General features: G+C 43.5%; 7 protein-coding genes and 2 long non-coding RNA genes across 31 annotated transcripts; 2 read left to right on the top strand and 7 right to left on the bottom strand.

Annotated features, from left to right (window-relative positions):
- Positions 1–19,410: 19,410 nt before the first annotated feature.
- Positions 19,411–34,851, bottom strand: LOC139537742 (uncharacterized). The gene is made up of 8 exons (XR_011667593.1): positions 34,675–34,851; positions 25,726–25,771; positions 24,657–25,577; positions 24,358–24,497; positions 23,806–24,153; positions 23,310–23,638; positions 23,061–23,137; positions 19,411–22,895 (listed from the first exon to the last, which is right to left on the bottom strand). It is a non-coding gene; the product is annotated as an uncharacterized lncRNA (long non-coding RNA).
- Positions 34,852–45,000: 10,149 nt separating this feature from the next.
- On the bottom strand, positions 45,001–63,532 carry c13h5orf15 (chromosome 13 C5orf15 homolog). The gene is made up of 3 exons (XM_071339451.1): positions 63,318–63,532; positions 50,287–51,815; positions 45,001–46,973 (listed from the first exon to the last, which is right to left on the bottom strand). The coding sequence occupies exons 1-3, from the start codon at positions 63,433–63,435 to the stop codon at positions 46,839–46,841; spliced, it is 1,782 nt and encodes a 593-aa protein (XP_071195552.1). The 5' UTR covers positions 63,436–63,532; the 3' UTR covers positions 45,001–46,838.
- Positions 63,533–75,633: 12,101 nt separating this feature from the next.
- Positions 75,634–93,420, bottom strand: vdac1 (voltage-dependent anion channel 1). Its single transcript, XM_071339450.1, has 9 exons — positions 93,285–93,420; positions 88,572–88,641; positions 87,842–87,891; positions 87,351–87,503; positions 82,689–82,741; positions 82,262–82,489; positions 80,620–80,770; positions 80,369–80,426; positions 75,634–76,708 (listed from the first exon to the last, which is right to left on the bottom strand). Exons 2-9 carry the CDS (start codon positions 88,636–88,638, stop codon positions 76,617–76,619), a joined length of 852 nt encoding a protein of 283 aa, XP_071195551.1. The 5' UTR covers positions 88,639–88,641; positions 93,285–93,420; the 3' UTR covers positions 75,634–76,616.
- A 47,090-nt stretch (positions 93,421–140,510) lies between these two features.
- LOC139537738 (uncharacterized) lies at positions 140,511–170,146 on the bottom strand. Its single transcript, XR_011667592.1, has 3 exons — positions 170,008–170,146; positions 169,607–169,684; positions 140,511–141,473 (listed from the first exon to the last, which is right to left on the bottom strand). It is a non-coding gene; the product is annotated as an uncharacterized lncRNA (long non-coding RNA).
- Positions 168,603–237,765, top strand: tcf7 (transcription factor 7). Of its 19 annotated transcripts, none has more exons than XM_071339425.1 (13): positions 168,603–169,015; positions 169,158–169,227; positions 170,028–170,131; positions 216,383–216,506; positions 220,808–220,895; positions 224,566–224,652; positions 226,278–226,391; positions 226,607–226,769; positions 227,471–227,578; positions 228,606–228,653; positions 234,074–234,122; positions 234,585–234,657; positions 235,734–237,765. In XM_071339425.1, exons 1-13 carry the CDS (start codon positions 168,833–168,835, stop codon positions 236,026–236,028), a joined length of 1,506 nt encoding a protein of 501 aa, XP_071195526.1. In that variant the 5' UTR covers positions 168,603–168,832; the 3' UTR covers positions 236,029–237,765. The 19 variants fall into 19 exon arrangements, with proteins under 19 accessions (XP_071195526.1, XP_071195525.1, XP_071195534.1 ...); XM_071339424.1 differs by having other exon boundaries at positions 226,278–226,397; XM_071339433.1 differs by having other exon boundaries at positions 226,278–226,397; positions 228,586–228,653; positions 235,734–235,959.
- A 490-nt stretch (positions 237,766–238,255) lies between these two features.
- skp1 (S-phase kinase-associated protein 1) lies at positions 238,256–246,952 on the bottom strand. 3 transcript variants are annotated; one of them, XM_071339449.1, is made up of 6 exons: positions 246,842–246,952; positions 245,005–245,101; positions 244,758–244,831; positions 243,589–243,732; positions 242,347–242,487; positions 238,256–238,473 (listed from the first exon to the last, which is right to left on the bottom strand). In XM_071339449.1, the coding sequence occupies exons 2-6, from the start codon at positions 245,099–245,101 to the stop codon at positions 238,438–238,440; spliced, it is 492 nt and encodes a 163-aa protein (XP_071195550.1). In that variant the 5' UTR covers positions 246,842–246,952; the 3' UTR covers positions 238,256–238,437. The 3 variants fall into 3 exon arrangements, with proteins under 3 accessions (XP_071195550.1, XP_071195549.1, XP_071195548.1); XM_071339448.1 differs by lacking the exon at positions 246,842–246,952 and adding an exon at positions 246,753–246,771; XM_071339447.1 differs by lacking the exon at positions 246,842–246,952 and adding an exon at positions 245,874–246,064.
- Positions 246,953–248,049: 1,097 nt separating this feature from the next.
- On the bottom strand, positions 248,050–263,395 carry ppp2cab (protein phosphatase 2 catalytic subunit alpha b). Of its 2 annotated transcripts, none has more exons than XM_071339445.1 (7): positions 263,049–263,395; positions 252,286–252,495; positions 251,907–252,080; positions 251,453–251,542; positions 249,415–249,576; positions 249,095–249,213; positions 248,050–248,916 (listed from the first exon to the last, which is right to left on the bottom strand). In XM_071339445.1, the coding sequence occupies exons 1-7, from the start codon at positions 263,148–263,150 to the stop codon at positions 248,844–248,846; spliced, it is 930 nt and encodes a 309-aa protein (XP_071195546.1). In that variant the 5' UTR covers positions 263,151–263,395; the 3' UTR covers positions 248,050–248,843. The 2 variants fall into 2 exon arrangements, with proteins under 2 accessions (XP_071195546.1, XP_071195547.1); XM_071339446.1 differs by having other exon boundaries at positions 249,184–249,213; positions 263,049–263,384.
- A 3,606-nt stretch (positions 263,396–267,001) lies between these two features.
- ube2b (ubiquitin-conjugating enzyme E2B (RAD6 homolog)) lies at positions 267,002–287,930 on the top strand. 2 transcript variants are annotated; one of them, XM_071339417.1, is made up of 6 exons: positions 267,002–267,364; positions 284,769–284,849; positions 285,285–285,310; positions 285,943–286,032; positions 286,214–286,302; positions 286,813–287,930. In XM_071339417.1, exons 2-6 carry the CDS (start codon positions 284,824–284,826, stop codon positions 286,939–286,941), a joined length of 360 nt encoding a protein of 119 aa, XP_071195518.1. In that variant the 5' UTR covers positions 267,002–267,364; positions 284,769–284,823; the 3' UTR covers positions 286,942–287,930. The 2 variants fall into 2 exon arrangements, with proteins under 2 accessions (XP_071195518.1, XP_071195517.1); XM_071339416.1 differs by lacking the exon at positions 267,002–267,364 and adding an exon at positions 280,920–281,116.
- Positions 274,713–280,673, bottom strand: LOC139536736 (cyclin-dependent kinase-like 3). Its single transcript, XM_071337333.1, has 9 exons — positions 280,183–280,673; positions 279,828–280,009; positions 279,470–279,664; positions 278,938–279,116; positions 278,608–278,720; positions 276,845–276,987; positions 276,403–276,491; positions 275,958–276,106; positions 274,713–274,732 (listed from the first exon to the last, which is right to left on the bottom strand). The coding sequence occupies exons 2-9, from the start codon at positions 279,993–279,995 to the stop codon at positions 274,713–274,715; spliced, it is 1,056 nt and encodes a 351-aa protein (XP_071193434.1). The 5' UTR covers positions 279,996–280,009; positions 280,183–280,673.
- Positions 287,931–288,358: the final 428 nt, after the last annotated feature.

Raw genomic sequence — 288,358 nt, 5'->3', positions numbered from 1 at the left:
CCGGGGTTATACATCAGAACAGAGAGACTGGGGTAATACTTCAGAACAGAGAGACTGGGGTTATACATCAGAACAGAGAGACTGGGGTTATACACCAGAACAGAGAGACTGGGGTTATACATCAGAACAGAGAGACTGGGGTAATACATCAGAACAGAGAGACTGGGGTAATACATCAGAACAGAGAGACTGGGGTTATACATCAGAACATAGAGACTGGGGTAATACATCAGAACAGAGAGACTGGGGTTATACATCAGAACAGAGAGACTGGGGTTATACAGCAGCATAGAGAGACTGGGGTAATACATCAGAACAGAGAGACTGGGGTTATACAGCAGCATAGAGAGACTAGGGTAATACAGCAGAACAGAGAGACTGGTGTAATACAGCAGCACAGAGAGACTGGGGTAATACAGCAGCACAGAGAGACTGGGGTTATACATCAGAACAGAGAGACTGGGGTAAAACATCAGAACAGAGAGACTGGGGTTATACATCAGAACAGAGAGACTGGGGTTATACATCAGAACAGAGAGACTGGGGTTATACATCAGAACAGAGAGACTGGGGTTATACATCAGAACAGAGAGACTGGGGTTATACATCAGAACAGAGAGACTGGGGTTATACATCAGAACAGAGAGACTGGGGTAATACAGCAGCACAGATAGACTGGGGTAATACAGCAGAACAGAAAGACTGGGGTAATACATCAGAACAGAGAGACTGGGGTTATACATCAGAACAGAGAGACTGGGGTAAAACATCAGAACAGAGAGACTGGGGTAATACAGCAGAACAAATAGACTGGGGTAATACATCAGAACAGAGAGACTGGGGTAAAACATCAGAACAGAGAGACTGGGGTAATACAGCATAACAGAGAGACTGGGGTTATACATCAGAACAGAGAGACTGGGGTAATACATCAGAACAGAGAGACTGGGGTTTTACATCAGAACAGAGAGACTGGGGTTATACATCAGAACAGAGAGACTGGGGTAATACATCAGAACAGAGAGACTGGGGTAATACATCAGAACAGAGAGACTGGTGTAATACATCAGAACAGAGAGACTGGGGTAATACATCAGAACAGAGAGACTGTGGTAATACATCAGAACAGAGAGACTGGGGTTATACATCAGAACAGAGAGACTGGGGTAATACAGCAGAACAGAGAGACTGGGGTAATACATCAGAACAGAGAGACTGGGGTAAAACATCAGAACAGAGAGACTGGGGTTATACATCAGAACAGAGAGACTGGGGTAATACAGCAGAACAGAGAGACTGGGGTAATACAGCAGAACAGAGAGACTGGCGTAATACATCAGAACAGAGAGACTGGGGTTATACATCAGAACAGAGAGACTGGGGTAATACATCAGAACAGAGAGACTGGGGTTATACATCAGAACAGAGAGACTGGGGTTATACATCAGAACAGAGAGACTGGGGTTATACATCAGAACAGAGAGACTGGGGTAATACATCAGAACAGAGAGACTGGGGTAATACATCAGAACAGAGAGACTGGGGTTATACATCAGAACATAGAGACTGGGGTAATACATCAGAACAGAGAGACTGGGGTTATACATCAGAACAGAGAGACTGGGGTTATACAGCAGCATAGAGAGACTGGGGTAATACATCAGAACAGAGAGACTGGGGTTATACAGCAGCATAGAGAGACTGGGGTAATACAGCAGAACAGAGAGACTGGTGTAATACAGCAGCACAGAGAGACTGAGGTAATACAGCAGCACAGAGAGACTGGGGTTATACATCAGAACAGAGCGACTGGGGTAAAACATCAGAACAGAGAGACTGGGGTTATACATCAGAACAGAGAGACTGGGGTTATACATCAGAACAGAGAGACTGGGGTTATACATCAGAACAGAGAGACTGGGGTTATACATCAGAACAGAGAGACTGGGGTTATACATCAGAACAGAGAGACTGGGGTTATACATCAGAACAGAGAGACTGGGGTAATACAGCAGCACAGATAGACTGGGGTAATACAGCAGAACAGAGAGACTGGGGTAATACATCAGAACAGAGAGACTGGGGTTATACATCAGAACAGAGAGACTGGGGTAAAACATCAGAACAGAGAGACTGGGGTAATACAGCAGAACAGATAGACTGGGGTAATACATCAGAACAGAGAGACTGGGGTTATACATCAGAACAGAGAGACTGGGGTAAAACATCAGAACAGAGAGACTGGGGTAATACAGCAGAACAGAGAGACTGGGGTTATACATCAGAACAGAGAGACTGGGGTAATACATCAGAACAGAGAGACTGGGGTTATACATCAGAACAGAGAGACTGGGGTTATACATCAGAACAGAGAGACTGGGGTTATACATCAGAACAGAGAGACCGGGGTTATATATCAGAACAGAGAGACCGGGGTTATACATCAGAAAAGAGAGACCGGGGTTATACATCAGAACAGAGAGACCGGGGTTATACATCAGAACAGAGAGACTGGGGTTATACATCAGAACAGAGAGACTGGGGTTATACATCAGAACAGAGAGACTGGGGTTATACATCAGAACAGAGAGACTGGGGTTATACATCAGAACAGAGAGACTGGGGTTATACATCAGAACAGAGAGACTGGGGTTATACATCAGAACAGAGAGACTGGGGTTATACATCAGAACAGAGAGACTGGGGTTATACATCAGAACAGAGAGACCGGGGTTATACATCAGAACAGAGAGACTGGGGTTATACATCAGAACAGAGAGACTGGGGTTATACATCAGAACAGAGAGACTGGGGTTATACATCAGAACAGAGAGACCGGGGTAATACATCAGAACAGAGAGACCGGGGTTATACATCAGAACAGAGAGACTGGGGTAATACATCAGAACAGAGAGACTGGGGTAATACAGCAGAACAGAGAGACTGCGGTAATACATCAGAACAGAGAGACTGGGGTAATACATCAGAACAGAGAGACTGGGGTTATACATCAGAACAGAGAGACTGGGGTTATATATCAGAACAGAGAGACTGGGGTTATACATCAGAACAGAGAGACTGGGGTTATACATCAGAACAGAGAGACTGGGGTAATACATCAGAACAGAGAGACTGGGGTAATACATCAGAACAGAGAGACTGGGGTAATACATCAGAACAGAGAGACTGGGGTAATACATCAGAACAGAGAGACTGGGGTAATACATCAGAACAGAGAGACTGGGGTAATACATCAGAACAGAGAGACTGGGGTTATACAGCAGAACAGAGAGACTGGGGTAATACAGCAGAACAGAGAGACTGGGGTAATACATCAGAACAGAGAGACTGGGGTAATACATCAGAACAGAGAGACTGGGGTAATACATCAGAACAGAGAGACTGGGGTTATACATCAGAACAGAGAGACTGGGGTTATACATCAGAACAGAGAGACTGGGGTTATACATCAGAACATAGAGACTGGGGTAATACATCAGAACAGAGAGACTGGGGTTATACATCAGAACAGAGAGACTGGGGTAATACATCAGAACAGAGAGACTGGGGTAATACATCAGAACAGAGAGACTGGGGTTATACATCAGAACAGAGAGACTGGGGTTATACATCAGAACAGAGAGACTGGGGTTATACATCAGAACAGAGAGACTGGGGTTATACATCAGAACAGAGAGACTGGGGTTATACATCAGAACAGAGAGACTGGGGTTATACATCAGAACAGAGAGACTGGGGTTATACATCAGAACAGAGAGACTGGGGTTATACATCAGAACAGAGAGACCGGGGTTATACATCAGAACAGAGAGACTGGGGTTATACATCAGAACAGAGAGACTGGGGTTATACATCAGAACAGAGAGACTGGGGTTATACATCAGAACAGAGAGACCGGGGTAATACATCAGAACAGAGAGACCGGGGTTATACATCAGAACAGAGAGACTGGGGTAATACAGCAGAACAGAGAGACTGGGGTAATACATCAGAACAGAGAGACTGGGGTAATACAGCAGAACAGAGAGACTGCGGTAATACATCAGAACAGAGAGACTGGGGTAATACATCAGAACAGAGAGACTGGGGTTATACATCAGAACAGAGAGACTGGGGTTATATATCAGAACAGAGAGACTGGGGTTATACATCAGAACAGAGAGACTGGGGTTATACATCAGAACAGAGAGACTGGGGTAATACATCAGAACAGAGAGACTGGGGTAATACATCAGAACAGAGAGACTGGGGTAATACATCAGAACAGAGAGACTGGGGTAATACATCAGAACAGAGAGACTGGGGTAATACATCAGAACAGAGAGACTGGGGTAATACATCAGAACAGAGAGACTGGGGTTATACAGCAGAACAGAGAGACTGGGGTAATACAGCAGAACAGAGAGACTGGGGTAATACATCAGAACAGAGAGACTGGGGTAATACATCAGAACAGAGAGACTGGGGTAATACATCAGAACAGAGAGACTGGGGTTATACATCAGAACAGAGAGACTGGGGTTATACATCAGAACAGAGAGACTGGGGTTATACATCAGAACATAGAGACTGGGGTAATACATCAGAACAGAGAGACTGGGGTTATACATCAGAACAGAGAGACTGGGGTAATACATCAGAACAGAGAGACTGGGGTAATACATCAGAACAGAGAGACTGGGGTTATACATCAGAACAGAGAGACTGGGGTTATACATCAGAACATAGAGACTGGGGTAATACATCAGAACAGAGAGACTGGGGTTATACATCAGAACAGAGAGACTGGGGTAATACATCAGAACAGAGAGACTGGGGTAAAACATCAGAACAGAGAGACTGGGGTAATACAGCATAACAGAGAGACTGGGGTTATACATCAGAACAGAGAGACTGGGGTAATACATCAGAACAGAGAGACTGGGGTTTTACATCAGAACAGAGAGACTGGGGTTATACATCAGAACAGAGAGACTGGGGTAATACATCAGAACAGAGAGACTGGGGTAATACATCAGAACAGAGAGACTGGTGTAATACATCAGAACAGAGAGACTGGGGTAATACATCAGAACAGAGAGACTGGGGTAATACATCAGAACAGAGAGACTGGGGTTATACATCAGAACAGAGAGACTGGGGTAATACAGCAGAACAGAGAGACTGGGGTAATACATCAGAACAGAGAGACTGGGGTAAAACATCAGAACAGAGAGACTGGGGTTATACATCAGAACAGAGAGACTGGGGTAATACAGCAGAACAGAGAGACTGGGGTAATACAGCAGAACAGAGAGACTGGCGTAATACATCAGAACAGAGAGACTGGGGTTATACATCAGAACAGAGAGACTGGGGTAATACATCAGAACAGAGAGACTGGGGTTATACATCAGAACAGAGAGACTGGGGTTATACATCAGAACAGAGAGACTGGGGTTATACATCAGAACAGAGAGACTGGGGTAATACATCAGAACAGAGAGACTGGGGTAATACATCAGAACAGAGAGACTGGGGTTATACATCAGAACATAGAGACTGGGGTAATACATCAGAACAGAGAGACTGGGGTTATACATCAGAACAGAGAGACTGGGGTTATACAGCAGCATAGAGAGACTGGGGTAATACATCAGAACAGAGAGACTGGGGTTATACAGCAGCATAGAGAGACTGGGGTAATACAGCAGAACAGAGAGACTGGTGTAATACAGCAGCACAGAGAGACTGAGGTAATACAGCAGCACAGAGAGACTGGGGTTATACATCAGAACAGAGAGACTGGGGTAAAACATCAGAACAGAGAGACTGGGGTTATACATCAGAACAGAGAGACTGGGGTTATACATCAGAACAGAGAGACTGGGGTTATACATCAGAACAGAGAGACTGGGGTTATACATCAGAACAGAGAGACTGGGGTTATACATCAGAACAGAGAGACTGGGGTTATACATCAGAACAGAGAGACTGGGGTAATACAGCAGCACAGATAGACTGGGGTAATACAGCAGAACAGAGAGACTGGGGTAATACATCAGAACAGAGAGACTGGGGTTATACATCAGAACAGAGAGACTGGGGTAAAACATCAGAACAGAGAGACTGGGGTAATACAGCAGAACAGATAGACTGGGGTAATACATCAGAACAGAGAGACTGGGGTTATACATCAGAACAGAGAGACTGGGGTAAAACATCAGAACAGAGAGACTGGGGTAATACAGCAGAACAGAGAGACTGGGGTTATACATCAGAACAGAGAGACTGGGGTAATACATCAGAAAAGAGAGACCGGGGTTATACATCAGAACAGAGAGACCGGGGTTATACATCAGAACAGAGAGACCGGGGTTATACATCAGAACAGAGAGACTGGGGTTATACATCAGAACAGAGAGACTGGGGTTATACATCAGAACAGAGAGACTGGGGTAATACATCAGAACAGAGAGACTGGGGTTATACATCAGAACAGAGAGACTGGGGTAATACATCAGAACAGAGAGACTGGGGTAATACATCAGAACAGAGAGACTGGGGTTATACATCAGAACAGAGAGACTGGGGTTATACATCAGAACATAGAGACTGGGGTAATACATCAGAACAGAGAGACTGGGGTTATACATCAGAACAGAGAGACTGGGGTAATACATCAGAACAGAGAGACTGGGGTAATACATCAGAACAGAGAGACTGGGGTTATACATCAGAACAGAGAGACTGGGGTTATACATCAGAACAGAGAGACTGGGGTAATACATCAGAACAGAGAGACTGGGGTAATACATCAGAACAGAGAGACTGGGGTTATACATCAGAACAGAGAGACTGGGGTTATACATCAGAACAGAGAGACTGGGGTAATATATCAGAACAGAGAGACTGGGGTTATACATCAGAACAGAGAGACTGGGGTAATACAGCAGAACAGAGAGACTGGGGTTATACATCAGAACAGAGAGACTGGGGTAATACATCAGAACAGAGAGACTGGGGTAATACATCAGAACAGAGAGACTGGGGTAATACATCAGAACAGAGAGACTGGGGTAATACAGCAGAACAGAGAGACTGGGGTAATACAGCAGAACAGAGAGACTGGGGTAATACAGCAGAACAGAGAGACTGGTGTAATACATCAGAACAGAGAGACTGCTATGTTGTTAGGTATGGCTCTGCAGCACTACTAGGCACGGGAGAGAGAGACATTTTTATGCGGATCTTCCTCAATACTTTGACAATACAGATTGAATCCAAGGCTGTGTCCCAAATGTCACCCTATTCCCTACACAAGGCAGGGAGTGGCAGAAAGGGATAGATAGGCAGAAAGGGATAGATAGAGAGCGGGCCCTGGTCAAAAGTAATACACTACATAGAGTGCCATTTGGTACGCCACCCAAACACTTAACCAGCGATTCCAGTCATCCCTTACATTGCAGTGGTTTAACCCTTACCTACCCTGAGATCTGCTTGGACACAGTGTGTCAGAACCAGCAGTAAGCAGGCTGCCACTCAACAGCTTTGATAAAGGGTTAGAATGTAATACTATGAGTAGGTGGGTACACAATGTCGCTGACAACATTCTCAATACCACACGATTTAAAAATAGTGATAGAATTATGAAATTTGTGGGAAAACCATCCCACTTCAGTGAATGCAGGATATCTAGCTAGGTGCTCTTGTCACGTTCCTGACCTGTTTTCTCTTGTTTTGTATTTATTTAGTATGGTCAGGGCGTGAGTTGGGTGGGTTGTCTATGTGTTGTTTTCTATGTTGGGGTTTTGTGCGTTCGGCCTGGTATGATTCTCAATCAGAGGCAGCTGTCAATCGTTGTCCCTGATTGAGAATCATACTTAGGCAGCCGGGGTTCACGTGTGTGTTTGTGGGTGTTTGTATCTCGTGTCAGTGTTCGTGCCACACGGGACTGTTTTCGGTTTGGTCACGTTTGTTGTTTTTTGTATCTGTAAGTGTTCAGTTTACGTTCATTAAATAATGACCACTTTCCACTCTGCGTCTTGGTCCGATCCCTACACCTCCTCTTCAGACGAAGAGGAGGAAATCTGCCGTTACAGAAACACCCACCACCAAGGGACCAAGCGGAGTGGAAAAGGGCAGCAACAGCAGCAGCGGCCAAAAACCCAGGACTCCTGGACTTGGGAAGAGATCCTGGACGGCAAAGGACCCTGGGCTCAGCCAGGGGAATATCGCCGTCCCAAGGCGGAGTTGGAGGCAGCGAAGGCAGAGAGGCGCTGGTATGAGGAGGCAGCGCGGCGACGCGGTTGGGAGCCCGAGAGTCAGACCCAAACATTTCTTGGGGGGAGGCACACGCGGAGTGTGGCAAAGCCGGGTAGGAGACCTGAGCCAACTCCACGTGCTTACCATGGAGTGAGAGGGCGTCGTACTGGTCAGACACCGTGTTATGCGGTGGAGCGCACGGTGTCCCCAGTACGCGTGCTTAGCCCAGTGCGGGCTATTCCACCTCGCCGCACTGGTAGGGCTAGGTTGGGCATCGAGCCGGTTGTCATGAAGCCGGCCCAACGCATCTGGCCTCCAGTGCGTCTCCTCGGGCCGGCATACATGGCACCAGCCTTACAAATGGTGTCCCCGGTTCGCCAGCATAGCCCAGTGCGGGCTATTCCACCTCGCCGCACTGGCAGGGCTACGGGGACCATTCAACCTGGTAAGGTTGGGCAGGCTCGGTGCTCAAGAGCGCGTGTCCTCCTTCACGGTCCGTTTTTTTCGGTGCCACCTCCACGTACCAGTCCTCCGGTGGCAGCCCCCCGCACCAGGCTGTCTCTCCGTCTTCTCTCTCCAGTTGCTCCCATCTGTCCAGCGCTGTCTGAACTGTCTGCCTGCCCAGCGCTGTCTGAACTGCCTGCCTGCCCAGCGCTGTCTGAACTGCCTGCCTGCCCAGCGCTGTCTGAACTGCCTGCCTGCCCAGCGCTGTCTGAACTGCCTGCCTGCCCAGCGCTGTCTGAACTGCCTGCCTGCCCAGCGCTGTCTGAGCTGCCTGCCTGCCCAGCGCTGTCCGTCTGTCCCGAGCCGTCAGAGCTGCCCGTCTGTCCCGAGCCGTCAGAGCTGCCCGTCTGTGTTGAGCAGCCAGAGCCGTCCGCCAGACAGGAGCAGCCAGTGCCGTCCGCCAGACAGGAGCAGCCAGTGCCGTCCGCCAGACAGGAGCAGCCAGTGCCGTCCGCCGGACAGGAGCAGCCAGTGCCGCCAGCCAGCCAGGATCCGCCAGAGCCAGCCAGCCAGGATTCGCCAGAGCCGTCCAGCCAGGACCAGCCAGAGCCGTCCAGCCAGGACCAGCCAGAGCCGTCCAGCCAGGACCAGCCAGAGCCGTCCAGCCAGGACCAGCCAGAGCCGTCCAGCCAGGACCAGCCAGAGCCGTCCAGCCAGGACCAGACAGAGCCGTCCAGCCAGGACCAGCCAGAGCCAGCCAGCCAGGATCCGCCAGAGCCAGCCAGCCAGGATCCGCCAGAGCCCCTCAGTCCGGTGCTGCCCCTCAGTCCGGTGCTGCCCTTTGGTATAGTGGGATTGACATGGAGGGTGGTTGTTAGGAGGAGGCCACGGGGGCGAGTAAGGAGGCGGACAAGGACATTGTTAAGGTGGGGTCCACGTCCCGCGCCAGAGCCGCCACCTTCATATCCTCCTCTTCAGACGAAGAGGAGGAAATCTGCCGTTACAGCTCTACTGTTCTTTATGCTTGAAACTACAATCTGCTTTTGTGTCACTGAACCAAAGCAATTTCATGGGATATCAGTGATAAATAAATATATATTTACCTCAGTCCAAGCATTAAATTCATTCTATCAGCACATTTGGATTGAAGAACATACAAGGCTTGGGACTTTGTAGGTGATGGAACTACCAAAAATCCATTGTTTTTATACTGAACAACAATAGAAATGCAAGATGTGAAGTGTTGGTCCCATGTTTCATGAGCTGAAATAAAATATACCAGACATTTTTCATACGCACAAAAAGCTTATTTCTCTCAAATGTTGTGCAAAAATGTGTTAACATCCCTGTTAGTGAGCATTTCACCTTTGCCATGATAATCCATCCACCTGACAGGTGTGGTATATCAAGAAGTAAACAGCATGATCATTACACAGGTGCACCATGTGACTGGGGACAATAAAAGGCCACTCTAAAATGTGCAGTTTTGTCACACAACGCCATGCCATAGGTTCCTCAAGTTTAGAGGGTGCTTGCAATTGCCATGCTGACTTCAGGAATGTCTACCAGAGCTGTTGCCAAATAATTGAATGTTAATTTCTCTAACATAAGCCGCCTCCAACGTCATTTTAGAAAATTTGGCAGTACGTCCAACCGGCCTCACAACTGCAGACCACGTGTAACCACGTCAGCCCAGGATCTCCACATATGGCTTCTTCAGCTGTGGGATCCTCTGAGACCAGCCACCCAGACAGCTGATGAAACTGAGGAGTATATGTCTGTAATAAAGCCCGTTTGTGGGGAAAAACACATTCTGATTGGCTCGGCCTGGCTCCCCAGCAGTGGGCCTGTGCCCTCCCAGGCCCATCCATGGCGGTACCCCTGCCCATCATGTGAAATCCATAGATTAGGGCCTAATTCATTTATTTCAATTGACTGATTTCCTTATATGAACTGTAACTCAGTAAAATAGTTGTGTTTATATTTTTGTTCAGTATAAATAATATTTTCAATTTTCACCTGTCTCCTAAGAAAAAGGTACAAGGAATCTCTTTTTCTCTGACTATCTGTGTCTCTTTCTTTCTCTCTCCTTACTCTTGTGTCTCTCTACAATGGATAAAGTGAGAGTGGCACTTTACTAAGAGCCTTCAGTAATGTTTAAATGGTGAAAAGCATTTTGAATATGAAGTCCCAGCATCCTACCTGCACACACACACACACAAACATACACATTCCCCCCAGTGTTAACCCCTCATTGTCTCTTCTGTGACAGCTGTCTCTGGCTCCAGTGCGTTCCATTTTCCAGAATGCCGAAGGCACCCCAAAAACGCTGCTGCTGCCAGGAGAAATAGTGGAGCTGCTCCATCCTCCATATTACTTTATTTGTTTTGTCATGAAAGCAAATTCTTGAAAATTGACACTTGCCGCAACGAGCATCTGTTTTTGCCATCTGCGGGATATGCAAATGCAGGACGATGAATATTCAGCCCGACTTGGGTAGAGGCATGATTCCTCAAGCTTGCTCACACTTGGTGGAGGGGATCGTGCATCGCACTGCAGACGGTGGGGAACGTACGTTTAGATGACGATATATACCCCCCCCTTCTCCTCCTAGTTTAAGAAGACATATGTTAAACGAAGGCTCCGCTAATTTGGAACAATTGATGAACTGACGGCAGCATCTCTTTTATTCATTCATTCGGCGCCAAACCTGATCGTCTCCCCTGTCTGGCTTAGTGAAAACACCCTCTGTCTCTCTCTCTCTCTGTCACTCTTTCTCTCCTCTCTGTCACTCTTTCTCTCCTCTCTGTCACTCTTTCTCTCCTCTCTGTCACTCTTTCTCTCCTCTCTCTTTCTCTTTCATTCTCTCCCTCTCTCTCTGTCTCTCTGTGTCTCTCTTTGTCTCCACCTCTCTCCCTGTCTCTCGCCCCCAGCTTGCTCTCTTTCTCTCCACCTCTCTCCCTGTCTCTCGCCCCCAGCCTGCTCTCTTTCTCTGCCTACAGGGATGGCACCCTATGAATAATGCAGCAGAGAGGTAGAATGATAATGGAATATTAGAAGGAGAATGAGCGGCTGTAATATGAGTCAGGAGCCACGTGGGCTCTTTATTTATATCAATTATTTCAATAAAGTGCCACTTGTGTTTAAAGTTGGAGCGTGAGATGCATGACAGCCGATTAAGCCAGCCGAGCATGATGGAGGAACGATTACCGTTATGTTATTCTGTCAACATTATCATCCTTGTCATTACCACTATCAGTCAGTTTGATTTGCTTGGGAGGATAAGAACAGCGATGAAGACTTCAGCAGCAGGCAATCTTCTTACCTGCATTATCTCTGTTGTTTGAGTTGCTCTCAATGGAGTTATGTACAAACAGTACACCCACTGATGATGTCACTGGAATAAGTCCTGACTTATAAACAGGAATCCTACAACTTCCACAAACAACAGAATTTTTCTGTGAAATATTCTACACTGAGTTCACCAAACATTAGGAACACCTTCCTAATATTGAGTTGCTCCCCCACTTCTGGCCTCAGAACAGACTCAATTTGTCGTGACATGGACTCTACAAGGTGTCAAAAGCATTCCACAGGGATGCTAGCCCATGTTGACTCCAATGTTTCCCACAGTTGTGTCAAGTTAACTGTATGTCCTTTGGGTGCTGGATCATTCTTGATACACACGGGAAACTGTTGAGCGTTAAAAACCCAGCAGAATTACAGTTCTTGACACTAACCGGTGCACCTGGGACCTACTACCATACCCCGGTCAAAGGCACTTAAATCTCTGAATGGCACACATGCACAATCTATGTCTCAATTGTCTCAAGGCTTAAAAATCCTTCTTTAACCTGTCTCCTCCCCTTCATCTACACTGATTGAAGTGGATTTAACAAGTGACATCAATAAGGGATCATAGCTTTCACCTGGATTCACCTGGTCAGTCTGTTATGGAAAGAGCAGGTGTATACTATGTACATAATCCATCCGTCTGAGATTTGTGGGCAGTTGTGAATTCAATATAATGAGAATATTGTAGATATATTGTTCACAATTACAGTCAAACAATAGATGCCAGCATTGTCCTTCACAACCCCGGTATACCCATCCAAATGTGACAAAGAGAAAACGTCCCTGAAACCGTGTTACAAACCGAGAGAGATAAGGCTGCTTTATTTGCTGCTTTGGAGTGCTGTTGCTGCAAGCTCATGGTCCTTCAGGGCTTCATTTAGCAAACTTACGGTCTAAGCCGCACAAATCTGTCCTGAGAGAATGTGAGCGGGAACTCAAGCAGCTGTCAGGAAACTCACTTCCTGGTCCTGCATCCCAGAGCAGCTGCCTGCTGCTCTGGGATGCAGAGACTAAGAGACATAGAGAGCGAGACAGACAAAGAAATGCAGGACATGCAGACTGCTTCCCATTCAGCCACGGGCTAGGTGGATTCTTGCAGTGATGACATCACTCTAATTGCTTCACACTCTATCTGACAATATCTGTCTCTCTCTTTCACTCTCTCTTTATTTCTCGTACTCTCTCGCTCTGTCACTCTCTTTCCCCCTCTCACTCTCTCTCTCACTGTCTCTCTCTCTCCTGCTCTCTATCTATCTCTCTCTGCCTCTCCCTGCCTCCTTAATGTTAAAGTGAGAGTAGCACATCAATGAGCGCCTTGAGTCTCCAGCCTATTCAGCCCCACAGCCCACCAGTTGACTCAATGGGGTCAACGGACACACTTTCTGTGATCGTTTCACAGTGATGACAACACCCTGACTGTTCCAGATGAGGGTGTAAAAAAAAAAGACAGGCTGCTGTTCCCCAGAAGCTCCGGCCCAGTTGATGAAAAGAGAAGACCTTGCCTGCAGCCCCTGTCATAGAGGGCCATTCATCCTGTGGCACAGTCAGACGGCCTCATAAAGACCCAGAGGAAGAGGATCCCTGGACCCCCTAACTAACTGTCCATGTCTGCCTGGACCCATATAGCAGTGGCCAACGTGACAGAGCTGTGAGTTACCTTGACGATGCTGGCCTGCTGGTGCTGCTTGTAAAAAGACCCGAGTGTACTCATCTCCTCCCCAATCCCGTCACGCAGCCTGGGAGCCAGAAGGAGCTTCTCCAGTCCCTCCTTGTGTTCATACAGACACATACAACACACTCAGGATAAATCCCAAATGGCATCCTATTCCCTATATAGTGTGCTATCCCTGGTCAAAAGTAGTGCACTATATAGGGAATAGGCTGCATTTTAAGACAAAGCCTTAAAGCTAGAATCCTTAGTTTATACAGTCGTGGCCAAAAGTTTTAAGAATGACACAAATATTAATTTTCACAAGGTTTGCTGCTTCAGTGTCTTTAGATATTTTTGTCAGATGTTACTATGGAATACTGAAGTATAATGACAAGCATTTCATAAGTGTCAAAGGCTTTTATTGACAATTACATGAAGTTGACGCAAAGAGTCAATATTTGCAGTGTTGACCCTTCTCTTTCAAGACCTCTGCAATCCACCCTGGCATGCTGTCAATTAACTTCTGGGCCACATCCTGACTCATGGCAGCCCATTCTTGCATAATCAATGCTTGGAGTTTGTCAGAATGTGTGGGTTTTTGTTTGTCCACCCAATTAAGGTCTGGGGAGATTCCTGGCCATGGACCCAAAGTATTGATGTTTTGTTCCCCGAGCCACTTAGTTATCACTTTTGCCTTATGGCAAGGTGCTCCATCATGCTGGAAAAGGCATTGTTCGTCACCAAACTGTTCCTGGATGGTTGGGAGAAGTTGCTCTCTGAGGATGTGTTTGTACCATTCTTTATTCATGGCTGTGTTCTTAGGCAAAATTGTGAGTGAGCCCACTCCCTTGGCTGAGAAGCAACCCCACACATGAATGGTCTCAGGATGCTTTACTGTTGGCATGACACAGGACTGATGGTAGCGCTCACCTTGTCTTCTTTTTTCAAGCTTTTTTCCAGATGCCCCAAACAATCGGAACGGGGATTCATCAGAGAAAATGACTTTACCCCAGTCCAATCCCTGTACCTTTTGCAGAATATCAGTCTGTCCCTGATGTTTTTCCTGGAGAGAAGCGGCTTCTTTGCTGCCCTTCTTGACACCAGGCCATCCTCCAAAAGTCTTCGCCTCACTGTGCGTGCAGATGCACTCACACCTGCCTGCTGCCATTCCTGAGCAAGCTCTGTACTGGTGGTGCCCCGATCCCGCAGCTAAATCAACTTTAGGAGACGGGCCTGGCGTTTGCTGGAGCCCTGAAGCCTTCTTCACAACAATTGAATCGCTCTCCATGAAGTTCTTGATGATCCGATAAATGGTTGATTTAGGTGCAATCTTACTGGCAGCAATATCCTTGCCTGTGAAGCCCTTTTTGTGCAAAGCAATGATGACAGCACGTGTTTCCTTGTAGGTAACCATGGTTGACAGAGGAAGAACAATGATTCCAAGCACAACCCTCCTTTTGAAGCTTCCAGTCTGTGATTCGAACTCAATCAGCATGACAGAGTGATCTCCAGCCTTGTCCTCATCAACACTCACACCTGTGTTAACGAGAGAATCACTGACATCAGTTGAAATGTGTTTGGGGGATTCAGTTCATTTGCATAGCAAATAGGGACTTTGCAATTAATTGCAATTCATCTGATCACTCTTCATTATATTCTGGAGTATATACAAATTGACAAATTAATATTTGTGTAATTCTCATAACTTTTGGCCACGACTGTATATTCATTTTTTGACTTATAAATTAATGGTATATACCCATTGATCCTTCCAGATTCTAAACTGGGTGGTTCGAGCCCTGAATGCTGATTGGCTGAAAGCCGTGGTATATCAGACCATATACGACAGGTATGACAAAACATTTATTTTTACTCTTGTAATTATGTTGGAAATGTTTTGGGGGGATTCAGTTGAAAAGTTTTCTGGGGATTCAGTTCATTTGCATGGCAAAGAGGGACTTTGCAATTAATTGCAATTCATCTGATCACTCTTCATAACATTCTGGAGTATATACAAATTGCCATCATACAAACTGAGGCAGCAGACTTTGTGAAAATTAATATTTGTGTAATTCTCATAACTTTTGGCCACGACTGTACATTCATTTTTTGACTTATAAATTAATGGTATATACCCATTGATCCTTGCAGATTCTAAACTGGGTGGTTCGAGCCCTGAATGCTGATTGGCTGAAAGCTGTGGTATATCAGACCATATACGACAGGTATGACAAAACATTTCTTTTTACTCTTGTAATTACGTTGGTAACCAGTTTATAACAGCAATCAAATCAAATCAAATCAAATGTATATAGCCCTTCTTACATCAGCTGATATCTCAAAGTGCTGTACAGAAACCCAGCCTAAAACCCCAAACAGCAAGTAATGCAGGTGTAGAAGCACGGTGGCTAGGAAAAACTCCCTAGAAAGGCCGGAACCTAGGAAGAAACCTAAAGAGGAACCAGGCTATGAGGGGTGGCCAGTCCTCTTCTGGCTGTGCCGGGTGGAGATTATAACAGAACATGGCCAAGATGTTCAAATGTTCATAAATGACCAGCATGGTCAAATAATAATAATCACAGTAGTTGTCGAGGGTGCAACAAGTCAGCACCTCAGGAGTAAATGTCAGTTGGCTTTTCATAGCCGATCATTAAGAGTATCTCTACCGCTCCTGCTGTCTCTAGAGAGTTGAAAACAGCAGGTCTGGGACAGGTAGCACGTCCAGTGAACAGGTCAGGGTTCCATAGCCGCAGGCAGAACAGTTGAAACTGGAGCAGCAGCACGGCCAGGTGGACTGGGGACAGCAAAGAGTCATCATGCCAGGTAGTCCTGAGGCATGGTCCTAGGGCTCAGGTCCTCCTAGAGAGAGAAAGAAAGAGAGAAAGAGAGAATTAGAGAGAGCATACTTAAATTCACACAGGACACCGGATAAGACAGGAGAAGTACTCCAGATATAACAGATTGACCCTAGCCCCCCAACACATAAACTAATGCAGCATAAATACTGGAGGCTGAGACAGGAGGGGTCAGGAGACACTGTGGCCCCATCCGATGATACCCCCGGACAGGGCCAAACAGGCAGGATATAACCCCACCCACTTTGCCAAAGCACAGCCCCCACACCACTAGAGGGATATCTTCAACCACCAACTTACCATCCTGAGACAAGGCCGAGTATAGCCCACAAAGATCTCAGCCACGGCACAACCCAAGGGGGGGCGCCAACCCAGACAGGAATATTACGTCAGTGACTCAACCCAATCAAGTGACGCACCCCTCCTAGGGACAGCATGGAAGAGCACCAGTATGCCAGTGACAGCCCCTGTAATAGGGTTAGAGGCAGAGAATCCCAGTGGAGAGAGGGGAACCGGCCAGGCAGTAGACAGCAAGGGTGGTTCTTTGCTCCAGAGCCTTTCCGTTCACCTTTACACTCCTGGGCCAGACTAACACTCAATCATATGACCTACCGAAGAGATGAGTCTTCAGTAAAGACTTAAAGGTTGAGATCGCAATAAGGCACCTCAGGGGTTTGTGGTATATGGCCAATATACCACGGCTAAGGGTTGTATCCAGGCACTCAGCGTTGCGTCGTACATAAGAACAGCCCTTAGCCGTGGTATATTGGCCATATACCACACCCGTTTGGGCCTTATTGCTTAAATATAACTTGCATCCATAGTTCTGTCTATGAATTTGAGTGGTTACATTTCTCCAGCCTCATCGCTTAGCTTTTTAGCAAAATAGGGGTGGGGAGTAATCTTTGTTATTGTTTTAAGGATTCTAGCTTTAAAAAGAACCGGGGGAAAAACACAGAAACAGCCATGTTAGAATTCAGTCAGATATTCCCTTCCATCATGATTAAATCATCAAACCTTCCATCGAAGAGAAGAGAAAGATTTTGTTGCCCAAATATGGAGGAATATTCATGTATCATGTCTGTTGATGCTTGGCCATCAAAGTAACGAAGATAATTAATCTATTAAGTTAAAACATGGCCTGTTTGGTTTTATGGTCAGTGACACAAAGTCATTTTTGAATTACCATTCTGAGGGTTATTATTCATAATTCAAATCATATTTTTGTTAATTGATGAATATAGATGAAGATCCCGGCGATACTCTGTAGTCAAACACTTCGTCCCCTGACAGAGATGTTGCTGCTTTTTCCTCCACTTTACACTGGTGTAAAACTGCTTCTGTCATACAGCAGGTCTCACTTCATGATTTTAACATCATTAACACTTAGTGGTGTTTAAACTGATATCGCATAGCCCTGGCATTCACAGAAATTAGACAAATATCCGAAGCTAGAGCTGGAAGGCATTCTTTCCCCCCTCTCTCTTTCTCTCCCTCTCTCTCTCCCTCCACCCTTTCTCTCACTCAACAATGCTGGACATGCCCCCAGCTCATATTTGCAGTGGGAAGATTGCAGCCATTACAGAGGTCAGGTAGAAGAGAGAGATTAATAAAAGTGAAAATCCTTCCCAGTGCTGTTTATTATCCTGGCTGCCGTCTTGTTTCTGTGCATTCAATATTTAATACAGGGACGTCAAGGAAAACTCTTGCCTCAGTCTTGGAGAAGGATTAGAAAAGGCTACCTTTTCAAGTGGTAAGTCCCAAAATTTGTCATCGGTATCAAAGTGGGGTAATTTCACCCTGCTTCTCTCCCTTTCTTTTTGCAAGTATCAACTATCGTCAGAGCTACTTTGAAAGTGTGGGTGAGCGCAGCGATAAAGCACCCTCACATCTCCTGTCTGAAAACAGAGTTGACGCTGACTGCTGTCGAGGGAAAGAGGTAAAGACAGGGCAGCCCTTCCTCTCTCTGAAAGCGCTGTTGTGTGTGTCTGTGTGTGTGTGAGTCACACACACAAGAGGGAGCTGGAGCAGGTGTGTTCTCCTCACCAAGTCATAATGTCTCTAATTACAGGCCATATGCATGTGGATTACAATAGACAGGTCTGGTTTCCTGTCAGATTCACATGCTGAAAAGTCTTGCAAAAATGTTGAATGTAAATGAAGGCTGAACATGGCTGAGTACCCAATGGCACTGGTAAAAAGTAGTGCACTATATAGGGAGCAATCATCTCTGGTCCTCTGATAGAGATACTTCCCTCTCTCAACGTGTGGCAGTCCAAAATACTACATTAGCAATCATAATAATCTCTCTGTCTGTAGGGGAAAGGATAGCTTCTGTGGCAGGTAGTCTACCCACAGGGGTTGGAATTATCCCGACAACCATGGAGCCGAAAAACGGGAGCATCTAGTTTTAATACTGTTTACACTAAAACCATACAGCGGTCTCGCCACGCCGAAGATTAATTTAATCTAATTTCACGATTGCAGTTGAATCTCTCTCCAAAGCTTATTCCGACAGCGGATTAAAAAAAAGGTGGTATAGGTGCAGATAGGATAGACTTTCAGTGGGTACAGACAGCAGCTAGGGTCTGTGTGATGTGTCGACACAGTACATTGTGCCGTGTTAAATCAACACTTAGAATTAATTTTAACACTACCCCGGATAACATATGGTCCAACTCTAGAGTGTAAAAAGTACTTTGATTATAGTGTTTCATTTTTGTGTTCATGTAACACACTGCATTGTAAAAAATTAACACTGGTTTACACTTGCCAGTGTCACTAAAATGTAACACTAAGGGTGAATTAACACTCACAGTGTAATTTATAATCAACACTAGGTTTAATCTAGAGATAACTCTTTATTAGTGTTAACATACACATTTCTGGTTACTCTGTCCAGTGTAAAAACAATGCTTTCTGGAATTACAAAATAACAATGAATCAAACAGAACAATTGCATCATGTCCCAAAAATATGTGCTTCAAATATCAAATTAGGCATGTGTTACAATCTTAGAACGTACTATAAAAACAAAGGCATTCTGTCATGTCAAGAGACATGGATTCTGGAATGTCCCATTTGAAATAACTGTCCAGTGAATATCTTACTTTTAAAAGTTAATATTCTGTTAACTCATACCCAAATAATGATGTTGACTTGGCCAATACTGGTATATGGCCAAAGCATAAATTGGAGAATTTTTTTTTTTTTAAGAAAGAAAACAAGAAAAAAAACCTGCTTGCCATGATGGATGGAATACTCCTGAGGGTCCGCTCGAGTCAATCAGCAGTCCACTTGCATTCATATTTGTAATGACCAGTATACCCACCCACATTCCAACAAAGAAAAGCTGCTTTTAACATCCTTAATTACCATTTTTTGGAGGGGAAACTATTTCACTTATTTTATGAACAAAACAAGTTTTCATTTTAACAATAAAATACAATAAATACATTTTTTAAATAAACATGCACTGGACATGGTTTCACTTCCGAGCAAGGTAACACAATGATGAATAAAACAAAAAATAAGAGAAGTTGCAGACGAGTTGGACATCTTTGGTTCAAAAACAAAATGTACTGTACACCATGTTAACATCGATAAAGCAGCCTACTCAAAGTTGCAATAGCTGACAGTATGGAACCACATACCAAACATAATTTGATCCATAAGCCATCTGTAAATCAAATGGTTTGTAGCACATAATGTCATTGACCTTACACAGCTCAATTCGCTTCAATAAAACTTTAAATGCATGGAAATTGTCATAAAAAAAAAGAGTTTGAAGGGATGAGGTAACCAATATTACTTGCTCATCTTTCACAACAATGTCCTTCAACACATACGATCAAGCCAAGACGATAGTCAGCACCTTCGTGCTTTAACCATTTCACTGAGAGAACATTTGTGGGAATCTAGTTTTAATCTCAGGACCTTCTTTCATGTCATTGATCTCTACCATCTTCCCTGGACCTATGGCTAATCTGTCCTGGCTGAAAGATTCCCATTTATATGCCATGTGATGTTGGTGCTTTTTGGCAAGTGTCATGGTGATATTTTTTAACCTCATTGGCTATGTTTTAAAGAAGTTGTGTTTCGCCTCATAACGAATACACCATGTGTGAAGAATCGGCCCAATATTCCTTACACACAGAGGATAATGTATCATGAAATGGTGTTCAGGAAAAAGATTCCTAGTAGGAAAAAAATACTTGAAGAGCCCATGATGCTCAGCAATGAAGTGTTTTAGAAAGATTGTCATACCCTCGGTTAATGCTGGAGAAAACACAATATTCACGATCTGTAGTAGTAACAGTAGCAGTTGCAAGTATTTAATCATCATTCTGAACCAGATCACCAAATATCAAAGGCATATTGCAAAGAAGAGACCAAGATTGGATAGCATTTAGGCCCAAAGCATTGCTTCCATCATCCAATTTGAGTGCAGGTGGACGATTCCTACTATCTGTGTAGCCATAGTTAAATGACTGGATTCTACCAGAAATGTATCTGTCAGTCACAGAGTTTGCTTGTACATAGTGTAAAACTAGTTTACCTCAAACTATGCAACTCCTTCTAAAATGTTGTGCATAATATCAACAGTTGTCAGCTGTGTTGAAGTACTGCAGAGAGTTCAATAAACAAGCATGTTTCACACCGTATACATGAGGTAGTGTTGGATTTGACTGTGTAGTTTGACAATGGTCTGAATGCATGCCTTTTGTTTGCAAAATCACACTTCGGTCATCTTCACAGAACACAGTTTGAAAATCCCCCTTCTCAGTGAGGCCAAAACGACAACAATACCGGCCACTAAATGATTCTACAATACCAAAGAGGCAATGTATGCCCAGATTATCACCAGTAACTTGGACAATACTGCCATGAACACGATCATCAAATATGGAAACTTCAATTCCCTCAGCCTCAAGCACTTTCAGGTCACTTACAATTGGCTTTAGTACGGCAAGTAAACTCCTTCGAAAGGGTGACTTGCCTCCCAAGTGGTGCAGTGGTCTAAGGTACTGCATCTCAGTGCTAGAGGCGTCACTACAGACACCCTGGTTCGAATCCAGGCTGTATCACAACTGGCCGTGATTGGGAGTCCCATAGGGCGGCGCACAATTGGCCCAACGTCGTCCGCGTTTGGCCGGTGTAGGCCATCATTGTAAATAAGAATTTGTTCTTAACTGACTTGCCTAGTTAAATAAAGGTTAAAATAATTTTACTGCAATGTCTGAAGAATTGGAACATAAGCAATCTTGTAAGATACAACTACTTGATCATAAGTTCCAGTTGTTTTGTTTCTTCTATGATCAGATCTAACACCAAGCACTTTCCCCACCGGGTTAACAGTTTCCCATTTCTGTGCAAAATAGTTTTTTAGTTTTGATTTGGAATTAAATGAAGTAAAAGAGTTTTCAATATCCTGAAAAGACTGTTGAATTTTGCCTAGCATTTCTGTGTGCTGTGAATATATACATTTCAGAGCTGTCTCTTTAGCTTGACCCTGTATCTCAATAACTGCTTCTTCCATGGAAGATACAGAACTATTTACAGTTGTCTGACCTACACCCGCAGCCTGCAGTTGTGCAATAGCTGACGCACACAAATCAAGGATGTTCTTGTTGGATATAAGACATAAGAAGTTGTAGGTATGACATCACTTGGCTGACTATTATCTTTGTTATCCATGTCAGTGTTCAATAGAACATCCTCTTGTCCTTCGTGTACCATGTTTCCTTAAGCCTGGAAAAGTACCAAATACAACAACCTGTTTGACCACATTTCAGCGTAAGTGTTTTACCAGGGCAAAGTCCATGAATCAACTAGAGATTCCTAACAAGCAAGATGGAACTCCAAAGACTAGCATGACAAACAAAAATCAGATTTGAACTCCATATTTCTGCTTAAGTGTAGGAATCTAGCTCTAAGCTCTACAACACATGGACTCTTTATAACCTTCCCAATATCTATCTTGTACACAGTTGTCTGTATGAAGGTGTACATACTGTGCAGCATCAGATCGAAGAGCTCATCAAATCAAACTTTATTTGCCACATGCTCCAAATACAACAAGTGTAGACATTACCGTGAAATGCTTACTTACAAGCCCTTAACCAACAGTGCAGTTCAAGAAGAGTAAAGAAAATATTTAACAAATAAACTAAAGAAAAGGCGCTTGTAGAGTTTCATGTCAGAGCTTGCTTGTCCAGGATGAGGAAGTAACTATGGATGCTGCTCCTCTTGGTCCCGACAGCAAGGAGGTACGGTTAACTGCTTTGGGCAATAGCATCAATGTGTTTCTGGATACTGGTTCCTGCCTGAAGACAAAAACAACAAAAGAAACACTACCATTATTTCAAATTCACCAATAGTATAGTGGCTTGGATTCAATAAACCGTGACACTAGGTACTCAGAAAAGGAGACCAATGCAAACGTTTTTGAATATGACGAGATGCTTCTCAGCTTGAGGCAGAAACCTTGCCTGGTCTTTTGTGGCCTTGTGATGAAGGGGGAATCAAATGGAGCTGGAGGAGGATGGAGGAGAGGTCACTGTCCATCCTAAACACAGAAAGATACTGAGCAAAATGTAATACAATAGCACAATAGTTACGAAACTGCCAAAGCAATCAAACTCTCCATTTTTGGATTCAAGGGAGGATGCCGATGAGGTGATGTTGTTTGAAATGTTGAATTTGAAATGTGAATTTGTTTGAAATGTTGAAGAGCTTACCAGGCACTTCATATCCATGAATTGTGGAAATTCAGTCAGCAACTCGCAGCATTTACTTGGGTCATGAGTCATCTTCCGTCTGTATTCATATGTCATCCTCATCTTCTGCTTGTTGGTGACCTCATCAGAAGAATGCTTCATCAGGGAAATGGCTTCCCTACACTTTTCACCAATCAGGGTAATCTCTGGATGGGATGGAGTCTCTATCTCAGCTATTGGGCCACCACTGAATTACTGGCTAGGTGGTAATTTATCAGGTGAAGCTGAATTCCTCTGGATGGTTCAGAGGACAAGTAACTATTTCCAGTTTGAGGGTCAAAATAATGTTCCTTGAAGAAAAGGAGAACACATTCACTCATCTTAACACAATGGAAAAGTCACATCAACACATACATTAACACTCCTAATCAGACAACAATTGCAAGATGTGTAACACAAACACAAATGCATGCAAAATGTGGCATATACAAAAACATTTAGGCCAATTAATACTCACATATCCTTTAGTTTTGTAGGAGTCCTTGAGGTAAGGGAACAAGTCGACAATTCCTTGAGCATATGACTCCCTCATGGCGTGGTGCTGATGTCCTGACAACAAGAGTACTTTATACATCCATTTGCAATGAAGCCCCCTGTTGATTCTGGTCCCTATAATAGCAACATTCATCTGAAATACATCTTAGATACAGACAGCTTTCTTGCGTGCCTGGTTTAGTGCTTAACCGTGAGTCTCGGTCATCTCTGCTGTGAGAAAATGTATCATCTTTCGTCTGGTGTCCTTTGGTTCGAGAGTATTGATGACAAGAGCGCCACCAGATTTCTTCTTCAGTATGTTATTTCTTAACTATGAAAGGAAAATGATCAAGAACAATCCAGAATCATCCTTATACGCTCTCATCGGACACTGCAGGTAAAAACGTATGCACTGGTTTACAGCTCCCAACTATCAGAGGGGTAAGCTGATATACGGAACATTAGTTAAGAGAAAGAGAGGTTAGCAAATAATGATTCTAAACAGATGCTTATTACATTACACTCAGAAACATACATGTTGTTTAGCTTCATCCTCAGCTCTCTGTCATTTTCTTGAAGGGCTCCAATCATCGCTCAGAATGACAGTATCATCTGACTCAATGGACGAGATCTCCAACAAGGAACTGGCAAAGGAGGAAGTCATCTGGGAAGATACTGTCACAGAAAGTGGTTGATTATTGTAAAGGTTTTGACAAAGACAGACATTCCAAATGAATGTGAGAAAGCAACACAGCCCTATACAAAGTGACTGGTCCAGAGGAGAGGCCGACAGTTAAACCTCGAACTGTATTACTGTGAAAAACCAACACATACCAGTATCATTGTCCAGTGTGATTGTGAAAACACCAGGACTTGGCTGTGTCAGCACCTCCTCAAACATTTCTCCATCAACTTCAGTTCCCGACTCATCATACAGCTTTGCATTAATTTGGCTGGCGACTGGTACGTCATATTTCAGGAATGCAGAGACAAATCATTTCAAAATAACCATGAGTGGGGGAATTACAATCAATTGTTCTGTTCGATGTTCTCCAGTCCATTCTATAGATGGTTTAAAAAAATCATTACTATGTGAGTTAGAGTTTAACGGCGAACCATAACAAAACTGTAAAATGTTTGCATTTTATATGTGATTGATCCCCAAGAGGAAATTCTGTTGTTATACCGTCAGTTAAAGGGGAAGTTAACACATTTTCACATGTTTTATGTTCTCCCTTTCTGTGTTTGTAGTTGATTTCCCAAATCGTTTTTTGATATCGTATTTCTGAAAATTGGTTTCACTTTTGCTGAATCATCACTTTCCATTGACTGAATGCATGATGAAAATGTGTATATAAAACACTCCAAACTCACTAATTTTACATATTTTGTTTCCACCATCCTATAACTCAATATTTGCATATTAAGGTTAAATCTTTCAAACATGGATTAATGGCACAGTAGACATAATATATATAAAGAGAAAAGTAAGGCCACAAAAACTTAAAATGGGTGAAGTTCCCCTTTAACATCACATTAGGATGGCTGTGAAACTCACATAACGATATGAAACCATACGGACTCAACAGAAACAGGAAAAGTGTAATTCCCCTTTAACTGAGAAATTAATCTTTTGCAACTACAGTGGTAAAAGACAATTCAATTTTAATGGCCAACTTAAAAGCTTATCTTCATTCAAGAAGTCACTCAGCCTCAGGTCAGTGAATCAACTTCCCTTGATCAGCAATGTTGGATCTGAGGAGAGAGAAAAAAAGAGACATTGATTTAAGTATTCAAACAAGTCAAGTTCTGTTGATGAGATTTTGAAGATAGGTTACCATGAACATGTAATCCATAACCATAAACGTATGAGACAATACTCAAATACTGATACTTGACTCACATTTGGCCAACCTTGTGATTCACAAATTGGCCTCCCACCAACTTCACTGAAACAGACAAATTAGTTCAGTACTGTAAACTAATTAAATTTACAAGAAGGTAATTAAATAGTCTAAACAACCCATTTCAAATTAAGCAGCAATGAGGGTGCATTCGGAAAGTATTCAGACCCCTTGACTTTTTCCACAATTTGTTACGTTACAATCTTATTATAAAAAAAAATTCCTCATCAATCTACATACAATACCCAATAATGGCAAAACGAAAACAGGTTTAGAATATTTTGTCAATTCAAAACAAAACAGAAATACCTTATTTACATAAGTATTCAGACCCTTTGCTATGAGAATCGACATTGAGCTCAGGTGCATCCTGTTTCCATTGATCATCTTTGAGATGTTTCCACAACTTGATTGGAGTCCACATGTGGTAAACTCAATTGATTGGACATGATTTGGAAAGGCACACACCTGTCTATGTAAGGTCCCACAGTTGACAATGTATGTCAGAGCAAAAACCAAGCCATGATGTCAAAGGAATTGTTCATAGAGCTCCGAGACAGGATTGTGTCGAGGCACAGATCTGGGGAAGGGTACCAAAACATTTCTTCAGCATTGAAGGTCTCCAAGAACCCAGAGGCCTCCATCATTCTTAACTTCTCTAGGGTAGGGGGCAGCATTTGGAATTTTGGATGAAAAGCATGCCCAAATTAAACTGCCTGCTTCTCGGGCCCAGAAGATATGATATGCATATAACTGGTAGATTTGGATAGAAAACACTCTAAAGTTTCCAAAACTGTTAAAATAGTGTCTGTGAGTATAACAGAACTGATTTGGCAGGCGAAAACCTGAGAAAAATCCATTCAGGAAGTAGGATTTTATTTTGGTTTTGTAGTTTTCTATTCAATGCCATTAGAGTATCCATTGACTTAGGACTCAAATTGCAGTTCCTATGCCTTCCACTAGATGTCAACAGTCTTTAGAAATTGTTTCAGGCTTGTATTCTGAAAAATGAGGGAGTAAGAGCAGTCTGAATGAGTGGACCCTGCCTTGTCACAGAGCTTTTTCATGCGCGCGACCAAGAGAGTGCCTTTCATGTTTACCTTTTATATTGACGACGTTATTGTCCGGTTGAAATATTATCGATTATTTAGGCTAAAAACAACCTGAGGTTTGAATATAAACATCGTTTGACATGTTTCTCTGAACTTTACGGATACAATTTGGATTTTTTTGTCTGCCTGATGTGACTGCGTTTGAGCCTGTGGATTACTGAAGAAAACGCGCAAACAAAACAGAGGTTTTTGGATATAAAGAGACTTTATCGAACAAAAGGAACATTTATTGAGTAAATGAATGTCTTCTGAGTGCAACCATATGAAGATCATCAAAGGTAAGGGATTAATTCTATCTCTATTTCTGACTTGTGTAACTCTTCTACTTGGCTGGTTACTGTTTGTAATGATTTGTCTGCTGGGCTATGTTCTCAAATAATCATAAGGTATACTTTCGCCGTAAAGCATTTTTTAAATATGACACCGTGGTTGGATTCACAAGAAGTTGATCTTTAAACCTATGTAAAATATGTTTTGTTTTCTGAATTTTTATAATTAGTATTTCTGTATTTGAATTTGGCGCCCTGCAGTTTCACTGGCTGTTGAAGACATGGTACGCTACCGTCTCACGTACCCTAGAGAGGTTTTAAATGGAAGAAGTTTGGAACCACCAAGACTCTTCCTAGAGCTGGCCTCCTGGCCAAACTGAGCAATCGGGGAAGAAGTGCCTTGATCAGGGAGGTGATCAAGAACCCGATGGTCACTCTAACAGAGCTCCAGAGTTCCTCTGTGGAAATGGGAATGGGACCTTCCAGAAGCACAACCATCTCTGCATCACTCCACCAATCAGGCCATTATGGTAGAGTGGCCAGACAGAAGCCACTCCTCGGTAAAAGGCATGACAGCCCTCTTGGAGTTTGCCAAAAGGCAGCTAATGACTCTCAGACCATGAGAAACAAGCTGCTCTAGTCTGATGAAACCAAGAATGAACTCTTTGGCCTGAATGCCAAGCCTCACATCTGGAGGAAACCTGGTACCATCCCTACGGTGAAGCATGGTGGTGGTAGCATCATGCTGTGGGGATGTTTTTCAGCGGCAGGGACTGGGAGACTATTCAGAATCAAGGGTAAGATGAACGGAGTAAAGTACAGAGAGATTCTTGATGAAAACCTGCTCCAGAGCGCTCAGGACCTCACCTTCCAACAGGACAACGACCCTTAGTACACAGCCAAGACAACGCAGGAGTGGCTTCGGGACAAGACTTGAGTGGCCCAGCCAGAGCACCTACTTGAACGCAATCAAACATCTCTGGAGAGACCTGAAAATAGCTGTGCAGAAACACTCCCCATCCAACCTGGGTGGAGTTATGATGTTTCTTACACTATTAGAGTAAAAAATTACACATAGCATTTAACTACAGTTATCAACACTGACACTAGGGATCTTTTGACACTGCATGTTGTTCAATCACTTTTGACACTGCAAATTAAACACTTGTGATTTTACTGTGTATGTGGTGTGTCTGTCTATATCGCTTTTGTTCAGTGGTGAAATCGACCCCCATTTTCTCAAAATTAGCATTTAGATTCATACATGCCACCGGCCCCAAACTCAGACAATTGGCACTGCTGCTGTCACGTACCGAAGCCCGTCCATTAATATAATTACCACAGAGTTGGATAATGAGGCATCAGAGCCTCCGCTCAGATTAATGGATAAAGACAACTCTGCAGAAAATTAAAATCATTCCTCCTCTTAACTTCCTTTCCTTTAGTTCTCTCCTCCTCTCTCCCGCCCCTGCTAAGTGAACGATCACGGGACGTGGATGGGGGAAAAAAACACCCTCCTGCTTGCTGCCTTCCATTCCAGAATTCTGCCAGCCTTTCCCAACTCCATGACATCACAAGGCAACGATACATCTCAGGGTTCAGGAGCCAACCAGATGAGGTGACCACCGAGGTTGTCATTAATCCATAGGGGGATGTTCCCTCTGTTTAAAAAGGCTCCTCTACAGCCTCATTTAGGCATCATCTCCATCTTCACTTGCTAACTCTGACACACATGTTGAACACAGGCGTGCATGTCCACCTGTATCACTTCTCTCCATGACTTCTCGTGACTAGGATCTCTCTTAGCATGACGAGAATGGACATGAGAGCCACCTCTAGAATGATAATGACGAGATTAAACTGATAATCACGTTACAACACGTCGCTAAGTTGTGAGGTACAGTATATTCGGTGACAAGACACTGGTTAGAGCTAACGCCAAACCACTCTCCCCTTCCATTGGCTCTTCACAACTACCCATCGTAGCTGTCCGCCACAACACTGAAAATAATTTGTTACCTCCCAAATGGCACCCTATTCCCTATATATAGTCAAAAGTAGTGCACTATTAAGAGAATAGGGTGCCATTTGGAACGCACTCAATGACTAATGGATGATGAACAGTCGAAGACAACAACCCGTCCTTTCAATTAATGTTGATGGTTTAATCACTGCAATCTCATCCCACTCTGTCTACAGGAAAAGAAGATGACAGAGATAGGGGAGGGCAGGGAGGAGAGGAGAAGGGCTGAATGAAAGGCGGGAAGGAGGCGGTGGCGTAGGGCTCTTATCTCTGCATCAGACTGTGACATGAAACAGCTGTTTCTGAGTGCGAGCCTTCCCTCCACCGTCTCATTAGAACAGCACCTGACAGAGAAAGAGAGACGCTAGAAGGACTGACTGTCACACACACACACACACACACACACACCCCCCTACAGAGATGTGGCGGTCAGTGACGATTAAGATGAGGGAGGATGATTCTTTTTTTCATGAGCATGACCTTATTTCTATTACAGCATGTTGGATGACTGTCATTCATATTCCATTCACCCAGTTCAATGTAACGTCGATAGTTTAGGCTACTACATGATACTCAAATTTTTCCTATACCCATCATGACTTAGCCTATGAATTAAAGTTTACAATGTAGGTGCACAGGTCGAGAGAAAGATTAGAGCATTCAAGGTGACAGACAGTGACACATTCAATACCGCCTTGCACACACTTACCTGCATCTAGTTGATTTAGGGTGTAATCATTAGTCCAATAGTTGTAAATGAGTTTCAATTGGACAAATTCAGGTATGTTTATCCCCGTTTTGTTCCATTTAAGAAACGTTTAAGAAACAGAATCAGCGGAATGAATACACCCCTTATCACACGCAAACACAGTTCACTTTCATAGCAGCCACAAACAAACAGCATGAACATTTTCCTCGTTGTGTAATTCCTTCTCGCATCTACGTGCTCTCCTCCTCTCACCGATTCCCTTTGCTTGTGAACTTCGGTGCACAACACATCAGCTGTCTGTGACCAGGCAAAAAAAACTTTCCAAGCCAAACCTTCATATCATAACCGCTAACTGCTACGCACAGCCTACATCGTTGTCGCCATATTAGCTAACGTCAACATAGCTATTAGAACTAACACGTGTACAGTCAGCAAGCAGTTTAGCAGCTACCCCGGTGGCAATAAATTAATACAATCAAAAACTTACCTTGACTTGGAAGGGTTCCAGTGTTGGATAGCCATAGCCAACTAGCTAACATAGCATCCCTCTCTGTTTGAGCCGGGTGTTTTAGTAGGCTAAAGTAGCTAGCTGCATTCGCTAGCTAAGTGAAAGTGAAAAAAATACAACTAAATATAGCTCTCTCTCGCTTCTCCTTCATTTTTAAAGAAATGTATTTGTTCAAAACTGTTCAACACTTTTCTTTATCTTTCTTTGAGTCAACTACTCACATTTTATGCACTGCAGTGCTAGCTAGTTGTAGCTTATGCTTTCAGTACTAGATTCATTCTTTGATACTTTGATTGGGTGGACAACATGTTAGTTCATGCTGCAAGAGCTCTGTCAGAAAAGAGGACGTACTCCGGAAGTTGTCATAGTTACTGTGTATGTCTATGGAAGGGGGTGAGAACCATGAGCCTCATAGGTTTTATATTGAAGTCAATGTACCCAGACGAGGATGGAAACTAACTGTTCTCCAGCTACACCATTGTGCTACCCTACAGAGTGCTGTTGAGACTACTGTAAACCTTTATTGTGTTTTGACTAATTATTTGGTGACGTGAATATACAGTGGGGAGAACAAGTATTTGATACACTGCCGATTTTGCAGGTTTTCCTACTTACAAAGCATGTAGAGGTCTGTAATTTTTATCATAGGTACACTTCAACTATGAGAGACGGAATCTAAAACAAAAATCCAGAAAATCACATTGTATGATTTTTAAGTAATTAATTTGCATTTTATTGCATGACATAAGTATTTGATACATCAGAAAAGCAGAACTTAATATTTGGTACAGAAACCTTTGTTTGCAATTACAGAGATCATACGTTTCCTGTAGTTCTTGACTAGGTTTGCACACACTGCAGCAGGGATTTTGGCCCACTCCTCCCTACAGATCTTCTCCAGATCCTTCAGGTTTCGGGGCTGTCGCTGGGCAATACGGACTTTCAGCTCCCTCCAAAGATTTTCTATTGGGTTCAGGTCTGGAGACTGGCTAGGCCACTCCAGGACCTTGAGATGCTTCTTACGGAGCCACTCCTTAGTTGCCATGGCTGTGTGCTTCGTGTCGTTGTCATGCTGGAAGACCCAGCCACGACCCATCTTCAATGCTCTTACTGAGGGAAGGAGGTTGTTGGCCAAGATCTCGCGATACATGGCCCCATCCATCCTCCCCTCAATACGGTGCAGTCGTCCTGTCCCCTTTGCAGAAAAGCATCCCCAAAGAATGATGTTTCCACCTCCATGCTTCACGGTTGGGATGGTGTTCTTGGGGTTGTACTCATCCTTCTATTCCTCCAAACACGGCGAGTGGAGTTTAGAGCAAAAAGCTCTATTTTTGTCTCATCAGACCACATGACCTTCTCCCATTCCTCCTCTGGATCATCCAGATGGTCATTGGCAAACTTCAGACGGGCCTGGACATGCGCTGGCTTGAGCAGGGGGACCTTGCGTGCGCTGCAGGATTTTAATCCATGACGGCGTAGTGTGTTACTAATGGTTTTCTTTGAGACTGTGGTCCCAGCTCTCTTCAGGTCATTGACCAGGTCCTGCCGTGTAGTTCTGGGCTGATCCCTCACATTCCTCATGATCATTGATGCCCCACGAGGTGAGATCTTGCATGGAGCCCCAGACCGAGGGTGATTGACCGTCATCTTGAACTTCTTCCATTTTCTAATAATTGTGCCAACAGTTGTTGCCTTCTCACCAAGCTGCTTGCCTATTGTCCTGTAGCCCATCCCAGCCTTGTACAGGTCTACAATTTATCCCTGATGTCCTTACACAGCTCTCTGGTCTTGGCCATTGTGGAGAGGTTGGAGTCTGTTTGATTGAGTGTGTGGACAGGTGTCTTTTATACAGGTAACGAGTTCAAACAGGTGCAGTTAATACAGGTAATGAGTGGAGAACAGGAGGGCTTCTTAAAGAAAAACTAACAGGTCTGTGAGAGCCGGAATTCTTACTGGTTGGTAGGTGATCAAATACTTATGTCATGCAATAAAATGCAAATAATTTCCTTAAAAATCATACAATGTGATTTTCTGGATTTTTGTTTTAGATTCCGTCTCTCACAGTTGAAGTGTACCTATGATAAAAATTACAGACCTCTACATGCTTTGTAAGTAGGAAAACCTGCAAAATCGGCAGTGTATCAAATACTTGTTCTCCCCACTGTATATTTAGTATAGTTTTATCTAAAAAGGATAACCTTGTCAATGTTTCACTATTTTTTTTAAATGAAAATCACTGAGGACGATGATTCTCCCCTTACTCCTCTGAGGAGCCTCTACTGCTCCAAAGGTGTTCTACAGGTCTGGAGTCACTGTCATTGCATAGGCCTCTCACTCACAGACATTATGCAGTGTACAGTACAGTACACACTCATACTGGCATGCTCACAGACACAGAGACACAGTAGCCTATACAGTAGCCTCTCTCTCTGCAGTCCCAGCAGGGTTTGGCAGTAGCTAAGCCTGATGTCTGTACCACAGCGCAGTCACTCTTTGCCTCCTGTCCTCTCCTCTGTCTCCACACAGTATCGAGGACCAGGCTGACTAACAGGCTCCACAGGGCTGTGTAGCGCTGTGCTGTCAGGGTCCCCTGAACAGATGGAGGGCCACCTCTATGACAACACCTGGCAGAGCAGAGCACGTTGTCATGCCTGAGCTGTGGCAGACAGCAGCAGCTTCACATGCTCCACACCGTAATTTAGTCTGAGGGATGGACAGAGCCGAGGAGTGGGTGGTGAGGAGAGTTAGTGGTAGATAGTGAGAGCTGTTGTTTTTCAAAGAAGGTGTTAAAAAAAAGCTACTTGGTGATACATAACTTACTGTGTTTTAGGGTAGTTTTGAGGATGGTTTGCACGGTTTGAAAGTGATCTGGAAGCCGAAGGGACTGGGTGAATGGTGGAAATGTCTGGATATTGGATAACATTGATAGCTAATGCAGTTAGTATCAGAGTTAATATTCATTGTGTTTTGGTCACCTTTTAAGCATCTTGACCATCTGATTCTTAGTTATTCATGTTGTGTTCATTTAGATTTAAAGCTAAACCTCTGCTTGTGTTAATTTGCGAAATGTACATATTCCCACTCAAGGTATAACAGAGTCAACTAGCTAGGTACTTTACTGCTTCAGTTCACCATGGTTTTGTCCCAAATGGAACCCTATTCCCTTTATAGCGCACTACCTTTGGCCATGGCCAATATGGCTCTGGTCAAACGAGTACACTATATAGGAAATAGGATGCCATTTGGGACGCAACCCATAACATCATAGAGCTGTGCCTTGCCATCCCAGTGCAATACATGGAGGCTCTACAGTAATGAGCAGTAATGCCCTAACACCTTGATTAATCCTCTGTCTTAAACCATTAACATAATGCCATTTAAGTGGCTTTAATTTACCTTTCCTGATGAACCTAATGTCTCACTTCATTCTCTATCTCCCCTGGTTACCTCCTCTTCACTGAGCTCTGGCTGCATCCTGTCCTCCACTGTGTTGTGTATTTTCTCGTTAGCATCTGTTGGGCACCTGTCTAAGGTAATGCCTGTCCCCACACACCACAAGAGCGGCCGATGTACAGTCACAGAAGAACGGAAAAGTAAAGCACTCTGAAAACAGGGAAGAGAATCCAATCTACCCTCCTCCACCCCTATCGATTCCATCAGCACTTACTTAATAACATATTTTATTGGCAACTTTGGCAGACAATAGTGCTATTGAGGACAACCACAAAGGGGCTTTGCGAGGCGAGCGTTTATCGTTTGATGGAATGTGGACTGGACACGGCAGCTGTGTGAGTGGATTAATGGAAGCCATGACAACGTGCTCTGCTCTGAAATTTCTGTCACCTTTCAACAAACGGCCAGTAACAACAGACCAATCAGGTGGAATCTGTGAGAAGTGGGTCTCCATTGTCTGGCTTTTAATTTCTACAGTCAGGGGCTTCGTCCTATTCATGTTGCCCTATGGGCCCTGGCCAAAAGTAATGCACTACATAAGGAATAGGCTGCAATTGGATCGCTCCCTAAGTGATGAAACCCATCAGGGTCTTGTAATGGCCTTTTAGGAGCTGAGCTGCATGTGAAGAGACAAGGGAGGGGAGGGCTTTTCATACAGAAATCATTACACAGTTCTGCCTTAGCATCAACAGGTAGATGCAGGAGATACAGGAGAAGAGACTCCTGTATCAAAGCCTTCTTCACCAAAGTAAAAGCAGCATCTGTATCAATATGTATAGATCAATCATCTACGTATAAAGCAGCTTTTCAATTAATAACATTGAAAACAATTAAAAACCTTAAAAGCCAGGCTAGATAAATGTCTTTGGATTACCTTTGGTGTAATCACTGCAGCTAGAGGAGAGGAAGCAGAAAACCAATATCAGAGATTGAATGGTGGGGGTGGTTCGCTTTCAACACAGCAGTGGTTCTTATTGAAGAAAAAATTAAGAAAAGTTACACTGAAATCAAAATTGTGTTCAGAAACTATTTGTCCTGTAAAGTTCAGTTCAGTTCACATCTCTCTCTCTCTCTCTCTCTCTCTCTCTCTCTCTCTCTCTCTCTCTCTCTCTCTCTCTCTCTCTCTCTCTCTCTCTCTCTCTCTCTCTCTCTCTCTCTCTCTCTCTCTCTCTCTCTCTCTCTCTCTCTCTCTCTCTCTCTCTCTCTCTCTCTCTCTCTCTCTCTCTCTCTCTCTCTCTCTCTCTCTCTCTCTCTCTCTCTCTCTCTCTCTCTCTCTCTCTCTCTCTCTCTCTCTCTCAACATGAATGAACTCATTATTTAAAGCGATTCAAAAGGCCTGTGGAGGGTTGCATGCAGCATGCTCAGAGCAAACGGTGCCCCCTGGTGCTCTCTCCTCCAGCCACTGACAGCACCGCCATCGCTACATAATCATATCAATGGGCCCCACTGTTCCAGGGCTGTCTAGACTGACCCAGGCGTCCCCCCTGACTGCATCTGCTCTCACTCTACAATGCAGAGTGGAGTCCTCCTCTCAGGCATACAGTACACTCCTGCATCAGTCCTCCAAACAGTCGCTGCTTGTAGTCGCTAATTTTATTTGTCACATGCGCCGAATACAACAGTTGTAGACCGTACCGTGAAATGCTTACTTACCAACAATGCAGTTTTAAGAAAAAGAAGGGTTAAGAAAAATATTTACTAAATAAACTAAAGTAAAAAATAAAAGAGCAACAATAAAATAACGATAACGAGGCTATGTACAGGGGGTACAGGTACCATGTCAGTGGGTAGCCATTTGATTAGCTGTTCAGCAGTCTTATGGCTTGGGGGTAGAAGCTGTTAAGGAGCCTTTTGGACCTAGACTTGGCGCTCCGGTACCGCTTGCCGTGCGATAGCAGAGAGAACAGTCCATGACTTGGGTGGCAATTTTTAGGGCCTTCCTCTGACACCGCCTGGTATATTCACAAGCTGTAGAACTTTTTGAGGATCTACCTCTGTCCACCTACAATACACACATGGTTCAAAAAATGTTAACAAGAGCTGAATCTTAGCTTTTCTGACCAGCTGGGTGTCACAGTACATTTAATAACCTTTATCTCTTCTAGCGAGAAGTAATGTCAGCAAGCCACTAGAGTTCACTTAACACATGGCAAACAAGCCAATTCCCCATTGAGGACAAAAGAGATCCCCTGCCCAGCAGTCTGCATATGTGTATATAGTGATTTTATAGCTGTCAGTGGCCATAAACTGTAACATATTAATTGAAGTAATAATTTGGGACCATTGCGTTTGACCCGTCATGAGTTAAGTTCTTGCTTACTCAGGTGTTGGTATTCTCTGTCACAATGAAAGCTGATGGAGAGGTCATCTGTGTGACAGTGGAACACAACAGAAATGCTGTTACATGAGAAAATGCCCGGCGGTTAGTGAGGAGGAAGGTGTGGATGTGGAGGAAAGGAAGGTATGGGTGTGGAGGGTGTGGATGTGTAGGAGAGGAGGGTGTGGAGGAGAGGAGGGTGTGGAGGGTGTGGAGGAGTGGAGGGTGTTGAGGAGAGGAGGGTGTGGGTGTGGAGGAGAGGAGGGTGTGGAGGAGAGGAGGGTGTGGGTGTGGAGGAGAGGAGGGTGTGGAGGAAAGGAAGGTATGGGTGTGGAGGGTGTGGATGTGTAGGAGAGGAGGGTGTGGAGGGTGTGAAGGAGAGGAGGGTGTGGGTGTGGAGGAGAGGAGGGTGTGGGGGAGAGGAGGGTGTGGGTGTGGAGGAGAGGAGGGTGTGGAGGAGAGGAGGGTGTGGGTGTGGGGGAGAGGAGGGTGTGGGTGTGGAGGAGAGGAGGGTGAGGAGGAAAGGAAGGTATGGGTGTGGAGGGTGTGGATGTGTAGGAGAGGAGGGTATGGAGGAGAGGAGGGTGTGGAGGAGAGGAGGGTGTGGAGGAGAAGAGAGTGTGGAGGGTGTGGAGGAGAGGAGGGTGTGGAGGAAAGGAAGGTATGGGTGTGGAGGGTGTGGATGTGTAGGAGAGGAGGGTGTGGAGGAGAGGAGGGTGTGGAGGGTGTGGAGGAGAGGAGGGTGCGGATGTGTAGGAGAGGAGGGTGTGGAGGAGAGGAGGGTGTGGAGGAGAGGAGGGTGTGGGTGTGGAGGAGAGGAGGGTGTGGAGGAGAGGAGGGTGTGGAGGAGAGGAGGGTGTGGAGGAAAGGAAGGTAGTGGTGTGGATGGTGTGGATGTGTAGGAGAGGAGGGTGTGGAGGAGAGGAGGGTGTGGAGGGTGTGGAGGATAGGAGGGTGTGGAGGAAAGGAAGGTATGGGTGTGGAGGTATGGATGTGTAGGAGAGGAGGGTGTGGAGGAGAGGAGGGTGTGGGTGTGGAGGAGAGGAGGGTGTGGGTGTGGAGGAGAGGAGGGTGTGGGTGTGGAGGAGAGGAGGGTGTGGAGGAAAGGAAGGTATGGGTGTGGAGGGTGCAGATGTGAATGAGAGGAGGGTGTGGTAGAGAGGAGGATGTGGGTGTGGAGGAGAGGAGGGTGTGGGTGTGGAGGAGAGGAGGGTGTGGTAGAGAGGAGGGTGTGGGTGTGGAGGAGAGGAGAGGAGGGTGTGGGTGTGGAGGAGAGAAGGGTGTGGGTGTGGAGGAGAGAAGGGTGTGGAGGAGAGGAGGGTGTGGAGGGTGTGGGTGTGGAGGAGAGGGGGGTGTGGAGGAGAGGAGGGTGTGGACGGTGTGGGGGAGAGGAGGGTGTGGGTATGGAGGAGAGGAGGGTGTGGAGGAGAGGAGGGTGTGGGTGTGGAGGAGAGGAGGGTGTGGAGGAGAGGAGGGTGTGGGGGAGAGGAGGGTGTGGGTGTGGAGGAGAGAAGGGTGTGGGTGTGGAGGAGAGAAGGGTGTGTATGGGGCCTCCTTTGCTGAATATGCACCAGCTCAATGGAGGGAACATTACAGAGTCTGACATTTAAATTTACTTCATTCTTATGTCGGCTGCAGCGTGTGACCTTTGCACACCTCCATCCATATATCGTTCCTAGGCAACGTCGGCACGACGACGGTTCTCCATCCCACATGCTCAGATGGATTCCCTCTTTTTTTTAATAGGAGCTGTATCAACCAGAAGGAAGTCCATAGAGGGAATGACTGGAATCCTAATGATGTTCCTTCAGAATGCTGAGATTGCCCAGTATTCTAGTCAGTGGTCATGCCTGAGACTGTTCAGGTGTTTTATTATCTGGGGGACAGATGGTGACGCATGTTGTTGTGACCATAGAAATCATATTAAATTACTCATTTGTTTTCTAATTCCTAATGTTTGTGACTGACAAGGGAAAAGCAGTGTGTTTGGAAAGAAGTCATAGGCCATGGCTCCCCAATAAATTCAAACTGCCTTGTCACAAGGTGATCTGATACAGTTAAAATGGAGGGTCAAGACGTTGAGGAACAACTGTAGAAGGTGTCAGTGAACAGTTTTTTACAAGAACACAATGGGAGAAAAAATGAATCCGTTATGAGAAATCTCACTCCAAAGATTAAATCAAATTCATATTCACACGGTCCAATTAATGCATAGACAAACCTAGAAAAAAAAACTGCACCTCATCAGAGACCGAAGGGAATATCAAAAGTAGCAAATAAAACCATGAGAAGAAGTTAGTCAGAGATTAGGACGGAGCTAGAAAGACAGATCCAAAGTGAAAGACAGAGATATATGGATCCTGCAGGACTCTCTGAAGACAGACACTGGTAGAGAGATTAGCAAGGATTTTGTATAGCCCGAGTCGACAGACAGCGTAGACTGACTGATTCCTAGGAGAGAGAAAGGAGCTAATACACTGTCCTGAGAGGACTGAAGGAGAGAAGTAAATCAGGGAGTTAAGGCAGATAACATAGTAGGTCTGACAGAACCAAGCAGACAGACGTTGTATGGCTTAGCATGGTACAGTAGCTGGAGGCGGGCAGAAACACACACACACAATTCATGTTTAAGCAATCCGCTGAGAGCAGAACCGGAGGTAACCGGACCAACACGCTTATTAACAGTATGGAGAGAAGATGCTCATACAGTATGTAAGCGCTTCTGAAGAAGACAGGACTTGCGACAGGTTTTCAACACATGATGGGTTATAATCTAACCGTTTGGTCATCATAAATTTAACTAACTAACGACATAGCCTCTGAGCTAACAGTTTGTTCAAGGAGGAGGGTTTTAGAGGAAGGGAGGTGCTTTGATGGTGAGTGAGTAATGAAGGGGAGGATGACAACAGAATGAGAGGATCGAGGGAGGCCCCAGGGAAACTGGCCCCTCAGAGAAGAAGGCAGGCAGTCTTCAAGGGGAGGATGACAACAGAATGAGAGGATTGAGGGAGGCCCCAGGGGAACGGGCCCCTCAGAGAGGAAGGCAGGCAGCCTTCAAGGGGAGGATGACAACAGAATGAGAGGATTGAGGGAGGCCCCAGGGGAACGGGCCCCTCAGAGAAGAAGACAGGCAGTCTTCAAGGGAAGGATGACAACAGAATGAAAGAAGCAAGGGAGGCCCCAGGGGAACGGGCCCCTCAGAGAAGAAGACAGGCAGTCTTCAAGGGAAGGATGACAACAGAATGAAAGAAGCGAGGGAGGCCACAGGGGAACGGGCCCCTCAGAGAAGAAGGCAGGCAGTCTTCATAACAGCAAAGAAGACATGTGTGGCATTTATCAACAAGAGGAAATCCATGAGTCAACACTGTACACTATAGGCTTCCCCATTCCCAGACAAAAACTCAGGACAGTAAAGCTATAGTTAATATTAAAATAACACACCGAAATCAAACGAGGCAAATTGGACTAGACATTCTAGACAGAGTGGATTATGCCGCCCGGGTGACTTTTAGTTTAGGACAGGGACAGGAAATTAAAAGTCTAAGTGAAGTAATTAGAGAAGGTAGAGGAGGTCAGAGATATTCATCTTCCTGCATACCCTTGACCAATGAAAAGGTAATTGTCACATTTTGTGGTAGGGATACCACTTCCTGAAGAACATCAACCAATAGTAGGTCTTAAAAAGTCTCACACAATATGAAAATCCGTTATGGGCTCCCAAGTGGCACTGCATCTCAGCGTTAGAGGCATCACTACAGACCCTGGTTTGATTCCAGGCTGTATCACAATCGACCGTGATTGGGAGTCCCATCGGGCAATTGGCACAGCGTTGTCTGGTTTAGGGTTTGGCCGGGGTAGGCCGTCATTATAAATAAGAATTTGTTCTTAACTAACTTGCCTCGTTAAATAAAAATTATTTGAATCAAAAATAAGAATCCATTAGGAGACATGGCTCTGTGAATTGAAACAACATTTTGACGAAATGAAGAAAATATGCCGGAAATATACTGGTAAAGGAGAAAGAAATGAAGTATGACACCTGCGTTCACACGTTGGTCCACAAATATCCTTGTAATGTCAAATAATGTTTAACCATCTACATTTGATAAACCTGACTATCTGATTTCATTTGATACCATGTGCAATCAAGTATTATGCGTTTCGCTGACTAAGATCCAGAAATGGTCATGAAAAGTGAATGCAAAATGGAAGAGTATTTAATTACTTTGTAAAATGAATTATAACATTATACAAGGCATAAAGCTTAAGTTGCATAGCATTCACAATCTAGGCATACAAATCTTACAGTTACAAACCAAAGCATGAAAAAAGAGATGCCTAATATGAAATGAGAATTGATCATACAACCGTTCTCCACGGTGATCATACAACCGTTCTCCACGGCGATCATACAACCGTTCTCCACGGCGATCATACAACCGTTCTCCACGGGGATCATACAACCGTTCTCCACGGGGATCATACAACCGTTCTCCACGGGGATCATACAACCGTTCTCCACGGTGATCATACAACCGTTCTCCACGGTGATCATACAACCGTTCTCCACGGCGATCATACAACCGTTCTCCACGGCGATCATACAACCGTTCTCCACGGCGATCATACAACCGTTCTCCACGGCGATCATACAACCGTTCTCCACGGCGATCATACAACCGTTCTCCACGGCGATCATACAACCGTTCTCCACGGCGATCATACAACCGTTCTCCACGGCGATCATACAACCGTTTTCCACGGCGATCATACAACCGTTCTCCACGGCGATCATACAACCGTTCTCCACGGCGATCATACAACCGTTCTCCACGGCGATCATACAACCGTTTTCCACGGCGATCATACAACCGTTCTCCATGGTGATCATACAACCGTTTCCATGGTGATCATACAATCGTTCTCCATGGACAGGATAAGAGACCGAACAAAGGCACTTCATTCCATTTATAACACAAGGTGACACTTTCAAACCTAAACCTACCACCATTGACCCATCAAACGATACCAAGTTACAGTAACCTGATCAGCCAGGCCCAATCTCCACAGGATGTCACAGCAGCTAAAGGTCTAAAGGAGACCTAATGCAAATAAGGCAGAGTTCCTAAAGACAATAAAGCACCTTTTAATAGAGTAGTTTAGAGTTCACCCTGTACTGACAAGTTACCACAGAGACCATACATCCATATAGATAGCATTAGAGTTCTCCTCAGGGGACAAGTTTCTGATAGATACCAAACATTGATGCAATAGCGTTATTCTAACACATACAGTGGGGAGAACAAGTATTTGATACACTGCCGATTTTGCAGGTTTTCCTACTTACAAAGCATGTAGAGGTCTGTAATTTTTATCATATGTACACTTCAACTGTGAGAGACGGAATCTAAAACAAAAATCCAGAAAATCACATTGTATGATTTTTAAATAATTAATTTGCATTTTATTGCATGACATAAGTATTTGATCACCTACCAACCAGTAAGAATTCCGGCTCTCACAGACCTGTTAGTTTTTCTTTAAGAAGCCCTCCTGTTCTCCACTCATTACCTGTATTAACTGCACCTGTTTGAACTCGTTACCTGTATAAAAGACACCTGTCCACACACAATCAAACAGATTCCAACCTCTCCACAATGGCCAAGACCAGAGAGCTGTGTAAGGACATCAGGGATAAAATTGTAGACCTGCACAAGGCTGGGATGGGCTACAGGACAATAGGCAAGCAGCTTGGTGAGAAGGAAACAACTGTTGGCGCAATTATTAGAAAATGGAAGAAGTTCAAGATGACGGTCAATCACCCTCGGTCTGGGGCTCCATGCAAGATTTCACCTCGTGGGGCATCAATGATCATGAGGAAGGTGAGGGATCAGCCCAGAACTACACGGCAGGACCTGGTCAATGACCTGAAGAGAGCTGGGACCACAGTCTCAAAGAAAACCATTAGTAACACACTACGCCATCATGGATTAAAATCCTGCAGCGCACGCAAGGTCCCCCTGCTCAAGCCAGCGCATGTCCAGGCCCGTCTGAAGTTTGCCAATGACCATCTGGATGATCCAGAGGAGGAATGGGAGAAGGTCATGTGGTCTGATGAGACAAAAATAGAGCTTTTTGGTCTAAACTCCACTCGCCGTGTTTGGAGGAAGAAGAAGGATGAGTACAACCCCAAGAATACCATCCCAACCGTGAAGCATGGAGGTGGAAACATCATTCTTTGGGGATGCTTTTCTGCAAAGGGGACAGGGCGACTGCACCGTATTGAGGGGAGGATGGATGGGGCCATGTATCGCGAGATCTTGGCCAACAACCTCCTTCCCTCAGTAAGAGCATTGAAGATGGGTCGTGGCTGAATCTTCCAGCATGACAACGACCCGAAACACACAGCCAGGGCAACTAAGGAGTGGCTCCGTAAGAAGCATCTCAAGGTCCTGGAGTGGCCTAGCCAGTCTCCAGACCTGAACCCAATAGAAAATCTTTGGAGGGAGCTGAAAGTCCGTATTGCCCAGCGACAGCCCCGAAACCTGAAGGATCTGGAGAAGGTCTGGAGGGAGGAGTGGGCCAAAATCCCTGCTGCAGTGTGTGCAAACCTGGTCAAGAACTACAGGAAACGTATGATCTCTGTAATTGCAAACAAAGGTTTCTGTACCAAATATTAAGTTCTGCTTTTCTGATGTATCAAATACTTATGTCATGCAATAAAATGCAAATGAATTACTTAAAAATCATACAATGTGATTTTCTGGATTTTTGTTTTAGATTCCGTCTCTCACAGTTGAAGTGTACCTATGATAAAAATGACAGACCTCTACATGCGTTGTAAGTAGTAAAACCTGCAAAATCGGCAGTGTATCAAATACTTGTTCTCCCCACTGTATATATCTGAAACCTTGGGGGGGGGGGGGCGTACTGGCCCTTAAATCATTGTTCTTTGTGTTTTCCTCATGTTCCTGGGCCATTTGCCATGACAGAGAGCACATAAGTTAGGTACATAAGTTTGAGGCAGGGCCTGCATCCAGAAACACAGCACCTATGAAAATATAATATATCCTAACTATTGACTACAACAGCAACCTTTCTCCAACAGGCCCTGACACAGAGCTAGCTTGTCAATGAGGCACACCTTGACCTCCCTGTGAAGATAAAGCAACAGCCAGAACATATACATCTGATGTGTGCTTGGATAAACATTGGCTGTATTCCAGTTGTTTTATCTATCTGCGGAGGGAGGCTTGCCCCCCGGTTTCCAGTCCATATATTGACCTATCAGCATGGGGAGCCCCCTCCTCCCCTCGTAGGTGAAACACCCACCTACCAACTGCAGGCCAAAATAACAAAACCAAAATGCCCAATATCAGCCTTAATCAACCATCCTGCATGACCTTGACATCCCATGTTATCAATATCACTGCAGATTTGGGTTTACATATTGTCAATGCTTTGCCAACTTTTATTTATTTACCCACTATCATGTGCTTTTGTGAAGCAATGGAATCTTTGGTTTCACTTCAATTGACAGTGTTGGAGGTTCATGAAATCAACCATGTAAATAATTAAGTACGTTCTACTTACTTACATGGTTATTAATTAGCCTACTCTGTGCTTGCCAGGTTTCAGGATGATAGGCATATCCATTCAAGCTAAAACAGTTACCAAGTTCTTTTCTTTTCCTCAAGCTGGAAGCTTCCCAGAAGTGCCCTTCTGAATGTTCTCAAGCGTAGTTGCTGTTTACCGTCTGCTCATCACTGAGTTGTGTCTCTACTGCCATCCAGTGGTGATGTGACCACCTGCAGCCTTATGTCTATATAGAACAGGCCCTTTACCTCCTTCAAGACCTACCCACAGGGCCCAACTCATATCAAGCTCTCTCAGTAATGTCATCATTCAGTTAGTAAAAAATGTTTGAATGTGTTTTATCATCACATACATTTCACTGCACCTATCCAGTGTGTTGTTTTACAGGATCAGCCATAGTAGTAAGGGACCCGTGGAGCAAATTAGGGTTACTGTAGGTGCCTTGCTCATGGGCACAGACAGAGTTTTCACCTTGTCGGCTCAGGTACTCAACCAGCAACCTTTCGGTTACTAACCCAACTCTCTAACACAGGGGTGTCAAACTCATGCAGGGCCATGGCTGCAGGTTTTGTTTTTTTCCTTTCATTTAAAAACAGACAACCAGGTGAGGGGAGTTCCTTACTAATCAGTGACCTTAATTCATCAATCAAGTACAAGGGAGAAGCAAAAACCTGCAGACAGTAGGCCCTCCAGTTTGACAAACGTGCTCTAACCAATAGGCTAACTGCAGACCCATGCAGAACCATGAAAGGTCACAATGCCATTGACCAGGGGTGGGCAACTCCAGTCCTTGAGGGTCTGATTGGTGTCACACATCCCTACCAAACACAGCTGATTAATCAAATTGCATTCTAAACTGAAGATCATGATTAGGTGATTATTGGAGTCAGGTGTGTTAGTTGGGGCAAAACTGTGACACCAATCCATCCCCCGAGGACTGGAATTGCCCACCCCTGCCATTGATACTGCTTAGGATTCAGGATTACTCACAAGGGAGCTATAACTCAGAGCGAAGTATATTTCTGTCATCATACAAGACAACTTTAGCAATGGAATGATTCAGCAGTTACTGTAAAGTCATGTGGTCATGACAGGCTCATTTCCAAATACATTAATTCCTGTGTGGCTCAGTTAGTAGAGCATGGAGCTTGCAATGTGGGTGAGAGCGTCTGCTAAATGACTAAAACGTAAAAATAAAAAGCATTCATTTCTCTTCACGATGAATACAACTAACTTTTTGATGACTCTTATAACCTGCTGTGGAGATAAATTCAATTACAAGAAATGTAAGAAACAGATTAACATTTATTTAGTAGCAAATGAAGCATTAGCAAGAGACAAAAAGTGACCCATATACAATTGTGCTTTATAGAATCTCTACAGTTGATTGCAAAAGCAGTGTTCATCCACCACATGCTATAAGAAAGCTACACAACACCGTATCTGTTCCATGCATGACATCTCCCTCCCATGCTTTAGCGATTGTCGTGGCACCAGAGTGCGCACAGCTCCTGACAGAGCTGAAATCCACCACCTATTTATGTTCTAGCCTGGTCCCCAATTTAGGCTGTTTACACCACAGAAAGCCCAAATCTGATATTTTGTTGATTAAATAACCTTTTGACCAAATCAGATCAGCTCTGAAAAAGATCTGATGTAATTGGTGAAAAGACAAATTAGTGTAGACGCAGCCTTTGTGCCCTTTCCAATGCCATCGCTCATTGTCAAGGCAAACATGCTCGTCATGACAATGAGTGACAACAAGTTGGCACGTTAGCACAAACAGCCTGGCACTCAGGCTAATGCTTCTTCTCTGTACTGAAAAGACAGTGGAAAATTAACAGCGATTGACAAGTGCATGAGAATTGATAATTCTGGATTCATGTCACAGGATAATGGCATTAGAACTGAAGGCTCGTTAAGGTAATGACGAGTGAGCGACGGTGGTTGTTATCGTTTCCTCCAGACTGAGTCTACGTCACAAATGGTAACCCATTCCCTACACAGTGCACTACTTTTGACCAGAACCACAGGGCCCTGGTCAAAAGTAGTGCACTACGTAAGGAATAGGGTGCCATTTGGGATGCATGTGCCCCCAGAGCGGGGACAGAGAGCTGATTGATCTAAAGTAATCGGTGTCCAAGTGGTGCTTTACATGCACATTAGGCCATATGAAGAGTGCAGCTTTCTGATAAAAAGAGAAGAATGAACGAGCGAAAAAACAGAAAGGAGGACCAGTCCTGGGATAAGTGTATAGCAATCTGGGCAACGTGTTAAGACCAGTAAAATGCCAGATGATGGAAAAATATCAAATGTGGTGGTGTGTTCTGGCAGGTCAAGAAAAGTAAAGTGAGGATGGCTTTAGCATAAGAAATAACCACAACATAAATAATTGTCAGTATTGCTGTAAAAATTATCAATTTTATTAAGGTCTATATTTGTAGTATAGTTTTCCAACTCCTGTCCTCCAGTACCCCCCCAACACAATACATTTTTGTTGTAGCCCAGGACAACAACAAAAAACACCTGATTCATCTTGTCAAGGGCTTGATTAGTTGGGGGGGGGGTACTGGAGGACAGGATTTGGGAAACACTGGTGTAGTATGCTGTATTCCTACAATATTAATTTCTACAACTACAAATGCTTTGTGGCTAATCACTACAAATAGCTTTCATTCATTGCTGGGCAAACTAGTTACTAACAAGCAAAGTATCACAACATATTTATCTTGATATTGATTCTGACAATCTATACATCCAAATTTTCTGTGTGTGTAATCTGCAAAAGGAGAGAAAAACTATTAAGTGTAGAAGGAAAGTAAGGCTTAAACATAGTGAGAATGTTTTTCATATAGACCAGTGTAATTGTCACCCAAATAAATAATTTCAAAACTCAGAGTATGGTTAACAAAACAAAGAGTAATATTTCCAACGTACGTGGATTAACTTTGAAAACGTGTAGGCTATCGATTACAGAGATGAAGTACCATCAAACTCCCTCCTGCCCAGGATTGTCCTGAAGCAAGAGGAAGTGGGGCAAGCTTGTGGGCAAGCGAGCATTTCAACAATGCAGCCGGAAACAGGTTTGTTCAATTCAGTTCAGTCTTTTCAACTTGCTTCTCTGCTCAGAAAATGTAATCTTGAGTCATCTTGAGGGAAGGCATGGCGTCGTTGACATTCTGGTCCAGCCGATGGTACTCCACATTGTTGCGAGAGCACAGGCCGTCCCTCCAGCGCCGACTCTGGGCCAGGAGGAAGATCTGGAGAGAGGGGGATATTCAAATTGACCTTTAACCTTTTTAAAATGGTAACCTGAACCAGTATTCATAAAGCATCTCAGAGTTGCAGAGCTGATCTAGGCTCAGGCCCCCTCTGTCCATGTAATCCTACTCTAAAAAGGCTAAAATTATCCTAAATTAGAACGTCTACTCTGAAATGCTTCATACATACAGACCAAAAAGTAACTGCACTAAGCGCTATCAGGATGTTTTTCAAAGAAACACAAAAAGAGGCGTGAATGGGGATTCCCCACACTAAAAATGTAGCTTGTCTACCCATTAGGGTAATGAAGTCTCTCAAAAAGCCTAACTGCAAAAGGAGGCTACATAATCATCATAAGTGTGGGAATTTGTGTGTAAAGTGACCATTTCAAGACAAAGCCTAACTGAAGAAAACCAACCCAAATATGTTTTAGAATAGTCTTGGTCCTTCCTACTACTACTACTATTTGATCATATTACTCCAGTGCTAGCTTCCCTACACTGGTTTCCTGTTAAGGCAAGGGCTGATTTCAAAGTTTTACTGTTAACCTATAAAGTGTTACATGGGCTTGCTCCTACCTATCTTTCCGAGTTGGTCCTGCCGTACATACCTACACGTACGCGACGGTCACAAGACGCAGGCCTCCTAATTGTCCCTAGAATTTCTAAGCAAACAGCTGGAGGCAGGGCTTTCTCCTATAGATCTCCATTTTTATGGAATAGTCTGCCTACCCATGTGAGAGACGCAGACTCGGTCTCAACCTTTAAGTCTTTACTGAAGACGTATCTCTTCAGTAGGTCATATGATTGAGTGTAGTCTGGCCCAGGAGTGTGAAGGTGAACGGAAAGGCTCTGGAGCAACGAACCGCCCTTGCTGTCTCTGCCTGGCCGGTTCCCCTCTCTCCACTGGGATTCCCTACCTCTAACCCTATTACAGGGGCTGAGTCACTGGCTTACTGGTGCTCTTTCATGCCGTCCCTAGGAGGGGTGCGTCACTTGAGTGGGTTGAGTTACTGACGTGATCTTCCTGTCTGGGTTGGCGCCCCCCCCTTGGTTTGTGCTGGAGATCTTTGTGGGCTATACTCAGCCTTGTCTCAGGATGGTAAGTTGGTGGTTGAAGATATCCCTCTAGTGGTGTGGGGGCTGTGCTTTGGCAAAGTGGGTGGGGTTATATCCTTCCTGTTTGGCCCTGTCCGGGGGTATCATCGGATGGGGCCACAGTGTCTCCTGACCCCTCCTGTCTCAGCCTCCAGTATTTATGCTGCAGTAGTTTATGTGTCGGGGGGCTAGGGTCAGTTGGTTATATCTGGAGTACTTCTCCTGTCTTATCCGGTGTCCTGTGTGAATTTAAATATGCTCTACATCTTTCTCGGAGGACCTGAGCCCTAGGACCATGCGTCAGGACTACCGGGCATGATGACTCCTTGCTGTCCCCAGTCCACCTGGCCTTGCTGCTGTTCCAGTTTCAACTGTTCTGCCTGCGGCTATGGAACCCTGACCTGTCCACCGGACTTGCTACCTGTCCCAGACCTGCTGTTTTCAACTCTCTAGAGACCGCAGGAGCGGTAGAGATACTCTTAATGATCGGCTATGAAAAGCCAACTGACATTTACTCCTGATTATTATTTGACCATGCTGGTCATTTATGAACATTTGAACATCTTGGCCATGTTCTGTTATAATCTCCACCCGGCACAGCCAGAAGAGGACTGGCCACCCCTCATAGCCTGGTTCCTCTCTAGGTTTCTTCCTAGGTTTTGGCCTTTCTAGGGAGTTTTTCCTAGCCGCCGTGCTTCTTCACCTGCATTGCTTGCTGTTTGGGGTTTTAGGCTGGGTTTCTGTACAGCACTTCGAGATATTAGCTGATGTACGAAGGGCTATATAAAATAAACTTGATTTGATAATAAGAGTGCTTTTCCTTACATCTCCTGCCGTTTTGCAGGTTAAACAAAGTGGCTACCCACTGCTTCAGCCTCTCCAACCTAATGTGCATTTTCTACAGTGCATTCGGAAAGTATTCAGACCCCTTGACTTTTTCCACATTGTTACGTTACAGCCTTATTCTAAAATGCATTAAATACAATGTTTTCCTCGTCAATCTACACACAATACCCCATAATGACAAAGCGAAAACAGGTTTTTAGAAATGTTTGTTAAATATAAAATAATAATACATAAATATTCAGAATCCTTGCTATGAGACTCAAATCTGAGCTCAGGTGCATCCTGTTTCCATTGATCATCCTTGATGTTTCTACATTTACATTTAAGTCATTACATTTAAGTCATTTAGCAGACGCTCTTATCCAGAGCGACTTACAAATTGGAAAGTTCATACATATTCATCCATTCTACAACTTGACTGGAGTCCACCTGTGATCAATTCAATTGATTGAGCATGATTTGGAAAGGCACACACACACACACGTCTATATAAGGTCCCACAGTTGACAGTGCATGTCAGAGAAAAAACCAAGCCGTGAGGTCGAAGGAAGTGTCGTAGAGCTGGGGAAGGGTACCAAAACATTACTGCAGCATTGAAGGTCCCCAAGTTCAGTGGCCTCCAAGATGAACAGAGCAAAGAACAGAGAGGTCCTTGATGAAAACCTGCTCCAGAGCGCTCAGGACCTCAGACTGGGCAAAGGTTCACCTTCCAACAGGACAACAACCCTAAGAACACAGCCAAGACAATGCAGGAGTGACTTCAGGAAAAGTGAGTGGCCCAGCCAGAGCCCGGACTTAAACCGGATCAAACATTTCGGAGAGACGTGAAAATAGCTGTGCAGCGACGCTCCCCATCCAACCTGACAGCTTGGATCTGCAGAAACTCCCCAAATACAGGTGAGCCAAGCTTGTAGTGTCATACCCAAGAAGAATTGAGGCTGCAATCGCTGCCAAAGGTGCTTCAACAAAGTACTGAGTAAAGGGTCTGAATACTTATGTAAATGTGATATTTCAGTGAATTGTTTTTATAAATTTGCAAAATGTCTAAATCTGTTTTTGATTTGTCATTTTGAGGTATTGTGTGTAGATTGATGAGGATGTACACAATTCCTGGAAGCTGAAAATGTCCCAGATCTTCCATGGCCTGCATACTTACTAGACATGTCACCCAATGAGCATGTTTGAGATGCTCTGGATTGACGTGTACGAAAGCGTGTACCAGTTCCCGCTAATATCCAATATCCTTATATTAACTGTAACAGTAAAATCTTTGAAATTGTTGCATTTATATTTTTGTTGAAGATGAGGTGCAGTACAACAGAATACAACTGTCTTGAATGGATTAATAAAGTATTCTTCCTCTGCTTACCTTCCTCTTATTGTGGTAGGTGATGTATACGATGGCCACCAGGAAGGCCAGGATGACCACGTGGAAGAAGAAGTGTGAGTCCTCATCCTGGATGGTGTAGATGGTGGTGTCCTTCATACGCACGTCTATCTTCCCAGCATTCTCTGCTGGTCTGAGCACCACCGGGTCATTGTCTGCGTCCACCATGATGTCGTCCTCCTCGTCGTTGTTCAGAGGAGCCTTAACTGCTGGCACCAGGTCATAGTCGCCGTCCTCATCGACATCGTCCTCATTTTCTCTGTCGTACACGTCAATCTCTGCCTGGGACTCTAGATTGTCCTCTTGCTCGTCCTCTGTAGGGTTCATGCGACCGACAAGCTTGGTGTTGGAGGCAGAGCTTGGTTTCTCCAGGGTGGGCTTGGATGTGGTGGTGCTGATGGCTGGATCTGCAGCCATGGTAAAGGCGGCAGCAGCATCTGCATCAGTGGGATTGGGAAGTAGTTCTTCAGTAGTCCGTCCTACTTCCTTGCCAACAGTTGTTTTATTAATAATGGCAGGGGATTCAGCTATAACCTCCCCTTTGGTGGCCGGTGCGACATATGCTGTTACACCCTCGATAGGTGCATCCTTGATGGGTGTGGTAGCATCCTTGATGGGTGTGGTAGCATCCTTGATGGGTGTGGTAGCATCCTTGATGGGTGTGTTAGCATCCTTGATGGGTGTGGTAGCGTCTTCTAAAGGTGTGGTAGCATCCTTGATGGGTGTGTTAGCATCCTTGATGGGTGTGGTAGCATCCTTGATGGGTGTGGTAGCGTCTTCTAAAGGTGTGGTAGCATCCTTGATGGGTGTGGTAGCATCCTTGATGGGTGTGGTAGCATCCTTGATGGGTGTGGTAGCATCCTTGATGGGTGTGGTAGCATCCTTGATGGGTGTGGTAGCATCCTTGATGGGTGTGGTAGCGTCTTCTAAAGGTGTGGTAGCATCCTTGATGGGTGTGGTAGCATCCTTGATGGGTGTGGTAGCATCCTTGATGGGTGTGGTAGCATCCTTGATGGGTGTGGTAGCATCCTTGATGGGTGTGGTAGCATCCTTGATGGGTGTGGTAGCATCCTTGATGGGTGTGGTAGCGTCTTCTAAAGGTGTGGTAGCATCCTTGATGGGTGTGGTAGCGTCTTCTAAAGGTGTGGTAGCATCCTTGATGGGTGTGGTAGCGTCTTCTAAAGGTGTGGTAGCATCCTTGATGGGTGTGGTAGCGTCTTCTAAAGGTGCGGTAGCATCCTTGATGGGTGTGGTAGCGTCTTTGATAGGCGTAGCACTCTCATTGGGTGTAGCAGCAGCATCCTTTACGTCTGATGTTACAGCCTTAATGACTGCTGTGTCATCAACCTCGATAGATGTTCTAGCTTTGTCATTGGTTACTGTGTCTGCCTTGCTGTCTGTTGTGCCAGTGCTGTCAGCTGCTGCTGCACCCTTGCTGGCAGTTGCCAAAGGCAAGGAGTGATCTGAACCAACAACTCCTGGATTCAGAGGTGGTTTAACCTCAACTGAATCTGGAAATGAGAGAAATTGAAAACAATCACCGCATTCACTTGAACATTTGTTCACATTCCACACTTTGCAAAACAAGTCGTGGGCGTTTAACCGATTTGTAGTCTACTGGGGATTTGAAAATAAATGTGGTGAAATCTTTAGTGGAACAATGTAGCCAAGTGATATAGGCCTAATCTAATTTTACACGACACACATCTTATCATTCTATGTCTGATCTGTAATGTTTGTCATTGCGCCATCACTTTGAATGATTTTGTATTAGATAACCTACCGTTAGTTTCTCTTTGCCCTCAGAGTTTCAGTATACATTTCTCACTGTAAAAATGTGCAGTGTACAGTAAATACCAGCTTAATTTCTATGCAGTCTAAGTGTACAAGATGTTCAGTCGGGCATCTACTGAGGGGGATGTTTGTTCTAGCACCTTCCATCTCAATCAATGACACGATTCAACTAGAGAGTCAACATGATTTTTTACTCCTGGGACTTTTATAGGCGTCGTCCAAGCTGAGGGTTAAGCTGGGTGTGGAAAGTCGGCGGAATTGCGCACCTAAGTTAGCGGTCCCCATGAAGAAAGGGAGTATTCATTCCTGAGGCTACTGCCAGCATAAATATTGAATAAAAGGGAGACCTTTGTCGCAACGATCTCGTTACACATTAATTTGCGACTAAACACACCCTCTTTAACTAGTAAATGACTGGAAAGTATCCTCCGTCGACTTTGTAAAGGGAGGGACATCCAAATAATACGCAACATGTTGTCTACTGAAATGTCCCCAAGTCTAACGATTTCTTCCCTCTTGCAATGTCTGTCATCAATCTCTCCTACGTCTACATCACAAATACTGCTCTCCTCACACGTTAAACACCGGTGTAGGACGACACCTCAGATGGCACCTTTCTTTCTGTAACTCAAGAAACTCTGGGGCAATCCCAGCATCTCCTCACACACACACAGTGTATGGCTACTGTTGGTAATGGTTAGATTTCTCACAGAGAAGAACACTTATGGATATTGGATAGCATGCAATGTCAATTTGGATGCCTGTAAAACAGGCCACATGGGATCGCTTTCCCTAAATGTGGCATTAAGCAATGCTCCTAAGAGGAACTCTGAACAGTTTGGCTATGGCACACAAAGGGAACATAGACTGGCTATGATACGATAAGGCCAGAGATGTTGTGTGCAAAATGTGATCTCTTCTCAAAATATGATTTTTGTAAGTCACTTTCAGAAGGCGATAAGGAAGCTATTGGAAAAGTATTCCTGGCCTCCTGAGTGGCGCAACGGTCTAAGGCACTGCATTGCAGCGCTAGAGGCATCACTACATACCCTGGTTGGTTCCCAGGTTGTCACAACTGGCCGTTATTGGGAGTCCTATAGGGCGGCGCACAATTGGCCCAGCGTTGTCCGGGTTCGGGGGGGGGGGCCGTCATTGTAAATAAGAATTTGTTCTTAACTGATTTGCATAGTTAAATAAAATGTAAAAATAAAGTATTCCCATGAAGACAAGCTTTATATCAATCTCCAATACAGCATTGTCAAGTCAAAAATAGACATTAAAATCATGTGCAGACAGAACCCCGCCCCCCACCCAAAAAAAATAAGAAACTTAGAAAACTAGCTATAGGCCTGCCTTAGATAAGGTCATATTTTTGTTGGAAATTGTGCGCACACAGGCTAGCTCGCCAACACCGAAGAGAGTAATCTATAGTGACTATTTTAAACACTAATCCATTGTGCTACTAGCTAGCTAACTACCTCTCTGTAGCTGGGATTCAAGTTAATGGCACGTGCACACGTACAGTGAAATGCCTTTCTTGCTAGCTCAAAACCCAACAATGCAGTAATCAATATCAATGTAGCACTAAAAATAAAAAGGTAGAACAAAAACACATGGGAAATAAGAACACGAGAAGTAAGCTAGCCTATATACAGGGTCAGTGCCAATACCATATTTACAATGTGCAGGGATACTAGAGTGATAAAGGTAGATATGTATACGGGTAAGGTGACTAGGCATCAGGATATGATAAACCAAGTATCAGCAACATATATGTTGATTGTATGGGAGTGTGTGTGTGTGTGTGTGTGTGTGTGTGTGTGTGTGTGTGTGTGTGTGTGTGTGTGTGTGTGTGTGTAGTCAGTGTGCATGTTGTGTGTGGTGTCAGTGTAAAGGCCGGTGAGTGTGCATAGAGACGGTGCAAAAATAAACGGTCAACTCAGTCCGTGTAGACATTATGTTAGCTATTTAGCAGTGTAATGACTTTTGGATAGAAGCTGCTCAGGAACGGGTTGGTCTCAGACTTGATCCACCGGTACCACTTGCTGTACGGAAGCAAAGAGAACAGTCTGTGGCTGGAGTATAACGATTTTCCTTGCTTTCACGCCACCTGATTTAGAGGTCTTGGATGGGAGGGAATCCGGCCCCAATAATGTACTGGGCTGTCCGCACCAACCTCTTTAGCACCACGCGATCGAGGGCGGTGCTGTTGCCATAATAAGCAGTGAAGCAGCAAGTCAAGATGCTCTCAAATGGTGCAGCTGTAGAACATCAAGAATTGAGGACAAAACCTTTGCCACCTTCTTCACAACTGTGCGCGTTAGTGATTTGACACCGAGGAACTTGAAGCTCTTGACCCGCTCCACTGCAGCCCCTTCGGTGTGGATGGAGGCAAGCTCAATTTTATTCCATTCCAGCCATTACTATGAGCCTGTCCTCCTCAATTAAGGTGCCACCGGCTGCCTGGGATTGTCACATAGCTATTCCTCTTATCTAGGTGGATGAGGGCAGTGTGAGGTGCAATTGAGATTGCATTGTCGATGGATCGGTATGCAAATTGGAGTGGTTCTAGGATGTCTGGGATGATGGAGTTGATGTATGCCATAACCAACCTTACATAAATCACTTAATGATTATAGATGTGAGTGATAAAGGCCAGTAGTCATTGTGGCATGAAGCATTAGAGTTCTTGGGAACAGGAATGAAGACATGTGGAGATTAAAGACTGGGACAAGGAGAGGTTGAAAATAACCATGAACTTAGGCTTGGGCGATACCCCGTTATACAGTATAAACGATCTATTTCGAAATACCGACAGTATGATTTTCAATTCTGTTTTCTGGGTGCGGTTGGCGGCAACCCGCCTCGCAGGAGCTGCATGCTACAGCACTGCTTATTAGCTATAAGTTAAATATAACAAATCTAAGATGTGTAAAATAAACTATCTCCAGCTATGCATTTGGTTTGCTAACTTTCTAGATTAATGGCTAGACGTCAAGATCAAACTTCTTTGTTTGTGTGCACATTCAGCAATCTGCGAAGTCTTGCATCTCGCAATAACTGCATGGCAACGTAATTTCGCTGAGTCTACCTTCAAATTACACTTTCAATATTCCATAAGAAATCGATTCAAATAATAGAAATAAAGAGACTTTCCATTTAACTTGACATTCAACGGTGGGTGGAGCGACGGTCATCCTTGTGGTAGTAATTTAAAATGTTCAATTTAACATGTACCAACTAAATTGCAGTGGTCTGAAGGAATAGTCTCTGCATTATATTTCTATTTTTGAAATGACACCCACCCTGTATTCAAGAGTATGCTGTGTTAACCAATGGTGGGCACAACGCACATAAACCTCAGATTATGTAAATTAGGGTCCAAGCTACAACATATGCAAAAATGTTCATGTGTTTAGATAATTGATGTTAAAAGGCAACAGAAGAAAAAAAATTATGTACAATGTTCGCAAGCTTTTACATGGTATGCAAAACGGTCAACATTGAGCAACTGTCACATATACTCCCTCTCCGGCACGAGAGGTAGTTAGACTGCTCATTGTTACGCACACCTGTCACCTGGACTCAATCACCTGCCTGATTAACTTCCCTATAAAACTGTCCCTCCCGTCGGTTCTTTCCCTAGCCGTTATTGACTCTGCGTTCCATGTCTGTACGCTGCTCGTGTTTTTTATCTATGTTCGTTTATTTATCAAATTATTCTCTGCCTGTACTTGCATCCCGACTCCCAGCATACAGGGCGGCAAGTAGCTTAGTGGTTAGAGCGTTGGACTAGTAACCGAAAGGTTGCAAGATCAAATCCCCGAGCTGACAAGGTAAAAATCTGTCGTTCTGCCCCTGAACAAGGCAGTTAACCCACTGTTCCAAGGCTGTCATAAAAAATAAGAATTTGTTCTTAACTGACTTGCCTAGTTAATTAAAGGTTAAAAAAATATGTTACAGCAACTCCATCTGAATGTTTTGGCACACAGGTCCAAAGTCACTTTGCCCACTTCTACCATGGGGAAATGGAAAGGTCCATTCAAAGGGGTGAGGTCAAAAAGTGATTGGAATCAAATAGAACGACCTATTAATCAGATTTGTTAGTTAAGAATGCATGAAAGATTATGCGGCGTTCAAAACAACTGGAAACTCTCAGATTTCAGTGTGTTCACGATAACTGGGATCTCGGGGGGACGAGCACCGACTAGGAAAAATCTTTTTTAACAGTTATCCAAATCAGAATCTCTGGCATCTTTCTATAGCTGATTTCTAACCTGAAGATAACTAAAGTTCATGAATATTTGGGGATAATTCCCCAAATATGTGTTTCCTTAATTTTCTATCAATTCGGAAGTGGCTGACTATAACCAGAGAAACCCTGCGAGGGAAACAGCACCCCTCTGTCTCAGTATGTGTAGTCTTTGTATCCGATGCTGTCTGGAACAAGAGTATGACATGTTGCTGCAGTAGCATTTGATTGATTGATGCAAGCTTAGCTCAACTGTGGGTTGTCCTAGCACAGTACCTTGGACAGCCACATGATATTTAGCAACATTGATTGGACTAAATTGTTTATATCTTTACGTTTTTTCAGTGTATTAAAGTAAGCATATATAGCCTTGTTGATCTGATCATGTTTGTGCTGGAATAGCAGACGCATTGCTCCTGTTGTCTTTGTGCTGTCAGTGATGTTCAGAGCTCTTGAAAGAGGCCCGAGTGGAGATGACCCAAGATGGCATCACTTTGATCGGGTGTATTTGAACATATGTCCCAATAAACTAGGAAGATTATGATCAATATTCAAGGATTACTTATATGAAGTAACAGAAGGTGATTGGAAAACGCGGTGATCACACTACTACATGGGCAGAAGTAACCGAAAAAGGCAAGGCATGGCTGAACAGATGCTTATCACCTCAAATCAAATGTTATTGGTCACATACACGTTTAGCAGATGTTAATGCGAGTGTAGCGAAATGCTTGTGCTTCTAATTCTGACAGTGCAGTAATGTCTAACAAGTAATCTAACAATTCCCCAACAACTACCTTATACACACACACAAGTCTCAAGGGATGGAATAAGAATATGTAAATATATGGATGGCCAAGCGGCATAGGCAAGGTGCAATAGATGGTATAAGGTACAGTATATACATATGAGTAATGTAAGATATGTTAACATTATTAAAGTGGCACTGTTTAAAGTGACTAGTGGTCCATTTATTAAAGTGGCCAGTGATATGAGTCTCTATGTAGGCAGCAGCCTCTCTGAGTTAGTGATTGCTGTTTAACAGTGATGGCCTTGATCAAAGCTGTTTTTGAGTCTCTCGGTCCTAGCTTTGATGCACCTGTACTGACCTCACCTTCTGGATGGTAGCAGGGTGAACAGGCAGTGGCTCGGGTGGTTGTTGTCCTTGATTATCTTTTTGGCCTTTGTGACATCGAGTGCTGTAGCTGTCTTGGGGGGTAGGTAGTTTGCCCCCTCAGATGCTAGCAGCGAAACAAAAGCATGCAGCCCACGTGAAGACTTTCCAGAACTCATGGCAAAAGAATCCTTATTTTCACCACTGCCACCGACGCCGAGTAAGAGCCCTCCTACCAAATACAGGGCAGTCAAATTGTTCTGCCAACCCTGACATTCTCAAGGCCATCTTTGAGAAACTGGCCATCATTGAAAAGACAGACTATTTTCAAATCAATGGAGTCGCTCTCAGCCACTGTGCAGCAGCTCCTCAATCAGGTGTCAACCCATAGTGAAAGAAATACTGACAATGGAAGCTGAAATACAGAAACTGCAACAGGTGAAATCTCCAGCTGCGACAGAATTCCAACTGCGACAGAATGTCATGGAAGTCCAGCGCCGGAGATGGAACCTGAAACTGCATGGGGCGCGAGAAGAAGACGGGAAGAACATACGGAGCGTTTTCATCGACATCCTCGGCAAAGTAGCACCCAGGATTCGAGACAAGCTCCCGCACATCATCGACGTGGTGCACTGCCTGGGAAAGTGAAGGGACGACGGATCTCCGCGGACAACCATCATGCGGTTCACAACAAGAATCTACAGTGTTGTCGGAAAGAAGCCAAGGAGTCCAGGCTTCTCATGGAGAATAAACTACGCATCAAAGAGGCTCTCACTCCAGAAGATGCTGCTGCAAGGGGAAAACGTTGACCTCGTGGTAAAAAAAATGCAAGAGAAGGGAAGAGAGCATCTTTCAGCAGCCCTTCTGCATTTATTGATGGAAAGAAAATCGATTGCCAGGACGTCAAGTGAATGTCATGATTGTACTAAATGTTTTGAAAACGCTGTGCTCAGGTATATAGCTACATTGACTTAATCTATGTCGTCCTATTCTTTCTAAGTCAAATGAAAACGTTGAATTAGCTAAATTCCTTGAGTAATAAGTCGATTGTCATTTTTATATTCACCCTGTTTTATAAAATCACCAGGTTGGTAAATGTGAATACGGGTTCATCGGATTGATCACAACTACCTCGGTTTAGGGTAGTCCAGTTCTCTCTAAGCGCAGGTATCCTTACTAGCTACTGTTAGTTGAGAATTATCTGTTAATTGAATGATTAGAATATTCCGCCCTGAAACATATGGAATTGATTAGAATGTAATGGAATTGATTAGAATGTATAAAATCATAATCAGTAAATGTGTAGTCCTAGTCAGAATTAGGGTAAAACAATATGTCTTTGTGGTATTTTAAACACAGACTGTCTGAGCTTGGTGCCGACCTGACTAGAGATTTGGGAGAGAACAGGGAGTACGTCTCAAGGACAAGGTCACTAATCTCTGTCGGCTGGGTAGCAGGACCTGTGTGTGCATCTGTTTGTATGGGTGTGTGTGCGTATGGTTGTGTGAATGTGTGTGCGTATGGTTGTGTGAATGTGTGTGCGTATGGTTGTGTGAATGTGTGTGCGTATGGTTGTGTGAATGTGTGTGCGTATGGTTGTGTGAATGTGTGTGCGTATGGTTGTGTGAATGTGTGTGCGTATGGTTGTGTGTATGTGTGTGCGTATGGTTGTGTGAATGTGTGGGCGTGAGAAGTCAGTATAAAATGTATTGTTTTGTATTCTTGACTTTAGAACGTTCCCGTGAATAAACCTTTTTGACTATCTTTTAGCTGGGCCGCCATCTGTTTCATTCGACCAGGATCTTACAAATTCTGGTTTGCAGACTGAGTAATATAATTAAATTGGGTTATGTACCTGGAGAACAAAATTCTCTTAACAGCTACCTAGCTTACTAGTTCAACTAGTTATTCATATCACTACACTGTATTTGTTTTCTTATTTTTGTCAGGTTAGGCAACGTTTTGAATTCAATGCACTAAATATTGTATCTCCAAACGCAGGGGTTTACAAAACACTAAATGTAGATTTCACTCTACTCCAGGAGACTCACTCCTGCGATTCAGATTCTAGTTTTTGGAAATCACAATGGGGAAATACTGTTTATTAGTCAGGGGTCTAACCACTCAGCTGGCACTATGATATTGCTTCATAAGTTTAGAGGTGATATTTCAAAGTATTGTGTGTCCAAATATGGAAGACATTAATCTCCAATCTAAATAATGATTGTTATATTATATGCAATGTGTACAATTGATAGATATTACTGCACTGTTGGAGCTAGGAACAAGCATTTTGCTATACCCGCAATAACATCTGCTAAATGTGTGTATGTGACCAATAAAATGTTATTTGATTCTCACACCTCAAATAAGTCTTTATTTTTGGATCTTGCTGATAAGCTTACTGCAGCTGCAAAACAAGTATACAAATACATGGCTTATAATAGCTGGAGACTTAATGAAACACCTCATAACTCTTTAGATAGATTTCCACCTAGACTAGCTCAAAGATCTCAGAATAGTAACATCACCTCATTTTGCAGTAAACTGACAGTGATTGAACCATGGCGCTTCTTTAACACAAACTTAAACGAATACACCTGGTGTAATAGGTCAATGATGGTCAGATCCAGAAAGTATCTGTTTCATTTCTCCCCCACTTTTACAGTATGTACAAGAAGTCAAACATGCTCCTTTGACTGATCATAAAATGATATTATTGAAGTTAGAATGTTTTGAAAAATCCAAGGGCATTCGAGGATTCCGGAAACGTAATAATTCACTCTTAAATGATCCAGTTTTTAACAACAGCATAAAGAACTTGATCATAGACTTGTTTATTTCAAATTATTTAGAACCAAAGCCTGAAAGTAATTGAGAAATATTTAAATTCAAAAGTAAGATATCACCATTACACTTAATAAATGAAATGTTCTTTTAGAAAGGGATACCCTTACAGCAGAGGAAGAAACATATCAAATGTACATTGAGTTAGCTAAAGAGCTAAAAATGGGTTGAGGGTTAGAAAAACAAGCTCATTTTTTGCCCTTGAAAAAAGGAACTAGAAGAGACAATCTCTTTCTACATTAAATATTGACAATGCCTTGTGTAAAGACCCCCAAGATCATCTCTAGCTTTGTGTATTCTTTCTATGAAAATCTGTATAAATCTAATTTTAATAGAATGTGAACATTTTATGGAACATGTCCATGATCATGTTCCAATTATTTCTGATGAGTTCAGGTCCATATGTGAAGATGAGTTTTCTGTAGTAGAGATTAGAGATGCTCTTAAATCTATGAAGAAGGGCAAAGCACCTGGAACAGATGGTCTTTCTGGACATTTAGAGGGACCAGTATTCAACATGTTCCAAGAATGTCTAGCGGCGATGATTACTACCATGAAACAAGGGCTTATTTCCTTGATACCAAAACCTGATAAAGATCCCCTTTTCATAGATCATTTGAGACCTATTAAATTATTAAATACATATGTTTGCATATGCTAATAGACTTAAAAATGGGCCTAAACCACCTCATTAATGAAACCCAAACAGGTTTCATGAAAGGTCGCCGGATCAGCTGTAACATTAGGTTAGTTTTAGACTTGATTACGCTGATTCAATTGACTCAAAGGCTATTATTTTATTCCTCGAATTTTGTAAACATTTGATACAATTGAACACAAATTCCTAAAACATATGTTGTACACTTCTGGTTTCGAGACTAGCTTTGTCTCTGTTATCAATAGGTTTTATAAAGATATGAATAGTTCTATTCTGATTAATCGCAAAACATCTCAAATATTTCATATTCACCATAGTGTATGCCAGGGTTGCCCTATTTCAGCTTTCTTATTCCTTTTAGTTGTAGAATTACTATCTACTAGCATTTTAAACAACCCTGAATTAAAAAGGTATTTCAATATTTGGAAAATAAATACAAATCTAAATTAGCAGACAATACAGCTCTGTTTCTAAAAGACAAGGATCAAGTTGCTATTGCACTTATTATAAAATCATTCTCTTCTGCTCTGGATCTTAACTTCAATAAATGTGAAATATTATCCATACATAACTCAAATTACCAATCTGTTGAATATTCCAGTAAAAGACTGTGAAATATTTAGGGGTGCACATGGCAAAAAAACATTTTCCATCAACATCTCAAATTCTCTCAGAGATTAAAGAAAACTAAATCCCTCTTTAATAACTGGTTCCTGCGTGACCTCTATTACTGGAAGGGTTTTATTGTCCAAAGCAGAGGGTCTGACATTATCTACCCTGCTCTATCGCTATTTGGAGCTGATCAAACCAGCAAGGATATCAACGAAACTTTCCTAGACTTTATTTTAAAAACAAACAAACAAACTTAAGTCTAATATCAAACTAAAGAGCTGATGGTGGGCTTTAAGTGCTAGATTTAATTGATAACAACAATACCTTTCAAGTAAACTGGATAAAAAGGATGTATGCTTAGCTCTGAATCTATATGGTACTTCATTCCCTGTCATATCTTTATGAAATTGGGTGGTCTTCAATTTGTGGAAATGCAACTATTCTCCAGCAAAATTACCCATCAAACTGTCCAAATTTCCTGAACAAGCCCTTTTAGCCTGGAAACTATATTATGTCCACAACTTCTCACCACACAAGGCACTTCTGTGGAACAACAAAGATATTGTTGTTAAAAACAAGTCTTTGTTCTTACCTAAGTGGTTTGAAAGAAATATTATATTTGTCCTTGATTTATTTGATAAAAGGATTAAATATACTCTTATAGAAAGTAGAAACATAACTTCCAGTACATTATAAAGAATTTAATTCTACATGCAAAGCAATACCTTGAGGACTTACTCAATGAAATCTCATCTGTTTCAGAGAACATGTCAAGATAGATGCACAATTTGTTAGGTTGCCCCCTGCTGGATAAGAAATGTAATTACACATTCTTAAGATTACTTTAACTCGAAGAACACTATCTCTCCTAGAGTGAAATTCTTCTAGAATGCATATACTGAAATTGAATGGAAGAAAGCTTGGTTGCTCCCTCACAAATGTTCTATAACAAATCAAGTAAAATAAATGTACTTTAAATCTTGCACAAAATATACCCTTGCAATAACTTGTCTAAATTCATGTACTTAAGAGGACATATGCCTTTTCTGTGATAAGGGGAAACTATTATACACATTTATGAGTGTCACTCTAGTTAATTTGGAGCGAGTTAAGTATTTACAGTTTTAATTTCATTAATGAAATGAATGAGATGTAATATGTTATTATTCAAATGAAAAAACTACTGAATTTGTCCTTAATTTCTTAATTCTCTCATAAATTGTATATGAAATCTGTCCCCAAATGCAATATAGTTTTACTAGAAATCCAATATTTAATAAAATCTCTAGAATTAGTCAACCAAAAAACACTATTCTTATTGTAATTGTATCCCCTGACCTTATATTTATTTGAAGTACTTTAACTTTGAAACTAAATTCATGTGTAGTGATTTCTTTTTTTAAACTTTAATGTTATTTTATGTTCCTTCAGAGAAAATATAGGTGTAGTTCGAGTTGGAATTCAGATTTTTCCCAGTCAGAGCTCGTTTTTTTCCGAGTTGCCACTGGTTTTGAACACTCAGAATCAGAGATTTCTGAGTTCCCAGTTGTTTTCAACGCGTAATAACTTATATTTCTGACAGAATTGTCTGCCATGTTCCTCGTCATCTGACACCTTGGCAAGTCACTAGGCGGCACAAGCTGGTCGTGTTGGAACTGTGAGCAAGCTAGCTTACTCCCACCATAAAACTAACCATACATTTTCCATGGCAACTTCATGGTGAATATAAAACATACCGTTTTCGGGTTCCAGCGGTGCCGAAATACAGTTGAGAGGAAATAGTTGTAACAAGATAAACACAGCAAATGCACAGTGAATTTTCCAGCTGCGTCTCGTCTCCCTGCAAGCCGCCATCTTTGTTTTGGGTGATTGTTGATGGGCGTGGTTAAGACGTGAAAAGCTGACGGAGAACAACAGAAACGAGAAACACTGGCAGCATTCCAAACACTTAAACGACACACCCAATCCCCTCACCCCTCAAATTAAGTGGACACTTCTAGTGACGTTCCATAACGTCTGACGAGTATACACTTTTGGGAGAGGGCCCGTGAAGATAAATCTTATTGCAAGAACTGGGAGCTCTTTCAATTTGAGGTGTCCAAATACCTTAGAAAATATGGTAGTAATATTGCTAAGAGCTGAGGAGGAAAAGGTGATCATTAAGATAACTTCCCTTTCTCAGAGGTCCCCAGCCGGCCTCTCGGGGGAGGAGAATATGGAACTAATTGAGTTACAAAATAAACAGGATAATATACAGTGGGGAGAACAAGTATTTGATACACTGCCGATTTTGCAGGTTTTCCTACTTACAAAGCATGTAGAGGTCTGTAATTTTTATCATAGGTACACTTCAACTGTGAGAGACGGAATCTAAAACAAAAATCCAGAAAATCACATTGTATGATTTTTAAGTAATTCATTTGCATTTTATTGCATGACATAAGTATTTGATACATCAGAAAAGCAGATCTTAATATTTGGTACAGAAACCTTTGTTTGCAATTACAGAGATCATACGTGTCCTGTAGTTCTTGACCAGGTTTGCACACACTGCAGCAGGGATTTTGGCCCACTCCTCCATACAGATCTTCTCCAGATCCTTCAGGTTTCGGGGCTGTCGCGGGGCTATACGGACTTTCAGCTCCCTCCAAAGATTTTCTATTGGGTTCAGGTCTGGAGACTGGCTAGGCCACTCCAGGACCTTGAGATGCTTCTTACGGCGCCACTCCTTAGTTGCCCTGGCTGTGTGTTTCGGGTCGTTGTCATGCTGGAAGACCCAGCCACGACCCATCTTCAATGCTCTTACTGAGGGAAGGAGGTTGTTGGCCAAGATCTCGCGATACATGGCCCCATCCATCCTCCCCTCAATACGGTGCAGTCATCCTGTACCCTTTGCAGAAAAGCATCCCCAAAGAATGATGTTTCCACCTCCATGCTTCACGGTTGGGATGGTGTTCTTGGGGTTGTACTCATCCTTCTTCTTCCTCCAAACACGGCGAGTGGAGTTTAGACCAAAAAGCTCTATTTTTGTCTCATCAGACCACATGACCTGCTCCCATTCCTCCTCTGGATCATCCAGATGGTCATTGGCAAACTTCAGACGGGCCTGGACATGCGCTGGCTTGAGCAGGTGGACCTTGCGTGCGCTGCAGGATTTTAATCCATGACGGTGTAGTGTGTTACTAATGGTTTTCTTTGAGACTGTGGTCCCAGCTCTCTTCAGGTCATTGACCAGGTCCTGCCGTGTAGTTCTGGGCTGATAACTCACCTTCCTCATGATCATTGATGCCCCACGAGGTGAGATCTTGCATGGAGCCCCAGACCGAGGGTGATTGACCGTCATCTTGAACTTCTTCCATTTTCTAATAATTGCGCCAACAGTTGTTGCCTTCTCACCAAGCTGCTTGCCTATTGTCCTGTAGCCCATCCCAGCCTGTTGCATGTCTACAATTTTATCCCTGATGTCCTTATACAGCTCTCTGGTCTTGGCCATTGTGGAGAGGTTGGAGTCTGTTTGATTGAGTGTGTGGACAGGTGTTTTTTATACAGGTAACGAGTTCAAACAGGTGCAGTTAATACAGGTAATGAGTGGAGAACAGGAGGGCTTCTTAAAGAAAAACTAACAGGTCTGTGAGAGCCGGAATTCTTACTGGTTGGTAGGTGATCAAATACTTATGTCATGCAATAAAATGCAAATTAATTACTTAAAAATCATACAATGTGACTTTCTGGATTTTTGTTTTAGATTCCGTCTCTCATAGTTGAAGTGTACCCATGATAGAAATTACAGACCTCTACATGCTTTGTAAGTAGGAAAACCTGCAAAATCGGCAGTGTATCAAATACTTGTTCTCCCCACTGTATATAGATTAAAAGCAGAAGGAGCCTTTATTAGATCTAGGAAAAAATTGATTTAGGAGGGAGAACAGAATTCGTCCTATTTCTTTAGACTTGAGAAATTTCACTCTAAAAATAACACTATCCATAAATTAAACATTGATGGTGATATTACAGATGACCAAAAATGAATCGCTAAATACTGTAGCAATTTTTACAGAAAATTGTATAGCTCTACGTACTGTCAGGAATCCACAGATGTGTTTTTTAACTCACTGAATAATGTTCACTCTATCAGTGATATAGAATCTAAACATTGTGATGAACCCATCAAAGTTGAAGAGATTATAGAGTCTATCAACATCTAAAGAACAATAAATCACCAGGTGTTAATGGAATTACATCAGAATTTTACAAATGATTTTCTGAACAAATAGCTCCCTTCCTATTTGAAGTCTTTTTAGAGTATTAAAAACAATGTTCTCCCTCCTACAATGAGTCAGGGGTTAATAACACTGATACCTAAGCCTAAAAAATAAGTGCTGCTCATCGATAACTGGCATCCAGTTTGTCTTCTTAATAATGACTATAAGATATTAGCCTTACTACTTGCAAAAATAATTAAAGAAGTCCTGGATGCAATCATTGATGAAACACAGTCTGGCTTCATGAGGAACAGACATATTTCTAACAATGTCAGACTAGTATTAGACATACTTGACTACTCAGACCTAATAACTGAGGATAGCTTCATATTATTTTTAGATTTTTATAAAGCATTTGACACAGTAGAGCATCAGGTTCTCTTCCACTCCCTTGAGAGACTTGGCTTTGGGGATTTTTTCTGTAAGGCTATTAAGACTCTCTATGCAAATGGTAACAGCTCTATCAAATTGAAATATGGCACCTCACCTAGATTTGAGTTAAAGAGAGGAATTAGGCAAGGTTGTCCTATCTCCCCGTACCTGTTTTTATTAATCACCCAACTTCTTGCAAATTCTTTAAATAATAGTCCTGTACGAGGTATTTCCATAGCTGGTAAAGAAATTATTATAAGCTAGCTGGCTGATGATACTACACTTTTTCTGAAAGACGCTAACCAAATTCCCATATCGATCAATGTGATACAATCCTTTTCCAACGCGTCTGGTCTATACCTTAACATTAATAAATGTGAACTCATAGCTGTCAAAGATTGTGTGACACCTTCATATTATTGTATTCCAGTAAAAGAAGAACTTACATATTTAGGCATAACCATTACAAAGGATCAGAAGTCTAGAGGCTTACTAAATTTTAACCCTCTTATTAAAAATACCCAGAAGAAGCTAAATCAATGGCTACAGAGGGACTTATCTTTAAAAGGTAGAGTCCTAATAACCAAGGCCGAAGGTATCTCTAGACTGACATATGGCGCTCTATCTTTATATCTTGACAGTAAAATAAGCAAGAAGATAGACCAGATGCTTTTCAACTTTCTTTGGAGAAACCGTACCCATTACATTAGGAAAACTGTTGTAATGAACACTTATGAGAATGGTGGACTGAATTTTCTGGACTTTACTACTTGAAATAATACTTTTAAGATCAATTGGATAAAACAATTCCTAAGAAGACCCACTTCTATCTGGAATTTTATTCCTCATAATGTCTTCTCTACTTTTGGTGGCCTTAACTTCATGTTGTTTTGCAATTATAATATTGACAAAATTCCAGTGACAAAATTCCTTTCTGCTTTTCATCGGCAGGTTTTCTTGTCATGGTCCTTAATTTATAAACACAATTTTTCTCCACACAGATATTATATATGGAATAATCGGGATATATTGTGTAAAAATACTTCTTTGTTTTTAGAATATTGGTTCCCAAAATAATATCCTATTGGTGAGCCAACTGGTAAATGCAGTTGGCTCATGTACTTTCTGTATTGATTTGTTGTTAATAAAATTAAAATTAATTAAATAAATAAAAATAAAAAACTTGCAGGACAAGGGGCGAGGGAGGAAGGAACATTTTTAAATGGACCGCCCTTGCCCGGAAATTCATCACTCGTTCATTCCGCGATGATTGTGTTTTCAGCCACCAGTAGCTTGTGAGTGCATTATATGCGCTACAGTCAATTATGATTGCATGTCTGCTTATATTAACTATATAATTTTTAATATGTGTCTAATGTATGATAGCTAGCAAATTAATTAGCTAAATAAAGTTAGCCTCCCTAGCTACTTCTGAAGAAGGACAATGTTTTATTTCTACAATTTCCAAAAGCTAACCAAACAAAAACATCATTACTTTTATGAGACGTGTTTGTGCATTAGTAGCACGATTTCTAACTTATTTACATTCGTTTTTACTTACACCTGTATGTTGACTCCATATTGACATTGAGGTTTTACATTTTGGCAGAATTTTTTTAGGGGATGTACAATCATCGCAAATTGAATTATGGGGCATTTCAGGCCCCGAAGTGAACATAAGTGTACACTCGCAAACTCTATTAAAAATTAGGGCTGAGGGGCTTACGTTGCAAACTTCCCTTGCTTGGCTAATCATGGTCACATAATCATCCCCAGTTTACAATTGGATCATTCATCCCCCCTCCTCTCCCCTGTAACTATTCCCCAGGTCGTTGCTGTAAATGAGAATGTGTTCTCAGTCAACTCTCCATGTAAAATAAGAGTTAAATAAAATAAAAATACATTTTGTACTGATGACAAATATGTCCGCGGGGATTCCCCCAAGGGCATAGGGCTGAGGGTTTAGGGCTGTCTACTTTGAGTTTGAAACACAGGCATTGGCCCTAAACCCTCAACCCTTGAATTACATTTTACATTGTCACATCCGAGTGTACCTTAAATGTCCCTTGCCTAAGCGAGAGAGAGTGATGATCGGAGAGGCAACGTCCTTGGTGGAAATCTTGAAGTTGAGCTTAAAGACAACCAACCTAAAGCTATTAATGTACCTAGTAAGCTAACATATCTAACTAGCACTCTTGTCAGGTAGCTAGCTACAGTTACCCATAGCTGGCTAGCTAGTTTCATAGTTTGGTCATTTATTCCAATACATGGCAGGGTGGTAGGGTCTACAGGAAATCACAGACTACAAAAAGAAAACCAGCCACTTTACAGACACCGACGTCTCGCTTCCAGACAAACTAAACACCTTTGCCCACTTTGAGGATAATACAGTGCCCCCCCCCCCCTTCTCTGTGGCCAAGATGAGTAAGACATTTAAATGTGTTAACCCTCGCAGGGCTTCCGGCCCAGACGGCATCACCGGCTGCGTCCTCAGGGCATGTGCAGACCAGCTGGCTGGTGTATTTACGGACGTATTCAATCGCTCCCTATCCCAGTCTGCTGTCCCCACATGCTTCAAGATGGCCACCATTGTTCTTGTACCCAAGAAGGCAAAGATAACTGAACTAAATGACTACCGCACGTAGCACTCACTTCTGTCATCATGAAGTGCTTTGAGAGACTAGTCAAGGATCATATCAACTCCACCTTACCTGCCACACTAGACCCACTTCAATTTGTATACCGCTCCAACAGGTCCACAGATGATGCAATCGCCATAACACTGCCCTATCCCATCTGGACAAGAGGAATACCTATGTAAGAATGCTGTTAATTGACTACAGCTCAGGATTCAACACCATAGTACCCTCCAAGCTCATCATTAAGCTGGAGGCGCTGGGTCTCAAACCCGCCCTGTGCAATAGGGTCGTGGACTTTCTGACTGGACGCCCCCAGGTGGTGAAGGTAGGAAACAACATCTCCACTTCGCTGACCCTCAACACTTGGGTGCTCAGCCCCCTCCTGTACTCCATGTTCACTCATGACTGCGTGGCCACGCACGCCTCCAACTCAATCAGTTTCAACTGTTCTGCCTGCGGCTATGGAACCCTGACCTGTTCACCGGACGTGCTACCTGTCCCAGACCTGCTGTTTTCAACTCTCTAGAGACCGCAGGAGCGGTAGAGATACTCTTAATGATCGGCTATGAAAAGCCAACTGACATTTACTCCTGAGGTGCTGACTTGCTGCACCCTCGACAACTACTGTGATTATTATTATTTGACCATGCTGGTCATTTATGAACATTTGAACATCTTGGCCATATTCTGTTATAATCTCCACCCGGCACAGCCAGAAGAGAACTGGCCACCCCTCATAGCCTGGTTCCTCTCTAGGTTTCTTCCTAGGTTTTGGCCTTTCTAGGGAGTTTTTCCTAGCCACCGTGCTTCTACATCTGCATTGCTTGCTGTTTGGGGTTTTAGGCTGGGTTTCTGTACAGCACTTTGAGATATCAGCTGATGTAAGAAGGGCTATATAAATAAATTTGATTTGAATCATCAAGTTTGCAGACGACACAACAATAGTGGGCTTGATTACCAACAACGACGAGACAGCCTACAGGGAGGAGGTGAAGACATTCGGAGTGTGGTATCAGGAAAACCACCTCTCACTCAACATCAACAAAACAAAGGAGATGAATGTGGACTAAAGGAAACAGCAGAGAGAGCACCCCCCTCTGGGACAGTATCAAAATCAAATCAAATCAAATGTATTTATATAGCCCTTCTTACATCAGCTGATATCTCAAAGTGCTGTACAGAAACCCAGCCTTCTGACATGCCAAAAAATGCAGCCTTTTTGATTACATTTGACACTTCACAGCCACCAGAGTTTGACAGTTTGCATTGAATTGTGGGTCATATCAACCCCGCAAGTGACAAAAGTCGTTCAGTCGCTCCCTCAAAGTAATGTGAGGGCTAATAGGGCAACATTATTGAGTTGGACCTCCACTTTAGATGGCAATCAAACTACATCCGGTTTTGACGGGGATTCCCCCAAGGGAAAGTGGATAGTGCAAGGGCTGAGGGGGTAAAAATAACGTTTGGACTGCAGCCACTGTTTTCAAGCCACATCGATACCGAAGTGACTTTTTGCCGTAGCAGGTTAGGGGAATTAACATAGCAGGTTAGGAGACAGACATTACGGTTAGGAAAAGGGTTGGGTTAGCGAAAATACTCTCCTACCCTTCTACGAAAACCACTTTGTATAGAAGTAGCATGAATGGTATTTATTTGACACCTGGGTGGGAATGGGAATTGTGTGATCAGTGAGAAAGATACATTTATGTTACGTCGTTTTTTTTTCTTTCACAAACCTGTAGTAAATAAATGCATGTGTGCAAAGAGCCAAAGATAATATGGCTAGAATGAAAACATTACCCTGTTAAACCTGTTAGACAACTTGACTACAGTAATCAGGAACATGCACAGATAGGGCGCTACTTGTGCAGAGCACATGCCCCTTTGCACTTCTAGTCTCCAAAGTGCCCTTTTGGGTGGTGGTATAATATCCCAGCAAAAATTTATATATATATATTTTTTAAAGGGTAATTGTTTTTCGAAACCCACTCCCGCAAGTCATCATCAAGTTCGCCACCCCCGCTCCATCCGTTGGTTGCGCCTGTTGATCTGCCCTGTATGGAGCTCTCGCACGCTCAGCTTTCTACACTCATGGCATTCTCTCAACCAGCTTCATGAGGTAGTCACCTGGAATGCTTTTCCTACAGTCTTGAAGGAGTTCCCACATATGCTGAGCACTTGTTGGCTGCTTTTTCTTCCCTCTGCAGTCCAACTCATCCCAAACCATCTCAATTGGGTCGAGGTCAGGTGATTGTGGAGGCCAGGTCATCTGATGCAGCACTCCATCTATCTCCTTCTTGGTCAAATAGCCCTTACACAGCCTGGAGGTGTGTTTTGGTTGAAAAACAAATTATAGTCCCGCTATCAAACCAGATGGGATGGCGTATTGCTGCAGAATGCTGTGGTAGCCATGCTGGTTAAGTGTGCCTTGAATTATAAATAAATCACAGACAGTGTCACCATCAAAGCACCCCCACACCACCTCCTCCATGCTTCATGGTGGGAACCACACATGCAGAGATCATCCGTTCACCTACTCTGCGTCTCACAAAGACACGGCGGTTTGAACCAAAAATCTCAAATTTGGACTCATCAGATTTCCACCGGTCTAATGTCCATTGCTCAGGTTTCTTGGCCAAAGCAAGTCTCTTCTTATTATTGATGTCATTTAGTAGTGGTTTCTTTGCAGCAATTTGACCGTGAAGACCTGATTCCGCAGTCTCCTCTGAACAGTTGATGTTGAGATGTGTCTGTTACTTGAACTCTGTGAAGCATTTATTTGGGCTACAATCTGAGGGGTAACTCTAATGAACTTATCCTCTGCAGCAGAGGTAACTCTGCGTCTTCCTTTCCTGTGGCGGTCCTCATGAGAGCCACTTTTATCATAGCATTTGATGGTTATTTTTTATATTTATATATTTTTATATAGTCTTGTTCCATCGCTGCAACTCCCGTACAGACTTCTGAGGAAGCATAACTCTCGACCTGCGCCTCTCCCGAGTCCGTAGGGGAGTTGCAGCAATGGGACAAGACTAATTACCGATTGGATATGATGAAAAAGGGTCAAAGTAAAAAAAATGTTTAAGCACAAAACAAAAACAAAAATTACAGTTAGAATAATATTAATAATAATTTATTTGCTTGAGGCCCCCCCATGCTCCACTGGAGGCATAACAAATAAACCATTTTTAAAATCCCCATCAAAATCTGTCTGTTTAAATCTGCAATAAGTAACTATTTGGTCCACCTGACCAAATTCACATAGAACTGTGTTATAGATTTGTCATTCTCATTTAAAGCAAATCTAGGAAGTGGTAGATCTGTTCTATGTGCACTATTTCTATGCTTCCAGTTCTTAAGTTTAGTTTTGCCATCTTTTACTTTCGGTTTTGTAAACTTCAAACAGATGAAAATACAATATTTTTTCTTATTGAATATATATTTGAACAGCGGTTTAGACGGTACAATGATTATCTACATAATACATTGCTTGTTTTGTCACAAACTGAAATTAGGTGAATTATTAGAATTTTTACAACCAGGAAATGGCGGAGCGATTTCTGCATATTGCACCTTTAAGATAGAGATATCTACCTGTTATTTTCATCACTGTTTTCAGACTGGGAAGTACACATTTTTCAGAGTTGTTCCGTAAATTGAAGAAAACCTGGAGGAAAAATGTAATTCTGTTTTATCAGAAGTGTGCTTTACACACAAAATGAACATACATCAACATGTTTTAATCTGTGATTTCCCAGCCATCCTCCCCATAGACTGTAAAAAGCATCGTTCATGCACTGTTGCACCTACGACACTAATCTAGTGAGCACTATTAGAGCTCCGCCTAAGCAAGGCATTTGATTGGTTTGACGTGTAGCGAGGTGTCACTTACACGGGGTTCCACCCCTATTTAGCTATTTCTCTGCCATGAACTTCCCCAGCCTGGTTCTCGGCGAGACTATCTTAGTAGAAACCCAGGCCCTAGGGCAGGGGTGTCAAACTCAAATACCCAGTGGGCCAAAATGTAAAACCTGAACAAAGTCGCGGGCCAACATTGAACAAATGAACCTTTTAATATGGACCCAAACAAGTTTTGCTTTAACATTGAATATGGAACAAGCATCGCTTATTACCATACAATATATAATTTAATAGTGGAGACATGCAAAATCGAATTTCAAATGAAAAAACACATCAATGGCATTCATTTATTAAATAAATGAAATGTAAATAAAAATCGTATGCCTCTTTTCTATTTGCAGCCTTCTGATTTAAATACCAAAATATTTTTTTTTACAAATAAAATGATAATAAATCAATCAACCATTCAAGCCCATGCCTTGTAGCAAGAAAAAGTGCACAAAGAAAACGTTAATTATTGCACACTGATCTAATCTGATGTGCCCAAGCCAGATACCTGGCATCTCTTCTTGGATGCTAGTTCATCAATGTCTGGGCTCAGGCTCTGAGCTGAAGAAATCCTCAGTATCGAGCGAAGGTGTTCATCAGTCAGACGTCTCCTGTGAGTTGTTTTGGTCATCTTCATCGAGGAGAAAAGTTGCTCGCATAGATAAGTGCTGCCGAACATGGAGAGCATCTGAGCAGCTTGGGTGCGGAGCTGAGGCATTGTGTCAGGGATGAACCGTGGAAACTGTGCGGCGCCCACAGCATCATACTTTGACTTCAGCGTGTCGTTGCACTGGAGTTCAATCAGCTCCATTTGGATGTTGGTTGGTGCATTTTCCACATCAACTGCGAAGGGATTACTAAGCAGTTCAAACCTACATTTCTGGACATCGAAGTCGGCAAATCGCCGGCTAAACTCAGCGGCGAGAACACTGAGTTTTTCAGCAAACTGTGCGCATGGGAACACGGCGGTAGAGATCTGCGCTTTTATGGTTTGGCAGCAGGGAAAATGGCAATGGTTTCCTTGCAGCATCTGATTCTCCCACAGGCACAGTTTAGTTTTAAAGGCCCTCACTGCAGCGTACATGTCTGTGATGATGCGCCCCCGCCCCTGAAGCTGCAGGTTCAGCGCATCGAGATGGCTCGAGATGTCACAGAGAAAGATATTCTGCCTCCCACTTGTCCAGAAAGCTCCTGTTTTCTGCCTTTCTTTTCGCCATTTTTGGGAAGGGATAGCGCGCTGACAGTTGTAGCGTCTATGTTGCTATGACTACTGTCACAGAGGAGAGGGCGTTTCTGGGTCCTGTCCTGATTGGCGCGCGAAAACAACAGCAGAGCATTATGGGATTCGTAGTATTAGCGGTGAATGCGCTGTATAATACCGGCGGGCCAGCTCTAGTAGTAATTTGGTATTGTCTCGCGGGCCAAATATAATTACCCCGCGGGCCAAATTTGGCCCGCGGGCCAGAGTTTGACACCCATGCCCTAGGGGGATACAAAATGCATGTCTTTAGTAAAAAGACAGGTGCTGCTGAAAATACTTCCATTGTCGTCAAGGCAAAGGACATGTATCTGATTCTCTGGCTAAAAAGAGTATAGCATGTCATTCTCTTTTTTGGCCAGACAGCATCAGATACATGGGCTACATATAGCAAGACAGAGTGGCGCTGTTTCACTCAGTTGGTTGCTTTCTCTGGTGATAGTTTCAGCCACTTGAAGGGAAGTTGGCGGGGGCACAGTGCACTTTTCAGATCCTGGAATTATTTTGGGATGAATGTGCGAAGGTAACCTACTTTTTGAAGTGATTTGTTTGACAATCAGATGAAAACATCAAGACTGGTTGTGTTCATGGCACATTAAAAGGTAATACATTTGACAATGAAATTAGGTCTTTACTATGAAACACAAGGGGTTGGGGGTCTCAGACTGGCCTCTGCCTGGGGCCTCCAAATCCACCCGTGTGTGTAGCTAGCTACCTAGTTTAAATATCAACAGTACTGCCACAGCAGCATAACATTTCATTAACACTTGACTTAGCCTACATCATCAATATTCGGTCTGGTTGGCTACAGCAAAAAGACATAGGTTAATCACAATCAGTAAAATAAATTGAGCTAGCTAACTAGCAGATTTATATCAATCAACGATCAGCTGATAGCCGACCCTCTTTTCCACGATGTCATTCATGTATTTAGGAGGCACTAACTAGCTTGCTTACAATTTGTGATGAGTGTGTTGTTGCAGAAATAGGCATATGATGAAAAATGTAACATTTTTACTACATTTGGTATGTTATGAATTTCGAGATATGATTTCTGCAAGTAAAATAATTTATCAAGTGGGGGGGGGTGCCCTTTTCCCCCATTTTGAGCACCTGCCCCCTGAAAGGTATATGTAACAGTATTGATTCCATCCCTCTCCTCGCCACTACCTGGGCTCGAACCAGGGACCCTCTGCACACAACTGACACCCACGAAGCATCGTTGCCCATCGCGCCACAAAAGCCTCGCTTCTTGCAGAGCAAGGGGAACAACTACTTCAGGTCTCAGAGCGAGTGACATCACCGATTGAAACGCTATTAGCACGCACCGCCGCTAACTAGCTAGCCATTTCACATCGGTTACATGCATGCATGGCCCTGACTGTGATGCTATCATAGCCTGGTGCCAAATTTGTGTCTGTCAAGTCCCATGGTTGTCACGTTTAGCAATGGTAGCCGGCTAATGCCAAGGATGATGAAAATGACACTGATCATGTTTTGGGGGACAAATTTCAGTACGATCTGTGGTAGATATGAGAATATAGCACGAAAGCAAATCCAAGGCATTTATTTTCATAATCATTATTATGGGTGAAAAAAAGCAGAGGCATACTCAAGATGTTGTTGGTATTTATTTAACACTGTCAGGTACAGTTTGTCTGTTCCAACACAATCATCGGAAGACTACCATTCCTTGTAAAATGCATTCATCTTTTTCACCAAAGCATTTGTATTAAGAGGGATGTTGAATAGTGTGCAGGACATGTTACCTTCCCGGTTCTTTTTAGGAACAATTGACAGAGGTTTGTCTTAAACATCACAGGTGGGTTAAGTATTGAATAACATTGGTCAAATAGTATTTTTGCTCTATGTAACAAAAGACAATTCACACCAACTGCACAGACAAAGACAAGTGAGACAAAAAAAAAAAAACTCTGACACTTTGTCCCAAATAGCATCCTATTCCCTAAAAAGTAGTGCCCTATATAGGGAACAGTGCCATTTGGAACGAATCCTGGATGTACACAACAGGGTTTTAGTGCCTCAGAGCTACTGCTGCTTAAGTGAAGGACCACGAACCCATAATAATATAGCTTAGACACTTCCCTTCTTTGTCAGAGGGTTTACAATGAGAGAACTCTCCAGTACAGAGGAATATATCACCTTCGCCAAGGAATGTTGTGATCTATGTCGTGCAACAGCCCCACCTTGTGGACAGAAATTAAACTGTTTACTAACTCCTGCAAAGCCCTTTTTTGACCAACAGTATCTTATTTTCTCTTATCCTTATTGAAACAAAGATTAAATTAAAGTGTTTACATGATTGTAGTGAAATACAAATGCACAACAGAGCTTTCCCATTTTAACATTTTGCAGACTCTACCTTAAACTTGTTATACTTTTATTCTAAACTGGGCCCTGTATTCCAAAATAATTTATCATCTGAAGTGGTCCTGTAAAAGTAGCATATCAACTGTAGCGTGATTTGACCTTGTGTGCCGCCTCACCTCAACCATAGCACATCTACTGTAGGGGAAACAAGGTTGTGAGGATAGCTATTTCAATAAAATATTTGTTGTTGCGTTCCATGCCTTCTTATGCCTCAAACTCGAGTCCAAGACCGAGCTTGTGCCCACCAGCGTTAATGTTTTTCCCATCCAGGAGAGCAGAGAGGGTCAGCTTAATTCCTGCAGACAGAAAGACAAGGCATCAGCAAGGCGACTTTGGCAGGAGTTACAAGTGACAAGATCAGGGCTCATTGACTGGCTGAGGAGGTCAAGCGCATACAGTGGTTTGTCCTTTAAAAAGTTGTAGCGTACTGCAGCACAGCTTGAGTGGTGCCGCAGAATTCTACAGCAAATTATTTAAGTGCCAACCACTGGTACCATTAATGCTAGTTAGTGCTAGTTTGACCACCAGAGGGCATCTTTGAGAAGCCTTTGATAGCCTTCAATAGTGGCTGTACTAGAGAATGTAAAACCTTTTTTGTAAGAACATAGTATATGGCACTGATTTAGACATTTTGCTTGATTAATATTATGGTGTCTCAATTCCAAGAAAAACGAAAAACCCTCTGGGTTTCCGTTAGGATGGAACGGAAAATATGGCGCTATACAACGTGACGGTCGGGAGTAGGCTTCAGTAAAAATCGCATTGATTTGTCAAGACCAGTCCCCATGCTTGTTTCAGAGCAGCGCGAAACGGTGCTAAAATAGTTGTAGGGTATTGCTTCAAATCCTATTGCTTCTAACTTCAATATGCTCTTTAAATAAATAAGATCTACACCACTTTAACAGCACATTACGCAACACTAGTGAGACTCATGTCGCCTACGGTAGGCCTACAGTATAACTTGACTCTCCGCCAATAATTACATATAGAGGATTGTAAATTAAAACCAAAAGCCGCCTCATGGGTCTCCCGGTGGCAGCCAGCACGGGTATCGAACCTACATCTGTAGCAATGCATGTTGCACTGTGGGAGCCCCCATCCACAAAGTATCAAAATACAGAGAGGTGTTGGTAAAGGTATATTGTGCTGCTAATCGGGCTACAAGTGTTTGAAAACCAGTTTTCAAAATGCCATCAGCTGTCCATCACTACTGTAAATAAAAACACAGCATCTTGTTTACATTCTTTATTGTAACCACAATGTCACAAATCATTTGTATCTACAGTTGAAGTCAGAAGTTTACATACACTTAGGTTGGAGTCATTAAAACTCGGTTTTCAACCACTCCACACATTTCTTGTTAACAAACTATAGTTTTGGCAAGTCGGTTAGGACATCTACTTTGTGCATGACACAAGTAATTTTTCCAAAGTTGTGGGAAAATGGCTTAAGGACAACAAAGTAAAGGTATTGGAGTGGCCATCACAAAGCCCTGCCCTCAATCCTATAGAAAATTTGTGGGCAGAACTGAAAAAGCATGTGCGAGCAAGGAGGCCTACAAATCTGACTCAGTTACACCAGCTCTGTCAGGAGGAATGGGCCAAAACGCACCCAACTTATTGTGGGAAGCTTGTGGAAGGCTATCCGAAACATTTGACCCAAGTTAAACAATTTAAAGGCAATGCTACCAAATACTAATTGAGTGAATGTAAACTTCTGACCCACTGGGAATGTGATGAAAGAAATAAAAGCTGAAATAAATCATTATCTCTACTATTATTCTGACATTTCACATTCTTAAAATAAAGTGGTGATCCTAACTGACCTAAGACAGGACATTTTTACTAGGATTAAAATGTCAGGAATTGTGAAAAACTGAGTTTAAATGTATTTGGCTAAGGTGTATGTAAACTTCTGACTTCAACTGTACCTTTCCAATTACTTTTAGAGTTTGGGATTAATTTGATTAATATTATGGTGTTCCTATTCCAAGAAAAATGAAAAACCCTCTTGCTTTCCATTAGGATGGAACGGAAAATATGGCGCTGTACAAAGTGACGGTCGGGAGTAGGCTACCGTACTGGGCTATTTAGCCAAAGAATCGCCGTGTCGTGCTGGCACACGGGAGACCGGGGTTCAATTCCCCGACGGGGAGGAATGAGTAGGCTGTCCTTGTAAATAAGAGTTTGTTCTTAACTGACTAGCCTAGTTAAATAAAGGTTTCACTAAGAGCATAACATTTCTACACCATAATTGTAGTCTATCCAATATCCAAACGGTGATTCAGTGAAAATAAAAACCGCATTGATTTATCAAGACCAGTCCCCATGCTTGTTTCAGAGTAGTGCAAAACGATGCTAAAAATAGTTGTAGGCTATTGCTTAATCCAATTGCTTCTAACTTCAATATGCTCTTTAAATAAATAAGATCTACACCACTTTTAACAGCACATTACTCAACACTAGTGAGACTCATGTCGCCTACGGTAGGCCTACAGTATAACGTGACTCTCCGCCAATAATTACATATAGAGGATTGGAGGATTCTAAATTAAAACCAAAAGCAGCCTCATAGGTCTCCCGGTGGTGGCCGGCACGGGTATCAAACCTGCATCTGTGGCAACGCATTTTGCATTGCGGTGACATAGACAGCTGTGCCACTGGGGAGGCCCCATCCACAAAGTATCAAAATACAGAGAGGTGTTGGTAAAGGTATATTGTCCTGCTAACAGCCCATAATGGGATATTATAATACTGTACATGGTGTCCAGGTCAGGAAAACCAAAACATTTATTTATTAAAGACTATCAGAATGAATGTTTGTACATATTTATTTTGATCCAAAGCCATGAATGAGTGAGTCACTCATTCATGGTAATGTGTAGGTGATAAAATAACGATATTTTGAAGATTATTTAGTGAATGATTGTAATCTGAATAAAGGCCAAAATAATATTTGTAAAGGCCAAAACATTTTATTTCTGTTTTTAGAGGGAGAGAAACGCTGGCCATTTGTGTGCTGCCCTATGGGACTCCCAATCACGGTCGGATGTGATACATAATAGTGGATACAGCTGGAGAACTGCAAGGAAATCCCATTGTGCGCCACTCGGGAGCCATGACCCATAATACCAATATATATTGTCCTGCTAATTACAGGGTTAATAATATCTGGGAGAATATCCAAGAGGCTTTTATATCATTCTAAATTAATAATAATCGCTTTGTTTAAAAAAATTACTATTTTGGAGATTATTTTGTTTTCAAATAATGTAAAATGAGAGAGAAAAAGGCCATTCCTGAACATGGGGTGAGACTGTTACTAATTTGTAAATAAAGCCAGTTTGTTATTTAGAATTATTTATGTTTTTAGAGGGAGAGAAACCAAAAACCTAGTAATCTCATGGGTCTCCCAGTCGAGGCCGGCATGGGTATTGAACCAGCATCTGTAGCAACACAGTTTGCAGTGTCTTAGACTGTTGCACCACTCAGGTGCTGTACAATGTGACTGGTTGGGAGTGGCCTACAGTACTACAGTAAGAGCAAAATAATCCTAATAAAGTAAAAACCTTAGTGTAACAACAGTTTTGGTAAGTAATACTGAAGTTGTGCACAATTATCAGTTTCTATATAGGTTTATGTCGCCCATTCATTGTCAGTTAGAGACACAGTATGACCCCAAAGCATAATCAGTGCTCTAACTCCCCTTTACACTGGTGTGGAGCAATGAAGTGGTGACGCAGGGTATTGTACTAAATGACAAATTACTTCTAAGTACCGCAGCATAACCGCAACACTTTAGTGGAGCAACCACTGTACTGCTGTTCTGTCCTTTCTGCCCTATATACAGCAGAAAGACATTTCAACTGCTTTTTACTGCACGTTTCATCAAGACGTCACTGGCATGGAGGAAAGTTGTAAAATAAGTTTAATAATAAATGTAAAAAATATACTCACCAGGCTTCAGAGTCTGAGTGTATCCCAGGCCAACAAGACTAGAATTGTTCACTTTGGCCTGTAGAAGAAACAGGAAAGTGATCATGAAATACCAACATTTAGGATTCAATCAAAAGGTACTTAAATACAACAATGCTTCAAGAAATAATGTTAAACTGATTAGCCTAGCAGCTCTCTCTACTCGTGCCCTGAACATGACCCCAGGCAGAGGTCAAGTCTCAGCCAGTGAGGACTAGCTTGTGGCCTCTTACCGAGAAGGCTGCGTCGGCATCGATCTGGTACTTGGCTGCGATGCCAAAGCGAGTGTTGCTGTTGCCAGCGGTCCAGGCCAGGTTGACTGCTGTCTCCAGCTGGTCGTTCACCTTCTGGTAGATGGACCCGCCAAACTCTGTGCCATCATTTCTGTTATAAAAAACAAGCGTATTCATCACTATGAGGGTGATACTTTGAATACAGAAGGCTGTGGGAACTAGCATGTATGTATGTATGTATGTATGTATATATTGCAACATCCAAATCCATTCCAATAGACATAGCATACCAAGGCCTTGTGCATTTCATTTAAAAAAAGATACTGCTTTACAGAGTTTCCATGATCTATACAAAAACATGAATTACCCATCACATGAATTGCAATCAGACGATCAATGTCACAATCTTAACTATCAGACGATCAATGTCACAATCTTAACTATCAGACCTACAGGTAACTGCCAAAATAATGGAAACACCTGAGTAAATGATGGATACAAAGTATATTGAAAGTAGTTGGTTCCAGAGATGGGGTTTCTGAATTAATCAATTGACATCCCATCATGCTTAGGGTCATGTATAAAAAAATGCTGGCCATTATTTTGGCTACCATGGCTGTGCCCCCATAGGATGACAATACGCCCATCCACAGGGCACGAGTGGTCACTGAATGGTTTGATGAGCATGAAAACGATGTAAACCATATGCCATGGCCGTCTCAGTCACCAGATCTCAACCCAATTGAACACCTATGGGAGATTCTGGAGCGGCGCCTGAGACAGCGTTTTCCATGACCATCAACAAAACAGCAAATTATGCAATTTCTTGTGGAAGAATGGTGTTGCATCCCTCTAATAGAGTTCCAGACACTTGTAGAATCTATGCCAAGGAGGATAGAAGCTGTTCTGGCTAGTGGTGGCCCAACACCCTATTAAGGCACTTTATATTGGCGTTTCCTTTATTTTGGCAGTTACCTGTATATATCAAGGATGAGCTGTCAAAGGATTAAAGAGCAACGTCTCAGAGCTAATTGACCTTGTCAAAACAAGTGATCATGACTGGGAGGACAGGTCACAGCAGGAGGTTAGCTTACTATACTATCCACCTCCCTCTTCTGACAAAGCCCTTTCACAAATCCCATCACCGTGGGATACAGTGGGACTAAAATAACTGCCAGTCTGCATCCGAGGGGGCCAGACAGAGTGCTTAGAGTTGCTATTGTCCAGACAAGGTCAGCTCTCAAAGAGCTGGAAACAACATTTTACTCACTAGTGGTTTAAAAGCCTTGGTTGGTCTGATAGATAAATATGTGTATGTGACCAATAACATTTGATTTGGTGCTTACAACATTCAGTTGAGGGTATTACTCCTGAATGAGTCACAAACAAAATGCTTCATCACTGTAAATCGACCCTAAAGACCATGTTCAGGGTCCTTAAGCACCATCACTGGATTACTGTCATTGTTGTTAAGGCCGATCACTGGCTTACTGTCATTGTTGTTAAGCCCCACGTTACTGGCTTACTGTCATTGTTGTTGTTGTTGTTGTTGAGCACCCGTTTTACTTCCATTGTTTGCTGAAGCGCAGAGGCCTACCTGAACCACATTTCCGTATCTATTAATTTAATTCCATCTACTTACACATTCGTGTGGAGCTGGAACTCGTCGGTCTTGTAGCCCACGGCAAAGTTGCTCTGGGTGACCCTGTTCTTCCCGGCCTCAAAGGTCACCTGGTAGCCGGCCAGCCAGCCCTCGTAGCCCACCACTGCCACGCCGTGCACTGCCGTCCCGTTGATGTCATAGTCCACATCACAGCCCAGGTTGATGTGCTCCCTCTTATAGCCGGTCTTGATCTTACCACTCTTCTTGCTAAAGCAGAGAGGTGAGGGATGGCGGAAGGAACTTGTCAGTGTGAGGTAATACAGTGTCAAAATGGCAAGATACAATGACCTATATTCAGCAGGAAATTCCTTTTCATCATGTATTGTGTGATGACATTTATTTCAATTCATTAACAATGTGAAGCAATTAAATGCTACCTTCACTGAATTAAATAGACATTTCTTACCCAGTGTTTGGCGAGAAGGAGGAATCAAACGTCAATTTAAGCCCTTTGGCCAACTGAGGGGAGAAAAAGAGAGATGAGAGGAAAGCATGAATGAATCAGAATTAAAAGAGTAACTTTCATGAAGAAGAAAAGATTATAATCCAAAACCAGATTTTTTAGGCTTAGTTAGTGGTCTTCATTTTGACAGTACATTGCATAAGTGATATATTTTGGTCTTTTAGTAGTAAATCTAGCTCTTTCTGCTCCTAGCCGTTCAACTCTACCATTGAAGTCTTGATGTAGAAGCAGCTATCATCATCTCAAAGGAGGGGTTCGGTATGAAATACACTCCCTTCTAGATGTGCTGGGTGGTACCACCTCAAAGGAGGGGTTCGTTATGAAATACACTCCCTTCTAGATGTGCTGGGTGGTACCACCTCAAAGGAGGGGTTCGGTATGAAATACACTCCCTTCTAGATGTGCTGGGTGGTACCACCTCAAGGGAGGGGTTCGGTATGAAATACACTCCCTTCTAGATGTGCTGGGTGGTACCACCTCAAGGGAGGGGTTCGGTATGAAATACACTCCCTTCTAGATGTGCTGGGTGGTACCACCTCAAGGGAGGGGTTCGGTATGAAATACACTCCCTTCTAGATGTGCTGGGTGGTACCACCTCAAGGGAGGGGTTCGGTATGAAATACACTCCCTTCTAGATGTGCTGGGTGGTACCACCTCAAGGGAGGGGTTCGGTATGAAATACACTCCCTTCTAGATGTGCTGGGTGGTACCACCTCAAGGGAGGGGTTCGGTATGAAATACACTCCCTTCTAGATGTGCTGGGTGGTACCACCTCAAGGGAGGGGTTCGGTATGAAATACACTCCCTTCTAGATGTGCTGGGTGGTACCACCTCAAGGGAGGGGTTCGGTATGAAATACACTCCCTTCTAGATGTGCTGGGTGGTACCACCTCAAGGGAGGGGTTCGGTATGAAATACACTCCCTTCTAGATGTGCTGGGTGGTACCACCTCAAGGGAGGGGTTCGGTATGAAATACACTCCCTTCTAGATGTGCTGGGTGGTACCACCTCAAGGGAGGGGTTCGGTATGAAATACACTCCCTTCTAGATGTGCTGGGTGGTACCACCTCAAGGGAGGGGTTCGGTATGAAATACACTCCCTTCTAGATGTGCTGGGTGGTACCACCTCAAGGGAGGGGTTCGGTATGAAATACACTCCCTTCTAGATGTGCTGGGTGGTACCACCTCAAGGGAGGGGTTCGGTATGAAATACACTCCCTTCTAGATGTGCTGGGTGGTACCACCTCAAGGGAGGGGTTCGGTATGAAATACACTCCCTTCTACTGTAGATGTGCTGGGTGGTACCACCTCAAGGGAGGGGTTCGGTATGAAATACACTCCCTTCTAGATGTGCTGGGTGGTACCACCTCAAGGGAGGGGTTCGGTATGAAATACACTCCCTTCTAGATGTGCTGGGTGGTACCACCTCAAGGGAGGGGTTCGGTATGAAATACACTCCCTTCTAGATGTGCTGGGTGGTACCACCTCAAGGGAGGGGTTCGGTATGAAATACACTCCCTTCTAGATGTGCTGGGTGGTACCACCTCAAGGGAGGGGTTCGGTATGAAATACACTCCCTTCTAGATGTGCTGGGTGGTACCACCTCAAGGGAGGGGTTCGGTATGAAATACACTCCCTTCTAGATGTGCTGGGTGGTACCACCTCAAGGGAGGGGTTCGGTATGAAATACACTCCCTTCTAGATGTGCTGGGTGGTACCACCTCAAGGGAGGGGTTCGGTATGAAATACACTCCCTTCTAGATGTGCTGGGTGGTACCACCTCAAGGAAGGGGTTCAGTATGAAATACACTCCCTTCTAGATGTGCTGGGTGGTACCACCTCAAGGGAGGGGTTCGGTATGAAATACACTCCCTTCTAGATGTGCTGGGTGGTACCACCTCAAGGGAGGGGTTCGGTATGAAATACACTCCCTTCTAGATGTGCTGGGTGGTACCACCTCAAGGAAGGGGTTCAGTATGAAATACACTCCCTTCTAGATGTGCTGGGTGGTACCACCTCAAGGGAGGGGTTCGGTATGAAATACACTCCCTTCTAGATGTGCTGGGTGGTACCACCTCAAGGGAGGGGTTCGGTATGAAATACACTCCCTTCTACTGTAGATGTGCTGGGTGGTACCACCTCAATGCTTACTATAAAAGCAGGTGACAGCGTGCCTTATTTGGCAATGGTCTTGGTAAATGGAGTGTGCCAATATATTTAGCATGATGCTTCCTTGCCTAAATTCAAGGTTTTTGCTTACCGTTTCATACACATCTGTGCTTTAACGGGGAAAAAAGTAGGCTATGAAGATTATACCTTTATATTCGTAGCTACAACCATCGTATCAACGAGTAGATTTTCCCCCCAATTACTATTACTGATTGGAGGCGCAGTCTGCTAAAACACAGGTCACTCATATTTCAATGGGCTGGGAGTTCTAATCCACATGTTTCAGATGATTTACTTGTTCATCCTTTATTTACAATAGTCACCCCGTGCCCACACACTTCTATTTCTGAAAGGTTAAAGCATACCTGTGAAAGGGTTCGCCCTGGTAGTAGTTGTATGTTTTTATACAGTTAATTTGACCGTTACAAAAAGAGGTACTGCGTAAATACTGCAATGTGGGTTGGATTGAGCCCCTAATCTTAATAGTCAAGGTGATAAATGTATTTTTTTCCCCAACACCACAATAAACGTGAGCCCACATTTCAAATATATATTTTTTTGCACCCCATGAGGGATTCAAATTTATACCGCCAGTGGCAATAGTTGTCAGAAACTCAGCGGCATACCACTGTGAGCCAAAGGTCCAGAGACTTATTTGCTCGTGATGCACATCATTTTATTATCAGAGCGTACCAGTGGACTTCAGGTAAGTATGCTTTAGCGAGAAAGTTTTGAGCTAAGGTACAATTACATTCACCCACCCCAAAATATATACATTTATGAGCAATTCCCCCTACCCACAACTTCACCTGAATGCATTTTTTTAAAGGGTTGGACAAAGGATGATATTGGGGTTGAGAGTTCCCCTTTAAAAAGAGGTCCCAAACAGTCATTCTGATTCCCATGTAAAATAGTGACTAAAAGCCTTTGTGACTAAAATATCACCCGTAATATTTGTTTTGGATAGAAATGCTATTTGGGGAAATAGTCTCTCTCATGGCTAACTACCAGGAAGTTTGAAAAGACAGGCTAAGTGGGCATGGAGCTTATATTAATGAGCTCACCTTGACTGACGGCTCTTTGAAACACCTATGTCAAGCAACTTGGACGCAGTGAGCAGTGTTGCAGTAAAATCATCTCAAGCGAATTTGGTGAGACACAAAGCAACTCAACATTGAAATTGCATCAATGGTGTTATTTTTTTATACATCTACCGTTTGGCATGTCTCTTGTGATGCGGTTCACAGCAGCACTGCCAGATGTGTTGACATGAATACTGTGTCAGAGTTTTTGTTCCATGCTGGCTGAAGACCTAGCTAGCCAGTAACTAGCTAACACCAGACACAGGTGAAAGGGGAAACATAAGTATGTTTGCCATAGATGAATAGGGAAAGCTAATATAATTAAAAGTTGACACCTTACAGTCAAATTTGGGCAACAGTAGAGTAGCTATCGAGCTACATAAACCACACCCCTCTGCAAACACGCCTTCTCCAATGTTGGTTACAAGGTGCTACGATAATATCATTTTACCATTGGTGTATTAAAATGAGAGTTAGGGTGATGTCACCTTATCCTCTTAATAATCCCGCCTCCTGAATCCAAGTGTTTGACACAGGGGAGGGGACCAATAACTTTATGATCAAACTTTACCAATGTAGATGCAAGTCATGTGTCATACTTTGATGTGGTTTCATCCAATTTCATGAAAAACATTTAGACTGTTCATGACCTTAAATGAATTTCTGACAGTTGGAAAGAATGATTAAAAGATTGTGTTGTGTAATTAAAAGGTATATTGCTATGAGCATTTCACCACTTAACAGGGTAGGGGGGTCCATAGGGAACTGATACTCCCACACACCAGACTAAACATGTGAAATTATGTAAATATAGGCCTATGCCTATTGCCATAAAACAGGTGGGGCAACTCCAGTCCTTGAGGGCCTGATTGGTGTCACACATCCCTAGCAAACACAGCTGATTAATCAAATTGCATTCTAAACTGAAGATCATGATTAGGTGATTATTGGAGTCAGGTGTGTTAGCTGGAGCAAAACTGTGACACCAATCAGGCCCTCGAGGACTGGAATTTCCCACCCCTTACATAAAATATATAATAAATCAATGAAACAAGTCAGTGAGTGCTGGTCTTTTTTATATTTACACATGGGATTCAGTGGAGGCTGCTGAGGGGAGGACGGCTCATAATAATGGCCGGAACGGGGCAAATGGAATGGCATCAAGCACCTGTTTGATGCATTTGATACCATTCCACTGATTCCGCTCCAGTCATTACCACGAGCCCGTCCTCCCCAATTAACATCCCTGTGATGGGATTACTCCTTGGTTTATAGCCTCCTTCTAACAATTGCTGATTGAAGAAAACGGAGTTGAGTACATTGCACCCTGATCTAAAGAACACATGATCCTGACCTGGTCCTCCAGAGTGATCTCTGTGCCCAGAGTGTTGTCAGTGTTCCACTTCTCAGTGAAGGTCAGCCCATGCTCCGCCCACTTGTACTTGGTCTCCAGGGTGCCAGCCACTTTGCTGGTCTCCGTGTTGGCAGAGCCTGTGCTGGTGAACTCCTGGGATTGGAGTCAAACAGAGGTCAAAGGTTAGATGTGATCATGTTATAAAGCAGTGAGGATTTGGATGGTTGAGGATCACATGGGCCAAAATGTGTTTGAATGTATTCGAGTATAAATATGTTATAGTTTGTTTTTCTTTGCAGCTAGTAAAATAATCTAAAGTGAAGCTGACAATCACAGAGGTCTTTCACAGTTTTCAATGAGCAAGATAACTAGAGGCCCTCTAAGTTGTATGATGACAGAGGGCTAGATAACTACTTAATTTATAGCACTCTGAGTCAAGTGCCTCTTTTGGCTCCAAGGGGTAATCGGACCAACTCTGCTGTGGAACTCACCAGTCCATTCTCTGACTTGGTTTTCAAGTCCAGCTTGATGAGACCAAAACCTGAGAGGCATGGAAGAAAATTAAATCAAACTGTTGTAATTACACAACATTCTAGGAGTGCTCTTCAAACTGATGATACATTTCTGTTCAGTTAACTTTTCACTAACATTCCTGGCAATCCGTAAACACGTGGCTTCTCATTATTTCCATAATACACATGCAGTCTCATGGAGACTTATTTTACCACCTCATAAACACATAAACCACTGTTCAATAAATCCCTGTCTGAGAAATACTAGCCTAGAACTACATCTATTAGAACTATTACATAACATTGACTGAGTGAGTGTATTGATTTGATGTGGTTTATACGCTAGAGAGTACATTGTCATACCAGGCATCAGCCACGGTTCACAGCCCCAGCTTGCTTCCCATCCCCCTCTCGGAATCAGTGTGCTGGTCCACTGGGCAGTCCCACCCTTGCCCTAGGAAAGTACTATGGCTAACCCCAAGTGCTATTCAAGGCCCATTTACCCAGGAATCCCCATAGTACAGCCTGAGCCTCACTGTCTCTGTGCAGCGGTGTCTCCCAGTCAATACACTGCCCAAGGACAGCCAGTCTAAACTAGAGAATTCACCAAATAGATATAAAACTAGGCTAAAGTCCATTCCTCATTCTCTGCAGGACAGGAGAAAAGGCTGAGTAGATGGATAGTGAGTAGAAGTACTGAGGTACTCACCGTATCCCTTGGTGAAGACATCCTTGGCGGACTTGCCAAGGTCAACATAGGTAGGAGGAACGGCCATTATCTGTTTAAAAAAAAAATAATAACAAATTTGAAAGCTTTGTGTTTGGCTAAAGCACAAACACAGAGCAATGAGACAGATATTTCAAAGGATGTATAAATGTGAAACAGCTGTTCTGTCCACTATGACTAATTTGTTCCCTTTTGAAAGGACGGGCTGTGGTTGATCTTGGTTTAGTTATCAAATATTTGGCACAAACCTCCGTGCAACGCCAATGACATAAAGAACTAGTAGTGTGCTGGGCCTTCAGTGATACACCAAGGAAGGCTGGGGAGAGAACACTGCTGGTGGGGGACGTGGGAAAGAAGGGGATGGATGGAGGTCATTGATGGATAGGGTGGGCCGATTGGGGAAGCTGGCAGGCATGCGCACACCCGTGCCTGGACGGACTCACCCGTTTGCTCTGACTCGTCAGAAAAATAACACTTGCCGGGATAGAGATTTCACAACAGTCAAAATTAATACACTGGACCATCTCAATAATAGACAAGTGATTTCTAAATTTCAGTTTAGATTAGTTTTATTATTGGATTGACGACCTCCACTCCACTATATAAGTGGGCAGAAATTTCCATGTTAAATAACATAAGAAAACACCTGCTTGTTGCAGATTACAAAAAAGATGCTGCCAGATTATTGGGCGGTTTAACGGACAAAGAATAAGCCTAATCCTGGAATTAAAGCATTTTCAATTGACATTCTCCATTGATCTTGCTTTTTAGTCCAAGACTTGGCTTAAACTGCACACTTGTCCTCTACCCATGTGTGCACAATGCTAATTTGCAAATAGAGTATAGCCCAAAGACCTATTTTGTACATCAGCGTGTGCCACACAGCCTACGGCCACAACGTCAGGGCTCCTGAGTGGTGCAGCGGTCTAAGGCACTGCATCTCAGTGCTAGAGGCGTCACTACAGACACCCTGGTTCAAATCCAGGCTGTATCACAACCGTCCGTGATTGGGAGTCCCATAGGGCGGCGCACAATTGGCCCAGCATCGTCCGGGTTTGGCCGTCATTGTAAATAAGAATTTGTTCTTAATTGACTTGCCTAGTTAAATAAAAGGTTCCATTTAAAAAATATATATATATATTTTTTTAAATCCTTCAAATCACCACAACTTGACAAGGTAAAAATCTGTCGTTCTGCCCCGGAGCAAGGCAGTTAACCCACTATTCCCCGGGCGCCGAAGACGGGGATGCCATAATCGACATTTACCAGCACCTCTCAGATTCAGAGGGGTTGGGTTAAATGCGGAAGACACACTTCAGTTGTACAACTGACTAGGTATCTTCCTTTCCCCTTAATCTTTGGTGCAGCAGGTAGCCTATTGTTTAGAGCGTTGGGTCAGTAACCGAAAGGTTGCTGGATCGAATCCCCGAGCTGTCAAAGGTAAAAACGTTGTTCTTCCCCTGAACAAGGCAGTTAACCCACTGTTCCCCGGTAGGCCGTCATTGTAAATAAGAATTTGTTCATAACTGACTTGCCTAGTTAAATAAAAATATACCTTTGTTCTCCCTGTGGTAAATAAATGCATGATTTAGTGACACCCAACACCAAGCATTACACAACCTTTATTTCATCACACTGAGGTTAAATAATACGAGCCTCAACAAGCCCACAAAATTAACTATAATCTCTAGTGACCAACAGGCACTTGCTCAGAGGGGACAGGAAGTGTCAAGCATTCCAGAACACATACATTACACACATCCAGATCTCTCTCACACACGAAGCAGCATTGACACTAGTGATGCACCGATATGACATTTTTGGCTGATACCGATATCCGATACTTTCCTTGACAAAAAACCAGACCCCAATAACCGATATTTAAATTTTAGCGCCTTTTAAGCATTTTTGTAAAGAAAAATTTCACACACACATGGACGCAGCGATCTAAGGCACTGCATCTCAGTGCAAGAGGTGTCACTACAGTCCCTGGTTCGAATCCAGGCTGTATCACATCCGGCTGTGATTGGGAGTTCCATAGGGCGGGGCACAACTGGAACAGCGTCGTCTGGGCCGTCATTGTAAATAAGAATTTGTTCTTAACTGACTTGCCTAGTTAAATAAAAGGTTACACACACACACACACACCACACTGACCAAAAAGTAATTTTGTTGGCATTTACGTATGTCCCCATAACCAGAAAAATAATCAAAATCTATTTCTTTAACTTACTTGCTGTGCTGTTTCGTTGTTCCTTTGTTCAGTCATTTCATTCTCAACCAGGATTTCTATGGAATGCCGTTTGCGTGTCAAAAAAGATACGTCAAATAACACTATTTTTTATGTGTCAAATAACACGACATAATCTGTTAGCGAGCTAACTATATAGCTACGTGTCACCATCTAAAATAACACTAATTTATATGTCAGTTTTTATTTGATTAATGGTGGTCGGACCCATCTATGCGAAGCTAGCCACAATATGGATTAGCTACAGTAGTGGACTATGCGGTTAGCCTTCAAAAAAAAAAAAGTATGGCATAATTCTACTATTTGTATTCATTTGCATCACTGTCAATTACATACTTTTATTTTGAAGGCAAACCGCAAATTCCACTATTGTGCCTAATCCTTATTGTGGCTAGCTTTACAACACATAACCTTGTCCGGTCAAGCCTCTCTAGCCAGATGAAGCTAGCTGGCTGCTTATAACGTTAACTTTGGGAAATAGGGTTAAGTAGCGGCCTAGCTATTTATTTTCATGAACTGAAGTTCAATTTCAATAGGCGTACAACAAGTGGCAACCTAGCTAATACTTACAGGGATTCTTAAATCATTGCTAAGAATAATGAAAATGACTGCAGTTTCTACTGGTCATTGTTTTCAGGCTGGTTGTATTGGTGCTAGCTAGGTACCAAGCTAAAGCTAGCTACCCCAGAAGTTTTTTGTACAGCTTTAACAGTGCTAATGTATATTTTTTGACATGCAAAGACCCAAACAGCGTTCCATAGAATGTATGTCGTGAAGCTAATAGCAGTGACGCTATTACTGTGTAACTCCGGTAAAGCAACATCTGAAAAACAGCGCACTTGGTAGTGTGTACCGGTGCGCGATCAGTCGGCGAAAGCCAACATCACCCACGACAGAGAACGGTTGATTGTCAAGGGCAATGAATTCCATTATCTTGGCTTTAATGGCTTTCACCTTTGAGTTGTCTCGCTGAAATGTTCTTACTCTTTCAAATGACTGCTCGACTTGTTGACTGCTCGATCCACACAGCAGACATTGTGGGCTAGGTTAGGAATGCTGTGTTGTACATGTAGCACAACATTTTACGTGGCGTCATTACATCATGCACCTACGTTATATAGGTATGCACGGTAGCTTTGACATGGGTTTTTAACATAGGTGTTAAACTAGACATCGGGCCGATACCGATGTTAGCCTTTTTAGCTAATAATAGGCATATACAGATATATCGCGCATCCCTACAACTATTCTCTAAACATTGCTTGTTTTGTCAAACTGAAATTAGCTGAACTATTCGAATTTTAGCAACCAGGAAATGGCAGAGCGATTTCTGCATATTGCACCTTTAAACATAGTCTGCCGATTGCTCTGCCGTTGGTCCTTTTGACTTAGTGCGTTCAGATTTCTATCACCTGAAGCATGCAGCAGAACCATGTAAATAAGTGCATGAATTTTTATCATGTGCACATGCAGCGCTTTGACGTTTATATAAAGGTGCAATATGCAGAAATCACTCCACCATTTCCTGGATCCAGAAATCCAATTGTGTAGAGGATTATTGTACCATCTAAACCACTGTGAAATATATTTTCAGCTGTTTGAAGTTCATTTACAAAACCGAATGTAAAAGAAACAAAAGATAAACTTAACGGGAAGCATAGGAATAGTGCACATAGAACAGATCTTCTAGAACAGAGGCTTCTTAGACTAGATTTCAATGAGAAAGAAATTATCTAGATTTGTCCATTTGAATTTGTTCGGGTCACTCAAAAAGCTACATATTGCAGCTTACCTGTGGAAATATTTCTTACATTCCTACCTGAAAAAGGAACAACCGCACGGACAACCGGTAAAGTAAGTTAAAATATAATTTTATTCGACATTCTGGCTTGTAAGTTAGAGGTCCTGAGAGAGAACCTTCCTGATTCAAACGCTCATTTCCGCCGACATAGAATTCAACTCAACATCGGGTTTCCAGGCAACCTGGCTACGTGATGCCTAAGGGGTTATGAAACAAGGTGGCAGAAGCATCACTTCTTGTGCTTGGACATCTTAAGTTTCCTTGATAACTAGCTAGCTAGCTGCTGGGGTTAGCAAGCAATTGGTAGACAACGGGACAATTGCATACCTTGCAGAATTGGAGGTTATAACTAGCGGGTTTAATCAATTTGCAGAGGAAAATAGTAGCTAAGTTCAATAAATCCAAATAATTGTTGGCCACACTTACAGTTGACCTCAAGCAGGGTATTAGCTACTTGAGGCCTTGTTCAGCTAGCTAGCTAACATTGCTGCATGCCTATCAGCACCTCTCCTCCTGGGCTGCTTCTGATTTCGCAGTGAATGCACGTGCCGTCTCTTAAGATTTAAGCCAAGAGGTCAATGTCCATCACAACAGGGATACAATAGTGCCCCATAATAGGCAACAGTATTACATTTCGACATACCTCTGTCAATGGTTTCCAATCCTGCCTGAGAGGGATCCTGTCAACTGGACAAAGGGAGGGGTAAGAGGAGGTGCTACAGCGTCACACACTCTAGAAGTCACGCAGCCGTGTGAAAAAAGCCTTCGCCTCTTGCATTATTTGTGGCGCACGCGCTGTTGATATTTTTATTCCTGCATATCGCATCATCAGTAGGGTTAAACCCGCCGCCGTTTACAACAGATCTAGGATAATCTCTTCCCACCTCATCACATATCCCCAACATGATGTGCTTATACCCAAAACCGTCCCTGGGCAATGAGTGCATTGCACAGGAGTAGAGCCAGGATTTGTGACATTGAGAGCATCCTAACTGGTTGCATCACTGCCTTTGACCGCACGGCACTACAGAAGGTAGTGCGCACGCCCCAGTACATTACTGGGTCCAAGCTTCCTGCCATCCAGGACCTCCAGGCGGTGTCAAAGGAAGGCCCTAAAAATTGTCAAAGACTCCAGCCACCCTAGTCATAGACTGTTCTCTCTGCTACGGCAAGCGGTACTGGAGCGCCAAGTCAAGGTCCAAGAGGCTTCTGAACAGCTTTTACCCCCAAGCCATAAGACTACTGAACATCTAATCAAATGGCTACCCAGACTATTTGCATTGCCCCCCCCCCCCCCCCCCCCATGTTACGCTGCTGCTACTCTGTTATTATCTAAGCATAAGTCACTTTAATAACTCTACCTACATGTTTATATTACCTCTATTGCCTCGACTGACCGGTGCCCCCGCACATTGACTCTTGACTCGGTACCCCCTGTATATAGCCTCACTATTGTTATTCTACTGCTGCTCTTTAATTATTTGTTACTTTATTACTTATTTTTCTTTACGTTTATTACTTATTTTTCTTTACGTATTTTTTAAACTGCATTGTTGGTTAAGGGTTTGTAAGTATAAGCATTTCACTGTAAGGTGAAATTGTGTAATTGTGCGAACCTATTGTGTTCGGTGCATGTGACAAATACATTTTGATTTGATATTCTGTAAAAGTTTAGGGATGAATGGCATTTATATCAAAAACACTGTAGGCCTCATCATGATTTTATGTATTTTGGAAAGTCAGTTAAGAACAAATTCTTATTTACAATGACGGCCTAGCCCGGCCAAACCCAGACTACGCTGGGCTAATTGTGCGCCTCCCTATGGGACTCCCAATCACGGCGGGTTGTAATGCAGCCTGGAATCGAACCAGAGTCTGTAATGATACCTCTTGCACTGAGATGCTGTACCTTAGACCGCTGCACCACTCAGGAGCCCGGTAATGATGAATAGGCCAAAACATGCTCAAAATGCTCTTGTTTTTATTGGCATCTTGTACATTCAAAATGTTGCATATTGTGAAGTGTAGGCCTATCCATCACGCAGTTGCTATTTTTAAAGAAATTTTTTCTCCTCAGTGCCAGTTCTCATAGCATACTGTTTTTCTGCACCATTGTAAACCTTGTGAGTGCAGTGCATGGGTGCACATTTTTTTGTGAAATTCTGTGTAACATGTCTTCATAGAATAGTGTAGAAGTGGTTGTGTGGAACCCTGCCAAACCCCATGGCTTCCTCTGTCATAGATAGGGTGCCGCTGACACCATATACCTCCAGGTTATCTAGTGAAAATAACTACAATGTGATACCGTCTATACCAGTTCACTTTCAATGTCATATAAATAAGTTATATTATGCTCAAGATAATAAATTGCCCTGTGTTCAGATGAGACGTTATACGGGTGTCCTGACTCTGTGGTCACTAAAATCCCATGGCACTTATTGTAAGAGTTGGGGTGTTAACCCCGGTGTCCTGCCTAAATTCCCAATCTGGCTCTCATACCATCACGGTCACCTAATCATCCCCAGTTTACAATTGGTCGTTGCTGTAATGAGAATGTGTTCTCAGTCAATTTAAAATTAGGGTAAAAAAAAAACATTGCTACAGCAGAGATGCTGGATATAATGACGAGATGCTTGAGTCTCCGCCCTAACAATGGGATTCCTTGTCCGTAGAACGGCTGGCTGTCACTTCTATTAGATGAAATAAGCCTCACGTAGCAATTCATTTTTACCCTGACTAAATTCAACACTCTCTCTTTGCCCCCATACAAAAACTCCTCACATGCTTAATAATTCATGATCTGCTTAATCTGGACAGATTTTGGGCGGTGTAAACCCTCTCGCTTCGCCTCTTCCTCTCTGTCGCACAGGTGACGCAGGCGCACAGGTGACCCAGGCAGTAGAAATGCTATGGAGAGCATACAGTACAATGCTCATCTTTTGAACTATGATATGCGTCTACGGTAATTATATCTGCCTTTATAAAACGATTGTTATGTTGTTATCTTTGCTGCTACGAAATGGGCAAAAGACCCAACCAAATATCGATGTTTGGAAAGTGGTTTGTTTTACACGCGTTTATGAACATTTGGAATCCCACCTGTGCTAGAGTGGCTTTTTTGTGGAAAACTTTTAACCTCAATCTAAATGACAGGGTGACATTTTTGGTTGATTTCACTTTGAATTCACATTAGACAACACAACCAAATGTAAATCAAAACTAGACGTTGAACTGCCCGGTGGGTTAGAACAGCCAATGAAAGAGGACATGGTAGATGCTGTGAGCTGTTTTGGCCAGTAGATGACAGTGTAAGCAATGTTCTGTGACTTCTCTCTCTTTCCACAAAGCACATTGAAACAATTCTCATAAAATTACAAAATAGGCAACTGAGAACATCAAATTAATCTTGTTCTCTGTTGGAAGATGTCCCTCCTGACAGAAGTACTAGGCCTACAATTCGTTTTCACGTATTTTGATTTTCTGAAAATGTGGGCCAAAATGTGTAATGAGTAGTCAGTCCCTGTACTGTCCCTATTATTTGTTTTTCTAATATTTTGATATTTTGTAGTATTCAGACACGCTCAAAGTCTTAATTTAGTATTTTTTGAAGTTATTTGTTTGATTAGAAAAAGATAGTTAGTGTATGAACTAAAACAATTTGTATTTTTTTAATTATATAAAACTTTTGGTTCTGATGTTATTCACAAGATCAACATACTGATTTAAAAAAAACATATCTGTTTAGCTCAGTTTAAAAAAATATATTTCTCATATTAATAAACATATTATTATCACATAAAATAGCAACACCTGAATTAAATGAAAACCCTCAGCATTTTGAAAATAATTGATGTTAACGTTCTCATACTGTTGGCCCAAAAATAACTACTAACTATGAAAAATATTTAAATCTCATGTACATAACTATCTGATGGATCTGTTCAATTTGCAACATTTCAATTATTATTTTATTTGAATATACTTTAAGTGGTATGTTATTTCATTTGAGCTAATTCTTCAAAGTAAATAGGGACTGTTTTTGTCATTGAATTTATGTTATAATCGATTAATTCCAAAATGATATCATGCAGTGTTTTATGATTGTAATTGTATTTTCCTTAAGATGCCTTGAAGTAAGTCATGACAGAAAACGATAATTAATGATATGAATTGTAACAGTAGAGCAGTTATAAACAGCATAATACATAACCAAGAAACAGTCTGTCACAGACGCAGAGTCTATTTTCTTTATTCTTTATTTGATTGTTTTAATCAATTAAAGTTAAGGTATTTCCTTAACTTTTTGAACTGCTCTTTTGGACATGCAAAATTGTATTTTGTTGTTCTTGTATAAGTGTCATTGTATCCTGAATCACATTTTATCAACAACTTCACAGTTGTCGCCTGTCAGTCGCCTGAAGTTGCAGCCAAATTCATTTTTATATTATCCTCAAGTAATATCTGGATGCTCCTTTCATCCCCACGCATCAAAGCCAACCAATGCACACTTCAAACAGCCATCACCAACTGCCAATCATGTTCCCAAAGAAGACAAACACAACTGAAACTGTAAATCAACCCAGGACCCTCATCTACAAAGTAAATAAATATATTATAAACAGATGCCATGATTTACAACATATGGATAAATAAAGCACTATGTCATCCTTTTCAAAACAGTGGTTCAAGCGAGGTCCAAAACCCTCTCATCCAACCAAGCCTCTCATGAGTCAATGACTTCACTGGAGCCTGGTGTATACTGGCATAACCCAGACTGGTTATGGTTGTATACTCTCTCTCCAGATGAAATCTTGCGTCTTGTGACGGCCGGCCGCCCAACAACCTGCCTGCTTGACCCTATCCCCTCCTCTCTTCTCCAGACCATTTCCGGAGACCTTCTCCCTTACCTCACCTCGCTCATCAACTCATCCTTGACCGCTGGCTACGTCCCTTCCGTCTTCAAGAGAGCGAGAGTTGCACCCCTTCTGAAAAAACCTACACTCGATCCCTCCGATGTCAACAACTACAGACCAGTATCCCTTCTTTCTTTTCTCTCCAAAACTCTTGAACGTGCCGTCCTTGGCCAGCTCTCCTGCTATCTCTCTCAGAATGACCTTCTTGATCCAAATCAGTCAGGTTTCAAGACTAGTCATTCAACTGAGACTGCTCTTCTCTGTGTCACGGAGGCGCTCCGCACTGCTAAAGCTAACTCTCTCTCCTCTGCTCTCATCCTTCTAGACCTATCGGCTGCCTTTGATACTGTGAACCATCAGATCCTCCTCTCCACCCTCTCCGAGCTGGGCATCTCCGGCGCGGCCCACGCTTGGATTGCGTCCTACCTGACAGGTCGCTCCTACCAGGTGGCGTGGCGAGAATCTGTCTCCGCACCACGTGCTCTCACCACTGGTGTCCCCCAGGGCTCTGTTCTAGGCCCTCTCCTATTCTCGCTATACACCAAGTCACTTGGCTCTGTCATATCCTCACATGGTCTCTCCTATCATTGCTATGCAGACGACACACAATTAATCTTCTCCTTTCCCCCCTCTGATAACCAGGTGGTGAATCGCATCTCTGCATGTCTGGCAGACATATCAGTGTGGATGACGGATCACCACCTCAAGCTGAACCTCGGCAAGACGGAGCTGCTCTTCCTCCCGGGGAAGGACTGCCCGTTCCATGATCTCGCCATCACGGTTGACAACTCCATTGTGTCCTCCTCCCAGAGTGCTAAGAACCTTGGCGTGATCCTGGACAACACCCTGTCGTTCTCAACTAACATCAAGGCGGTGACCCGTTCCTGTAGGTTCATGCTCTACAACATTCGCAGAGTACGACCCTGCCTCACGCAGGAAGCGGCGCAGGTCCTAATCCAGGCACTTGTCATCTCCCGTCTGGATTACTGCAACTCGCTGTTGGCTGGGCTCCCTGCCTGTGCCATTAAACCCCTACAACTCATCCAGAACGCCGCAGCCCGTCTGGTGTTCAACTTTCCCAAGTTCTCTCACGTCACCCCGCTCCTCCGCTCTCTCCACTGGCTTCCAGTTGAAGCTCGCATCCGCTACAAGACCATGGTGCTTGCCTACGGAGCTGTGAGGGGAACGGCACCTCCGTACCTTCAGGCTCTGATCAGGCCCTACACCCAAACAAGGGCACTGCGTTCATCCACCTCTGGCCTGCTCGCCTCCCTACCTCTGAGGAAGTACAGTTCCCGCTCAGCCCAGTCAAAACTGTTCGCTGCTCTGGCACCCCAATGGTGGAACAAACTCCCTCACGACGCCAGGTCAGCGGAGTCAATCACCACCTTCCGGAGACACCTGAAACCCCACCTCTTTAAGGAATACCTAGGATAGGATAAAGTAATCCTTCTAACCCCTCCCCCCTTAAAAGAGTTAGATGCACTATTGTAAAGTGGTTGTTCCACTGGATATCATAAGGTGAATGCACCAATTTGTAAGTCGCTCTGGATAAGAGCGTCTGCTAAATGACTTAAATGTAAAAATGTAAATAAATCATATTATTTCTCCACCCTGGTCTCAGAGCATTTCATATTTTTCTGTAGGTAAATCCAAGACTCCATTTAGGATGATATGTATTCATTTGTGGATGTCCGTCACCCATTTCCTGCAACTTGGGCTCAGAGCATTTTGTATTATTCTGTACGTAAATCCAAGACACTCCATGTAGGGACAGAACAAAATTTAGGTGGGGGGGGGGTCTGATCCAACTCAAGGTTTCATAAAAAGAATGCTAATTTTTTCACATGACCCTCCCCTTGTACTGTAAAATAAATTGAACACCCACCCCCCTCATAGAATTAACTGAAAATAATGTTAACAACTACAAATAACAATAACTGTAGTGACCCTGTGTTTATAAACATGGATGTTGACTTTACCACTTCAGCATGCTTTTGTGGCACAGTCGATGTCAGGCAGGGCTACTGGCCAGAAGGTTAAGGGTTCACCGACCACCACAGACGAGCTCACTCTCCCTGCCTGTTTCATTACACTACGACCAGAGCTGGCTGCAGACAATGATCAGCTTGGGGGAAATCAGATTTTGAACATTTTGATGCCATATTTGTAATTATATAAAATATGCAACGAATTTGCTACCAACAGGTTTCTGTGCCAATGCACCACACAACCAATAAACAAAGCATACAGACTTCGGGCACTTCAATATCATGTTTTGCGTTTTCAACACCATAATAAATAGGCTTTGTCAATCTCCACAAACAGAAGTATCGTAGACTTACCCAGTATCGAAGGCTTGGCTTGACAATCTTCGAATGTCATTAAACGTTTGGGTGTTTTGTAATAGATGTCTCTTTCTATTCATCAATTGGCCGCTGCACAGTTAGGATTGATTGATTTTATTTGTCAGTAAAAAAAAATAAGTGCACAATAAAGTCGGGGAATTATTTCCATTGTGTCCCTAATTTTTACATAAATACGTATACAATTACATAGATACAGAGATAGAGACAAAACCATGCTCAACCTCCAGATGAGGATGAGGGGGGAGTTTGACTACAATTCTTAGAGGCTTGTAGCTTATTCTTTAGATGTTTGGGGCTGCTGGTGAACCATGATGTGCAGGCATAATCAAAGTGACACTGGACTGGCTCACTTGCCAGAGACTTTAGGGTGTCTATAGCAAGGTTCCCATCCAATTGGCGACAGAGTTTCATGTGAATATTCTAAAATCTTCATAACATTTCAGTTTCCTTCAGGAAAAATTGGCGCCGGACAACATGACAGGGAAGATTATAATTTACAGTACATTTGAGAAATTTAATGGCCATCCATATGCATTCAGATCCAACCCAACGCAGCCAGCACCATCAATAAATGAGGGATGTTAGCTAAATGAGCCACATTAACATATCATTAAAAACAGCCTATAAGACATTACAAAAACACTATTCCTTGTGTTTCGATGTGTAGCATTTGCAAAACTTTATAGCCTATTTGTTTTGAGGGGTGGGGGGGGGGGGGGTTTAGTCTACTTTCCTAAAACAATAATTGTCCATCTCACGGTTCATTGTCAGAGATTTGAGCACTAAATGTATCAGGGCATTACATGCAAAGGCTTATAGGCTTAGATGTCTACTGTATGATATTCATATTACTTTTATATACAAAAGTATGTGGACACCCCTTCAAATTAGTGGATTTGGCTATTTCCGGCACACCCGTTGCTGACAGGTGTATAATATTGAGCACAGAGCCATGCAATCTCCATAGACAAACATTGGCAGTAGAATGGCCTTATTGAAGAGCTCAGTGACTTTCAACGTTAGTTAGTCAAATTTCTGCCCTGCTAGAGTTGACCCGGTCAACTGTAAGTGTTGTTATTGTGAAGTGGAAACATCTAGGAGAAACAACGGTTCAGCCGCGAAGTGGTAGGCCACACAAGCTCACAGAACGGGACCACTGAGTGCTGAAGTGCATAGCATATAAAAATTGTCTGTCCTCGGTTGCAACACTCGCTACAGAGTTCCAAACTGCTTCTGGCATCAACGTCAGCACAAGAACTATTCGTTGGGAGCTTCATGAAATGGGTTTCAATGGCCAAGCTGCTGCACACAAGCCTAAGTTCACAATGCGCAATGCCAAGCATTGGCTGGAGTGGTGTAAAGCTCTGGAGCAGTGGAAACGCGTTCTCTGGGGTGATGAATCACGCTTCACCATCTGGCAGTCTGACAAACAAATCTAGATTTGGAGGATGCCAGGAGAACGCTACCTGCCCCAATGCATACTGCCAACTCTAACATTTGGTGGAGGGGGAATAATGGTCTGGGGCTGTTTTTCATGTTTCGGACTAGGCCCCTTACTTCCAGTAAAGGAAAATCTTAATCCTACAGCATACAATGATATTCTAGACGATTATGTGCTTCCAACTTTGTGGCAACAGTTTGGGGAAGGCCCTTTCCTGTTTCAGCATGACAATGCCCCTGTGCACAAAGCGAGGGTCATACATAAACGGTTTGTTGAGATCGGTGTGGAAGAACTTGACTGGCCTGCACAGAGCCCTGACCTCAACCCCATCAAACACGTTTGGGATGAATTGGAACGCCGACTGCGAGCCAGGCCTAATCACCCTACATGCTCTTATGACCCGACGTCCCTAATGCTCTTATGACTGAATGGAAGCAAGTCCCCTCAGCAATGTTCCAACATCTTGTGGAAAGCCTTCCAAGAAGAGTGGCGGCTGTTATAGCAGCAAAAGGGGACCAACTCCATATTAATGCCCATGATTTTGGAATGAGATGTTCGATGAGTAGGTGTCCACATACTTTTGGCCGTGTGTGTGTGTGTGTGTGTGTGTGTGTGTGTGTGTGTGTGTGTGTGTAAAACAGAAACGTCCCTTTTTCAGGACCCTGTCTTTCAAAGATAAATCGTAAAAATCCAAATAACTTCACAGATCTTCACTGTAAGAGTTTAAACACTGTTTCCCATGCTTGTTCAATGAACCATAAACAATTAATGAACATGCACCTGTGGAACGGTCGTTAAGACACCAACAGCTTACAGACGCAATTAAGGTCACAGTTATAAAAACTTAGGACACTAAAGAGGCCTTTCTACTGACTCTAAAAAACACCAAAATAAAGATGCCCAGGGTCCCTGCTCATCTGCGTGAACGTGCCTTAGGCATGCTGCAAGGAGGCATGAGGACTGCAGATGTGGCCAGGGCAATAAATTGCAATGTCCGTACTGTGAGACGCCTAAGATAGTGCTACAGGGAGACAGGATGGACAGCTGATCATCCTCGCAGTGGCAGACCACATGTAACAACACCTGCATAGGATCGGTACATCCGTACATCACACCTGCGGGACAGGTACAGGATGGCAACAACAACTGTCCGATTTACACCAGGAATGCACAATCCCTCCATCTGTGCTCAGACTGTCTGCAATAGGCCGAGAGAGGCTGGACTGAGGGCTTGTAGGCCTGTTGTAAGGCAGGTCCTCATCAGACATCACCGGCAACAACGTCGCCTATGGGCACAAACCCACCGTCGCTGGACCAGACAGGACTGGAAAAAAGTGCTCTTCACTGACGAGTCACGGTTTTGTCTCACCAGGAGTGATGGTCGGATTGGCATTTATCGTCGAAGGAATGAGCGTTACACCGAGGCCTGCACTCTTGAGCGGGATCGATTTGGAGGTGGAGGGTCTGTCATGGTCTGGGGCGGTGTGTCACAGCATCATCGGACTGAGCTTGTTGTCATTGCAGGCAGTCTCAATGCTGTGCGTTACAGGGAAGACATCCTCCTCCCTCATGTGGTACCCTTCTTTCAGGCTCATCCTGACATGACCCTCGAGCATGACAATGCCACCAGCCATACTGCTCGTTCTGTGCATGAGTTCCTGCAAGACAGTAACGTCAGTGTTCTGCAATGGCCAGCGGAGCCCATGTCTCAATCCCATTGAGCACGTCTGGGACCTGTTGCATCGGAGGGTGAGGGCGAGGGCCATTCCCCCCCAGAAATGTCCGGGAACTTGCAGGTGCCTTGGTGGAAGAGTGGGGTAACATCGCACAGCAAGAACTGGCAAATCTGGTGCAATCCATGAGGAGGAGATGCACTGCAGTACTTAATGCAGCTGGTGGCAACACCAGATAGTGACTGTTACTTTTGATTTTGACCCCCCTTTGTTCAGGGACACATTATTCCATTTCTGTTAGTCACATGTCTGTGGAACTTGTTCAGTTTATGTCTCAGTTGTTGAATCTTGTTATGTTCGTACAAATATTTACACATGTTAAGTTTGCTGAAAATAAACGCAGTTGACAGTGAGAGAACATTTCTTTTTTTGCTGAGTTTATATATACACTGCTCAAAAAAATAAAGGGAACACTTAAACAACACAATGTAACTCCAAGTCAATCACACTTCTGTGAAATCAAACTGTCCACTTAGGAAGCAACACTGATTGACAATACATTTCACATGCTGTTGTGCAAATGGAATAGACAAAAGGTGGAAATTATAGGCAATTAGCAAGACACCCCCAATAAAGGAGTGGTTCTGCAGGTGGTGACCACAGACCACTTCTCAGTTCCTATGCTTCCTGACTGATGTTTTGGTCACTTTTGAATGCTGGCGGTGCTTTCACTCTAGTGGTAGCATGAGACGGAGTCTACAACCCACACAAGTGGCTCAGGTAGTGCAGCTCATCCAGGATGGCACATCAATGCGAGCTGTGGCAAGAAGGTTTGCTGTGTCTGTCAGCGTAGTGTCCAGAGCATGGAGGCGCTACCAGGAGACAGGCCAGTACATCAGGAGACGTGGAGGAGGCCGTAGGAGGGCAACAACCCAGCAGCAGGACCGCTACCTCCGCCTTTGTGCAAGGAGGAGCAGGTGGAGCACTGCCAGAGCCCTGCAAAATGACCTCCAGCAGGCCACAAATGTGCATGTGTCTGCTCAAACGGTCAGAAACAGACTCCATGAGGGCCCGACGTCCACAGGTGGGGGTTGTGCTTACAGCCCAACACCGTGCAGGACGTTTGGCATTTGCCAGAGAACACCAAGATTGGCAAATTCGCCACTGGCGCCCTGTGCTCTTTCACAGATGAAAGCAGGTTCACACTGAGCACATGAGCACATGTGACAGACGTGACAGAGTCTGGAGACGCCGTGGAGAATGTTCTGCTGCCTGAAACATCCTCCAGCATGACCGGTTTGGCGGTGGGTCAGTCATGGTGTGGGGTGGCATTTCTTTGGGGGGCCGCACGGCCCTCCATGTGCTCGCCAGAGGTAGCCTGACTGCCATTAGGTACCGAGATGAGATCCTCAGACCCCTTGTGAGACCATATGCTGGTGCGGTTGGCCCTGGGTTCCTCCTAATGCAAGACAATGCTAGACCTCATGTGGCTGGAGTGTGTCAGCAGTTCCTGCAAGAGGAAGGCATTGATGCTATGGACTGGCCCGCCCGTTCCCCAGACCTGAATCCAATTGAGCACATCTGGGACAACATGTCTCGCTCCATCCACCAACGCCACGTTGCACCACAGACTGTCCAGGAGTTGGCGGATGCTTTAGTCCAGGTCTGGGAGGAGATCCCTCAGGAGACCATCCGCCACCTCAGCAGGAGCATGCCCAGGCATTGTAGGGAGGTCATACAGGAACGTGGAGGCCACACACACTACTGAGCCTCATTTTGACTTGTTTTAAGGACATTACATCAAAGTTGGATCAGCCTGTAGTGTGGTTTTCCACTTTAATTTTGAGTGTGACTCCAAATCCAGACCTCCATGGGTTGATAAATTTGATTTCCATTGATAATTTTTGTGTGATTTTGTTGTCAGCACATTCAACTATGTAAAGAAAAAAGTATTTAATAAGAATATTTCATTCATTCAGATCTAGGATGTGTTATTTTAGTGTTCCCTTTATTTTTTTGAGCAGTGTATATATATAAGCATGAGGAAGTGTGGTATATGGCCAATATATTTAACTTGCCTAATCGCAATGCGACGCAATGCGGAGTGCCTGGATACAGCCCTTAGCCGTGGTATACTGGCCATTTAATTTTTTTTAAATTTAACCTTTGTTTAACTAGGCAAGTCAGTAAAGAAAAAATTATTATTTACAATGACGGCCTACCAAAAGGCAAAAGGCCTCCTGCGGGGATGGGGGCTGGGATTAAAAATAAATTAAATACAAATATTGGACAAAACACACATCACGACAAGTGATGTACAGTATACCACAAACCCCAAGGTGCCTTATTGCTATTATAAACGGGTTACCAATGTGATAAGAGCGTCTGCTAAATGACTTAAATGTAATGTAAATGTAATTAGAGCAGTAAAATAAATATTTTTTTCATACCCATGGTATACAGTCTGATATACCATGGCTGTCAGCCAATCAGCATTCAGGGCTCGAACCACCCAGTTTATAAATATGCATATAGCATGCCACTGGCATATCTCTATCTCTCTGGGTTTGGCCTATGTTTCTCTTCCATTTATTTATATATACAGTTGAAGTTTATATACACCTTAGCCAAATACATTTAAACTCAGTTTTTCACAACTCCTGACATTTAATCCAGGTAAAAATTCCCTGTCTTAGGTCAGTTAGGATCACCACTTTATTTTAAGAATGTGAAATGTCAGAATAATAGTCGAGAGAATGATTTATTTCAGCTTTTATTTCTTTCATCACATTCCCAGTGGGTCAGAAGTTTACATACACTCAATTTGTATTTGGTAGCATTGGCTTTAAATTGCTTAATTTAGGTCAAATGATCGGGGAGCCTTCCACAAGCTTCTCTCAATAAGTTGGGTGAATTTTGGCCCATTCCTCCTGACAGAGCTGGTGTAACTGAGTCAGGTTTGTAGGCCTCCTTGCTCGCACACACTTTTTCAGTTCTGGCCACAAATTTTTTATATGATTGAGGTCAGGGCTTTGTGATGGGCACTCCAATACCTTGACTTTGTTGTCCTTAAGCCATTTTGCCACAATTTTGGAAGTATGCTTGGGGTCATTGTCCATTTGGAAGACCGATTTGCGACCAAGCTTTAACTTCCTGACTGATGTCTTGAGATGTTGCTTCAATATATCCACATAATTTTCCTCCCTCATGATGCCATCTATTTTGTGAAGTGCACCAGTCCATCCTGCAGCAAAGCACCCCCACAACATGATGGTGCCACCCCCGTGCTTCACAGTTGGCATGGTGTTCTTCGGCTTGCAAGCCTCCCCCTTTTCCTCCGAACATAACGATAGTCATTATGGCCAAACAGTTCTATTTTTGTTTCATCAGACCAGAGGACATTTCTCCAAAAAGTACAATCTTTGTCCCCATGTGCTGTTGCAAACCGTATTCTGGCATTTTTATGACAGTTTTGGAGCAGTGGCTTCTTCCTTGCTGAGCGGCCTTTCAGGTTATGTAGATGTAGGACTTGTTTTACTGTGGATATAGATACTTTTGTACCGGTTTCCACCAACATCTTCACAAGGTTCTTTGCTGTTCTGGGATTGATTTGCACTTTTCGCACCAAAGTACGTTCATCTCTTGGAGACAGAACGTGTCTCCTTCCTGAGCAGTATGACGGCTGCGTGGTCCCATGGTGTTTATACTTGCATACTATTGTTTGTACAGATGAACGTGGTACATTCAGGCGTTTGGAAATTGCTCCCAAGGATGAACCAGACTTGTGGAGGTCTAAAAAAAAAAGTCTGAGGTCTTGGCTGATTTCTTTTGATTTTCCCAGGATGTCAAGCAAAGAGGCACTGAGTGTGAAGGTAAGCCTTGAAATACATCCACAGGTACACCTCCAATTGACTCAAATGATGTCAATTAGCCTATCAGAAGCTTCTAAAGCCATGACATAATCTTCTGGAATTTTCCAAGCTGTTTAAAGGCACAGTCAACTTAGTGTATGTAAACTTCTGACCCACTGGAATTGTGATACAGTGAATTATAAGTGAAATAATCTGTCTGTAAACAATTGTTGGAAGAATTACTTGTGTCATGCACAAAGTAGATGTCCTAACCAACTTGCCAAAACTATAATTGTTAACAAGAAATTTGTGAGTGGTTGAAAAACGAGTTTTAATGACTCCAACCTAAGTGTATGTAAACTTACGACTTCAACTGTATGTGTATATATATATATATATATATATATACAAATACAGTTGAAGTTTTTTTTACTTTCAAAAAAGTAATCCAGGCCATTGTTTATAGGGAAAATACGAGCAGGAGAGCAAATGTATACCAGGGAAAAAACGCACTACCCTCTCCTGTGACCCCCAAATTACCCCACAACCTCCCCAAAGCAAAATTAAGAGTTTGACAACCCTCCCCTATATTGGACACCCCCCCCACCCAGTAAATTTTAATCTGTGCTTTAGTATGATATGTATTATTTTGTGGATGTCCATCACCCATTTTGTATATGGCGTGTGATATGTTACGAATTCTAGCTAGGTGGCTAAATGTTAGCTAGGTGGCTAATGTTCGCTAGCAGGCTTAGGTTAAGATTAGGAGTTAGGTTAAAAGGTTTTACGGTTAGGGTTAGCTAAAATGGCTAGGGATAGGGGAAGGGTTAGCTAAAAGGGTTAGCTAATTTGCTAAGTAGTTGCAAAGTGCTTTAAAAGTAGTACGTTTCAAGCTCACAACCTTTGGGTTCCTAGACGTTCACATTATAGTAGCTAAAAGTAGTAAGTAGTTGAAAAGTTGTCCATGAGATTTGAACTGACAACCTTTGGGTTGCTATACACCCACCCATCCACCCCAACCAACAATTTTACTTTCATTTTTGCCTTAAGTAACTATCTGTCTTATGTACCCATACCAAACGTAACATATCATACTAATTGCAGTGTTTACGTTTACTATATTACGTCTAGTCAATGAGACCAGGCTGTTCCCCCATGTTGCTGCTACTACTCAAATAGTCACTTTCCAAAGACCTTCTACCCTCAATAAACTACCCACTGGGCACAGTTGTCAGTTCAACGTTTAGTTTTGATTTACATTTGGTTGAGTTGTCAGCTAACGTGAAGTTAGTTGATTTACCAAATGTAAATGAAAATAATTATTAAAACAAAGTGTATAGCAGAGAACATGCCTATGTTTACCCTCATTTCTTGGACAGACCAGAGCCTTAGATATGCAGTTTTAGAAACTGTTCTTCATTTTGTAAGCATTACATGGCAAGTAGCCAGAGGGTTGTGGATTCGCAGACCACCACAGACAAGAGTAGAGGTGAAAATATCTCCATTATAATAAAAGCACTGCATGAATCTACAGTGCCTTCAGAAAGTGCTCACACCCCTTGACTTTTTACACATTTTGTTGTGTTACAGCCTGAGTTTAAAATTGATTAAATGTATATATTTTTTGTCACTAGCCTGCACACAATGCCCCATAATGTCAAAGTGGAATTATGTTTTTCAAACATTTTACAAATTAATCAACAATGAAAAAGTTGAAATGTCTTGAGTCAATAAGTATTCAACCCCTTTGTTATGGCAAGCCTAAATAAGTTGAGGAGTAAAAAATGTGCTGAACAAGTCACATAAGTTGGATGGACCCACTCTGTGTTTATTTTTCAATGACTACCTCATCTCTGTACACCACACACACAATTATCTGTAAGGTTCCTAAGTCGAGCAGTGAATTTCAAATACAGATTCAACCACAAAGACCAGGGAGGTTTTTCCAATTCCTCGCAAAGAAGGGCACCTATTGGTTAAAAAGCAGACATTGAATATCCCTTTGAGCATGGTGAAGTTATTAATTACACTTTGGATGTTGTATCAATAAACCCAGTCATTACAAAGAGACAGGCGTCCTTCCTAACTCAGTTGCCGGAGAGGAAAGAAGCCGCTAAGGGATTTCACCAGGAGGCCAATGGTGACTTTAACACAGTTTAACGGCTGTGATCGGAGAAACAAGGCACCTGAGTAATACTGCAAAGAAATGCGGCACAGCAATTCACTTTTTTTCCTGAATACAAAGTGTTACATTTGGGCAAAACCAATACAACCCATTACTGAGTGCCACTCTCTATGTTTTCAAGCATAGTGGTGGCAGCATCATGTTATGGGTGTGCTTCTAATCGTTGACTGGGGAGTTTTTCAGAAAAAAAAAGAAACGGAATGGAACTAAGCACAGGTAAAGTCCTAGAGGGAAACCTGGTTCAATCTGCTTTCCACCAGACCCCTCACCTTTCAGCAGGACAATAACCTAAAACACAAAACACTGGAGCTTCTTACCAAGAAGGCAGTGAATATTTCTGAGTGGCTGAGTTACAGTTTTGACTTAAAACTACTTGAAAATCTATAGCAAGAAATAAATTGTCACATAATATCCCATATGCATAGGAGTCACGTCTTTCCCCTGCATTTTACAGCTAGTTTCTAGCATAAAGCAAAATGACTAAAGAGTCATTATGACTAAAGTCATTATAGATCGCTTTATATAATCAGGTCCATTACATTTTTTTTCAAGATCTTAAGCTAACAATGGGTAGGCCTATGCTTTTAGCCATTTTCTTTAACAGAAGCCACAATATTCTCATATAATCTCACATACCCCCTCAATTTGAGCCCTGGTTTTAACTTAATACACCAAGCCCTTTGGCTTGGCCCAAAAAAAACTTTACTGACACTGAGATATTTAAGGAGTGCATGGTGACTGATGGAATTGGCTGTCAAAGTCTATGGATAGTAGGCTATAATTTAGTCTGTCAAATAGGTAGGCCTACCTCATATTTCTTGAATAGGGAGAAATAGAATACAACACAAAGCCCTCTTGTTGTTAGTAACCTAAAGTCAAATTAAAATGAAGACTGTTTAAATGAGTTAGGCCTTCTTGATTTACCCTACTTTCAGCACCCATGCACTGTCCATCTCCACGGGTGCCGCTTCCTAGTAATGTAAGTTATGTAAATTACTCGAATATGTCTTATTGTGAGGTCAAGAATTGCTTCATTATGGGAAACGAAACATATTGTTTTTATTAAAATCAATTATAAGAGTAGCAAGCTTACCTCCGGTCCTCCTCATTTTTGCGATCGCCTTCTCAAACTGAACAGGACATCAGTAGGCCAAGTCACACGCACAGATATAGAATTTTTGGATTGGAATAGCCTATCCATTGCAGTGTGTTATGCAGTCTAGACTGGTTTTATATACACTACTGGTCAAAAGTTTTAGAAGACCTATTCATTCAAGGGTTTTTCTTTATTTTTACTATTTTCTACATTGTAGAATAATAGTGAATACATCAAAACTATGAAATAACACATGGAATCATGTAGTAACCAAAAAAGTGTTAAACAAATCAAAATATATTTTATTTTACATTCTTCAAATAGCCACCCTTTTGCCTTGATGACAGCTTTGCACACTCTTGGCATTCTCTCAACCAGCTTCATGAGGTAGTCACCTGGAATGCATTTCAATTAACAGGTGTGCCTTCCTTAAAAGTTAATTTGTGGAATTTGTTTCCTTCTTAATGCTTTTGAGCCAAACAGTTGTGTTGTGACAAGGTAGGTGTGGTATACAGAAGATAGCCTGCGGCTATGGAACCCTGCCCTGTTCACCGGACGTGCTACCTGTCCCAGACCTGCTGTTTTCAACTCTCTAGAGACAGCAGGAGCGGTAGAGATACTCTTAATGATCGGCTATGAAAAGCCAACTGACATTTACTCCTGAGGTGCTGACTTGTTGCACCCTCGACAACTACTGTGATTATTATTATTTGACCATGCTGGTCATTTATGAACATTTGAACATCTTGGCCATGTTCTGTTATAATCTCCACCCGGCACAGCCAGAAGAGGACTGGTCACCCCTTATAGCCTGGTTCCTCTCTAGGTTTCTTCCTAGGTTTTGGCCTTTCTAGGGAGTTTTTTCCTAGCCACCGTGCTTCTACACCTGCTTTGCTTGCTGTTTGGGGATTTAGGCTGGGTTTCTGTACAGCATTTTGAGATATCAGCTGATGTAAGAAGGGCTATATAAATACATTTGATTTGATTTGATAGCCCTAATTGGTAAAAGACCAAGTCCATATTATGGCAAGAACAGCTCAAATAAGCAAAGAGAAATGACAGTCCATCATTACATTTACATTTACATTTAAGTCATTTAGCAGACGCTCTTATCCAGAGCGACTTACAAATTGGTGCATTCACCTTATGATATCCAGTGGAACAACCACTTTACAATAGTGCATCTAACTCTTTTAAGGGGGGGGGGTTACAAGGATTACTTTATCCTATCCTAGGTATTCCTTAAAGAGGTGGGGTTTCAGGTGTCTCCGGAAGGTGGTGATTGACTCCGCTGACCTGGCGTCGTGAGGGAGTTTGTTCCACCATTGGGGTGCCAGAGCAGCGAACAGTTTTGACTGGGCTGAGCGGGAACTGTACTTCCGCAGAGGTAGGGAGGCGAGCAGGCCAGAGGTGGATGAACGCAGTGCCCTTGTTTGGGTGTAGGGCCTGATCAGAGCCTGAAGGTACGGAGGTGCCGTTCCCCTCACAGCTCCGTAGGCAAGCACCATGGTCTTGTAGCGGATGCGAGCTTCAACTGGAAGCCAGTGGAGAGAGAGGAGGAGCGGGGTGACGTGAGAGAACTTGGGAAGGTTGAACACCAGACGGGCTGCGGCGTTCTGGATGAGTTGTAGGGGTTTAATGGCACAGGCAGGGAGCCCAGCCAACAGCGAGTTGCAGTAATCCAGACGGGAGATGACAAGTGCCTGGATTAGGACCTGCGCCGCTTCCTGTGTGAGGCAGGGTCGTACTCTGCGAATGTTGTAGAGCATGAACCTACAGGAACGGGTCACCGCCTTGCTGTTAGTTGAGAACGACAGGGTGTTGTCCAGGATCACGCCAAGGTTCTTAGCACTCTGGGAGGAGGACACAATGGAGTTGTCAACCGTGATGGCGAGATCATGGAACGGGCAGTCCTTCCCCGGGAGGAAGAGCAGCTCCGTCTTGCCGAGGTTCAGCTTGAGGTGGTGATCCGTCATCCACACTGATATGTCTGCCAGACATGCAGAGATGCAATTCGCCACCTGGTTATCAGAAGGGGGAAAGGAGAAGATGAATTGTGTGTCGTCTGCATAGCAATGATAGGAGAGACCATGTGAGGATATGACAGAGCCAAGTGACTTGGTGTATAGCGAGAATAGGAGAGGGCCTAGAACAGAGCCCTGGGGGACACCAGTGGTGAGAGCACGTGGTGCGGAGACAGATTCTCGCCACGCCACCTGGTAGGAGCGACCTGTCAGGTAGGACGCAATCCAAGCGTGGGCTGCGCCGGAGATGCCCAACTCGGAGAGGGTGGAGAGGAGGATCTGATGGTTCACAGTATCAAAGGCAGCCGATAGGTCTAGAAGGATGAGAGCAGAGGAGAGAGAGTTAGCTTTAGCACTTTAAAACATGAAGGTCAGTCAATTCGCAACATTTCAAGAACTTTTAAAGTTTCTTGTGTAGTCGCAAAATCATAAAGCGCTATGACGAAACTGGCTCTCATGAGGACCACCACAGGAAAGGAAGACCGAGAGTTACCTCTGCTGCAGAGGATAAGTTCATTAGAGTTACCAGCCTCAGAAATTGCAGCCAAAATAAATGCTTCACAGAGTTCAAGTAACATACACATCTCAACATCAACTGTTCAGAGGAGACTGTGAATCAGGCCTTCATCGTCGAATTGCTGCAAAGAAACCACTACTAAAGGACACCAATAAGAAGAAGAGACTTGCTTGGGCCAAGAAACACGAGCAATGGACATTAGACCGTTGGAAATTTGTCCTTTCGCCTGGAGTACAAATTGGCGATTTTTGGTTCCAACCGCCATGTCTTTGTGAGACACGGTGTGGGTGAAAGGATGATCTCCGCATATGTAGTTCCCACCGTAAAGCATGGAGGAGGATGTGTTATGGTGTGGGGGTGCTTTGCTGGTGACACTGTCTGTGATTTATTTAGAATTCAAGGCACACTTAACCAGCATGGCTACCACAGCATTCTGCAGTGATACGCCATCCCATCTGGTTTGGGCTTAGTCCCACTATCATTTGTTTTTCAACAGGACAATGACCCAACACACCTCCAGGCTGTGTAAGGGCTATGTTACCAAGAAGGAGTGATGGAGAGTTGCATCAGATGACATGGCCTCCACAATCCCCTGACCTCAACCAAATTGAGATAGTTTGGGATGAGTCGGACAGCAGAGTGAAAGAAAAGCAGTCAACAAAGTCTCAGCATTTGTGGGAACTCCATCAAGACTGTTGAAAAAGCATTCCATGTGAAGCTGGTTGAGAAAATTCCAAGAGTGTGCAAAGCTGTCATCAAGGCAAAGGGTGGATATTTGAAGAGAATCTCAAATATAAAATATATTTTGATTTGTTTAACACTTTTTGGTTACTACATGATTCCATATGTGTTATTTCATAGTTTTGATGTCTTCACTAATATTCTACAATGTAAAAAAATATATATAATAATAATTAAGAAAAACCCTTGAATGAGTAGGTGTCCAAACTTTTGACCGGTAGTGTACACCATCCCAGCAGTGCAAAAACTCGGGAAGAAAGTACGTTGTCTTGGAAATATAACTTTGCCCTGTGCTTCTCCGATCATGTTCTTCCTAGGCCTATAGCCTATATTATAAACTGGGTGGTTCGAGCCCTGAATGTTGATTGGCTGAAAGCCATGGTATATCAGACAAAACATGTATTTTTACATTCTAATTACATTGGCAACCAGTTTATAATAGCAATAAGGCACCTCAGGGGTTTGTAGTATATGGCCAATACACATTGTGTAAATTTCGACCGCTCCCTTACATTGATGACTTTTTTCATATCCATTCAGTTTTCCATGTTGATTCAACATCCTCATATTACATTTTTGGGTTGAAAGGATGTGGAAACAACGTTGAGTCAAACTCTTTTTGCCCAGTGGGTATGGGCAATAATGTAATATGGTAACTGACGTTTTTGAAGATGGGATTGTTTATTGTCTCCACTCTTCTAAGTAAAACATAATTTATATAAATGATTGTAAATGTTATTTAGAGAGGGGGTGACACAGAATACAATAAGTAGTTAGTAGGAGATTCAGTTATTTTCTGTACTTCTCGTCTTTTTGAAATCCCCATTGTCCAATATTGGTTGTCCTGGCGCACAACATTAGTGATGTCACAGATGAGCTGAAACAATATGAAAGGGGTACTTTGAAAGCCTTTGGTTTTCGTCAGTTTAGCGTCACAGAAGTTGGCATTATAGGGGAAAAAAGAGATGTGTGTTTCCTGTCTGAACTTTGCTAGAAGGTATGAAAAATGTCTAGGCTTGACTGTGGTCAAAGCTGTTCTCGCATACGCGTACACACACGCAAACAGTTGAGCCTTGAGTCACTCCACAGTCACGTCTGCTTGTGTTGTCTTGTTTTGTTGTAAGTGTGAGACTGATCTTTATCTAGCTGCCATACACTGTAGTCCAAGGAAATGTAGTAAGATGGGTAACAGACAGTTTCTCAGTAGTGGAGAGATCTGTGCTGATAATGATGTATGTATGTTCAGAGGCACCTGCTGCCAGTATAGAACAAGCTTTCTTGTGGGAACTAAAGTATTGCTGCATTCGCCCAATTTCTTTTTCCCAATATGCCTCGCAGGTGCATAAGCCCCCTAAAGCAGGGTTCCCCAACTGGCAGCCCGTGGTCTTTAATTTGACCCGCAGGTGATTTTATTTGGCCCCCCCTAAGTTTTCTGAGCAAATTTTGTCTATGTGTTTTGGTAAATTGTTGGACACGAAAGACTAAAAACACCAGCATAGCAGCTCCAAGTGGTTTTAATTTGGGAAATCTATTCTAAAGTATTCCCACGCATAATAGAGAGAAATACACTGAGTGGACAAAATATTAGGAACACCTTCCTAATATTGCGTTGCACCCCCTTTTGCCCTCAGAACAGCCTCAATTCGTCGGGGCATGGACTCTACAAAGGGTTGAAAGCGTTCCACAGGGATGCTGGCCTATGTTGACTCCAAGGCTTCCCACAGTTGTGTCAAGTTGGCTGGATGTCCTTTGGGTAGTGCACCGTTCCTGGCACCTACTACCAAACCCCGTTCAAAGGCACTTCAATCAATCAATCAATCAATTTTATTTTATATAGCCCTTCGTACATCAGCTAATATCTCGAAGTGCTGTACAGACACCCAGCCTAAAACCCCAAACAGCTAGTAATGCAGGTGTAGAAGCACGGTGGCTAGGAAAAACTCCCTAGAAAGGCCAAAACCTAGGAAGAAACCTAGAGAGGAACCAGGCTATGAGGGGTGGCCAGTCCTCTTCTGGCTGTGCCGGGTGGAGATTATAACAGAACTATGCCAAGATGTTCAAAAATGTTCATAAGTGACAAGCATGGTCAAATAATAATCATGAATAATTTTCAGTTGGCTTTTCATAGCCGATCATCAAGAGTTGAAAAACAACAGGTCTGGGACAGGTGGCGGTTCCATAACCGCAGGCAGAACAGCTGAAACTGGAATAGCAGCAAGGCCAGGCGGACTGGGGACAGCAAGGAGTCACCACGGGCGGCAGTCCCGACGCATGGTCCTAGGGCCCAGGTCCTCCGATAGAAAGAAAGAGAGAAGGAGAAAATTAGAGAGAGCCAAGATTTTCAAAATTTCCATAAATGACAAGCATGGTCAAATAATAATCAGGAATAAATCTCAGTTGGCTTTTCATAGCCGATCATTAAGAGTTGAAAACAGCAGGTCTGGGACAGGTAGGGGTTCCATAACCGCAGGCAGAACAGTTGAAACTGGAATAGCAGCAAGGCCAGGCGGACTGGGGACAGCAAGGAGTCACCACGGCCGGTAGTCCCGACGTATGGTCCTAGGGCTCAGGTCCTCCGAGAGAAAGAAAGAGAGAAGGAGAAAATTAGAGAGAGCCAAGATTTTCAAAATGTTCATAAATGACAAGCATGGTCAAATAATAATCAGGAATAAATCTCAGTTGGCTTTTCATAGCCGATCATTAAGAGTTGAAAACAGCAGGTCTGGGACAGGTAGGGGTTCCGTAACCACAGGCAGAACAGTTGAAACTGGAATAGCAGCAAGGCCAGGCGGACTGGGGACAGCAAGGTGTCATCATGCCCGGTAGTCCTGACGTATGGTCCTAGGGCTCAGGTTCACAGAGAGAAAGAGAGAACGAGAGAATTAGAGAGAGCATACTTAAATTCACACAGGACACTGGATAAGACAGGAGAAGTACTCCAGGTAACCAACTGACCCTAGCCCCCCGACACAAACTACTGCAGCATAAATACTGGAGGCTGAGACAGGAGCGGTCAGGAGACACTGTGGCCCCATCCGAAGAAACCCCCGGACAGGGCCAAATAGGAAGGATATAACCCCACCCACTTTGCCAAAGCACAGCCCCCCGCTTAAATATTTTGTCTTGCCATTTCACCCTCTGAATGGCACACATACACAATCCATGTCTCAATTGTCTCAAGGCTTAAAAATCCTTCTTTAATCTATATCCTAAACTTCATCTACTCTGATTTGAATTGAATTTAACACGTGACATCAATAAGGGATCATAGCTTTCACCTGGATTCACCTTCTCTGTCTTGGAATGTTTTGTACATTCAGTGTATGTGATCGTATACAAAAGTAAGCAAGGTTTGAAATGATTATGTTTTAGTAAAATATTACTTTTTGGACTTCTTGCGCTCAATTTCCAGTCCACAAATGATTTGTAATTATGTTTGGGCCCCCTGACCATCCGCTAAAGAAAGAGTTGGCCCAAGGCTGAATATTGCTAATGATCCCTGCCCTAAAGTGTATCACTGTGGTAGGCCAATAATTACATGGGTTATTTAGCATTCCGTAGATATGTTATCAATATGTCTTGTTTACTAAATATGAACCAAGAGCCAAGGTGTCAAATCAAAAATGTTCAACATGAAACAATTTTGATATTATTTCCATTGATAATCACAGTAGAGGTTTGGCTCAGAGAAGTGAGAGATTTGCAGTATTGAAGCTATTGAACGGCCACTATATCAGAGAGGCCTGCACCTCAGTGCACTTAACATCAACATGTGTACTGAATTTGTGATCATCTAATCAACAGATCCTCCATATAGCCCCCCCCACCCCCCTAGGTGTCTGCTGCACATCAAAGGGGCAAAGAATGGAATGGTATCTCTATGCCTGAACTTAATTTCATGACTCTGCTGCCTGGCAAGTAACTCTGGTTAATGTGTTGGTGCCATTTGCACCTTTAGGTAAGGTTGGACCACAAAATAAACAAAGAACCAAAGCCCTAGTTAAGATTCATTATCAAGTTAGTACTATAGTACCTTGACAAGATGTAGCCTAGAACAGAGAAATGACAATTGAATCAATCATACTTTTGAAATGAACATATTTTCGAACAGCAACTGAGAAGCCATAATGGACCATAACTTCCAGACGGTTACGCAATGGAAACTTGCTGTATCTTTTGCTTGTTGCGTAACACCACTGAGAAATGTTCCTCTATCTACAATCTATTGTTTTTTCAATGGAAAGTGTGAAGAACTCAGACAACAAAAGGAGATGTTGTCTACTTCAAAGCATGGCATATGTGATAGCTTTGAGGAGGCTTGCGTCTCTCAATAACGAATGCCTTGTCACATCTTGATGTACCGCTTGCCATGCGGAGGCAGAGAAACAGTCTACTATGGCTTGGGTGGCCGGGCCTTCCTTTCAACACCGCCTGATATAGAGGTCCTGATGGCAGGGAGCTCTGCCCCATTGATGCACTGGGCTGTCCTCACCACCCTTTGTAGCTCCATGCGATCGAGGGCGGTGCTGTTCTCATACCAAGTGGTGATGCAGCCAGTCAAGATGCTCTCAATGGTACAGTTTTAGAACTTTTTGAGGATTTTGAGGGCCCGTGCCAAACCTTTCCAAACTCCTGAGGGGGAAGAGGCGCCTTCTTCACGACTGCGCGTGTGTGTGGACCATTTTAAGTCCTTAGTGATTTGGACACCGAGGAACTTGAAGCTCTCAACCCGCTCCACTGCTGCCCCGTCGATGTGGATGGGGCCTGCCACTTGTGTAGCCTACCTGGAGCTGGCAAATGGATATAAAAATTGCCTATAACTTCAGTTTATTGTTGTTGTAGCCGGTGTTATTATGCAATTATTAATGGCCATCTTTAGTTAATGAAATTCAAAGTTATCAATTTTGATCATGGTCACAGTTCTATTTAATTGCCCACAGACACTACAGAACAAACCTCCTTTAGATTTTTTTGGGGGGGAATATCTGTTCTCTGTAGTGAATCTGTAATTCAATTAATTTGTATGAGCTAATAGCAGTAAGGTGAAATAAAAATGTTTATAAAATGTATTTTTGGGGAGGGGTCTCTTTTTTATACTTCAAAGGGTCTTAAAATTCAAAATCAAATAGCAAAATAATCATTGGTATGACCTTCTTAAAACAATTCCATATACGGTGCATTTGGAAAGTATTCAGACCCCTTGACTTTTTCCACATTTTGTTACGTTACAGCCTTTTTCTAAAATGGTTGAAATAGTTTTTTCCCCTCATCAATCTACACACAATACCCCCTAATGACAAAGAAAAAACAGTTTTTAGACATTTTTGCAAATGTATTAAAATAAAAAACATAAGAATTCATACCCTTTACTCAGTACTTTATTGAAGCACCTTTGGCAGTGATTACAGCCTTGAGTCTTCTTGGGTATGACGCTACAAGCTTTGCATCCCTGTATTTTGGGAGTTTCTCCCATTCTTCTCTGCAGATCCTCTCAAGATCTGTCAGGTTGGATGGGAAGTGTCGCTGCACAGCTATTTTCAGGTCTCCCCAGAGATGTTCGATCGGGTTGAAGTCCTGGCTCTGGCTGGCCCACTCAAGGACATTCAGAGACTTGTCCTGAAGCCACTCCTGCGTTGTCTTGGCTGTGTACTTAGGATTGTTGTCCTGTTGGAAGGTGAACCTTCACCCCAGTCTGAAGTCCTGAGCGCTCTGGAGCAGCTTTTCATCAAGGATCTCTCTGTACTTTGCTCTGTTCATCTTTCCCTCGATCGTGACTAGTCTCCCAGTCCCTGCTGCTGAAAACCATCCCCACAGCATGATGCTGCCACCACCATGCTTCACCGTAGGGATGGTGACAGGTTTCTTCCAGACGTGATGCTAGGCATTCCGGTCAAAGAGTTCAATCTTGGTTTCATCATACCAGAGAATCTCATTTCTCATGGTCTGAGAGTCCTTTAGGTGCCTTTTGGCAAACTCCAAGCAGCCTGTCATCTGCCTTTTACTGAAGAGTGGCTTCCATCTGGCCACAATCATAAAGGCCTGATTTATGGAGTGCTGCATAGATGATTGTCCTTCTGGAAGGTTCTCCCGTCTCCACAGAGGAACTCTGGAGCTCTGTCAGAGTGACCATCTGGTTCCTGTTCACCTCCCTGACCAAGGCCCTTCTCCCCCGATTGCTCAATTTGATCGGGCGGCCAGCTCTAGGAAGACTCTTGGTGGTTCCAAACTTCTTCCATTTAGGAATGATAGAGACCACTGTGTTCTTGGGGACCTTCAATGCTGCAGACATTTTTTGGTTCCCTTCCCCAAATCTGTGCCTCGACATAATCCTGTCTTGGAGCTCTACGGACAATTCCTTCGACCTCATGTTTTTTCTTTTTCTGACGTACATTGTCAACTGTGGAACCTTATATAGACAGATGTGAGCCTTTCCAAATCGTGTCCAATTAATTGAATTTACAACAGGTGGACTCCAATCAAGTTGTAGAAACATCTCAAGGGTGATCAATGGAAACAGCATGCACCTGAGCTCAATTTCGAGTCTCATAGCAAAAGGTCTGAATTCTTATGTATGTAAGGTATTTCAGTTTTTTTATTTTAATACATTTGTAACGTAACAAAATGTGGGAAACTTCAAGGGGTCTGAATACTTTCCGAAGGCACTGTAGCTTAGTAGAACCCCCCCCGGCGTAGACAGGGTTTAGACTGTTTACTGCCAAAAATAAGGGGTTAAATACATGTTTAAAAAAATTGAAGAATATTTCCTGATCTTTCTTATATCTCTCAGATATAGGACAAACACTTCAGAAAAAACTTTTGATTCCAAAACTTCCTTTTGATTTGTTTTCGGGGGGGACTATCTGTTGTTCCGTGTAGTGAATATGTAGTGAATTTGTTATTCAATGTGTTTGTATGGGCTAACAGCAGTAAGGCCACAAATATTTTTTCATAAAAATATTTGTATAAATTTTTTTGATACTTCAAGGGGTCTTCAAATTCTAAATCAAATGGCAAAATTATCCTTGGTATGACCTTCTTAAAACAATTTCATATAGCTTAGTAGAACCCCCCTACCCCAGCTTTGTCACGACTTCAGCCGAAGTTGGCTCCCCTGCCTGTTCCGGCGGTGCTCGGCGGTTGTCGTCACCGGCCTACTAGCCGCCACCGATCCCTTTTTCGTTGTCTGTTTGTTTTGTCTTATTAGTTGCACCTGTGTCTATTTGTGTGCTTGATGGGCTTCCTTATTTAAAGTACGTTTACCCGCCCTTGTTTTGTGCGGGATTATTCTTGTGTTACGTGTGTGCGTTATTTAGGTGTGTTCGTGTTCTAGACCTGGTACCCTGTGTTTTGGGTGGTCCATTTATTTCCGCGCCCTGTGTTGTGGGCTTGCTTTTGTGCCTTATTAAAGTGCACTTTTCCCTGTGGATCTCTCTGCTCTCTGCGCCTGATTCTTCCTCACACACCTAGTCCCGCGTGACAAGTTTAGACAGGGCTTAGAATCTTATGGGTTAATAAATAGCCTATAACTTCAGTTTATTGTTGTTGTAGCCTTGTGTTATTATGCAATTATTAATGGCCATCTTTAGTTAATGAAATTGGAAGTTATCAATTGTGATCATGGTCACAGTTCTATTGCAATTGCCGATCAGCTGTTATTATTAATATTAATAATATGCATGTCAATCTCTCCTGGCTGAAAGTGGAGGAGAGATTGACTTCATCACTACTTTTATTTATGAAAGGTATTGACATGTTGAATGCACCAAGCTGTCTGTCTAAACTACTGGCACACAGCTTGGACACCCATGCATACCTCACAAGACATGCCACAAGAGGTCTCTTCACAGTTCCCAAGTCCAGAGCAGACTATGGGAGGCACACAGTACTACATAGAGCCATGACTACATGGAACTCTATTCCACATCAAGTAACTGACGCAAGCAGTAAAATTTGATTTAAAAAACAGATAAAAAAACACCTTATGGAACAGCGGGGACCGTGAAGCAACACAAACATTGGCACAGACACATGCACACACACACACACACATACGATAACATACGCACTATACATACACATGGATTTAGTCATGTAGATATGTGGTAGTGGTGGAGTAGGGGCCTGAGGGCACACAGTGTGTTGTGAATGGGGATCCATAATAAATACAATTACAAAAATTAGAATGCATTAGATTGAAGGTAACAGTCCACCAGATTAGGCTACAGGTTAAAAAAACACTGGCTGTTATTGACAAGCATATGCCTATTCAGTTCATATCCATATTTTAATATTTGATTCAGTGATTGAAATTATGACCCCATCCTCAGTAGCCTATTACAGCAGGCTACTGTAGGCAACGAACCACTTCTTACCTCGAAATCACCTCGTTGTTCATGTTGAATAAATTAGTCTGTCAATTTGAACTAAACGAGCTGCTAAATCATTCATTTTACATCTTGCCTAGGCTGACGTTACATCTGAAATTAGATGTAGGCCTATCAGGGGCTATAGGCTACCTGCATCTATCTAACCAAACCATGGCAAAGTTGAATTACAATCATAAACCCCCATTTTAGTCAGTAGGCCTAGCCTATGCCTATTGAAATGACAAGTCAATCCCGCAAATAGGCCATTTATAACGGTTTGTAGTCTTAACATCTGGCACTTAATATTTGCACAATATAGCCTAACATGCGTTTTTTGGGGAGTTTAATAAGGAAGAATTATGTTTTCTCTTGCGAAATATTCAAATTCCTTTATTATTAGTAATTATTAATTTGATGGAAAACCAAATTTTTCTTCTTAGGTCATTAGAAGTTAAACTGAGATTCCTTAATTTGCTCGATAACGTTATGGAAAAAGGGTTTATTGGCTAAACGCGGCAACTCCTCTTTTATAGATTATTTTTTTTCAGGGATAGTTTTCAGGCCTTGTGGACAGGTTTTGAGTAGTCATTGGCCTAGAAATTATAACTAGACCTGACAACCTTGCTCATCCCCTGGGGTCTGGCCTTTAGGGAGTCCAGAATCCAGTTGCTGTATTTACCTTGACCAATAAAAGTTTGAAATGTGGGAATGAGTGGTCTCATCATTGAACATAATTTTGTCTGACTTTTTTTGATGTTGTACTCCTTTTTCGTGATATCCTATTGGTAGTTACAGTCTTGTCCCGTCGATGCAACTCCCTTACTATCAAGGCACAAGGCGAGACGCAGATGCAGACACAGGAGGCAGATGGTTGGAGTCTTACAATGTTTATTTATTCAAAGGGGTAGGCAAGAGAATGGTCGTGGACAGGCAAAAAGGTCAAAACCAGATCCGAGTCCAGGACGTACAGAGTGGCAGACAGGCTCGTGGTCAAGGCAGGCAGAATGGTCAGGTACAAAGTCCAGAAACAGACAAGGGTCAAAACCGGGAGGACTAGAAAAAGGAGAACGGGAAAAACGCTGGTTGACTTGGAAACATACAAGACGAACTGGCACAGAGAGACAGGAAACATCCGGCGCCGACACGAGTGTAACAGTCCTGACCTGTTTTATGTTGTTTTTATGTGTTTATGGTCAGGGCATGTGTTTTGGGTGGGCAGTCTATGTTATTCGTTTCTATGTTGGTTTTGGTTTGCCTGGTATGGCTCTTGATTAGAGGCAGGTGGTTTGCGTTTTTCTCTAATCAAGAGTCATATTTAGGTAGGGCATTCTCACTGTTTGTTTGTGGGTGATTGTCTCCAGTGATGTCTTCGTCGTTGTCGATGTATTTTCACTTTCGGGGCTGTTTGGCTGTTCGTGTGTTTTGATGTAACGTTCCTGTCCGTAAGTTTACGTTTAGTGATGTGAGTTTATGTTCAGGTTTCGTTCTACGTCGTTTTGTTATTTTGTAAGTTTTGTAAAGTGTTTGTTTTCGTGTCATCAGTTTTCGTATTAAAAATAAAGATGGCATATTTCCCTGACTCCGCATTTTGGTCCGAAGATCCTTCTCTCCTCACCTCATCCGAGGATGAGGAGAGCGACAGCCCTGACAGAATCACCCACCACCACGCTAAGACCAAGCGGCAAGGGAAAAATAAACGGAGTAAGGGACAGGAGAAAAACAAGGATTTCTGGACATGGGAGCAGATAATGAATGGAGAAGGTCCCTGGGCTAAGGCAGGAGAAAATCGCCGTTCCCAGGAAGAGAGGGAGGCAGCTAAAGCCCAGGAGCGGTGGTTTGAGGAGGCAGCAAGGAGACGTGGCTGGAAGCCCGAAAAGCCATGGGAACAGGTGGAGGCACTGAGGAGAGCAGAGGCTACCGAGGAGAGGAACCGGAGCTATGAGGGAACGCGTCTGGCACGGAAGCCAAAAAAGCCCGTGAGTAATTCCCAAAAATTTCTTGGGGGGGGGCTAGGAGATAGTGGGCCAAGGGCAGGTAGGAGACCTGCGCCCACTTCCCAGGCTTACCGTGGAGAGCGTGAGTACGGGCAGGCGCCGTGTTACGCAGTAGAGCGCACGGTGTCTCCTGTACGAGTGCATAGCCCAGTGCGGGTTATTCCACCTCCCCGCACTGGTAGGGCTAGATTGAGTATTGAGCCAGGTGTCATGAGGCCGGCTCAACGCGTCTGGTCTCCAGTGCGTCTCCTCGGGCCGGCATACATGGCACCTGCCTTACGCATGGTTTCCCCGGTTCGCCTACATAGCCCGGTGCGGGTTATTCCACCTCCCCGCACTGGTCGGGCAACCGGGGGTATTCAACCAGGTAAGGTTGGGCAAGCTCAATGCTCAAGAGTGCCAGTATGCCTCCACGGTCCGGTATTTCCGGCACCACCTCCCCGCCCCAGCCTAGTACCTACAGTGTCTACACTACGCACTAGGCTACCAGTGCGTATCCTGAGCCCTGTTCCTCCTCCACGCACTCTCCCTGTAGTGCGTGTATCTAGCCCGGTGCCTCCAGTTCCGGCCCCACGCACTAAGCTACCAGTGCGTCTCCAGAGCCCTGTACACACTGTTTCTTCTCCCCCTACTAATCCTGATGTGCTTGCCCTCAGCCCGGTGTCACCAGTGCCGGTACCTCGCACCAGGTATAGAGTGGGCTTTGAGAGTCCAGTGTGCCCTGTCCCTGCTCCCCGCACTAGTAGGGAGGTGCTTATCATTAGCACGGTGCCTCCAGTTCCGGCACCACGCACCAGGTCTACAGTGCGCCGTATCCGGCTAGAGCCATCCGTCTCACCAGCGCCATCTGAGCCATCCGTCTCCCCAGCGCCATCTGAGCCATCCGTCTCCCCAGCGCCATCTGAGCCATCCGTCTCCCCAGCGCCATCTGAGCCATCCGTCTCCCCAGCGCCATCTGAGCCATCCGTCTCCCCAGCGCCGTCTGAGCCATCCGTCTGCCAGGAGCCTGCAAAGCCGCCCGTCTGCCATGAGCCTGCAAAGCCGCCCGTCTGCCATGAGCCTACAGAGCCGTCAGCCAGACAGGAGCCGCTAGAGCCATCAGCCAGACAGGAGCCGCTAGAGCCGTCAGCCAGACAGGATCTGCCAGAGCCGCCAACCAGACAGGATCTGCCAGAGCCGCCAACCAGACAGGATCTGCCAGAGCCGCCAACCAGACAGGATCTGCCAGAGCCGCCAACCAGACAGGATCTGCCAGAGCCGCCAACCAGACAGGATCTGCCAGAGCCGCCAACCAGACAGGATCTGCCAGAGCCGCCAGCGAGCCATGAGCAGCCAGAGCCGTCAGAGCGCCATGAGCAGCCAGAGCCGTCAGAGCGCCATGAGCAGCCAGAGCCGTCAGAGCGCCATGAGCAGCCAGAGCCGTCAGAGCGCCATGAGCAGCCAGAGCCGTCAGAGCGCCATGAGCAGCCAGAGCCGTCAGAGCGCCATGAGCAGCCAGAGCCGTCAGAGCGCCATGAGCGTCGAGAGCCGTCAGCCTGCCATGAGCGTCGAGAGCCGTCAGCCTGCCATGAGCGTCGAGAGCCGTCAGCCTGCCATGAGCGTCGAGAGCCGTCAGCCTGCCATGAGCGTCGAGAGCCGTCAGCCTGCCATGAGCGTCGAGAGCCGTCAGCCTGCCATGAGCGTCGAGAGCCGTCAGCCTGCCATGAGCGTCGAGAGCCGTCAGCCTGCCATGAGCGTCGAGAGTCGTCAGTCAGCCATGAGCTGCCCTTCAGCCTGAAAAGGCTAGATACCCAGAACTGCCCATCAGTCCAGAGCTGTCTCTCTGTCCGGAGCTGCCTTTCAGTCCGGAGTTGCCCCTCTATCCTGATCTCCCTCTCTATCTTTATCTACTTCTATATTCTTATCTATCCCTCTGTCTTGATTTATCTCTCTGTCCCGGTGTTGTCCTTATTAGATATGTTGTTAAGGGGATTTTGTGGGGGTCAAAAGAGGGTGGACATTCTTGGAGGGAGGAAGTTAGGATGGACTATGGTGGTATGGGGACAGCGTCCTGAGCCGGAACCACCACCGTGGTCAACTGCCCACCCGGACCCTCCCCTGGACTTTGTGCTTGTGCGCCCGGCGTGCGCATCTTGAGGGGGGGGTACTGTAACAGTCCTGACCTGTTTTATGTTGTTTTTATGTGTTTATGGTCAGGGCATGTGTTTTGGGTGGGCAGTCTATGTTATTCGTTTCTATGTTGGTTTTGGTTTGCCTGGTATGGCTCTTGATTAGAGGCAGGTGGTTTGCGTTTTTCTCTAATCAAGAGTCATATTTAGGTAGGGCATTCTCACTGTTTGTTTGTGGGTGATTGTCTCCTGTGTTTGTGTATGTCGTTGCGCCACACGGGACTGGTTTCGGTTTGTTTCATTTCGATGTAGTCTGTTTCCTGTCCGTGAGTTTTACGTTTCAGTTAAGTAAGTTCATGTTCAGGTTTTGTCGTCTACGTCGTTTTCTTGTTTTTGTAGTTTTGAAAGTGTTTTGTTTTGTTTCGTGTTGCCGTCGTATTTATAATAAAGATGGCTTATTTCCCTGAAGCTGCGTTTTGGTCTGAAGATCCTTCTCTCCTCACCTCATCCGAGGATGAGGAGAGAATCACCCGTTACAACGAGATGGCCGCCTCGCTTCGCGTTCCTTGGAAAATATGCAGTATTTTGTTTTTTTATGTGTTATTTCTTACATCGGTACCCCAGGTAATCTTAGGTTTCATTACATACAGTCGGGAGGAACTACTGAATATACGATTAACGTCAACTCATCATCGTTCCTACCAGGAATATGACTTTCCCGAAACGGATCCAGTGTTTTGCCTTCCACCCAATACAATGGATCTGATCCCAGCCGGCGACCCTGTGCGACGCCGTAAAAGGGGCAAACGAGGCGGTCTCCTGGTCAGGCTTCGGAGACGGGCACATCGCGCTCCACTCCCTAGCATACTACTCGCCAATGTCCAGTCTCTTGACAATAAGGTTGATGAAATCCGAGCACGGGTAGCATTCCAGAGAGACATCAGGGATTGCAACGTGCTCTGCTTCACGGAAACATGGCTAACTCAAGAGACGCTAACGGAGTCGGTGCAGCCAGCTGGTTTCTTCATGCATCGCGCCGACAGAAACAAACATCTTTCTGGTAAGAAGAGGGGCGGGGGGGTATGCCTTATGATTAACGAGACGTGGTGTGATCATCATAACAACACACAGGAACTCAAGTCATTCTGTTCACCTGATCTAGAACTCCTCACAATCAAATGTCGACCGCATTATCTACCAAGGGAATTCTCTTCGATCATAATCACAGCCGTATATATTCCCCACCAAGCAGACACATCGATGGCCCTGAACGAACTTTATCTGACTCTTTGTAAACTGGAAACCACACACCCTGAGGCTGCATTCATCGTAGCTGGGGATTTTAACAAGGCTAATCTAAAAACAAAACTCCCTAAATTCTATCAGCATATCGATTGTGCTACCAGGGCTGGAAAAACCCTAGATCATTGTTATACTAATTTCCGCAACGCATATAAGGCCCTCCCCCGCCCCCCTTTCGGAAAAGCTGACCACGACTCCATTTTGTTGATTCCAGCCTACAAACAGAAACTAAAACAACAAGCTCCCGCGCTCAGGTCTGTTCAACGCTGGTCCGACCAATCTGATTCCACGCTTCAAGACTGCTTCGATCACGCGGATTGGAATATGTTCCGCATTGCGTCCAACAACAATATTGACGAATATGCTGATTCGGTGAGCGAGTTCATTAGGAAGTGCATTGACGATGTCGTACCCACAGCAACGATTAAAACATTCCCAAACCAGAAACCGTGGATTGACGGCAGCATTCGCGTGAAACTGAAAGCACGAACCACTGCTTTTAACCAGGGCAAGGTGACCGGAAGCATGACCGAATACAAACAGTGTAGCTATTCTCTCCGCAAGGCAATCAAACAGGCTAAGTCCCAGTACAGAGACAAAATCGAGTCGCAATTCAACAGCTCAGACACAAGAGGTATGTGGCAGGGTCTACAGTCAATCACGGATTACAAAAAGAAAACCAGCCCCGTCGCGGACCAGGATGTCTTGCTCCCAGACAGGCTAAACAACTTTTTTGCCCGCTTTGAGGACAATACAGTGCCACTGACACGGCCCCCTACCAAAACCTGCGGGCTCTCCTTCACTGCAGCCGAGGTGAGTAAAACATTTAAACGTGTTAACCCTCGCAAGGCTGCAGGCCCAGACGGCATTCCCAGCCGCGTCCTCAGAGCATGCGCAGACCAGCTGGCTGGTGTGTTTACGGACATATTCAATCAATCCTTATCCCAGTCTGCTGTTCCCACATGCTTCAAGAGGGCCACCATTGTTCCTGTTCCCAAGAAAGCTAAGGTAACTGAGCTAAACGACTACCGCCCCGTAGCACTCACTTCCGTCATCATGAAGTGCTTTGAGAGACTAGTCAAGGACCATATCACCTCCACCCTACCGGACACCCTAGACCCACTCCAATTTGCTTACCGACCCAATAGGTCCACAGACGACGCAATCGCAACCACACTGCACACTGCCCTAACCCATCTGGACAAGAGGAATACCCATGTGAGAATGCTGTTCATCGATTACAGCTCAGCATTTAACACCATAGTACCCTCCAAACTCGTCATCAAGCTCGAGACCCTGGGTCTCGACCCCGCCCTGTGCAACTGGGTCCTGGACTTCCTGACGGGCCGCCCCCAGGTGGTGAGGGTAGGTAACAACATCTCCACCCCGCTGATCCTCAACACTGGGGCCCCACAAGGGTGCGTTCTGAGCCCTCTCCTGTACTCCCTGTTCACCCACGACTGCGTGGCCATGCACGCCTCCAACTCAATCATCAAGTTTGCGGATGACACTACAGTGGTAGGCTTGATTACCAACAACGACGAGACGGCCTACAGGGAGGAGGTGAGGGCCCTCGGAGTGTGGTGTCAGGAAAATAACCTCACACTGAACGTCAACAAAACAAAGGAGATGATTGTGGACTTCAGGAAACAGCAGAGGGAGCACCCCCCTATCCACATCGACGGGTCAGTAGTGGAGAAGGTGGAAAGTTTTAAGTTCCTCGGTGTACACATCACGGACAAACTGAATTGGTCCACCCACACAGACAGCGTTGTGAAGAAGGCGCAGCAGCGCCTCTTCAACCTCAGGAGGCTGAAGAAATTCGGCTTGTCACCAAAAGCACTCACAAACTTCTACAGATGCACAATCGAGAGCATCCTGTCGGGCTGTATCACCGCCTGGTACGGCAACTGCTCCGCCCACAACCGTAAGGCTCTCTAGAGGGTAGTGAGGTCTGCAGAACGCATCACCAGGGGCAAACTACCTGCCCTCCAGGACACCTACACCACCCGATGTCACAGGAAGGCCATAAAGATCATCAAGGACAACAACCACCCAAGCCACTGCCTGTTCACCCCGCTATCATCCAGAAGGCGAGGTCAGTACAGGTGCATCAAAGCAGGGACCGAGAGACTGAAAAACAGCTTCTATCTCAAGGCCATCAGACTGTTAAACAGCCACCACTAACATTTAGCGGCCGCTGCCAACATACTGACTCAACTCCAGCCACTTTAAAAATGGGAATTGATGGAAACTATGTAAAAATGTACCACTAGCCACTTTAAACAATGCCACTTAATATAATGTTTACATACCCCACATTACCCATCTCATATGTATATACTGTACTCTATATCATCTACTGCATCTTGCCATCTTTATGTAATACATGTACCACTAGCCACTTTAAACTATGCCACTTTATGTTTACATACCCTACAGTACTCATCTCATATGTATATACCGTACTCTATACCATCTACTGCATCTTGCCTATGCCGTTCTGTACCACCACTCATTCATATATCTTTATGTACATATTCTTTATCCCTTTACACTTGTGTGTGTATAAGGTAGTAGTTGTGGAATTGTTAGGTTAGATTACTTGTTGGTTATTACTGCATTGTCGGAACTAGAAGCACAAGCATTTCGCTACACTCGCATTAACATCTGCTAACCATGTGTATGTGACAAATAAAATTTGATTTGATTTGATTTGAGGAAACAGGGATAAATACACTGGGGAAAACAACCGACACCTGGAGGGGGCGGAGACAATAACGAGGACAGGTGAAACAGATCAGGGTGTGACACCTACGGACTCGGGAGAGGCGAAGGTCGAGAGCCATGCGTCCTCCAAAACACAACCCTGCCAAGCTGCTCGCTTAACCCGGAAGCCAGCTGCACCAATGTGTCAGAGGAAACACCGTCTAGCTGGTGACTAAAATCAGCTTGCAGGTGCCTGGCCCGCCACAAGAAATCACTAGAGCGCGATGGTACAAGGAAATCCCGGTCGGCCAAACCCTCCCCTAACCCAATTGTGCCCCGCCTCATTGGTCTCCCGGTCACAGCCGGCTCTGACACAGCCTAGGATCGAACCCGGGTCTGTAGTGACACCTCTAGCACTGCGATGCAGTGCCTTAGACCACTGCGCCACTCGGTAGGCCCTCTGACAGTTTTGATATTTGTTCATCATGATCCATTACACCAAATAGCACAACAAGCTGCTTAATACTTATATAGAAGTACACTTTTCTTTCTTCAAACGTGCATACGTGCATCCCTTGACCAGCACAAAAACATCCTGTGGCGTTCTGCATTAGCATGGAATAGCCCCCGTGATATGCAACTTTTCAGGGAAGTCAGGAGCCAATATACTCAGTCAGTTAGGAAAGCTAAGGCTAGCTTTTTCAAACAGAAATTTGCATCCTGTAGCACTAATTCCAAAATGTTTTGGGACCATGTAAAGCCCATGGGGAATTAAAGCGCCTCCTCCCAGCTGCCCACTGCACTGAGGATCGGAAACACTGTCACCACCGATAAAGCTACGATAATCAATAGTTTCAATAAGCATTTTTCTACGCCTGGCCACGCTTTCCTCCTGGCTACCCCTACCCCAGCCAACATCTCAGCACCCCCTGCAGCAACTTGCCCAAGCCCCCCCCCCCCCCCCCCGCTTCTCCTTCACCCAAATCCAGACAGCTGAAATTGTTGCAACCCCTATTACTAGCCTATTCAACCTCTCTTTCGCATCATCTGAGATCACCAAAGATTGGAACGCTTCCGCGGTCATCCCCCTCTTCAAAGGGAGAGAAACTCTAGACCAAAACAGTTATAGACCTATATCCATCCTGCCCTGCCTTTTCTTAAATCTTCGAAAGCCAATTTAACAAACAGATCACCGACCATTTCGAATCCCACCGTACTTTCTCCACTATGCAATCTGAAGTCGGGGGTCCAATTCCGGATTCCGCTTGTCCCACTTTCATTCCTTCTCTGTCTCCTGTTTCTAATCTGTCTAAATTAAGCAATTAAAAAGTGAAGGAATTTCACAAAAAATATTCTCCAAAGGCTCTTATTATCAATCAATATTTAGGCTATAAACCATTTGCATTCATAATTTGATTGTTTTCTAAATACAATTTGATTGTATGATAGACACAGTATGCAAAAAAAAAAATGTATTCTATGTTTTGATGCTGCCTTTTACATGCACTGAAACCCTCCAAAAGTGTTTTCACACTCTTAAAAACACCAATATTCAGATTGAAGAACAATTTTGGGTGTTTCAGAGTACTTCTATTCTGTTTTGGAATACTTTTTGTGTATCATAACACTTACATTGGGTTTACATTCAAACACCCTCCAAACACCAGATCTTAGGTTAGATGCACTACTTTTCATGGTTTCATTACACAATCATGGAGTTTTGAACCTTTCTATTTTTACAGTGTTATAGATAAGATATCATTCTAGCCTCAATGAATGTTTTCAGTTGTTCTAGTTTAGAAAATCTAGAGAAATAACAACAGTTGATTGATATACAGTATGTTGGTTAATCTTTTTCTGTCATTGCCAGAGCAAACCTGTAATGTAGCCCTCCATGAAACCACAACAGATTTCATCACATTTTATTGGTCACATATAGTTAGCAGATGTTATTGTGGGTGTAGTGAAATGCTTGTGTTCCTAACTCCAACAGTGCAGTAGTATCTAACAATTCACAACAACAATACACACATGTTGTCACGTTCTGACCCTAGTTCTTTTGTTATTTCTTTGTTTTAGTGTGGTCAGGGCGTGAGTTGGGTGGGTTGTCTATGTTAGTTTTTCTATGATTTTCTATTTCTGTGTTTGGCCTGATATGGTTCTCAATCAGAGGCAGCTGTCAATCGTTGTCCCTGATTGAGAATCATATTTAGGTAGCCTGTTTTCTATTGTGTTTTGTGGGTGGTTATTTTCAGTCTTTGTGTGTCTGCACCAGACAGAACTGTTTCGGTTGTTTCTTTGTTGTTTTGTTATTCAGTGTTCAGTTTTGATTCTTATTAAATATCATGAACACTTACCACGCTGCACCTTGGTCCTCACCTTCTTCCACCGACGACAGCCGTTACAGAACCACCCACCAAAAAAGGACCAAGCAGCGTGGTATCGGGCAGCAGCGATCTCAGGACTCCTGGACATGGGAGGACGTTCTGGACGGCAAGGGAGTCTACACATGGGAGGATATCCTGGCGGGAAGTGATCGCCTCCCATGGGAACAGGTGGAGGCAGCTAGGAGAGCAGAGGCAGCCGGAGAGAGGAACCAGCGGTATGTGGGAACACGGCTGGCAAGGAAGCCCGAGAGGCAGCCCCAAAAAATTCTTGGGGGGTGGCACACGGGGAGTGTGGCGAAGTCAGGTAGGAGACCTGCGCCAGCTCCCAGTGATTACCTTGGAGAGAGAGGGACCGGGCAGGCACCGTGTTATGCCATGAGACGCACGGTGTCCCCGGTGAGCAGGCATAGCCCGGTGCGGTACATACCAGCGCCTCGCATCGGCCGGGCTAGAGTGGGCATCGAGCCAGGTGCCATGAAGCCGGCTCAACGCATCTGGTCTCCAGTGCATCTCCTCGGGCCGGGGTACATGGCACCAGCCCTACGTATGGTGTCCCCGCTTGGCTACGGGGAGCATTCAGCCAGGTAGGGTTGGACAGGTTCGGTGCTCAAGACCTGCAGTGCGCCTCCATGGTCCGGTCTGTCCGGTACCACCTCCACGCACCAGCCCTCCGGTGGCAGCCCCCCGCACCAGGCTGTCTCTCTGTCTCCTTACTACAGGTGCTTCCGTCTGTCCAGCGCCGCCTGAGCCGCCCGTCTGTCCAGCACCGCCTGACCCGCCCGTCTGTCCAGCGCCGCCTGAGCTGCCCGTCTGTCCAGCGCCGCCTGAGCCGCCCGTCTGTCCAGCTCCGCCTGAGCCGCCCGTCTGTCCAGCGCCGCCTGAGCGGCCCGTCTGTCCTGCGCCGCCTGAGCCGCACGTCTGTCCAGCGCCGCCTGAGCCGCCCATCTGTCCAGCGCCGCCTGAGCCGCCTGTCTGTTCAGCGCCGCCCGTCTGTCCAGCGCCGCCTGAGCCGCCCGTCTGTCCAGCGCCGCCTGAGCCGCCCGTCTGGCCAGCGCCGCCAGAGCCGCCCGTCTGTCCAGCGCTGCCAGAGCCGCCCGCCAGTCAGGAGCCGCCAGAGCCGCCCGCCAGTCAGGAGCCGCCAGAGCCGCCCGCCAGTCAGGAGCCGCCCGCCAGTCAGGAGCCGCCAGAGCCGCCTGCCAGTCAGGAGCCGCCAGAGCCGCCCGCCAGTCAGGAGCCGCCAGAGCCGCCCGCCAGTCAGGAGCCGCCCGCCAGTCAGGAGCTTCCAGAGCCGCCCGCCAGTCAGGAGCTGCCAGAGCCGCCCGCCAGTCAGGAGCTGCCAGAGCCGCCCGTCAGTCTGGAGCCGCCCGTCAGTCCGGAGCCGCCCTTCAGTCCGGAGCCGCCCCTCAGTCCGGAGCCGCCCCTCAGTCCGGAGCCGCCCCTCAGTCCGGAGCCGACCCTCAGTCCAGAGGCGTTCTTCAGTCCAGAGGTGTCCCTCAGTCCCGTGGGCCCATTTATTAGGGTTTCCAGGCCAAGGTCGGCGGCGAGGGTCGCAGCTCAAAGGACGCTACTGAAGCGGACTAAGACAATGGTGGAGTGGGGTCCACGTCCAGCGCCAGAGCCGCCACCGCGGACAGATGCCCACCCAGACCCTCCCCTATAGGTTCAGGTTTTGCGGCCGGAGTCCGCACCTTTGGGGGGGGTACTGTCACGTTCTGACCCTAGTTCTTTAGTTATTTCTTTGTTTTAGTGTGGTCAGGGCGTGAGTTGGGTGTGTTGTCTATGTTAGTTTTTCTATGATTTTCTATTTCTGTGTTTGGCCTGATATGGTTCTCAATCAGAGGCAGCTGTCAATCGTTGTTCCTGATTGAGAACCATATTTAGGTAGCCTGTTTTCTATTGTATTTTGTGGGTGGTTATTTTCAGTCTTTGTGTGTCTGCACCAGACAGAACTGTTTCGGTTGTTTCTTTGTTGTTTTGTTATTGTCACGATCGTCTTGCGGTGAGAGAGAGGACCAAGGCGCAGCATGTGAAAAATACATCTTCTCTTTATTTTGAAGATGAACAAACGAAACAAAAACAACAAACAGACGACCGTGAAGCTATGCAAGAACTAGTGCACACATGCAACATAGAACATAGACAATTACCCACAAATGCATGATGCCCATGGCTGCCTTAAATATGGCTCCCAATCAGAGACAAATGAAAGACATCTGTCTCTGATTGAGAACCACTCAGGCAACCATAGACATACCTAGAAACATTCACTCAACCATAGACATACCTAGAAACATTCACTCAACACAAACTCATACACTAAACCCAACACCCCCTTTACCATATAACCACCCAAAACGACAAAACACAAACATTCCCCATGTCACACCCTGACCTAACTAAAATAATAAAGAAAACAAAGAATACTAAGGCCAGGGCGTGACAGTACCCCCCCCAAAAGGTGCGGACTCCGGCCGCAAAACCTGACACATAAAGGGAGGGTCCGGGGTGGGCCTTAATATGGCGGCGGCTCGGGTGCGGGACGTGGCCCCCACTCCACCATTGTCAATATCCGCTTCGGTGTCTCTGGTAGATCCTGGCTGACTGGCGGCTCTGGAAGATCCTGGCTGACTGGCGGCTTCGGAAGATCCTGGCTGGCTGGCGACTCTGGCTGCTCATGGCTGGCTGGCGACTCTGGCTGCTCATGGCTGGCTGGCGACTCTGGCTGCTCATGGCTGGCTGGCGACTCTGGCTGCTCATGGCTGGCTGGCGACTCTGGCTGCTCATGGCTGGCTGGCGACTCTGGCTGCTCATGGCTGGCTGGCGACTCTGGCTGCTCATGGCTGGCTGGCGACTCTGGCTGCTCATGGCTGGCTGGCGACTCTGGCTGCTCATGGCTGGCTGGCGACTCTGGCTGCTCATGGCTGGCTGGCGACTCTGGCTGCTCATGGCTGGCTGACAGATCTGGCTGCTCATGGCTGGCTGACGGATCTGGCTGCTCATGGCTGGCTGCTCATGGCTGGCTGACGGATCTGGCTGCTCATGGCTGGCTGACGGATCTGGCTGCTCATGGCTGGCTGACGGATCTGGCTGCTCATGGCTGGCGGACGGATCTGGCTGCTCATGGCTGGCGAACGGCTCTGGCTGATCCTGGCTGGCGGGCGGCTCTGGCTGATCCTGGCTGGCGGGCGGCTCTGGAAGATCCTGGCTGACTGGCGGCTCTGGCGGATCCTGGCTGACTGGCGACTCTAGCGGCTCCTGACTGACGAACGGCTCTGACGGCTCGGGACAGACGGGCGGCTCTGACGGCTCGGGACAGACGGATGGCTCAGATGGCGCTGGGCAGACGGATGAATCAGATGGCGCTGGGCAGACGGATGGCTCAGATGGCGCTGGGCAGACGGATGGTTCAGATGGCGCTAGGCAGACGGATGGCTCAGATGGCGCTAGGCAGATGGATAGCTCAGATGGCGCTGAGCAGACGGCAGACTCTGGCCGGCTGAGGCGCACTGTTTGCCTGGTGCGTGGTGCCGGAACTGGAGGTACCGGGCTAAGGACACGCACCTTCAGGCTAGTGCGGGGAGAAGGAACAGGGCATACTGGACCCTGGAGGCGCACATTAGGCCTAGTGCGTGGTGCCGGCACTGGTGGCACCGGGCTGGGGACACGCATCTCAGGGCTAGTGCGGGGAGCAGCAACAGGACGCACAGGACTCTGGGGACACACAGGAGGCTTGGTGCGTGGTGTAGGCACTGGTGGTAATGGGCTGGAGACACGCACCATAAGGTTAGTGCATGGAGGAGGAACAGGGCTCTGAAGACGCACAGGAAGCCTGGTGCGTGGTGTAGGCACTGGTGGTACTGGGCTGGGGCGGGGAGGTGGCGCCGGAAATACCGCACCGTGCAGGCGTACTGGCTCCCTTGAGCACTGAGCCTGCCCAACCTTACCTGGTTGTATGCTCCCCGTCGCCCGACCAGTGCGGGGAGGTGGAATAACCCGCACCGGGCTATGTAGGCGAACCGGGGACACCATGCGTAAGGCTGGTGCCATGTAAGCCGGCCCGAGGAGACGCACTGGTGACCAGATGCGTTGGGCCGGCTTCTTGACATCCGGCTCAATCCTCAATCTAGCCCTGCCAGTGCGGGGAGGTGGAATAACCCGCACCGGGCTATGAACACGTACAGGAGACACCATGCGCTCTACTGCGTAACACGGTGTCTGCCCGTACTCTCGCTCTCCACGGTAAGTACAGGGAGTATGTGCAGGTCTCCTACCTGACTTCGCCACACTCCCTTTCAGCCCCCCCCCAAGAAATTTTTGGGTTGTACTCACGGGCTTCCAGCCTTGCTTCTGTGCTGCCTCCTCATATCGCCTCCTCTCGGCTTTAGCTGCCTCCAGCTCTTCACGAGGTAGGCGATATTCTCCCGGTTGTGCCCAAGGACCCTTTCCATCCAGTACCTCTTCCCATGTCCATGAATCCTTTGTGTATTGCTCTTGTTGCTGCTTGACACGCTGCTTGGTCCGGTTTTGGTGGGTAATTCTGTCACGATCGTCTTGCGGTGAGAGAGAGGACCAAGGCGCAGCGTGTGAAAAATACATCTTCTCTTTATTTTGAAGATGAACAAACGAAACAAAAACAACAAACAGACGACCGTGAAGCTATGCAAGAACTAGTGCACACATGCAACATAGAACATAGACAATTACCCACAAATGCATGATGCCCATGGCTGCCTTATATATGGCTCCCAATCAGAGACAAATGAAAGACATCTGTCTCTGATTGAGAACCACTCAGGCAACCATAGACATACCTAGAAACATTCACTCAACCATAGACATACCTAGAAACATTCACTCAACACAAACTCATACACTAAACCCAACACCCCCTTTACCATATAACCACCCAAAACGACAAAACACAAACATTCCCCATGTCACACCCTGACCTAACTAAAATAATAAAGAAAACAAAGAATACTAAGGCCAGGGCGTGACAGTTATTCCGTGTTCAGTTTTGATTCTTATTAAATATTCTTGAACACTTACCACGCTGCACCTTGGTCCTCACCTTCTTCCACCGACGACAGCCGTTACACATGTAAAATAATGGATTCAAGAAATATATAAATATTAGATTGAGCAATGTCGGAGTGGGATTGACTAAAATACAGTAAAATAGAATACAGTATATACATATGAGATGAGTAAAGCAGTATGTAAACATTATGTAAACATTATTAAAGTGACAAGTGATCCATTTTGTTTTTGTATTTTTATTTATTTTTATTTTTTATTCTTAGGGGGTGGATAGATTGTAGCTACCATCAATGTAATTGTCTGCATCATTTCCAATCTCCCAAATATGTTTGAGGTAAATATACAGTTGAAGTCGATAGTGTACATACACTTAGGTTGGAGTCATTAAAACTCGTTTTTCAACCACTCCACACATTTCTTGTTAACAAACTATAGTTTTGGCAAGTCGGTTAGGACATCTACTTTGTGCATGACACAAGTCATTTTTCCTACAATTGTTTACAGACAGATTATTCCACTTCACTGTATCACAATTCCAGTGGGTCAGAAGTTACATACACTAAGTTGACTGTGCCTTTTAAACAGCTTGGAAAATTCCAAAAAATTATGTCATGGCTTTAGAAGCTTCTGATAGGCTAATTGACATCATTTGAGTCAATTGGAGGTGTACCTGTACCTGTGCCTACCTTCAAATTCAGTGCCTCTTTGCTTGACATCATGGGAAAATCAAAAGAAATACGCCAAGACCTCAGAAAAACAATTGTAGACCTCCACAAGTCTGGTTCATCTTTGGGAGCAATTTCCAAATGCCTGAATGTACCACGTTCATCTGTACAAACAATAGTATGCAAGTATAAACACCATGGGACCACGCAGCCGTCATACCACTCAGGAAGGAGACGCGTTCTGTCTCCTAGAGATGAACGTACTTTGGTGCGAAAAGTGCAAATCAATCCCAGAACAACAGCAAAGGACCTTTTGAAGATGTTGGTGGAAACCTGTGAAAAAAGCTCTGGCACCCCAATGGTGGAACAAACTCCCTCACGACGCCAGGTCAGCGGAGTCAATCACCACCTTCCGGAGACACCTGAAACCCCACCTCTTTAAGGAATACCTAGGATAGGATAAAGTAATCCTTGTAACCCCCCCCCTTAAAAGAGTTAGATGCACTATTGTAAAGTGGTTGTTCCACTGGATATCATAAGGTGAATGCACCAATTTGTAAGTCGCTCTGGATAAGAGCGTCTGCTAAATGACTTAAATGTAAATGTAAATGAAACCGGTACAAAAGTATCTATATCAACAGTAAAATGAGTCCTATATCGACATAACCTGAAAGGCCACTCAGCAAGGAAGAAGCCACTGCTCCAAAACCGTCATAAAAATGCCAGAATATGGTTTGCATCTGCACATGGGGACATAGATCGTACTTTTCTGAGAAATGTCCTCTGGTCTGATGAAACAAAAATGGAACTGTTTGGCCATATTGACCATCATTATGTTTGGAGGAAAAAGGGGGAGGCTTGCAAGCCGAAGAACACTATCCCAACCGTGAAGCACGGGGGTGGCACCATCATGTTGTGGGGGTGCTTTGCTGCAGGAGGGACTGGTGCACGTCACAAAATAGATGGCATCATGAGGGAGGGAAAGTTATGTGGATATATTGAAGCAACATCTCAAGACATCAGTCAGGAAGTTAAAGCTTGGTCGCGAATGGGTCTTCCAAATGGAAAATGACCCTAAGCATACTTCCAAAGTTGTGGCAAAATGGCTTATGGACAACAAAGTCAAGGTATTGGAGTGGCCATCACAAAGCCCTGACCTCAATCCTATAGAAAATTTGTGGGCAGAACTGAAAAAGCATGTGCGAGCAAGGAGGCCTACAAACCTGACTCAGTTACACCAGCTCTGTCTGGAGGAATGGGACAAAATTCACCCAACTTATTGTGGGAAGCTTGTGGAAGGCTTCCCAAAACGTTTGACCCAAGTTAAGTAATTTAAAGGCAATGCTAGCAAATGCTGTGCTAGCAAATAATGTGATGAAAGAAATAAAAGCTGAAATAAATAATTCTCTCAACTATTCATCTGGCATTTCACATTCTTAAAATAAAGTGGTGATCCTAACTGACCTAAAACAGGGAATTTTTACTTGGATTAAATGTCAGGAATTGTGGAAACACTGAGTTTAAATGTATTTGGCTAAGGTGTATGTAAACTTCCGACTTCAACTGTAAATATATATATATATATATAAATATATATACACACATATATATTTGTATGTGAAATAAATATATATATTATTATTATTTTTAATATATATATATATACATATATATTTGTGTGTGAAATAAATATATATATATATATTTTTTTATATATATATATCCCCTAATTGGAGTAAACTAATGAACAATAACACTTAGGCTTCTGCTTCCAGCTTATACATTTTATGGACACAATCTATTTTACAATAGTTATATTTTATTTGTTTTTAGTCCTGTTCTTCCTCTTTTTCTGATGTCCATCCAGTGTGCTATTTCACAAAATTTCTGAACCTATATGCATTTTACAGACCCAGTATGTTTTACATTTGTTATCTTGTTGTTATTAGTCCCACCCTTCAGCTCCATTCAACCCCTCCCATCTATTTCTTAACACCATCCACATTGGATTTCTATTTGCCATATATTGTTAACTGTGCTGTGATGCTTCACAAAAGTTCTGAACCTTTCTATTCTCATAGTTTCTACAGGTTGTAAATTAAAGATACACATTTTTGCCAAAATAATTATTATATTATTGATCGATTTAACTATGACTTTTCAAATCACCCAGTATTGCAATCTGCTGTGTTAGCTCCAGGTAAATGTTGCAATTATTCAGCCATTCCTAGACCTGTGACAAAAAACGAGCTACATATGGACAGTACCAAAATAAATTATCTAATGACTCTGCCTCCTCGCAGCAAAATCTGCAGAGCTGGGAAGGTTGTATCCCCCATAACATTCTATTGGTTGCAAGAATTTTGTATAATTTAAATTGAAAAATTCTAAGTTTTGAGTCATTTCATAAACCATGTGCCATGGAATCTGTAAATCAAATCTCTTCCCAACTATTTTTGCAATCTATATGGCACAGCTGTAAATTTTTTGAACCTTAAATGAAACTGGTATATATTTTTATTTATCACAATTTTTAACCAATTTTGGTCTTTAATGCAGAGCGGGAGGTAGCCTATTGGTTAGAGCGTTGGACTAGTAACCGAAAAGTTGCAAGATCAAATCCCAGAGCTGACAAGGTAAAAATCTGTTATTCTGCCCCTGAACAAGGCAGTACAAGGCAGTTAACCCACTAGGCGTCATTGACAATAAGAATTTGTTCTTAACTGACTTACCTAGTTACATTTTTTTTTAAATGCAGGGCTGACAGACAAGTTCCTTACTTGCCTCTTCCATTTTTGCGGTAATGCTGTAATTAGTTGGTTGTAATTTTGGGTAGAGCAGACATTTCCATAATATTTGTGTTAGCTGCATGTGTTCCATTATGAAAGTGGCCAGTGATTCCAAGTCCATGTATATAGGGCAGCAGCCTCTAAAGTGCAGGGTAGCGTAACCGGGTGGAAGCCGGCTAGTGATGGCTATATAACAGTCTGATGGCCTTGAGATAGAAGCTATTTTTCAGTCTCTCGGTCCCAGTTTTGATGCACCTGTACTGACTTCACCTTCTGGATGATAGCGGGGTGAACAGGCCTTGGCTCGGGTGGTTTATCTCCTTGATATTCTTTTTGGCCTTCCTGTGACATCGGGTGCTGTAGGTGTCCTGGAGGGCAGGTAGTTTTCCCCCGGTAATGCGTCGGGCAGACCGCACCACCCTCTGGAGAGCCCTGTAATTTGGGGCAGTGCAGTTGCCGTACCAGGAGGTGATACAGCCCGACAGGATATTCTCAATTGTGCATCTGTAAAAGTTTGAGGGTTTTAGGGGCCCAAGACAATTTTCTTCAGCCTCCTGAGGTTGAAGAGGCGCTGTTACGCCTTCTTCGCCACACTGTCTGTGTGGTATTTGGTACTATATTAGGATTCCCATTAGCTGTTGCCAAAGCAGCAGCTACTCTTCCTGGGGTGCACACAAAACATGAAACATAATACTGAATGACATCAATAGACAAGAACAACTCAAGCACAGAACTACATAAAAAAAATTTAAAGGCACACGTAGCCTACATATCAATGCATACACACAAACTATCTAGGTCAAATATGGGAGAGGCATTGTGCCGCGAGGTGTTGCTTTATCTATTTTTTAAACCAGGTTTGCTATTTATTTGTGCAATATGAGATGGAAGGAAGTTCCATGCAATTAGGGCTCTATATAATACTGTACACTTTCTTGAATTTGTTCTGGATTTGGGGACTGTGAAAAGACCCCTGGTGGCATGTCTGGTGGGATAAGTGTGTGTGTGTGTGTGTGTGTCAGAGCTGTGTGTAAGTTGACTATGCAAACAATTTGGGATTTTCAACACATTGTTTCTTATAAAAAGAAGAAGTGATGCAGTCAGTCTCTCCTCAGCTCTTAGCCAAGAGAGACTGGCATGCATAGTATTTATACTATGCATGCCAGTCTCTCAAGGTACAGAACAGCAAGCAGTCTGGGTGGACCCTTTTCAGATCGTCAGTGATGTGTACGCCGAGGAACTTGAAGCTTTCCACTTTCTCCACTGTGGTCCCGCCGATGTGGATAGGGGCGTGCTCCTTCTGCTGTTCCCTGAAGTCCACGATCAGCTCCTTTGTTTTGTTGACGTTGAGTGAGAGGTTATTTTCCTGGCACCACTCTCCCAGGGCCCTCACCTCCTCCCTGTAGGCTGTCTCGTCATTGTTGGTAATCAGGCCTACTACTGTTGTGTCATCTGCAAACTTGATGATTGCATTGGAGGCGTGCGTGGCCATGCAGTCATGGGTGAACAGGGAGTACAGGATTGAGCTGAGCACGCAGCCTTGTGGGGCCCCTGTGTTGAGGTTCAGCGAAGTGGAGGTGTTGTTTCCTACCTTCACCACCTGGGGGGCGGCCCGTCAGGAAGTCCAGGACCCAGTAGCACAGGGCGGGGTTCAGACCCAGGGCCCCGAGCTTAATGATGAGCTTGGAGTGTACTATGGTGTTGAATGCTGAGCTATAGTCAATGAACAGCATTCTTACATAGGTATTCCTCTTGTCCAGATGGGATAGTGCAGTGTGCAGTGCGATGGCAATTGCATTGTCTGTAGATCTATTGGGGCGATAAGCAAACTGAAGTGGGTCTAGTGTGGCAGGTAAGGTGGAGTTGATATGATCCTTAACTAGCCTCTCAAAGCACTTCATGATGACAGAAGTGAGTGCTACGGGCGATAGTCATTTAGTCCATTTACCTTTGCTTTCTTGGGTACAGGAACAATGGTTCCTCCGTCCCAGTCTCAAATCTCTGGAAGACTGAAACAGGTTTCCCTCAAGAATTCCCTGTATTTAGCGCCATCCATCATTCCTTCAATTCTGACCAGTTTCCCAGTCCCTGCCGATGAAAAACATCCCCACAGCATGATGCTGCCACTACCATGCTTCACTGTGGGGATGGTGTTCTCGGGGTGATGCGAGGTGTTGGGTTTGCGCCAGACATAGCGTTTTCCTTGATGTCCAAAAAGCTCAGATTTAGTCTCATCTGACCTGAGTACCTTCTTCCATATGTTTGGGGAGTCTCCCACATGCCTTTTGGCGAACACCAAACGTGTTTGCTTATTTCTTTCTTTAAGCAATGGCTTTTTCTGGCCATTCTTCTGTAAAGCCCAGCTCTGTGAAGTGTACGGCTTAAAGTGCTCCTATGGAGAGATACTCCAATCTCCGCTGTGGAGCCTTGCAGCTCCTTCAGGGTTATCTTTGGTCTGTTTGTTGCCTCTCTGATTAATGCCCTCCTTGCCTGGTCCGTGAGTTTTGGTGGACGGGCCCTCTCTTGGCAGGTCTGTTGTGGTGCCATATTCTTTCCATTTTTTAATAATGGATTTAATGGTGCTCCGTGGGATGTTCAAAGTTTCGGATATTTTTTTATAACCCAACCCTGATCTGTACTTCTAACCCTGATCTGTAGTGGCGCTTTCTTGGTGGTGCCCCTTGCTTAGTGGCGTTGCTGACTCTGGGGCCTTTCAGAACAGGTGTATGTATACTGAGATCATGTGACAGATCATGTGACACTTAGATAGCACACAGGTGGACTTTATTTAACTAATTATGTGACTTCTGAAGGTAATTGGTTGCACCATATCTTATTTAGGAGCTTCATAGTAAAGGGGGTGAATACATATGCATGCACCACTTTTCTGTTTATATTTTTTTGAATTTTTTTAAACAAGTTCTTTTTCGAATTTCACTTCATCAATTTGGACTATTTTGTGTATATCCATTACATGAAATCCAAATAAAAATCAATTTAAATTACAGGTTGTAATGCAACAAAATAGGAAAAACGCCAAGGGGGATGAATACTTTTGCAAGGCACTGTAGCTTCTCCGGAAGCAAAACGAACAGCCGCGACGTGGCTGGTTTTCCTTTTGTAGTCCCTGCCACATACGTCTTGAATTGTGACTCCACTTTGTCTCTGTACTGACGTTTTGCCTGTTTGATTGTGTAGCGCTTCCAGGGTGACTTCACTGTAAATTAAATGTAGCCGACCAGGCCTGGGAGAATGTTTGTTCCCAGGATTTATCCACAACTAGATGATATACTGTGAGAAGCAGCCTGTTCAAATCTATTTCTCACACATACAAACTCTCACCAAACTCTCTCTCCCAAATACATGAGTAAGTATGGTTTAGGGTTGGGTTTCGCTTGTCATTACAGGGACAGAGTTAGTTGACTATGAATCACCTTGTTCAAGGGTCATTGTTTATTTTCTGCAAGGATATAACTACCACACTATCATCACAACATCGTCCTGCAGCTTCCTGTCTAATACAGGAGCTTCCTGTGTAATACAGTAGTTTCCTGTGTAATACTGTAGCTTCCTGTGTAATACTGTAGCTTCCTGTGTAATACAGCAGCTTCCTATGTAACACAGCAGCTTCCTGTGTAATGTGTAATACAGTAGCTTATCTCCTGATAGTATTTCCATGTAATAACATTATCCAGGGTGAAGGGAAATGTCAGCTGCATGAATCCAGATGTCCTAAAAGGGAAAATACAGTGTGAGCATTTTAAATGTAATCAATTACTTTAAGAAATATACATTTAACAATAGGCATCAGTGTGCATTATAACCATCCCTGTTTGGTTATAAATAGAGGTGAAACAGTTCAGCACCAGTTGGAACATCCAATCTCTGTTTTCAGTCTCTGAATCAAGTCAAAACCATCAAAGCTTGAGGTTTAGGATTCCAAAGCCGGTTCAATCTCAGAACGTTTCCCACAGCCTTTCATGGGTTGCCAAACATTTATTTGTTTTGGATTGGTTTAATTAACCCCGCCTTTCCCAGTTTCACACAGACTAGCCCCAGCCGCAGTGAAACGATTACAAGGCCCTCCCTCATAAATCCAGCTCAATGACCGTATTGTCCGATAAACAACGGCAAAATATTTAATATCACTGGATAATATTTTGTTTTTGTTTTACAAGTAAATCAATCGCCCACTGAGCTGACAGTTCTCATTAGTACATGCCTACATACACTACATGGCCATAAGTATGTGGACGCTCTTCCAATATCTCATTCCAAAATAATGGGCATTAATATAGAGTTGGTCCCCCCCTTTGCTCCAATAACAACCTCCACTCTTCTGGGAAGGCTTTCCACTAGATGTTGGAACATTGCTGCGGCGACTTGCTTTCATTCAGCCACAAGAGCATTAGTGATGTCGGGCACTGATTTTGGGCACTTAGGCCTGGCTCGCAGTCTGAGTTCCAATTCATCCCAAAGGTGTTTGATTGGGTTGAGGTCAGGGCTCTGTGCAGGCCAGTCAAGTTCCCAACCTGTTGCCACAAAGTTGGAAGCATAGAATCATCTACAATGTCATTGTATGCTGTAGCGTTAAGATTTCCCTTCACTGGAACTAAGGGGCCTGGCGCGAACTATGAAAAACCGCCCCAGTCCATTACTCATCCACCAAACTTTACAGTTGGCACTATGCATTCAGGGAGGTAGTGTTCTCCTGGCATCCACCAAACCCAGATTCGTCCGTCGGACTGCCAGATGGTGAAGCGTGATTCATCACTCCAGATAACTTGTTTCCACTGCTCCAGAGTCCAATGGCGGTGAGCTTTATACCACTCCAGCCGACGCTTGGCATTGCGCATGATGATCTTAGGCTTGTGAGTGGCTGCTCGGCCATGGAAACCCATTTCATGAAGATCCCAACGAACAGTTCTTGTGCTGACGTTGCTTCCAGAGGCAGTTTGGAACTCTGTTGTGAGTGTTGCAACCGAGGACAGAAGATTTATACACACTACGCGCTTTAGCACTCTGCGGTCCCGTTCTGTGAGCTAATGTGGCCTACCACTTCGCGGCTGAGCCATTGTTGCTCCTATACGTTTCCACTTCACAATAACAACCCTTACAGTTGACCGGGGCAGCTCTAGCAGGGCAGAAATTTTATGAACTGACTTGTTGGAAAGGTGGCATCCTATGACGGTGCCACGTTGAAAATCACTGAGCTCTTCAGTACGGACCATTCTACTGCCAATGTTTGTCTATGGAGATTGCTTGATTTTATACACCTGTCAGCAACGTGTATGGCTGAAACAGCCAAATCTACTAATTTGAAGGGGTGTCCACATACTTATGTATATCCGTATCCGCCACGGGTCCGCGGTCAAACGACCACCCCTCATCACTGTCAAACGCTCCCTAAAACACTTCTGCGAGCAGGCCTTTCTAATCGACCTGGCCCGGGTACCCTGGAAGGATATTAACCTCATCCCGTCAGTTGAGGATGCCTGGTCATTCTTTAAATGTTACTTCCTCACCATATTAGACAAGCATGCTCCGTTCAAAAAATGCAGAACCAAGAACAGATATAGCCCTTGGTTCACTCCAGACCTGACTGCCCTCGACCAGCACAAAAACATCCTGTGGCGAACTGCAATAGCATCGAAGAGCCCCCGCGATATGCAACTGTTCAGGGAAGTCAGGAACCAATACACGCAGTCAGTCAGGAAAGCAAAGGCCAGCTTTTTCAAGCAGAAATTCGCATCCTGTAGCTCTAACTCCAAAAAGTTCTGGGATACTGTAAAGTCCATGGAGAACAAGAGCACCTCCTCCCAGCTGCCCACTGCACTGAGGCTAGGTAACACGGTCACCACCGATAAATCCGTGATAATCGAAGACTTCAACAAGCATTTCTCAATGGCTGGCCATGCCTTCCTACTGGCGACTCCAACCTTGGCCAACAGCCCCGCCCCCCCCCGCTGCTACTCGCCCAAGCCTCCCCAGCTTCTCCTTTACCCAAATCCAGATAGCAGATGTTCTGAAAGAGCTGGAAAACCTGGACCCATACAAATCAGCTGGGCTTGACAATCTGGACCCCCTATTTCTGAAACTGTCCGCCGCCATTGTCGCACCCCCTATTACCAGCCTGTTCAACCTCTCCTTCGTATCATCTGAGATCCCCAAGGATTGGAAAGCTGCCGCGGTCATCCCCCTCTTCAAAGGGGGAGACACCCTGGACCCAAACTGTTACAGACCTATATCCATCCTGCCCTGCCTATCTAAGGTCTTCGAAAGCCAAGTCAACAAACAGATCACTGACCATCTCGAATCCCACCGTACCTTCTCCGCTGTGCAATCCGGTTTCCGAGCCGGTCACGGGTGCACCTCAGCCACGCTCAAGGTACTAAACGATATCATAACCGCCATCGATAAAAGACATTATTGTGCAGCCGTCTTCATCGACCTGGCCAAGGCTTTCGACTCTGTCAATCACCATATTCTTATCGGCAGACTCAGTAGCCTCGGTTTTTCTAATGACTGCCTTGCCTGGTTCACCAACTACTTTGCAGACAGAGTTCAGTGTGTCAAATCGGAGGGCATGTTGTCCGGTCCTCTGGCAGTCTCTATGGGGGTACCACAGGGTTCAATTCTCGGGCCGACTCTTTTCTCTGTATACATCAATGATGTTGCTCTTGCTGCGGGCGATTCCCTGATCCACCTCTACGCAGACGACACCATTCTATATACTTCCGGCCCTTCCTTGGACACTGTGCTATCTAACCTCCAAACGAGCTTCAATGCCATACAACACTCCTTCCGTGGCCTCCAACTGCTCTTAAACGCTAGTAAAACCAAATGCATGCTTTTCAACCGTTCGCTGCCTGCACCCGCACGCCCGACTAGCATCACCACCCTGGACGGTTCCGACCTAGAATATGTGGACATCTATAAGTACCTAGGTGTCTGGCTAGACTGCAAACTCTCCTTCCAGACTCATATCAAACATCTCCAATCCAAAATCAAATCAAGAATCGGCTTTCTATTCCGCAACAAAGCCTCCTTCACTCACGCCGCCAAACTTACCCTAGTAAAACTGACTATCCTACCGATCCTCGACTTCGGCGATGTCATCTACAAAATAGCTTCCAACACTCTACTCAGCAAACTGGATGCAGTTTATCACAGTGCCATTCGTTTTGTTACTAAAGCACCTTATACGACCCACCACTGCGACCTGTATGCCCTAGTCGGCTGGCCCTCGCTACATGTTCGTCGTCAGACCCACTGGCTCCAGGTCATCTACAAGGCTATGCTAGGTAAAGTGCCGCCTTATCTCAGTTCACTGGTCACGATGGCTACACCCACCCGCAGCACGCGCTCCAGCAGGTGTATCTCACTGATCATCCCTAAAGCTAAAACCTCATTTGGACGCCTTTCCTTCCAGTTCTCTGCTGCCTGCGACTGGAACGAATTGCAAAAATCTCTGAAGTTGGAGACTTTTATCTCCCTCAACAACTTTAAAAATCTGCTATCCGAGCAGCTAACCGATCGCTGCAGCTGTACATAGTCCATCTGTAAACTACCCACCCAATTTACCTACCTCACCCCCCATACTGCTTTTATTTATTTACTTTTCTGCTCTTTTGCACACCAGTATCTCTTCTTGCACATGATCATCTGATGATTTATCACTCCAGTGTTAATCTGCTAAATTGTAATTATTCGATTTATTGCCTACCTCATGCCTTTTGCACACATTGTATATAGATTCTCTTTTTTTCTACCATGTTATTGACTTGTTTATTGTTTACTCCATGTGTAACTCTGTGTTGTCTGTTCACACTGCTATGCTTTATCTTGGCCAGGTCGCAGTTGCAAATGAGAACTTGTTCTCAACTAGCCTACCTGGTTAAATAAAGGTGAAATAAATAAAAAATATATATATATAGTGTACCATTGGTGTCACTGTGGCATAATCATATCTTTACTGTTCTCATCAATTGAAAAAATGTATTAGACATTATGAAATTATGAATTATAGATGTTTTCTTTGAGGGGGAAATTTGGAGATGATTTCATGTACAAAGTGCATGATTTAAATGTCTTGGTAATAGACCACTAATCAAATACCACAGACGGTTGTCATTACATTATTGTCTTGGAAAGTAGTTCACCATCGAGAAAATAAGTTGCGGGATAAAAAATGAAGGCAGACTCATCGAATTTAAGCATAATTCTTCTGGCGTCAGAATTTTTTCACTTGACAGATGTCATGATAAAAATGATGTGCGAGTATGTAATATATTAGTGCTCCAACCATAGTAAAATGTCTCATAAATCCAGTGGTTTTCTATTTCATACTATATCATCTTCCATGGGTTAAAATAAATCTGTTGCAGGGAATTTGGATCAAGCCCAGACCGGACTAAATCAGTTTTCTAAGTGTTGTAAAATGAGTGATTCTGATATAGCACTATAGGACATGTGTCACGTTCTGACCATAGTTCTTTTGTATTTTCTTTGTTTTAGTGTGGTCAGGGCGTGAGTTGGGTGGGTGATCTATGTTTTCCATTTCTGTGTTGGTTTTCTGTGTTTGGCCTGATATGGTTCTCAATCAGAGGCAGCTGTCAATCGTTGTCCCTGATTGGGAACCATATTTAGGTAGCCTGTTTTCTGTTGGGTTTTGTGGGTGGTTGTTTTCAGTCTTTGTGTGTCTGCACCAGATAGAACTGTTTCGGTTTTCACGTTTGTTGTTTTGTATTTGAAGTGTTCAGTTTTTTGGTTTATTATTAAATTAAGATGAACACTAACCACGCTGCGCTTTGGTCCTCTCCTTCTTCCACCGACGACAGCCGTTACAACATGCTAGTTAGTTTTGAGAGAACGTTCCTTAAACCTCTAGAATTCTCTATCAGTGACACAGACAAGAAAAATTATAATTAAGACTGTAAAGTACTGATCTGATTCTAAGTAATCATACCACAAATTTAAAAAACAGAACAAATCATTTTCGTTAGAAACCTTGATCAGATTTGCCAAAAACATTTGCATGTACAGGAATTTGACTTGGTGAAATGGTGCTGCGACGGCGTTACAGACAATAGACAGAAAATAGACAGGTATGGTGAAGTTGAAAGTTGGAATTGTGCTCTCTGAGTCTGAGCTGGGATTTTACAGTCAGATAAAGGGCCGAAAATCATGTTTGTCCACCGATAGACAAGACCAGACTGGTCCTGTAGGTTACTGTAGAACAACTGCTTCCACTAATTCCCTTCTTATTCCTCAAGGGGTCAGCCTTAGTCCCTTTGCTAAGTCCTTGGTCCTATCAATTATGAAATATCTTACTGGCCAATTCCACACAGTAACATTGGTAAAAGAAAAGTGTCCTGCAGTTCTGTAAGAAGCAGTGGAAAATAGTGTTTCTCGCATAAACTCATAAATTGGTTGACATGTTGTTGCAATGGTGTAATCCGTATAATTACTGTGTAAATAATATTTAATTTAAAAAAGCAGTGGTGGAAAAAGTACCCAATTGTCATACTTGAGTAAAAGTAAAGATACCTTAATAGAAAATGACTCAAGTAAAAGTGAAAGTCACCCAGTAAAATACTACTTGAGTAAAAGTCTAAAAGTATTTGTTTTGAAATATAAGTAAGTATCAAAAGTAAATGTAATTGCTAAAATATACTTAAGTATTGAAAGTAAAAGTACAAATCATTTAAAATTCCTTATATTAAGCAAACCAGACGGCAACATTTTCATGTTTTTTAATTTACAGATAGTCAGGGTCACACTCCATAATTTACAAATGATGCATGTGTGTTTAGTGAGTCCGCCAGATCAGAGGCAGTAGGGATGACCAGGGATGTTCTCTTGATAAGTGCATGAATTTGACAATTTTCCTGTCCTGCTAAGCATTCAAAATGTAAGTACTTTTGGGTGTCAGAGAAAATGTATGGAGTAAAAAGTATATTATTTTCTTTAGAAATGTAGTAAGGTAAAAGTTGTCAAAAATATAAAAAGTAAAGTACAGATACCCAAAAAAACTACTTAAGTAGAAATACTTGAAAGTACTACTTAAGTACTTTACACCACTGTAAGAAAGTGCTCTTGTTAGCCTACATGCATTAGTACCATTGACACACTGTCTCATGTGCAGTATATGTAGCTACAGAGCTTTCGTTTTCATCACACATCTCACCATTATTTACTTTACCATCACACCACAATTTGATTCAGAGTGGTTGGGTTAAATGTGGAAGACACATTACAGTTGAATGCATTCAGTTGTACAACTGACTAGGTATCCCCTCTTCCCTTTACCTTTTTGTCCCTGAGTGAGAAGTTAAGTCTGATCCTCGGCTTTCACCACTCCTCAGGCAGCCAATTAGCAACAGCTCTCTAAATATTTTCATTTATTTCCATGGATTTTGCCAACTTGTAAAAAATTCGGGGACGATTTCTTTTTTCTGTGTGACACTCCCCACTTTTGACCTTGGCTTCAGAGAGGCTGTTTGGCTCTCATAATGCTTAGAAATGAACAAGATCAGACATAGGAGTTTTTGCTGTGTTCTTTATTATCCTGGCGCTTGTAATAGTCTTACCACATTTTCTATCCTCCATTCACTTGTGAAGGCTGCTGGTGCTACCGGGATTAAGAGCTGAAAATCCATCCATTTATTAATGTAGATGCTATTGTTCTTTTATGAATGGTTCATATGCATTCCTTCTTGTGATATACAAAAACTGTTTAGAGCAAAGGGGCCATGTAATAAGATTTTCTCAATCTACGATTGACAGCCAATTTTCTAACTCCGTTCATAACGTTTGGACTTTATAGCATTCCCAGAAGGCATGGAATATTGAGCCATTGTTAGTTTTGCACTTAAGACATGACTCTGTCATTGTGATGTAGATTTTGTGGATGTTGTCTATTATATAATAAATTCTATACATACAGTACCAGTCAAAGGTTTGGACACACCTACTCATTCAAGGGTTTTTCTTTGTTTGTACTATTTTCTACATTGTAGAGTAATAGTGAAGACATCAAAACTATGAAATAACACATATGGAATCCTGTAGTAACCAAAAATGTTTAAACAAATCAAAATATATGTTATATTTGGTATTCTTCAAAGTAGCCACCCTTGCCTTGATGATAGCTTTGCACACTCTTGGCATTCTATCAACCAGCTTCACCTGGAATGCTTTTCCAACAGTTTTGAAGGAGTTCCCACGTATGCTGAGCACTTGTTGGCTGCTTTTCCTTCACTCTGCGGTCCAACTTATCCCAAACCATCTCAATTGGGTTGAGGTTGAGTGATTGTGGAGGCCAGGTCATCTGATGCAGCGCTCCTTCACTCTCCATATTGGTCAAATAGCCCTTACACAGCCTGGAGGTGTGTTGGGTCATTGTCCTGTTGAAAACAATGATAGTCCCACTATGCGCAAACCAGATGGGATGGCGTATTGCTGCAGAATGCTGTGGTAGCCATGCTAGTTAAGTGTGCTTGAATTCTTTTTTCATTTTTTTATTCTTTTTTAAAATTGTATCCCCTTTTCTCCCCAATTTTCGTGGTATCCAATCGCTAGTAATTACTATCTTGTCTCATCGCTACAACTCCTGTACGGGCTCGGGAGAGACAAAGGTCGAAAGCCACGCGTCCTCCGAAGCACAACCCAACCAAGCCGCACTGCTTCTTAACACAGCGCGCCTCCAACCCGGAAGCCAGCCGCACCAATGTGTCGGAGGAAACACTGTGCACCTTGGTTAGCGCGCACTGCGCCCGGCCCGCCACAGAAGTCGCTGGAGCGCGATGAGACAAGGATATCCTTACCGGCCAAACCCTCCCTAACCCGGACGACGCTAGGCCAATTGTGCGTCGCCCCACGGACCTCCCGGTCGCGGCCGGCTGCGACAGAGCCTGGGCGCGAACCCAGAGACTCTGGTGGCGCAGCTAGCACTGCGATGCAGTGCCCTAGACCACTGCGCCACCCGGGAGGCCCCTAGTGTGCTTGAATTCTAAGTAAATCACAGACAGTGTCACCAGCAAAGCACCCCAACACCATCACACCTCCTCCTCCATGCGTCACGGTGGGAACTACACATGTGGAGATCATCCGTTCACCTACTCTGCATATCACAAAGACACGGTGGTTGGAATTGAAAATATCAAATTTGGACTCATCAGAACAAAAGACAGATTTCCACCAGTCTAATGTCCATTGGTCGTGTTTCTTGGCCCAAGCAAGTCTCTTCTTATTATTGGTGTCCTTTAGTAGTGGTTTCTTTGCAGCAATTCGACCATGATGGCCTGATTCACACATTCGCCTCTGAACAGTTGATGTTGAGATGTCTGTTATGTGAACTCTGTGAAGCATTTATTTGGGCTGCAATTTATGAGGCTGGTAACTCTAATGAACTTATCCTCTGCAGCAGAGGTAACTCACTGTCTTCCTTTCCTGTGACGGTCCACATGAGAGCCAGTTTCATCATAGCGATTGATGGTTTTGCGACTGCATTTGAAGAAACTTTCAAAGTTCTTAATTTTCCGGATTGACTGACCTTCATGTCTTAAAGTATTGATGGACATTTGTTTGTCCTTGCTTATTTAAGCTGTTCTTGCCATAATATGGACTTAGCCCTATTTGGTAAAATACCATCTTCTGTATACCACACCTACCTTGTCACAACACAACTGATTGGCTCAAAAGCATTAAGAAGGAAAGAAATTCCACAAATTAACTTTTAAGAAGGCACACCTGTTAATTGAAATGCATTCCAGGTGACTACCTCATGAAGCTGGTTGAGAGAATGCCAAGAGGGTGCAAAGCTATCATCAAGGCAAAGGGTGGCTACTTTGAAGGATCTCAACTATAAAATATATTTTTTATTTGTTTTGGACTTTTTTGGTTATGACATGATTCCATATGTGTGATTTCATAGTTTTGATGTCTTCACTATTATTCTACAATGTAGAAAATAGTAAAAATAAAGAAAAACCCTTGAATGAGTAGGTGTCCAATCTTTTGACTGGTACTGTAAATTTATACTGGATTAACCGTAAATCTTCAACTGTCATTTGGTTAGTTCCAATAGTTTATATTTTTGTCTGAGGTTGTCAGTTGCATAGGCTCTCTACAAGGTTTTGTATATCTTACACGGGAGGTTGGTGGCACCTTAATTGGGGAGGATGGGCTCGTGGTATTTAACAATATGTCTCAAGTAAACGCCTTGTGTGGCAAGTTAACATAATTCCAAGTCTGGAAGGTTAAAACCACCCTCAGACTTAGGGAGCTATAAAACTTTACTTTTTATTCTATGAGTTTTATTTGCCCGTATAAAGTCTTATGTCCGAGTATACTTTTTTTAATGTCTTTGGTGGGGTAATTGGTATTACTGAGAATAAATGTAAAAACTTTGGGAGCCATGCCATTCTGAAGAGGTTTATTCTAGGATTTCTGGGAAAATTGTTCCAAATAGATCTGCTTTAATATTGTTGAGTAATGGGATTAAGTTATCTTTATATATTTGTTGTTTGTTGTCACTTATTAAGCATCCTAAGCCGTGGTGGAAAAAGTACCCAATTGTCATACTTGAGTAAAAGTCAAGATACTTTAATAGAAAATGACTCAAGTAAAAGTGAAAGTCGCCCAGTAAAATAATACTTGAGTAAAAGTCTAAAAGTATTTGGTTTTAAATATATTTAAGCATCAAAAGTAAAAGTATAAGTCATTTAAAGTTCCTTATACTAAGCAAACCAAATATTTGGTTACATTTATGGATAGCCAGGGTCACACTCCAACAACTCAGACATAATTTACAAACAAACCATTTGTGTTTAGTGAGTCCGACAGATCAGAGGCATTAGGGATGACCAGGGATGTTCTCTTGATAAGTGTGTGAATTGGACAATTTTCAGTCCTCCATTTTCAGTCCTTTATCACAGTGCCACCAGAGATCCTGGTTCGTGCCCAGGCTCTGTCGCAGCCGGCCGTGACCGGGAGACTCATGGGGCGGCGCACAATTGTTCCAGGTTAAGGAAGAGTTTGGCCGGTAGGGATGTTGTTGTTCCATCGCGCACCAGTGACTCCTGTGGCGGGCTGGGCGCAATGCACGCTGACACAGTCACCAGGTGTATGGTGTTTCCTCCGACACATTGGTGTGGCTGGCTTCCGGGTTAAGCGGGCATTGTGTCAAGAAGCAGCGTGGCTTGGCTGGGTTGTGTTTCGGAGGACACACGGCTCTCGATCTTCGCCTCTCCCGAATCAGTACGGAAGTTGCAGCGATGGGACAAGACTGTAACTACCAATTGGGGAGAAAAAGGGGTAATACAAAATAAAATCTAAAAAATTATGTAGTGAAGTAAAAGTTGTCAAAAATATAAATAGCAAAAATACCCAAAATAAACTACTTTATTTTATACCTTAAAGTATTTTTACTAAAGTACTTTACACCACTGATCCTAAGTATTTGATAGTTTTGTGGTCCACTTAAAGGATTGTATCATGAGTTATTATTATTTTTTATTCTGAAAATATTTTTTGCAAGGGGGGCATTGAATTTTCAATATTGGTCAGGTATATCAGGAGATTATTGGCAAATAAGTTTAGTTTATATTCATTCACCAATACTGATACCTGTTACGTTTGGGTCCTGTCTAATTCTTTCTTCAATCCGTTATTTGCCAGTGCAAGCAGGAGGGGGAGAGAGGACATCCCTGTGTTGTGCCCCTTTTTAAAGCAATTTAGTCAGATAATGTACAGTATTATGTGTGTATATTTTTGCTTTATGATATTTATATATTTTTATTAAATGTATTATTCCAGCTAGAAAGTTGAAGGCTTCCAAAGTTTTGAATAGAAAAGGACATCCAAGACAGTTGAAGGCCTTTTTGGGATCAACAGACATTATTTATGAATCTATATCTAATGTATTATACTGAAACATATTCTTGTATTTGTTTGTAAGTGTCTATTTTTTTATAAACTCTGTTTGATATGTATCAAGTTTGGTAAGACTTGTGCCATTCTATTGCTTATGAGCTTTGTTATTATTATATATAATTTCCTCTATTTCCTTTCATGTTGATTGATGCTCATGTATGATCTTTGTGGATGTCTTGTCTTGAAGCGAGACCCTGTGAACAGTCTAATGGGTCTAATGGGCATGTCCCCATGAGGATGTGCATGTGGTCTGCCAAGTTATCTCATTAGCCTAAAGCAGGAATAACAGCACTCCGTCTGAACATACTTACACAAACTGCTTTCTTGCCTGTCTGCACCTTGGCAGGTATCAATTGGTGGCTTCTGTATGGGTCTTGTGAAACATTGGTACCCAGATCATCGATGCGTGTGTGTTTGTGCATTCTAGGAATATGGGACCAAATACTAAACTTTTTCTCTATGTAATTTATAAGAATCTTTAGAGGTGTCAATATTTTTTGGGGGGGACAATAATATTTGTTTTATAACTTGTTAAACAAAATCTCTTTCTCTGAGAAATTGTATTATTATAAATAATAATTAGTATAAAAAAAATTTGGAGTATGCAATACAGCTCAGTATTTGAATAATTTATTTTATACAGTCATTATTGCTCATCTTTATCAAGGGTGTCAATCATTTCACTGTACATGCATGTGTGCCTAAGTCCTGCCATCCCCTTGATACATGGCTACGCACATACACATTTCAAACCTTAACAATGATCCATCATGAGAATCCACATCCTCTACTCGGCCACATCAGCCCACTAACAGCGGAAAAACTGATCCCGGAATCTGCTGTTAACTGTCAACTCAAAACTTCAACTCGCCCACTCACCACTAGAAAGCGACCACTGTGAATGCACACATTTAATAGCTGTGCCATCAGACTAAAGGAAGTCCTGGTGACTGATCTTTCTCTATCTGACATTCATTTTTTTCACTCTCCAAACCAATAAAAAGAAACAAAACAATGGCAGAATTGTAACTGTAATTATCTTGTTCATTGTGATGTACTGTATTGAGGTGGCTTTCTTAGTGACGTCATATTCATATCCATACAGTTTCATAAGCTGAAGTAATAACAAAAGTACATTTGTGTGTGTGTGTGTGCACGCGTGTGTGTTTTGTACAATTATATATTAAGCCATATAAGTACATTGTAATAACTATGCAGTATAAAAGTGCATATGTTCGTTTGTTCTCACCGTACCGTTCCTGCCACTCTACTAACTTGCTGAAGTACACTCATTCCTCTTGGATTTCCTGTCACATGTCTTCAACCCCTCCCATTTATGGTCTAACTTGGGCAGGGAGTCAGGGGGGCCTCAGGCATCAGCCTTCAGCTGCCCACTGCTGTGGTCAGACCCTGCTGCCTTCCCACCAAGGTTCTCACGCTAGTCTACCTATGGAATCCAGTGCTCAGGCCACAGACACACACATCGCACACAAGTCATACACACAAATACACACACACAAAGTCATACATACACACAAATGCATGCATATATCCACACACACACACACAAATATGACACAAGGTCACACAGACAAACACACACACATGCAGATGCTTGCACACACACATATAGAGGCACTGTGCCTGGATAAAAACCTCATCAGAGGGATAGTTACTCAACCACAGCAGACCTTGCTGGACTGTGGTAACAACCAACCAATATCAGCAAAACCGCTAATATCAAGTTAGGTACAGAGGCTGGGCTGGGCTGCCTCACTCACTGTAGCACAAATCCAAGCTAAAACTTGCTTTTGCATGTTAATGATTTTAGGGTTACACTAAAATACAATTGTGAAGTTGTGTGGTGATGCCAAATAAGGTTGCACTGTTTTAAATAATTGCAACATTGACATGTTGGCATAAGATCAACAAGCAATGGAATAAAGTCAATGAGTTAAAAAGTTGCAGTAAAAAAAAATATCTTTCCACTGAAGCAACCTGCTGCCTTGTGGTGCATCTTGAACAAACAGACATCATTGTTTCAATCTAGTGTATCTCTAAATAGCAGGCACGTTCCAACTCAGGGGCAGGGGAAAAAGAGTACATTTTTTTCTACAGTTATTTTTTTGAGTGCATGTGTACTTGCATCTGTGTGTGTAAGTGTGTTTGTGCGCACATCTGTGTGTGTGCTTTAATGAGTGTGTGTGGGCACACGCACGCCTGTGTGTGTGGAAGAAGCGAGGAGTGAATGGCTTGGCTCCACATCAAAGGTCCCTGCGAGTCTCTGCATTAACGAGGCCCTTTGTTTCCTGCCTCACAGATTACAACAGGTTTCTCCCTCCACTGCCAAGGTTCAGGCTCTGCTAGGGAGGGGAGGGCACAGTAACCTCAGGACCAAGGCTTGTCCTCAGTAACAGCCAACACTACAGCCCTGGTGGGTAGGAGCTTTGGGCCAGTAACCGAAAGATTGACAAGGTAAAAATCAGTCGTTCTGCCCCTGGGTTAACACACTGTTCCCCAGGCGCCGAAAACGTGGATGTGGATTAAGGCAGCCCTCTGGACCTCTCTGATTCAGAGGGGTTGGGTTAAATGCGGAAGACACATTTCAGTTGAATGCATTCAATTGTACAACTGACTAAGTATCGCCCTTTCCCTACAGCCCTGGCTGCAGAGTAGGGGAGGGCTAGGATAGAACAGTCATCACAATACCCCACTCATGGACCCTGGTCAAAAGTAGTGCACTATATAGGAAATAGAATGCCATTTGGGATGCAACATTTGTCTCTGTATGGTAGGTCCCATCAGAGAGCATTTTTTTATGAGCCAGTCCAGCTCTTTTAACTAACAACTTTAAAAGCACATGAGCTAAAGCAGTTGTGAGAGAAGATGGACCCTTTCCAATAATGGTTTGCCACTTTCTTCTCCTTAATACACTCATTCCCTTACTCAAAATGAGGCACAAGGTTAACTTACTTTTTACTTAGCAATTTAACTCCTTTTAACTTAAATGTAGCATTCAAAGTAACCTAATTGTATTTAACCTTCATAGAAACAAGTGCACATTGCAGATTCACTATTACATTTCTAATGTCTCCTTTTCTGCTGTGCTTATTATCCTCAGTTTGACTCTGCCTCACAACGCACTCAGAGGGGACACATCAATTATGTAGACCTCAGAGATGTATTCAAATAGTGTTTGTGTGAAAGTCCTAGATAATTATAGAGGAGATAACAGACAGAAATGCCTTTTTACATATTTTTCATCAAACTCCAGTTTAGAAGGAGAAAGAACCTTCCAGGTCTTGTTGTTTCCCAAATTGCACCCTATGCCCTTTATAGCAGGGTTGGGGTCAATTCCATTTCAATTCCAATCAATTCAGGAAGTACACTGAAATTACACTTCTCTTCAATGCTTTTTAAATTAGGAATTTCAATTTGCATTAGGCCTACTTTCTAAATTGACTGGAATTAAAATGGAATGGACTCTAACCCTGCTTCATGGCATACTTTATAGCATTTTTTTATTTAACCTTTATTTAAACAGGGAGTCACATTGAAATTAAAAATCTATTTTACAAAAGAGCCCTGTATACATTACAATAAAAACAGAATAATAAAACATACACATAGTATATGTGTGTATATAAAAAATACAATTGTTTTGTATATAATTATAATATACCGCACCTGCTATCTCTAACTCTGAATGCTCGGCTATGAAAAGCCAACTGACATTTATTCCTGAGGTGCTGATCTGTTGCACCCTCTACAATCAATGTGATTATTATTATTATTTGACCGTGCTGGTCATCTATGAACATTTGAACATCTTGGCCATGTACTGTTATAATCTCAACCCGGCACCGCCAGAAGAGGATTGGCCACCCCTCATGGCCTGGTTCCTTTCTAGGGTTCTTCCTAGGTTCCCGCCTTTCTAGGGAGTTTTTCCTAGCCACTGTACTTCTACATCTGCATTGCTTGCTGTTTGGGGTTTTAGGCTGGGTTTCTGTATAGCACTTTGTGACATCAGCTGATGTAAAAAGGGCTTTATAAATACATTTGATTGATTGATTGATATAATTCAGCACACAATACAAAATAAACATATTTAATAAAAGCAATCACATTCAACTACATAGAGGTCCGCAATCAATAATGTTAACTACCTGAGTGACACCAGTACATATAGCTGCAGTGAACTCTGCAGATTTTTCCACAAATTAGGGGCATAAAAACAAAACGTAGATTTTCCCAAATCTGTGGCGACTGAAGGGATCTCTAGTGTTATCCATTCCTGAGAACGGGTTTGGTAACTTATGATTCTAAACTTCATTAATGAAGTTACATATGGAGGGAGTTTCTGTCAGATTGCTTTGTAAATAAATCAAACAGAATGCAGCTCTCTTCTTACAGACAGAGAGGTCCATCCCACATTTTATACAGACTACAATGATGAGTCCTAACATTGTCCCCTGTGATAAAACGTATTGCGGAATGGTAGACTGCGTCCAAGGGTTTCAAAACAGGTTGTCTCATGCATGTAAACAATATCACCAAAATCCAATACAGGGAGAAGCGTTGTTTGAACAATCTTTCTCCTATTTTCAATACTGAGGCATGATTTATTTCAATATTAAAAAACTATCTTGGATCTTAGCTTCTTAGTCACATTTTATATATGCTTTACAAAGGACAACTTCTCATCAATCCAGACACACAGGTACTTATATTGAGAAACCAGCTCAATTTGGGCTCCATTTGAAGCGCAAATATGCAGGTCCTCAGGGTCAACATGTCATGACCTAGAGGACAGCATGAGCTTGGTTTTACTTGTATTTAACACTAATTTAAGATCTGTAAGTGATTTCAGAATTGAATCAGTCATGCTGAAGTTCAAGAATGACCTGCTGCACTGAGGTACAGGAATACAGAACTGTGTCATCTGCATAGAGATGAATGTTACACGTATTAACAGTGTTTCCTATGTCATTAATATACAATGTGAACAATGATAGACCCAAAATCGAACCCTGAGTAACATCTTTTTGAATCTCAAGAAATTCAGATTTAACACCATCTGTTAAAATGGCCTGAGTTCTGTCGCTAAGATAATTTAAAAAAATAAAAAGATCATTCTAAAACCATAAACAGGCTGTATATCCCAGGCCTATTCTTGATAACTTCTTCAGCAAAACAAAATAATCAACAGTGTCGAACGCCTTTGACAGGTCAATGAACAAGGCAGCACAGCTCTTTTTAGCATCCAAGGCATTGACAAGATCATTAACAACTAGTGTGGTTGCTGTGGTAGTACTATGCCCAGGCCTAAACCCTGATTGGTTTATATTAAAAATACAATTATCAGATCAAAAGGAACGAAGTTGTACATTATCCAAGGATTCAAGAATCTTAGCTAAAGAAGGTTGTCTTGAAATGGAGCGATAGTTGTCAAGATCATTTGTATCCCCACCCTTATGGAGTGGCCGCATACATACGGAGTTCCATGCTTTTGGAATACTTCCTGATAACAATGTTAATTCAAATGTGGGCTACTGAGCCAGCAATAAAGGGATCTGCACACTTAAGCAGACCAGACTCCAAATGATCAGCCCCTGTGGATTTTTTTGTCTAATGTTAGCAAAGCATTCAGGACTTCTTTATCAGTGAATTTCCGAAAACAAAACTCCTGACCAGCATTTTCAGTATCATTCAATAGAGTAGACAAACTACTATTTTCACGGGCTGGCTTTGAAATACATTCAAATATATAGCCCGCAGAGATAAAAAGGTGTTTAAATGCATTAATAATATACATTTTGTCAGTAATAGTGCCTGAATCTAAATTAATTTATTGGGGGAGAGAAGAGGAGACACAACGCTTCAGTGATGTAACAGCTTTCCAAAATGTAGCTGGGTTCCCTGTACATTCAGATGTAGTGTATTAACATAATCTGATTTTGCTTTTTTAACTAGTTTTACATACAGATTTCTCAATCGCCTGAAAGACTGCCTGTCTGGGCATGTGAATCTAGCTTTGGCCCAGGTAGCATCTCTGTTGTGTATGACTTCAGATAGAGCTGGACTGAACCAAAGGCAAGACCTATTTTTAATTATCCGTTTTTTTAAAGGGAGCATGTTCATCTACAATACAATTGAAAACATTTGAGAAGTGGTTCAGAGCCAACTCTGGGTCAGGTATAGATGCAATACTGTTCTGCCTGCGGCTATGGAACCCTGCCCTGTTCACCGGACGTGCTACCTGTCCCAGACCTGCTGTTTTCAACTCTCTAGAGACAGCAGGAGCGGTAGAGATACTCTTAATGATCGGCTATGAAAAGCCAACTGACATTTACTCCTGATGTGCTGACTTGTTGCACCCTCGACAACTACTGTGATTATTATTATTTGACCATGCTGGTCATTTATGAACATTTGAACATCTTGGCCATGTTCTGTTATAATCTCCACCCGGCACAGCCAGAAGAGAATTGGCCATCCCTCATAGCCTGGTTCCTCTCTAGGTTTCTTCCTAGGTTTTGGCCTTTCTAGGGAGTTTTTCCTAGCCACCGTGCTTCTACACCTGCTTTGCTTGCTGTTTGGGGTTTTAGGCTAGGTTTCTGTACAGCACTTTGAGATATCAGCTGATGTACGAAGGGCTATATAAATACATTTGATTTGATTTGATTTGAATACAATCAAAGTCACCAAAATAAAGGTCACAAAAAAAAAGCCTGTTAATTTAAATGTTTAAAATTCCTCATTGATAAAACGAGGTTTGGATCTAGGCATCCGTATATCCCTGACACATGCAATGGGACAGTGGTCACTAATATCCAAAGAAAATTAGAGGGTGTGTTAAATGCGGAAGACACATCTCAGTTGAATACATTCAGTTGGACAACTGACTAGCGACCATAGTGACCAAAGAGGAGATGGTAAAAACTGACTTACATGTAATGTTAATATTGTCCTCACATCAATTTAGTTGACCAAGAACCTTTCCCATGTTTGATGACAACAGCTATAAGGAATAGTAAACTCATACATCTGATTAATTACTCTCATTTACAGGGTTTCACATTCAAGGGCTCTTCATATTTGTTGAATGATGGAATCCTTCATGGGGGAAAAGATATATAAAATTAGCCTGTCGAAAAGATTTGCTAAGGTTCAGTATTGCACATTGGATGCTGCTTGAGAGAACATGTTTTTGGTTGGAGGGAAACTACCAATAAAACGCACACAAGTGGTTCCAGTTAAGAGCTGTTCCCTTCGATGTGGCGTAGCCTCAATGAAAGGATATGATTTAATTACTTTGCTGCTTTAATGTGCCTGAAGTTTATTTAGAAAGCAGAGTATATAATTTATTTTATAGGAACTGCAATTTATCCTTTGTGCTGTAATCTGTACAAAAGAGAGTGGTTTCCCTTGCAAATGATTAAGAAACGGAAAAATAATTACTAAAAACTAAAGTTCTCACTTGAAATCATTCCATGATTCCAATTATTCAGGCTTCATGATATCTGAGACGCCAATGCACCAACATGTATAGCAAACAGGTTTAACTTCTGTGGAACTCGAGAAATGTTGCAGGATTCCACATCATGTGTACAACATCACCCCCAGACATAGTTCTGTCTTACAAACTTGATCTGAGTTCAACCCGTTGACATTATAGTAACTAACTACTTATGTGCCATTAATATTTGCATTGGGTTACCGTAAACTGCTGCCTGAAGCAATATTACCAATGGTATATTTTTCTCTCGACATGAAGTGCTACTGTTGGCAGGCAGTGTTTTTTTCTTTCCTTTTTTGGTGTTTCCTGCCCCTAAGGCAGAGAGAGCAGAGAGTATAATTTACTGACGTCATGGCTGCAATTACCATAGAGGAGATAAGAGAGGAGGATACAGAGGCTGGTGTGTGAGTGAGTCATGCAAACTCACAGACTGATAAGAAGGATTTGAGTTCAACGAAGATCGATCATATTAATCAAATCCAAAACTCACACACAGTCAAGTCCAACGAAGGAACAAGCACAGACACCACCTCAAGGATATGTGAAACCAATGTAAGCACAGTAAGAGAGACACACAAAAAGTCCCAAAGATGCGAGAACTTGTGAAGTAAGCCACATAGAGAAACTGGTTCTACAAAAAACAGCTGTCTATATTTAATCAATGCGAATAAACAAGGAGTTTAAACAACTCATTTATAATTTAGATTTGCATACATTAAACTGCTCATTTTAATCTTTTTATTAATATGCATGGCCAATATTGTATAAATATGCAGCTTTATGCAAATACTAGGCACATTTTCTGTTTGTATTTAATTCTATTTCCCAGCTGTGGTTCATCATTTTCTTTCAAGGCAACAGATTAAGTCAAATATTAAGTCACAGCATGGGCGCGTATAAATATTTCTCAATTAAAACTCAGAAGACCATGCTACTGTATCAGCATAAAAAATGCATGAAGTGAAAGAATCTAAAAAAACAGTCAGGGGAGACCTGTTTTTGGTTGTCTCACGGGTTGGTTGTCACAGTGCTTATTACTCGCAATCTAGAGGGTGCTGTGTAGTAATTGTAAGATTAAAATGTGTGAATTCGTTGAAAGAACTCATCCACCTGGTCAATTCATGTCAGCATGACAAAACATGGAGGTAGTGCTGAGCGATTAGTACTTTTTGAGGTTGGTTCGATTTCGGTTCAATTATTTAAAAAATAATCACGGTTTTCGATTTCGTTATCGATTATTTGGGTTGAATGATGTAACACAGAATAAAACAATGAATAAAAGTCCCATGATGGTAGTGACTGCCCATTTACTGCTTATCTCTTATTTACCATCATTTATTCACATTACTTTACCAAAATATTTCAGTTGTTGTGTATATTACATTTGTTTTATTTGATGACTTTATTATTTAATTCCAATTCATCATCTCCTCTCTATATAGCTGCTGCATATGCTGTCTTGCAAAATTACTATTTTGTAGATCTTCAAAGTAAATAAGGCATAATTTTATGACTGATGAATACCAACTATCAATCACTTAGATCATGTATTTTCAGGTAGAGATACCTTGCGAAGCAACAGCTGCTCTCTATTTCCACAATCACGCATTCTTCTGCCTCTCACTCCATCATTTTCTCACTCACACATCATTTGCACATACAGTTATACTGACTCTAAGCACCCGCACTCCCACTCACATACAAGCTGCTGCTACTCTGTTTATCTTATATCCTGTTGCTTAGTCCCCTTACCCTTTAAATATTTCCTGTATATAGTATGCTTACTTACTTACTTACTTACTTTATTGTGTCTCATATTTCCTATTCTTGTGTGTTTTTTCTAGTATTACATTGTTTTTTGTTATTGCATTGTTGGGTTTTTAGTTTACAAGAAAGGCAATTCACTGTACTTGTGCATGTGACATTAAAACTTGAAACTCATCTGTAGTAAGCATAAAAGAAACAAAGACCACAACTAGGTGCGCAATGGATTATGGGCATTGTAGTTAATTACCCAGTTTTATGCGCTAAACTATGTAGAAAATTGGCCTGTTGGAAACTACAACTCCTTACTACATCGCACAGTTAAAGCTGAATCTGATGTATCACTCAAGAGCAGTGGTGTAAAAAGAACCCAATTGTCATACTTGAGTAAAAGTAAAGATACCTTAATAGAAAATTACTCAAGTAAAAGTGAAAGTCACCCAGTAAAATACTACTTGAGTAAAAGTCTAAAAATATTTGTTTTTAAATAGACTGAAATATCAAAAGTAAATTTAATTGCAAAAATATACTTAAGTATCAAAAATAAAAGTATAAATAATTTCAAATTGCTTATAATAAGGAAATCGGACAGCACAATTGTATTGTTTTTTAAATTTACGGATAGTCAAGGGCACACTACAACACGCAGACATAATTTACAAATGAAGCATTTGTGTTTAGTGAGTCCTCCAGATCAGAGGCAGAAGGGATGATCAGGGATGTTCTCTTGATAAGTGCGTGAATTAGACCATTTTCCGGTTCTGCTAAGCATTGAAAATGTACTTTTGGGTGAAAATGTATAGAGTAAAAAGTACATTATTTTCTTTAGGAATGTAGCGAAGTAAAAGTAGTCCAAAATATAAATAGTAAAGTACAGATACCCCAAAAAACGACTTATGTAGTACTTTAAAATATTTTTACTTAAGTACTTTACACCACTGCTCAAGAGAAACTAGATTTCGGCTAATCACTCCACCACTACAATGAGGTGAGGGGATTTATGTGTTTTTCATAGGTGAAAGTAAAAATAAGATGTCTTGGTATTTTCTTTATGAACGTTTGAATTATGGCAGTATACATGAAAAATGTTGTTGAAAAGAGGAAAGGGAGAGCTACATTCCAAACCTATTTCTGAGTTGCTTGGTCAAGCCATGTGGTAACTAGCATCTTAATTAGCATTTGGGGGGTGGTTGGGGATGGTTGGGGATGGTTGTCACATGGAATGTGGGGTTAGTTGTCACTATCAACTCCATTATAACCATATTGTTCAGGGACATTGCCACTGCCAGTATACAATAAATGCCAAGCTCTTTTCTACTGTTGCTATAGAGACCTCTCTTCCCAGTAAACACCTTTGGCCAACATATCAAATGTGTTGGGAGTATGTAGTGTGGAGACATTTTGCACATTGGAAAGACGTCGCCAGGACATTGGAATATAATGTAGATGCCTTGGCCGATGTATAAACGATATATAGAACTGTAGAATTTAGAATGCAGGTATTCTAAATACGTGTCTGTGAAACGTCTTGCATCTCACACAATTTTTTCCTGTCACACACCCACACATGTACACAAACACACACATACACACACAAATTTACTGAAAATGTCATAAGTTGTTCTCAAGGCATAAAATGCTGAATTTTGTTAGGAGTATAGTTCGATCTAAGAAAGGCTATTTCTAAGAATGTTTGCTAAATTGCTTAATTTCCTGTTACAAAAGGAATAAGCTACTAGCAAACTTTGGGACAACCAACCCTGTGATGGGGCTGGTTGTCACAAGTTGACAGAGTGTGTTTGATGGCTTATAACTCCATGTCGGAATAAGATATGATGATAAAAAAGGGTTCCTATTTCAACCCAATACCTTGGTCTTTCTATTAATGTTGAAAAGAGTCTTGTAAGATTTAAAAAATATATATATAATTAACCTTTGTTTAACCAGGAAGGGCTCATTGAGATTTAAAATCTCTTTTTCAAGAGCGTCCTGGCCAAGATAGGCAGCACCAAGTCATTACAAAAATTACAGACAGACAACATGAAAAACTACAAGTAATCGAGTAAAAACCATTGAATTCACAAGAGTATAACAAAATCAAAAACAGCAAATTAAAAACCTTGACAGGTCAGGGAATCAGCCTCAAAATCCTTCATCAGTGATTTAAAAACACCAATCGGGACAAGTTCTTCCAGTTTAAAAGTATTTTGTAAGGTGTTCCAAGACGATGGCGCAGAGTACATAAAAGACCTTTTACCAAATTCAGTTCGGACATTTGGAACAGTTAGCAGAATAAAGTCCAGCGAACGAAGAGAGTACCCACCACATTTCTGAACAATAAAAATGTACTGGTGCTGAGAAATACACATGGGTAAAAAGTGACAGCCAACCCCCGGCCTCCCCTACTTGTTTGACAAGGCACCCAGACACCAAGTCTACATCTTTGAACTACATTCTATTTTCCCCTCTAAATTTGTTTTGCATCGATCAAATAGTTTCATTCCAGCAAGTTGCTGTTTTTTGAGATGACAACTGAATCCATGTGCTCTAGAGACTAGCTGCGACATTTCATGCCTCTTTTATTGATGAGCTTGACTCATTTTCTGATGGTTTACAGGGGATGCCCTACATGTCTCTGATGTTCTCACTATGTCAATACAAATCTCACATCAATATTTCTACAACTTCACAAATGTTGGGCGAACATGGTTTTATGGTTTTGTTTCTAAATATGTAGTGTATATGAAGGAACTATGTTTTACCCTCTGCATCCCTGATCTCTCTCTCTTTATAAGTCCTATGTATGGTATACACAACATGTACATCCAATGAAATGCTGACTTGCAGGTTCCTTCTCAACAATGCAACAACAATGAGAAATAATAAAATATAAGAATACGAACATAAAGAAAATAGCATAAGTACAACACAGAAAGGCACAATTTATAGTACAATATTTACACGTGTTTTGTGGAAGGGGGAATTGGAGGGCAAGTGTTTTAAATTGTGCAGTATTTAGCAATCATAATAAGAGTCTGGTAGAAGTGTGTGTGTGTGTGTTCAACAATGTATATATATTTTTTTTAACCTTTATTTAACTAGGCAAGTCAGTTAAGAACAAATTATTATTTACAATGACGGCCTACACTGGCCAAACCCGGAGGACGCTGGGCCAATTGTGCGCCGCCCTATGGGACTCCCAATCACGGCCAGTTGTGATTCAGCCTGGAATCGAACCAGGGTGTCTGTAGTGACGCCTCAAGCACTGTGAGTCCTTAGACCACTGCACCACTCAAATGTATAACAATGTTATAACAATGTTACATAACTAGACTGCGTTGTGGGAAATATCTATCAATGCAGTAGAATCTGAAAGACCGTTTGCTCACGTGTCTTTTATCCAGGACTTCGGTTCAGTCTTTGCTAAAAACAAGCAACTTTATCTATGATGAAGTGTTAAAAGTCATGAATATGGCCAACAGGCTCTGAGGTGATGTCTCTTTAAGAGCGGAACCCTCTGCTGAAACAACCCCCAACAAGTCATCGAATCTGTCAATCACTGGTCGGCGATCTTTGATGTTGGGAGTCCTCGCCTTGTTTCGAGCTCAAATGCACTATTTGTTGCTGCCGAGCAACATTACTTTCAACTTGCAGGGCCGCTCCACAGCAGAGCAACTTTTGTTTTGTTTTATACTTTGGCCGTATCTGAGCGCAACAATTTAGGGAGGTTTAGGTTAATAGGAAGTTTCATTTATTTTTTCAAAGGAGCACTCCGCTGATTAGGGTCATTTTCAAAGCAACATGCCTCAGCTCAGTAGTGGCGGAGGAGATGATCAAGGAGCAAACGATGAAATGATATCCTTCAAGGATGAAGGCGAACAAGATGAAAAAATTCAAGAAAACGCTTTCACAGAAAGGGACTTAGCTGACCTCAAGTCGTCTCTGGTGAATGAATCGGAGACAAATCAAAGTTCGAGCGCAGCGGTAGGTAGACTACAGAGAGGGAGATTATTATGTTATGCGCTGTTGGTAAGGTTGAAAGGGGTCTTGGTATGAAACCTTTGGCTCTTGTTCAAAGTAATTATCAGGTTACTAATCTATGTTTAATGTTGCTTTGGACATTCAGGCGGTCAGACGAGGTCAGCAAAACGAACATAGAGGTTATCAAGAGAAACACCGGGAGCATCTCGACAGCGGTAAGAACTAAGAACTAGACAGTAGCTGAATTAGGCTAACTGTACCTCAGTAAAACAAGTTGTCTGTGATTTCTGACAATACTGTGCTGTTGCATCATAGACTGACTGTAAAAGGAAGGTGTTGCTTTCCCTGGGCTACATAGGTTATAATATGGTAATAAGGTTTCAAGTAGCTTCAGTTTGAAAGCCCTAAAGAAAATCTAAATTAAAGCATGCTTTAACTTAACATTAGGTTTTATATATTGTCCCAATGGGGCAAAATCGGCCAAAAACACAAATGTATGCTTGCTGTGCTGAACCTCGGGGCAGCTACAAGTTATTTAAAGTTAGAAATGCTCTCTAGTTCATGAACAATGTTTGAATATGTCAAGTAACTCACAAAACGTTGTCCACTTATGCATTCAGCTGTAAGGTTGAAAACAAGCCATGTGGATCAATGACCCTCTGTTTGGACAGCCTGTAAAGATGCATTGCACATTTTAAGTTACCATCAACACTCTAGACTGGAGAGATCAGTGGCTAGCCATTCTATTGGGTAACAAACAACAAAGGATTGGGGTTTGGCTGTGTTTTTGTGATGCAAGATTACGGCTGTCACTTTGTCTCACAAATATGTTACAGTAGTAAAACAAGTCTATAACATAAAATCTGTCGAAGAGCTCTATCATTATCTGACGAAAATACTTTTTCCAATAGTAAAAAACTGCTAATTATAACCGTTTTAACTACAATAGTTAACCAAAAAGTGTTAAATTAATATCAGAAAACATCCCATCTCACATCTTTGTCTTTCTCCACAGTGTCCAAACATCAAGATGGAGGAATGTATAAAACAGCGTATCCAGGGTACCCGTTTCTCATGCTGCCTGACCCATACATCCCCAACGGATCAGTGTCACCATCTGTAAGTCCACATCACTTTACCTTCTACATCACAATGTAGAGTTCTTCATTCTGTTGAATCATTATGGATCCTTATTCAAAGTCTCTGAATGAAACTATTTGTCTATTATACCAGAAGTATGCAAGGACAACAAACTAAGGAAATTAGAAAGTTAAAAAAAGACCATCTAAAGTTGTACGTGTACACCCATGTATCACTGTCTGATGTGAATTACATCCGCACCCTCATACAACCTTGAATATGGTCGGAACCAGTAGCACATCAAAAACAAAAAAACAAAACACATTTTAAGGCGTGACTAACTGACACTGAGAACAGTTACATGCACGCAATAATATGATTATTGCGCATAGTCAGATTACTATAATACCTCGATTAATACGTTTACATGCTTTGCAAGAACAATTTCCCTAAAAATCCTGTTTACATGGACACATCTGAAATCAGGCTACCTGATGGGACTTTTAATAAATGCAGAAAATTGCAAATCAAAATAAACCTTCTACCACAGTGACCATGTTATTCTGAGTTGGTATATACTGTATAATGTTTGTATTTGAAAAGTACTTTTAAGATGCATTTTTCCGGCTGTTCCGAAATCAGAACTCACTTCACTAGGGCTAAAGAGAGAGGCTCGCTCGGCTGGTGCTCACATGCGCAAATCAAATACACCACTGGAACTCTGATTAAGGTGTTTACATGTCCTAATAATATGACAGATTGCTCAGAAAACAAGGTGTTTTAATCTGCGTATGCTTATGAAATTATGACCGTACGCTGATTAAGATCGCAGGGTAATGTGTTTACATGACTAATGCCTTATTCGGCCTACTGCCATAATCAGTTAAATATCGAATTATAAATGAGCATGTAAACATACTCAATGTGTTGACTCCCTCATTTTGCTTACACTTTCGTATGTTGTCTGTGTATTGGTTGGTAGTTTAAAACGTATAACTTAAAGCTGCAATCAGCAGTTGAAACAATATAAAAGTGTACTCCCCACAACTGTTTAGATAAAAAGCAAGGGGGATAGGACTGGAGAAAAGTAACCACTCTCAAATTCAAAGACAGAGGTATCGATGCAAGGACAGACCATCCATGATCTCAAAATTATAGTTTTTACCATGTTTTTAGACTATACCGTGTTTGTTTACATTTACTTTGTTTACAAACATTGGAGTAAAACAAGCTTACATTTTGGGTTCTGATAGGGTACGACAGTTGAACTAAGTTCATGAGGCATTTATAAATCAAGTTAAGTTATAAATCAATGCGCACATATAAATTAATTATAAGTCCAAAAATGGATGTAGCAACTGCTGATTGCCCCTTTCAACAAGGAACTATGCATCTTTCATCAGGTGAAGCACATTCTTCGATGTTAAATCAGTAATAACAGTAAGCACTCTCATATTAAGCATGGTGTTTTGAAAAAGCATACGTTTCTGTCATCATTCATTCTACTCCAACAGTCTTTCTTTGATGTGTTCTGAAAGAAACGCACAATCAGAAGCTCTGTTTCAAATGGGGTCAGACATGAGACCTAGTCATGTTGTCACTCAAATTACCTAAAAGTGTCAAGTTTGTGTGTGTGTGTGTGTGTGTGTGTGTGTGTGTGTGTGTGTGTGTGTGTGTGTGTGTGTGTGTGTGTGTGTGTGTGTGTGTGTGTGTGTGTGTGTGTGTGTGTGTGTGTGTGTGTGTGTGTACTTTTGTGAGACAAATCTTATATAGACCAAAAACAGTCTTCTGTTTGTATTATAAGTAATGGCGACGTTTGTCTCCTAATGCATCAGATAATTTATAAAAAAACGGAACACATTTTATTGAGACGTTATTACATAGACATCAGTTATCATTACGTAGTAAACACACACTGTGAAAACTACTCTTAACTATTTCCATTTTTATGTCCAGAAATGAATGTGCTGCCACCTCTTTCTTCTCATGAAGGCATCCCCTACATATTATCCTTAATTGCCTCACAGTGCAAAGCACAGAGGTTCTCAAAGATTGTTTTGGGAATGAAGAGCACTTTCTTCTGTGTGTGAGTGTGTCTCCTCGGCTTCATACAATGCTCACTTGTTGCTTCCCTTGTAATTACCCTGCAGAAGCACTGTAGCTGCAGCTCTATCGACCTGTCACTTGAAAGGAAGGGAGGATGGTGTAGATGGTGATTATAGCTTGGGACATGGCAGTGGGGCGGGAGGGGAAACAGTGCTGTGGATCCCCTACTGTTTGGTTCTCCAGTTCTAATGTTTACATTGAACAAGGTGATGCCTGTATTCACTTCCCCCCACCCGCAGGCAGGCTCTCTGCTTCTATCTCAGCTCAGGTGGTCTATCATCTTTACAGGGGTTCATTTGTTGCTTTCATTTATCTTTGTTCTTTTTAATTGGCAGATTATGTGTATAATTTTTTTGTCTGTTGTTTAGGCATGCCAAATGTCCTAGTAAAAACAAGACTTTGTATACTATCCATACGACTAGTATTAGACGATTGAAAGGAGAATTCTAAAACCATTTTTTAAATGAAAAGATGTACATTTCCTTCATGAGTTCAAAGGCCTCACTAAACAGATAGTCTAATTAGCTCATTCTTCCCCCAGATATTTGAATAACAATCATTATTTCAGGATTAATGTTATTAAACTCTTTCAAAAGAATTTCACAAACATCTCACATCTATTCTGTTCACAGAAATCATTTTACAGTGTCTCAAAACAAAAGGCGTGAGGCTGGAAAGCGTGTTCCTCCTAAGCCGAGTGCATCCTAATATCCTCGTTACAGCGTTGTTTCGTGGGACATGCTAGGGAATTATGTTCTGGATCTAACATTAATGTAGATATCAGTTGTCCTTCCAGAGACAGTGTCTAAAGAAAGCGATTTGAGACAATCGCAGATTCCGTACTAGATTTCCCTTAGCTTTTCTCTGAACAAAGCTTCCTCCTGAGTGTGTAGCTGTGAATCGAGTAGGGTTAGTAATGTCCTGGATTACCAGAAGACATTGTTTAATTTGAGGGGATCAGTAGAAGAGGTTTGCTTGGAAGAGTCAAACCCCTGTGGATGGAGGATTCTGAATGAGAGCTACCAGAATACATTCCTGATCTCTCTGCCTCCTCTCTAGCTCTATCCTCACCACAATACACTCCTGATCTCTCTGCCTCCTCTCTAGCTCTATCCTCACCAGAATACACTCCTGATCTCTCTGCCTCCTCTCTAGCTCTATCCTCACCACAATACACTCCTCCTCTCTCTGCCTCCTCTCTAGCTCTATCCTCACCACAATACACTCCTCCTCTCTCTGCCTCCGCTCTAGCTCTATCCTCACCAGAATACACTCCTGATCTCTCCATCTCCTCTCTCTGCCTCCTCTCTAGCTCTATCCTCACCAGAATACACTCCTGATCTCTCTGCCTCCTCTCTAGCTCTATCCTCACCACAATACACTCCTGATCTCTCTGCCTCCTCTCTAGCACTATCCTCACCACAATACACTCCTCCTCTCTCTGCCTCCTCTCTAGCTCTATCCTCACCAGAATACACTCCTGATCTCTCTGCCTCCTCTCTAGCTCTATCCTCACCACAATACACTCCTCCTCTCTCTGCCTCCTCTCTAGCTCTATCCTCACCAGAATACACTCATCATCTCTCTGCCTCCTCTCTAGCTCTATCCTCACCACAATACACTCCTGATCTCTCTGCCTCCTCTCTAGCTCTATCCTCACCACAATACACTCCTCCTCTCTCTGCCTCCTCTCTAGCTCTATCCTCACCAGAATACACTCCTGATCTCTCTGCCTCCTCTCTAGCTCTATCCTCACCACAATACACTCCTGATCTCTCTGCCTCCTCTCTAGCTCTATCCTCACCACAATACACTCCTGATCTCTCTGCCACCTCTCTCTGCCTCCTCTCTAGCTCTATCCTCACCACAATACACTCCTGATCTCTCTGCCTCCTATCTAGCTCTATCCTCACCAGAATACACTCCTGATCTCTCTGCCTCCTCTCTCTGCCTCCTCTCTAGCTCTATCCTCACCAGAATACACTCCTGATCTCTCCATCTCCTCCCTCTGCCTCCTCTCTAGCTCTATCCTCACCACAATACACTCCTGATCTCTCTGCCTCCTCTCTAGCTCTATCCTCACCACAATACACTCCTGATCTCTCTGCCTCCTCTCTAGCTCTATCCTCACCACAATACACTCCTGATCTCTCTGCCTCCTCTCTAGCTCTATCCTCACCACAATACACTCCTGATCTCTCTGCCTCCTCTCTAGCTCTATCCTCACCACAATACACTCCTGATCTCTCTGCCTCCTCTCTAGCTCTATCCTCACCACAATACACTCCTGATCTCTCTGCCTCCTCTCTAGCTCTATTCTCACCACAATACACTCCTGATCTCTCTGCCTCCTCTCTAGCTCTATCCTCACCACAATACACTCCTCCTCTCTCTGCCTCCTCTCTAGCTCTATCCTCACCACAATACACTCCTGATCTCTCTGCCTCCTCTCTAGCTCTATCCTCACCACAATACACTCCTGATCTCTCTGCCTCCTCTCTCTGCCTCCTCTCTAGCTCTATCCTCACCACAATACACTCCTGATCTCTCTGCCTCCTCTCTAGCTCTATCCTCACCACAATACACTCCTGATCTCTCTGCCTCCTCTCTAGCTCTATCCTCACCACAATACACTCCTGATCTCTCTGCCTCCTCTCTAGCGATATCCTCACCACAATACACTCCTGATCTCTCTGCCTCCTCTCTAGCTCTATCCTCACCACAATACACTCCTGATCTCTCTGCCTCCTCTCTAGCTCTATCCTCACCACAATACACTCCTGATCTCTCTGCCTCCTCTCTAGCTCTATCCTCACCACAATACACTCCTGATCTCTCTGCCTCCTCTCTAGCTCTATCCTCACCACAATACACTCCTGATCTCTCTGCCTCCTCTCTAGCTCTATCCTCACCACAATACACTCCTGATCTCTCCACCTCCTCTCTAGCTCTATCCTCACCACAATACACTCCTGATCTCTCTGCCTCCTCTCTATCTCTATCCCCACCACAATACACTCCTGATCTCTCTGCCTCCTCTCTAGCTCTATCCTCACCACAATACATTCCTGATCTCTCTGCCTCCTCTCTAGCTCTATCCTCACCAGAATACACTCCTGATCTCTCTGCCTCCTCTCTAGCTCTATCCTCACCACAATACACTCCTGATCTCTCTGCCTCCTCTCTAGCTCTATCCTCACCACAATACACTCCTGATCTCTCCATCTCCTCTCTCTGCCTCCTCTCTAGCTCTATCCTCACCACAATACACTCCTGATCTCTCCATCTCCTCTCACTGCCTCCTCTCTAGCTCTATCCTCACCACAATACACTCCTGATCTCTCCATCCATCTCGTTCCTCTCTCTGCCTCCACTCTAGCTCTATCCTCACCACAATACACTCATTCTCATTTACCCATCCATCTCGTTCCTCTCTCTGCCTCCTCTCTAGCTCTATCCTCACCACAATACACTCATTCTCATCTCCCCATCCATCTCGTTCCTCTCTCTGCCTCCTCTCTCCATCTCTCTCCTCTCCATCTCTCTCATCTCTACATCTCTCCACCTCTCCTCTCTCTCTCCTCTCTCTGCCTCCTCTCTCCATCTCTATCTCTCTCATCTCTGCCTCTCTCTCTCTCTCTCTCTCTCTACCTCTCTCCCCTTTCTGCCTCCTCTATCACTCTCTTCTCTCTTTCACTTCTCATTCTGTCTTCTCTCTTCTAATCTCCCCTCTCCTTCTCACCACTACCTATCCCCACCTACCCTTACCTATCCCTACCTACCTCACCTACCCTTACCTATCCCTACCTACCCCACCTATCCTTACCTATCCCTACCTACCCCATCTACCCTTACCTATCCCTACCTACCCACCTATCCTTACCTATCCCTACCTACCCCACATACCCTTACCAATCCCTACCTACCCCTACCTACCCTTACCTACCCCTACCTACCTTACCTACCCTTACCTATCCCTACCTACCTCACCTACCCTTACCTATCCCTACCTACCCCACCTACCCTTACCTATCCCTACCTACCTCACCTACCCTTACCAATCCCTACCTACCCCTACCTACCCTTACCTACCCCTACCTACCTTACCTACCCTTACCTATCCCTACCTACCTACCTATCCCTACCTACCTCACCTACCCTTACCTATTCCTACCTACCTCACCTACCCTTACCTATCCCTACCTACCCCATGATGTGGAAGATGTGGTTCACTTTGTGGATCACAGGCGCTAACTTGTCTAGTGGACAGACTGGCAGGTTTAAATCATATCCCACTTACCCTGTTCAATTAGAATGTAAAGAACAGTTCATCAAGGATGTGTTCACATTGTTTCTTTGTTGTTTTAAAACTTGAGGACTTGCGTAGAGCTAAGCAGTGAACACATTTAAAAGGCCAATTATTTGTTTAAAATATATCGGAGTATGTTTTCATGAGCGGCTTAATGCTGTTAACTGAGCTTTTCGGTGCTCCTCTTAAATTCTGTCAGTGAACTTTTTGAGTATCCTCATGCAGCCCTCTCTCTCCCGCTCTTTCTCTTTCTCTCTCCCTCTCACTCTCTCTCCCTCTCTCTCTGTGTGTGTTTGTGTGTGTGCCTCGGCAGTGCTTCTGTGCTGAGCTATCTTTGCCTTAAGTGTTTGTCCTTCCCCAGATAAACGGATTCATTACAAGCAAAGCCCATGATCGCAAACTCCCCAGATTACATACCCTTGTCTGGCATTGTGAAGTGCTTTTGACACTGCCTTGTTCATCCAGCCCCTAGTCCCTGGGTAAACACTAGAGCCCCTAGTCCCTGGGTAAACACTAGAGCTCCTAGTCCCTGGGTAAACACTAGAGCCCCTAGTCCCTGGGTAAACACTAGAGCCCCTAGTCCCTGGGTAAACACTAGAGCTCCTAGTCCCTGGGTAAACACTAGAGCTCCTAGTCCCTGGGTAAGCACTAGAGCTCCTAGTCCCTGGGTAAACACTAGAGCTCCTAGTCCCTGGGTAAACACTAGAGCTCTTAGTCCCTGGGTAAACACTAGAGCCCCTAATCCCTGGGTAAACACTAGAGCCCCTAGTCCCTGGGTAAACACTAGCAGGGACACTGGCTTGTTTAACCAAGCCCTAGTCCCTGGGTAGGCCCTGTAAACCCTGCATACAAGCCCAGAGGCTGGGGCTCTGTGCCTCTGACTGACAACGATAAGAAACAGTGGTGCTGGATTATGCTACGCTAAAGAAAAGCAGCTTTGCGCCCGCTTGTGTGTGTGAACAAGCTACTTGGAAACTTGTGACGGCCCCAAAACTGCTCCTTGTTATCATTTAACATGTACGCAGGAGATTATTGAAATTATCAAGGATGATGGCTGGCGGTGGCGGAGTAGCCTGATAGATGTGTTGACCGTAGCAGAACACTCCGAGAAAGCCGTGTCAGTCAGAGAATGTACGTACTGTACATTATGTACTGAACTTTGACTTTGATACTAACTAAAGCATGCTGGTACACATCGTGTGGTGATGTTGACAATACATTGCAGTCCTGTACAGGGACAGGGCAGGCTAACAGTGAGGGTGTGACTGTGTCCCAAATGGCAACCGTTTCCCTATATAGTGCACTACTTTTGACAAAGCCTATATAGGGAATAGGGTGCCATTTTGGAAGAAGGGGGTGAGACCACACTCTCTCTTTCTCTCTGAGCCTCAGGTAAGTTAGCAAACGCTTTAAAAAGGAACAGCAGGAAATGACAGAGAGGCTGCAGATTTTAATACAAACGATGATAAGGGGCCTTCATCCTCAGAACTTTGAAGTAGATGGCTGTAAATAAGCCTCAAGTGAAAATGTGTAGGAGCCTATTTTAAGAGGCGGAAACATTTAGAAAATATCAAAAACCTGTTGAATCCCTCGAGGTGTTTATAGCTGTAATTATTCATGCACTTATTTATTTTCTGGTGGGCGAAGAAGAAGAAGGAGAAGCAGAGTAAAAGACAGGTGTTGTAGAGGAAGTGTGTGTTTTTCTGATTGATATTTTGCCTATCACACACGCCACTTATAAGACACGCTCCTTGTTTTCCCCCCAATTTTGAGTCCATTAAAGAGCTCTCCTGAAAGGGGGATGTTCCAGCGTCTGCTCCTGAGGTTTCTCTTTTACAGTCATCGACTCAAAATCTCAGTTTCAATGGCAGGTTTTATAAAGTTTTTTACAAGAGTGCCACACACCGAGGAGAGAGGCTCAGCAGTGAGCAGAGCACGTCTGTAATAAACACTGTTCAGTCTTCTAAATCTTCCACCAGGAGCCGTTCAGCGCTGCTTGTGTCTTCCTTGGGCCCCTGTTTGTGTTTGTCTGCAAGGACTTTACAGGTGGGCAGGGGGGTAAGGAGATGGGGGGGGGTTGCACCCAGGTGACTCATTGGCTGACGGGAGCAAACCAAACGGCGGCTCCATTGGTGTTGTTTGCAGAGCCGGGCTGAATGAAGCAGGTGGGAGAGCGACGTCGTCCCCCATCCAGCCCAGATGCTCAGCTTCTCAGACTGCAGTGAATAAACTACCGGAACATGTTGATCACTCAAGCATGCACAGCACAGCACAGGGTTTAAATAGAACACCTTCCTTTTGAGTCTCCACTATGCAAATAGGGGTAAATATAGTCCTGTTTGGGGTTACCAAAGCATAACAAAGTACAGGAACACGAGGTATCCTGCTTTTTACCCATTTGATGTGTAATTATCAAAACATTGAGTTCTCCAAATTCCAATCTGGGGCTGAGGTACCTGTGTTACTAGGACACTGTAGTTTTACACATGTTGGTATTGTTTCCTGTTTACCTAATTGAAATGAAGGGTGACTAGGGTGACCATGTGACATATGGGAAGCAGGTTTTGTTTCATTTCTTGTTACTGTATTTCACAGTGCTGTCACATGCGGTCTTCATAAATCAAATCAAATCAAATCAAATTTTATTAGTCACATACACATGGTTAGCAGATGTTAATGCGAGTGTAGCGAAATGCTTGTGCTTCTAGTTCCGACAATGCAGTAATAACCAACAGTAATCTAACCTAACAATTCCACACTACTACCTTACACACACACACAAGTGTAAAGGGATAAAGAATAGCATAGATAAAGAAAGCATCACCTACTCAGATGAATCCTATTTTACAGGATATACATATACAGCCACTAGTTGTTTAGAAAAGGGAGAGAAAAAGTGTTATATAACCGTGACTTTAGATTATTGTTGTCAGAGGGTGGTATCGCTTTGATGTTTTAGGATGATGTTTATGAAAAAACGTGATTGTTGTGTAGGAAAAGCAAGAGGAAAGAGAGCTTGAAGATGGCTGAACAAATCATGTGGGCACCTTTGAGTTTGCCGAGCCTCTGCTCTATAGGGGACTATAGATAGCTAGATAGATGGGTGGGTGGGGAGGGAGGGAGGAGGCAGTGTATGTCTGGGATGGGGCTCTCTGGAGCTGGGGTGTCCAGGCTGGGGACACTGTATCCTGGGTAGAGTGAGTGACAGTCTCCTGTGCCACTGGGCTGATGGATGCAGCTTTAATGGCCTGCCTGGGCCACAGATGTCTCATTCTCACCCTGTTGTGTCTGACTCCCTGGCCATTTGGTATGTGTCAGGTTGGGGTGGGAAATCAGCAGCGTGACCCACCACTGGAAGAGGGCCAGGCGGAGATGGAGGGGTGATGTTGGAAAGCAGGGCTCTGGAGAGACAAGTGCAGGAGATTACCCCTTAGAGGTGTGACGTTCAGGCAGGTTACCGTTGTTTTCCTGGGTGCTAGCTAGCAGGACAGGAGTGAGTGAGTGGAGGTCTCCGTTGTGAATTAAGCCTCTGTTCTCAGCCCGTCCATTGTGATGTCATCTCATCTATCGCATCTGGGCCAGGAAATCAGTCATCGGTTTTTCCACTTTGAAATAGATGTGTGTAGGATGATGGGGTGTGACCATTCACAAGCCTTTTTGAGGGTTTGTTGTCCACTCTCTTGTTGACAGGATGACTGACTGGTCATGAGGATTTGCAATGTGCTCTCTCTCATCTGGCTCTGTAAGAAACTTTACTACCTATTTTTGCTGTGTCTTCTGTCTTACCCGGCTACAACAGGTCGTACCATGTGTGTCTTCTGTCGACAGGCTGTACCATGTGTGCTTAGAGCAGGGTGGAAATTTCAGCTTACTTTCAAAGCACAGGCCTGCTGGGGTGGAATGTTTCACCACAACATGAAATTGTGTCCCTTATTACTGCTGCCTTAATCACTGTCATTTCAGAGTTAGCCGTAGCATCACAGAGTGACACACATGACTTTTTATTTGTTTACTTTTATTTAACTAGGCAAGTCAGTTAAGAACAAATTCTTATTTTCAATGACAGCCTAGGAACAGTGGATTAACTGCCTTGGTCAGGGGCAGAATGACAGATTTTTACCTTGTCAGCTTGGGGATTCGATCTTGCAACCCTAGTTCAACGCTCTAACCACTAGGCTACCTGCCGCCCACTGTTGCTCCGGTTTCCCTTTGAATAGGTCAGGATTAACAGTCCTATGCCTTGTAACAGTGAGGAAAGTGGTACTGTGTTGGGCTGTGTTGGCCACGCATGTACACTGTGTTCCTGCTACCTATCCAATGTGGATTAGGCATGTTATAAAGGTATGTGTCATGTACGTCACAATGTCAGATTAGGACTATTATGTGTTTGGGGTCTGTGTGTATTCTAATTAAGCAATAAGGCCCGAGGAGTGCCTGGAAACAGCCCTTAGCCATGGTATATTGGCCGTTTATCACAAACCCCTGAGGAGCCTTATTGCTGTTATAAACTGGTTACCAACGTAACTGGATCAGTAAAACTAAGTGTTTTGTCGTACCCGTGGTATACGGTCTGATATACCACGGCTGTCAGCCAATTAGCATGCGGGGCTCGAACCACCCAGTTTATAAATGGTTATAATTAGACCAAAGGGGTAGGGGACAGGAAATGCATAGATTACATAAACAAATTCTGTAACATGATTACAAGCTTTGTAGGTGCCTTTCAAGAGGCCACACAGGAACACATCCTTCAGTCACAGGTTGTGCTGCCCACTTCAGCTATGGTCATGTGACGTTTGTCCCCTGCTGTGAGGGATAGGCCCAGTCGTGGCAAAGCAGCAGAGCCACACAGCAGCAGGAGTAAACCAGAGCTGAGCGGTGGTGGTGGGTGGGTGAAGGCTGCTGGTAGATGGGTATCAGATGGGGCAGGATTAAGCCGCTGTGATCACGCCCATGTGTGCCTTGCCCATGCGGCTGGGGTGGCTCCACTGGGTCTGGGGCTGGGCACTCGCTCATTCAGGGGCTGGGTGGGTGGGGGTTAGAGGGTGGGCTGGGCAGCCATGGTGGTGGTGGTGGTGGTGATGAGCCGTGGCTTGACCCCAGCAAAGGGAAGGTTAAGCCCAAGGCCTTGTGCGACCACTCCTTGGTTGCGTCCCAAATGACACCCTATTCCTTATACAGTGCACTATTTTGAGCCCTATGGGTCCTGGTCAAAATTAGTACTATATAGGTAATAGGGTGCCTTGTAGGACCACTTCCAGAGACATACTACACAGATACTGCCCTGGCATTGAAAGTTGCACTGTATTGTGTTGAAAGGGGAGGTTGGCATTGAAATCTGTGTTGACATGCAAACATGTTGGATTTTAGGGGTTCCGCCTAGCCATCCAAGAAGAGGCCTGTTAAAAGAGGCATGTTCGGGTATGTACTGTATCTGTAGCATGTAACCACATAAGGTCATATGTTGTGCTTGACTACGTGTGTGTTCTGGTAGAGAGCAGGGCAGTTGGAGGGCTGGGGACAGTCAGCCCCATACTTACCAACATTAAAATAACTTGATTTGAAAGGTATTTTATTGAATTCTTAAAGTTTGAGTGTTTGGAAGAGCATCTAACTGTCAAAGGGAGACAGACTGAAGAAAATCCCAAAGAGAGAGAAAGAGAGACAGATTCTACTCCCATACAGACAGGCTGAACATGGCGCAGCGGTCTAAGGCGCTGCAGTGCTTGAGGCGTCACTACAGATCCGGGTTCGATCCCGGGCTGTGTCGTAGCCGGCCGTGACCGGGAGATCCATAAGAGATCCATGAGGCAACCCACAATTGGCCCAGCGTCGTCCGGGTTAGGGGAGGGTTTGGCCAGCCAGGGTGTCCTTGTCCCATCGTGCTCTAGCGAAAAGGGGGTGAACATTTATTTTTATTTTTAAAAACAGGCTGAACATTTCTCCAATGAATTAGTTAGTTTATTTTTCCATCCTTGACTCCAAAGGGTAAAGTCAGTCTTTGTTCAACATTAATAGTAATGTCCCCTAACATTTTCAGCTAACATCTCTTATGATCTTATATCCATCCATTGCCATGTTTATTTCATTTTTTTGCATTCACAATGTTTCTGAAACAATGTGTAGATAAGGAAAGGATAATCGTCCGCACATTGTGAACTTCATTCCACTGTGTGTAGAAGACAATGAAATTAGTATATATGCCCACCTGGGTTGTTTTCCAAGGTGAGACTGTGGTTTGTTTGAAGCAGCGTGGAGCTGTATCATTCCTGTAGGTCTCAGACTCAGACAGTCCCTGAAGAGTAAGCTGATATGTTTTGTCAGAGCCGGTTCCTCGTGTGTGTACTCATCCCTGAGACAGAGGCCCGGATATAATGATGCACTTCCTACTGCAGGCAGGGAGGGCTCCCAAACACACACAGCCATATAAAAGCAGCTGTGTGAAAGAGAGAGAAAGAGCTAGAAAGAAAGAAAGAGAGAGAGAAAGAAAGAGAGAGAGAGAGAGAGAGAAAGAAAGAGAAAGAGAGAAAGAAAGAAACGATGTAGCCAAAGTCAATTTCTACTCTTTTCTTTTTCCTAGACAGGGAAGCACACAGTCCTACAAACACACACACACACACACACTTTAGATTGGGGCGTCTTTAGAGAGAGTAGGTGGGTGTGGTGGTAGTTACTGAGGCAATGCTGTTGTGGGGATGTAAAAGACATTTCATCTCAGAGCCGGAGCCAGAGCCTCAGTCACTCTACCAGTTAAACAAGAGGCATCCCAGTTCCGCAGAGCTGCTCGCTGCCTTCCTTTCAAATGTTATGGAATGTGGTTTTCTCTGTGGTTTTCCCTCTATGATCGTCTGGAGCCAACTGCAAACCATTTCATGTCTAAAAATAGGGCTTTGCTTATGGGATCGGGAGCAAGGTCTTTGTAGATATCAAACAAGCTGAGGCGAAGGAAAAAATGAATATCTTGCTTCAAAAAATAGCATCAACATTTTTAATAGTGGACATGAAAGTTATTAACGTAAAACGCTCCACCATTTCAGCTGGGACCGCAGAGCTCTGCCGCGGAGCTGTGCTTTAGTGCCTGAGCTTAAAGGGAGGTTGTAAGGGAACGACTGTGTGTAGTGGATACAGAGGGTCTACGTACCAAATGGCATCCTATTCACTCGAGCCTCTAGTCAAAAGTAGTGCACTATATAGGGAATAGGGTGCCATTTGGGACGGGATACAGGGGGAGACCCTTCCTGCCTCAGATGTAATGACGCCTGTTTGAAGTCCCTCCCGCTCACCTCTGTCACACCTCCAATTGTTGCTGTCTGAGTTAGGAAACATTTAGGTTCACATTTAGGATGTCAGACCTAGTTCACATATCACTGTAGTTTGGGACATTGATGTGCAGGTTTTATAGCGTTAATGTGTGTGTGTGTGTGTGTGTGCGTGTGTGCGTAGGCATTGTGGTGGCTGGGCCTCTGACATACATCCTGTATATCAATGCCAAGTCGAAGAGCTTGTGTGAATACAGTGATGGTGATGTGTAGTGTGGTTAGACGACTTATCTACTCTTTGTGTTAGTGTGTGCGTTAACGTATATGCATGCGGAAAACAATCAACATAGACAGTGAGGGAGGTAGAATAGAGAGAGGGTAAAACAAGCCTCTTTCTCTCTCTCCTCTCCTTTCTCTCAGTACCTTATCTGATTTCTAGAGGGGGAGTAAAGAGAGGGAGTGTACAGCAGAGCGCTAGCGGAAGAGAGTTAGCAGTAAACAATGAGAAGCCAGTAACCGCGTGTGCACCTGGTACACCTCACTGCGAACGACTTGAAACAGTCAGAGGCACCTTCGCACCACCTTAACCATTTCACGGCCGTCCACGGCAAGCAGCACACAAGGAACAACCGTAACCTTAATCTGTTAAGGCAGAGACCACAGCGTAACTCCCCTGTCAGGCACACCCCAACCGTCCTAAAGCCCCACAGCCCAGCCCCACTGCCCAGCCCAGCCCTACACAGTAACTAACTAACGCCTCTCTCTGGTCACTTACACTCTGTCATATTGTAAACATAAGTCTTTTATTGTGTGAGTCAAATCAAATCAAATGTTATTTGTCACATTGTGACGGCCCTGAATACAACAGGTAAACCTTACAGTGAAATGCTTACTTCCAAGAACTTAACCGACAATGCAGTTTTAAGAAAAATAGAGTTAAGAAAATATTTACTAAATAAACTAAAGTAAAAATGTAAAAACGTTTTAATAAGATAACAATAATGAGGCTATATACAGGGGGTACCGGTACCGAGTCTGTCTGATCATCGTGTTCCTCCCTTTATTCTATCTAAAGATTAAATATGAGAAGGGTCCGTTCGTGCAGTTAACTGCTGTTTAAAATGCATTGGGAGAGCATGTGTGTATTAGCAGAAAGGAAACACTCATGAGTAGATGCCATGATGACTAAGAGAGAGAGAGAGAGAGCACTGTTGTGTTCCTGGAGGAATAGCCACTGTGGTTGGCTGGCTTTTCTGAATGGAAGACAGAGAGTGGATGGTCTTTATCAAGTCAAACTGACTGGAAGCGCAGAGGACGTTGCGTCCCAAATGGCACCTATTCCCTACATAATGCACTACTTTTGACCAGGGCCCTGGCCCCTATATAAGGAATAGGGTGTCATTTAGGAACCCATCGACTCCCTGGCGTTTTATGCTCCCCTTGCTCCATCTCAGCAGCTAGTCGTATTAGAATGAGATCATTGTGACAGAGGACCCAGGGCCCCCTCTCCTCTCTCTGTGGTCCAAGTCTCAAAGGGACGCCATCGTTGTCCTACTTCTATCCTCTCTGGGGGGGTTTTTGTAGAAAGAGGGCTCTAAGTTAATGTGCCAAAATGTTGTCTTCATTAAAAGCAGAGAGCCATCCCAGCTCAAATATATGTCCCTTCTCATTAATTCAAGCCAACATTTTTGATGAGGGAAAACAAGGGTGATGACTGTTGATTTTTGGGGGGGGTTAATTTTACAACAAGGAAGGAAGAAGGTCTCCGAAAGTCCCTTTTGCCCGTAGTACGGTCAGCCCGTAGTACGGTCTCATATCCACCAAGTTTACAAGTGGATATGAGTGTAATAGTATTTAATAGGCCTAACTTAACTAATAAAATAAACAACTGTTTATTATTATTATTTCTTAAAACCTGACAACATTTAAAGCATTTGTTTCAGGGCTTCTTTTGTTTGATGTGATTCTGGGTTACTTCTGCAGTGGTTTTACCAGAGGGAGCTGCCTTAAAGGGAGTTACATAGGCGACATGGATGAGGACATAAGCTAATCAACGTCATGCAACACAGGACATCTTAAACTGATTTATATTGATGAGGAAAAGATGCCACTGTTCCATGGCTGCTGTGTGTGTGTGTGTGTGTGTGTGTGTGTGTGTGTGTGTGTGTGTGTGTGTGTGTGTGTGTGTGTGTGTGTGTGTGTGTGTGTGTGTGTGTGTGTGTGTGTGTGTGTGTGTGTGTGTGTGTGTGTGTGTGTGTGTCAGTATTGTGCAGAATGTGCATGTAGCATAGGACAGGTCCTATTCCCTATATAGTGCACTACTTTTGACCAGGGCCGATACGACTCCATTTCGGACACAGACGATATCCTCACTATTAAACTTCTGTACCATGAGATGAAATGCATGAAGAAACGACTTTCCTCTATAAGACGTGTCAATGTGATTGTGATCTCTGGTATTTGTATTACCCAGTAAATGTTACCTTTCTGATTTACTGAATACTGTGCTTTGTTGCTAGGAAGTTGTGTTAAGAATAGATTCCAGGTACACTGTAGATGGTTTTGTCTGCAGCTTGTCTGTGTGTTTCGCTCGTCTCATTCTGTACAGTTGTGCGAGGGTAAACCTCTCGTGGTTTACCATGGAAAATAAAGCTCAGGTTTGTTAGTGTGTGTCACCTGAGCAACACAACACAGCAGTTCCTCAACAGGGCGCAGGGCGACGGAAACTTTTCAGAGGTCCGACCCGCTCTGTCACAACTGCATCTTTCCTACTGCGGCTGTCACAAATGTCCCAAAATGTCCCAAAATTTAAAAAAAATAACCTTTGCAGGTAGCTTCTTTATTTTAAACCCAGTTGTCAGGTACATTATTCTCTCTTTGACCTCACCATCCCAGGAGCTGTGAACCCTCAGCTCTGAATAAAGAACTAAATTAGATGCGGTGAATACAAAAGTTCCTTAAATTCAGAGGGTTTTTTTAGTTCAGAAGGGAGCACTCCATGTATAAGAAGGCAACAATGTCAGATATTCGATTTGTGGCATTGTGTGCTGTGGTCATGGATAATGGGTGATGGATAATGGAATGTGAGGAGGGAGCGATAGGTCTGTGTCGGCACCATGCCCTCTCCCCAGCAGCCTCCCTCACAGAACATCCCACGTCCCAGGCGCAGTAGCAGGGAGGGAAGCCTGCCTGGAAGGAGCGGGTTCGGCCGGCGGTGCCGAGGCACACACACTCGTCTTTTCCATGTTTCTTTTGGATTGCGATGAAACGAGGCCGGGGGACATATCTACGGCTGCATCTGAGGACCACACTGTTGCCGTAAATCTGGGAGGCTGCTTCTGGTTAGTGTCTTGGCTCCGCCAAACCCCACGCTGGAAGACGAGAGTCAGGGAGCAATTATGGGATGCAGCAGCGGCCGGGGAGCTCACTCAGAGGGAGCAGTGTTCACGTGCAACCGCATATTTACATTACAAATCATCGCCAAACAATTCACCCGACACGCAGGACAAATAAGGCCTATTGTTTCAGAGGGATGGAAGGAGTGCACAGGGTCGTGCCAGACCATGTTCCAGCCATGCAGTACCTTCCAGCCCTCTCAGCAACTATTTTAGGTTGAGATTGAGAGAGGCAGAGCAAAGGAGAAGGGCCTTGCATGGCACTTTATTTTGGGGTGAAAATTACACAGTGAGGAGGCATACTATGTTATTTGTACAGATGATCGATTGCCCAATACCACCCTCTTGCTAGGCAGCTTGGCAGCGTCCCCAGAATCGCTGGCAACATGTTCTCTAGAAAATCCGGGTGGAGCGGAGGGGAGCGCTCAGGCCAAGCGGCCCGGGCCGGGAGGAGTAACCCAGTGATGACAGTGGTTCTCTGTGATGCTGGGCCGCAGGGGGGCCCCTGGGGCTGGGAGTGCTGCTCTGTGGTTGTGCCCTCGCTGGGTTGGCCCATTGCTGGCTCTCACAGAGCTCTGCTGACTCCTGGCTCCTAGCGCACTCTGGAGAAGCTGACTCTTTCAGAAGTGGCCAGTCAGATGGCACTATGGGCCCTGGTCAAAATTAGTGCACTATATAGGGAATAGGGTGCCATTTGGGATGCACACAGTGTGAGTCACTCCTTTTACACAGAGCTCTGGGGAGAAGCTGGCCTGTCTGCCTTCATTCACTGGACCGTGCTGAGCTTCCCACCATGCAAAACAGTAATTACTTCCTCAACTGCTCAGATGCAAAACTTTTGCCCAGCGAACTCTGTCTTGTCTATAGTGTCTTAGCGTCCGTCACTTCCACTGATGCACTCAGTGTGTAGTGGTGCCTGGAGAAGTGGGTATACTCTAATTTTGCCAGAAATTTCCCAAATGGCCCGCCCGACGAAGAAATGGCCCGGCTGGCGAAGAAATGGCCCGCCCGACGAAGAAATAGCCCGCCCGACGAAGAAATAGCCCGCCCGACGAAGAAATGGCCCTCCCGGCGAAGAAATGGCCCTCCCGGCGAAGAAATAGCCCGCCCGACGAAGAAATGGCCCTCCCGGCGAAGAAATAGCCCGCACGACGAAGAAATGGCCCTCCCGGCGAAGAAATGGCCCTCCCGGCGAAGAAATAGCACCCTGTGTGAAAATGTCTGTACGCTGAATGACCTAAAATGATCAATCCCATATTGGTCTTTCACAGCTAATAGTAGGCATACTATTGAAATAGATCATTGAGGCTGTCAATTGAGTCAGAAATTCACAGGTTTCTGATAATAATTATTTAAAATCAGGTTTTTGCTGTAAGGTCACACTTTTTTAATAGAAAAACAACACAATTGAATATTCTAAATCCACAAAAATGTTTAATCCACATCAGGAGACCACTTTTGAGGTCTGTAAAAAATCTAGAAATGTAGATTTTTGAATGTAGTTAGCCTTTAATTGAAGTGTGCAAGCACCTAGCACTGTTTGGTTACCGGTGTTTCTGTAACGCACATGATATGGAGTTTGCAAAACAAATGGCCACTGGATTGATGCAAATAATCCTGATATCATTCTGACAGGTAGGCATAGGCTACTTTGTAGCTAGCTAACATTTAATTGAGAAGGTTTTTGAGAAAGCCTTTCCATCTACCAGAAGACGGTTAGGCCTATCATTAGCGTCTATATTTTTCCTGTTCCTTAATTGTCTGAAACCTGGACGTTGTACTTTATATTATGAGGCATGCCAAGCCAAAATCTGACCATAGAAACACTTCCTCTGATATTTCCATCTCTGTCCAAGAAACAGGTCGTATGTTGCACATTTTAGGACATGGTTTTCCTACAAATTGCATTTTGGACCATTCAGGCGTAGGCCTAACATTTTAAGATAAACATTGTGATCTGTTCCATTAGCCTTATTAATTGATATGGCATATACCTCCACTACACTACTTTGATTCTCGTCAGTGGGGTTTAAGAAGTGAGTGTATGCAATGCCCACTGAAAGAAAGTGGTTACACGGCGTATACCTGCATATACGCTCCACTACACTACTGGACGCACTGATCTGAAGCTGAAAATCCCCTCAGTCTCTAAATCAGTGAGGATCATCAGCAGCATCTCTCTCTGAGGACGGCGGTGGATAGATGTGATAGATGTAGCTTGTCTTCTAATGCAACATAGACAGCCAATAGAGGGTTAAAGCTCTCCCAACATGCTGAGGATGGGGATGGGATGACTCTCCTCTCTAGGTCTTTGAGTTCCACAAGATGAAAGGAATAGCCTGAACATCAAATCAATACTAGCATCAATGGGAACATCTCCTGGAGATTAAAGACACACAGAGATGGAGAGCCGGGTGCTAATAGTGTACAAGGGCAGGCAAATGGAAAGGCTTTAATTGATGTGTGATGTGTATGGGGTGGATGATACAGAAGTGGGGGGCGAAGGTGGTATAATGGTACGTTACAGACACACACACACACACCCTCGTGACGAGCAGCGGACCCTCAGAACGGGCTGTGTGTCCGGTCGGTGTAGCGGTGCCATTGATCTCTTTAATCAATTGATCTGGCTCTCTCTCTCCACTCAAAATGCATTAAGGTTCCACTCCATGGCCCTTTATAGCTCTGTTTGGTTGGTGGCCTGTTTTTATGCTATTATTTGGTATAAAAATTATGAGGATATTCTGAGTGTTCATAGTGTGGATTTTCTATTACAAATTGGATTTTGTAATAAGAATTGTTGGTTATAAGACATGGTGAAGAAGAAAACCAGTCCACTCTTCTGCATAGCCCAAGCCATCTGTAGATGTTGACGACACCTTGTATATTCATTTTCTGCTGTAACTAACTTTTATGGAGAGTCAAATACATTTGTAGATTTAGTAACGAAGACGAGAGGCGACATTCTTAATCTTGACTGAATTCAATATGATCTTCTCTGGCTTTAAATGCAATCTTATTAGGGACATTACTGGCTCATGTGCTCACTGGATAGAACAGAGACATCAAATTACAAGGAGTTATCAGTAGGTAGTGTCACCTCTGCTTTGTGTGTGGTCTGGCTCTTCTCGGTGTTGCTCTGAAGTCTGCTCATTCTGTTGTTATTTTATGTGGAGCATTAAGAACACTAAATCCCTTGATAATGAGTCGTTTTATAGCCTGGTCCTGAATTTCAAGAGGTAATATTTAAAAAATGTAAGATCTAATATACTGAAGGCCTGGCTGTATTATGTCATTCTCACACACTCCATGTTTATTTTCTCCTGTTATATGTATGTATGTACCAGTCAAAAGTCTGGACACACCTACTCATTCCAGGGTTTGTCTTTATTTTTACTATTTTCTACATTGTGGAATAATAGTGAAGACATCATGTAGTCTATGAAATAACCCATATGGAATCATGTAGTAACCAAAAAAGTGTTAAACAAATCAAAAGTGCAAAAATTCAGCATTTCGACATGTCTGTCCGTCAACCCAACATTTCACCATCATTGTAAAGCCTTAGTGATTCATTTACATCTGTCTCTCATTTTAAGGTTAACCCTGTTACGTGAGGTTAACTATTGTTTTAAAGAAACGTTGAACATCTAATATTCAAATCATAGTGTAAAAGCAGGTGAGATGGTTCTACTCTTTTTGGACATTTTCTGGTGTTTTGTGGTGGAAAACTGAGCAGGTCGAGCAAAACACGTCAACCCTGTTACCCATAGACAGACAGGCTAGAATAACACGTCAACCCTGTTACCCATAGACAGACAGGCTAGAATAACACGTCAACCCTGTTACCCACAGACAGACAGGCTAGAATAACACGTCAACTCTGTTACCCATAGACAGACAGGCTAGAATAACACGTCAACCCTGTTACCCATAGACAGACAGGCTAGAATAACACGTCAACCCTGTTACCCACAGACAGACAGGCTAGAATAACACGTCAACCCTGTTACCCATAGACAGACAGGCTAGAATAACAAGTCAACCCTGTTACCCATAGACAGACAGGCTAGAATAACACGTCAACCTGTTACCCATAGACAGACAGGCTAGAATAACAAGTCAACCCTGTTACCCATAGACAGACAGGCTAGAATAACAAGTCAATCCTGTTACCCATAGACAGACAGGCTAGAAATGTTTTCACAATTACATTTTTTTGTGAAGCTTGCATTCAGTTGCCACTCCCTCCCTGTTGCACACAACAAGCTTCCATTCTCCCTGTCACAAAGGGATTTACACCTGGTTTAAGAAGAACTCGTCAAACCCTGTTACGGTCAACTCTGTTACTTTACTCGGCACTTACTATACAAATTTATAATGTTTGACCTCTTCAAATGGGGAAAGCATGTTTTTTATTAAGTTTTATTACCAAGTTGCAGCTCTCAAAAGACACCGAATTGGTGGAATGACCCAGATGCTATTATCCATAAGCACTTACAGTTAGTGCATTCATCTTAAGTTAGCTAGGTGAGACAATCACATATCACAGTCAAATATACAGGATACGAACATTCCATTTTAGCTAAACAATGGATATATAGTGTTGTGCAACAAAACACATTTTAATACACATCGAAAATCTATTAATTACAAATCTGAGAACAGTAATATTTTACACACACATGAAGGTACCCATAAGCAATCATTTCTGATGAAAAAACACAAATGTGAAAAATGTGTCTATATAGCGTTTTGGAAGGAAACTCTTTATATAAAGGATATTTCATGGTAAAACCGTCATATTAAAAAGCATATATAAATGGTTAATTGTCACATACACCGGATAGCTGCAATGAAATGTGTTAGTTGATGGTTTATATTTAGGTTAACGTTTTACAGCATTGTCATTCAATTTTGTATTTTTTAAATCATCTTATTTTATTAATTTATATTTTTTTACATGTGATAAAGCCACAGAGGGCCAGAGACAATTACAGACAACTGTGATCATCTGAAGTACCCTAAAACGCCACTAGATGTCATGTGATAAAATTCCATAAAATCTTTCAAAGTTACCAAAATTCTGTTAGTTTACTGGTAAACTTTGAAAGTTACCAGTAATATACCCTCCCTTTGCAGCCCTAGGCTGGATACAGCTTGTATTGTATCCCTGGAGGAGGGATCTAAAAGGCCTCAGTCTGTTGCTCGTCTTCACTTCAACCCCCTACTCGGGGTTAGCTGAATGCATAAATGTGGTGATGATCATTTGACAGATCAAAGGTTTTTCATGATCCTCATTCCCCAATTCAATGGTTTGGGGGCCTTCCATGCATTCAACATAGCTTCTAAAACCCGAACTGACACTAGTTATCTAGCACGAAAGCCACTATATGCCTTTGCGAAACTCTCTAGCCCGAGAGTGAAAACTGCTGAAATACTGTATGCATCACTTTGACTAACTTGTCTTGTCATAACTACTCACCCAAACATATTCCTAATCTGGAGTGATGTCAGGCGATGTTTTTTTCCGCTCATATGAAAATGGGAACAGTATGTCGGGCCCAGCTAGGGGTTGTTCTGGTTAGCAAATATACAAGGCATTCCAAAATATTATTTCATAGACGGAACCCACAAGACAAGGCTCCTTCAAGCTGGCTTCTTCTCGTTTGAGTTTGAATGATATCTGTGGCCTGGTGATATCTGAGCCTGGTGGATTTAAATCGGAATGGCTGGTGGATTTAAAGCCTAACATGAGGTCCAGCTCTGGGAGACTGGTCAATAATCTAACGCTCGTTCAATAACAAACCATTAGCCTTCCAGGCAGGCTCACAGCGTATTTTTTAACGGTCCCATTTCCACAGAGGGATCTAGCTCGCTCTCTCTTTCTCTCTCTCTTTCTTTCAGTTTCTTTCTCTCTCGACTTGCGTCGCCGTTCTCTCCTCCCTCAAAGGATTGAGCAAACAAACAAACAGCGGGGGTTTGAGTCTCAAATCTATAATTAAACCTGCGTATTACTGAGGCTGTTTCCTAAAAGCTCACACACTGGTAGGATTGTCAAACTGCCCGACAGTACTTAGCACCACTGAACAGAGTGTCAGCCATCAATCTCTTTTGTGTTCACACAGCAAAGACCTTGGAATTCGTCAGCAACTCAGCCTTGTTAAAATACTCCAAACCAGAAGGTGGCAGTAGCGTTGTTTGGCAATGCATATCTGTGTGTATTGCTTATGGTCTAGATTCCAAGCTATCTGCGCTAATGTTGCTAATTTGTAGAAAGCTCTTGTTGATACTAGTCAGATGGCCACATCTAAATAACTACCTAGCAAGATGATGAAGAAACAATTGTATTTACTTGCCATAATCCCATACTGCCTTTGCCAGCCCGTAGACACATTTTTAGCTAGCTATTGTTATTATATTCGCTAGCTAGCACAACATAGCTAGCTAGCTAAGGACATTGCACTAATTAGCCAGCTAACGCAGGTAGCTGTTTCATGACAACTAGCTAATCCATTATGATTTATTACAGTATAATGTCAATAATAGCTTGCTTAGCTAGCTTGGAGGAAGTATTTAGTGTTTTGTGCATTGCGTCTATGCACTTAACTAGCTATCATCCAATAGCCTACATTGCATATGAAGTGTGACTGGCTCACCCGTGGCTGTATGGCGAAAATGCCTTATTTAAAAAAAGATATATATATATTTAGTTGGCTCTCCCACGTGGGGGTTCGTGCTTTCTGAAGTCAAGTTGTTGGCTACTGATGGGCATGGTGATTCTGCAAGTAGAATCGGTAGGTTCGTCGCTACCGGGTCAGCACCCAGCAGGTACTGCTTTTTTGTTCTCGCAAGAGAAGGAACGCCCTCCCACTGTGATAAGTATATCTATCGGCAGTCTATCGGCAGTGAGATTCAAGGTGTGTTTAATGCTTAACAAACCGTAAAGACGCTTCTTAGGAATCAAATGAAATACATGTAACGACATGCTCAAAACTTTATAGGGTTTGCCAATAAGTTCTAAACCTTTTAATCAATGTATATGTGGTGTATCAAGAATAGGATTTGATCAAATTGGTAGGGCAACGAATAGATACAGTATGTCCAAGGTCTTACTTCAGGAAAATCCAGGGGTTTAGGATGTTTCTCAACAGGAGGTTCCTCACAGGCTTAAGTTTAGGTTTAATTAAGTCACATTAAGTGGTTTGATGATGCAGCAGCACACTCACACCTAGTTTAAATGCTCCGGCTGCTGAGTGGAGCTCCACCTCATCTCCTCTGTCTGTCCGGGAGCAGCAGACTATGCTTCAGAACAGGGCAGTGCTCTCTCTCACACACACACACACACACACTCAGGGCTGAGAACTGAGAGGGGTGAGTCGGCACAGAGCGGGCCTCACGGCCTAGCTGAGGATGGCACACAGTGCAGGGGCGGTAACCATGGGAACGGCATGCCTTGTTCCTGGTGCCACGGGCGGGCATGTAGAGGCCCCAGCCCAGCAGGTGGGCTCTGAGAGAGGAGAGAGAAGAGCGGGCTGGGGGCTGTATGGAGGAAGGTGGGGGGGGGGCATATCCACTGGAATAACTTCAGCCACATGGGCAAAGGGAATTAATCAGACAGACTAAATTATGGTATGAAAGGAGAGAACCCCCCCCCTCCATCCAACTATCTAGATAGACAGATAGATAGGATAGATAGGCACCCTTGTACTTTTCTTAAATAATTCCCTATTTCTTCTAAAATAAGTTGAAATTGAAAGAAACGTTTGGTCTCCACACCTTGTTATTGGATTTTCAACATTGATGAACCAATTTTATGTTTACAATTTTAATTTAGAAAATAAAGACAAATGGCATGGACATTGTATGTAGCTCCAGCACACTGGAGCTACATACAGTGGCTTGCGAAAGTATTCACCCCTCTTGGCATTTTTCCTATTTTGTTGCCTTACAACCTGGAATTAAAATAGATTTTTGGGGTGGGTTGTATCATTTGATTTACACAACATGCCTACCACTTTGAAGATGCAAAATATTTTTTACTGTGAAACAAATAATACAAAAAAACTGAAAACTTGAGCGTGCATTACTATTCACCCCCCCCCCAAGTCAATACTTTGTAGAGCCACCTTTATAGCTGCCAGCAATTGCAGCTGCAAGTCTCTTGGTGTATGTCTCTATAAGCTTGGCACATCTAGCCACTGGGATTTTTGCCCATTCTTCAAGTAAAAACTGCTCCAGCTCCTTCAAGTTGGATGGGTTCCGCTGGTGTACAGCAATCTTTAAGTCATACCACAGATTCTCAATTGGGTTGAGGTCTGAGCTTTGACTAGGCCATTCCAAGACATTTAAATGTTTCCCCTTAAACCACTCAAGTGTTGCTTTAGCAGTATGCTTAGGGTCATTGTCCTGCTGGAAGGTGAACCTCCGTCCCAGTCTCAAATCTTTGGAAGACTGAAACAGGTTTCCCTCAAGAATTTCCCTGTATTTAGCGTCATCCATCATTCCTTAAATTCTGACCAGTTTCCCAGTCCCTGCTGATGAAAAACATACCCACAGCATGATGCTGCCACCACCATGCTTCACTGTGGGGATGGTATTCTCAGGATGATGTGAGGTGTTGGGTTTGCGCCAGACATAGCATCTTTCTTGATGTCCAAAAAACTCAATTTAGTCTCATCTGACCATAGTACCTTCTTCCATATGTTTGGAGAGTCCCCAACATGCCTTTTGGCGAACACCAAACGTGTTTGCTTATTTTTTTCTTTAAGCAATGGCTTTTTTCTGGACATTCTTCCGTAAAGCCCAGCTCTGTGGAGTGTACGGCCTAAAGTGGTCCTATGGACAAATACTCAAATCGCCTCTGTGGAGCTTTGCAGCTCCTTCAGGGTTATATTTGGTCTGTTTGTTGCCTCTCTGGTTAATGGCCTCCTTGCCTGGTCCGTGAGTTTTAGTGGGCGGTCCTCTCTTGGCAGGTTTGCTGTGGTGCCATATTCTTTCAATTTTTTAATAATGGATTTTATGGTGCTCAGTGGGATGTTCAAAGTTTCAGATATTTTTTTATAGCCCAACCTTAATCTGTACTTCTCCACAACTTTGTCCCTGACGTGTTTGGAGAGCTCGGTCTTCATAGTGCCGCTTGCTTGGTGGAGCCCCTTGCTTAGTGGTGTTGCAGACTCTGGGGCCTTTCAGAACAGGTGTATATATACTGAGATCATGTGACAGATCATGTGACACTTAGATTGCACACAGGTGGACTTTATTTAACTAATTATGTGACTTCTGAATGTAATTGGTTGCACCAGATCTTATTTAGGGGCTTCATAGCGAAGGGGATGAATACATATGCACACACCACTTTTCTGTTTTTTATTTTTGACAAGTTATTTTTTTGCATTTCACTTCACCAATTTGGACTATTTTGTTCATGTCCATTACATGAAATCCAAATAAAAATCAATTTAAATTACAGGTTGTAATGCAACCAAATAGGAAAAACGCCAAGGGGGGTGAATACTTTTGCAAGGCACTGTAGATAGATAGGTAGATAGGTAGATACTGTAGATAGATATATAGATACTATAGATAGATATATAAATAGATACTATAGATATATATATAAATATATACTGTAGATAGATACTATAGATAGGTATTATAGATAGACAGAAACTATAGATAGATAGATAGATAGATAGATAGATAGATAGATAGATAGATAGATAGATAGATAGATAGATAGATAGATAGATAGATAGATAGATAGATAGATAGATACTGTAGATAGATAGATACTGTAGATAGATATATAGATTGATACTGTAGATAGATATATAGATTGATACTGTAGATAGATACTGTAGATAGATATATAGATAGATACTGTAGATAGATATATAGATTGATACTGTAGATAGATATATAGATAGATACTGTAGATAGATATATAGATTGATACTGTAGATAGATATATAGATTGATACTGTAGATAGATATATAGATTGATACTGTAGATAGATATATAGATTGATACTGTAGATAGATATATAGATTGATACTGTAGATAGATATATAGATAGATACTGTAGATAGATATATAGATAGATACTGTAGATAGATATATAGATTGATACTGTAGATAGATATATAGATTGATACTGTAGATAGATATATAGATAGATACTGTAGATAGATATATAGATAGATACTGTAGATAGATATATAGATAGATACTGTAGAAAGATAGGACTTGGGCGTGTGTAGCTGCCTAAACGCTGTTCCGTGGTGAAGGAAGTCTCTGATGAACTCCACCAACGGAGTGGAGCAGAGACCAGGCTTGCGTAGTTGCGTGCCTTTATTTGTTTGCTGAAATCCATACTTTTTAAATAAACGTTAATCAAATACAACCACCGACTGTTTTCTCATTGCTTTTGCTCTAAGATGGCAACTCAGCGCAAATGCGAATGTGCCAATTGAATCTCAACAAGGAAACAGTCGGTGGTTGTATGGAATTCAGCAAACAAAGAATGGCAAGTAAATACAGAGCATAAACATAGGTACAAGGTAAGCATTTTATAATTATTATTTTTTAAGTATTCACCTTGGGTAAATCGATGTAGTCAGAGCTAAATTCGACAAAGCCTGTCTCTGCTCCACTCCGTTAGGTAGACTTCATCAGAAACTTCCTTCACACTGAAATGGAGTCTAGTCAGCTAAGGTGTGTGTGGACTGTTTGTGCTGGTTTTGAATGGATTGATCCATTGATTTTAGCAATAGCCATTGAACTGAGCAGCTGAAAGCAGAATCAGGGACAGGGTAGATTTCATCAGGGGTGGTGGGTCTCGTTTCAATCAGCACTAGTTTGTTTGTGCCTCTATGAAGAGCAGGGAGTTCAGGGTTGAGTTAGACAGTCAGCTAGACATACAGTGTTCATCTTCATCAGCAGTAAAGTGCAGGGTGTTGAGAGCTACGCTGTAATAACTGTGACAGCTAAATGGAGTCTTATAGAAGAATGTTCTGATTGGTCACTTGCCTCAGGCCTCTTTTGTCCACAAATGATCTGTTTATCTCACTTCACTGGGTGGGGGAGAACCAACCCCTCCTCCTTATTTACTTACTCCTCCTTCCTCACTTCCCCTCCAATATCATCCTCATCTATCATCCTCATCTATCATCCTCTATCATCATCCTCTATCATCCTCCTCTATCACCCTCTTCTATCATCCTCCTCGATCGTCCTCCTCTATCATCATCTTCTATCATCCTCTTCTATCACCCTCCTCTATCACCCTCTTCTATCATCCTCCTCTATCATCCTCGATCATCCTCCTCTATCATCCTCCTCTATCATCCTCTTCTATCATCCCCTTCTATCACCCTCCTCTATCACCCTCTTCTATCATCCTCCTCTATCATCCTCCTCTATCATCCTCTTCTATCACCCTCCTCTATCACCCTCTTCTATCATCCTCCTCTTTCACCCTCTTCTATCATCCTGTATCATCCTCTTCTATCACCCTCCTGTATCATCCTCTTCTATCACCCTCCTCTATCACCCTCTTCTATCATCCTCCTCTATCACCCTCTTCTATCATCCTCCTCTATCATCCTCTTCTATCACCCTCCTCTATCATCCTCTTCTATCACCCTCCTGTATCACCCTCTTCTATCACCCTCCTCTATCACCCTCTTCTATCATCCTCCTCTATCATCCTCCTCTATCATCCTCCTCTATCATCCTCCTCTATCATCCTCTTCTATCACCCTCTTCTATCATCCTCCTCTATCACCCTCCTCTATCATCCTCCTCTATCATCCTCTTCTATCATCCTCCTATATCAGCCTCTTCCATCACCCTCCTCTATCACCCTCCTCTATCACCCTCTATCACCCTCTTCTATCACCCTCTTCTATCACCCTCCTCTATCACCCTCCTCTATCACCCTCTTCTATCACCCTCTTCTATCATCCTCCTCTATCATCCTCTTCTATCACCCTCCTCTATCACCCTCCTCTATCATCCTCCTCTATCATCCTCTTCTATCACCCTCCTCTATCATCCTCTTCTATCACCCTCCTCTATCATCCTCTTCTATCACCCTCCTCTATCATCCTCCTGTATCATCCTCTTCTATCACCCTCCTCTATCACCCTCTTCTATCATCCTCCTCTATCACCCTCCTCTATCATCCTCCTCTATCATCCTCCTCTATCATCCTCCTCTATCAACCTCTTCTATCATCCTCCTCTATCATCCTCCTCTATCATCCTCCTCTATCACCCTCCTCTATCATCCTCCTCTATCATCCTCTTGTATCACCCTCTTCTATCACCCTCCTCTATCATCCTCTTCTATCACCCTCCTCTATCATCCTCTTCTATCACCCTCTTCTATCACCCTCCTCTATAATCCTCTTCTATCACCCTCCTCTATCATCCTCTTCTATCACCCTCCTCTATCATCCTCCTCTATCACCCTCCTCTATCATCCTCCTCTATCATCCTCTTCTCTGATAGAAAGAAGAACCTCATCTCTAATCTCAAATCAGTGGAGCTCTCTGACTAGACAGAAAGACTTCAGAGACATTCACATTGCTTTGTTTGTAAACACGGGAAAGCAGAGTATACCATTTACACTTTATAGACTGATTCATGGCACGGGAACTTGGGGTGGAGTTTACACAATTCGGTCATGTCATTCTGAGGGGAAGTGTTGAGATATCTGAACTGAAAGTGACCTCTTGGACTGAAACAGTTACCACTTCCATACTATGACAAATGTAGTCCAAAGTTCAGAGTGGAAGTACAGTGCCCCCACCCACCCCCCCACCCCCCATCAAAGACACTCCTCTCTTCTCCCAGTCCTTTGATGTTCCCACCATTTAATAAAGAGCCCAGTAAGTGGTGTGTAGAGTAGAGGACACTCTGGCATACCCCACCCCTACCCTGCCCTGCGGTGCACTGGACCAACCCTCCCTGACAGATCCCCAACCCACACACACAACACACACACACTCCTGGAGACCCAGTAGCAGACCCCGCTAGGTCTTATCATGTGAGGGGGAGCTACAGAGGGCTGTCGTGTGACTCTGTAATTAGTATGTTGGTGGGCGGCTCACTGAGGATTGAGACAGCCAAGCAGTAGCCATGCTGAGGGAAGGTCTGACTGGTAAACCAGATAGAGGACTGGTGCCTAACTTACCATGCCTTACACCTCTGGGTATTATTTCACTTTCTTAGGGACGAGATCACCCCTCTCTCTGTCTTTTCGCTCTCCTGTCTCTCCCTCTCTTCTCTCCCTCTCTTCTCTCCCACCCCCCTCTTCTCATCTCTTCTCTCTCTCTCTCACCCCCTCTTCTCAGCTCTTCTCACCCCCCTCTTCTCTCCTTCTCACCCCCTCTTCTCATCTCTTCTCACCCCCTCATCTCTTCTCACCCCCTCTTCTCATCTCTTCTCATCTCTTCTCACCCCCACTTCTCATCTCTTCTCACCCCCCTCTTCTCTCCTTCTCACCCCCTCTTCTCATCTCTTCTCACCCCCTCATCTCTTCTCACCCCCTCTTCTCATCTCTTCTCACCCCCCTCTTCTCTCCTCTCTTCTCCATTTCTCTCTCTAATGCCAGAGCCCTCAGCTTTCTTGTACTTTTCTAGAACAAGGATGACAGTGATACAATATAGAGGGGGTTTTCATTGACAAAGGAAGTTGTGATCAGTTTTAGAAGTCAATAAGTCTAATGATAATAGTATATTTTTAGTTCATGGCAGGGTTTTTTGATATGCTGTGGTATTTCCCAGTGGGCTGCCAAGTCTGCTTTCAGAAACATGCTGTGAGTGAAAGCTGTCCCAGCCGCCGTAGAGGACAGGTTTCACTATGACTCACACAGTGCTGAATGTATAGTCTGTTGAACACCATTACAGTCAGACCATTCAACCACTGACTGACGGGATTTGATTCAAAGGGGATCTTTAAGAACATTTTGAAGGGGGATCTTTACCCTGTAAAGTTAAAGGGTGGATTCACAAAAGGTCACGTGCGTTATATGGGACTCAGACCGTGGTTCCAACCCCATTCCCTACCACAGCCCCCAATGAGGTCAGAGACTACGGTCCATATGGAAGTGTTGACATTTCACACAAACAATGAACACCCAATAATAACCAGACACGTCATACTTTCAGCTTATGGTCCGGGTCTGAGTACAGAACACCACTAGAGAAACAAATATGTCTGGGTCTCTGTGTTAAAAGGTTGACCTATTGTGTTGATAAACCATAAAGAGGAGGAAGTGTGTGTTTTCACCAAGACTTCTGACTTCTGTGGTCATCTCATTTCCCTTAATTCTGCGTCAATATTTTGGTTACGGATGACTCCTCTGATGATATGAACAGGAAGACCATTAGTTCAAATAGCCGCGGGAACTAGTTTGGGGGTGTGGGGCTGACCTTTTTTCAACAACGTGGGGGGGGGGGGGGGGGTTGGTCTTCAGACGGCTGTATCAGTCCGCTAATACAGGACTAGTAAAGGCTCAGTGCACTGCTTTTGTGAGACACCCTCAGCACCCCTACTTCCTGCAACTATGTTAGTTAAGTTTTAAAGCACGACCATTTAAAGACTATTTCAGTGGAGCTGAACACATCTGTATTGTTGTCTGTCTGTGCTCATTTAGATTGAGATGGTTAGTCTGCATGTTTGTACAGTGGGTTGGCCTGTCCGTCTGTCCCCCAGTCCCATCTATTGTTAAATTAGAGACAGCATGGCTCTGCAATGGAGCATTTCCATAGTGCTGCACAGAGGTGACACTCTGCCCCACCAACATAGCCCAGCATCTGCCCCACCAACATAGCCCAGCATCTGCCCCACCAACATAGCCCAGCATCTGCCCCACCAACATAGCCCAGCATCTGCCCCACCAACATAGCCCAGCATCTGCCCCACCAACATAGCCCAGCATCTGCCCCACCAACATAGCCCAGCATCTGCCCCACCAACATAGCCCAGCATCTGCCCCACCAACATAGCCCAGCATCTGCCCCACCAACATAGCCCAGCATCTGCCCCACCAACATAGCCCAGCATCTGCCCCACCAACATAGCCCAGCATCTGCCCACCAGCATAGATGTCCACAGTGTTGTGTGTGTGTGTGTGTGTGCGTGTTTTAGTCTTTATACATGGCTGCGTTCAGTGCGTTGTTATGTCTGCCTGGGCTTTGATGTTCTCAAACCTCCAACTAAGTGGTGCTCATTTTGGGTAACTCTGGAGAGACACAATCACTTCCAGATTGGGCCTCCTACTCTGTGTGATTGGCTGTTGTTGGTGCTATAATGGCAGGGAGTGTCAGTGACAGGGGAAGGGACGCTAGGAGTACTTCTGCCTGACCGTCAGCCACTGGACATGGACCCTGGGCACTGGATATACACATAGGGTACACACACACATATGGAGAACACATCACAGGAGGTTGGTGGCGCAAATACATCATGGTTTCCATGTGTTTGATGCCATTCCATTCACTCCACTCCAGCCATTACTATGAGCCTTCCTCCCCTCAGCAGCCTCCTGTGGAACACATGTATGCACAAACACACCCTACTGGGCACACTACGTCATATCAATGTGGTTAATTGGGTAATATTTGGTGCTGACGTTGATCAATGAGATTGCAACCTATATTCACCCACTCAAAAAGACAGCCAAAAGTTAGTTGAATTTCTAATGTGTTATCACTATGCTTTCAACCATCTAAAAGCACAACCAAATTCCAGTGGAAAAACCAATGTCAAATTTTTGGTTTATTTATACAACAGATTGATGTGTTATCACTGTACATCTAATAGCAGAACCAAATGACCAGGGTTGCAGTTGAGATTACATTACAAGTACATGGTGATCAACTGTGAAGCCCTGCACAGACCTGCACAGACCTATGTATGCTATCTTGAAAATCCTCGCTTTATGATTACAGTGCATAAGAAATGTATAGTTACAGTAACTCATTTTAAGGTTGAATTAGGGCTGCACAATTAATCAAATTCACATAAAATGATTAATATTGGCATGCGCAATATCCATATCGCAAGAGATCCATATCACATGCAATATTTTAAAACGGCACTCAACCGTGTGTAAAATATTTTAAAACGGCACTCAACCGTGTGTAAAATATTTTAAAACGCCACTCAACCGTGTGTAAAATATTTTAAAACGCCACTCAACCGTGTGTAAAATATTTTAAAACGTGTGTAACGTCAGTTTTTATAGTTTACTCTGTTTTTGTTCTCCTCTTGTGGCTGCTTCCCACACACACACCAAGCACCGCCCCCTATTACTCAGGTTGCGCAGTTCTTCCTCCTCGGTCTTATATCCCTTCCATACTTTTTCTGCCAACTTTACCATACCCCCAACTTTTTTCAGACTTTTCTTTATATCTTAAAGGTATTGGCGATATTAAAACCAAAACGTTTGATTTCTGACCTAACAACCTAGTAATCATTTCGGTTAAGTTATGCCTACGGCTTAGTATGAAACGTAGCCATAATTGGCATTCACTACGCTAGGCATGTCACTTCGCCCATCTCTTGGCACAGCTCACCATTAAGCATGCACTGTTTTCTTAACCACACCTGGATGGATCCAGAAAGAATGACTGTGTTAATAAATATCACTGAATGATGAAAATAATGCAATAAAGTAGGCTAATGCAATTGAAGGCATGTATCAAATTGTTGTTGACTGAAACTCCCAAAGTTATCCAATCGTTGTAATACGTTTTAAGCAATAGCCTACCTGCTTCAGGCTGCGTGTGGTCAACCAGATGATAATTTCAGCACCACTTTGATTGGGAAAGCGCCATCATCCTGCTATGAGACAAGCGTGGGGAATCGTCTTGATGAATCAATCAATGACAGATTTTAGTTTTTTGGATATTGGTTAGGCTACAATTAGGCTGGGGAAATGTTAGCTAAATTGAGGTGAGTGCTGCTCAGATCATCTTGCCAGCATGTTATATAAGTAGTTTAACAAGTGGATTATTTTGCTCTTCACTCCAGCCACTTATTAGCCTAGGCCTACTCCCGACCAAAGCCTCCCGACCAAAGACTTGTTTTAATCAATGGGATTTTGTTTCACTGAATCTCCGTCTGTACATTTGGTTAATAAGGAGGTGGTATAGCTCGTCTATTAGTTTGCTAATCTGTCACTGATCAGAAACATTTAGCTTGCAATAATGGAGTCTAAATCAAGTGTAGGTCAATTTATTTAGTCTAAATCAAGTGTAGGCCAATTTATTTAGTCTAAATCAAGAGTAGGCCAATTTATTTAGTCTACATCAAGAGTAGGCCAATTTATTTAGCCTAAATCAAGAGTAGGCCAATTTATTTAGTCTAAATCAAGTGTATGCCAATTTATTTAGTCTAAATCAAGTGTAGGCCAAGACTAGGTGCCACTGACGTAGTCTGGCTTTAATTACAGTTTGTCTACAAATGAATTATTGATATGTTGGATTAATGTCTCTTTCTCAACCAAAAATCAAAGTTAAAGAACAGGACTAAATCAAATCAAACTTGAAAGGCACTTTTAAATGCAAATTTTTTGGTTGAGATGGAGACGTGAATCCAACATAATAATAATTAATTTGTAGAACTGGAATTAAAGGCAGACTAAGTCAGTGGTACAGATGGAACTATCCAAGCAGAAGATACATCTCCTTCAAATGCTGATATTTGGTTGCGTTGACAACTAAACACAATACAATATAAATTATTATCATTACATTTGAAATCAACCAGAGCTTGAAACCTTAGGCTTATTGTATTGTCTATTTCTGTTGAATTCTGGGTTGAATTGAAACAATCGCTGGTGATGACTTTGCAAATGCTACAGTGGCTTCAGAAAGTATTCATGCCCCTTGACTTATTCCACATGTTTTGTTGTATATTTCTTTTTTTCTCACACATCTACACATAATAGCCCTTAATGACAAAGTGAAAACATGTTTTTAGAAATGTTTGCAAATGTATTGAAAATGAAATACAGAAATATCTAATTTACATAAGTATTCCCACCACTGAGTCAATACTTTGTAGAAGCAACTTTGGCAGCAATTACAGCTGTCAGTCTTTCTGGGTAAGTCTCTTAGAGCTTTGAGTCTTTCTGGGTAAGTCTCTAAGAGCTTTGAGCCTTTCTGGGTAAGTCTCTAAGAGCTTTGCACACCTGGATTGTATAATATTTGCACATAATTTTTCAGAAAATTCTTCAAGCTCTGTCAAGTTGGTTGCTGTGTCAGGGTTGTGTGCGGCGAAGTAGCAGAGTCAAATGCAGGACACCAGTGTTGAGCGAAACACAAAACGTTTACTCAAAAATTTCAGCAAAATTCCACAACGGGAATAATTACAAAACATATAAGAAATAACAACAACCACTAACGTAACAAACAATCACGGACAAAACAGAAATGAAAGCCAGAGGGTTAAATAGGGAACATAATAGGGGAATTGAAACCAGGTGTGTATAATACAGACAAAACAAAACGAAACAGAAAAATGGATCGGTGGTGACTAGAAAGCCGGTGACGTCGACCGCCGAACACCACCCGAACAAGGAGAAGGGCCGACTTCGGCGGAAGTCGTGACATGCTGATCATTGCTAGACAGCCATTTTCAAGTCTTGACATAGATTCAAGACGATTTAACTCAAAACTGTAACTAGGCCACACAGAAACATTCAATGTCATATTGGTAAGCAACTCCAGTGTAGATTTGACCTTGTGTTTTGGGTTATTGTCCTGCTAAAATGTGAATTTGTCTCCCAGGAAAGCAGACTGAACCAGGTTTTCCTCTAGGATTTAGCCTGTGCTTAGCTCTATTCCGTTTCTTTTTATCCTAAAAAACTCCATAGTCCATGCCGATGACAAGCCTACCCATAACATGATGCAGCCACCACCATGCTTGAAAACATTGGCCTCATGGTGAAATCCCTGAGCAGTTTCCTTCCTCTCTGCCAACTGAGTTAGGAAGGACGCCTGTATCTTTGTAGTGACTTGGTCTATTGATACACCACAAAAAGTCTAATTAATAACTTCACCATGCTCAAAGGGATACTCAATGTCTTATTTTTTCTTTTTTTCCCCATCTACCAATAGGCAGTGGTGTAAAGTACCTCAGTAAAAATACTTTAAAATAACTACTTAAGTCGTTTTTGGGGGTATCTGTACTTTACTATTTATATTTTTGACACCCAAAAGTACTCGTTACATTTTGAATGCTTAGCAGGACAGGAAAATGGTCTAATTCACGCACTTATCAAGCGAACATCCCTGGTTATCCCTACTGCCTCTGATCTGGCACTCACTAAACACAAATGCTTCATTTGTAAATTACGTCTGAGTGTTGAACTGTACCCCTGGCTATCCGTAAATTAAAAAAACAAGAAAAACGTGTTGTTTGGTTTGCCTAATATAAGAAATGTTTCATGATTTATACTTTTACTTTTGATACTTAAGTACATTTCAAACCAAATACTTTTAGACTTTTACTCAAGTAGTATTTTACTTGGTGACTTTTACTTGAGTCATTTTCTTTTAAGGTATCTTTACTTTTACTCAAGTATGACAATTGGGTAATTTTTCCACCACTGCCAATAGATGCCCTTCTTTGTGAGGCATTGGAAAACCTCCCTGGTCTTTGTGGTTGAATCTGTGTTTGAAATTCACTGCTGGTTTGAAGGACCTTACAGATAATTGTATGTGTGGGGTACAGCGATGAGGTAGTCATTCAAAAATCATGTTAAACACTATTATTGGACACAGAGTGAGTCCATGCAACTAATTATGTGTCACGCCCTGACCTTAGAGATCCTTTTTATGTCTCTATTTTGGTTGGTCAGGGCGTGAGTTTGGGTGGGCATTCTATGTCTAGTGTTCTATGTTGTTCTATGTTTTGTATTTCTATTTGTTTGGCCTGGTATGGTTCCCAATCAGAGGCAGCTGTCTATCGTTGTCTCTGATTGAGAACCATACTTAGGTAGCCTGTTCCCACCTGTGTTTGTGGGTAGTTGTTTTCTGTTTTGTGTGTATACCTTGCAGAACTGTTCGTTTTGTTGGTTTTTGTTCAAGTGTTTCGTATTTATTAAAAGTAATATGGACACTTACCACGCTGCACCTTGGTCCTCTTCTCCTTCTCCCGACGACGTTCGTTACATTATGTGACTTGTTTTGTACACCTGAAGTTATTTCGGCTTGTCATAACAAAGGGGTTGAATACTTATTGACGCAAGACATTTCAGCTTTTCATTTTTTATTAATTTCTTTAAAAAATATATTTAAAAAAGAAACATTATTCCACTTTGACATTATAGGGTATTGTGTGTAGGCCAGTAACATCTCAAATGTAACACAACAAAATGTGGAAGAAGTAAAGGAGTGTAAAGACTTTGTGAAGGCAGTGTAAAGTTGATGAGATATGAGTGATAAAGTTACATTTCATCTGCTCTGTTAAACCTGCCCTTTGGAATGACTTTGATAGGAACCGTGAATATATGTAGTTATTAAGTGGAGATCTCTCAGCAATCATTGTCAGGCACATTGGTAATAGTCAGGGACTAATATCATAGCTAAACAGAGCTGTTAAAACCCTGGATAGGAGCCCAAAGTGGAGCTGTAGATTGATCAATTATTTTTTCTGATAGTGGATATAACCTTGAAGATCTGACATTGTTTTAAAGGTCCAAATTCAACATATTTTATACAAGCTTTGTCTATGTTGACATTTGGTTACCACGATGACGTAATCTTGTGGTAGAAATTTCACCTCAAAACAACAGTTTATGTGGATTACATTTTTCAAATCCAATGTATTTTCCACGTAGATTCCACATCACAATACGTTGACAATGTTGATTTAACCAGTTTGTGCCCAGTGGGACACATTCATAAACACATCCACGCAAGCACACACACACACACACACACACGCACATACATGCATACACACATATACAAATGTCCAAACAGCATCACTCTTATCCACAACAGCCTTCTACTTGTTGTTGTTTTACTGTCTCAGTCTTTTTATAGAACCTTAAACTTAATCATCCACTCTTAAAATGATTTCCATCCCTGGCTGACCTGTATCCATATATAGCACACAGCCAGTTCCAGGATCAAACAGGATGTAAATGTCTCAGGTCTCATTCTGACGACTTTCTTTGCCCCTTCAGCCAGCCCTTTCACTCTCATACAGTCAGGTGTGGGTAATTTTCCCCTCTATACCACTGCTCGCACACAAACCTGAGGGTGTGTGTATGAGTAATGCCTAGTGCAGGTTATCTCACAGCGCCACCACAGCAAGGCTCTGGCTCAGTGTGGCGCTGGTACAGTGGATGGGTTAACAGTCACATCTGTCGCCCTCCTGCTCATCTGTGTACTTGCCTGTCTGTGTCTGCATCCCAGCCACTCAACTTGGGATTTCACAGATAGACTACACTGTATGTCGTACAGTGGGAACAGGGTCTGTAACGTAATGAACAGTACATGACATTACAACCATAGCAGTTTTCTGTACTTAACACAACGGCACTTCATGGGTACTTGCAACTGATTCACGTGTGAAGTGAGTGTTTTATTAGTGCTATTTTATCTTTTATCTTAATTCATGACAATGTTACAAAACTACAAATGAACAACATGACTCTGATTTGGATTTTACCTCTCTTTTTTTACCTTTATTTATACAGGTAAGTCGATTAAGAACAATGTCTTTTTTTTATCTACTTGAAAGCACCAAACAAGACCATTCAATCCAAATGATTGTAGCTCATTCAACCTTGATATATAGCAGAGGGGCTAGATGATGAACAACGGAGAAGTGAGTGTGTTTAATGTATCAACGATGAAATAGAGAGATTAAAGACGTTACTCTCAAAGCACTCTGGCCGTGCTCCGAACAGGACCCCTAATTTCCGCTTCAAAAAAACCTTCTTAGGTCTGTGAACACCAAAGAATACATTATGTGTAAAGTGTTTCATCAGCATAGGGAATGAAGCGGCAGAGACATGGGTCAAGGTGTAGCCTATTGGCCGTCGGGGGGGAAGGTCATCATCCATCATTAATTCCCAGTGATGTCTCAAACACCATTACCTCTTATTTAACACCGGATTCCTGTTCAAACACAACCCCGCCAGATAAAAGGCAATATCAATATGCTAATATATGTCCTTTTAAGTGAAATTAGATTACTGAAGGATGAGCGCAGTGCGTTTGCCGTACTTTAAAAGGTTTAATATCTAATTGGAATTTTGTCTTTGATGTTATCAGAGACCAAAGATTTAGATACGAGTTAGATTGAAGTCTTGAGTTAATTCACCTTTCTGTGAGTGTGAGTGTGTGTGTGGGGGGGGGGGGGCATATTTGTGTGCACTCGCTCCTATGCGTGTATCCCGTTACAACGACAGAAACAGAATTATGTCTAAGTTGTGTGTGGGGGGGTGGGGGGGGGGGTTTAAATAGAGGGAGGATGATAATCATTTGGTCTCTGTGAGTGTGTAGAAAAGGAACACACATAGAAAACCACTTCAAGGATGGCTAATTGCCTTTAGGAAGGCAGAAATGTAAATATTGTGTGGCTATAATGTTATGATGATACATCACCCTCAGACCTTGGAACAGAACCAGTGGTCCTGGAGGGGGGGAGGGGGGGGGGGGGGGGGAGGGAGGGAGGGAGGGAGAGAGGGAGAGAGGGAGAGAGAGAGAGAGAGAGAGAGAGAGAGAGAGAGAGAGAGTGGTTATTGTTGTTACTGTTGTCCCATTGACAATATTGATTATTATTATGTTAATATTGTAAATCTCCAAAGTAAGCTTTGGTAATATGTACATCGTTACGTCATGCCAATAAATCAATTTGAATTGAATTGAGAGAGAAAGAGAGAGCTACACAAAGAGAGAGAGTGAGCGAGAGCTTTGGCAATGTTAACATATGTTTCCCATGCCAATAAAGCCCCTTCACTCCTGAATATACTGTAGACCCCCCCCCCCTCCCTCTCTCTCTCAATTCAGTTTCTATTTTAGGGCTTTATTGGCATGGGAATCATATGTTAACATTGCCAAAGGAATGTAGATAATAAACAATAGTGAAATAAATGTAAAAAAATTACAGTAAACATTACACTCACAAAACATCCAAAAGAATAAAGACATTTCAAATGTCATATTATGTGCAAATAGTTAACGTACAAAAGGGAAGATAAATAAACATAAATATGGGTTGTATTTACAATGGTGCATGTTCTTCTTGTGGCAACAGGTCACACATCTTGCTCCTGTGATGGCATACTGTGGTATTTCACCCAGTAGATATGGGAGTTTATCCAAATTGGGTTAGTTTTCTCATTCTTTGTGGATCTGTGTAATCTGAGGGAATTATGTGTCTCTAATATGGTCATACATTTGGCAGGAGGTCAGGAAGTGCAGCTCAGTTTCCATCTCATTTTTAATTGGGTCGGCAGCTAGCCTAGTGGTTAGAGGCAGGTAGCCTAGTGGTTAGAGCGTTGGACTAGTAACTGAAAGGTTGCAAGATCGAATCCCCGAGCTGACAAGGTAAAAATCTTGTTGTTCTGCCCCTGAACAAGGCTGTTTACCCACTGTTCCTAGGCGGTCATTGTAAATAAGAATTTGTTCTTAACTGAATTGCCTAGTTAAATAAATAAATTAAATGTATGGGCAGTGCACATAGCCTGTCTTCTCTTGAGAGCCAGGTCTGCCTATGGCGGCCTTTCTCAATAGCAAGGCTATGCTCACTGAGTCTGTACATAGTCAAAGGTTTCCTTAAGTTTGGGTCAGTCACAGTGTTCAGCTATTCTGCCACTGTGTACTCTCTGTTTAGGGCCAAATAGCATTCTAGTTTGCGCAGTTTTTTGTTAATTCTTTCTTTGTTAATTCTTTAATTCTAATTATTTTAAGTAATTATCTTTATGTTTTCTCATGATTTTGGTTGGGTCTAATTGTGTTTCTGTCCTTGGGCTCTGTGGGGTCTGTTTGTGAACAGAGCCCCAGAACCAGCTTGCTTAGGGGACTCTGTAGGTGATGGCTTTGTTAAGGAAGGTTTGGGAATCGCTTCCTTTTAGGTGGTTGTAGAATTTAACTGCTCTTTTCTGGATTTTGATAATTAGTGGGTATCGGCCTAATTCTGTTCTGCATGCATTATCTGGTGTTTTACCTTGTACACAGAGGATGTTTTTGCAGAATTCTGCATGCAGAGTCTCAATTTGGTGTCTGTCCCATTTTGTGAATTCTTGGTTGGTGAGCGGACCCCAGACCTCACAACCATAAAGGGCAATGGGTTCTATAACTGATTCAAGTATTTTTAGCCAGATCTTAATTGGTATGTCGAATTCTATGTTCCTTTGATGGCATAGAAGGCCCTTCTGGCCTTATCTCTCTGATTTCTCACAGCTTTGTGGAAGTTAACTTTGGCGCCGATGTTTAGGCCGAGGTATGTATAGTTTTTTTGTGTGCTCTAGGGCAACATGTTCTAGATGGAATTTGTATTTGTTGTCCTGGCAACTGGACCATTACTTTTGTCTTACTGAGATTTCCTGTCAGGGTCCAGGTCTGACAGAATCTGTGCAGAAGATCTAGGTGCTTCTGTAGGCCCTCCTTGTTGGGGACAGACGCACCAGATCATCAGCAAACAGTAGACATTTGACTTCAGATTCTAGTAGGTTGAAGCCGGGGGCTGCAGACTTTTCTAGTGCCCTCGCCAATTCGTTGATATATATGTGGAAGAGGGTGGGGCTTAAGCTGCATCCCTGTCTCACCCCACGGCCCTGTGGAAAGACATTTCTATTTTATTTTATTTCACCTTTATTTAACCAGGTAGGCCAGTTGAGAACAAGTTGTCATTTACAACTGCGACCTGGCCAATATAAAGCAAAGCAGTGCGACAAAAACAACAACACAGAGTTACACATGGGATAAACAAACGTACAGTCAGTAACACAATAGAAAAATCTGTATACAGTGTGTGCAAATGAAGTAAGGAGGTAAGGCAATAAATAGGCCATAGTGGCGAAGTAATTACAATTTAGCAATTAACACTGGAGTGACAGATGTGCAGATGAGGATGTGCAAATAGAAATACTGGTGTGCAAAAGAGCAGAAAAACAAAAACAAATATGGGATGAGGTAGGTAGTTGGTTGGATGGGCTATTTACAGATGGGCTGTGTACAGCTGCAGCGATCGGTAAGCTGCTCTGACAGCTGACGCTTAAAGTTAGTGAGGGAGATATAAGTCTCCAACTTCCGTGATTTTTGCAATTCGTTCCAGTTATTGGCAACAGAGAACTGGAAGGAAAGGCGGCCAAAGGAGGTGTTGGCTTTGGGGATGACCAGTGAAATATACCTACTGGAGCGTGTGCTACAGGTGGGTGTTGCTATGGTGACCAGTGAGCTGAGATAAGGCAGAGCTTTACCTAGCAACGAATATGTAGCAAGGACCAGCCTACGAGAGCATACAGGTCACAGTGGTGGGTAGTATATGGGGCTTTGGTGACAAAACGGATGGCACTGTGATAGACTGCATCCAATTTGCTGAGTAGAGTGTTTGAGGCTATTTTGTAAATGACATCGCCAAAGTCAAGGATCGGTAGGATAGTCAGTTTTACCAGGGTATGTTTGGCAGCATGAGTGAAGGAGGCTTTGTTGCGAAATAGGAAGCCGATTCTAGATTTAATTTTGAATTGGAGATGCAGGGATAGGCGTCCCGTCAACGGGACAGTTGTAAATCATGCAGCGCCTTCTGTCACCATCGCAGATTTTAGAGGAACAACAAATGTTGGTACATATAAGTGTCTTATATCGGCTGAAAGCTTAAATTCTTGTTAATATAACTGCACTCTCCAATTTACAGTAGCTATTACTGTGAAAAAATGCCATGCTATTGTTTGAGGAGAGCTCCTAACAACAAAACACTTTTTTCACCTCGATAGGTTTGTTAAATTCACGTCTGAAGGTGAAATTTGTACATACATTCTGAAATCTTGGTCTGATTTATCATCCAAAGGGTCCCAGAGATAACATGAAGTGTCGTTTTGTTAGATAAAATCCTTCATATCCTAAAGAGGTCCATATAGCATGCACGATCGATTTTGTATTTCCACTCGTTCAATTTGCAAAGAAAGGAATCTGTGAAAATCTAACCCTAAACGTTGTTTCAACCAGTCAAATCACATTCATATATATTCCTCAGAGATCCTAGAACGTAACCAGACTTCACTATATCATTAGGGGTGTAGTATGTCCTATAGGACACCCTATTTGTTCAGAGAGCGAGTCCTTCATGGCACACCGATGACGTGGGCAGTCTTCACTTGATCGACACTAAATTTGTCAAATAAGCACCAATCGGGGTCAAACAAAGCTAGCTAGATAGCCAATGAGCTGGGCTTTACTGGAGTATTTACGGAAACCCTGTATCTGTCGCAAAATGTAGCTGCTAACCTTGTGCAACAGCATGCCTTTTCCTTTTGGACAAAAATTATAAGAATATTCAGAGTTATGAGGTTATGAAAACTGGTTGTTTTGCAAATGTTGAGCTTATAATATGGCTACTAATACTGGAAAAGCTAAATCAAAGTCCAAGTATACAGATTTGACAATATTCTTGCAGAAAATTGTTATATAAATGCAAATGTCTCCTTCTCGATTTGCCTAAATGTACCTGGCTGATTTCACAATAAATGTCATGTAGTTCGCTCATACTTCAAGTTATCCGTCTGAAACTTTGCACATACACTGCCGCCATCTTGTGGACACCATCGGAATTACAACCAGAGTGATGGTTAGAAGTGGGACCTTTCTGTTGCATTTCAAAAAGGTATTCTTTGTATTTTCTTCTACCAGATCTATTGTATTATATTCTCCTACATTCGATTCACATGTCCACAAACTTCAAAGTGTTTCCTTTCAAATGGTACCAAGAATATGCATATCCTTGCTTCAGGGCCTGAGCTACAGGCAGTTCGATTTTGGTATGTCATTTTAGGCGAAAATTGAAAAAAATTCGTCTGGAAGGAGAGTTTAGAGTCTAGCCAGACACCTAGGTATTTATAGTTGTCCGCATATTCTAAGTCAGAACCGTCCAGAGTAGTGATGCTAGTCGGGCAGGCGGGTGCGGGCAGCGATCGGTTGAAGAGAATGCATTTCTTTTACTACCATTTAAGAGCAGTTGGAGGCCACAGAAGGAGAGTTGTAATGGCATTGAAGCTCGTTTGGAGGTTTGATAACACAGCGTCCAAAGAAGGGCCAGATGTATACAGAATGGTGTCGTCTGCTTAGAGGTGGATCAAAGAATCACCCGCAGCAAGAGCGACATCATTGATGTATACAGAGAAGAGAGTCGGCCCGAGAATTGAACCCTGTGGCACCCCCATAGAGACTGCCAGAGGTCCGGACAACAGGCCCTCCAATTTGACACACTGACTCTATCTGAGAAGTAGTTAGTGAACCAGGCGAGGTAGTCATTAGAGAAACCAAGGCTGTTGAGTCTGCCGATAAGAATACGGTGATTGACAGAGTCGAAAGCCTTGGCCAGGTCGATGAATACGGCTGCACAGGACTGTCTTTTATTGATGGCGGTTATGATATCCTTTAGGACCTTGAGCGTGGCTGAGGTGCACCCATGACCAGCTCGGAAACCAGATTGCATAGTGGAGAAGGTACGGTGGGATTCGAAATGTTCGGTGATCTGTTTGTTCACTTGGCTTTCGAAGACTTTAGAAAGGCAGGGCAGGATTGATATAGGTCTGTAACAGTTTGGGTCTAGAGTGTGTCCCCTTTTGAAGAGGGGGATGACCGCAGCAGCTTTCCAATCTTTAGGAATCTCAGACGATATGAAAGAGAGGTTGAACGGACTAGTAATAGGGGTTGCAACAATGGCGGCGGATAATTTTAGGAAGAGAGGGTCCAGATTGTCTAGCCCAGCTGATTTGTAGGGATCCGGATTTTGCAGCTCTATCAGAACATCAGCTGTCTGGATTTGGGCCAAGGAGAAGAAGGGGGGCTTGGGCCAGTTTCTGCGTTGTTGTTTGTGTACATGGATTTTATAATGTCGTATGTTTGTGTCCCAACACCACTTTCCATCAATTTGTATTGCCGACCCTCATGCGAAATTGAGTCAAAAGCTTTTTTTGAAATCGACAAAGCATGAGAAGACTTAGCCTTTGTTTTGGTTTGTTTTGTTTTGTTTGTTTGTCAATTATGGTGTACAGGGTGAATACGTTCTCTATCATATGGCAATTTGGTAAAAAAGCCAATTTGACATTTGCTCAGTACATTGTTTTCACTGAGGAAATGTACAAGTCTGCTGTTAATGATAATGCAGAGGATTTCCCCAAGGTTGCTGTTGATGCATATCCCACGGTAGTTATTGGGATACCTCTCTCTTTCTCTCTCAGCTCTGATGTTGTGTTGCTGTGTGTTTGGAACATTAAAAGTAGTGGTAGTATTTTGTTTTAGCTCTCCCACATCATACTGATGAGAACCAATGTTAAGAGGTTTAGATGTGATGTAATCAGGCGGGATAGGGGTAATGTTGAAAGTGGGTTTTAGTAATGTGTGTCGGCGCGCGTGGAAGGACTGCCTTAAAGTGATAAGGCATTCACTTTATAAAACAGCAGGGGGCCAATGTGAAGCCGGCCAGGCGAGCCTCAGCCTCTCTCTGTTGTGCTGCTGCTGGAGTCTTCAGAGCAGCAGAGAGAAACAGAAGTTTTCTGAAATATGTACATTCACATGAAAATCAATGCCTCAGCCAAACTTTCAAACACACACACACTGACAAAATATGAAAGGCTCTGCTATTGGAACTGTGTCCAAGAACGGGTGAATACCTCCAACATGGTAACCACTGTGACATATCATATGTCACACAGCATGCTGTTAACATTAGAAATAACTGGATTTCACCTAAGTTATTGAAAGCCATTTGTAAACAGAAACATGAAAGCAAACAAGCTCTCACGCAGCCTCCCTTGATCATCAAAGTCCTATCGATCAAATGTACCCCCACACCCTCCACCCCTCCACCCTCCACCCCTCCCCGAATCCCCAGCCAACCGAATGGGAGCAAATGTATTCTGCTTCCAAAGCACATCTGTTTGTTCCAAGCTATGCTTAAAATTACGTCTGTCTGTCTGTCTTTCTCTCTCTGTCTGTCTCCCCCTCACTCTCTGTTGCAGTCCAACAAAGTTTCAGTGGTCCAACAGTCTCACGGGATGCACCCCCTGACGTCCCTCCTGCCCTACAGCAACGACCACTTCAACCCCAGCCCCCCCCACCTGCCCACAGACATGAGTCAGAAAGGTAGGTCAACCTATCATCTCCCTCATCCTAACACACACCAGCCAGGCCAGTGGGAAAGACTTCTCCTGTCAGTCACCACAGCAGAGTAGTACAATCATCCTCTAACCTTCTCCTGTCAGTCACCACAGCAGAGTAGTACAATCATCCTCTAACCTTCTCCTGTCAGTCACCACAGCAGAGTAGTACAATCATCCTCTAACCTTCTACTGTCAGTCACCACAGCAGAGTAGTACAATCATCCTCTAGCCTTCTCCTGTCAGTCACCACAGCAGAGTAGTACAATCATCCTCTAACCTTCTACTGTCAGTCACCACAGCAGAGTAGTACAATCATCCTCTAGCCTTCTCCTGTCAGTCACCACAGCAGAGTAGTACAATCATCCTCTAGCCTTCTCCTGTCAGTCACCACAGCAGAGTAGTACAATCATCCTCTAACCTTCTACTGTCAGTCACCACAGCAGAGTAGTACAATCATCCTCTAGCCTTCTCCTGTCAGTCACCACAGCAGAGTAGTACAATCATCCTCTAGCCTCCTCCTGTCAGTCACCACAGCAGAGTAGTACAATCATCCTCTAGCCTTCTCCTGTCAGTCACCACAGCAGAGTAGTACAATCATCCTCTAGCCTTCTCCTGTCAGTCACCACAGCAGAGTAGTACAATCATCCTCTAACCTTCTACTGTCAGTCACCACAGCAGAGTAGTACAATCATCCTCTAGCCTTCTCATGTCAGTCACCACAGCAGAGTAGTACAATCATCCTCTAGCCTTCTCCTGTCAGTCACCACAGCAGAGTAGTACAATCATCCTCTAACCTTCTACTGTCAGTCACCACAGCAGAGTAGTACAATCATCCTCTAACCTTCTCCTGTCAGTCACCACAGCAGAGTAGTACAATCATCCTCTAGCTTTCTCCTGTCAGTCACCACAGCAGAGTACTACAATCATCCTCTAGCCTTCTCCTGTCAGTCACCACAGCAGAGTAGTACAATCATCCTCTAACCCCCCCATCCCCCACACACACACACACACACAAACTCCACCCCTGATTCCTGAGCTGCAGCAGTGGAGCCGTGTGGAGCCGAGCATCTGCAGCCCAGAGACAGGAGCTGCATCCTAAATGGCACCCTATTCCCTGTATAGTGCACTACTTATCACCAGAGCCCTATGCGCCCTGGCCAAAAGTAGTGCACTATGTAGGGAAAAGGGTGCCATTTGCGATGCCGGCTAGAGACAGGCCCTTCTTTCCAGGGAGCCGCCGGCTGTCCCACCACCGCACTTGAAGTGGTCCCATCCCCAAGAGGGGCTGCTTGCCACACAACCCCCCTCAAACACACACACGCACGCACGCACGCACGCACGCACACACACACACACACACACACACACACACACACACACACACACACACACACACACACACACACACACACACAGAGCTGGAAGCAATTAGGGTGACAATCACACAGGGCCATCCACAAGGTTCTGCTTAGGACGCTCTCACAGTCGCTCGCACACTTGGCTCACATAGTCACTCAGAGACTTCCACCCACCACGAGCTCTCCATCACTCTCCTCAACATCTCCTCACATGAGCTTACTACTCACATACAGAGAGATAGCGATGGACACGTGTTCAATTTCATTTTTATCAATTCTATAGATCTGATTCATTTTCAGTGGAAGGGAAAAACTACATTTGAACCCAAACACAGCTTTAATTAACGAGCTGAAGAAAATGTCCTCCTGTAGTGATCTGATGAAGACTGACCTGGGCTGAATAGCGATCAGTGTTGGAGTGTGGCCAAGACTGTGTCTGTCTGTCTGTCAGTACTACTGCCTGTGGTCAGAGAAAGGCCCTGAGGCAGGGGAAGAGAGTGAAGGCCCCTCTCACAGAGCAGTGCAGGGTAGCAGGCCCCAGCCCAGACAATCTGTCTCCAGCTGTGAATCCCCCTGCTCTGCCACTCCTTGTCTAGACTGGGGCTGGGCAGTGTAGTAGCTAAGTAACATGACAATGCCCAGGGGTGATGTGAGAGTTGATGCCAGTGACTCAGCCCATAATGAGAGGTCTAGGCCTCCCTGTACACACCTGATAGCTCCTAGTCCTTACCCCCTTCTCACACCCTCTCACCTCACCCCCTTAGCTCACACATAATCACATCACACCCCTCTTACCTGACACCTTACAGTGCAGGAAGCTCACATTTCACATCATACCTCATAATGCAGTGTACAGAGACCACAGCTGACAGAGTGTGAGTTTCCAGCAGCTTCTCTGACAATAGGCCCCTCACATACCCTCCATCCGTCTTCCTTTCCCTCACTCTGCCAGTCTGCCTGCATGTCAGTCAACCTGTCAGTCTGTCATTTCATCTGTCAGTCAGTGCATTCAGTACAGACCTGTACTATTAGTCATTCAGTGTGTCAACCATCATACCGAACCAAAGTCACACCATCTTGTCACATTTGTTCACGTGTGCAGTCGTCAGATGTGACTGTTTTGCTGCATTAGGGTGAAAAAGAGAGAAGTTGAATAGAAACCAAAACTACTGTACTGTACTGGGTTTTCACTTTGAGGCCTTTTCAGGGCACAGCACATGAGCTACTGGCCACTCATTTACAACTGTGATATGATAGCAGTTTCACTTATTGTGGTTTTGGTAACAGTAAAAGGTCATCAGTATTGAAATGCTATTTTAAACAGTATATTCTAACAACATCTTGGGGAGTTATCTGACTAACCAGTTTGATCTTTTACTGGTGACTGATTCTGGGTCTAATGTCATTTCACATATGTTTTTAAATGGTCATTCCAGGAGTATTTCATGTTGTTATTTACTGAATTAGTAGAGCAACAAAATAGGCAAAAAATGAATAACTGGAAGTTGAAGTTAAATGTAGATATTACTAGTCCAAAGTCATCAGAAGTTTGTGTGATGTAACTGTGTTTGGACTCTGGAGAGTAGAGACTGAGACTGAAAGCTGTTCTCTACACGAAGGACAGGGGCTTTTTCAGGAAGGGGTCTGGAGGGAGGGAGGGAGGGACGGGTCTGGAGGGAGGGAGGGAGGGACGGGTCTGGAGGGAGGGAGGGAGGGACGGGTCTGGAGGGAGGGAGGGGTCTGGAGGGAGGGAGGGACGGGTCTGGAGGGAGGGAGGGAGGGACGGGTCTGGAGGGAGGGAGGGGTCTGGAGGGAGGGAGGGACGGGTCTGGAGGGAGGGAGGGAGGGAGGGAGGGACGGGTCTGGAGGGAGGGAGGGAGGGACGGGTCTGGAGGGAGGGAGGGAGGGACGGGTCTGGAGGGAGGGAGGGGTCTGGAGGGAGGGAGGGACGGGTCTGGAGGGAGGGAGGGACGGGTCTGGAGGGAGGGAGGGAGGGACGGGTCTGGAGGGAGGGAGGGAGGGACGGGTCTGGAGGGAAGGATGAGAGTCAGGTTGACTCAGTCACATTCCAGTCCTTCAGATTTATAGATGGTCCAGTGCAGAAACAGGCCTACAGCAACGGCAAATTACAGTCATCTGCAGCATTCTTCTGTAACAAATATAGGTTACCTTCGGGTTGTGCTTAAGTGCTAGGTGCTCGCTGTTGACAAATGACTTCCTTTGAAAGGCACGGAGAAAGCCATTTTGTTTTGTGTCGGGACGCTGCTCTTTTATGTGGGCCCATCTCCATAATGGAAAACATCACATCTTCTCAGGAGCTTCTGACTGACTGACACATCATGGGATGGAACTTGGATCAAGATCCCTTTGTTATAAAGCTATTGTTGGTGGTGCGATGCAGGCAGCAGGGACCAAACAGTAAAACAGCTGGCCCAAGGAGAAGATGACAGAAGCTCAGAATGGCAATGTTATTTTCACAGGAGGCTGGCTGTTACAAAGGAGTGGAATGAAAGACCTAGTTCACAGAGTTTTTTTCCACTTCACTTGGTAGTGAGTCAGATGTACTGGATCAACAAGATGCTGGGGGCCTCTGGTGGAAACCTTTGACCTTAGTTCTCGTACATCTTACATCAACACCCCCTTGACCCTTCCAATTAGCTAGTGAGCACAAACACACATACATACACACAAACACACATACATACACACACACACACACACACATACATACACACAAACACACATACATACACACACACAGCAGGGATGTATGAGAATGGGGTGGTTGTGTGTGTATGCGTGTGTGTGCGCGTGTGTGTGTGTGACCTGTGTGTGTAATGGTAGGTGCCCAGCCAGGTAATGAGGCCCTTGCTGAGTCAGGGGCCCTGAGTTAATGAGCGTGTCTTCTCCTGCATGTCCCCTCCAGGCATTCACAGGCCCCAGTCCCAGGACATCTCAGGCTTCTACTCCCTACCCCCTGGCGGTGTAGGACAGATGCCCCCCTCCATGGGCTGGTAAGTCTTATGCAAACTCACACACACTCACATACTCTCTCGTACACACATGCATGGGCACACAGGCGGCAGGTAGCCTAGCGGTTAGAGCGTTGGGCCAGTAATCAAAAGGTCGCTGGTTCGAATAACCGAGCCAACAAGGTGAAAAATCTGGCGATGTGACCTTCGGCAAGGCACTTAACCCTAATTTGCTCCAGGGGCGCCTTAGTACTATGGCTGACCCTGTAAAACAACACATTTTACTGCACCTATCCTGTGTATGTGACGATAAAACATTATTATTTTACTATTCTTTTTTTACACAAACAGATACACACAAACACATACACCACACTGACCTGCACCACTGGCCCCTGCTAGCTACATCCACCAGTCCAGTCTCACCTAAGCCACTTTTATCGCATGGCAACCACTTCATCCCTCTATAGCAACCACCTTATCCCTCTATAGCAACCACTTCATCCCTCTATAGCAACCACTTCATCCCTCTATAGCAACCACTTCGTCCCTCTATAGCAACCACTTCGTCCCTCTATAGCAACCACTTCGTCCCTCTATAGCAACCACTTCGTCCCTGTATAGCAACCACTTCGTCCCTCTATAGCAACCACTTCATCCCTCTATAGCAACCACTTCGTCCCTCTATAGCAACCACTTCGTCCCTCTATAGCAACCACTTCGTCCCTCTATAGCAACCACTTCATCCCTCTATAGCAACCACTTCATCCCTCTATAGCAACAACTTCATCCCTCTATAGCAACCACTTCATCCCTCTATAGCAACCACTTCGTCCCTCTATAGCAACCACTTCATCCCTCTATAGCAACCACTTCATCCCTCTATAGCTTGTTGTCTTGGGGTCGCACATACAGTAATGAACAGGTCACTTCCTAGGATATGAATGCCCTGCCTTGGATTCAGTGGTCATATCTAGTCTAGAGTTCCTCATAATTAAACTATTGCCTTCCCTTGCCTTCCCAGCGTCACAGAAAGTGTAGACGATGCCAAATCAGAGCATGTTTTAACACCCATAATCTCAGATGACATTGTTGGAACACACGTTCTGGCTAACAATCCATCCATTGTCTTGAGTTCAACTTTACAAATCCATTTTATTATAACTCTTATTATATAACTGTCAGAATAACATTGTGTAAATCCCCCTGAACAGTTGTTGGCTTCTCTTAAATGTGATGGGGATTTGGTTTACTCTAATGGAATGTCAACTAAGACTACTTCCATTCACATCCATGCTGTGTGTCTTTAAAGCTGGTGAAGGACATTGGCACTCCCTAAACAGGCTCCGCTCGGCACGAGGCAGATTGCTGCAATTTCTCTGGTCTGTCCCTCCACCACTGAACTCACTGCCTTTTGTTTCAGACACTTAAGTTAACAGTCACTACAGACTTGCTGTGGTATTGTCAAAAAATCATCTTGTTTACAAACTTGTAATCTTCTTAGTGCAGATCGTGTTTGTTTGGTTTTCTTGTGTCCCTCTTTGTTTGGGGAAGAGATGTCAGCCACTGGGACTCCTTTGTCATGACAAAGAGCTGGACAGGAATCACTGCGTGGTGTGGTGTGTCCCTCTCTGGCCACTATATGGCGTGATTGGGGGAACAGCCCACTGTAGGGACAGCCTACTGTAAGGACATCCCACTCTAGGGACAGCCCACTCTAGGGACAGCCCACTCTAGGGACAGCTCACTCTAGGGACAGCTCACTCTAGGGACAGCCCACTCTAGGGACAGCTCACTCTAGGGACAGCTCACTCTAGGGACAGCCCACTCTAGGGACAGCTCACTCTAGGGACAGCTCACTCTAGGGACAGCTCACTCTAGGGACAGCTCACTCTAGTGACAGCTCACTGTAGGGACAGCTCACTGTAGGGACAGCCCACTCTAGGGACAGCTCACTGTAGGGACAGCTCACTCTAGGGACAGCTCACTGTAGGGACAGCTCACTGTAGGGACAGCCCACTCTAGGGACAGCCCACTCTAGGGACAGCCCACTCTAGGGACAGCCCACTCTAGGGACAGCTCACTGTAGGGACAGCTCACTCTAGGGACAGCCAACTCTAGGGACAGCTCACTCTAGGGACAGCTCACTCTAGGGACAGCTCACTCTAGGGACAGCTCACTCTAGGGACAGCCCACTCTAGGGACAGCTCACTCTAGGGACAGCTCACTCTAGGGACAGCTCACTCTAGGGACAGCCCACTCTAGGGACAGCTCACTCTAGGGACAGCTCACTCTAGGGACAGCTCACTCTAGGGACAGCTCACTCTAGTGACAGCTCACTGTAGGGACAGCTCACTGTAGGGACAGCCCACTCTAGGGACAGCTCACTGTAGGGACAGCTCACTCTAGGGACAGCTCACTGTAGGGGCAGCTCACTGTAGGGACAGCCTACTTTAGCAGACTGCACTAAGATACACAGTTAATTTGTTTCAAAGACGTTCAGATACAGTGTTAAGCAAGAAATTGATCAAGATTACTCATATGGTTTGAATAGTTGACACTCTTACAGGGATAGGAGAAGGACAAATTGCTCCTAATGGGCCTGTTGGCTGGGATTAGCACGTGAATCCCTCCCTGAGAGAGGCCTATGGACATGGGAGCATCCCTGACACTGAGCCTGCTTTACTTACCTTGATCCCAGGGACCTCCTGGGCTGAGGGCTGGGGAGGGGGGAAGAATGGGGCTGGGGGGCTGCTGCATATCAAAGGCTCCTGTTCAAATCCACCCCCCATCCATCCATCCATCCATCCATCCAGCCTCCACACAGCCATGTCATACATACAGCAGGACCCTCAGTGAGGATAACCCAGTCATGCCTCTGCTGCCTGGGGACTCAGCAGGACCCTCAGTGAGGTTAACCCAGTCATGCCTCTGCTGCCTGGGGACTCAGCAGGACCCTCAGTGAGGATAACCCAGTCATGCCTCTGCTGCCTGGGGACCCAGCAGGACCCTCATTGAGGATAACCCAGTCATGCCTCTGCTGCCTGGGGACTCAGCAGGACCCTCAGTGAGGTTAACCCAGTCATGCCTCTGCTGGCTGGGGACTCAGCAGGACCATACACAGCCCCACATGGAGCTCTCACTGACATGAAGCTCATGGATGAGGTTCTCTTGTCTCTTAAACAAACAACTCTCCTTCCCCAGGTGACCTCATTAGGATGGGCTTCACTCCTTAACCAGTCAGGATCAAGCCCCACATTGGCTAGCTAGTAGACTAATGGAAGTCAAAGCCAGATTTCCATTAGACATAACACACTACCAGTCAGAGAGGCATATATTTATTTAACTCTCATTTTACCAGGTAAGTTGACTGAGAACACATTCTCATTTACAGCAACGACCTGGGGAATAGTTACAGGGGAGACGAATGAGCCAATTGTAAGCTGGGGATGATTAGATGGTCATGATGGTATGAGGGCCAGATTGGTTATTTAGCCAGGACACCGGGGTTAACACCCCTACTCTTACGATAAGTGTCATGGGATCTTTAGTGACCACAGAGAGTCAGGACACCCGTTTAACGTCCCATCTTAGATACGGTACCCTGTGGGAATAGACAATCTAAATATATTCTAGGAAGTCAGGTAGTGAGGATTTGGCCAGCAGCCTAGTTGACCCCTGTTGCATCCCTATTTGTCCCCCCCAACCACAGGCAAAGTCAGCCTGTCTATCCCCTGTCCTCATGTGGATTCAGACAGCCCTACTCCTCCAGTCTCCCCAACAGCTCTTCCTACCCCAGGTACAGTATGAGCTGAGCTGCTTCAGTCAGGGGAGGGCATGGCATCATACATACCCCCTACCACTATTCCAGACCAATGCTTTTGCTCCCCCCATGTGCCCTTTGCTATTGCCTTGTACCAGGGCCTCTGCAACATGTCTGTGTCCTGGCTTTGTGTGTGCCAACTGCTATACTCTGCAACTGTATATCAACACATACACTACATGGCCAAGAGTATGTGGACACCCCTTCAAATTAGTGGATTCGGCTATTTTAGCCACACTCGTTGCTGACAGGTGAATAAAATCGAGCACACAGCCATGCAATCTCCATAGACAAACATGGCCCGTACTGAAGAACTCAGTGACTTCAGCATGCCACCTTTCCAACAAGTCAGTTTGTCAAATGTCTGCCCTGCTAGACCTGCCCCTGTCAACTGTAAGTGGTGTTATTGTAAACTGGAAACGTCTAGGAGCAACAACGGCTCAGCCGCGATGTGGTAAGCCACACAAGCTCACAGAACGGGAGTGCTGAAGTGCGTAGCGCACAAAAATCGTCTGTCCTCTGTTGCAACACTCCTACCAAGTTTCAAACTGCCTCTGGAAGCAACGTCAGCACAATAACTCTTTGTCGGGGGCTTCATGAAATGGGTTTCCATGGCCGAGCAGCCCCACACAAGCCTAAGATCACCATGCGCAATGCCAAGCATTGGCTGGAGGGGTGTAAAGCTCACCGCCATTGGACTCTGGAGCAGTGGAAACGTGTTCTCTGAAGTGAGGAATCACGTTTCATCATGTGGCAGTCCGATGGACGAATCTGGATTTGGTGGATGCCAGGAGAACGATACCTGTCCGAATGCATACTGCCAACTGTAAAGTTTGGTGGAGGAGGAATAATGGTCTGGGGCTGTTTTTCACAGTTCGGGCTAGACCCCTTAGTTCCAGTGAAGGGAAATCTTAACGCTACAGTATACAATGACATTCTAGATGATTCTTTGCGACCAACTTTGTGGCAACAGTTTGGGGGAGGCCCTTTCCTGTTTCACCATGACAATGCCCCCATACACAAAGTGAGGTCCATACATAAATTGTTTGTCGAAATGGGTGTGGAAGAACTTGACTGGCCTGCACATAGCCCTGACCTCAACCCCATCGAACAGCTTTGGGATGAATTGGAACGCCGACTGCGAGCCAGGCCTAATCGCTCAACATCAGTACACCTCACTAATGCTCTTGTGGCTGAATGGAAGCAAGTCCCCACAGCAATGTTCCAACATCTAGTGGAAAGCTTTCCCAGAAGAGTGGAGGCTGTTATAGCATCAAAGGGGGAACCAACTCCACATACTAAAAATAAGCATTTAATGAAACATAGAGCAAGTATCTACCAGCACTTCCTACTTTTTTTTCTGAGAGTGACTAGAGCTCCATCTGCTGGCATTGAGTGATACTGCTCACAGTCCTACTGCCCTGAGAGGACTGTCTGGAAGCCTATGCTTAAGGGCCAACAAACCACCCTCGTGCTTCAGCGCTTCATGGCCACGCAGACATATATAAAGATGAAGTGTATTTTCTGATGCTATGGTCTCTGTCTCTCTTTCTCTACCACCTTCCCCCCTCTCTCTTACTCCCTTCTCTCCCTCCCTCTAGGTTCTCTCACTCTCTGATGCTGGGGCCAGGCATGCACCCCACGGGGATCCCCCACCCAGCCATCATGCCCCCTTCAGGCAAACTGGACCATCATGACCATTACGACAGGAACATGTACGCGTAAGTACCCCCACGGGTCACCCACATCTCTACACTACCTCCTAGAACTGTCTTTCAAAGGAAATGTGGGATCTACATGGCATACAATGTGTACTGTTGTCTCCCATTCCTGCATTCATTTAAAGTGTATTAAAAGCTTAGATGGATGAATGTTCCTGTGTACATATTCACCATGGGTCTCTGTGGTTCTTGTGTTGCTCTCTCCTCAGTAAGCCTCACCAGGAGCCCAAGCGGGAGAAGGAGCCCAAGAAGCCGGTGATCAAGAAGCCTCTGAATGCTTTCATGCTGTACATGAAGGAGATGAGGGCCAAGGTGATCGCTGAGTGCACACTGAAGGAGAGCGCTGCCATCAACCAGATACTGGGCCGAAGGGTGAGCAGCGAGAACACACACACACAAACACATAATGAAACATACACACTCGCTCTGAAACACACGCACGCACACACACACACACACTGCTGAAACACACACATCCATGAATACTCACGCAGCATAGACAGATTAATTCCCAAATCCCTCATCTCATCCCCTGCTGTTAATTTCACACATGAGAGATGGACTTGAGAGAAATATGTCAGTAATGTGAATTACTACCCTGTGAGTTACCCCCTACACCTGACTGACTGCTGACACCATACCATTGACCTGGATGCAGAAATATCTGAATGTGATGAATACCATATGTGATGTTGTCTGTCCTTGTCTCAAAACTTGGAACAGTGGGCTTTCCTTTATATGTTAGTCATTTAAGCAATAAGGCTTGGGGGGTGTGATATATGGCCAATATACCAGGGCTAAGGGCTGTTTTTATGTACGACGTCGTGCATCGTGCCTAAGAACAGCCCTTAGTCATGGTATATTGGCCATATACCACACCTCCTCGGGCATTTTTGCTTAAATATACCACGGCTGTTAGCCAATCAGCATTCAGACGATCTGCACAGAGGTTGTAGTCATTGGAACTGATGTCACAGTTCTGATCTCATCATTGTCTCTGCATCATTGGCTAGGTTAATGAACAACATCTAAATGGTTTCTTTGTTTTGCGTGTGTGTCTGTCTCCCCTGCAGTGGCACGCCCTGACCCGGGAGGAGCAGGCCAAGTACTATGAGCTGGCCAGGAAGGAGCGGCAGCTACACATGCAACTCTACCCCAGCTGGTCCGCCAGAGACAACTACGTAAGGGCCGCCTCTTCCTGCTTACACACACACACACACACACACACACACACACACACACACACACACACACACACACACACACACACACACACACACACACACACACACACACACACACACACACACACACACACACACACACACACACACACACACACACACACAGAGCATGATCACCCCACCCTGCCAACTGTCAATCATTAAGGCTAGTGTCTACACATAGAAATATAACCTATTCTGATCTAGACAGTATTTATTTGGCACATTGTACGTAATGTATCAGTGCAGAGACTAGTCCAGGGTTTGACACACTCGCTCCTGGGGACCACCCCAAAGGGTGCACGTTGTGGTTTTTACCCTCGAACTACACAGCCAAGATAATCAGCTAATCATCCAGCTTTGATCATTTGAATCAGCTGTGTAGTTTTAGGGTAAAAACCACAACGTGCACCCCTTGAGGCCCTGAGGACAGAGTTTGGGAAATGCTGGACTAGTCTATGACTGTAGTGTTATGACCAGTGTTATAACCTCTTGGCATGCCATTCCTTTAGAGTGGGGTTTGAGAATGAGATAGATGGTACTAGACATTAGTTGGTCATTAATGGCTGTTCAGTGCTGTTCAGAGAGGTGATTTAATTGGCTGTTGAGTGCTTCGCTGTTAGTGACGCATGATGAGTTTTGCTTTTATTAAACATAGCATTACACAGTCAGCTTCAAACCTCCCGCTCCCCTCATCTCTGTATTATTTGAATAGGTTTCCATATCACTGGTAGTTATCTGCATGGAGGGCACCTTTTTCTGTTGTAACTGGACCTTAGTTTATGTGCACTGACTATGAAATCTGTAATTAGTAGTGGGCTTGCTTGTAAAATGAGTTAATAAGTAGTTAGGAGAATTGCTTCAAATACTGTTCAGATAAATATGATGTGTAGTAGAGACATGTTAACGTCTCTATGTAATGTTTGTTGCTTAACTACTCTTCTGTGCTATGCTCAATTGTGAAGTTGCTGTTGAACTCTTCCAGGATGCAGGCCTTAGAGGGTGCGCGGGGGAAAAGAGTAAAGCTGATTGGGTAGGGCACACATTTTACCCCCCTTACCCGCTCTACTAACAGCAGGGTGGCTTTGGCTTGCTCTCCTCAGGCAGTGAGGCTCGGACTGTTGAGAGGGAAAGGACAACTGGTAGCTGGGCTGGAGAGGATTCTGGGCTTTGGGGGACCACTGTTAGGCTATATCCTCCCTTAGGGCCGGCACAGAGGGGAGGTGGCTAATGTTATGGAAGCTATGTATCTGCATGTATTGCTATGGGAGGTGTTTTTTCTGGACTATAATTGCCAGTCTTCTCTCACCCCATATGAAAACAGACAGGATGAGTCTCAAAGGGAGAGAGTTCACTTTCTTTCCTTCCTGGAGATCTTTTACACATCCTATTTCCTTTCCTTGGCTTGATAGAGTTTGGGCTTCTGTATCATAACACACGATAGGGACTTGGCTCTCTCATTTCTCTCTCTCTCTCTTGGCTGTGGATAGTTGTGAGATTAGCTGGTTAGGGTAAAGAGGGTTACGAGCTGGTAGTGGTGGCATTGTCAATGAGGTTGTGCATGAAGCTTTTACGACTGCATCTGATTTAATATAAATCAGATTAACATGATGCAATGTACTATGGATGAAGTTTTTTTTATGTGAACATACATTTTACTCTTTAACACATTGTCTATTTCCGTGTATCCATCTTCTGATTTCACCAAAGATGCAAAAATAGTCTGAGAAAATGCTGTCCCAAAACACATTAAAAATAATTGCAGCTCTAGTCTACCCCCTGCTCTAGTCTACCCCCTGCTCTAGTCTACCCCTGCTCTAGTCTACCCCTGCTCTAGTCTACCCCCTGCTCTAGTCTACCCCCTGCTGTAGTCTACCCCCTGATCTAGTCTACCCCCTGCTCTAGTCTACCCCTGCTCTAGTCTACCCCCTGCTCTAGTCTACCCCCTGCTGTAGTCTACCCCCTGATCTAGTCTACCACCTGCTCTAGTCTACCCCCTGCTCTAGTCTACCCCCTGCTCTAGTCTACCCCCTGATCTAGTCTACCCCCTGCTCTAGTCTACCCCCTGCTCTAGTCTACCCCCTGATCTAGTCTACCCCCTGCTCTAGTCTACCCCCTGCTGTAGTCTACCCCCTGATCTAGTCTACCCCCTGCTCTAGTCTACCCCCTGATCTAGTCTACCCCCTGATCTAGTCTACCCCCTGCTCTAGTCTACCCCTGCTCTAGTCTACCCCCTGCTCTAGTCTACCCCTGCTCTAGTCTACCCCCTGCTCTAGTCTACCCCCTGCTGTAGTCTACCCCCTGATCTAGTCTACCCCCTGCTCTAGTCTACCCCCTGCTCTAGTCTACCCCCTGCTCTAGTCTACCCCCTGATCTAGTCTACCCCCTGCTCTAGTCTACCCCCTGCTCTAGTCTACCCCCTGCTCTAGTCTACCCCCTGCTCTAGTCTACCCCCTGCTCTAGTCTACCCCCTGCTCTAGTCTACCCCCTGCTCTAGTCTACCCCCTGCTCTAGTCTACCCCCTGCTCTAGTCTACCCCCTGATCTAGTCTACCCCCTGCTCTAGTCTACCCCCTGCTCTAGTCTACCCCCTGCTCTAGTCTACCCCCTGCTCTAGTCTACCCCCTGCTCTAGTCTACCCCCTGCTCTAGTCTACCCCCTGCTCTAGTCTACCCCCTGCTATAGTCTACCCCCTACTATAGTCTACCCCCTGCTCTAGTCTACCCCCTGCTCTAGTCTACCCCCTGCTCTAGTCTACCCCCTGCTCTAGTCTACCCCCTGCTCTAGTCTACCCCCTGCTCTAATCTACCCCCTGCTCTAGTCTACCCCCTGCTCTAGTCTACCCCCTGCTCTAGTCTACCCCTGCTCTAGTCTACCCCCTGCTCTAGTCTACCCCCTGCTCTAGTCTACCCCCTGCTCTAGTCTACCCCCTGCTATAGTCTACCCCCTGCTCTAGTCTACCCCCTGCTCTAGTCTACCCCCTGCTATAGTCTACCCCCTACTATAGTCTACCCCCTGCTCTAATCTACCCCCTGCTCTAGTCTACCCCCTGCTCTAGTCTAACCCCTGCTCTAGTCTACCCCCTGCTCTAGTCTACCCCCTGATCTAGTCTACCCCCTGATCTAGTCTACCACCTGCTCTAGTCTAACCCCTGCTCTAGTCTACCCCCTGCTCTAGTCTAACCCCAGCTCTAGTCTACCCCCTGCTCTAGTCTACCCCCTGCTCTAGTCTACCCCCTGCTCTAGTCTACCCCCTGCTATAGTCTACCCCCTACTATAGTCTACCCCCTGCTCTAATCTACCCCCTGCTCTAGTCTACCCCCTGCTCTAGTCTACCCCCTGCTCTAGTCTACCCCCTGCTCTAGTCTACCCCCTGCTATAGTCTACCCCCTACTATAGTCTACCCCCTGCTCTAGTCTACCCCCTGCTCTAGTCTACCCCCTACTATAGTCTACCCCCTGCTCTAGTCTACCCCCTGCTCTAGTCTACCCCCTGCTGTAGTCTACCCCCTGCTCTAGTCTACCCCCTGCTCTAGTCTACCCCCTGCTCTAGTCTACCCCCTGCTCTAGTCTACCCCCTGCTATAGTCTACCCCCTACTATAGTCTACCCCCTGCTCTAGTCTACCCCCTGCTATAGTCTACCCCTGCTCTAGTCTACCCCCTGCTCTAGTCTACCCCCTGCTCTAGTCTACCCCCTGCTCTAGTCTACCCCCTGCTCTAGTCTACCCCCTGCTCTAGTCTACCCCCTGCTCTAGTCTACCCCCTGCTCTAGTCTACCCCCTGCTCTAGTCTACCCCCTGCTCTAGTCTACCCCCTGCTCTAGTCTACCCCCTGCTCTAGTCTACCCCCTGCTCTAGTCTACCCCCTGCTCTAGTCTACCCCCTGCTCTAGTCTACCCCCTGCTCTAGTCTAACCCCTGCTCTAGTCTACCTCCTGCTCTGGTCTACCCCCTGCTATGGTCTACCCCCTGCTATGGTCTACCCCCTGCTATGGTCTACCCTCTGCTATGGTCTACCACCTGCTCTGGTCTACCCCCTGCTCTAGTCTAACCCCTGCTCTAGTCTACCCCCTGCTCTAGTCTACCCCTGATCTAGTCTACCCCCTGCTCTAGTCTACCCCCTGCTCTAGTCTACCCCCTGCTCTAGTCTACCCCCTGCTCTAGTCTACCCCCTGCTCTAGTCTACCCCCTGCTCTAGTCTACCCCCTGCTCTAGTCTACCCCCTGCTCTAGTCTACCCCCTGCTATAGTCTACCCCCTGCTCTAGTCTACCCCCTGCTCTAGTCTACCCCCTGCTCTAGTCTACCCCCTGCTCTAGTCTACCCCCTGCTCTAGTCTACCCCCTGCTCTAGTCTACCCCCTGCTCTAGTCTACCCCCTGCTCTAGTCTACCCCCTGCTCTAGTCTAACCCCTGCTCTAGTCTACCTCCTGCTCTGGTCTACCCCCTGCTATGGTCTACCCCCTGCTATGGTCTACCCCCTGCTATGGTCTACCCTCTGCTATGGTCTACCACCTGCTCTAGTCTACCCCCTGCTCTAGTCTAACCCCTGCTCTAGTCTACCCCCTGCTCTAGTCTACCCCTGATCTAGTCTACCCCCTGCTCTAGTCTACCCCCTGCTCTAGTCTACCCCCTGCTCTAGTCTACCCCCTGCTCTAGTCTACCCCATGTTCTAGTCTACCCCCTGCTCTAGTCTACCCCCTGCTTTAGTCTACCCCCTGCTATAGTCTACCCCCTGTTCTAGTCTACCCCCTGTTCTAATCTACCCCCTACTATAGTCTACTCCCTGCTATAGTCTACCCCCTGCTGTAGTCTACCCCCTGCTCTAGTCTACCCCCTGCTCTAATCTACCCCCTACTATAGTCTACTCCCTGCTATAGTCTACCCCCTGCTATAGTCTACCCCCTGCTATAGTCTACCCCCTGCTATAGTCTACCCCCTGCTATAGTCTACCCCCTGCTCTAGTCTACCCCTGCTCTAGTCTACCCCCTGCTCTAGTCTACCCCCTGCTCTAGTCTACCCCCTGCTCTAATCTACCCCCTACTATAGTCTACTCCCTGCTATAGTCTACCCCCTGCTGTAGTCTACCCCCTGCTCTAGTATACCCCCTGCTCTAATCTACCCCCTGCTATAGTCTACCCCCTGCTATAGTCTACCCCCTGCTCTAATCTACCCCCTGCTCTAGTCTACCCCCTGCTCTAGTCTACCCCCTGCTCTAGTCTACCCCCTGCTCTAGTCTACCCCTGCTCTAGTCTACCCCCTGCTCTAGTCTACCCCCTGCTCTAATCTACCCCCTACTATAGTCTACTCCCTGCTATAGTCTACCCCCTGCTATAGTCTACCCCCTGCTCTAGTCTACCCCCTGCTCTAGTCTACCCCCTGCTCTAGTCTACCCCCTGCTATAGTCTACCCCCTGCTGTAGTCTACCCTCTGCTCTAGTCTACCCCCTGCTATAGTCTACCCCCTGCTCTAGTCTACCCCCTGCTCTAGTCTACCCCCTGTTCTAGTCTACCCCCTGCTCTAGTCTACCCCCTGCTGTAGTCTACCCCCTGCTCTAGTCTACCCCCTGCTATAGTCTACCCCCTGCTCTAGTCTACCCCCTGCTTTAGTCTACCCCCTGCTATAGTCTACCCCCTGCTATAGTCTACCGTTCCCAAACACAAGCCAGAAAACAAGGGTAGTCATGTGATCTGTTAGCAAAACAGGAAAAGGAAGGCCACCCACACAGTCGTGGGGTTTTCTCCCGTAGGTCATAACCACACACACTCTGCTTCAGGGAGCAGCGAGGGTAGACGAGTCTCTGCGTAGGCATCAAAGAGCTGTTCCCACATCCTCTCGCCAATATGCCACTCCAGACTGAATCACTCTCTTCAGCATAACAACCCCGACCGTGTCTGTGCTGCCATTAAGGTCCCACTGTATAGCCCATGGACTTTAAAACAGTATGGTGTAGAGGTCGCCCTCTAGTATGGTGGTGGCAGGAGAATCCATTACTGTGGATATTTACAGTCAAATATAGTCATTTGTGGCCTGGATGATCAACTGTCCTCAGACCCCAGTCCATGACTTGTGAATTGTGCGTCTCTGGTACACGAGACTCATGAACATGGTGAATATCATAACATGGTTCTCCCATGTCTTCATAGAGATATCACTTACAGATAACATAGAAACGTGTTTCCCCTACTGACTCTCTGTGTGTCTGGTTGTGTTTCCCCTACTGACTCTCTGTGTGTCTGGTTGTGTTTCCCCTACTGACTCTCTGTGTGTCTGGTTGTGTTTCCCCTACTGACTCTCTGTGTGTCTGGTTGTGTTTCCCCTACTGACTCTCTGTGTGTCTGGTTGTGTTTCCCCTACTGACTCTCTGTGTGTCTGGTTGTGTTTCCCCTACTGACTCTCTGTGTGTCTGGTTGTGTTTCCCCTACTGACTCTCTGTGTGTCTGGTTGTGTGTTCCAACAGGGCAAGAAGAAGAGAAGAAAAAGAGAGAAGCAGCAGGACTCCTCAGCAGGTAATGTCCTCTCTCTCTCTTCTCTACCAAACTCCCGGACCAACCCTGAGCTTCAATACGATATACTTCCATTCAACCCTTATTCTATCGCTTGAAACAACTTTCCTGGTCGACTATCCCCTAGCCGTACACACTTCTATAATTGGTGTGTACTCTGACTGGGTCACTGCTGCTCTAACTAACAGAGTGTGAAAGCTTTTCCTCTCCTCTCTAATGGCCTGTGTCCTGAATGGAGTCCTGCTCCATCTACTCTGTTCTGGCTGTTGGTGTTAACTCCTACTCAGTAATTGGGCACTAACAGTCTGATTTGATGGCTTTCTGATTTACCATCTCTGTCAATGCTTCAACTTCTGCCCTGACCTCTTGATCTAATCTCTCTCTCTCCATCACCCTCTCTCTCTTTCTTCATCTCTCCCTCTCTTTCCTAACTTATTTCGTGTGCGCATGCTGCCTTGTGCTCAGACCCTGGCTCTCCTAAGAAATGCAGAGCTCGCTTCGGCCTCAACCAACAAACGGACTGGTGCGGTCCCTGCAGGTGTGTACCTCTTGGTCTGCTACCCCTCTCTCCCTCCTCTGAGCGCGCCTCAGCCCCCTGCTGTGCTCCGCATGCACTCATCTCACTAACCTGTGTTTTGTGACCCACATTGCCCCCTACAGGTAGAGAACCAGCACAGGGGGGGGGCTAAAGTTGCTTTACTGGCTGGTGATGGGGTGTCTCCTCAGGGATTGGTGGGTGATGCTGATCAAAGGAAAGTGGGAGGGGTCCTGTATGTCTGAGGGGAGAAAAAGGTTTCACACAGAGATGCTCGCTGCTTAAAACAGCCATTTCTTGGTTATGTTATTGGTGAAATGACAAAGCAGTGGATGGATGATCGGTCATGCTCATCATCAGCACCTTTTTTACCAACTCAATCTGTTAACATCAGTGTAGAGGTGTGAAGAAAGCCTGCCACTCCCCTCAACTCCATCATGCCACAGTGTCTTCCCCACCGCGCTGTCACATCATGGAAATCTCCTTACCACTGTGTGTGTGTGCTGCGAGAGAACAAAGGGAGGCGAATGTGGTTAGTGCGAATCCTGATCACCGCAGATGAACGCACACTCTCTTGCACATGCACCGCTGCTCTGCACTTTGATAGCATTTCTCATGCTCATCTGCCCTCAACTTTCTCCATTCATGTGGTCAGGCAGTGCAGCTTTTGATGGTGAACTCTGACATTTAGAATCGCTCTCCCTCTCTCTCCCTAAATATGTTCTCGCGCCTTTACTTGCGGTGGCACCAAGTGACTCACGTTATATTCTGGTAATGATCATGAGATAAGGTGTGCTACTTTGGTTTTGTATTTGGTTGAAGAAGAGGCAAACAGCTGCTGTTTGTTAACAATTAAGCTTAGAACACATTTATAATGTTCATTACAACAACCACAAAAATCAAGGAAATGGCATTGAATGATCCATACATATTCGATGGTATTCAATGGATTTGCAGTTAAATATCTCTCGCCTTGACCGAAAACTCAATTCAATCATGTTGAAAACAGTCAAAAGTTCATTCTGGTGACACTTTGCATCCACGCTTTATTCACAGATAACTCTCTTGACTGTTCCTAGGAGGAAAAAGAAGTGCATTCGATACCTTCAAGGAGGATGGTGCACCAGCCCCACTTCTTCCGATGGAAGCGCTATAGACTCGCCCCTCTCCCCCGTTGACGGCGTCCCCCCTCAGCACCCCAGCTCCCCTTTGCCTGCTTCCCCCTTGCACCTCCAGCCCAGCAAAAACACACCCCGTATCCTCTCAAAATCCAAGACCACAGAACTGTCTTTCAAAGCTTTAATAGAATCATCCCAACAGCACGACAATATCCATCATCATCATCATGACTGTACCCTGCCCAAGTCTCACTAGCCAGCTGCCTCACCTGCCCTGTCCCCTCTCACACTGCCTCCCACCATTCCAACACACACAGACACAACCAACCCAATCAGGAGCAGACCTGGAGTGGGAAGCAACACCACAAATATCCCAAAACAACAAGGGAGCCAACGAGTCTGGGAGAGGATCAAGGATGACATTCACATCAATATGACTGACTGACAACCTGACTGATTTATTAAGTGCTCATGTCATTTTCACATTGCTGTACTGAAGGCAGTACTGTATGTACAGGGATGATTGCTTCTATTCAAACTGCCTCAAGTCAAATTGATTCCTTTTCCAAAGATTTTTACAGAGTACTGTGCTCCTCCTTTTCATAAGACTTACATTCAGATGTGTCAAAGGAACCTTTTCCAACATATAGTATTTATATTGATTAACAATGTGATATAAGGTTGAAACTATAAGGTAGAAATTATATATTTTTTTCGCTGAGTAAACATGTTATTGTCTCCCCTTGGAGAGAATCATCTCTATGTTATATTCATTTGTTTTAGGCACTTCCTGCTTGTCAGTTAAATTCTTGATACATTATTTTGATGTAGGTTTCTCACACAGAATTAAGACATTCTTGGTGTTTGTTCATATGGATGCACACAGTTTGGAAGATGAATTTGTTTGCTGGTGTCAAAAAGCCTCCATTATATAACAAAAAAACAAGGCAATGGTAAACATGTCATCCCCCACGAACGAATCAGTGCCCCCACAGTTAGTGACAACAATTAGAACGTATTTTCTGTGTATTCATTTTTTTTTTTTAAGTAATAATTATCCTTCGCTGTATGTAATGGACCGAGCTTATAGGTTCTAATGGGAAACGTGTTTCTCATAAGGAGATGCATATATGTAAAAAATGTAATGTTAAAAAGTAATGACTGTGGCTCAAACGGGACAGGACATATGCTTGTTTAAAGTTTGGAAATTTAGTTGATTACTATAGTGGCCCCCTTGGGCCAATCTGTGTCATTTTGTAAATGCCAGATCTCTATGGCAAGAAGCATCATTCACCCAAGTTCTGTAAAAATCGAGCCAGTGGTGTCAGATATCGCGGGACTAACGTAAGGTTGTAGACAACGCCAGATAGATTTCATCAAGGGGAACAATACATTCAGCAGTCTCTGGACTGCCTCACACTGAATAAGCGTTCTGCTATTCTGTAAACTAAAGACCAAATGGGTCCCATATTTCAACGTGTTGTAAAGTTTTATAAATGTTGAATTCCCTCTATAAATAAACTTTTATATGTTATGTAAAGGGTTTTACAAAGTTCTGTTTAGTCTCTCAACCATTTCTGAAGCAATACATGTTTTTTAACGTTTTCCTACTCAGAGAAAACGCATTTTGTGGGTAAGTTTTGCATTAGCTTTGCCTTTCATTGAAGTTACCACAGATGTCATTTTCAGTGTGTGCATGTTCCACCTAAGTGTACCAAAAATACATGTGAAAAAACAATGGTTAATTTACTGCTTGCAAGCATTTAACTCTGCTTACATTGGAGATACTATAGGCTGATAGTCCATCAGAAGATGCTAAAGCTACCACACAGCTTAGATTTGGGGACAAAACAGCTCATATCAAAAAATGACCACACGAAAAAGTAGTGTACTAAACGGTCCACCTTTTGTATTTTTTTTTTTACACATTGAACGACTTCTGCTCTCAATGTAATACTCATTGTTTTGTGTATTAAAGTATTTTGAAAATCTGGATCAGTCTCCTATTTCACATAAGATGTACAAGCAATCACAAACAGCAGACAGACAACATTCTTTTAATTAATTTACTTACTCCTAGAATTGAATAGTAATCCTAAATTTCGTCTTCAGAGCAGAACTGAGAAAAGATTCCAATCTCAATAGGTAAATACCATAAGTTGTGTGAAAGACAGCACACACACTTCAACACGTATTTCCAGTCCACAGGACATTTCACACATTCACCCCCACTTCAAATGTCCTATGAACGCTTGTCTCCCTAAGTTGACGTTAAAACAACGGCACAGAAGAGTCTGCAATTACAAAATTGAGCATTGAGCCATCATTTCAGTTGACTCAACAACAAAAAATATATAAACATGTCCAATAAAAAATACTATAGCAATTGAAAACAGGGAGAGCGGTGCATCTACTCTAAAAATTGGAAAGAATACCCAGACTCTCATGTGAATATAAAGTGAAGTAAAATGTGTAAAAACATGAAATAGCTACTATTTTTATTATTTCGCACCATACAAGCAATGGAAATGGTCATGCTATGAGTACACGGGGGGAGATCTGTCACTCTAATAGACTAAATGTAATATTAACAAGTATGAACAACGCAGCGCAACCAATTACTGGAACAATCCTTTCAGTGTGTTAGTGTTGGCAGCATCCTCCTCTATTTCTCTTCACACCACTGGTTCTCCTTGCGTACCTGAGGGGGGAGACAATGGAAAGGCAACACAGTGTCACATCAGTCAGATGCATATTATCACAGGAGCTCTGTGTTCAGGACTGAGGTTATGACCCAAATGGCACCCTATTCCTTTTATAGTGCACCACGGGCTCTGGTCAAATCAAAAGTAAGGCACTGTATAGAATAGTATAGAGCAGGTATTCCCAAACTGGGGTACGCAAATTATATAAGTTATTTTTTAATACTTCACATTTTCAAACAGTACATTTATATTTTCTAACAGGGCTATACATGTGAGTTTTTTTTCTCGCCCGAGTAGCCTCGTTTCACTGCCAAAAATAACATAAAACCATCTAGTGTTCAGTGAAATAACAACAGAATGTCAAATACAGGTAGCCTAGTCAAATAATTAACATCCAATCACATTAACTGTTACTCTCTCACTGGAAACCTCCACTCTTGCGCAGACATTTAGAAACAAAGCATGACCATTTAAAAAATTAAGCCATGGGAGTTTGAGCGAGAATAAAGACGAATTTCGAGTTGTAAGACATGTATAAAAGCAACAGATACCATTAATTAGAAGGGGCTAGAAGCATCTTATATAGTGAGCTACCAAGTGTCTAAGACAGGCAAGCCCCATACTATTGTGGAGGACTTAATTCTTCCTGCTGCTGTGGATATGGCTGGAACAATGCTGGAGGAAAAGGCCCAAAAAACTATACAGACAATGCCTTCATCAAACAACACTGTTTCACGACTCATCAGTGACATGGCAGGAGATGTTTTGAAACAATTACTACTTCGCGTACAAGCCAGTGAATTATATGCGTTACAGCTGGATGTGTCAGACGTGGCGGGCCTGGCACAGTTCCTGGTATACAGTCGTGACCAAAAGTTTTGAGAATGACACAAATATTAATTTCCACAAAGTTTGCTGCATCAGTGTCATTAGATATTTTTTGTCAGATGTTACTATGGAATACTGAAGTATAATTACAAGCATTTCATAAGTGTCAAAGGCTTTTATTGACAATTACATGAAGTTGATGCAAAGAGTCAATATTTGCAGTGTTGACCCTTCTTTTTCAAGACCTCTGCAATCCGCTCTGGCATGCTGTCAATTAACTTCTGGGCCACATCCTGACTGATGCGAGCCCATTCTTGCATAATCAATGCTTGGAGTTTGTCAGAGTTTGAGTGGTTTTGTTTGTCCACCCGGCTCTTAAATATTGACCACAAGTTCTCAAATGGATTAAGGTGTGGGGAGATTCCTGGCCATGGACCCAAAATATCAATGTTTTGTTCCCCGAGTCACTTAGTTATCACTTTTACCGTATGGCAAGGTGCTCCATCATGCTGGAAAAGGCATTGTTCGTCATCAAACTGTTCTTGGATGGTTGGGAGAAGTTGCTCTAGGAGGATGTGTTGGTACCATTCTTTATTCATGGCTGTGTTCTTAGGCAAAATTGTGAGTGAGCCCACTCCCTTGGCTGAGAAGCAACCCCAAACATGAATGGTCTCAGGATGCTTTACTATTGGCATGACACAGGACTGATGGTAGCGCTCACCTTGTCTTCTCCGGACAAGCTTTTTTCCGGATGCCGCCAAACAATCGGAAAGGGGATTCACCAGAGAAAATGACTTTACACCAGTCCTCAGCAGTCCTATCCCTGTACCTTTTGCAGAATATCAGTCTGTCCCTGATGTTTTTCCTGGAGAGAAGGGGCTTCTTTGCTGCCCTTCTTGACACCAGGCCATCCTCCAAAAGTCTTCGCCTCACTGTGTGTGCAGATGCACTAACACCTGCCTGCTGCCATCCCTGAGCAAGCTCTGTACTGGTGGTGCCCCGATCCCGCAGCTGAATCAATAGTACGGAGTATAAACACCATGGGACCACGCAACCATCATAACGCTCAGGAATGAGACTCATTCTGTCTCCAAGCGATGAACGTACTTTGGTGCGATAGGTGCAAATCAATCCCAGCACAGCAAAGGACCATGTGAAGATGCTGGAGGAAACGGGTACAAAAGTATCTATATCCACAGTAAAAACGAGTCCTATATCGTCATAACCTGAAAGGCCGCTCAGCAAGGAAGAAGCCACTGCTCCAAAACCGCCATAAAAAAGCCAGACTACGGTTTGCAACTGCACATGGGGACAAAGATCATACTTTTTGGAGAAATGTCCTCTGGTCTGATGAAAAGAAAATAGAACTGTTTGGTCATAATGACCATCGTTATGTTTGGAGGAAAAAGGGCGAGGCTTGCAAGCCAAAGATCACCTTCCCAACCGTGAAGCACGGGGGCTGCAGCATCATGTTGTGGGGGTGCTTTGCTGCAGGAGGGACTGGTGCACTTCACAAAAGAGATGGCATCATGAGGTAGGAAAATTATGTGGATATATTGAACCAAGCTAACCAAGCTAATATAAGGCTAACTGTTCTAGCATTGATTGATACACTCACAAAAGCTTAGATTGCTTTCGTTGCAAAGCATATTTTCAAAATCTGACACGATAGGTGGATTAACAACAAGCTAAGCTGTGTTTTGGTATATTTCACTTGTGATTGCATGATTATAAATATTTTTAGTAATATTTTGCGCCCTGCAATTCAGCGGTTGTTTAGGAAAATGATCCCGTAAAAGGGATCCGTAGCGCAGAGAAGTTAAAGCAAGGCCCCTGAACTCTCGTGTATTTTCTGCATCATGCAATGATATGGGCAGCGACCATGTAAAACTTTTACAAGAGGCAAAGTATTGACACGTTTTTTTGAATTGAGAGATGAGGTTAAAAAATGTTTTACTGACCATAATTTCCACTAGTCTGACCGCTTGCATGATGACGAGTTTCTCACACCACTGGCCAATCTGGGTGATGTTTTTTCTCGCCTGAATGATCTGAATCTAGGATTATAGGGACTCTCCGCAACTATATTCAATGTGCGGGACAAAATTGAGGCTATGATTAAGAAGTTGGAGCTCTTTTCTGTCTGCATTAACAAGGACAACACACAGGTCTTTCCATCATTATATGATTTTGTGTGTGCAAATGAAGTCAAGCTTACGGACAATGTCAAATGTGATATAGCGAAGCGCCTGAGTGACTTGGGTGCGCAATAACGCAGGTACTTTCCCGAAACGGATGACCCAAACAACTGGATTCGTTATCCCTTTCATGCCTTGCCTCCAGTCCACTTACCGGTATCTGAACAAGAGAGCCTCATCGAAATTGCAACAAGCGGTTCAGTAAAAATGTAATTTAAATCAGAAGCCAGTGCCAGACTTCGAGATAGGGCTGCGCTCAGTGTCTTGCCTTGACTAATCGCGCTGTTAAGACACTGATGCCCTTTGCAACCACGTACCTATGTGAGAGCGGATTCTCGGCCCTCACTAGCATGAAAACATTAAGGCACAGACTGTGTGGAAAATGATTTAAGACTGAGACTCTCTCCAATACAACATCACAGAGTTATGTGCATCCTTTCAAGCACACCCTTCTCATTAACCTGTGGTGAGTTATTCACAATTTTCAATTAACAAATAAGGTTTTATATGTAAGATGGTTAAATAAAGAGCAAAATTATTGATTATATTGTTATTTGTGCCCTGGTCCTATAAGAGCTCTTTTGTCACTTCCCACAAGCCGGGTTGTGACAAAAACTCACAAATTCTTATGTTTAATAAATGTATCGTATAGTGTGTGTGGCAGGCTTACAATGACGGCAAAAAACAACATTTGATAGTGCGCTGACCCTGGTGGTAGAGGGGGTACGCAGCTGGAGGTTGAATGTTTGAAGGGGTACGAGACTATAAAAAGTTTGGGAACCACTGGTAGAGAATAGAGTGCCATATGGGAGGCGTCCTGAGAACCACAAAAGGCCTTATTACCTGGGCTTCCTCTTCCTCTGTGAAGTCATTTTTGATGTTGAACGTCTTCCTGATCTCCTCTGGGGTCTTTCCTTTGATCATGTTGGCCACCGTCTTGCAGGTGACATCTAGCAGTCCTTTGATGTCTAAATAGTTTGCAGCCTAAACATAAAATAAGATAAAAAATAAGAGAATGAGGATGAATGATAGCAACTGCAAATGCTTCGACATGCCTGGCTTCCACGTGAACTATTTCACCCCTAAGCTTATGCTATGTAAACAAGTTTCAAGAGCTGGGTCAAACCTGCTGCTCAAATTATATACTTGTGTCACAGTTCCTAAAAGCACCCAGCACTACAAAAATGTTTTGCACAATCCCTGCAAAATAACCAATGCATTAAGTGTGCTTGTTTCATGTAATACGCACATACCTGATACTTCCTGAGCCGCATACAGACAGGAAAAGAAAATGCAGCCGCCCCCATGTGTTTCTATGCAAAGCTGGCGGCAGATTAGCACCGTGACACTACCACAGGTAGGGGCTTCACTTGCCGCCTACATAGGGAATTTATTGGACGCTCAAGGTAAAAAATAAATACAAAAATGTTACTTTTGCCTCCCCTCATTGACCAATCAAATTACAGGGGCTGGATGCCTTTTTCTGGGTTGTGTTTTTTGGGATAATCCAGAGGTATCATAACAGCCACTACTTGTACCACCAGAGTTTGATGCTTTATAAACTGGGCGGTGTCGCTGGCGTTATGGACTCTCTGTGTGTAAGGCCCTTTAGTAATGAACTACTACCTCTAATTATAACATGTTATTAAGCACCTACTTGTCACTCAAAGCACTTTACTAGTGCTGTACAACAGTATGTTCAGCGAGCTAACCATCGCCTAAATTAAATTCAAGATCTGAGACACTTCCTCCTTGTAAGTGTGCAGGTGTCAAACTCTTTCTGTGAGTGGGAAAGGGGATACCTAGTCAGTTGCACAACTGAATACATTCAACCGAAATGCGTCTTCCGCATTTAACCCAACCCCTCTAAATCAGAGGTGTGGGGGGCTGCCTTAATCGACGTCCACGTCATCGGGCACCCGGGGAGCAGTTGTTGTGGTTGGGGGTTAACTGCCTTGCTCAAGGGCAAAACAACAGATTTTTCCACCTTGCCGGCTCGGGGATTCCAACCAGCAACTTCTCGGTTACTGGCCCAACGCTCTTAACCGCTAGACTACCTGTGAGTGTGAGGCGGTATGTACGCACTAGAATAAGTTCGAAGAGGGTCCCTTGGTCCACTTTGAGGAACTCCTGGTCCCAGACGGGTATGTCATCCGTCCTTTTCTCCTTGTTCTCGTCATCCTCAGGGGGAGGGGGATCATCTTTATGGTGGGTGCACCACTGGATCACCTGTAGGGAGGAAAGTGAAGAACAACTAGTCCAAGCACACTGAGCGAATCAACAGTCAGACATGGAAGGCGTCCTTCTTCCATCCAGTCCCGTTTCCAAAGGCCTAAGTTGAGGAAGGAGGTCACAGAGCACACAGGAAGGTTTCTGTTTGGAGCTTCATGCTTCTGGCAGAGAGATAGAAATGCTATTCTACAGATGTCAGAGCCAAACTGACAGCCTAAGGACAGACATCAAGATTGGTTTTCCATTTTACTTGAACTTCAGGTTTCAGTACAGGTTTCACCACAAGCCAGGCAGGACATGTAAGTTGTCTAACTATGCAAACACATTTCCCCAAACAAAATGTAATTCCCCAAACAAAATTAAATCTATTAATTACATGGATACAGTTGCTGAACAAAGCAGCTTGTCTCTCAGTTGGAGAGACGCATGCACAAGACATTGTACAATCTGTCAGGGAGGAAATAACAAAAGTCAACTTTAATCCTACAACCCTTCACACAGTATTAATCCAACTAGCACTGGTTGGATGGACGAAACACCTGATGCAGACAATCCCACCATTTCGTTTATAGTGATTATGAGAGGCGCTTTTGTTATGTTACACTCTTCAAATCATCCATTGACCACATGAACACTGGACTGTAGTGATCATCCCTAAGGACAACTATCCCTACAATCAGCGTGGACTCTCACAGTGCCTCCCACATAGGTAAGGATCTATGTTACAGGTTTGAGACCATCCTTCTGTCTACAAGTTTAACTTTTATCGGTTTCAAATTGTGCCAAAATGTTGCACTTCTAGGAGAAAAGCCAAGCATGGTTTGGGTTCAATTGAATTGTACCACTATGGATAGAATGAATGTACAATATAACAGAGAATGGAATTATAGATAATAAAGCAAGCTCTGGTTGGGAGCAGGCACTTTACTAAGGTTCTCCATGGCCATCTCCACACAGTTTACCTGTCCCTCAGTCCATTGCACCAGATATGGGATGTGTGAAAGTGAGTCCACTCCACTTACCTTCTTGAGGATAGCCGCATTCACATTCGGGAGGGGGACTGGATCATCATCTCCTTCATCATCCATACCCAAATCTGTCAAAGACAACCATTAGACAAGTGCACTCAGATGCTGCAAGACAGTTTTGATAAATGTATTTTACCTTCTGAACTGTGCAATATGTACTGATAGCTATGTAGGCTACGTCAATGATGTTCAACCTCATGTTACAACCGCATAACTACAGAGTACATAGCTAGATACATACCTTCCAGCATTGTCTTTATTGTCACAGACTGCTTTGCTATTTCCACATCCACCTCAAAGATCTCCCCATCTGAACTTTGCAGTTTAATTGTTGGCATCTGTAAAATAACAGGAAAACGGTTGTCAGTTTCAGGCGTAAACGTTACCTAGCAGAGTGATGACTAATATCAGGGGCCATAAAGTACATGTTATATCGCTAGGTGACACAGGGACCTACTTGGCTAACAAACCAAGTAGCTAACAGTTAGCTGACGTTAGCGACATTAGTTAAGGTGGCTAGCTAATGTTAGCTAGAAGGCAATTTCCCTGGATGCTGTTAGCTACTAACGTTAACGTTCGCTAACTAGCGAAGTATCTTAACGCCTGTAGGTACCTAACGTTACCGAAACACTTGCAATGTAAGATTTTAAAACATGTTATGGTAGACAGGTAACTTAGCTAGTTAACGGTAGCAAGCTAATTCCCTAACTACCAGTTCACGCACTAACTTACTAGTTACCATTAGTAAGTTACAGGTTTAATATTACATGAACTAACCTCGATTCCAGCTAACGTTACTGTCTGGGCAACTGTCAACAAAACAGGGAGTCTGAAGCAGTCCAATGGTGAAATAAGATGGACTCAACGCTAGCGTTTCGCTTAACATTTAGCAATAATAACCTTACTTTTTGTTAACAGTAACTGTTACTGCTTACGACAGCCAGAAAACGAAGCTAACGCGGCTAGCTAACTCAGCGTTGTCAGCAAGGCCCCGTCTTACTAGCAACCATATTAAACCTATTTCCATTTAGCTAGACATACGAATACATTCAAAACAACCATTATTTCACAAAGACATAACTACATCATATGTAAATGCCCGTTACTTACTGTGAATGTTTTTAAAGCAAATTCAGATAATTATTTTTTAAACGTCAACAGGGCCAAACCGAAGCACAGGCAGTCAGTGGAACTATATTAATGGCCAGCCAACTAAGCTTTCGCTTTGTCAAATGTGGGGGAAACAAATGAGTAGTCTTGTGATATGCCTGTACAATAGGAGTGATTTTCCCCATTTAGCTACGTTAACAGAATTTCACCCAGTATCTATTTTTATGCTAATATGTTAATATTTTGTAACGTTACATTTCTGTACATTTTTGCGTCCAAAATGTATAAAATTATATCTGCCCATGTTACTCTTTAATGCTGTAGGCTGTCAATCAATGGTCCCAGCGTAATAAAACAAATCAGCGTAATTGTTTCACTCTTTGTGCAGTACTATTGTTTGCCAATTAGAATATTATTTTTGAACGCCATGTCAGTGATTGTTGGCTTACCCTTTGTTGGAACCTTACTTGAATAGTAGGTACAGCACTGATGGAAAGTACCTACGTTTATTATGCGGTATCTGTACTTTACTATTTATATTTTTGAAAACTTTTACTTTACTACATTCCTAAAGAAAATAAGGTAATTTTTTCCTGACACCCAAAAGTACTCGTTACATTTAGAATGCTTAGCAGGACAGGAAAATTGTAAAATGTATGTATTTAATCAAGAAAACATCCCTAGTCATCCCTACTGCCTCTGATCTGGCGGACTCACTAAACACACATGCTTTGTTTATAAATTGTCTGAGTGTTAGAGATCGCCCCAGGCTAGCCGTAAATTTAAACAAAAATCCGAAAATAGTGCCATCTAGTTTGCTTAATATAAACGATTTGAAACGTATACTTTAAATACTTAACTATATTTAAAACCAAATACTTTTTTACTGGGTGACTTTCACTTGACTCATTTTCTATTAGGTATCTTCACTTTTCCTCAGGTATGACGATACGATAACGTAAACTCACCCCATTCGTACAAATGTGCGCAACCGCAACATTCAAACGAGGCTACAAAGAAAACTAATGGGATTGTAGCGACTGTGTTGACTTCAAAATCGGGGGTGTGAACTAGGTTTCTATTCAAGCGTTGATCGACATGGTAATGGTTCTATAGTATTGGAGAAAAGTTGAAAAAACGGACCCTCCGTTACATCGTGACATGTCATGTCGTAACGTACAGCATGACGCATAAAGCAACTATTTCTGTCTTACAATCTCTCTCCACCTGGTGTAGCACTTCTCTCATCGTTTAAAAACAAGAAATGGACAATGACAGGGGTAAGGGGGATACCTAGTCATTTTTTGCGTCATCATTGCATGCGATCATCATTCTCAAAGCCGCTGTTTACTTCTAAGATCACTTAAGCACCGCCCTAAAAACCCGATTCAAATTCGACACAAACCTTCAAATAGGTATGTAATGACACATTATATAAACTCGTGTTTTATTTACATTTTAGAGGTGATAAGTTGGACAGATCGAGTGAAAAAAAAGAAGCAATTTTCCCACACAACATCTCTCCTCACTCACGCATTAGTTTCGCTTCCCCACCCGCCATTTTTAAAAAGACCCGAAACGGGCAGCGTTTAGGTCATATAATTGAATGTTGGAAAGGGGAGAAATTGTGCTTTTCAATGGTATTGACATTAGTTGATCTGGAAGTATTACGTTTTTGGGGCGCTAAAATAAGGGCAATTGTACGGACCAAGGCGATGTACGAGTTTACGTTACTGCTTTTCATCTATCGCATGTAGCTCTAAATCTTTACCTTGACACACATTCCGGGTTGTAACTTCGAGTCCTATCATGAGATGGCACTCTTTCACCATAATTTGTATATTTCCATGTTACCTTCTACACCCATCAACAATTACACATTTTTTGGGAAATTAGCAGTGGTTTAATGGTTGTTGGATCCGAAGTATTTATCCCTACAGTACGATTAAAATAATCAGTGCAGTTATTGCTTAGCTATGTGAAAATGAGACTAAGGGACATAATGACGTAACAAAATATCCTCAGCATCCATGGAAGCTGTCTCACTTCACCTACAATCAATCATAGTTTGGTCAACATATTGTGCCATCACTTAGATAACAGAATCATTATTCATCAAGTCCATCAACATTATGAGATGAAGCCATAAAATCAATTGAGTAAACATGTCACAAGCCCAGGAGCAACTCAATTCTTTATTCAACAGGATCCCTCAATACAAACGCACTCATTATTATGATTTAGTGTGTGACTGTTTCCAATGGCATTTCTTTGATCTGTCTGCCACACACAATTGGAAGGGCATCTGTTTAACCCAGCAAAAACTTGGTGACTAAATATATTTTTTAAGACAAAAAACCCCACAACATTCTGTAGAGTTTAACAGCCATCTTCTGACTTGTAAAAACACAAAGGCCCAGTCCCCTCAAATGTGATTTTCCTGTGCTTTATATACATTTCCACCCTGAGGTTGTAATATGATAATGCCCTTTTTAGTGTAAGAGCCATTTGAAAAGGCCACCTAAAATTTCAGCTTGTTTTGGTGGGATGTAGTTGACCTGCCTGGTGATTTGATAGAGATTTAAAAAAAAGTCCAATGTATATGTTTTTAAGTGCAAACAGGTTAAAAAAAATAAACTGAAAAATGTGCGGATTCACAAAATCAGCCTTGGTGCATTGGATTGAAAATGTTTCAATTAACAAAACTTGGTTACTGTGCTAATCCTGAGATTTGAAACGGGGGAGTAGAGCCAGAGTAGTAAGGAATTGGAGTCCTTGGAGAACTTGGAGAATTTTGTAACACTTTTTGGTCCATGTACAGATGTTATGTGAATGCTTAAATAGTGGTGTGAATACAATTATGTACATTGATGTTTTGCTGTGTCGCCCAACCCTGCCCCCCTCTTCCATGGTTTTGGATGCTGAAGGTACTTTCATAAATCATGGCAATACTGTACAAGTGGTGAGGTTTTACAGGAAGTAGTCTGGGGTGCGACGGGTGACATGGGGTTCCCCTCTACGAGGCGCAGGGTCAAACTGCAGGCTGGAAAACAAACACCTTGTTTTTAATCTAAAATCCTGTTGAGAGTTGATGGATCATTACATTTAGGTCATTTAACAGATGCTCTTTTACTTCCTCCTCCAGAACTAGAGGACCTTGCTGGTAGAGCAACAAACTGAGGACAGTTGCCCATTCATGGAACGGTAATCAATATGCTTACAAGGAGTATTTCAGGGTGTCGTCGAGTTCCATGATAGATGCCTGGTTACCACAACGGTAACAGTAATTTGGTGCACTGAATATAGTTACCACGTTTCGCTCGTGGCACCAGTTGTAACCCTATAGAAAGAAAAAAAAAAAAAAAAAAAAAACAGGAGAACAGTGTAGTAGTGAATCAGAAATCTGAGACAGTCCTACAGACATCATTTTATAGTACATATGCATCAACCTGAATGAGGTGGCTAACTTAATGCATTCAGATAAACTTTCATACATTATGATCACCTTTCAAGCATGTCGAATCAGCGACAGACAGCTTACCTCCATAACCAGCTGGTGAGCTCTGGAGACCAGGGTAAGGCGGTTGGCATGGTTAAATGTCTCGGATATATCCTGGCCAAAGGTGTAGCCGGCCCCCCTGGGGGAGATGCCCCAGCCCCCACGGTCATCTGGGTCTGACCACAGCAGGTCACACATGGGTCCCTGTGGAAAAGAGGAGACGTGTGTAACCAGCATAGTAATAAAGATATGGATAAAGATATACAGTGGGGAGAACAAGTATTTGATAACCTGCAAAATCGGCAGTGTTTCCTACTTACAAAGCATGTAGAGGTCTGTCATTTTTATCATAGGTACACTTCAACTGTGAGAGACGGAATCTAAAACAAAAATCCAGAAAATCACATTGTATGATTTTTAAATAATTAATTTGCATTTTATTGCATGACATAAGTATTTGATCACCTACCAACCAGTAAGAATTCCGGCTCTCACAGACCTGTTAGTTTTTCTTTAAGAAGCCCTCCTGTTCTCCACTCATTACCTGTATTAACTGCACCTGTTTGAACTCGTTACCTGTATAAAAGACACCTGTCCACACACTCAATCAAACAGATTCCAACCTCTCCACAATGGCCAAGACCAGAGAGCTGTGTAAGGACATCAGGGATAAAATTGTAGACCTGCACAAGGCTGGGATGGGCTACAGGACAATAGGCAAGCAGCTTGGTGAGAAGGAAACAACTGTTGGCGCAATTATTAGAAAATGGAAGAAGTTCAAGATGACGGTCAATCACCCTCGGTCTGGGGCTCCATGCAAGATTTCACCTCGTGGGGCATCAATGATCATGAGGAAGGTGAGGGATCAGCCCAGAACTACACGGCAGGACCTGGTCAATGACCTGAAGAGAGCTGGGACCACAGTCTCAAAGAAAACCATTAGTAACACACTACGCCGTCATGGATTAAAATCCTGCAGCGCACGCAAGGTCCCCCTGCTTAAGCCAGTGCATGTCCAGGCCCGTCTGAAGTTTGCCAATGACCATCTGGATGATCCAGAGGAGGAATGGGAGAAGGTCATGTGGTCTGATGAGACAAAAATAGAGCTTTTTGGTCTAACTCCACTCGCCGTGTTTGGAGGAAGAAGAAGTATGAGTACAACCCCAAGAACACCATCCCAACCGTGAAGCGTGGAGGTGGAAACATCATTCTTTGGGGATGCTTTTCTGCAAATGGGACAGGACGACTGCACCGTATTGAGGGGAGGATGGATGGGGCCATGTATCGCGAGATCTTGGCCAACAACCTCCTTCCCTCAGTAAGAGCATTGAAGATGGGTCGTGGCTGGGTCTTCCAGCATGACAACGACACGAAGCACACAGCCATGGCAACTAAGGAGTGGCTCCGTAAGAAGCATCTCAAGGTCCTGGAGTGGCCTAGCCAGTCTCCAGACCTGAACCCAATAGAAAATCTTTGGAGGGAGCTGAAAGTCCGTATTGCCCAGCGACAGCCCCGAAACCTGAAGGATCTGGAGAAGATCTGTAGGGAGGAGTGGGCCAAAATCCCTGCTGCAGTGTGTGCAAACCTAGTCAAGAACTACAGGAAACGTATGATCTCTGTAATTGCAAACAAAGGTTTCTGTACCAAATATTAAGTTCTGCTTTTCTGATGTATCAAATACTTATGTCATGCAATAAAATGCAAATTAATTACTTAAAAATCATACAATGTGATTTTCTGGATTTTTGTTTTAGATTCCGTCTCTCATAGTTGAAGTGTACCTATGATAAAAATTACAGACCTCTACATGCTTTGTAAGTAGGAAAACCTGCAAAATCGGCAGTGTATCAAATACTTGTTCTCCCCACTGTATATGGTGAATAAGGTCACAGAGCGGGGGAGGCAATAAGATAGAGTAGGATCGAAAGTCAATATGGTCAGTTGTGTTTTTCGACCAAATGGTTGAAGTTGGGATTAGGAGCAGACAAACTTATCCTAGACCTGTACCTAAAAGTTACTTCTAACTAGCAGCAATGAATCAGCTGAGTATGCTCAGAAGCAGGGTTGTTGAGCCATGTACCTCGTGTGGCACTTCCTGCAAACGGTCCAGCGCTCGGATGTGATCCAACGTGTCTATGGACGGAGACAGGCCTCCGTGAAGACAGAATATCTTAGAAGGGAAAGAAAACAGAACATTTTACATGATCATTTAAATATTGGTTCTGACTCTAACAGTTTGGCTGAGACATAACATACATACCCTTGAGGGAATTTTTATTTACAGCATACAACAGTTAAAGCACTGCAGATTCAACCTCATGTGGATTAAATGTGTGAAACCTCAAAATGACACAACGACAAGGATCTAGTTTAACAACATTTACTCAACCGTATTAGCACAACACATGGTTGCCATTCCACTCAGTCCAGGTTCATCAACGAGACTCCTGCACAAGGCACACTAATAACAGAGTGATAGCCCCGTAATAACAAAGACATAGGGATACTTAAAATATTAATTTAACACCTCTTACCTGAGTATCTACCAAGGCCGTGAGAGGAAGGTAATCGAAGAGGTCTGTGAAGTATTTCCATACGTTTGCATTGCCGTATTTCCTTAAGCACTCGTCGTAGAAGCCGTACACTTGTGTGATTTGTCTGCTTTCGTGGTTCCCCCGAAGGATTGTGATGCGTTCACGGTACCTAACCTGCGATCAATGTTCAAAATACAGGGGATTACTAAGCAGCACTGTTGAATGAATAGCCTACCAGGGCATTCTGAATGTGTGTCTTAGCATTATATTACTTTGGCATCACAAAGCCCTGTGTAAAATTATCATTGAGCACTCTCGTAGGGCAAGTTCAAATATGAATGGTCATTCAAAATTCCAAGTGCACGTTAACAATACTTGCCTTAAGTGCTACAAGTAGTGTGACAGTTTCTACAGAGTAGTAGCCTCGGTCAACGTAGTCTCCCATGAACAGGTAGTTTGTGTCTGGAGACTTCCCTCCGATTCTGAAGAGCTCCATGAGGTCGTGGAACTGGCCGTGGACGTCTCCACACACTGTAACAGGACATCGGACCTCCTGCACGTTGGATTCCTTGGTCAAAATTTCCTTCGCCTGGACAAAACCACACACAATTAGTCAAAGTTTCTCCTTACCCTGGACAAAACAAACATAAGGCTATGTTGTAGGCTACGTTGCAAAACATTTGAGAGCCTCCCTTCCCACCGGTAACGTCCCCAAGAAAATAGACCAATGACATTTGGCAAGCTAGTTGAATTGCAATGCAGTTCCTAGAAACCAGTGGACTGTGAAGGGCAGCTCTAAGAAGAACAATAAGGCCTGCTGGGGGCAAAGCAGATAATATTATAGCAGAAAAGTCCACTGCTGTTATATAATGCACCTGATTGCATTGGCAACAAATATAACTCTGCATGCAATCTCCCCCTCCCCCCTCAAAAAGCATCAGTGTTGGTCTTTGAAAAAAGTGGCAACATATGCCTAGGCCCGTCTCCAGACCATTCAAGGAACAACAAATTCATTTTAAAAAAACAGTAGAGATGCTCCTTGAAGTGTCTGGCTGGGATAATAAATTGTTGGCAGAACGACACTGGGGGTTGAGTGGTATAAGGAGCTTTTAGAGCATGAATCCCATTTGGAGAGGAGCAGGCATAGAGTAGAGCAGGGCTGTGTCACTGTGTGGGTCAGAGATGAGCGAGAGATCTCTGCTACAGGCAGCAACGCACTGAGAAAACAAGGGAGAGACACTGGCAGATTGAGAAGAGAAACAGCACAACCAAGGCATATTAAACAAACCCGATACGTTTCCAAATTAATTTGAGAGGAAATTACCAATTAAAAGAATCAGATAAGGGCCAGAACCCGACAAACTATTGTAGGTCAGTGGGACTTAGAACATTGGTAAACATAATATAGTATATAGAGTCAATACAGCTTACAATATGGTATGACCTCAGAAGACAGATCTTTCATCAGTAACCTAAAACAACTGATCGACATGTCTATATTGAATGGATGATGTAAATGCCTCACCCCTCATAACCGCACCTACTAAAGATATGCCTTGCTGGCATCAGCTAAAAACCTCAAGTTCGTTAATTCGTCATACACAGTGCAATGAAATGCTTACTTACAGGTCACCTTTCGACAATACAGAAAGTGAAAACAAAGAGTAGTAAAAATAAAAACAGAATAGTAATTGAGCAAAAATATGATACAAGGTGGCACTCAAACTAATTTAAGTCAGATATTTACACGTCGTAAAGTACCATACGCCGGAAATGAAGAAATATAGCTAGCTAACGACCTTTTCCACGTGGGAAAAAAACAGAACGGAGACTTGCTAGCTACGTTAGGTAGCTGCGATTTTCTACAAGGAATCTGCCTCCCGGGGGGAGAGAAAAAACAAAACAAAAAAAACACTTCTCCCAAGTGGGTGTGACACCTACTCCTGTTGCCTGCTGCTTGGATTCCACCTGGCGATCTGTTCACCATGTGCCCTGACCTGTCTCCCTCTGTCTGGTACAGGTACCCCCGCCACACTGCCCCCTCTCCCCCGAGGTGTCGCTCGCCTCCACCACACACACGCGCTGTTGGGGCGAGTGACTCTGAACTTACAATTAGGGATGCACGATCGGTAAGCATATCGGAGTAGGCGATATTAGCTAAAAATGACAACATCGGCCCGATGTCTAGTTTAACACCGATGTAAAAGCTGATGTGCATACCTAAATAAACGTAGGTAGATGACATAATGCCACAAAAAGAGCTACACAGCATTCCTAACCTAGCCCACAATGTCTGCGGTGTGGATCTATTTTGAAGTTTCAAAGATCGTTGCATATGGCCTTTTTGTTATCTTTGTGCTGCTATTATTAGCATTCATGCTCAAGAATGTGCTGGTTCTCATACCGCTGCTGCTATTTCAATGGCATTTGAGAACAAGTTTGAAACATGAACACACGCCTAGCTCCATTCAAAACAACTGACTCGAGAAATAAGCTCATCAACTGTGCAAAAGTACTCTACTAGAGGCTAAGAACAAGTGAGTCGGTGGCATTCTGAACCTCTACGGTGTCGCCACCATGCTCGATGCTAGGTACAAGGGCCGCTACTTCGATGCAGACAAGAAACAGGGTTTACGTGAAATGTTAGACAGCTGGACAAGACGGAAATAGACAGTGAGCACCGAGGAAGAGAACCCACGACAGAAGAGGCCAGACAGAGCTGAAACATCACTGCTTGACATGTATGATGAAATCCTGGTTGAGAATGAAACGACTGAACAACAAAACAGCACAGCAAGTAAGTGAAATAAACATGTTTTGATTATGTTTTAGTGGTAATGGGGACATACATAAATTACAACAAAATAACTTTTTGGTCAGTGTGTGTTTCAACTATTTAACTGCACTAGAATGCTTAAAAGGCCGCTACAATTTTAAATATCGGTATCGTTTTTTTGGCAAGAAAAACATTGGATATCTGTATCAGCCAAAAATGTAATATCGGTGCATCCCTACTTACAATGGCTAGCCCCAAGTCATTATATATTTTTTCTTGTGCTTAATGCTATTTGCCTCAGGACTCCTGCATGCTTTGTTGACTATGAACTTGCTTGTTTATCCAACTGTGATACAGTCTGTTTGTTCCCACACTCGGAACTCTATTGGTTACACAGACTCCTGGCCTCCCATCCTATTCTATCCGCCACTCGCTGGCTTTGTATTCATGTTACCTGATGAAATTGCTGAACAATATGATCTTGTTGCCATCTAAATGCGCATTCAAACGTCATAAATCAACACTGCAGAGCTCTCCCTGTCCTCTGCTGTGCCCTGATTGTATTACTGCTGATGATACCTGGAAATGTGCATGTACACCATAGCCCATATACTGTTGCTAGCACCAATTCTGACTTGTGCTCTGATCTGTTTCACTGATTTCTGCTCTCGTAAAAGCCTGGGTTTTCTGCACGTTAACACTAAAAGCTTATTACCTAAAATGTATCAATTGAAAGTGGGGGTTCACAGCACCAATCTAGTTGTGTTGGTCATTACTGAGACATGGTTAAGAAAGAGTTTTGAATACTGATGTTAACCTTTCTGGTTATAACATTTTCAGCAAGACAGATCTTCCAAAGGTGGAGTGGCAATCTTTACCAAGGATCACCTTCAGTGCTTGGATGTCTCCACCAAGTCTGTCCCCAAACAAATTGATGTTTTAAGCATTAAACTTTCAAATAGCTCTTCGTTGACTGTTGCTGGGTGTAATCGTCCACCATCAGCACCGGCCTGTCCCCTAAATGCCCTAAGATCTCTCCCGGCCTTTACAAACACACCCCCATAAAGAAAACACATTTAAAAAACGGCCCCTGGTTAAACCGTAATCTGGCAGTTACTCCACCTCAAGAATTCCAGTTGGCGAAAGGCTCGGCACACGCATACTCAGCCTGACTGGCTCTCATTCAGGCGAATTACAAATAGGTGCACTCAGGCTACCCGGAAGGCCAAAGTTAATTCGTTTAAGGAGCAGTTCTAACCAAGAAATTATGGAAAACGGTTAAAGACCTGGAGAATAAACCCTCCTCACAGCTGCCCATGTCCCTTAAATGTTGATGTGGTTGTTACTGACAAGGATCACATGGCTGAGCTCTTTAAATCACCACTTCATTAAGTCAGGATTCCTATTTGCCTCAGCCATGCCTCCTTGCCCTGCCAACATTTTCTCATCTCCCACCCCTTCTAATGCAACTAGCCCTGATGCTCCTCCCACGCTACAAAGTTTCTCCTGGCAGGCAGTCACTGTGTCCGAAGTGCTAAATGAGATCCTTAAACTTGACCCACAAAAAACATCTGGGTCAGATGGTTTAGACCCTTCATTAAGGTTGCTGCGCCCATCATCGCCAAGCCTGTCGCTCCTCTCTGGGGAGGTTCCCCTTGCTTGGAAGGCAGCCATGGGGGTCATGTATTTAAAAAGGGGGAGCTCAAGCTGATCCTAACTGTTTTTGGCCAATTTCAATTTCCCCTGTTTATCAAGTGTTGGAAAGACTTGTCAATAATCAACTGGCTTTCTTGATGTCTATAGTATTCTCTGTGGTACGCAATCTGGGTTCCACGCAGGTTATGGATGTGTCAAGGCAAACTTTAAAAGTTCCTAAATTATGTCAACATTGCCCTCGAGTCTAAGCAATGTTGTGCTGCTATTTTTATTGACTTGCCCTAAGCTTTTAATACGGGAGACCATTCCATTCTTGTGTGCCGGCTAAGGAGTATTGGTGTCTGAGGGTGTTTTTGGCCTGGTTTGCTAACTACCTCTCTCAAAGAGTGCAGTGTATAAAGTCAGAACATCTGCTGTCTCAGCCACTGCCTGTCACCAAGGGAGTACCACAAGGCTAATTTTTAGGCCCCAAGCTCTTAATTTACATCAACATAGCTCAGGCAGTAGGAAGCTCTCTCATCCATTTATATGCAGATGATACAGTCTTATACTCAGCTGGCCCCTCCCGGATTTTGTGCTAACAAAGCTTTCTTAGTGTCCAACAAGCTTTATCTGCCCTTAACCTTGTCTTGAAGAAAGCCCCTCTTCCCACAGGTGTAGTCACCTCATACAAGTACTTGGGAGTATGGCTAGACAGTACACGGTCCTTCTCTCAGAACATATCAAAGCTGCAGGGTAAAGTTAAATATAGACTTGGTTTCCTCTATCGTAATTGCTCCTCTTTCACCACAGCTGCCAAACTAACCCCGATTCAGATGACCATCCTACCCATGCTAGATTACGGAGACGTAATTTATAGAGCGGCAGGTAAGGGTGCTCTCGAGCGGCTAGATGTTCTATACCAGTAGGCCATCAGATTTGCCACCAATACTCCTTATATAGAACACATCACTGCACTCTATACTCCTCTGTAAACTGGTCATCTCTGCATACCCGTCACAAGACCCAGTGGTTGATGCTTATTTATAAAACCCTCTTATGCCTCACTACCCCCTATCTGAGATCCCTACTGCAGCCCTCATCCTCCACATACAATACTCGTTCTGCCAGTCACATTCTGTTAAAGTTCCCTAAAACACACATCCCTGTGTCGCTCCTCTTTTCAGTTCGCTGGAGCTAGCGATGAACGAGCTGCAAGAAAACACTCAAACTGGACCATTTTATCTCAATCTCTTCATTCAGACTCAAATCATGGACACTGACAGTTGTGGCTGCTTTGCATGATATGTCGTCTCTTACCTTCTTGCCCTTTGTGCTGTTGTCTGTGGCCAATAATGTTTGTACCATGTTTTGTGCTGCTACCATGTTGTGATGCGTGTTTTGTCCTATATTTTCTTTTTAAAATCCCAGCCCTGTCCCCACAGGAGGCTTTTTGCCTTTTGGCAGGCAAATTGTAAATAAGAATTTGTTCTTAACTAACTTGCCAAAATAAATAAAAAGGTGAAATAATTAAACGTGCCAGACCAGGAAATAGTGCAATAGAGTGTAATAAGAAAATTGACAATAGTAATAAGAAAACCTTCAGCCTAGAATGATTTCACAGAATAAACAAAGTGTGAAGTTCATCAGTAAATCACTCTTCCCCCATTCTGTAATTTGTATCCCAAGACAGAGGCCATTCCACAAGTGTTATATTGAGTCACAGAGCCCAGCAACAATGTGGTAGTGATGCAACTCAGAATCACTCACATCCAAGCCTATATTTACTCTGGCTGCGCATTCTGCTGAACACATTAACAAAATGCACAGGGGATGGATGTGTCAGCCATCACTGAGCAAATGTGTGCTCTAAAACCACACCACTACTATGCTTACACCTACTGTTCAAGAGCTGGTCAATGACATGTTGATAAAATAATTTAAATGTTGAAAGATAATGATTAAATAATTCCACTGAAACCTTATAATTGTATGAAATTGATTAGAATCATAAAATTATAATCTGATGTGTGTAGTTTTAGTCAGAATTAGGTTAAACAATGTATCTGTATAGTGGAAAAACAGACTGAGCAAGGCGTAGCTCAGGATTTTAACTTGTATGTGGGGGCCGAAGAAAGATACCGAGAACAGTTAAACTGTGTTTGGACCGACCTGGCTAGGCCTCTGAGGAATTTATCAGGGCATAGGGAGTACTTCAAGGTTTCCCTAATCTCGGGGGAATGGAACTGTCGGCTGGGTAGTGATACCGTGGTGAGAACTATGGAGAAAGATTTAAAAAACTCGTTTGTGTGGAAGTATGTGCATAGGATACCTACTGTTTGTGTGGAAGTATGTGCATAGGATACCTACTGTTTGTGTGGAAGTATGTGTGCAGCTATAAAATGGATGTCTTTGTATAATGGACTTCAGAACGTTCTCGTGAATAAACACTTGGTTTTTGTAAGCTGGGACTCTTGTCTGCTTCATTCAACCAGAATCTTACAAACTCTGGGTTGCAGACTGAGTAGATGAATTGAAGTTTATGAACATTGATAACAATTCTCATAACACGTGTTCAGGGGTTTGTGAGAACTGATTACAACAACAAAATGGAAACCATTGAGTAAATTGCAAAACCACTCACTTGAGACTGAACTCCACAGGCTAATAGAATGTGATCACTGACACCTTGTAGCCTAGTCATAGGCGGAAATCCCAGGGGGGACGGGGGGGGTCGTCATCCCAGGGGGACACGACCCCCCCATCTTGGGAAAAATATGATTTGTCCCCCCCAATATATCACTGTAAACATAACTATGTAATTTCAATAATACGCAATGAAAGCACTTGTGCTGATTATAGACACTTAATAGCGCGTTTTTAAGTTTCAAAAGATTGCGACCCCCTCCGCCTCACAATGGTTTGATCCACTGCCAGTTCTTTAGCTGGCAAGGTAATAGAGGGTTCGTATCTACTGTCCGAAAGGCACATGTACGTAACTGACGTGAGGTTAATCCAGTCAATCCATAGCAGGTCCATAGCAATGTTATTTATTTATTTTTATGTTGGCAGGGTTCACACACTAGCTGAATTTGCAGAGCTAGCGCGCAAACTAAAGCAAACATTAACTATCAAGCTAGCTAGTACCTATTCCATTTATGTGGCGTCGTCAAAGATGGAATCTTTGCTATCGTCAGTTTATTCCAAGATCAGCATGCAGCTGTAGTGCTTCGACGTCCCTGTGATAAGGTTAGCGATAAACTGAAGTCCAAACTGAACAGAACAGAACTACACTCTTCTACCATTGTCTTAAATATATATAATGGTCTCGTTGCAAAAGATAAATTGTCGCTAGTGAACTTTTTTTATTTTATTTCACCTTTATTTAACCAGGTAGCAAAGATTATAGCAAACACACAGAAACGGAATTGGTGCTCGCTAGCTTTACAAATTCAGCTATTGTTGGAAGCCAGCCAATATGAAACAAACTATTTAAATTACAAAAGGTTGCAGCATGTGTTGTGTAAATGTGTGTGTGTGCAGCTAGGCCAGCCAGCCAGGTAGAAAAATGGCAGAAAAAAGTAAGAAGACGGACATCAGAGTATTTGTCAGTACACCAAAACGCATAGTAAGAACTCTAGTAGCCTAATATCTCAAAGACTAGTTGATAAAATGTTCATAAGAAAGAAGTGAAATGCTAATGGAAATGTTTCACAATGATGTCATTAGGCAGAGCAGGCAACAGATGGCACACAGACAGCAGAGCTGGGGACAGATATGCAGGGACAGATTGGCAGAGACAGGGAGTCTCAGGTAAGTTTGTTGAGTCTTTGTTTGGCAACATTATGAAAGGTTCTCAATTTTTTTGACTTGTAAAATAGGGACATAATTGGAAAATGCCATGGATACCCCCACTCTCAACTTAAACTGGTGACTAAACTAAGATTTGTTTACAGCAATGGTATTGCTGTTGTGATTAATTGTGTAGTTTTGGGTACCGGTAGTTAGGAGTACGGCAAACACCTTATTTATTTTCTAGGAGACAGACTGTGAGTCAGTTAGGGTGGTGAAAGGGAAAGAGCCAGGGAGAGAGACTTCAGAGGACAGTGTCACAGCCACGGCAGGACCAAGTGTCACCCTTGTTGCCAGCAGCACCAGTATAGGGGACAGTGGCACAGCATTGTCCAGTTACCACAGTGATGGCACAAAACCGTATCAGCCACACCCACAATTTATAGAACCGCAAACTCTTGCCAACAGAGTGTTGACGTTTCAAGAGAGATGGTTTCGCGATTTCCCCTGGCTACATTATAATCCATCAATAAAAAGAGTGTTGTGTTTTCACTGTAGCCAAGGGTTTTCAAGCCAGCCATCTTTTGGCCAAAGAGCAGATGCTGCCTTCATTAGTGCAGGATTTAGGAACTGGAGAAAAGCCATTGAAAAATTCACAGCACATCAAAACTGCCAAACCCACCGCCACTTTGTAATTGTAACAGCACACCAGCTAAATCCAATCAGTGTCCAGTTATCCAGCGCGTGGGGTAAACAGCAGGATGACGCAAGGCATTGCTTGATGAAAATTGTTAGTTCGGTGCGGCATGTAGTAAGACAGGGACAAGCCTTTAGAGGCCACACGGATGACAGTGGGAATTTATACCAGATTTTGAAACTTAGGGCAGAAGAGGATGATCCCATTTTACTGAAGTGGTTAACAGAGCGTACCACAATGTACACAGGCCCCAAAGCACAGAATGAAATTCTGAACATCATGGCCAATAGTCATTCGAGGCATTGCAGCTGAGATTAGGTCTCTTCCGATTGTACAATTTTCATTAATTGTTGATGCTACTCAAGATGTCTCTGGTGCTGAACAGGAGAATGTCTGTCTGCGTTATGTTGACCATGACCATGTCCCTCACAAGGAGTTTATTGGGCTATACAGGGTGTCGGAGACAACAGGCGAGGGCATTGCGAAAGTGGCAACTGATGTGTTGTTGAGGAAACCCGCAAACATATGCTCGGTTCTTTTGTTCAGTAGTGTGTATAGCAGTGGTTCCCAACCTTTTTGGGGTACTGGAACCCCTGCATATTTTGAGGCAAGGCAGGCAAGGTTTTGAGCGGTCCTCAGGGACCTCCACCCCCTCTATATTATATGTAAACTTACTGGAAACCTTGTGGTACTGACTACATTCATTACACTTTTTTATTTCACGGACCCCTTGCAATTAGTCCATGGACCCCTGTTTGAGAACCCCTGGTGTAATTGATATTTGTTCTTTTGTTTAGTAGTTTTCAGTACACTTACAAATTATTTATTTCATGTTATTTTATTTAAAATTGCATACTTTGTGCGACATACTTGTCCATAGCTGCTGTTTGAAGAGTTGAGACACTGACTGAAGGATATTTTGTTTGATTTATTTGGGTTTTTCATTGAAGTAGTTATTTTGCTTTTAGAACTGTACTTATTTTAAGCTTTTTGTTCTTTCAAAGATATTGTAGTAGACTCAGGCCAGGTGCACATATTTAATGACTATATAAATGTATCAGAAAAAGTCCAATTGAAAGGTCAATTCAATACGGAGACCAACTTTGTGATGGTTCTCAATGGAGATTCTTTTAGATATGATCACACCATATTCATTGTATTTATGAAAACTACACCCATACAGTGTACAGTACCATTGTCACCTACTGACCTTTCTTGATATTGCTGGTTGTAAGTACGAATACCTGCATACATACTGGACTGGTAAGGAGCACTGCTATAACTATTATTAGTAGTAGAATTATAATGATTTAAACATTTGAACAAGTTGGGAAAACCCTTCAGTTAACTACTGTACCTATCAATTATCCAGTTGTAGGAATTATGGTTCCTCAATATACATTTAACATATAACAACGTATGCTATGTGTTACAGCACTACTTTTGGTGTCCCCCTCAGGAATTGCTCTTGAGAAAATTTAATGTAATTGTCCCCTCCAAGGTTGATATCAGATTTTCGCCCCTGAGCCTAGTGGTGAATATTTGGCAATGGGAAATTCTAGCAGAGTACCATTTTCATCCATACTGTAATCCTGTCCTCTAACCTACAAATCATCTCAGGACACGAATCACCTGTTTGTAAACAAGTCAAACGAGTACATGAGTAGACACACCTGGTTATATATATATATATATATTTTTTTTTAAAGAGTATTTAAGCCCATACATAAGTGTAACAGCCAAGTGAAAAGAGTATCAATGAAGATTGATGTTAAATCCCTGCTCAGACCCTAGGTGGTGTACTGATGACTTGATAAAGTGAAAGTTCTGTCTGACCTAGTTCTTGTCGTGTCCCACAGTTCAGTTCACTCAGGGTGGGAATCCAGGATGTGTGTATGTCTGTTTTACAACTGTACTCAAGTGTGTATGGTTTGACTAGATCAAACAAATAAAAATACTTCACATTTCTTTGACAAGCGCAATGATTTTGCCACAGGACACTCAGTCATACCATCAGCACATACAGTATGACGCTCAAAACACCCCTAACATTTTAGATAGACCTACACGAGAACGTAGGCTATATAAATAACCACTCTTGAAACCAGACAGGATTATGTTATAAGCTATTTGGCAAGTGTTGATAGCGACAAACTGCGCAATATGTATAGTATCATCCCCCTGAATGTTACACTGAAAGATTTTACAATGGAAAAGTATATTCCCGTATACCGTAACTTACCTTTTCGCAAAGCGTTTTGACTTGGCTCTCTGACAGCTGTTTGCAGTCGTTGATTTGTTCGATCCATAAGTCGATCTCCTTCGTAAAACACTTCTCGTCCATTACTGATTGTTATTTCGGTTAATTCAGTGGCACGGAAATTGTTATTTCCCTAAATACTCGCAATCTTCCCCCAAATTGACCAACCAAGTTGCATGCGGTTCTAATTGACACATAAATTGCTGAACGTACATGAACCGGAGCGACTAGGATATGTAGAGACGTCAGTAGCTGTTGTCCCACCCTCGACCGTGATCCACTCAACACAAGTAGGACTGGGAGCGCCAGGCAAATGCCGCATTACTATTGGTCTCCCAGTAGAAATCTTTGCATTCTTATTGGCTATTGGGTGACTTCGTTTGCATGGCCCGGTGCCGCGCGTAAGCGGAGTTCACCCTTCCATTGGTCCATAGGAATATCTCCATCCACCCGGGAAACCGGGCCATGCAAACGAACTGATCCAGTGGTTGGTACATTGTAAACCTTTGTTAATGATCGTAAATAATGGTAAGTTGTTTTCACTATGAAAATAGCCTATTCATGGTTAGGGACAGATCTAAATTTACTGGGGTGGAGGGTGGTCAAAAATAGGGGAGGGTTGTCAATGTTTTTTTTGTTGCTTTGGGGAGGGTTGTGTGGTTATTTAGAGGGGCACATGGGAGCGTAGTGCGTTTTTTCCCTGGTTTACATTATAAACAATGGCTTGACTTACTTTTGATATTACCCTAATAAAGTTTAGAAATGTTTGTGAAGGTTTGGTATGGTGTGGCTATTATTAAGCTTTAGCTACTGCAGGCCAATGATATGATGGCAGTGCGCCCTGGCGCTCCAGCTGACTTTGACAGTTGAACTCGAGATGAGGAAGACTGTTTCATGCCTACCAGAGTTATTCCTATAATCTAACAATATAATGCTTATCTTTATACGAAATATTCTGGTCGAGAATTTATGAATTACCCTCCTTCTAAACGTCTATATTTGTATAGCAGACGCAGTAGCCATCTGACATAGAGAAATGCATGTCGGTGTCATAGCATGCTTGCCGGCATACAGTGCCTTCAGAAAGTATTCAGACCCCTCGACATTTTCACAATATTGTTACGTAACAGCCTTAATCTAAAACTGATTGATAAACATATTTCCTCAGCATTCTACACATAATACCACATAACTACAAAGCGAAAAAAGGTTTTTATAGGTTTTCCCAAATGTATAAAAAAAAAAAATACAGGACAAAAATTCCTTATATACATAAGTGATCAGACCCTTTGCTATTAGACTTGATATTGAGCTCAGGTGCATCCTGTTTCCATTGATCATCCTTGAGATGTTTCTACCATTTGATTGGAGTCCACCTGTGGTAAATTAAATTGATGTGACATGATTTGGAAAGGCACACACCTGTCTATATAAGGTCCCACAATTGACAGTGCATGTCAAAGCACAAAACAAGCCATGAGGTCAAAGGAATTGTCTGTGGAGCTCAGAGACAGGATTGTGTCGAGGCACAGATCTGGTGAAGGGTACCAAAAAATGTCTGCAGCATTGAAGGTCCCAAAGAACACAGTGGCCTCCATCATTCTAAAATGGAAGAAGTTTGGAACCACCACGACTCTTCCTAGAGCTGGACGCCCAGCCAAACTGAACAATCGGGGAGAAGGGCCTTGGTCAGGTAGGTGACCAAGAACCCGATGGTCACTCTGACAGAACTCTAGAGTTCCTCTGTGGAGATGGGAGAACCTTCCAGAAGTACAACCATCTCTGCAGCACTCCACCAATCAGGCCTTTATGGTAGAGTGGCCAGACTGATGCCACTCCTCAGTAAAAGGCACATGACAGCCCGCTTGGAGATGGCCAAAAGGCACCTAAAGACTCTCAGACCATGAGAAATGAGATTCTCTGGTATGATGAAACCAAGATTGAACTGTTTTGCCTGAATGCCAAGCGTCACATCTGGAGGAAACCTGGCACCATCCCTAAGGTAAAGCATGGTTGTGGCAGCATCATGCTGTGGGGATGTTTTTCAGCGGCAGGGACAGGGAAACTAGTCAGGATCGAGGCAAAGTACAGATCGATCCTTGATGAAAACCTGCTCCAGAGCACTCAGGACCTCAGACTGGGGCGAAGGTTCACCTTCCAACAGGGCAACAACCCTAAGCACACAGCCAAGACAATGCAAGATTGGCTTCGGGGCAAGTCCCTGAATGTCCTTGAGTGACCCAGCCAGATCTTGGACTTGAACCCGATCAAACATCTCTGGAGAGACCTGAAAATAGCTGTGCAGCGACGCTCCCCATCCAACCTGACAGAGCTTGAGAGGATCTGCAGAGAATAATGGGAGAAACTCCCCAAATACAGGTGTGCCAAGCTTGTAGCGTCATACTCAAGAAGACATGAGGCTGTAATCGCTGCCAAAGGTGCTTCAACAAAGTACTGAGTAAAGGGTCTGACAAGTTATGTAAATGTGATATGTATATATTTTTTTATACATTTGCAAAAATGCCTAAAACCTGTTTTTGCTTTGTCATTATGGGATATTGTGTGTAGATTGATTTAGGGGGGGGAAAACTATTTAATCAATTTTAGAATGAGACTAACATAACAATGTGGAAAAAGTGAAGGTGTCTGAATACTTTCCCTAATATGTATTTATGTAAAAAATGGGGACCACAATAGCAATAAGTCCCGGACTTGATTATGCAATCCAGGTCACTTTAAAAAAATCTTTGTGTGTGTGTTTAACTGACAAATAAAATCAAACAATCCTAACTGTGCAGCGGCCAATTGTGAATAGAAAGAGACATCTGTTACAAAACACCCAAACGTTTAATGACATTCGAAAATTCTCAAGCCAAGCCTTCGATACTGGGTAAGCCTACGATAATGGGTAAGCCTACAAAGTAGGGAGGGATGTTTTTTCCATTTGTCGAGATTGACAGTATTTGTGGTGTTGAAAACGCAAACAATGATATTGACTTGCCCAAAGTCTGTATGCTTGGTTTATTGGTTGTGTGGTGCATTGGCACAGAAAACTGTTGGTGGAAAATGTGTTGCATGTATTTTATATCATTACAAATGTGGCATCAAAATGTTCAAAATCTGATTTCCCCCAAGCTGATCATTGTCTGCAGCCAGCTCTGATCGTAATGAAACAGGAAGGGAGAGTGAGTCTGTCTGTGGTGGTCGGCGAACCCTCACCCTTCTGGCCCGTCACTCTGCGTGGCACTGACTGTCACAAAACACAGGGTCACTACAGTTATTGTTATTTGTAGTCGTAAACATTATTTTGAGTTAATTCTATAAGGTGGGAGGGTGTACAATCTATTTTACAGTACATGGGGAGGATCATGTGACAATAGTTTTACCTTTGGGGAAGAGGGTGCATTTTTTAAAATGAAATCTTGAGTAAAAATAATAATTATGAAACATCTATTGTGTACCTGTTTGTCCTCTGTAGTTGTGTGACTTTGTTAGCAGAAAACCATACTTTTTCAATAAACGATCAAATACAACCACTGTGTGGACAGACTGGGAGACGAGAAGCAAGTACAGGGAGTGAATATTTAATAAATAACAGACATGAAACAAACCAAGGACAGCGTCTGGACAAGGGGGACAAAACAACATTAATGCAGACACGGGGAAGAAACTGAGGAAGTGACAGATATAGGGGAGGCAATCAATAAGGTAGTAGAGTCCATGTGAGTCACATGAAGCGCTGATGCACGTAACAATGGTGACAGGTGTGCATAATGATGGGCCGCCTGGCGCCCTCAAGCGCCAGAGAGGGGGAGCGGGAGCAGGCGTGACACATTGCCTGCTTTCCTCAGCCCTCAAATTAAGTAGACACTTCTGATGACGTATCATGACGTCTGACGAGTATACACTTGCATTCATCCCGCGATGATTGTGGTTTCAGCCACCGGTAGTTTGTGGGTGGTTTATATGCTCTACAGTCAATTATGATTGCATGTCTACTTATATTAACCATATAATTATTAATATACGCCTACTGTATGATAGCTAGCAAATTAATTAGCTAAATAAAGTTAGCCTGCCTAACTGGAACTTCTGAAGGAGGAACATTTCCTTGTACAATCATCGCAAATTTAATTATGGGGCGTTTCAGGCCCCGAAGTGAACATAATTGTACACTCGCAAACTCCATTAAAAACGAGGGCTGAGGGGGTTACATTGCAAACTTCCCTTGCTTGGCTAATCATCTGGACCGACGACAACTATGGCCGCGGGGATTCCTCCAAGGGCTTAAGGCGAGGGTAAGTGGACGAGGGTGTGTCTTTTATGAGTTTGAAATGCAGCATTGACTTTTGCTGTTGCTGTAAGATGGCAACTCAGTGCAAATGCGGATGTGCCAATTGAATGTCAACAACAGTCTGGGGGGGTATCTTTAATTTCAATATCTTTCTTTTTAAATGGTTGGTGGGGCACAGTGAGGGATCTGGTGGATAAAATACTGAAAAGTGGAACAAAAAAATACATTCTTCTAACTGTTGAAGTTAAAGATACTCTGTTATCACAAAAACCAAGTTTGTCTAAAACATTTATTGTTATTCTTTTTATTATCTTCAGTCAAATGTTGTTTAGGGACAGAAACCATCCAGTGCCAGGACCCAGTTAAAAATTCAACTCTCAATGGTAGTACTGTTCCCTCCAAAACCTGAAGAAAAAACATTACAATTAAGAAAGAATTTTCCTGAATAACCTTGACATAGTCCTTAACTGAGTTAGGCCTCCTAGAGAGTTAATAACAACAACAGTTGATATAATACTTGTCTGTACCTATGCAACGCTTGACAAATCTTTGTCAGAATCTTACCTATATATTTCCGTGGTCAGTGAAATCGGATGACGGCAATGATGGTATTCTGGAGTCTTCTTCTCTTCCTCTGCTCTTCGGCTCCTTCCTCGAGTGCTTTACTGAATAAAACAATAATCATGTTTCTTCTGAACACACATTAATCTACACTTTGAAAAACCATACTTAATTTGCACAGAGAAAACCATACTTTGGTTACACATAGGGTGAACGTTACACATTACATAGGAGAGTAAAACATTCTGTATCAAACAGCATGTTGTCAACATGGATGAGTTCACTCAACAAGTTCTATCTGTACCACATTATTAGAATCAAACATGGTCTGCTTTAGAATATATTTCTCTGATCTGATATATTCTTCAGTAAGCAGAACGGATTGTTTAGGCAGATATGGCCATTATCTAAAGAATTACATCTAGAATAAACCAAATTCATTTGAATGTTATCACAGCTCTCCATCCCTCCCTGTGTGTGTGTGTGTGTGTGTGTGTGTGTGAGCACTGTCTGTTTTGCCCAGCTGGACCACTATCCATGACAAAAACATAACCCTTGCCCTCAATCACCACCTCCATGTCCCTCAAGTTCCCTCCTCACTGAGGCCCACACACACTACCTCATCAAAGTTTGAATTAGCAGTTCAATTCAAAGAAAGAGCTCAGGAATATATATGTATCCCATGCAATGTTGGTTATTATCATAAATTAATTTTGCTCGATAGCAGAATAAAGGGCTGAGGACAAGTGGGAGGGCACAGTGAGAACTACTGATTAGTCTTCTGATAGTCTTTTTACTATATCAATACAAAGGACAAACTATACTGAACAAAAATATAAACGCAACATGCAACAATTTCAAAGATTTTACTGAGTTAGAAGGAACTCAGTCAATTTAAATAAATTCATTTGGCCCTAATCTATGGATTTCACATGATTGGGCTGGGGCGCAGCCATGGGTGGACCTGGGAGGGCATAGGCCCACCTACTTGGGAGCCAAGTCCACCCACTGGGGAGCCAGGCCCAGCCAATCAGCATGAGTTTTTCCCCACAAAAGGGCTTTATTACAGACAGAAATACTACTGAGCACCCCGCCCCCCCTTCCCCTCCTCAGACGATCCTGCAGGTGAAGAATCCAAATGTGTAGGTCCTGGGCTGGCATGGGTACACGTGGTCTGCGGTTGTGAGGCAGGTTGGATGTATTGCCAAATTCTCTAAAATGACATTGGAGGCGGCTTATGGTAGATACATTTATTCTCTGGCAACTGCTCTGGTGGACATTCCTGCATTCAGCATGCCAATTGCACGGCCCCTCAAAACTTGAGAAATCTGTAGCATTGTGTTGTGTGACAAAACAGCACATTTTAAAGTGGCCTTTTATTGTCCCCAGCACAAGGTGCACCTGTGTAATGATCATGCTGTTTATTCAGCTTCTTGATATGCCACACCTGTCAGGTTTATGGATTATCTTGGCAGAGGACAAATACTCACTAACAGGGATGTAAACAAATTTGTGCACAACATTTGAGAGAAATAGGCTTTTGTGCGTATGGAACATTTCTGGGATCTTTTATTTCAGCTCATGAAAAATGGGACCAACCCTTGTTGCGTTTATATTTTTGTTCATTATATTTCCCTCTGTCCTATCTTTATGTTTCCTGCAATCCCATTTCTCTGTAAAAATGATAAACAGAGTTTATGTTTATGAAATATAATATTCCTGATTAAGGAGCCCTGCTTTGTGTTTTCCTCAAGATGGGCATCGTTCCAAATTAGCAAGCAGAGATATAGCTACATCATGTGACAGAGTGAGATTCGGTATACCTGCGTCCGAAATGGCACTATATTCCCTATATAGTGCACTACTTTTGACCGGAGCCCTATGCATTACTTTTAACCTATGGACCCAAGTCAAAATTAGTGCATTACAGAATAGGGTAACATTTGGGAAACAGCCTATAATGACAGAGGCCTGGCCAGCGTCTTATTTATTTGTCTGTGGCGGGTTTTAGGCTGTGTCACAGAATTTTTGACCTTCTCTGCAGCAGAACCTCAGGAGACATTGGCACATAACACAATACAGAGGAGCGGGGGGGTGGGCCACATCCTATAGTAACATTACTCCAGCCCTAATCCTAGCGCAACATTACTCCGGCCCTGATCCGAGAGTAACATTACTCCGGCCCTGATCCGAGAGTAACATTGCTCCGGCCCTAATCCGAGAGTAACATTACTCCGGCCCTAATCCGAGAGTAACATTACTCCGGCCACATGCTCTAATGTCCTGGAGCCACACTGATCCGCGACACCCCATTAAGTATAAACTTGGCACATCAAAATTTTTCAACAACACCAAACGCCTTCAATAAATCAATGGATGTTTATCTCTGTCCTCATGTGATTCAATGATAAAAGTTATTTTAATTCATTAATACTACACAGCCCTGTAGTTTCATTCTCGTTCAGTGCTCATTGGGTCTTGGGCCAATTTCTTTTCGATTTCAATTAAGTCAGACAGATTCATTTTGGAAATGATGTGTCTTTAAGTCTAGTATCAGATTCAATTTTGGGAATTGACTTACTGTGGGAGCTGACTTACAGTGGGAGTAAGGTAAAGTTGCCCCTAGACACTGATCTAAGGTCAATTTAGTTTTCCTCAGTTATGGTTAAGATTTGGTGAGAGGAAGATGATCCAAGATCTGAGAAAAATTACAACTTCTACCCAAAGCTTTACAGGGATCACAGGATTTAGTAGAAAGTCAAGTAAAATAGAAGATGGAGTACTGAAACTAAGACAACGTTGTTTACCATCTGTAAACTTCAGCTCTATCTGGTGGCCGAACACAGGAAGTCCAGGGAAGCGCACATCTCTCATGTCTCTCACTGACTTCACCTTCTTTTTAGCCAGACTGGACATCTCAACCTGGAGGTTATTATGGCTGTCACTCTGCAATACAACCAAACACAATCATAAAAATATACACAAACATAAACACAAACATAAACACTTCATGTTCTCATTAACAAGTCAAGTATACAGTCGTGGCCAAAAGTTTTGAGAATGACACAAATATTAATTTTCACAAAGTTTGCTGCATCAGTGTCTTTAGATATTTTTGTCAGATGTTACTATGGAATACTGAAGTATAATTACAAGCATTTCATAAATGTCAAAGGCTTTTATTGACAATTACATGAAGTTGATGCAAAGAGTCAATATTTGCAGTGTTGACCCTTCTTTTTCAAGACCTTTGCAATCCGCCCTGGCATGCTGTCAATTAACTTCTGGGCCACATCCTGACTGATGGGAGCCCATTCTTGCATAATCAATGCTTGGTGTTTGTCAGAATTTGTGGGTTTTTGTTTGTCCACCCGGCTCTTGAGGATTGACCACAAGTTCTCAATGGGATTAAGGTATGGGGAGATTCCTGGCCATGGACCAAAAATATTGATGTTTTGTTCCCCGAGCCACTTAGTTATCACTTTTGCCTTATGGCAAGGTACTCCATCATGCTGGAAAAGGCATTGTTCGTCACCAAACTGTTCCTGGATGGTTGGGAGAAGTTGCTCTAGGAGGATCTGTTGGTACCATTCTTTATTCATGGCTGTGTTCTTAGGCAAAATTGTGAGTGAGCCCACTCGCTTGGCTGAGAAGCAACCCCACACATGAATGGTCTCAGGAAGCTTTACTGTTGGCATGACACAGGACTGATGGTAGCGCTCACCTTGTCTTCTCCGGACAAGCTTTTTTCCGGATGACCCAAACAATCGGAAAGGGGATTCAGAGAAAATGGCTTTACCCCAGTCCTCAGCAGTCCAATCCCTGTACCTTTTTCAGAATATCAGTCTGTCCCTGATGATTTTCCTGGAGAGAAGTGGCTTCTCTGCTGCCCTTCTTGACACCAGGCCATCCTCCAAAAGTCTTCGCCTCATTGTGCGTGCAGATGCACTCACACCTGCCTGCTTCCATTCCTGAGCAAGCTCTGTACAGGTGGTGCCCCGATCCCGCAGCTGAATCAACTTTAGGAGACGGTCGTGGCGCTTGCTGTACTTTCTTGGGCGCCCTGAAGCCTTCTTCAGAACAATTGAACCGCTCTCCTTGAAGTTCTTGATGATCTGACAAATGGTTGATTTAGGTGCAATCTTACTGGCAGCAATATCCTTGCCTGTGAAGCCCTTTTTGTGCAAAGCAATGATGACGGCACGTGTTTCCTTGCAAGTAACCATTGTTGACAGAGGAAGAACAATGATTCCAAGTACCACCCTCCTTTTGAAACTTCCAGTCTGTTATTCGAACTCAGTCAGCATGTGTTAATGGGATTTATCTGTTAATTGAATGATTAGAATATTCCACCCTGAAACATATAATTGTATGGAATTGATTAGAATGTATAAAATCATAATCAATAAATGTGTAGTCCTAGTCAGAATTAGGGTAAAACAATATAGCTAATGTTTGTCTATATGGCATTTTAAACACAGACTGTCAGAGCAACATTGGGTGCCGACCTGACTTACTGAACGGGGAGTACATCTCAAGGTCAAGGTCTCTCTCTGTCGGCTGGGTAGTGAGACAGTATGTGCGTAGGATACCTTCTGTTTGTGTGGAAGTATGTGCGCAGCTATAAAATGGATGTCTTTGTATTCTTGACTTTAGAACGTTCCCGTGAATAAACCTTATTGACTATTTTAGCTGGGCCTCTGTCTGTTTCATTTCAATCAGTATCTTACAAATCCTGATTTAGCAGACTGAGTAGTTTAATTGAATTGGTTTATGGAACATCGAGAACATAATTCTCGTAACAGCATGACAGTGATCTCCAGCCTTGTCCTCGTCAACACTCACACCTGTGTTAACGAGAGAATCACTGACATGATGTCAGCTGGTCCTTTTGTGGCAGGGCTGAAATGCAGTGGAAATGTTTTTTGGTTGATTCAGTTAATTTGCATGGCAAAGAGGGACTGTGCAATTAATTGCAATTCATCTGATCACTCTTCATAACATTCTGGAGTATATGCAAATTGCCATCATACAACCTGAGGCAGTAGACTTTGTGAAAATTAATATTTGTGTTATTCTCAAAACTTTTGGCCACGAAAGATATTTAATCAATGTATACTTGACTTGTTAATGAGAACATGAAGGTATTGCGTTTGTGTGTGTATGTATGTATGTATGTGTATATATATATATATATATATACACTGTATGTGTGATCTATGTTAAATATAATCACATAGTTATCAGGAATTTACATTAGGCTATTTGTCCGTAACTGTACTATAATAGCTATCATAAACACTTGTCAGGGCAAAACAATATTTATGTAAAAAATATATATGTAGAGGTCATAAGGTATTTTGAACAATAGAAGAACTAGACAGTTGTTTGCTACTATATTGTAAAAGCTTGCATTTTCAATGCGCCCAATTATTTTATATGGTAATCACGGCTGCATTCCACGTGGGTTAACATTGTCTTCCATGAGGTTTAACTTGATGACAGAAAGGGTGTAAACACATAAGACACTATGTTCTGAACATACCGGGCGAGATGTTAGGAAAACCACAACATTACTGTGGGGTGAGTCAGAGGCATTCCTTTGGGAGTGGAAACAATGACAAAGAGCTTGTCAGCCCCAATGACTGTTGCATGTACAGACACCAACGCACCCACCTGCTGTTCCAGACATACTGTATGCTTGGGCCAGATGTCAAGCATGTTATATAATAGAAGGTTTGGTATTTTATCTTTTTGTTTATTCACTTGCTTGTTTTCATGTGTCCGTGTTCCCCTTTACATGCACTGCTCACACCTTTCCTTACTTACCTGAGACGGGGCATCAGTCAGCTGACTATTCCCCATGGCCAGGTCAGTAGGGCTCGGCCGTCTCTTTACCTTATCAGTGCTACAAACACAGACACAAGCATGAGCATCTCTGACTTGGTATACCCTACCAAAGCATGCTTTTCAAGAACTGCCAGGATGAAATGACAGAACGTCCAGAATAGATAAATACGTTTAAGAATATACACTTTGGAAGTACTGGATCTGGTGAGTCTGATACAGCTACTCTGAAATCACTGGGTGGTATTCTGAACAACACTATACCAGATAAAGCGTCCTATATTTCTCTGATCTGAGAGCCACTGACCGGGACTTAGTGACTTCCATACAGCAGGGGACGGGGACAGCAGCGAAAAGATTGTTGCTGGCGTTGATGCGGGGCATGGTAAAGGCTACAGCCTTGTCCTGAGATTGAGGGGGGTCTGGGATGGAGGTAGAGGTAAAGGGCTGTCTGTTTGTCTGAGATGAGACAGGGCTACAGGTCATCCTGATCTCTGACCTCCTGCCTGCCCTAGAATGCTTCTGCTCAGGCTCCTTCCCACGTCGGTCCTTCTCAGTGTCCTGAAACAAAAACAGTCCATGTGCAGTATGGCCGACTGGTATGGATCTTGTAAATCTATACTTCTACAACACCGTATATATGCTTTGACTTGTAGGTAGAGTTAAAGTAACTACATGTACATATTACCTCAATTACCTCGACTAACCTGTGCACCCACACATTGACTCTGTACCGTTACCCCATGTATATAGCCTCGCTACCGTTATTTTACTGCTGCTCTTTAATTATTTGTTTTATTTTTTATTTGTTACTTATCTATTTTTTACTTCACACTTATTTATCTTAAAACTGCATTGTTGGTTAAGGGCTTGTAAGCATTTCACTGTAAGATCTACACCTGTTGTATTTGGCGCATGTGACAAATTTGATTTGATTTATTTACTTAGTTGCTCTGCCCACTTACTGCACATATAGATGGGTAAGAGCATGTGCTAAACGAACAGAGCTGTAAAATGTAGAATACAGTGCTATCTTAGTGCTTTGCGCCCTGACTAAGGGCCCATGTAGTTTATACAGTGGGGAGAACAAGTATTTGATACACTGCCGATTTTGCAGGTTTTCCTACTTACAAAGCATGTAGAGGTCTGTAATTTTTATCATAGGTACACTTCAACTGTGAGAGACTGAATCTAAAACAAAAATCCAGAAAATCACATTGTATGATTTTTAAATAATTAATTTGCATTTTATTGCATGACATAAGTATTTGATCACCTACCAACCAGTAAGAATTCCGGCTCTCACAGACCTGTTAGTTTTTCTTTAAGAAGCCCTCCTGTTCTCCACTCATTACCTGTATTAACTGCACCTGTTTGAACTCGTTACCTGTATAAAAGACACCTGTCCACACACTCAATCAAACAGATTCCAACCTCTCCACAATGGCCAAGACCAGAGAGCTGTGTAAGGACATCAGGGATAAAATTGTAGACCTGCACAAGGCTGGGATGGGCTACAGGACAATAGGCAAGCAGCTTGGTGAGAAGGAAACAACTGTTGGCACAATTATTAGAAAATGGAAGAAGTTCAAGATGACGGTCAATCACCCTCGGTCTGGGGCTCCATGCAAGATTTCACCTCGTGGGGCATCAATGATCATGAGGAAGGTGAGGGATCAGCCCAGAACTACACGGCAGGACCTGGTCAATGACCTGAAGAGAGCTGGGACCACAGTCTCAAAGAAAACCATTAGTAACACACTACGCCGTCATGGATTAAAATCCTGCAGCGCACGCAAGGTCCCCCTGCTTAAGCCAGTGCATGTCCAGGCCTGTCTGAAGTTTGCCAATGACCATATGGATGATCCAGAGGAGGAATGGGAGAAGGTCATGTGGTCTGATGAGACAAAAATAGAGCTTTTTGGTCTAACTCCACTCGCCATGTTTGGAGGAAGAAGAAGTATGAGTACAACCCCAAGAACACCATCCCAACCGTGAAGCATGGAGGTGGAAACATCATTCTTTGGGGATGCTTTTCTGCAAAGGGGACAGGACGACTGCACCGTATTGAGGGGAGGATGGATGGGGCCATGTATCGCGAGATCTTGGCCAACAACCTCCTTCCCTCAGTAAGAGCATTGAAGATGGGTCGTGGCTGGGTCTTCCAGCATGACAACGACACGAAGCACACAGCTTCACTGGCTTTCTGTTACATGAGGATGAGGACAAGACTCCTGTTCCTTGGTCCTCTTGTGGCTCCCATGAGTTACTATGAATCCAGTGCATGTGGTTAACCTTGGCATCTTTCAGTATCAATGCCTGTATCTCTGGTATGAATCTGGAGCAGGAAGTAGCAGTTATTCAGGTCAATTACAGTTCATGACATTATTACAACTACTAAACAGTATCTCATAAACATTAGAACATTTCAAGGAAAGTTCAAGGCTAGCAACACAAGGCAAAACAACGTGTGTGTGTGTGGCCAGACTATGACACTATGACAATGTAGTATCACATCCCCATTTTGTACGTAAGCAGGTTAGAATGTAGGTCAAGAGTCTCACTCCACTCTCTTACAAGCTAATTGCTTCTCCAAGTACACTAGACATGCGAGGTTGACCGGACCCGACTCACCTTTCAACGAACCCGTCTTTGGTGAAGTACCGATGAACGAGCAACATGGAGCACGCAGCCCTGTGAGATGGATCGATCTGTAGGCATGACTAAAACAAAGAAGATCTTTACTGTAAAAGTAAACAACCCATGTCACATTCTTAGGGCCAGGCTTTTTCCTGACCATGTGACCTGTCCTGGAAATCCTCCTTGCATTCTTCAAGACAAATTCCTGTCACACTCCCTACACATTCTTCACTATCTACGGGGCGGCAGCGTAGCCTAGTGGTTAGAGCGGTGGACTTGTAACCGAAAGTTTGCAAGTTCAAATCCCCGAGCTGACAAGGTACGTTCTGGCCCTGAACCCACTGGTCCTAGGCCGTCATTGAAAATAAAAATGTGTTCTTAACTGACTTGCCTAGTTAAATAAAGGTCAAATAAAAAAATCTCCCTGTAGACTTACATCCACTATTTCAGCCACTAAGAAGTGGAGTTTGTGGTACTTCCTCCTGGGCGCTGCACCTGGGAGCTGCACCTCAGGAAGGCTGGCCACAGCAAAGATGGGGTTCTGGAAGTACAGGTCTTGCTGATGACGGGTCAAAGGCCCTATCAAGACAAAACAATGTCAATGTACGATCAGATAAGAGGTCATCTCATTCCTCAAATCGTATCGCCCTATCAAGACAAAGGCCCTATCAAGACACACACCTGTGTGTCAATGTACCATTACATAACAGATAATAGAAGGGGAGCCATCCTGAGGTCTGTACAAATTGTTGTACAGTACTTCAATTATCTATGAAACCCAATTATGACCATCACACATTCAGTAGTAAAACAACAAAAAACAATCACATAGCTTTATTAGCATTGATAGACAGTACGGACGGCACTGGTTACATCCCCTGCACTCAGTGTGGTGGCAGCCATGAAGTGTAATGAGTAATTTTTGTGACACACAGAGTGTTGTAAATAGCTCTTTCATTCTTCTGGGAGGATGAGTTCTGTCCACAGACCGCTGGCCTCTCCGCTACCCGTGGCTTCAATCTTCTCTGACATTAGCTCCCTCCAGAGAGCCTCTCTTATCGGGGGCGGATTAGAGAGTCAAATAGCCTGAGTATCCCATTCCACCAAAGAGAATTAATGAAACACAGATTGAACCTGCTAAAAGACTCTCTAATACAGAAGGGATCACTTTAATCTCTCTCACAGTATTAGGCATGTGTATCCCCGGCAAGTCAGTTATCCTAATGAAAACACCCAAGGAAAAAACAAAAACAGCAGTTATCTCACTCCCCTCTATTTAGCTTGCGCTTATGTCCAGGGCCAAAATGCCAAAAGGATCATTGGGGTTTTCCTTGTACAGGCCTGGATAAAAGTCAAAATGCCACAGTTCATTTTCAGCATTGGTTTATTTGTCACTGCTGGCCAAGGATTGAATAAAGTTGATTTATAGAGCGAAGCCAATTGTCCCTCTCTGCCCCCGTAGTAAGCCACAAATCGGCATACGATGTAAATCTGTTAAGCGTTACGATAGGGCCAAATTCATTGGGGGGCTCTTAACCAGGAAAAAATGATGATGTTCCAAATAGCACCCTATTATCTATTTGATTTAGATTTATTTAATACAATGACGGCCTACCCTGGCCAAACCTAACGACACTGGGCCAATTGGACGCTGCCCTATGGGACTCCCAATCACAGCCAGTTGTGATTCAGCCTGGAATCGAACCAGGGTCTGTAGTGATACCGCTAGCACTGAGATGTAGTGCCTTAGACAGATGCGCCATTCAGGAGCACTACTTTTGAGCAGAGCCCTATAAGCCCTGGTCAAAAGTAGTGCACAATAATGGGAATAGGCTGCCATTTGGGATACAGATTACACTGCCTTTTTGTTTCTTTGTGACATACTTTTCAACAATGGTGAAATCCTAGCAGGCCTGTTGCCCTACTGATATCGGAAAAGCTTTAGGTTATCTGTGCTCCCTTCGGAGAATGGACAACAGTTTGATTAAGCCAGTGTAAATAGTTATTTTAATTACGTCTACAATATTAGAGGCCTCAGATGTTATCAAGTCCATATTTCCACCATTGATGCCCACACCCTTAGCCTGGTCCCAGATCTGTTTTAGTCATTGTTAAGCCAATGACAATGAGTGACTAGGAGTTGATGATAGCAGAAACAGACTGTCACTCAGGCTAAAATACCCACTGGGTTGTACTTACCCACTTTGCTGACTATTTTGTGCACCTGGTCCAGGTCAGAAGTCCCCGTCAGAAAAGCATTGCTTGTAGCCATCTCTATAATCAAGCAGCCAATGGCCCACACATCTACAGGTCTAGTAAAGAAGATTCAAAGATTCTATCATTCTAGAATGTCCTTCTATCCAATCAGAAACGAGTATTCAACGATGCTGTGGTATAAACATGACATAGCTGTACCAAAATGATGAGCAACCCTTAGAAGGTTTGACATTATAATTACTGTGGTCTTATTTCATAATACATTCAAGATTGAACACTGCCCTGAGATCTGTAGTTTTGCTTGATACCCACTTGCTGTAAGTGTTGTCTGCCACTAAAAGTTCTGGGGCTCTGTACCACCTCGTGGCCACATAGTCTGTGAGAGGCTCCCCAGTCGGTGCCAAGGTTCTGGCAAACCCAAAGTCACAGAGCTTCACCACCCCAGAGTTAGAGACAAGCACATTCTCAGGTTTAACATCTCTGTGAATGATCTGTTGAGAAAAGATGCATGTTTCAGGCCAGTGAAGAACTACTGTTTTACTGTCAACAAGTTTCTTTCTTTAAGATTGTTCCATGCCCTTCGTAATAGCTAATTAAACTCGTAGTTTTAAACTTGTCAGTTGGCACATCATGTATTGTATATCTTCCAGTGCACTCACTAGGCAGAATCTATGAAATGAGAATAATATATATACTGTATATGCCATTTAGCAGACACTTTTATCCAAAGCAACTTAGTCATGCATGCATAGATTTTACGCTCAGGTGGTCCCAGGAATCAAACCCACTATCCTGGCATTGCAAGCACTATGCTCTACCAACTGAGCTACAGAGAAATACTTGCATTGCTGGTGTGAAGGTAATCCATGGCTCGTAGAATTTGGAACATGTACTTTCTGAGGCGCTTGCTGTCCAAACCACGAGGATATCTCTCTAGGTCTTCCAGAACTGTGCGGTCAATGTACTCAAAGACAACATACAAGCGCTTCTTGAACCGGAATACCTCCAGCATGTTCACAAGGTTTTCATGGCGAAATTTCTGTGTAAAGACATATGTGAACAGAATTAACGTTGTAGTAGTATGCTGTTATCAGGGATGTCACATTAGTTGGACTGTAGCCAATGAGTGAATTGTACCCAATATTTGAGACAGTCACAGCAACACTGCTGCTTTATGTGGAACTGATCAATAAGTTCCTCACCCTCAGAAGTTTGATTTCTCTCATGATAACCTTTTTCATGGTTTTGTCCTCTTCCTTGTCATTGAACCTCTTGATGGCCACAATGTGTCCAATCTCCTTGTGTCGACACTTCGTCACTGTACCATAGCTCCCCTCACCCACGACGCCAAGGTTCTCATACATATCCATCTTCCTTCAGTGGGCTGTCATTGAGCACATATGGAAAAATGTATTCATATTCATTTCAAAGCATAAGCAGATATAAAGGCATACAAAATACATACATCTAGTGTAATACTTTCAAATGTACAGTGAAAACAGGGTCATATAGCCTACAAAGTGATTACACAAAACACAATGTGGTCAAAATACTTACTGCTGAGTAGATACAAAGACTACGTTCATGTATTTTTTCTCCTGGCTTTATTGCTCTCATAAATTACACAATTTCACGTTTGAAATAAACGATGCCTCAAACTGACAGACCGCTTCATGTTTGAAAAACACACTTCAGGTTTTCTTCCCAGGATTATTCCACCCCAGAATAATTCTGTCACAAACAAAAAGGTGTGAAATTAGAATGTGGTCACCATAACAACAGGCAAAGTTGATAACAATTGAGAGGCGTTCTAGAACATTCCACATGGATACAGTGGACATCTCATACAGCTGAAAAACACTGGATGAATAGTAGTAGTATTAACCAAGTGAATAATTAGGTTTGAGCTGACACGTAAACTAGTCTTTACACCAAGAAATGACCATAAGCATAGACACATGGTCAACTTGATATATGGTTTCTTTGCTACACATGACTTGATGAAATGTAAATAATGCTTCAGAGACTACATCAGCATATGTATTCTTTGCACAGGTATCCATGTTGCAACTGGTCGAGTGACTGATGAAGTGATGAAGTTGGGATTAAACCATTATGCCTTGAGGAAAGGGTTAGCTTGTTAAATAAAAACAAACAGCCGTTTATGTTATGTATGATAGACGACACTTTGAATACTAACCAAGTATAGGTGTCGTGTACTGTTCACATATTGGATGAAATTTGTTAATTTGATAACATTCACACTACTCATAGTGAAAGTGGACTATTCCAAACGAATGTTCTTGCTTGTTTCCCCTGTGGAAGTACATGACGTCACTGTAGTTGTTTTGGAGAGAAGAAAAGGGCACAGACGGAAGATTTACCCAAAATAATACCGGTTTCGACAGATTTTAATGACCAAAGTATAATTTTTTATGTTTTGAATCATGTCTACTCCGGCTAGAAGACGACTTATGAGAGATTTCAAAAGGTAGTGCAACGTTTTGGCTCTGCTTTTGTGTGTTGTATTTAGCTAGCTAACGCGTTAGCTAATTTGAGGCCTGCAGTACATGTACACTATTTGTAGGTAACTTTAGCTAATCATAGAGCCAGTCATTAATTGAGTACTTTGTACTGACTGTCTGATACCTAACTAGTTGTAGTACTAGGTCAATAATGTTGCTTCAATTAGCCAGCTAGAATGCATGCTAGAACTACATTGCCATACAGATGTTAGCTATATAACCAGTTAACGTTACTGTACTTACCTAAAAAAACTAGTTATCTAGCTAAATCGAACTAGTCAGTCACTATGCATTTAGTTTACGTTAGCTAGTTAAGTTTAGTAAGGAAATTAAACTCTTAGTTAGCCAAATACTTATTAACTTACTAACGTTAGATAGCTAACGTTACCAAATGTATATGATTTGTATCGATAAAGAAGGCTGTGCTAGCTGAGTTAAACAACTAGTAAACTAGCTAGGTTGCTAATCTCAGTGTATTGATGGCCGGACAGGTGTTACACAACCCTAACTTGAAAGGAGAAACTCAAAAAATTGGGATTAGGCATAGATTTCAGAAGTAGGCCTCTATTCCTGAAGAGGACAAACGCACCTGGCCAGGGCTTCATGTAAAGCCCCGGCAGCTACCGTTGTTTGATTCCGGATGGCATCTGCCTGGGCAAGCCAATTAGTTACACTATAGCAGCTCAATGTCTGTCTCCAGAAGAGTCTGTAGCACACCTGTCAATGGAAAAAGGTGACACTTAGGAACTCCATGGAGACTCTTGTAGATGTGCATATGAGACTCTTGTAGATGTGCATATACAGTTGAAGTCATAAGTATACATTTAAACTCAGTTTTTCCTGACATTTAATCCTAGTAAATATTCCCTGTTTTCGGTCAGTTAGGATCACCACTTTTATTTTAAGAATGTGAAATGTCAGAATAGTGATTTCTTTCAGCTTTTATTTCTTTCATCACATTCCCAGTGGGTCAGAAGTTTACATGCACTCAATTAGTATTTGGTAGCATTGCCTTTAAATTGTTTAACTTGGTTCAAACGTTTCGGGTAGCCTTCCACAAGCTTCCCACAATAAGTTGGGTGAATTTTGGCCCATTCCTCCTGACAGAGCTGGTGTAACTGAGGAAGGTTTTTAGGCCTCCTTGCTCGCACATGTTTTTTCAGTTCTGCCCACAAATGTTCTATAGGATTGAGGTCAGGGCTTTGTGATGGCCACTCCGATACCTTGACTTTGTTGTCCTTAAGCCATTTTGCCACAACTTTGGAAGTATTCTTAGGGTTATTGTCCATTTGGAAGGCCCATTTACAACCAAGCTCTAACTTCCTGACTGATGTCTTGATGTTGCTTCAATATATCCACATAATTTTCCTACCTCATGATGCCATCTCTTTTGTGAAGTGCACCAGTCCCTCCTGCAGCAAAGCACCCCCACAACATGATGCTGCCACCCCCATGCTTCACGGTTGGGATGGGGTTCTTCGGTTTGCAAGCCTCCCCCTTTTTCCTCCAAACATAACGATGGTCATTATGGCCAAACAGTTCTATTTTTGTTTCATCCAAAAAGTACGATCTTTGTCCCCATGTGCAGTTGCAAACCGTAGTCTGGCATTTTTATGGTGGTTTTGGAGCAGTGGCTTCTTCCTTGCTGAGCGGCCTTTCAGGTTATGTCGATATAGGACTTGTTTTTACTGTGGATATAGATACTTTTGTACCTGTTTCCTCCAGCATCTTCACAAGGTCCTTTGCTGTGCTGGGATTGATTTGCAACTATCGCACCAAAGTACGTTCATCGCTTGGAGACAGAATGAGTCTCATTCCTGAGCGTTATGATGGTTGCGTGGTCCCATGGTGTTTATACTCTGTACTATTGTTTGTACAGATGAACGTGTTACCTTCAGGCGTTTGGAAATTGCTCCCAAGGATGAACCAGACTTGTGGAGGTCTACAATTTTTGGGGGGGGTCTTGGCTGATTTCTTTTGATTTTCCCATGATGTCAAGCAAAGAGGCACTGAGTTCGAAGGTAGGCCTTGAAATACATCCACAGGTACACCTCCAATTGACTCAAATGATGTCAATTAGCCTATCAGAAGCTTCTAAAGCCATGACATAATTTTCTGGAATTTTCCAAGCTGTTTAAAGGCACAGACAACTTAGTGTATGTAAACTTCTGACCCACTGGAATTGTGATACAGTGAAATAATCTGTCTGTAAACAATTGTTGGGAAAATTACTTGTCATGCACAAAGTAGATGTCCTTACCGACTTGCCAAAACTATAGTTTGTTAACAAGAAATTTGTTGAGTGGTTGAAAAACGAGTTTTAATGACTCCAACCTAAGTGTATGTAAACTTCTGATTTCAACTGTATAGTAACATTATAATCCTATCCTACCCTACTCTACCTGGCTGCCTCTGCCACCAATTGGCCTTGGAGCGTGGAGCGTTCCTTGATAAGCATTGTGTGTTTGATCAATGGTTTGTTGAATTAAATCTCACAGGACACATACTGGTAGAACATTGTTCATAAGATGTTTATTTGTTATTTGTAGCCTACATCACAAGACAAGTATCTGACAACATCAAGATTTCCTTGCAGGGAACAACAACATTACAAGTACTACCCTAATAAAGCATAATTAAAATGTGACTCACAATGGATAGCAGCACTGTGCAGTAGCCTTTCATTTTACAGTGGGTAGGGAGCTAACAGTAAATGGGGTTAATTGTGGTGGTATTTTCTGTAGAGACTTGTAGATGGATCTGAAAAATACAGTCTACCTTGTGCATGAAGGAAAGCTGTTAAAGTGAGCTTTTTTTTGTGGTGAGTTTTTGGAATGATACTGCTGGATTTAGTGACAAAATATGCTAGACAAAGTGGGTCTTTTTGTCTGTAAAATTAATTATGTGAGCAATGGCAGTGGAAACACCTTTTTTATATGCCAATATTGATATAATAACCATCATATCGAAGTATGCGATATGTTGTGTGATCCTCCCACTATGAAAGCATTCAGTTTATTAGGCTACAGATGAAATAAGTTAGGATCTTCACAGGGTGGTGAAAGTGCAAGGTAATGAGCCTTTCCAATAAATATTGAGGGTCTTATTCTGGTGACATGTTTGATGCTTGGCTGCCGTTTGACAAAAAATATATAATTATTTTGTCCATAATAATCTCATCTAGGTGGCGTATCTGTGAGCTGTTGGCTAGAGCACATGTTCCAAGACCAGAGTGGGGACATTCACTATAACGCAAAAAATGTTTTGTGAGAACCTCAGTAGCATTGAAAATACATGGGAAATTAACCGCAAGTTATTTTTACGTGCACTATGCTATCACGCACAGCCTTTTATCTGCAACAAGTCAATTTGATGGAAACATCATTGGTGGGGAAATGTGGATATTTTTTATGTGCAGATTTTAGAATATTTGCATTAAAATCTGTCACCAATCCGATAGAAAACTAGCAATGGCATTTCAGTTGAATTATTTTCTTGTTCACACAACTTTTGTACTCATGGTAAAAGAAGGTACCTAGATATCTTCTTGTTTCTAAAAACAGTCATCTGGGTTTTAAGTTTAATTCTATTGTTTCCTCTCCGTTTCTCTTTCCTCAGACTTCAAGAAGACCCACCAACTGGTGTGAGTGGTGCTCCATCAGAGAATAACATCATGCTTTGGAATGCGGTTATTTTTGGGTGAGTGTTCTAAAGCCACCCTTCTCATTTTGCCAGTGTGATCATCCTGGCATGGCATCATGACCGTACGGATTACGTGGATATGGGCAAGTTGAGCTGTGGTTTAGTCAGAGAGAGGGGGGGGGTGTTGGCTGGGGGTTAGGCTAGATGGTCACATGTAGTTGTTGAACTGTGGAAGGCCAGTGTGCCATATATAAAGTTAATTAGAAATGAGAGCATTTGTATCAATCCCAGTAATGTATTGCATTGTCATGCTCATGAATTAACCTTCTATTGTAATGTGCTATTAATAGTCCGTATCAAGATTATAATTGTTACAACGGGAGAGTGTATAAGGAGTGGTATTGTGGCAATATGTTTGTTTTGGTAGTCAGGGTCTAATCACTGATATGAGTTTGTTACAGTGCAAGTAATTGTTCCTCCCTTTATTTGCAGGCCTGTGGGTACACCATTTGAGGATGGTAAGTAAAAATGTTTTACTAAATCAATTAACTAAACTTAGTTTATCATAACATTACTTTAACTCATGAACTGGTTGCAATCGTCCTAACCAAGAGCAAAGTCAGTCTTTGTATTATTTTGGGGTCCCGAGTGGCGCAGCGGTCTAATGCACTGCATCTCAGTGCAAGAGGCATCACTACAGTCCCTGGTTCGAATCCAGGCTGTATCACATCCGGCCATGATTGGGAGTCCCTTAGCACAATTGGCCCAGCGTCGTCTAGGTTTGGCCGGGGTAGGCCATCATTGTAAATAAGAATTTGTTCTTAACTCACTTGCCTAGTTAAAGGTAAAAGAAAATATTTAAAAAATACATTCTAAAGTGTGATATATTTTGACAGGTTCATGACTCTGCTGCCTTTTGAGTTATGCATATATACTGGGTGAGCCTTCATATTCAGGCTTATATTAGTCATGTCACAGACTATTACCTGTGGGGTGGACAATAAAATAATTTGCCTCCATAAAGTGTATGGAGTGGACAAGACATTTATTTTGCCTCGATAAAGGCTGACCCTGTAAAACAACACATTTCATTGTACCTAGCCGGTGTATGTGACGACAACTTTTTTTGTTGTTGTACTTGTCTCCGCAGGAACTTTTAAGCTTGTGATAGAATTTTCAGAAGAGTACCCTAACAAGCCACCCACGGTTCGATTTATCTCCAAAATGTTTCACCCAAATGGTAAGAGAGTCCTTATGGACACATTCAAGATGTCCTAAATACTTTAGCCATGTTCTTGATGGGATAGTGAACACATTATGAACTTTTCAGCATTTCGCTTTTTAATGCGAGTAAGCTATTCTGTTTTGTGATTGTGTATAAATGTTTCTTAGAAATTAAAACAATCATTTTGATCTTGTAGTTTATGCAGATGGCAGTATATGTTTAGACATCCTTCAGAATCGTTGGAGCCCCACATATGATGTGTCGTCCATTCTGACGTCTATCCAGGTTGGTTTGTAATCCTTCTCTTTATCAGTCTGACATCATAATAGATTACTGTGTGTTTCTATATTTTACAAATGTAACAGTTTCTTTATGTAGTGTACTGTATGTTCTGTGTGGAAAACAATTCACTGCAGAGTAGATATCTGATCATAGCGGCAACCTTTGGGTCACCTTATTTGGATAGTCCATCTGTAGATGGTCATACTATAATAAGCAAACTGCTTGCTATGTTTACGGTTAGAATAAGGGTTAGTAGATAGTCCATCTGTAGATGCTCTACAGACCAAATACATAGTGTTCCCTACCTTTTGTGGTATTTCTGCTCCTGGATATACATAAGACTGTGACTCAGCTACCTCACTAAAGGTGTAGGGTCCAAGAACCCCACACTTTCATACCGGTGTAGGGGTCCAAGACCCACACACTTTTTATAATGGTGCAGGGTACAAGAACCACAGTTTCATACCGGTACATTCAATCACTCTTTTTTTTTTTGTGTGTGTGTGTTGACAGTCGCTGTTGGATGAGCCAAATCCTAACAGTCCAGCAAACAGCCAGGCTGCACAGCTTTATCAAGAAAACAAGCGGGAGTATGAGAAGAGAGTTTCTGCCATCGTGGAGCAGAGCTGGGTGGACTCCTAACGCATTTTCCCCCCCGGCTTCTCATCACTCGTATCAAATACTTACATCTTTCATTTAGCTCCTCCAAGAAAATAAGTCAACATCAGAAGAACTAAAGTGCCACCAGAAAACAATACAAAATAAGTAGGGACTTTTACTTGCTTGCCAATACAACTGAGGAAAATCTCTGATACTTGTTTTTGTTCCTATTTTTTTTATTGCATGATGTGAAATAAGTTATTGCAAACATAATTTGTAATATATATTTTTTGTTGGATTGATGCTGTTACTGTTTAGTTTCTACAGACTTATTTTTTAACATCTCTTGGTTTGAACAGAACTGACTGTTGTCAAATTGGTAGAAAGCCATAAAACATTATTTGTTGAGTGAATGGCTTCCTCAAAATCTGCATTGTTTGTCATGTAGCATTAATTTGGAACCAATTGTCCAGCTATAAAGCAGACGGCTTCTCTTGCCCCTATCCTGGTAGTAGTTTCAAATTACCTCCCTGAATAAAAGGAGTCAGTGCTATTCATCACGATAACTATGGCATTCTGCATGTCGACAATAATAAAAAAGAAACTGGTCGCCAACCTTTTCTAAAAGATGGCTGATGTGATCTGTAACAGTTTTATCGAGTTCAAGTACAGTGGCACTTGTAAGAGGACATTTGGAGTTTGGCTCATCTAGGAACATGGACAGATAGTGGAAACCAGACACGTCAGGACTACAGAATAAGGGCTGATTGCAACACAAATCCATGCATCTGCTTTTTCTCCAAGCCTGGAAAGTTTTTTTTTCCACACTTGCATTTCTCTCTTTACTTTATCTCGTACCCAATGAAAGGTAGCTTGCTTGAGATGCATTTTTTTTGTGACAGTATGGGTCATATTGTAGCTAGTGGTTTATTTCACTTTAGAAGGGATGTGTTATACATTTGTGAATTTACTCTAAAAACAATGTATACTTATATGCTGTATAAACATAAAACACATTTTTCAGACTTTGAGATGATTTTGATTTCAGCTTATTTGTTTTACTTAAGTGCAGCTGTGGCATTGTGTGTGTCTACGATGGTATTATGTGGAGGGATATTCAACTCTTCACTACAAGGTCCAGAGCCTGCTGGTTTTCTATTCTACCTGATAATTAATTGCACCCACCTGGTGTCCCAGGTCTAAATCAGTCTGATTAGAGGGGAACAATGAAAAAACGAGTGGAACTGGTTTAGAGGTCCAGAGTTGATGAGACTAGGGTAAATAATCCTCATCACTGCATCCTCAATGGGGAGTAGCAGGCCACCAGGAACCCCCCCAAGTCCTGCGTTCTCACAAGAACCAAATACATACCAGCTAGTAGACCGGGGATATGTGAGAATGTGCAACCAGAGGTAGTAGATAAGACTGGCAGGGGGCAGTGTTCCCCTTAATGCCCAAA

Source organism: Salvelinus alpinus, chromosome 13 (assembly GCF_045679555.1).
Source record: "Salvelinus alpinus chromosome 13, SLU_Salpinus.1, whole genome shotgun sequence".
NCBI classification, from domain to species: Eukaryota; Metazoa; Chordata; class Actinopteri; order Salmoniformes; family Salmonidae; genus Salvelinus; species Salvelinus alpinus.
This window is presented reverse-complemented; position numbering and strand designations above follow the sequence as displayed.

What these genes read in the sequence shown, in the direction of transcription:
- c13h5orf15 (XM_071339451.1), bottom strand. Translation starts at nt 63,435, where the DNA reads ATGGCGGCTTGCAGGGAGACGAGACGCAGCTGGAAAATTCACTGTGCA. An exon ending in ACCGCTGGAACCCGAAAACG is followed by an intron (nt 51,816 to 63,317) that starts GTATGTTTTATA and finishes TCTCATTTCCAG; the next exon opens with ATTCAGTTGAGGTTAAACCA. An exon ending in CCTACCACAATAAGAGGAAG is followed by an intron (nt 46,974 to 50,286) that starts GTAAGCAGAGGA and finishes CCCTCTCTCCAG; the next exon opens with ATCTTCCTCCTGGCCCAGAG.
- vdac1 (XM_071339450.1), bottom strand. Translation starts at nt 88,638, where the DNA reads ATGGCCGTTCCTCCTACCTATGTTGACCTTGGCAAGTCCGCCAAGGAT. An exon ending in TTCCAGCTCCACACGAATGT is followed by an intron (nt 80,771 to 82,261) that starts GTAAGTAGATGG and finishes TTTTTATAACAG; the next exon opens with AAATGATGGCACAGAGTTTG. An exon ending in CACTCAGACTCTGAAGCCTG is followed by an intron (nt 76,709 to 80,368) that starts GTGAGTATATTT and finishes TTCTGTCTGCAG; the next exon opens with GAATTAAGCTGACCCTCTCT.
- tcf7 (XM_071339424.1), top strand. Translation starts at nt 168,833, where the DNA reads ATGCCTCAGCTCAGTAGTGGCGGAGGAGATGATCAAGGAGCAAACGAT. An exon ending in ATCAAAGTTCGAGCGCAGCG is followed by an intron (nt 169,016 to 169,157) that starts GTAGGTAGACTA and finishes TTGGACATTCAG; the next exon opens with GCGGTCAGACGAGGTCAGCA. An exon ending in AAAAGAGTAAAGCTGATTGG is followed by an intron (nt 228,654 to 234,073) that starts GTAGGGCACACA and finishes GTGTTCCAACAG; the next exon opens with GGCAAGAAGAAGAGAAGAAA.
- skp1 (XM_071339449.1), bottom strand. Translation starts at nt 245,101, where the DNA reads ATGCCAACAATTAAACTGCAAAGTTCAGATGGGGAGATCTTTGAGGTG. An exon ending in AATAAAGACAATGCTGGAAG is followed by an intron (nt 244,832 to 245,004) that starts GTATGTATCTAG and finishes TGTCTTTGACAG; the next exon opens with ATTTGGGTATGGATGATGAA. An exon ending in CAGAGGAAGAGGAAGCCCAG is followed by an intron (nt 238,474 to 242,346) that starts GTAATAAGGCCT and finishes CTCCCCCCTCAG; the next exon opens with GTACGCAAGGAGAACCAGTG.
- ppp2cab (XM_071339445.1), bottom strand. Translation starts at nt 263,150, where the DNA reads ATGGACGAGAAGTGTTTTACGAAGGAGATCGACTTATGGATCGAACAA. An exon ending in CACTACTTGTAGCACTTAAG is followed by an intron (nt 252,081 to 252,285) that starts GCAAGTATTGTT and finishes CATTGATCGCAG; the next exon opens with GTTAGGTACCGTGAACGCAT. An exon ending in GACACCCTGAAATACTCCTT is followed by an intron (nt 248,917 to 249,094) that starts GTAAGCATATTG and finishes TTTGTTTTCCAG; the next exon opens with CCTGCAGTTTGACCCTGCGC.
- LOC139536736 (XM_071337333.1), bottom strand. Translation starts at nt 279,995, where the DNA reads ATGGATATGTATGAGAACCTTGGCGTCGTGGGTGAGGGGAGCTATGGT. An exon ending in GAGAAATCAAACTTCTGAGG is followed by an intron (nt 279,665 to 279,827) that starts GTGAGGAACTTA and finishes GTCTTTACACAG; the next exon opens with AAATTTCGCCATGAAAACCT. An exon ending in CAAAATAGTCAGCAAAGTGG is followed by an intron (nt 276,988 to 278,607) that starts GTAAGTACAACC and finishes TTGTCTTGATAG; the next exon opens with GGCCTTTGACCCGTCATCAG.
- ube2b (XM_071339416.1), top strand. Translation starts at nt 281,073, where the DNA reads ATGTCTACTCCGGCTAGAAGACGACTTATGAGAGATTTCAAAAG. An exon ending in TGGAATGCGGTTATTTTTGG is followed by an intron (nt 284,850 to 285,284) that starts GTGAGTGTTCTA and finishes CTTTATTTGCAG; the next exon opens with GCCTGTGGGTACACCATTTG. An exon ending in GGGTACACCATTTGAGGATG is followed by an intron (nt 285,311 to 285,942) that starts GTAAGTAAAAAT and finishes TTGTCTCCGCAG; the next exon opens with GAACTTTTAAGCTTGTGATA.